This window comes from Amblyomma americanum, chromosome 8 (assembly GCF_052857255.1).
Source record: "Amblyomma americanum isolate KBUSLIRL-KWMA chromosome 8, ASM5285725v1, whole genome shotgun sequence".
NCBI classification, from domain to species: domain Eukaryota; kingdom Metazoa; phylum Arthropoda; class Arachnida; order Ixodida; family Ixodidae; genus Amblyomma; species Amblyomma americanum.
The window spans coordinates 59,080,494-59,328,408 of NC_135504.1; the positions used below are offsets into that span (position 1 = coordinate 59,080,494).

Here is a 247,915-nt window from a genome sequence, read left to right on the forward strand (position 1 = left end):
ATCCCCAATCATTTCATACCATACGATACCATAGCAAACATCACTATACCATACCATATCATACTATGCCGTACCATACCATACAAAGCATTAGTGAACAAGTAACGGAAAACCTCAGGGTGCTTCCCAACGTTTCGAGAAGTGAACTTGTCTCCGTCTGGGCCCAGACGAAGACAAGTCCACTTCTCGAAACGTTGGTTAGCACCCTGAGATTCTCCTTCCCTTGTTCACTCTGTGATTATCGAGAACCATCTGACCAACCTCTCTCCACCATGGATGTACCACTCTATGCCATACCATATATCAGGGGTGGCCAGATAGGCATATCCAAAGAATTACAAAAGTCTTTTTACTGAAGAGCAGCAATATAAAGGGTGGCAGGGCAATTTTTTTTAATTTCTTGCCACAAACTGGTGGTAACAGTAATACGACTCATGCAGCGATTGCTCACTGTGCCTCTGCACTGCGATGCCCCATTCGTAAAGCAAGCAACTTGAAGTTCGGTTGTCTTTAGAGGCAGAAATGGCAGAGGCAGGGGTGCGGGAGCGCACAGATGTCAGAGTCGCGAACCGCACTTGGACCACCGAGGAGCCGCAGTTTGGCCACCCCTGCCATAAATCACTCGGGAGATGAACTGCAAAGCTTGATCAATGAGTTTCACATGCGGAAAACCAAAGTAATGTTCAACAGTCTTGCAAAGGAGCAGCAGCTAGCACTTGGTAGCTAGGTGCTGGAAGTGGTAAGGGAACACGTCAACTTAGGGCAGGTAATGAGCGTTGATCCGGACCATGAGAGGGAAATAACTAGAAGGATAAGAATGGGGTGGAGCGCATATGGCAGGTTCTCTCAGATCATGAATGGCAGTTTACCAATATACCTCAAGAGAAAAGTGTGCGACAGCTGTATCTTACCTGTACTCGCCTACGGGGCAGAAACGTGGAGGCTAACTGAAAAGGGTTCAGCTTAAGTAAAGGACAACGCAGCGAGCCATGGAAAGAAAAATGATAAGTGTAACGTTAAGAGATCGGAAGCGGGCAGAGTGGGTGAGGAAACAAACGCGGGTTAATGACATCCTTGTAGAAATCAAGAGGAAGAAATTGGCTTGGGCAGGGCATGTAATGCGAAGGCAAGATAACCCCTGGTCCTTTAAGTGTAACGGAGTGGATTCCAGGAGAACGCAAGCGTAGTAGGGGGCGGCAGAAGGTTAGGTGGGCGGATGAGATGAGGAAGTTCATAGGCATACGGTGGGCGCCGCTGGCAAAGAAAAGGGTTAATTTTAGAGAGATGGGAGAGGCCTTTGCCCTGCAGTGGGCGTAGTCACGCTGATGATGATTATGTCATATACCATACCATACCATACCCAACACGTTTGCTAAAGTGCCGCTGCGGTGGCTCTGTGGCTAAGGCGCTCGGCTGCTGGCCCGAAAGACGCGGGTTCGATCCCGGCCGCGGCGGTCGAATTTCGATGGAGGCGAAATTCCAGAGGCCCGTGTGCTGTGGGATGTCAGTGCACGTAAAAGAACACTAGGTGGTCGAAATTTCCGGAGCCCTCTACTACGGCGTCCCTCATAGTCTGAGTCGCTTTGGGGCGTTAACCCCCATAAACCAAACCAAAAGTTTGTTAAAGGGACATTCCAGACAAATGGAAGCTGACCAGTACGAACGGAATACTGCATTCTAATGCCAAATAAGTTACTTAGATTGAAACAAACCTTTCATCAACTAGAAAACACCAAGAGATGAAATATGCAAGTATGGGCGCCACCGGCAGTTTCCGCATTCAAACTGAGGTGATACCAAGAAAGCTTTTAAATACTGATCTCTGACGCTAAGCTAATGGGTAATGAATTTCTAAACTGTGATCATGTGGTTCTTAATGCATTCGCAGTAAAGTCTTCGTTGGCCGAAAAAGCCGTGGTCTCTGTGTGTGTGGGTGCCTGTGTGTGCGCGTGTGCGCGTGTGAGTGAGTGCGCGCTGGTGTGTGTGTGCGTGAGTGCGTGTGCGTGTGTGCGTGCCTTCGCTTCCTGGCAGCCTCCCTTAGTGACGGGCGAGCTCATGAAAATAACAAGAATGTGAAAAAAATTGGAGCGGACAATTTGGCTCCTCCTTAAGGGTATGAAGCCATAGCGTAACGGGTGAATTCACATAAATGCAGAAAGTCATTCTGTACCTTACATTCATGGAAGTCCTCGTATACCCCTCCTGTTGGTGCAGCGTTTCAGCGATGCGGCACTGTCTTTCTATGGCAGGTGCTCCCAGCGGTGTATCATTACTCTAACTGCCACCTGCCACGCTGGGCAATTTGCTTACTATCCGGTGGGCAGGTTGTGACGACGACACAAGGTCACGTGAGCAAAGTGGGGCAGCTGCCTCCTATAGGTTGCTATCTGGGGACCACCTGCAAGAGCCATGCCTGTGAATTTTCGTTCATAACACTGACGCCAAGAACGCCGAGACTGGGTCCTCTTGAGAACGGGTCCTATCGCGTTAAAACTTTTTTTTTCTCGAAATTCCCAATTTTAAGGCGATAGCGTTGAAGACCCCGTTCTCCAGCAAATCCGTTGTCAGCGTTTGTCGGTGTTGTGCTCTGCCGCGCTTGACAGGCCATGAATTTTGTGTAAAAATTAATAGCCTCTCAAGCGCTATGATCACAGAGTAACGAAGTGCGATTGCATCTGAATTCTCTCCTTCACTGCAAAGTGTGCAGACAACATGGGAGAGGTTTTATATATTTTTTTAACTTTTTTTTTGCTGTTTGCCTCAGCAGCATGCCGTGTGCAACCCAGTTGAGTCGCCCACTTAGCGTGTTCAGTTGAGACCAGCACGAATCCGAACCTTCGAAGATCGAATGCTTCAAACCAGTATTGATTTGTAACCACAAAGTTGTCCAACAGATGCAAATTGTGTTATGTTAGGGCCTCATCAAGCACCTTCGGACACTGTGGTGCAATCCTCTCAGCAGACGTTTATTAAAAGTTCGCTGATTGGCCTGCCTGTCGGCGTTCTTCTTGGTACCCCAGGCCCGCTTTCGTGAACATACTCCCATATATTTCACAACTTCACTAGATTAGCTTCTAGAAAGTCTGTGACCGGACGAGACGCTGGAAACACCGTCGTGTAGAGACTGAACAGAACCCCCTCTGATGATCCCTTATAGTATTTTTCAGTGTTAATCCGCAGGCTCTTGCTTTGCCTCACCCCAGCCACGAGTACACACAAAATAATTCACCATCGATACCACACGCCACCAAGTAGCATTCTTTGGGAAGCCAGAGCACAAGGCAACAGCGCATATATGTGAACAAGAATCCATGAAAAAAGTGTTTTCAGTGTCATTCTTCGGCTGTACCTGCATATGAATTATCTGCACATCCTTTTTTTGAGTATCTGCATGCCCAATGTATCCAACAGTTTGAGGAGAAAACTGGCTCTTTTTCTTTTCTTTTTGTGAAAGTCACAATTTCCGGAAATTTCCCATATCTACACCCCGGTAAAGGTGCACCTCCCAACTACGAACCTACCCCCCCCCCCCCTTCTCACTGCACCCGCCTACCTACAGGCTACAGGCTTTCTTCTACAGGCTACATGCTTCTGGACGCTGTAGCCTACACAAGAAAGCCTGTAGCCAGTATAAGAAAGGCGCAGTGGGAAGGCTATCGTTCAAAAGCAAAATGCGCAACCAATAGTGCTAGCGCAGATTCGTCGCATTGCATCCTAGTTTTACCTATGCATTTTTTTTTCTTAATCACGTCACGAGTTCGAATGTAGCGACGGGATTAAAAGACGTGTTGTGATTCCTCGCTCCTCAGCAATGAATACGTCTTTGGCTGTCGAAGAAACACCAGCATAGCCAGAAAGACCCAAACGATTAATTTTAAGTGTAAACAAAAAATGAATAATATCCTCAGGGTTCCTTTAAAGTTGTCTTTGTTGTCATTAGAGGAGACTACACGCAGCGCTTGTGAGTAGGCATTGGAAGTTCCAGAGAAGAGCACCACATGACGCTTATTCAATGAACCTTTGAGCCCTGCTCACGCTTTACAATCCCAATATCACTGCACAGAAGTCTGAAACTCTCATTCATCGCTTACGATTGGGAACAGCCTACGCGAATAATTTTCTGCATAGAATTGGGCGTGCAGACAATCCACGATGTGCATGTGTTCACGAGGATGAGGATGTGCCTAATCTGCTACTGAGCATTGTTCAGAGCATGACAGTTTTAGGACGCGACTGAAGAGTTCACTTGACCACCCCTGATAAAAAGCATTTCAGTCTACAGAGGGTATTAGGTCCACGGCTGACGCCTGCGATATATAGAAGTGAGCGATCATAGCATTGAAATGCTTCCTCCAGGACAGTGCCATACTCGGGAAGTACTAGATAATGCTTGCGTAAATTCTGTCATTGTTTGCCTCGGCACGTGCCGTCCTGTCATCATTAATTTGTAATTTATACCATGTATATCATTTTTGTGATATGATATCACATCATTTATACGTGTTTCTATCATCAATCTTATGTACGCAATATCGTTACTGTTGCAGCTCATTGTTTCTTTTTCATCTCTTGAATTTCTGGTTTTTGTAGCATTTACTGTGATTAGTGCATGTCATTGCTTATAGCATATCTGCATTTTATGTCAGTAGATAATATCATTACTGATTATTTATTTCTCTATTATATGTTAGGATTTCTGCCGTCCCCATTGTAATATTTATCTTGTGGACTGTATGTGTTGCTGCTTTGCTCTGTTGGGCGTTATGTCGGCAGTCAAGCTTTTTCTTCCAATTATGCGCTAACGAGTAGCCGATGCGTTAATCAAGCACCATAATCTCCTTTTATGTCCATGTCAAAAATAATAATAAAAAACCTTACAATACTGAGTAGAGTAAGCATTTCAGAAAAAAAAAACGCGCGCTAACGAATCAAGCTCAGCAGGTCCATGATGACGTTTCAGTGCAGCTGCGTTCTGCTTTCGCGTTTCCATTTGTGTTACGCTCAACCATACCTGGCATATAGCTCGTTTCAAAAATTAAGTTTCCAGGAACTTCAGTATGAAGTCGTCCTCTGCGACTCCATTATCATTTCATGCAGGTGTGCCATGCAGGTCTTCCGCCATCTGCGTTTAGAACCGAAAGTGGAAACACGGAAAACAAGAGTAAAAAAAAATAAATCTGCATTATGCAGTAGCGCAAGTGGTTCAGCAGGAACCCTTTTCCACCGCTCACATTCCTCTTTTTTTTTTAGCATTTATGATTGCAACTGCGGCAACCAAGCAGGTTTGAGGTTATGCGCACAATTACTGCCGGATTCGGTGCGCCTCAGAATGTATAATGTATTTTCCATAGCATAAGTCGCGCCTTCACCTTTCTCGTCTTTGTCACTTCGCCTGGAAGAACGGTGGGGATATATATATATATATATATATATATATATATATATATATATATATATATATATATATATATATATATATATATATATATCTGCTTCAGCTGCATGAGGTATGTTAAGCGTGGCATGAAAAGTTCCTGGACCCAGAAAAGCTGCTGCGAACCGCTTAAGCAGCTGGAGAACTGAAGTCAGCAAAGGGAAAGAAGGAATGCGGATTTCCTCTCGACGCGGCTTGGAATTCTTACCCTTCCCAGAGCCTCACCGTCGTAGTCTTGCATCGAAATGCGATGCTTTAAGCCGTAAGAAACTTCGAAGAGGAAGCGACCGCAGCGCCACATGGGGCATTCTGGCGAACTGCTAAGACTTTCTCGAAATAAAGAAAAACTTGCAATTTCATGCTGGTTAGCAGGACTCGGGAGGAGACAGAACACGAAGACGGTAGAAAGTGACGCTCACGGCTAATATTACCTTAACGTCTAAGAGGTATAACTTGCGCATGTGCTGTCTCAAGAAATAAATGCGCAGTCTTTGTTAAAAAAATTAGGCGAAGGTTTAAGCCGGCTGAACCTATGTACCCAAAGCGTAAGATCGAAAGTTAAGCCTGCTAAAGCTTAGCTAAACTTGGTTCTTGCTTGGTGGTAATGATTGACGTTTGGTTCTTCGGCGGCGGTCTTCTGAGACGCAGACAGTCACGAGGCGTCTCGCCTGAATCATCCATGACGACTGCTTCCGTTTGAATTGTCGAGGGCTGTTGCAATCCGTTGGCAACGGCTGAGAGGCAGCGCAAGCTATCTAGACAGAGCGAGCGCACAGCTCCGGTTCAGCGACGTCATGGTTGTCACGTGACTAGGCAGAGGGGAGCGCTCAGTTTCGACGGCGGCTGAGTGACTTCATAGCTGTCACGTGGTTTCTCCTAGATTCAAGGCTAAACTCGCGCACACGGCGCACACGCCGAAGAAGCTACGGAGGGTAGTAGTAAAAAGCTTTCGCTTTTAAATTACATAACGCATGCTGCGACCACCGAGCGGGAGCACTGCTGAGCCGCCGACAACAGCGCCACCGGCCGCTGTCGCGGTTCACTACAAACTTTAACAAACAGTATATCAGAGACAACAAATGCGAAAATACGCATCACAAGCGTCCAGACGGATGTGACTGTAGATTTGAGGGTCAAAATGGACGCTCGAAAAATTAACTACGAGCGGCTCATCGCCCCGCCGACTTCTGTGGCCTTGTGTCTCCTCCTGGCTACTCTTGTTAACAAACATGGTTTCCAAGCAACCAGACCAATGGCAAACTACTCTTAAACTAAACTTGCAAAAGCCGCTGGTGGCGCTACAATCGGCTTATTTTCAGAAGCTTCGTAACTCATTGGCCTTGCTGTCTATGGTAGAGAGAGCAGCTTGATGGGTTTCTTGACAACACAAAGTGAACACGGGCGGGGGAAAATCTCAGGGTGCACCCTGAAGGTTATCCCTGCCTTGTTTACTTTGTATTGTCGTACTGCCTGTTAGAGAGGCTTTGTGTAACGAACTCAGCGTTAAAATAAATAAGCTGTGTTAAGCTTAGTTGCTTGGCGCGTTATTAAGATAGCTATTCAACTGAGCACTGTGCAGCAGAAGGCAAAGGTACGGCCACTTCCGCGTATACACCGCTGTCATCTGCCAACGATGACCGGTCTAAATCGTCCGGTGTCGTTCGGCTTCCTGTTCGGCAGTGCTCACGACAGGACCTTGCCTGCGGCGACAGTGGTCTTCTGGCTGTTGACCCGCAGCGCCGGACGAGAGCTCTTTGATCCTGCTGTGCCTCGGCCAGAACAATGCAGTTGCTCCGTCATGCCAGCTCTTGCTCCGAAACTGCTTCTGTTTGGTTCCGACGTCACGCGCATTTGGCTCACGTTACCTGACGCTGGCGCCTCCTGTGCTCTCACTGTTGAGTAGCCCTCCGTTTTAACCTCAAATGGCGACCTTCTGGTTGATTACAGTGTGAACCCTTCATGTCACCGGCCCATGCGGGAGTTTCGATCGAGGAGTGCTCCGTATAAGAGCTCTGGCTGTAAAAAAATTAAGGGACGCTTAATTGCATTGCGCGTTTACAATGCGTTAGCAATAAAGGTTTTCATTACTACGTAACGATTTGTGTAGCTGCCAAGTTTCTGGGCGGATTTCGCCTTTTTGTCGGAATTCTACCGCTTTTTTTTCCGACAGCACAGCTGACTAGTCAGAATTGACGTTTATGTGAACATTTAGTATCAAGAGGCAGGGAGGATCGAGGCTGAGTTCCTATTGTAGCTTCAGCTAGTGTTTCTAGCTTCAGGTAGTGCCGCTGGCATTCCCCTTCGCTCTCTAAAGAACGCTTCTGACCAATCCGTTTAGCGCTCTTCTGCTTCCGGTGCTTTGTCATCGAAGTAGAATCACTTGTACAAGGTCCGGGATCCATCAAACCACGTTACACTTTAAAATGCTATACCACACTAGCCACAATCTCAACTACTCGTGAAACTTCTTATTCTTCATTCTTCTTAGTCATTCTTTCATTCGCCACATTTCTCTTCCTTAATCTTAATCGTTTTATTTTTTCTGAGTCATATTTCTAGTCATTCTAATTTTTGCTGAGTCATTCATAGCCTTGTTAGTCATTATATATTTTGCAGAATCATTTTTAAACCACACTCCCAGATGCAGCCACTATCAGGACTCTGCCTCCTCTCCCCTACAACTGGAGAGGGCGATTTTCCTCTATCCTGCGTTTCACCTTCTAACCGTGGCAGGTGGCTCTTCGGTGCACACAATTTTACATACGCCGACACCTACAGGTGCTCGCAGTATGTATGGTTTGTAATGCTAACGGACTAATATAATTTTATTGGCCCTCTAGGCAAAAATTTTGCTCCTTCTTCCTTGCTGAACGTCACTTTCGGAAGTGAAGCCCCATGAAACCAAACCAAACTACTGTGGTAACAAGCACACGCACGCAAACTCGGAATCACCTTATATCACAGCCCAGGTAGTGCATATCACACACAGGCACATGCGCGCTCACGTACGCACACACACGCACGAAGGAAACCAAGAGTCACCGAAAACAAGCAGCATAAAGGATGTTTTTTTTTTTTTACTTTGAGGTGTTGATCAATTGGAGATAAAGAGTGGAATTGTTTTATCACTGGAAGGTAACTGATAAAAAGGCGGATTAAGAAACAACCACATGTCGCAGGTGGAATCCGAACCCACAGCCTCCGAATTTCGCGTCCAGTGTGCTCTATCAACTGAGCTACGAAGACGGCGGTCCAGTCTTCTGCTTTCGGGGGTATTTTTCGGGGGTATTTAAGTGTAGTTAACCTAACCTTGAGGGTGTTCACCAGCGCGTTCTGTATTACCGCGAGTGCCATGTGAAACGTGATCGAACGGCGCAGGCGGAAGCTGTGCCAGAACCCTCTTATCCTATATACTATGCCATCAAGAGCTGCTAGTACCGAGGCCCTCGTTAAGTATTGAGCAGACAAGGAAAGGTACTGAGGCGCTCGTTATGACAAGCGTGAAAGAAGCCAACAGTCACCGAAACCAAAGGAGAATAGGGATGTTATTTTATTTGTGGTGTTGATTAATATAAACGTAATTGAGTTGACACACGGTATAAAACGCCTTTCTTTATTCTAAGGTTTCGACCAGGGTCTGGCATTCGTCAGAGTGAAGGCGAGACCCCGGACGAAACGTTAGAACACAGAAAGTCATTTTTACACCATCAATCAGCTCTATTACGTTTATGATCTACCGGATCCATCAGAGCTTCACCCCCTGCTATTTGAGTGCCAAGTTTTCCGTTTAGACATGGAAGGCTGTGGGAATCGTATGATTCGTCGCCGGTGATTGCGGCGTCGATACTGTGCCACTGAGACTCTGAACGGAGGCGCATATAACAGATTGTTTTTGTGAGGTAGTAAAGCGCTACATGTACGTATCTTATTTACTGGCATCAGAATGAGTAAAACATAAATATTCTTAAGTTTTATTCTCCATTGGCTGCAGCAAATGAGCTCTGCGAATTCGTTTGCGATGAGCGTGTTCAGGACAAAAGATACGGCACTCTCTAAAGCAGCTTTGATGCTAATTCTGTGCTGTACACCCTGCGCATCGAACTTCAGAAAAAGCGATCGAGACGATGCAAGCGTTGGGACTGGCTTTGAATGTCCCGCCTACTTCCAGCGACGGGTTGCTTCATGTTGTGGTACTTACATTGTGCAATAGATGGCGCGGCCTGTTCCCTCTGTTACTGCGAAATCCGAAACCGATGTGATGCGCAGACATTCATAGAGAGAAAAACGCGCAGTAGGAAACGAAAAAAAAAAAACAAAACAAGGAGAGCCGCTGTGGGGACACGCAGTCGTGTTTTTTCTAATCGCCATCTCCTCGACATGCGGAAAGATTACCGCCGTCTACTTGGTGCGTTATGATGCCCAGGCGCTGCGCTTAGGATGACAAGTCGTTTGCGTGGGAGCATCGACCTACTGCATGCAACTGTCGACTGAAACTCTTATCCGAAGGCCAGTCTAAGCGAATCTGCTGGAAAAACCCCGATGGTGTGGCAAGAGAACTATGTTCGCACATCAGATATATATGTTAGCTGAAAAACTGACATACAGAAATACTAGAAAAAGAAAGAATGCAAACAAGAAAAAGTATGAGGCAGCATGCCAAGGCCACTTAGAAAGGGATCTTTGGTACACCGGGTTTCGAATAGGGATGAATATATATATATATATATATATATATATATATATATATATATATATATATATATATATATATATATATATATATATATATATATATATATATATATATATATATATATATATATATATGTGTGTGATTTTATATTATATTGACCAAATGAGCTGCCAGAAATCACTTTTGATATATATATATATATATATATATATATATATATATATATATATATATATATATATATATATATATATATATATATATATATATATATATATATATATATATATAAATATATAAATATATATTCTTCACTGTAAGAAGGAATTTATATTTCAATCGTACAATCCCTGGTTACGATCGAGGATGCAGCTATAGGTTTCGAATGTCCGAGACCTATCACCCTCACTCCTTGTCGACGACGTCGCAGGAACGGTCCCTTTAATACCAGCCGAGATGAACACTCATCTCTTCTTCATTTCTGCCTCCCTGCTCCGGTGTAAACACGGACCGCGCGGTCAGCTCTATCACCGCGGCTTCCAAATAAACCAGAAAAGTGCGAAACCGAAAGTAAACTCTCTCGCCAGCCGACTTTTCTCCGCGCTTCCGCACCAAAGACAGACAAAAAGTACGCGCCTGCTCGCTCGATGCGAGCACCTCCGGAGGCGCGGGCCGAGCCCAGCCAGCACAAGTGCTGCTATAACTGCCGGCTGTCCTGCGTCGTTGCGGTGGCTTGGTGGAAGCGGCCCCAAATCGTTGCGCACGCGCTCACCCCCGCAGTCTCTTTCTTGCCGCACTTGCAGCAGCATCAGCAGCATCAGCAACAGGCGTAGCAGAGCCAGTGCTGCCAGCGATCCGACGCGGCGCGCGCGCCGCGGTAGTTGCTGCTCGCTCCGGCCGCTACGGGCGCTGCCTGTTGGTGTCCGCGCGTGGAGGAGCAGTGCGCTTGCGTCGCCGGCCGGGGTAGCGCTCGTGTCCCGACGAGCTCGGCGCATCCGCCGCCGCCGCCGTGTGTTGTGTGGCCTCCCAGCCCCTCGTCGGCGCAGCAGCTAGGCACAGCAGCGGCAAGGTCGACCGATCGGCCATGGGGGACGACGGCGAGGAGCTGTCGGAGCAGTTCACCTCGGGCTTCCGACTGCGTGCGCGCAAGGGAGCCCTCAAGAAGAAGAACGTCTTCGAAGTGAAAAACCACAAGTTCATACCGCGCTTCTTCAAGCAGCCCACTTTCTGCTCACACTGCAAGGATTTCATCTGGTGAGAGCACCACCTTTATTTTTATTTCGACTTCTTCCGTTCCTCCCCCGCCACCGCCGCCGCAGGTAACACACTTGAGAAAGAGCGGCGCGGCGCCTCTGGCGCACACCCCTCCGCTCCCTTTCAAACGCGCCTCGCGGAAAGGCCCGTAAACAGAGGAGGGGAGTGCTGCGATACGTAAAGAGATTCGCGAAAGGCCTTGGCCGCCGCGGGCGACCCTTTGAATCCGGCAGGCCGGCTTTTGACAGCCGCACGAGGAAAACACGCCTCCGCCGCGGCCCGATGCGTGCCAGGCGAGCCGTCGTGGTGGTGCTACTGCTCTGCACCAAATCTCGTCGCTAATTCGAACGGGTCCGCTTGCGCAAGCGCGGGCCCGAGGGGGTAACAGCGCGCTTCTTTCGTTCGATTCGTGGTGGTGGTTGGCAGTAACGGCAGCGCGAATGCCTTACGCACGCTGTGTAGTACGTGTGCTACCTCCGGCGGCTTCGACATGTGCGCTGATTTGAATGCTGTGTAGCGGACGGGAACGCCCATTCTGCCTCCGCTTCCTGAGCGAGCGGAGCGCGCTGCCCCGTCAATCATACGTGCACGAGGCACTCCTGTAACTCCTGTCAGTTCATGTGCCGACCTCGCGGTGAATGTTCTCCGAGGCGCGGTGCTTCACTGTATATGTCACGCATGTTTTTTGGCCGTGCTTATTTAATGCAGACAATTTTAGTCGTCATGAAGCGAGGACGTTTGAATTCTTAGGTTTTCGAGAGGGATTTGTAGGACCCGATTTAGTGACAGAGCGCGTTTTTGTGCGCGCCGAGCATCTTCGTGACGCGACTTGCGCCCGCTGACGGCGGATCACTGGCTGCTTCCCATTTGGCAAGCCGAGCAGGCATGCATCTCACGAGGCGACAAGTGCAGGGTCCGCGGCAGTGACTGCGCGTGTACTTTTGCCCCTGTATCTCGAACGGTCTGTTAAATTGGCGCGCTTTTTCTTTTTTCTTTTTAGAATTGCCACGAGCCGGTGTAAAAGAAATGGCGCGGAGCGGGATTCTAGTACTCTATCAGCTTGCTGAACCCCTAGCTGGCACAGTTCTTATTAAAGCCACTGTCATTTGGTAGAAGCGATGTTTGTAGGTGTTTGCAATTGTTTTGACCGTAGAGAATATGAATAATGGCAATCTTCATTTGCTCGTCACAAGCATTGTCGTGAAGGGCTGCTAGGCAGAGAGAAGGCATTTGTAATTAACCATTGTGATGAAATGCATTATGCAGACCATACATTTACTTTAGCGGTTATATTTGTGGTTGCCCTCATCGCATTTACTTCAAAAATTGACTAACTGCCAAAAGCAGTTTGCTAGAAATAGCTTTTTCTGTTGCATTCTAAAGTTATCAAGTGCAGGTAGAGATTTCTTGTTAGTATTGTAATCCTCAATCCATGAAGGAACTGAAAGCAACACAAGGGAATAGTTGTTGCTGACTGAAAGATAGGCATGTAGCTCTGGAGATGGGGTGTGCTCTGCTGTCAAACAAATGCTGATAAGGAAGAGGTTGACACATAGCACTAAAAGGAATGAAAACACTCAGCACAAGTGAAAGATAAGAATTCTTGCAGGAAAGCTGACTGCATTCTGCAAGAGCCCATGATGTGAAGCCCTTGTTTCAGGAGATTAGGAGTGTCTGTTTACCTTTCCTTTGCACAGAAGTTGAAGATCTGGCTGAATTTCTTCCGCAGGCCATACTGCTTTGCGAAAAAAATGTGCATGCCATATATGCTGAACCAGTATTGAGCACCCAGTTATATCGGTTTGTGTCATGGCGTCTACGATTGTGCACGGGTCTTTTCAAACTGTTTTTCATAGCGTCTAATAATGTCCTCACGAAGTCAGTGATACCGGCTGCAGTTGAAATCTGTGCTGGACAGAATGACGGGTGCAATTTATGCCTAGACAAAAGAAAATAATTTAAAAAACATAAAATAAAGAAGGATGTCCCGAAGTTCTACAGTGTACCTAGGAAGTTCTGTCTGGCGCTGTTCTTCTCGCAGTGGAATGTTTTATTAAAGGATGTTGTAGCTGTTTTTTTTTTGTTGGCAAAATAACTTTGGATGAGCGAATATGATTAATTGGGCATAAGTTTTTTTGAAGAACAGTGCTAAAATTATGGGAGCATGGAATCATGCGGCCTGAGTCGATTTGTAAAGTTTTTAGCCACTTGCTTGCTTTTAGCCATGGTTTGCTTGGTATACTTGAGCACCAGGTGCCTGTATGAGGCATGCTGCTAGTAGAGTATTGGCTTTTAGAATCATGCTCAAAGTTCACAAAGTGTCGGAATTAAACACGAATGCTTCACAGAAGCTCGAAAGACCTTTAGGTGTGATGCACCCCAAGCTCCTTGAGGAATAAATTTTGTTGTTTAATCAATGCCATATTCCTTCTAGTCTGAACTTTTAAAGGATGTTTTATAAGTTGAAGCAAAGTACATACATTGTGAAAAGTAATCCTACATGTTGGCTGGTGATAGCCAGAAGTGGGATAGTGAATAAATTGTCTGTTGATTATAAAGTAGTTGGCTGTCCTAATACAATTAATTTTTTTGCTCACATTTTGAGATACATTTTTGCTGCACGAAATGGAGTGTGCTTTTGTTACAGAACTGAATTGTTCTTTCCAGATTCTCATAGCGAAAGCCATTTCTAGACATATTAAATCCTTAATGATGGTCCCTGTTGCATAGCTGATGTAGTTGTAGTGGAGCTCTCGTGCTGTCAAGCAGACACATGTGATGTTTTTTGCGGTCTATGAGGAAGAACTTCAGGCCGGATATATAACCTTTAATATGTGTCAATTTGAACTTGCCTCTGCAAACAATGAAGTACTCTCCTAGAAAGCAGGTATGATAGAACGGAAAAGATGAGCTGTTGGCCATGCTAGCTGCCTAAGAATTACTGACAGTTAAAATCAGCAGGATCATTTTCACTGTTATAATACTTTTGACTGCCTTGTACAATGTAACATGTGCTGTCTTAACTTTTTCATGTGCAGCATCCAGCATCAGGAGAAGCTTTTGGTTGTGTTCGCTCTTGTCGTAGGTAGCAAAGCAGTGGGAAGGTCCGTGTTGAGGAGCTAGTACTTCTGAGAAAATGATTTATATGCGTTTTGATCAGGATTATTCACTCAAAACTAAACTTCATGTTTCAGTGGAGAGTAGACTCAATTATGTAAATTTTTTTGAAAGCAACAGATAATGGGTCTGTGAATGTTATGAAAGTGGAGAAAGATGTGGCCCCTAAGGATTTCACTGCAAGTTCGGTATTTTAGTGCTTTACACTTGGAAAAGAAAAGTGTTTTCTGTTAAAAATGAGACAAATTCTCGAATTGATATTTGAATTTTTGTGCAGCTTTTATGCAGTAATGGTACTTAAGCGTCTCACTAAGTTTATCTCTTATATTAACGTTACAATTCAAACCTTACTTTGAATTCGCAGTCAGTCTGGAAATGCCATATTTGGAAACACAAAATGTATCATGCTTGCTTGGTGTTTAAGAGAACTTGTATAACAAAAAAAAAATATGTGGACAAGACTGCTTGGAACAATACGTAGCTCTTGTATTGTACTGGACCTACTACACTCATTGAATACTGGCACCCGTACCTGCCGGAGTGGCTCATTTATAGTGGTGTGTGATATGCAGTGTGATGTGCAGTGTGCGATGTCACAACAACCCCAGGTGGTCTACATTGATCTGGAGCCTACCACTACGGTGTGTCTCGTAGTCAGTTTAGATCTAAGGACCCCACATCACACTTTTCCAAACTGTGTACACATAGGACGAAGTTCCCAAACCACTGGGTGTGCATCGAGGCCTTATAGCATGATTGGTATAGCATCTCTAGCACTCCCCATTTCTGGAGGGTGTGCAGTAGTTTCGTCCTCCACTCTTCCAGAGCTTCAAAAGCGGCAGAGATGCTACGAGAACAATACTTCTTCCGGAAGCAAAGATCTCAATGTCCTTAGAAATGTTGAAGTGCTTGGTATAACCTGGCACCATTTTTGTTGGGTAAAGAAAATAATGCAGGAGGCAACCGTTTTTAGTGGGATGCAATGAAGTGTCATGCATAGGATCAGGTTGGTGCTAAGACTCTTAACATATTTTTTTAAGTGGTGCTCTTGCACTGGTTGAAGCTCTGTATGCTTTTTGCATTTTGTAACAAACCAGGGTTATGAAATAATCACTCTTCATGTTGGGCATACAAGTGATGCAAGTCTAGTGACTTTCACATTAATATAAGTGAGGCTGAGATACTTCAAATTCAAAGTACTCAAAAATATGTGCAGATATATGGGGAATGTTGAGGTACTTCCAAAGAACTTAATGTGCATACATCCCTGAACAGACCGTACAAAGTGTCATTAAGAATACATGAGCATATTTTTCACTGCCTCTTACTGTAGTTCTAGACTGCTCGGCATAAGGGCTGCATGTCGAAATAGTTTGGGTGCTGCTGGTTATGATACATATGCGACATATATATGAAGCTTATGACTGAAGATGACTTGTCTGCGTAAAAGCATGCCTCCGTAAAGATAGAAAAATTTGTTTAAAGGAGGCTTGGAAAAAAGGCCAAGAGGGTTTTTGTGATTTTAAATTTTCAATGCATTACATTGTGACAGCATTTCGTTGGACTTCGGATTGGGGTAGCGTGGTGCTTCAGCTTCATTTACAGCTTGATAAGAATGGCAGATGGTAAAAAGCAATTTTCAGAGCATGTTTAAGTTTCTCATTCTTTTCATTGCATTTGTGCAGATGGAGATTATGTGTGTTATCAGCATCATTCTAATAGACTTTACATAGTTCATTGCTGCGCTATGCCTAATGCTGAGTGCAGGTTAATCTTTGAATTCTTTTCCTCATGTAGCCTTTTATGAATGGGATCATATTTCAACTGGTACCCCTGTTGTAGTAAGAACCAGAAGTATTCAAATATGTTTAGTGATGTTTTGAGGAATGGTACTGATTTCCTGTTTTGCATTCGTGAATGGATGGTTGAAAGGCAAGATATTCACTATTAAAATTGAAGAAGCTTGCTTAAATGCAGATTGCATGGCTTCTTTTTGAAGTAAATTGGGTCTTAATTTTCGTCATTCAATTTAAACCGGGGTTAACTGTTGTCAATTAGAGGTTTTGCATTACTGAAGGTCACTTGACTCGTGGTAAATTGCTATTGTTTGGAAAATAGGTAGGCTGAATTGTTTATATTGCAGTTTTATTCATGGCCTGTGTATTTGGAGAAATAGACCATGAAATTTTGTGAGATGAACAAGTTCGAAGATTTCAATCACACTGTTTTTCAGTTTGATATAACTGGACCTGGAACACGGTACGCTCTCTAGACTTAATTTTTCTCATAAGCATTAATTTGTACAATTATGCATTCGACCATCTGTAATGCTTTAAAGCACAAGTTGAAGAGCAGTTTATGCCACAGGTTTTATTTGCACCTACACAGTCATTACTTACTACACTTCATTACTCCCACCACTTGTGGAGCATTGATACTTTAGTGGTTATTTTTATTAGCTAGTATTTTCACAGTTTATAAAGGAGTTTACAATATATCTTTTGTAGTTCAACTACTGTTGGTGGTTTGCCATATGATGAATTTGCTGAAAACCTTTACACTACCTTCTCAAAATGTTCGAGTATTCTGTGTTCTTTGAAGGATATGTGGATAGAATTGAGAGCAGCGTAGGTATGTTTTACGTACAAATACAATGTTACGAGGACATTCTCGAGCTATATAGAAAAGCAGTATCAAGTCCTAATATTCTCGCAGTTCAAGTTTGGTGCTGTTAATGCAGCGAAGTCTCCTCATAAGACTTAAGTCTCCTTTTTTAAAATCTCATTTTTGACATTGTTTACATAATTTTTACATTGCGAAAAACAATGCTAAGGTTGGAGGTAATAAGTTGAGTGATTTGCCAACACATCCAGTAATAAGTGTACAGACCCAAACAAAACTTTATGGGACATAGATGCACTACTCAGTTAGCAGGTTTTCATTGCACCAAATGGAAAACGCATGACTTCTCATGCTTCTGATGATTTTTAGGGAACTGATTTGCCTCGCAGAGCAGCAAATTTTTCCCATGTGCTCGCATCCCGTAAAATTTCGCCCAGTACCGTAGTTGAGAGGGCCTTGGCCTGTTTCCTTATTGAGCAAAGTTTTGGTCAGTGACCTCTTTTGTCTCAGTAGATTGGAATTAGCTTTTAGTCGAACCTTGCCAGTTGCTTCAGCCTTATCTTTCAATTAGCTGGAAAGGAAGCTGGATACAGCTGGAAAGTGCCCTGGTCACGAGACTGCACTACAGATGCTGGACGTGTTTTTCAGTGACAGTGTGCGGGAAAGTGAAGTGTTGTTCATATATATCGTGTGATAACAGCGAGCAGAGTAAAAAGTCAGCAAAGGTTTAACTCGTGTCCCTCGCTTATTTGAAAGCTGTCTTCAAAACTTTGCTGCATGGTTCGACCACCTTCACCTGATTCTAATGACAATGATTAGACATGCCAGCTGCAGGCTGTCCAGAACATGTCCTGAAATACACGAGGGACAGTATAGACAGTGCTGTCATTAAAATGCCTACCTTTTGCTTTGTCCTGTTTGTTACTTTTCTACCAAAGCATTAGTTCTATGTAGCAGGCTCAGTCAGTGGAATGCTAGCTTTTTTCTGCTTTTTATGTCTGCTTTGTTCTCCTTAGTGTCAAAATTTTATAATAATGAGCTATCAGCAAGTACCTTTCTGGCATGAGCTACAAATGAAACTTGCCTTTTATACCTGTGCTGAAGCCTTCTTGACTTGAAGATTTTTCAAGGACTGTTATGTACAGATAACTATTGATTTACTTGATCTATATACATTTAGTTTTTTCTTTACTGTTAAAGTAAAAATAGCATAAAGTCTATCTTTGTTGCAAGGCCATTGTACAAGGGCTGTAAAACGCACTGTTGTCATGCAGCTGTAGTTCACGCTTATTTCGGGGTCACTGCATATGCTTTAATTAGGACTGGGAATTAATTAAAATCTCTAAAGTTTTAATGTTTGGGAGTTTAATTACTTATCACTGAATACAAAACCACAAAACGTGACTGCAGGAACCGAACAAAATGGTTTTAGGAGTACCATGTCAAGTTTGATTAGGTTAGTCAAGATTAGATTAGGTCAAGTTAGATTAGTGCCCTAAAATAGTAAATATAATTTTTTTTCCTTGCGGGAAAGGGCATAGAAAAGCTATAAAATCACGAAAAGGGAAAGACGTGCACCGACGCCACCGGAAAGCTCCGGTAACTGCGTCCGCTCACGTGCTTTCTTCGCTGGCCGTGGCTGGTGCATTGCTTTGTGGTAAACTATTTTAAAACTATTTCGCTTACTACTTTTTTGCGAAGGCAAGGTAACCGATGGCCCTTATAAAGGTAACAGACTGCAGGGACCCAGCAACTTTTTTCGAGTGGGGGCAGGTGTTGGAGCTTTATTTAAATGTTTATTTTCATATTTATTTAATTTTTGTTTATATTTTCATATTTTGCTGCTCAAAAGTGTTCTTGTAATGTATATAAAACAAATTGAAATGGACAAAACTATATATATATATATATATATATATATATATATATATATATATATATATATATATATATATATATATATATATATATATATATATATATATATAATGTACACATGAGTGATCAACTGCAGTCAAAAAGTTTGTTCATAGTGTTTCAGTGCTAGCAATCATGCTCATCTGTGCTTTACATTTATAGCTTCCTAAATTTGAAGCGTTTGTCAGGAATCTTATCTGAGTGCAAGAAGTTGGAGATTTGGGGGAAGGGGGGGCCGCTGCCCCCCCCCCCCCCCCCCTGATCCGGAGTCCCTGATTGATTGGATTCCAAGAGAAGGCAAGCGGAGCATGTAGACTGCAGAAAGTAAGCTTAGCATGGCCGCGGCTGGCACACAAAAGGGTTAATTGGAGAGTTATGGGAGTGGCCTTTACCATTCAGTGGGTGCAGTCAGGCTGATGATGATGACTTCAACATGGTAGTGTACGGTCGAAGCGGGTGGAACGAAAGCAGCGAGTTGATTCTGCCGAGGTGTGAGCATGCATAGCGTCGCTTGCTTCGAATTCTGTCCCATTTGGCCTGCCTGAAGACTTCATATCCGGTAGAACAGGCCAAATCGCTACTTGTGGGTTCAACTTAAGAATGATGCAGTGAAGCTTTGCCCTTCCCGCATTTAAGACTGCCACACTGAATTCCTGCGTGGCAAAAAAATAGTCCGCTGTTTAAGCTTTTCTTGTTACGTAAAGAAGGTAGTCACAAGGTGAAGTCAAGATGCCAAAAATTGTGATGCCTCTGGCTTGATTGATATAGCCTGACATTAAAAAGTTGATTTTGTATGTCTGTCGTGGTTGGTCAGCGAATAATACAGGATGCTGCCCTTACAAAAATGGTCTATAGACAGCCTATAGACTTCTTATCGTCTCTACTGCCTTCTTACAGATATTTTTTGTCTATTCATAGTCTAGAGCTGTCTATAGACAAGTCTACTAAAAGTGTATGGACCTAAATCTATAGATTGTCTGTAGACTGTCTATAGGATTTGTATTGCCTATAGACTGTTCTCTAGGGCTTGTCTGTAGAGTCTCTGGACTTTATAGACACAAGTCCACGAACAGTGTATAGACTGTCTATAAAAATTTTGAAAGGGGCTGACCATTACCCACTGTTACTGCCATCTTTTTTTTTTAGTTGTCGTACAGTAATCGAATTTCGATTGGTCTCAGTTCGTTTCCAACTGGTTCAGAATTGATTCCTCCAGCGGGCTGGCCAGCTTCAAATGGTCGTTTCCGACTGCGACACACGGAAACTGCACAAGCTCCGGCGCTCGGGAAGCTTTTGCGTTTGCGCGTGTCGGGCTCTTCAGGACTGCAGGTCAACCGGTTTCGTTTTCGCTCGGTCAGGCGAGTCGGCCTTGGGCTGCGCTTGATATGCGAATGAAATTGGAAAATGTCTGCCTTCCGTTCCCCCGCGATCGTGTTCTGGAAGTTTCCGCCGAGTGGACCTGGCCTAAATAATAATAATAATAATAATAATAATAATAATAATAATAATAATAATAATAATAATAATAATAATAATAATAATAATAATTGGACATGTGAACCGCGCCGTAAGGGAAGGGGGAAAGGAGGAAGTGAAAGAAGAAAGTGCCGTAGTGGATGGCTCCTGAATGATTTCGACCACCTGGGGATCTTTAACGTGCACTGACATCGCACAGCACACGGGCGCCTTAGCGCGACCTGACCTGATATTTTATACGTTCTGTTGCAGCCGGAAACTGCAAACGTTATCGCGGCTGCTCGCATCGCAGTAGCTGTGTAGAAGCTCGCACCGCCTTTAAAGTCCAACACATTCGCCTGTTCGTACTTCCTAATACTTCCTCTTTACTAAATCGTATTTATAGGACAATTTTTTAAGCGACCACGAACAGTAATTTTACTTCCATGTTTTCTTCTTTAAAGTGATGCGTTAGCTATAAAAATACATTGTTCACCACGTGGTATTGTTTTTATGGTTTCGGTTTCATCAACCGAACGATGTCTGTGACCTGTACTTGGTGTTCAGGTCACGTGAGTCGCGAAAAAAGCTGAACTGTAATGGCTGACACGTAGTTTTTAATTCACTACAACACTTAAGCCAGCCTGTTTCAAGAGCTGGAATGACAATAAACGGCGTGTCAGAAGTTATATTGCCATTTTTATCACTCCTCAGGTGGCCTAAGCACAAACTAAACGTCACAGACTTCGATCGGCTGATGAAAACTACACCGAAACAGCGTCAAAAAGAAATTAAGTTACAAACTATCGAACGGTCGCCCTTGTTGTTGTTGTTGCCTTCGTGACATGGCACATACCCACGAGGGGGATTGGCCAGGGTTCAGTGGGGAGACCCCATAGAATAGGGAAGACTGGTGCCAAGCTAACGATTGTGCGTTGTCGACCTGTTCGTTTCTTGTGATCCATCATCGTCTTATATCTTGAGCGTGAAAGTTAGGTGCATTCACTGTGGCTTTCTTTGCTCTCTCAAAATCAGCAATGAAAACAGCCATAATGACACCCTTACCTCTCGCCCCTATTCCCTTCCCCAGCAGCACCGCGCCTAGCATAGATAAATGTCAGCAATCTCCTCTTTGATATAAAATGATGGAGAAGGCCATTTGTCGCAACAGGTATAATTAACGCCACACTGCCAGTATTGTTTCTATGGTAACAGCGAATGCATTAATTGTACTTAGTACGATACAACTCAAGTCTGCAGTGAAGCTCCGCCCACATTCAGGACCGCCGCACAGAATTCCTCCACGACAAAAAAGTCTGTTGATGAAACTTTTCTTGTTACCTAAACAAGAAGCTTATCACGAATAAAAAATTAAGCTCGAATTTTGATAGCTTCTTTAATATAGTCAGATATTAAAAAGCTGATGTCGTGTACTGTTGCAGCTGGCCAGCGGAGTAATATAGGATGCCGTGGACCGGGACCCAGTGTTAGCAACTGCTGTTTTTGGTTTTTAGTAGGCACTTCCACTTATGAAAGCCATTTCTAGGACATGGTTGAATGTTTTGTCGGTGAAGAGATCACCATTCTTGGCCAGTAGAAAACATAACTAAACCACTCAATCACGAGCAGCCGAAATGTGGTCGGGACAGAGTCCGGTTATAGACGGCGGCGTTTCCGTGACACGCCCGAGCGACTCTTGTCACTTGAAATTCAAGGCACCGCGTTCTGGCAAGGTCAGACTCGGTGCTTATTGTGGGGCACGACTGCAGTTCCGCATGGATGTTTTTTTTTCGTCGCGTGGCCAGTAATTAAGTGCTTCGCGCTGTGGCGCGAGGCTCGTAACCTCACTGGCTGCAGCCCCGGCGGCGCTGTCGTATGGAGAAACTGATGCGCACGGTTCAAGTCTGCTGCCCAGCTCAGCCCCCGCAGCATGGAGGAAAAGAAATATCAGGAGAGGGCCTTACTATCCTAACTGCATGCCAAAAAGTGTGCCGGAAGTCACGCGCTTTCGCGAGGACTGCCGGGAGTCTTCAGCCGACGGCGCAGCCGATAGTATATAGCGTTGGGCGCAGCGGTGTCGTCTGCTTCATTGTCTGCTGCGTATGCGCAAGCGCGCTTGTACGGTGGTCGAGTGGGGAGGGGGGGTTACGTCCGGCTTCAAAAAATGTGAAGTAACGGCTTCTCCTGAATTCTTTCCTTCCTCCCTTGCCCACAGACATGATTGCCACACATTGTTCATTTGCGCGAGAAGCAAAGAGTTCGTTGTTAAAGCTTTTTTTTTTTAAATATAGTAATGACGCCAAATTGAAGTCGACCTTTGTCCATAAATTGCAATCCTTTGTAATAACAGAACCTGCTTTAACCGAAAACTGACTTCTGTAAGCTATAAAAGCTCGGAAAATGGAGTATAAATGTCGCCACAGAGTGTTTTCGCAACGAAACTGCGGCGACATTAGGCGGTTTTTAAACTGCGGGTCTCCGAGGCCGCGCTACAGCACCATTCACTTCCAAACGGGGATCAGAGTTTTTTTTCGGTCTGCACATCATGAGCTTCAATGTCACAAACTGCTGGACGTGCTGTACAGTGTGGAGGGAGAGGCAAAATGAATAGAGCATGGTTTTTTCCGGCGTTAGAAACCGCCGACGTTGTACTCCGGAAGGCAGACAAAGCGTTTAGGAGGATGGAGTTTCTTGGAAGGGGAGGGGCAGGAAGTCGAGTGGAAGCAAAGTCTAAAAAAAAGTCCCGGTGGCCGTAAAGTTTGTGCCGCAATCACAAAGAGGCCACCGTTTTACGTTTTTAAAACAGTCTCGGAGAGTACTAAGGAATTTACGGGCGAGAAATGCGATAGCATTGCTATTATATTCCACTTGTATTTAAATTTCATTCTAATGATATTCAAATTATATTACAATTTAATTATTACAAATTACAGCAGCCGTGGTGACTCAGTGGATATAGTGCTCGGCTGCTGACCCGAAAGACGCGGGCTCGACCCCGGCAGCGGCGGTCGAATTTAGATGGAGGCGAAATGCTAGACGCCCGTGTACTGTGCGATGTCAGTGCATATGTTAAAGAATCCCAGGTGGTCGAAATTTCCGGATCCCTTCACTGCGGCGACCCTCAGCCTTAGACCCTTTGGGACGCTGAACCCCCATAAATCATAAACCTTTAATTACATTACAATTATATTGTATTCGTTTGTAGTTGGCGCTGTTGGTAAGTACTTGTACTGACTATTGCTGGTTACCATTTCGTATTTTCCCGCATTTGATGACGTAGCACAGTTTTGAAAAATCACCAATTTTATACCGCCGCCACATTTTATGCAGCGCCGTGTTTTCGTGTTGATGATCTATGTAGTACTGTTGCATTAATAAGCGAAAATGTTCAAAGCTTCGCGCTGCTGGGGAAGGGGAGGGAGAGATTAGAATCGATTATTAGAAAGTCTGAAAATTTATACGGCTCTTACTAAAGGCGAATGCTAAATTTCTGAATACAATTAGGCGCCCAACTGTGTTAGTTCATAAGTTAATTCTTGTACCGCGGTGGTGCATCACTCCAGCTGAGAGGTTTTAGGTATTTTCTGATGTTCGTCATCGGTGACAATACTATGCTGAAGAAAAACTATAATCTGTTCCTCAGTCTTCGGTGAAGCCAAGTGTTCCTCAACTTGCAGCTTACAGTTCATTCATCAGAGTATACACATCTTACTTTTTGGTTTGTGTTTCTTCCTTTTAATGATGCGTAAGGCATTATTGTACATGGATTATCACGTGGTATTCTCCTACAACCGCTAAGTAATTTCTAATCGAATTTTTCTTCCGTTCTATTTCGGTTTCAACAGCCGAACGATGACTGTGACGTCACAGTGTGCGCATAGGTCGTGAGGCACGAAAACTGCAATATAATCACTGTTTCTACATTCGTTGTCATTCGAGCTTTGAAGCAGGCTAGCTTTATCATTGTAGTGAATTAATACGACGAAGCAACGATTATGTCGCAGTTTTTTCATGCCTCGCGTGACCTTTAAGGACACTTCGACGTCAGTCTTCGTTCGGCTGTTGAAACCGAAACAGTACGGAAGAAAATTTCGATAGATTATTTAGTGGTCGTAGACGAATACCACTTGCAGATTAGTGCATAGTAGTTTAGTTTGTTTTATGATTTTAGTCGTCCCAAAGCGACTCGGGCTATGAGGCACGCTGTAGTGGAGGGCTCCGGAAATTTCGACCACCTGCGGTTCTTTAACGTGCACTGACGTCGCACACTACATGCGCCTCTAGCATTTCGGCTCCATCGAATTGCGACCGCCGCGGCCGGGATCGAAACCGCGTCTTTCGGGTCGGCAGCCGAACACCATATCCACTGAGCCACCGCGGCGGTTAACGCATACTAGTGTCTTCACAATCATTCTAGAGAAGGAAACATGGCACCACCTATAGTAGTAGGGGTAGTGGTCGTGGTCGTAGTAGTAGTAGTAGTAGTAGTGGTAGTGGTAGTAGTGGTAGTGGTAGTGGTGCTAGTGGTAGTGGTAGGATCTATAGACTATAGTGTATAACCGTTTTGATTTCCTTTTGTCTACAGACAACCTAAGACCATCAATAGACAAACGTATATAACCGCTTTAATTTACTTTTGTCTATAGAATACCTATAGACTATCTATAGACTTAAGTCTACAACAGCCTTAATTTTCCTTTGCCTATAGAATGTGTATAGCACATCTGTAGGTTGTAGTAGTAGTAGTAGTAAAATACTCCTCTAAACGGGGGCGTTGGTGTCGCTTCGACCTTTTGCCGTGCCGTTGCCTGTTCCTGTGTTCTTCCTTCTTCGTGCCTTCTTCCGTGCTGCGTTTCGGCCTGTCAGCACGAAGGGACCATAGCATCTGGGTTTGCGACCCCCGTCGAAGCAGCACCGATGTATAGAAGACCCTCGTGGACGGGATTAGGGCGCTGCACTCGGCCCCACGAAGCCCGAGCATGCGTGCGTTTGCAGGCTGGCTCTCTCGTCACTCTGCGGATTTTTTTACCCCCCCCCCCCCCCCCCCCTGTTCTACTTCTTGTCCTTTACCTGGCTTTAACCTCAATGATTTTTCGTTTTTCCATAGCATCTTCTTTATTTTTGCGAGGTATGTTGTTTTTTTATCAGGGTCCTTGGTCATCTCACCCTGGAGGTGAGTTTCAGCGTCGTTGTCATTCGCCTGCTTCTGTCTTCGCAACCCTGTCCCTCGATGCCAGCTGGATCTTGTATCCGGTGGTGGCTTCGCTCTGAGGTGGTATGTGCATGCTGGCGTTGTTACATTGTTACAGGCACTGGTACATTCTTACATGAACATTACATTCGTTATGTAGTGAGGCATGGAACAAGAAGCGCGCGCTGTATAATACTTGTAGGCTTTTGGTGGGGACAGAGAGATGGAAAACTTTTTTTTAACCCAGTATTAAGCATCAATAATGTCTTGGGCCAGTGCAACCAATGGCAACTGGTCCGTAAGCCGGTCAAAGGCCAGCTAAACCTGCCACGTTGAGGGAGATGGGTATGGGAAAAGAAGGGACTGAATGGCAACTGTGCAGGAGGAAATTCAAATCAACGTTAGGTTCAGGACAACTCGGGCAAGCCGAGGAGGTGTGGAGCGTTTGTCGATATGTGCAGCGCTCTTGTTGGTTTGTGCACACTGTTTTTTGGTGGGTGGAGACATGTTTGTTGGTTGAGGCGTACTTTTAAGACCGAGCCTGTCTGAGCGCTGCCGCAGAGGGGAACTTGCAGGGTCGGTGCTGGCGATGTCTGAGCGCAGACCGTGGGAGTCGGCGGCGACGTGTGGTGTAATGGAAGGAGTGACTGACAATTGTACGCGGATGCGAATAGTGATGGAGGAGAGCCTTATGTTTCTGGCCGCACTGAAAGCAATGGTCCATATGACTGTGTACCCTTATATGCTGCTGGGAAATTAGATTTCGCCGGCGTGCAAAATAGGAGTGGAGTCGCCCGCAGGATTAGCGTTTGAGAGGTCTTGCAATTCGCTTCGTAGTTAACACACATGGTCGAGCCTACTTCAGATGGCTACCCAATATATCGCTACACAGATGGCTCGTTGCATGTTCGAGGCATTTTATCGAAGATACTTTTACAAATATATTCCAGGACAAGTTCGCTGTCAAGCAGCTCCATGCTTTGATTTGATTTATGGGGGCTTAAGTCCCAAAGCGACTCAGACTATGAGGGACGCCGTAGTGAAGGGCTCCGGAAATTTCGACCTCCTGGTGCTCTTTAACGTGCACAGCTCCATCCATGCTTTGGTTGAGCGTCGGTCGGGGGCAGTGACTTGTAATTTGCAGCTGCGCCAAGAGCACCGTTATCTAGAACATCGTGCTGCTTATAGTATGGTAAAGCATGTGCGAGAGTTGGGGCTTTTTTTACATGCAAGCGACAGCGCGGCACGCAGCGAATAATTTCCACCTTGTTGGCACTTCGAGCGTTGCCGTGCAGCCGTTCGAGCCTGGCTCGAAGCAGGCTTTTAGAAGCCTGCGTTTTCGCGGTCGAAATCGCGAGCGTTTTCGCTTGCAAGTGAGGCGGCCTTTAGCTGCACGCGTGGCAGGGCGATATGAGACACGCAGCAGTGAAGGCCTCCGGGCTATTTTTCAACCCTGTAATTGTCCCACGTGTCAGTTATGACTCGGCGTGTAAAAAATGTGAATTTCATGACTCGCCATTCCACATAGTAACCATCCAATGTTATTCTCTGGCGCTCTTTGGTCTCAGATGCCCGTGCGCCAATAAACATTATTAATCATCATAAAAACGTGAATTTTCATTTCTGCTCGCAGGGCTACACGAATTTGCTAACATAGTTGCAGAAACTGTCTTATGAAACATGTTTACTGTAAAGGTCAAAGCGTGGGCTCTCTGAGAGGAAGGAGGTCTCCCGAAAGATAACTTCAAGCAAAAGCTAACCGTAACGATAAAAAAACGAGCCTAAAATATCGCCAGCATCATCAGGCTGCCTTCGCCCACTGCAGGGCAAAGGCCTCTCCCACTGCAGGGAAAAGGCCTTTGCCATGTCTCTCCAACTAACTCTCTCCTCTGCCAGCTGCATCCACCCTATGCCTGCAAACTTCTTAATCTCATCCGCCCACCTAACCTTCTTCCGCCCCGTGCTACGCTTACTTTCTCTTGGAATCCACTCCGTTACCCTTAAGGACCAGCGGTTATCTTGCCTTCGCATTGCATGCCCTGCCCAAGCACATTTCTTTCTCTTGATTTCGACTAGGATGTCATTAATTAACGCGCGCTTGTTCCCTCGCCCACTGTGCCGTTACGCCTATCATTCTTTCCATAGCTCGCTACGTTGTCCTTAACTTTTAAGCTGAACCCTTTTCGTTAGTCTTCCTAAAATATATGCGGTCTTAATGATGCATTCGTGGACGATGGAGCAGTTTTCAATTCTGATTTTGATATACTGTGTGCTCGTGCTTATTTTTCCTCCGTTTCACGGTCCTTAGAGGCTTAGAAGTGAATGAAATTAGTTTTATTTAATTAAACTGTTCTTATATTTTATTAGTAATTTTGTTTTTCACTTTTGCAGTGATGGAGCCAATATTGATGCAATCCAGGAAATTCATGACTTTTGTCCATTGTTTTTGCGGCCTTGGTTAATATGGGTTCGTGACGTCACACGGTGCTCAGCGTTTCTGCATTTCGTCGCCATCGCCGATGCCGGGATTTAATAGCCTAGCTAGAGTCATCGTGCATGGTGATTTCGTGACGCTCACTTAGCACTGCTCAAGGTAAATTTGGAAAATATGCTATGCTCAATACAGCTGCGCGCAGTTCTCACAAGAGCATACGTACAGTATTTACCAGCAGTAATCGCGCCGCGGTGGCTCAGTGGTTGTGGCGCTTGGCTACTTGACCCGAAAGCCTAAAGCTCGACCCCGACCGCGGCGGTGGCATTTCGATTGAGGCGAAGTGCTAGGGGACCGTGCACTGTGCGATGTCAGTGCACGTCAAAGAACCCCGTGTGGTCGAAATTTCCGGGGCCCTTCACTACGGCGTCCCTCATAGCCTGAGTCGCTTTGGGACGTTAAACCCCAACAAACCCAAATCCAAGTCAATTTCAAGCCAAAAGTAATCAGGCAACGGGGCTAGCTTTTAACCCTATAGGGCTGCACTCATGGAACAACCAAGGAGCCAAAGGTTTTGATAGGTGAGGACGTTAAGTTCTCTTTACCTAACGCAGATTTAGAGCTTACGGGGTACCGTATATATAACTGCTCCGCCATTAGACTAAGAAGAAACTCCGCTTCTTTGTTATTTTTAGCAAATACAACACGCTTTCCTGGGAGCAGTTAGGGATTGCGCTGCAGGTGTACTGAGTGCCGTGCAAAGTGCGCGCCATTCCGGAGCTCATTTTCGTCTGCATCTCGGCCCAGTTCCTCTGCTGCCATCTGGCGCTTGTATAGCCTCGACTTGTGGCAGTTTTAGTCTATCTGCTACACCTGCCGTCTAGACTAAGCGCGGATATATTAGACATTTATAATAGGGTTTAGGGCCCGTGCAGGGGGGGTTCGGACCGGAGCTGCTTCGAGACGCTTTTCTAGAGTCGGGGACAGAGCCAGTTTTCTCGAGCAGTCTCGGTTTATTTCAGGAGCAGAAGTGTTTTTGGTGCGTGGTTTCGCAGCCCATTTAGAGAGAGTGAGAGAGAGAAAGAGAAGTGAGGATGAGCATGAGTTCACGTATAACACAGTAACAAACATCAGCACGGCTGCCCTCAAATGGCCTGTCGTATAGTCCTCGCGACTGGGCCGTTGGCGGCGAACGTAGCGCCGTAACACCGACAGTGGAGCTCGCAGGAAGCCTGGTTATCCTCGCGTTTCAAGAGCGGCGCGGATGGGCGGTGTGTCTCAACTCGAGAAAAATGCAGGTCTGGCGGAATCGCGGCGGTGGTTGACACGGGAGGCATAATTCTTGCGCTCTCTCATCCTGCCCTCTCCGCACGGCGCGGGTGCCCGGCACGCCCCATGGGGAACGGTCGCGGTTCTCTGCGTAGTCCCTCCACACTGTCGTAGCCGCGTTGAGCGCCTCATTGAACACCGGGGAAAGCGTCCCCGATCATAACAAGGGTCACCCTATCGGTTAGGGCCGTATAGGGGAAAAGCGGGGCGTCAGTGCGCAGGCGCAGGACAATAACGCCCCCCCCCCCCCCCCCCCCCCCCCGGAGTCTCTATTTAACCCGATAGCGTTAAAGACCCCGTTAAACAGAAAATCATGTGTTAGCGTATCAGGCATCGGAGTTTTGAGCGAGAAATCACGGGCATGACTCTGGCATGTGGCGCCAGAGAGCAACCTGTAGGAGGCAGGTGGGCCACCTAGGTCACGTGACCTTGCGGCGTCATCACAACCTGGCCATCGGATAGTGAAATACTTTTTTTTTAGAATAAACGAGCTTGCGGAAGAACACAGGGAAAAATACGTATATTACCGATTGAGAATATTGATATGGTTGCGCGGATTTAACAGATGCGAGGAGTCTTATGTTGCACAATCCACTCTGCCGTTATTGTGATGAAAAAGAAAATAAACAATGTAACGGTGACTTGAGACTAAATTGTTTGGAGCGATTTGAGCAAATCCATGATGCAAAAAGTTCGCCGGACTCATTGGAACTGGAATTTCTTTTTTTTTTGTGGGCCTCGGGTGAGTCTGCAGATACCTGGTCACTGATCTGCCGTGTGTAGTCCTCAAGCCTCTTGAATGTGTGTTTAACGAACCAAAAATGAGAGAAGTCTCTAAAACTTTTCAATCCTCGCGGTGCTTCTTTGAGAGCTCCTGGGCGCTGAAGCTATAGACAAACAAAAAACCGCGTTTGTAGTTGTGGTAGTTGCGAGCGCTTTTGTCTGGGCTCTACGCTTACTACTGCACCGCGAAGCGGGCAAGCCTGACCTCTGCGCCGCGCTAACACGTAAACGGAAACTGCGAACGATCTTCGCAGAAGCCAGACGCGCGCTGTCTCCTCCGACCGCCTGGCTGTTCTGTCAGCGCAAGCGGCCTTTTCAGAGATACAGGTCCCCCGTCGCTGGCGCGGAGCCACGCAGGAGTGCGAGCGGTTCCTCTGTTGTCGCCGCGCAGATCGTCGAATGTCACGTCGCGCCTCGGCGCTGTTTGTGTGACGCCTATCGGTGCAAACACAGCGCTCCCGGGCCTCTGGCTCCACGGAAATAGTAGTTTGCTGCCCAAGGTCCGTCCGGTGGTTGGCCGCCGCGGCTTCCTGCTTTTGTTGAGGACTGTGGCCAGGTGAAAGGCGCGCATGTGTTGCTTGGAGGTCCAAGAAGACAAAAATAAAAGCCAGGCCTGTTTACTAGGCTCTGGTTTTCCGCGATGGGGATTGAGGTTGGCGGGCTTGCTGAAAGCGATGCTGTGCAGGAAGAACTCGGTGCCAAGAGGGAAGACCAGAAAGAGGGAGGGAGACAGACGCAGTGAGGGGGGGAGAGTTTGCGGCCTTTAGCAGTTCACTGAGCGTGTGATTAGAAGCGCGCTGGAAGCGGTTACGTATGTATGAATAACTCTGCAGCGGGACCTGTTTTGAAAATAATTAGAATAGGATAGGAATAACTTTATTCAAATGCCGGCAACGGACGGTTTAACGCGTCGCGACGTCGTCCAAGCGTCCAGCCGGGTTTATGACCTACTCTGCACTACCCCAGTTCGGCCCGTTTGTGGTGGGTCGTGAGGCTTGTAGTTTTCGAGCGCACCCCGGGACTGCTGGACGGCCCATAGTTGAGTGTCCTTGTCTGTAGACTGCACCGCACTTGGATGTTCGGGCGGGTATGTCCTGGAGGTATATCTTCGGTGAAAAGAATCGCGTTGAACTATGTAGAAGCAGCATCGCGCATGCGCAAAAATAAACTTTTGGGTTACTGAATTTGGCAGTTTTAAGTTTGTTTATTGGGCATAAATGGCAATACAGGAGTAATACATTCGGATGAACATAGACGGAATAAGGTCGGTAAATAAATAAAACGTGTGGAACCTCTGGTAGAGCGCGCGTCAGCCGTAATGCGCGTGTGACTATGCAGAAATGGTATGATACACGTAGAAGAATGTAATTAAAAATTAAAGGAAATTGATTACAATGTCAGCATTAAGATGGGAGGTGGGGGCGGGGGGTGTTAAAGCATGGTACAACTGCAGTCAAAAGCTTGTAGCGCGAGGTATTGGAGAACCAAGAAAAAAAGCTTAATTTCATCGCCGCTCTTTCACGCAGCCTAGGCAAGTACAACCTGATTTTCATAATGGGAATTGCGCCATGCACTCTCAAGGAATGCGCCTTGATTGCAAATAAGGCGCAGTGAGAGCCGTAGGCGGGTGTTTCTGGGTGTTCTAGCTTGCTCGTCTGCTACAGCACGTCCCTGTAGCAGCTGTTTCTGCAGTGCACTGTAGCAGGCAAACTATCACCCCCCCCCCCCCCCCCCCCGTTACGGCTCTCATGCCGTGCCTGCCCAATAATTCCCCAAGCGCCCACGGGAGGCGCTCCGGCCGCGGAGCGCTGGTCACACGGAACGGTATTCAAGTTGGATGACCGTGTACTTCCTCCCAGGTCTTTGAGACAGATGACCACGCTGATCCACGCATGCGCACGCGAAAGAAGTGTTGGCCGCTTCCTTGGAGTCTTTCGACACAGGAGCAGGCCATTGCCGGGTGACTTCGTGCCGGGCACTTGGCCAGAGGCTTGGAAAGCTTTCCAGGCTGTTCGGAAGTTGCGTCGCTTCTAACGCGGAGCTTGGTTTCGGCTTGCGACTGTGGGCAGCCGCGTTGGCTGTGTGAAATTATGTGTACACTTCTCTCTTCTGTCCACACCGTCGCTCACCATTATGTGCATGACTGCCGAACCCCCACGCCCTTTAATTACTCCGCCAACCGGCCACAGTGCCGCCTTTTGGTGGTCCACTTTCTTTCCCCAACGGAGCAATCGTTGCAGTCTGCAGCTAAAAATACGCCGGCGTTGACGATGTTTGTCGCCGCTTGTAGAGCAAGCAACGTATGGGACAGTTCAACGTATTCGTCTTCGGAGCCGCCGCGGTGGCTCAGTGGTTACGGCGCTCGGCTGTTAACCCGAAAGACGCGACGCGGGTTCGATCCCGGCCGTGGCGACCGCAATTCGATGGAGACGAAATTCTAGAGGCCCGTGTACTGTGCGATGTCAGTGCACGTTGAAGAACCCCAGGTGGTCGAAATTTCCGGAGCCCTTCACTACGGCGTCCCCCGTGGCCTGAGTCGCTTTGGGACGTTAAATCCCCGTAAACCATAACCCTCATGTATTCAAGCCCGAAATGACTTACGGATAGCGAAGAAGTGTTATCTTCAAAGAATTGGTAGAATAGGCAGCTGGTAGCAGTACAACAGTACCAGCTCTACAACAGACATGCACTAAAAAAGCCTCGTTTAAGACAGAGCGTTTATGACCTTCTTAGGTTGCATCGAGTATCCATCCACACACTGGGAGATTGGAGGTCGCGTGCTGTGGAGGCCAGGGATCGTAAATACGCCACCGGGTATGTTCTCCGCGTTGTCCAAGCCCTGTTCATGTACATTTCTATGCACCGTATTCTGGGACCGTAGCCTATCCGTATACCTGGACTGTCCATTACCGCAAGCATGCGGACGGGTGTCGAGCGAAGTCGGAGATTGTGTACCCTGATAGGCGATACTCCAGGTGGCCGGCAGTAATTGCCTTTGGAGGCCCTCATGTTTTTTTCTTCTTTTCGGCCTCCCGGTGCGGTTAACGCGCCTCCGGCTGGGACGCATAGTGTTATCGCCTCCTATACGCACGTCCTACTCTCGGGCCGTGTGTGCGTCAATGACAGTGGACGATTATAGCAAAGCGCGTCACTGCTACGCCGACCGCATTCGTAATGAGGCTGGATGCAGCAGGAGACATTCTTTGGGCGCCGGGTATTTGTGAAGCGCAGTTGAACGGTCGCCGGCTTTGAGATGAGGCGGTCGGGTTTTAGGCTTCTGGAGTGCGCAGTTAAAAAAAGAAGTCTTCAGCTTAGATGTGGAACTCCTCAGCGTGCGCAGACTTTATAAAACTTTTAAACTTTTCGGGCCGTCAAGGCGGATGCTCAGCGGCTGAGGCGTCGCATGAGTGCCTATACGCGAACAGTAACAGCGTCTTTAAACTGTTGTGGTGTGTGGGCGAAAACGTAAGGTTAGGTTAGCGCAGCCGAATTTAGCAGAGAATAGCACCATTGAGAGCTTCAGCGCTGTTTTGAAAATCCTGAGCCCATGAATGCAAGAGTAAGCAGACTGGTAGGGAGTTTTGAGGATCTTTATTCGTTGTTCACGAATACATCGGTTTCGAGCGATGCGTGGGGCGGTCGTTTTTAGCTTCATGGTGGTTTCTTTATAGTTTTATTGTTTGGATAGTTTTGGTTTTGTAGTTTGGATAGAAGCAGTCGCTCGCATCTGGTGACGGTTTTACTCTTCCTGATGGTGAGGGCGTAGTTAGTGCCGCCGTTAAGATGAATAGCTTTTTCTTTTGTCTTTTATCGCGAAATACGCGGTAGTTGTGGGTAATTAGCGATCAGCCAAGAATAGATGGCGTGGGGCTAACTGCACCACTTAGTGCTCGTCAGGAGTGGTTAATTAGTTATAAGGGAGTAATTACGTCTTAGCATCCATTCAATGGCGCAGCCATACGCTCTACAAACGAAGGAATTTAGATTCACTTAAACTTCGTAGTTGAGTTAGTTCGTTGGGGACTAACTGCTGCTGATGGGTGGATATCAGTTATGCTCTCAAAGGGAAGGACGCTTGGGCCGTGAAGGATTAAATTTTTAGTGTATTATTTATCAGCGCTGGAACCCCCTCTTTAAGCTTACAATATTGGAGAGGGCACTCGAGAATACATGAATCATTTTACAGAGTACTTCTCGTAAAAATCAGTAAGAATACAGCAACAAGGATGCGAAAACAAACCGCGCGCGAGCACACGCGAGCACATCAATCTACCATGTAGGGAACTCAAATAAATTTATTTGGCAAAAAGTAAAAAAAAAAGTTGTTCTTGGGATGTCGCGAGGTGCCTGCCTGCGGAACGGACCACAACGGTAACATTATTCTGCCAATGTCTGGAAATGCGCTTTCAACTTCGACACTAATGTCTCGACATATTGTGCTTCGACATCACTTCGCTGCCACAGCGGCGGCTCAGCGGTTATGGCGCTCGGCTGCTGGCCCGAAGGACGCGGGTTCGATCCGGGCCGCGGCGGTCGCATTTCGATGCGAAATCCTAGAGGCATGTGTACTGTGCAATGTCAGTGCACGTTAAAGAACCCCAGGTGGTCGAAATTTCAGAAGCCCTCCACTACGGCGTCCCTCATAGCCCGAGTCGCTTTGAGGCGTTAGACCCCCATGAACGAAACTTTATTTTCCTTGAAGACCCCTTGTGGGGTTTCACATAAGGGGTGGAATTCACAAGGTGCACGCGTTCACAGAAGTCATAAATGTTGATGGGCACGTTATGGCAGCGATTGGAGAAAACCGTTCCAGTAAGCTTCTACTCAACAAAGGAAATGTGTTTGTAAAGACAGTAGTATACACGGGCACATGGGCGTAGAACTTGAACGGAATGACCGTTGTAATGGGATCTGGTGGGGCGCAGATGCAGAGTTCTGGACTGTCGCTTCGGCACGTTAAGCTACAACTTGCAATTTTTGAAAGGTTCATATGAAACGAGAGTTAGCTGAGCCGTATGTATAATTAAACCATGGTACTGGGCTCGTTGCTTTCGCGTAGTGCTTAGCTGAAACAGCCGTACTATATAGTAAACCACAAAAGCAAACGACCATTGACGTGTGTGTTTCTAGTTTCTGCGGCTCTCGCTGTAAAATCGGTTTTCGGGGAAGGAAATGGCGCAGTATCTGTCTCACAGCTCCGCGGACACCTGAACCGCGCCGTAAGAAAAGGAATAAAGAGGACAGTAATATAAGGAAGAAAGAGATGCCGCATAGTGGAGGTCTCCGGAATAATGTCGACCAGCTGGCGATCTTTATTAGGGAAAGCATGAGCGGCGAATGAAATCCCGTGTTGACAGCTCGGCGTCTCCGAGACGACTTGGGCCAGTGTGATGGCGCCTGGTGTTCGTCTAATGCGGACGAGTAGTCGGAGAGGAACGCAAGTGATAGCGTCGGCCCTTGAAGGGAGCCGGTGTGGCGCGCGCGTTATCGCCGAGCTGAGAGAGCTCGGCGACTCCGTGACATGTGCGCTTGTGTACGCGGCGTATCTGCTTTCTCTTTCCCTCGCCTCCTTCTCCTCTCTGGCGTGCATTGATTCGGAGGAGCACCCCCGTCGCTGGCTGTTGCTCGCGGGGCGTCGGTGTGACCAGTCGAGCGTGCGGCACACTTTGTGTGCGCGCGCCACGCAGCCCCCGCGCTTGGCTGGTCGCGCCGTCGTAGCGTGACAGCAGTCATCGCTAGCTGCATGCTGCCGCCTGTGCTGCTTGCAGCGGAGGTGCTGGGGACGGAAGCCAGGGTCCGCACCTCTCTCTCCGGAGAGGGGGAAAAAAAAGACGAATGCGTGGGTGTGTGCTGGCCGCAGCGCGCGCATTGTCCGTTTCTTTTTTGATCATTATTATTATTGGTTTTTGGTGGAAAGGAAATGGCGCAGTATCTGTCTCATATATCATTGGACACCTGAACTGCGCCGTAAGGGAAGGGATAAAGGAGGGAGTGAAAGAAGAAAGAGAGAAATAGGTGCGATTATTGCTTTGCACCGAAATGATTTTACTTTTTCTGTATAATAATAATAATAATAATTGCTAGGGGAAAGGAAACGGCGCAGTATCTGTCTCATATATCGTTGGACACCTGAACCGCGCCGTAAGGGAAGGGATAAGAGAGGGAGTGAAGGAAGAAAGGAAGAATTAGGTGCCGTAGTAGAGGGCTCCGGAATAATTTCGACCACCTGGGGATCTTTAACGTGCACTGACATCGCACAGCACGCGGGCACCTTAGTGTTTTTCCTCCATAAAAACGCAGCCGCCGCGGTCGGGTTCGAACCCGGTAATTCCGGATCTTTATAATGCAGAAGTGCATTGCGGGGTTTGCACGCTAGATTGTCCCGGCACCACTTTTGCGACCGCATTGCGGACTACCGACGGGAGCGAATATGAACGAGCTGCATGCCGCACCAAAAGTTTGGGGAATTCAACCAGCGCGCGCGGACTTGGTGTGGTACGGCTTTCCGCCCCTGGAAATCCTCATTAAATGCTTTCAATCACCACTTTGTCAGTAATTTAGTCATTCATTCGGTCAATTAGTCATTCAATCGGTAAATTGATCATTCAATCGGTCAATCGATCATTCAATCGGTCAATTGATTAGTCAATCGGTCAGTTGGTCATTCAGTTGGTCATTTAGTCATTCAGTGAGACTGTCAGTCAATCATCAATCAGTTTCGAGCACCCCGTCTTGTCTTTCAGAGTGCCGACAGCCGTGCAGCTGAGTGCACGAGTTGTTTTGTGCAGTGTGATTTGGCGAGGTCACGTTTTGTTGATAAGGCACATTTCTCTTCAGGCGATGCGACGCATTTTAAGGGACAAATAATCTGCACCAAGTTTTGTTTCAGAAATAACAAAACTCTTGCAGAGAAACATTTTATGGCACGGGAAGCTTTCGGAGGTAATGCCACGAACCACAAAAGACGTATTTATGGTACAAACGCTTCAAAGACGGCCCGTCTGTCGGTGGCGATGAGCGGCCCGGATGACCGCCGATAAGCACAACACCCGAAGGGATAGCAGGAGCTCGCGAGGCTATCCTTGCAGATCGCAGGTGAGCTATCTATATCCACGGTGTCTGGTATTGTAGGACAGTCGTACGGGGAGAGAGAGAAAAAACTTTATTGGCGCCAAAAATTGGTCGATTCAGCGGGACCCGGGTGTCTTCATGTTGAAGTTCCGAGTCTTCCAGGGGTGGTGCCCTTATTCCAGGGCCCCACTGAGTCTTGCTACCTCATACGCATGCTGGACCAGTCCTTTTTGGACCGCCAGCACGCTGCTGGTGAGCAGGCTCTCCCACTGTTCCGCATTGGGCTCTTTTAGTTTATGGAATGAATAATTGTTTTTACACTCCCATGTAATATGGTATAAAGGGGGGGTGGCTCCACACCACTTGCATGTGTCCGCGTACTGGTTCGGAAACATTTTGTGAAGTATGTGTAAGTTACGAAAGCTTCCTTTTTGCAGTCTACGCCAACTTAATTACTGCCTCATATTGCGTTAATAGCTGGTGTGGTGGAGCATACGCTATCCTCTGTCCTCTGTAGTGATTTAGGATTTCCGCGTACGATGGTTCCACCGTTGTGGTGGGCTCAGGGTCACTTGATGTATCTGCTCGGTTGATAAGCTCTCGAGCTAGATCGTCGGCCCTCTGATTCCCAGTCACCCCGGTGCGCCCCGGCACCCAGAAAATTTTGTGCTGAATTTCTTTGTTCGGGGGTCCCGCCTGGAGGATGATGCGTAGCGCTCCCTTGCTGATCCTACCATTAGTGTAGTGCCTGCATGCTTCTTTGGAGTCAGTGATTATTGTGAGCGATTTATTTCTGCGGTATCCTTCAGCTACTGCTAGCGCAACAGCAGCTTCTTCCCCCTCGGATACTCTGCAGCTGCTCTGATATACTGGTGACTAGGTCCTCTTGATGGTTCACCACCACCGAACATCCGAGCCTTTAAAGAATTCTAGTAGGTCCAAATTATCTGGAGCCCTCCAGTACGGCGTCCCTCATAGCCCGAGTCGCTTCAGGACATTAAACCCCAGAAATGAAACCATTATATGTAATGGTCAGTTTTCAAAATTAAACAGATGAAAGTGTGCCGAATTCATTTTAATAATAATAATTGGTTTTTGGGGAAAGGAAATGGCGCAGTATCTGTCCCATATATCGTTGGACACCTGGACCGCGCCGTAAGGGAAGGGATAAAGGAGGGAGTGAAAGAAAGGAAGAAGAGGTGCCGTAGTGGAGGGCTCCGGAATAATTTCGACCACCTGGGGATTACGTAGCGCAGATGCAAGTTTTTATGTAGCGCTGGGCTAGTTTAGAAGCTCGCCGGGCTCAGAGCAAGAGGTTAGTCACTTCGTCAGGCTTATTCGTCTACCAGCGTAGCGCTTTCTGTCAGCGCACGTTAAAGATCCCCAGGTGGTTGAAATTATTCCGGAGACCTCCACTACGGCACCTCTCTCTTCCTTTCTTTTTTACTCCCTCCTTTATCCCTTCCCTTACGGCGCGGTTCAGGTGTCCGCCGATATGCGAGACAGATACTGCGCCATTTCCTTTCCCCGACAACCAATCAATTCACGTACCGCCGTCACCTTATCAGAGCCGTTACTTGATTAAGGGTGTTATTTCTCTGCATATGAGAACACTAACAACGTTTGTGGCCCGAAAGACGCGGGTTCGATCCCGGCCGCGGGAGCCCTTCACTACGGCGTCTCTCATAGCCTGAGTCGCTTTGGGACGTTAAATCCCCATAAACCAAACCAAACTAACAACGTTTGTAACGTAAAAAGCCGTTGGCAGCACATAACCATGTACAAATATCAAGGAAAAGAATCGTGTCCTGGTTTTGGCGACTGTTCAGCGGCACTTTTATCGCTGCCGTCATCATGCCGGTTGAGGTGATTGCACGCCACCTGGCTGTTGTCCAGATTTCCGATGCGGACGCTATTTCTTCTGTCCACTCGGAATGTATGTTCTTGTGAGGCGTTTCAGTTATTTCCGTGAGCGAAGGAGTGAACATGGTGTCGCAGGCAAGAAATACTCGCTTTTATCGCTACCAGATAGTTATTCCGACGTGAAGCCAACGAGGCAGAAAGGCCCGGCTTCACTTGGCTAAGGGAGGCAAATGTATGTGTTGGTTGACCAGTTCTTATACTTTCGCGTCTTCCTTGTTTCGTTTATGTGGTTCTTGAGCACTGTCTTGATTATAGTAATAAAGTTTTATTTACGCTTTCGCCTTCGTGGCCCGGTTGACTAGTTTCTACGTAATTACTTAAATTTCTTACAATGGCAGCATTGCAAACTGAAACCATTGCTTTAAACACGCAGCACTTGCGCGGTAATTGCGGGGGCATCGACTGCACTGTTGCCAGCAAACTAGCAGAGATAAATAGCACGTGACGTTTGAGCACGCAGGGAGGCCACTTATATCACCCAGAGAAAAACCGGTAATTCTTCCAATGGAAGTAATAAACGCTGAAAGAAAAAAAAATAAATGAAAATTGCGTTGCGAAATGAACATTGGGCAAAGTCCGCCGAATTTAAAAAAGGAATGGAAACAGACAAGTCCAGGCTCTAGTTATATGCAGTCAATGTTTGCTCAGAACAGGGTGAAAAGAAGTTATATGCGAAGAAGATAGACCGCATAGGTTCATATTTGGGAGGTCCCGCAAATCCAGAAGAAAGGCACAGTAATCCGTCACCAGTTGAGTTGAATGGTGCTTGAAGAATATGACCTTCACTTTCCGTCGAAATGTACACTTCGAAAGTGGCTGCATAGGTGGATATTCCGCATTGCCGCGGCCTTTGATGCCTGATTTCTGATGAGGCGAAGTGCAAAAAATTCACTGGACGATTAGGACACTCGGTGATGAGTTATTACAGGGCTCTGCTATCGTGAGCGATTCCTGCGAATGGAAGAAAAGTTTTGCGAGATGCAGAGCGACTCGTTCCTTCGTCCGGCTCCAGAGCTCTGACGTCAGTGAACTGATCACGTGGAGGCGAGTGCCATCTTCTAATTGTGATGACGTCACGAATCTGAGAGCCAATCAGGGGCTTCTGAGGGGTCACGTGACTGATATCATCCTGATTCGGGGAACCAGTCAGGAGCATTGTGAGGCACGTGAGGGATGGCGTTATGGCTATGATGTCAAATCAGCGGTATCGGGGAGGTCATGTGATATGTCATCACGGCCGCACCACCGCCGAAGCTCAACCAGCGAAGGAACCATTAAAAGCTGTGCTTTTCTGAAAAATGCTTGTGTGCTGTGCGATGTTGGTGCAAGTTGAAGAGGGCCGTGTGGTCGAAATTTCTTTTTCTATTTCTTTCTTTCTTCCTCTCTTTCTTTCTTTCCTTCTTTCTTTCTTACTTTCTTTCTTTCTTTCTTTCTTTCATTTATTTCCTCCTTCTCTTCTCTTCTTCTTTCCTTTTCTTTTCTTCTTCTCTTTTCTTCCCGGTCGTCCGCTCTGAGTGGATCGGGTCTCCATCTTTCCTTCGCTCTTAATGGGACATTGAGGGTAACTCCGTCCAATTTCGTTCTCAGCAGGAATCGATTGTCTGGCTCTAGTTGGCTCTGTTGACGTTCGTTCTGCAGCGAAAGACTAATTTATTGCCAAGAAAATTGGACTTAAAAATGGATCATTTTTTTCCCCTCCTCTCGACTGAACTCGTGATGTCGATGATGGAAACGACTGCGACCACCGGATGAGAGTCAATGGCTTAGCCTCAGAGATTCGCAACCAAAAATGGGGGAAAAAGAAAGCATTGACGTCACTGTAATTCGTGGAAACGATTTGCAGTGGTGATACTTGTATTCGATTTTTTTGACCCACTTCAGTTCCTTAGCGTCACCATAAGCACACCATATCGAAATCTTGCTGGCCAGCGTCACCTCCCATTGCTCCAGCGGCGCGTTGTGCGGCTTTAAGTGGTTTGGTTCAGCTAAGCACGTCCGTGTAATGTGCGTGAATGTGGGAATTTCGCCACACCAAGGACATGTATCTGCGTGTAATGTTGGGTGAATGCCGTGTAGGGGGTGGAGATTAGGGGATGTGGACTTTGTTTTCGAACTTAATAAGAAATCGCGTACTGTTCTGAAGGCTCTTTAGAAGTCGCACTCGCCCCTTGTGCCATCACTACAGTCGGATACAACTCAAGAACGCTTAATCGTTTCCCCGTCGAAGGACCCCCTTCCAGCCACTGGCGTCGGCCGATTCTCATGACCCTGCTAGTGCGACGAAGCAGGGAGTGCTAGATGATAGGGGATAATCTCTTCTCTCTGTGGTCGGGGATAGACCCCTCTCTTTATTGTGGCGTGTCGCTCCCTGCATTGTTACTCTGGCAGGGTCATGAGGATCGGCCGACGCCATTGGCTGGAAGGGCGTCCTCTGACGGTGAAAAGCCGCTGCTTTCTTGAGTTATATCCGACTGTATTAACAAATCGGTTCGTATGTTTGCAAACAGAATCCACCTGACGTCACTGCTATAGCATGCGCCAGTGCGCGTGCTATAACGAGTAGAGGGCGCCGAGCGCACCCCCCCCCCCCCCCCCCCCCCGGCTTCAATTCGTTCCGAGTGGTGACTTTCTCTTGGGCGCGAAAGGCTTGCCACTTCCACCCACCGTCACCTGTTCTCGTTCGCCATGCGGCGTGGTTTCTCGCGCAGTTTTCCAGCCTGTCTGGGTAGCACAAAAAAAAAAAGTGCTAACCGGTGTTTGAACCTGGATTCCTTGACCTGCACGACCAAGGGCATTGCCAGATATATTTTTCGGGGGGTGCCATATATATGCCGCCGGTAAAAAATAAAAAGCCTGCGCCCAAACAATATCTCAATGATTTAGCAAAACCGAAGGATTAGCTCTTTCGTTTACACAGGACTCCGTGTACTTGATCCGTAAAGAACGTTTATTTTCTCGTAAAAAAAAATGCACGAAAGGTCGCGGCTAGTTACAATATTTTCACATAATATACAACTCTACAAAAGCTTCAGCTCTGCAACAATGTCAGCAGCTGCGTGCGAATGGCATTTGTCAAAACTTCTACCCCATGCATGTGAACCAGCGCCCGCCCGCAGAGGTGCTTTTTTTTTTAAAAATACGACACTTTTTATTTTAGCGCTAGTTTATGATCATTTGAGGACAATGTAAAGGATGGAAAAGTAGGCTGACGTGAAAAGGTGCGTTTAATTGGGGGTTAACTGTGCCTACAATACGTTGTGCAATGGCGGAGAAGAGTGACTCTTTTCTACAATAACTTGCGCTTCCTGTTTAGAGCCGCGACAACGTACGTCAGTGATTTCGAGAATAAACAGAGCGGAAACGTGCCCGAACATTCCTCACTAATTACTGAAGCGCGAACATAAGGGCCACTAATAAATAAGCGCTGAGAAAATTTCGGGAGGTGTTCCGACACCGAAACACCCTCCTCGGATACGCGCCTGTGCACGACTCTGCCTTTTTAGTCATACCCAACCAGCCGGCATACAAGAATTCGTTTCTTGCCCAATTGGGTCACTCCATTAGTTACTTTTTCACCTCCATTGGAGTAATTTTTTCCTCCCTTTAGACTTGCTTTCTCACTCTCATTAGGCTTATTTTTTACACCAGTCCGAGGCTGCCATAGTTCTACCTATATTTCCTCTGAACTATTTTGTGTGCATGCGCTTACCTATTATGCATTGCAGTTAGGGTTCAAAAGCTACTATTTCTTGTCCGATTTTGCCTTGTGTTGCATCTGCCTTCTGTTATCCAAAGTGCATGTCCCCTGATACCTACCGTCTATTTTTGATGGCTACAAGTTTTTTCTTTGCCTAGTGCTTGGTTGCTCCGTGTTGGAAATGCTCTGAAACGAGTCTTTAATAAAACCACTTACTACTACTACTACTACTACTACTTGTTCGCGCACACCAGACACGTTAGCTGTGACGCTCATCGGCTGAAGGTGCCCTTATGCCATTAAAGATATCATCGGTCATCATCATTGGTTTCTGCTACCGTTAATGCGACAGGGTGTAGTTTTATATTCAATTTGTCATGTCTCCCCACTCTTGCAGTGGCTTCGGAAGTGGAAGTAATGAGCAAAATTGCTATAGCGAATAATAGCTAGGCTGTTCACAAAGCACTCTGTGGGCCGCCGCCGTGGCTGAGTGGTTATGGCGCTCGGCTGCTGGCTCGAAAGACGCGGGTTCGATTCCGGCTGCGGCGGTCGAATTTCGATGGAGGCGAAATTCTAGAGGCCCGTGTACTGTGCGATGTCAGTGCACGTTAAAGAACCCCAGGTGGTCGAAATTTTCGGAGCCCTTCACTACGGCGTCCCTCATAGCCTGAGTCGCTTTGGGACGTTAAACCCCCATAAACCAAACCAAACAAAGCACTCTGTGCATTGACTATGACACGCTGCGAGAGAGAGACTGTACGATGTGCGCCAAATCGATGGGCTCCTGGGATGGCAGTTTTTCGAGCGTCTCTGGGTTTGTGTTCCTTACGCGACCTTGTCAGCGGAATGACCTTAGTTCTTTTTTTGTTTGTCAGGCTCCCAAGAATTAAACAGCGCCTTGTAAAGCCAGTCATAGGTCATTATGAGTGTGTCGTTCGAAGCCAGCGACCCAGCGAAGTTAGTCTGCGTGGGCTTCGAAAAGAGCACTCGCCTCCGGCGCGCAGGTTTTTGATAACCTATGACGACCCACAAACATGTAGATATTATTGTGAAGCACAGAATATTATTCACATTTTAACAGGTTGTGCATGTAGACAAGTGATTTAATTGTCGATACTCGCAAAACATTCCGTGAGTCTCGTGCTTCTTCATGAGGCAGGGTCATTTGGAGAGACTTGGGAGAGGCGTTTGCCCTGCAGTGGGCGTAGTCAGGCTGAAGATGATGGTCATCATCATGATATATTTGTCCTGTTTGAAATTGTATGTAAGAGAGCGCAGTTTTAAAAAAATATGAACTTTAAAACTAGCGCCCGACTTTGCACAAGAAGGCCTAAGTAGCTGATGTCCTATACGACATTAAACATCATGATCAGTTATTTGGCTGAAGCTTTTTCGCGATTGTCTGTGGCTATGATGGACCCGTACTTTTTATGTAATTACAATAAGTGCGCTTTTTCCGTCTTTCAGCTGGCTTCGTCACATAGTAAGGGGACACGAAAGAACAGCACGCGACAAAATAGCATGCGACAAAACAGCGCACAGAAACAGCACAGCGACAAAACAGCGCAAGGAAATAACGACACAGGGACAAAACAGCACAGGGAAAAAACAGCATGGGGACAAAATAGCGCAAGGAAAAAACAGCACGCCGGACAAAATATCACTGCGACAAAATATCACTGCGACAAAATATCACTGCGACAAAATATCACCGCGACAAAATATCACCGCGACAAAATATCACCGCGACAAAATATCACCGCGACAAAATATCACCGCGACAAAATATCACCGCGACAAAACATCACCGCGACAAAACATCACCGCGACAAAACATCACCGCGACAAAACATCACCGCGACAAAACATCACCGCGACAAAACATCACCGCGACAAAACATCACCGCGACAAAACATCACCGCGACAAAACATCACCGCGACAAAACATCACCGCGACAAAATATCACCGCGACAAAATATCACCGCGACAAAATATCACCGCGACAAAATATCACCGCGACAAAATATCACCGCGACAAAATATCACCGCGACAAAACAGCACAGCGAAAAAAACAGCACGATGACAGAAGAGCACAGGGGAAAAATAGCACGAAATGGTCTCGTATCGTGGGAATCGACACAAGGGACGCTGTAAGCATTGAAGGGAGTAATGAACGCGCTGGTTACGTTCTTAGGGCGAGGTCACCCTGCAGCAGGGTTCGGGTAACATGGTTTACTTCCGAACCGACGTCGTCATAATTCGACTTCGGTATAGACGGGGTTCGTGCCCCTTTTCGGAGGCACATTTTCGTACAGTGATTAGCGTAGATGAAATTTTGCGCCGAAGGACTTCTTCATGAAAGCGCGAACGTTTTATGCTGGAATCTCACAAATCTTTGTGCGAAGAACGTGGCGTTAAGACAACACACATAAAAGGGGAGGACAGGACGAGTGCTACACTTTCAAGTGAGCGAAATCTGAATACGTCCCATCGATGAGCAAATAATGCGCATGCGCAAGCCTTGAACGAACGCAAAAAAAAAAGAGTAACGCCAATGGGGCTTACGCAAAATATGCATTGCCGACGACAGGGACGGGAACACATAAAATAGCCCAACGCAATCATTTCCGCCGCGGTAGGTCAGTGGTTATGTTGCTCTGCTTCTGACACGAAAGACGCGGGTTCGATCCCGGCCGCAGCGGTCGCATTTCGGTGGAGGCGAAATGTTAGGCGCCCGTGTGCTGTGTGATGTCAAGTGCACATTAAAGAACCCCAGGTGGTCGAAATTTTCCGTAGCCCTCCACTATGGCGGCCCTCATAGCCTGAGTCGCTTTGGGACGTTAAACCCCGTAAGACCAAAACCTTCCTTCAGACATTGCGTCTGAGCAGCCGACAGGCCCCTCAGCTTAATTTTCTGACTATTAAATTAACACAAATCGATATTATCTTCCAGGTTACACCTACGCTATTTTAAGAGGTCCTCTTTGATTTCCTGCATTTAACCCTATCTTGAGCCAGCGGCGGCCGCTTTATCCCCTTAAGCTTCCTAATCTCACCCGCGCACACCAAACTATCTGCCGTCTCCTGCTGCGTTTGCCTTATCTTGGAATCCGCTCTGTTACGCTGTGAGAGGCAAGCGGTTATCTCTTCTCCAGATTGCACATCTATTGTCGAACTTCATTTTCTCCTGTTAAATTTGGTTGCGGGACGATTAATTCGTGCCTCTTTTAGCCCTCTAATGCGCAGCCTTTGAAAGCGTCGTATTAAAGTTACTGTCTCCTTGAGTTCATCACTAATGGTCCCTTCGTTGCAGGTATGTAAAAAAAGAACTGGGAGATTTATTGAAAGAAAAGGTGATTAGCACACATAACATTACTTATTATATATTTATGAACGTGTAAGGATGCTAAAAGTGCGCAAAAATACGCTGGTACATGCAATCTACTAAGAGCAAAATTAAAAACTGCTTCATCCGCTTCCAGTGCAGCATATAGAATTAATGGAAGGTTGCCTATTTTACTTTTAGGGTTAGCTTTTGAATGAATTCCTTTCAAGAGGTCTCCCGGGGGTCTGGGAGACGACGTTTTGACTTTGCTGTGATAATGTGGTTCTAAAGACGTTTCCTCAATGTGCTGGCAGCATAGCTGCAGTTCTGCTAAGTAGAGTTGAAAAGTGTTCACGTTTTTACGGCGTTATCACATGCAGGCGATGCGCCGGTAATTACGGGGTTAGCATTACCCTTACCAGTCCGTTATATACTACAGAAAGTTAATGTAGTAAGTACCTGTGCTATAGTTTTGCATCAGCACTTGTTCTCAGACGGAGAATGCAATAGAGGCCGCCAACTTCAGCCGCCGTAAAACGATGTGACGAGCTGAATGTAACGCAAAATTTCCTCGACGAATTGAAATTCGTGGAAGAAAAGGCATTTGTTTAGACCTGATATTTGATCAGCGTCACACATCTGCGACTCTGAAACGCGCTATGGCTATATACGTTGGTGTACATCTGGGTGCTCCTGGTTCGATATGTGGCGATATGGCAAGCCATTCGCTAGTATGATTCGCTAGTCTGATTCGCTAGTCTGATTCGCTAGTCTGATTCGCTAGTCTGATTCGCTAGTCCGATTCGCTAGTCCGACTCGCTAGTCCGATTCGCTAGTCCGATTCGCTAGTCCGATTCGCTAGTCCGATTCGCTAGTCCGATTCGCTAGTCCGATTCGCTAGTCCGATTCGCTAGTCCGATTCGCTAGTTCGATTCGCTAGTTCGATTCGCTAGTTCGATTCGCTAGTTCGATTCGCTAGTTCGATTCGCTAGTCCGATTCGCTAGTCCGATTCGCTAGTCCCATGCGCTATAGTCTGAGATAGTCTAGATCGTACACAGGACATCCACATAGAGGATGTACGGTGTACAAGCGATAAAGTAACGTACATTCTTTGTCAAGTTTTGCCTACATGACCTATTATAATGACCCTCGTTGGTGCGGAGTACTCCCTCTTGTAAATCGTCTGTGCGCAATATTCAGCAGGGAGTGGAAAAGTGCAGGGCTTGAGATAATTGGCTGTATACCTTCATCTTGCGTTTCGATAACATCGAGGTCTATTTTCGACGATCTTCGACAAACATTTGGCGCTCACCAGTGTGTCCGTGCGCGACGTTGAATGCCGAGACGCATTAGCCGCGGCCTTTTCTTCCTTCTTTTGGCCGCGCTTTACGGCGCCGAGATAAGTTTACCGTGACACGTCGCGCACAATGACTGCCGCGAAGGAATAAAATTGACGATCGGAAGCTGTCAGCGACGACTGCTTCTCTGACGCCTCCGTTGAACAATAGCGCCTGCCGTTTTGATGCGCGCTTTGAACTCGGCTGTTCCGCTTCACGTTTCTTCCCCAGGAGAACTGCACGACGACTGAAACGCTTGAGCGTCCGGATACGGTATCGTCCTGGCGTTTAATTTCTGTAGCTTGGATTCTCAATGCTGTTTTTGTCTGTACCGAGGGTCTGCTCTCAAGTCAAACAAACCCGGCGGCCGTATTTTGATTTAGGGGAAATGCAAAAACTGTGTGCTGCGCAATATCAGGACCCGCCGCGGTGGCTCAGTGGTTAAGGCACTCGGCTGCTGATCCGGAGTACCCGGGTTCGAACCCGACCGCGGCGGCTGCGTTTTTATGGAGGAAAAACGCTGAGGCGCCCGTGTGCTGTGCGATGTCAGTGCACGTTAAAGATCCATAGGTGGTCGAAATTATTCCGGAGCCCTCCACTACGGCACCTCTTTCTTCCTTCTTTCACTCCCTCCTTTATTCCTTCCCTTACGGCGCGGTTCAGGTGTCCAACGATATATGAGATAGATACTGCGCCATTTCCTTTCCCCCCCCAAAAAACAATTATCAATATAAGGACACCGGAAAAGATCCCCCCTCCCCTCTCAGGTGATTTAAATATGGTCTATAGGCTATAGGGGCATAAAAAAAACCCGTTATGGTGGTTGAAACAAGGGGGTGTGTTTTATTTCCATGGCTCACTGCGTTGTCCTTAACTTAAGCTTAACGCTTTTCGTTAGTCTCCGCGTTTCTGCCCCGTAGTTGAGTACCGGTATAAGATACAGCTGTTGTACACTTTCCTCTTGAGGGAAATTGGTAAACTGTCATTCATGATCCGAGAGAACCTCTCATATGCGCTCCACCCCATTCTTATTCTTCAAGTTGTTTCCCTCTCATGGTCTGGATTAGCCGTTACTACCTGCCCTAAGTAGATTTATATTCCCTGGACTCGGTGTTCCTCGTGAGAACTATTTTACCTCTCTTCCAGGACGACAGGTGTATCACTCCTCTTGTGTACCGTTCGGGTGACGCCTTCCCTGCGGATTGTGGTGGCAGACATAAAATCGTGCGGCCGTGGGCGCAAATAATAATAATAATAATAGGTTTGTGGGGAAAGGAAATGGCGCAGTATCTGTCTCATATATCGTTGGACACCTGAACCGCGCCGTAAGGGAAGGGATAAAGGGGTGAGTGAAAGAAGAAAGGAAGAGAGAGGTGCCGTAGTGGAGGGCTCCGGAATAATTTGGACCGCCTGGACATCTTTAACGTGCACTGACATCGCACAGCACACGGGCGCCTTAGCGTTTCGCCTCCATAAAAACGCAGCCGCTGCTGTCGCAGATAAGCGCCCCTTTTGCGCATTGCGGAGGAGACTTCAGTCGTGCTTCATTCGGCTCTGTCAAAACGGTGGATTTCTCGTTTTTGCGCAAGGCTGGTGACATCTGTCTCGCGACATCGTATCTAATCTGCTACAGGCTGCAGTTCATTCGAAGCCGGCGGTGCATCCGCGCCGCCTGAATATCGGTTGCATCTTGTTCCGGGAGTTCCTTCTGAAGATCTGTGCTCATCGAAGGATGGCATTGAGGTCACTCATCTGAGTACGCAATAAAGTCTAAATTGTTAGGAATCCGCTGCGAAGAAGTCTTGTCAACTTCTAGGGCGAAAAAAATATTTAACTTGGGCGCTGTTCAGGTGCACGTTAAGAGTTGGCCGACCTTGAAGTTAAGCATTAGTTATAACCGATTTGTTATCTATAGCAGCACCCACGTACCAAAGCCTAGATTGCTAACGAAATGATTGAAAGTAAGTTTGGACAGAGTGGCCTGGATTAGAGAACACTTGCGAGGTAATGGCATCCTTTATCTGGCATGAAGAGATAATAAACTTGGTTACCTTGTGTAGTAGTGAGAACTGGTAAACCGGTGGTGCTCTAGGGTAACAGTAATATTCAAGGAAGACGTCGCCTAGAGTGGCTCTGCCACGTGAGGTAATGAGATGGAGAAATTTGTGGCATAAAGACCGGCCGCTGTCGGATGCCGAGCAAGCCTAACTGGTCGACAACCTTAGTCTTGCAGTAGACAAATGATTGTGATGAAATTCATTATGCCGCATCAGTAGACGCCGTAACAGTCAATATGCTCTCAGTGAAGTGTCGATAGAAACTAGCTACGCCACTCGCCCCATTGTGTGAGATCGCTTATCAGTGTATCAGTGTTTACCGGGAGAAACAAACCAAAAGAGATCAGACTAATTTTAAATGCGACTGCTGTGCAGACCTGTTGCTTCCGCATATGCGAAGAAAAACTGCGGAGTTTTCACCACCGTCGAACGATGCCTGTCAGCGTAGTTGGGCGTTGGCGTTGGTCCTACGCGGATTGCTCTGTGTTGCGACATTGGCATCTGTGCTACAGTCGGGTACAATTCAATAACGGAGCGGCTTTTCCCCGTCAAAGGCGACCCCCTTCCAGCCAATGGCGTCGGCCGATGCTCATGACCTTGCTAGCGTGACAGTCCAGGGAATGTCAGATGAAAGGGAATAGTTCCCTCGCTCCATAGTCGGGGACAGTCTGCTCCCTGCATTGTAAACGCTAGCATGGTCGTTAAGATCTGCCGATGCCATTGGCTTGAAGAAGGTCCACTGACGGGCAAAAGTCGCTCCGTTCTTGAGTTGTATGCGACTATAGCGTCCTACGTGAGTTGCTGTCGGAGCTGCGGGTACGTCGGCAGGCCTCCTGGACAGCACGAGCGCTGCTGTGGCGTGTATAGCAGTGGTGCATGTTTTGCCGTACCCGGAACATGTAGCGCGAAAGCCACGGGACAGGACGCTATAACAGAACGGACTGCAGTGTACACTAGTGCAAAACCAAGCGGAGGATTAGACTGGAAGGCACTTTTCGCGACGTCCTGCCTACCGCGTTTCCACTGGCTCTACTTCATTCCTTTGCTCCGGAATGCGTCATGCCCAGTGGAGAGCGTGTCGCCTATTTCAGCTACGTCTCGATTTCGTCGAGTCGTCCGTCGCCCAAGCCCTCATCTCAAGTGCAAGCCCTCATCTCAAGGCTCTCTTATACTTGTCGGTTCTTTTCTTTATCTGGCGCGTTGGGTTCAAATTCCCCGAGTCATTTTTGCCCAAATGTGCACGCTGAGGATTGTGCGACTGCTGCGTAACGCCGCCGCAGGCAACGCACTCTCTCGGAAGCTCCGAGCGTTTCCACGGCCGGTCTTTTCTCGGCACTTCATCGGCGGCGCGTCCCGGGAATCCAGAAAGCGCTCCTGGCGGACAACAAACACAGGCAAAGTGGGGGCGCCAGGGGGCGCTCGCTACGTGATCTCTTCTTTGTCGCCTAGCCGGTAATAGCGCCGGGGGACGTGCCGGGACTCGACGGCGGCGACGCGAGCGCCCGGCTGAGGAACCGCCCCGGGCACAGACAGAACCGAGGCGTGGGGCCTCATAGTGCGTGCGTGTGTGTGTGCGTGCGCGCGCGCGCGCGCATCGGTGTGTTTGTCGGCGCGTGTGCGCGCGTGAATGACGTAGTAGTTTAACGCAGGAGTGGCATAGAGCGTGCGAGAGAGTTGCTGCTGGCGGTGAAATTTCAAGGACGCTGTGCTGGCGATCGTCGCGGAGAGTGCGTGTACAGCATGTTTGTAGTTGGCTTACGGAGCAGGTGAAAGTTGCGCGGTACTCGAGGTTTAGTCGGATACAACTTGATCGTGCAGTGAAGCTCCGCCCACATTTAGGACCAGGGCACGGAATTCCTCCGCGACGAAAAAGTAGTCCGTTGTTAAAACTTTTATTGCTGCCTAAACAAGAAGCTAATCGCGAGAAAAAATAATTAAAAGATGAATTTTTATGCCTGCTTTGTTTAATGTAGTCAAATATTAGAAATATCTGATTTCGTTCACTGTTGCGTTTGGCCAGTGGGGTAATACAAGAAGTGGAGGATTGTGGGCTGGTGTTACCAACTGCTTTTTTTTTTAAAAGTTGCATCCTACTATATACCAATGCTTTCCGGGAGTGTACGCGGAGAGATGGGGGGGGGGGGGGGGGGAAGGTTCGTGCTCGCAACGCGAAAAAGAAAATTGCAATCCCACAGGCATTGCAACCACCGAATAGGCTATCGATATTTCATTTACCTATAGACATGTGTGAAGGAGGTTTCGGCATCTTGCGTATTATGCAGTTGCTCCTTTTCTCGTTTAGAAATATGCATAGCTTGCACCAACCTCACACAGCCGCTTAAATGGCGAATCAGGAGCAATGCAATAAAGCCCGCTTTTCTATATTCCGCTTATCACAACCTGTTCCTGTCTGCACTGCCGAAGTTATGCGTAGTTCACCATTGCGGCGCCCCGTGACGTCAGGTGCACTCGCGCACAGAAATAAGGAGATGCAAGCGAAGTTATCATCATCATCATCATCATCATCAGCCCTACTACACCCACTGCAGGGCAAAGGCCTCTCCCATGTCTCTCCAATTAACCCTATCCTTTGCCAGCTGCATCCACCCTTTGCCTGCAAACTTCTTAATCTCATCCGCCCATCTAACCTTCTGCCGCCCCCTGCTACGCTTACTGTGAAGGGATCGAATGGGCAGCTGCGTTGAATCACTGTGAGGTCGATCACGTGCCCGGTCCGTGGGCTGCCAGGACGCGTCCCCAACACACTCTCGCCACTTCCGGCACATTATGGTTCCTGCTGTCTCTGCGGCAGTGATGAACAGCCCTAATGGGGGCCCACTCGGCTTCGAAGGTCAGGCACCTGCGCTGCACAACGCTGCGCGGGGACCGAAAGGCCGATGCTGCCCTCGCGCAGAAGGTTTCATTACGGGAAAACGGGGTCTCTTTCCGAGGCGGGAGCATTTAGCTGCTCGCCTTAAACAAACACAGCCGCGTCCACCGCCGATGGCTCGCGGCGCCGCGGCCCGCCGCCCTTGCCGACACCCGACACACTGTCGTTGCGTCTCGCGGGGGGGTCCCGTGCCGTGAGCTAATGGGGACGTCGGTTTCGGGGAATTGTCCCGGGCGGCGGACGTCCATTTTAACCCCCGTAAACAACAGATGCGGATCCCTCGTTGACGCCGCCGCGTGCATTAGTGGCACCGCGGACACGCCGGCGCCTCCTTGAAGCATCTGTCGAGAAACGACTCCCGGTCGCTTGGACCCTCCCGGAATGTTGTCGCGCCTCGTCCGTAACAGCGGCAAGCTAAGCCGCGTATGCGCACGAGAGGCGCCCCGCTGTGGTCCGATGACAGGACTAAGTGCGGAACAGCTGCGGGCCGGACGAGAGTCAAAGGAAAACGATTGCGCCTGCGGGCACAATGGGAGGTTGTTTTTGCTTTTTCTTCTGGGGGCGAGAGTGTGAGCAATACTGTGAAGGCATGGGGCGTGCCACCTAAACCTGGTGGGCCAATCATTTCGAGTGTCTATTCCCGGAATGCCATGTTCGTATAGCTATTTTGATGTTCTTTTCGTGTTGGGCATTTTAGGGAAAGGGTTTTGAACCTTGCCGAAGCGGGAAGGCGTGCCATACAGTTTTTGAACCAATCAGGTGTTAGTTGTTTGTGATTGGGTGATGCAAGGGGTGGGCCAGTCTCCTAGGTCTTTAAAACCAGGTCCGGAGCCGGGAAAAGGCGTTCTGAGCTAGATTTAGATCCCTTGCATCTTTGGCGATGCCAAGGAGGGAAGATTTTCCCTTAGCCAGTTCCATGTAATCATGCTTGCCGTTTATTCTGTTGTAAATATGTGAATTCCTGTATAAAGTTTCAGTTTTCCTTCCTTCAGTCAAGTTTTGCCGGATCTCGTCTGTTATACCGTCTCGTCTCGGACGGTGGGGCACCCGGTGGTGGAGCCCGGTATACGAGTTATACGAAATCTCACCACGACCAAGAAGAACGAACCTATCTTTACTGGCGCAGTCGACAGGATCCTTTCGTTATCAGGAGATAGCAAAGGAGGAAGAGACGACGTTCCGGCAACGGGCCAAGCATCGGCGGCTGAGGAGGAGCAAGAGCTGAAGGCAGGAATCGGCAGCTTCCAAGGGAACCAGCAGCGGAGACTCCAAGGGTGGACCAGCAGCGCAAGGCGGTAGCCGGTCGGGAGAAGCTGCGTGGGGAAGCGGGCGGCGACAGAGAGACAGCGACAGCGACGAAAGTCGGACGCCAGCGAGGTGCATCTCATCAGTGGGTGAGTCCTCTTTGCCTTTCACCTTGGCGGGGGCATTGCTGTCTGGATAGGCGGTCTGGGAGTGCATGAACACCCGGTTCGCACACTTAAACCCGGACAGGCGGAAAGCGAGCACGATGAGTGAGGGAGAGGAAACGGTTGTTTCGGAGGACAGTTCGTCCGTGTCTGACGCTCAGATTAGCAAGATGGCTCTGGAAATGAAAAAAGAAGAGGCCAGAGCTGCTGAGGAGCACCGTCGAGCTCTCGAGGTCCAGCTTGAACTTGCAAAATTCCAAGCAAGCAACAAAGGAGTAAGCCTGGAGCAGAACGCCACGGCGTTGGAGAGAAGCGACTCGCGAGCGGAGTTCTGTCGGTACTCGAAATGGTTGTCGGGAGTGCTCCCGAAGTTCCCGGCAGAGGCAGAAGTGCCTGTCTGGTTCGAGTCGATTGAACACACCCTGGAGGCCTACGCGGTCCCGAAGGAACAGTGGGGCCAAATTGTATTTCCGCTAATAGTGGATAAGGTGCGGTTCTTGTCGACGCGCTTGACACCTTCGCAGCATAAGGAGTACGAAGTCCTGAAGAAAGTGGTGCTAGAAGAGCTTAAGCTCTCAGCGGGAGAATATCGCAGAAGGTTCATAACATCGAAAAAACTGCCTAATGAGAGCTGGAGGGCGTTTGCGACTCGCCTGCAGAGTTATCTCAATTTCTATGTGGAGGAAAGGGGGGTGAAAACGTTGGAGGGAATTGTTGAGTTGCTAGTGGCGGACCAACTAAAGAACACCCTGTCTGAGGACGCCCTTCGATACGTAACTTTGCAGGAGGGTGAGGGATGGAAGAAAGCGCCAACGTTGGCGGCATTACTGCAGACGTTCGAGGAAGCGCAGGGAAAGAACAGCGCAGTGAAAAAGCACGAGCAGAAAAAGGGGGAGAGCTCAAATGGTCGAGACGGAAAGCGAGATACGTACCAACCCAAACGGGAGGCGACAGGAATACAAAGGCCGGACACGAAGCAGAAGTATAAAGGGTGCTTTTCGTGTGGGTCGATGGGTCACAGGAGGGCCGAATGCCCGCATGGCTCGGGACGAACACCCACGAAAGCGCTTAACGCGAAAGGGTCAATCCGTTACTTGGGACACATAGTGGGCTCGGGAAATCACGCACCCTATCCCGAAAAATTGAAAGCCATTAGGGGACTGAGGGCACCGAAAACGAAGAAAGAGCTCCGTAGCGTGCTCGGGCTGTGCGGTTATTACCGGGGCTATGTGCCCAACTATGCGGAGGTGGCAGCGCCGCTGACAGAGCTAACGGGGAAAAGGATTCCTAACAAAATTCCGTGGCCCGCGGAAGCTGAAAGTGCGTTTCAGCGACTCAAGGCGGCACTCTGTGAAGCTGCGGCTCTCGGGACGCCCGATGCTGGCAAGCCGTTTTGGCTGTACACGGACGCCTCAGCGGTTGCGGCGGGAGCCTGTCTCTCCCAGTGTGCCGCGGATGGCTCCGAGCGGCCGATTGCGTTCGCGAGTTGCAGATTTTCTCCAACGCAGGCTCGATGGTCAACCATAGAAAGAGAGGCGTTTGCAGTCATCTGGGGGCTGGGGAAGTTCGACCTCTGGTTGTTCGGCGCTCAGGTTACGGTGGTGTCTGACCAAACCCCCTCTCCTTTCTTACTCTCACCACGCCTCAGGGAGCGAAGCTGACGCGTTGGGCACTTGCCCTACAGAGATATAATGTGTCAATAAAACACAGGAAAGGGAGCGCTCACGGTAACGCTGACGCGCTGTCTAGGTTGCCGAACGACAGCTGGGAGGCAGACAGCAATGATCACGCCGGGGGGCAAGGAAGAGAGGACATGTGTACCAAAGAGCAAACCCAGTGACGTGTGCTGTGGCAGTAACTGGAACTGCGGTGTAATCCGCTCGTTTGGGTGTTTGCAGTGTCGCAATGTGTTTGCAGTGTCACAATGTGTTTGCAGTGTCACCATGTGTTTGCAGTGTCGCAATTTGTTTGCAGTGTCGCAATTTGTTTGCAGTGTCGCAATGTGTTTGCAGTGTCACAGTGTGTTTGCAGTGTCACAATGTGTTTGCAGTGTCGCAATTTGTTTGCAGTGTCGCAATTTGTTTGCAGCGTTGCGATGTGTTTGCAGTAGTATCCCCACTACTTAGGTCGCCCTCAGAGCGATTTTATAGGCGAAAAGGGATCCCTCGTTGTGTTATAATTCTACAAAGTGCCATTTGGGCCCCTGGTAGAATCTTAGGGGGGGCGTGTGAAGGGATCGAATGGGCAGCTGCGTTGAATCACTGTGAGGTCGATCACGTGCCCGGTCCGTGGGCTGCCAGGACGCGTCCCCAACACACTCTCGCCACTTCCGGCACATTATGGTTCCTGCTGTCTCTGCGGCAGTGATGAACAGCCCTAATGGGGGCCCACTCGGCTTCGAAGGTCAGGCACCTGCGCTGCACAACGCTGCGCGGGGACCGAAAGGCCGATGCTGCCCTCGCGCAGAAGGTTTCATTACGGGAAAACGGGGTCTCTTTCCGAGGCGGGAGCATTTAGCTGCTCGCCTTAAACAAACACAGCCGCGTCCACCGCCGATGGCTCGCGGCGCCGCGGCCCGCCGCCCTTGCCGACACCCGACACACTGTCGTTGCGTCTCGCGGGGGGGTCCCGTGCCGTGAGCTAATGGGGACGTCGGTTTCGGGGAATTGTCCCGGGCGGCGGACGTCCATTTTAACCCCCGTAAACAACAGATGCGGATCCCTCGTTGACGCCGCCGCGTGCATTAGTGGCACCGCGGACACGCCGGCGCCTCCTTGAAGCATCTGTCGAGAAACGACTCCCGGTCGCTTGGACCCTCCCGGAATGTTGTCGCGCCTCGTCCGTAACAGCGGCAAGCTAAGCCGCGTATGCGCACGAGAGGCGCCCCGCTGTGGTCCGATGACAGGACTAAGTGCGGAACAGCTGCGGGCCGGACGAGAGTCAAAGGAAAACGATTGCGCCTGCGGGCACAATGGGAGGTTGTTTTTGCTTTTTCTTCTGGGGGCGAGAGTGTGAGCAATACTGTGAAGGCATGGGGCGTGCCACCTAAACCTGGTGGGCCAATCATTTCGAGTGTCTATTCCCGGAATGCCATGTTCGTATAGCTATTTTGATGTTCTTTTCGTGTTGGGCATTTTAGGGAAAGGGTTTTGAACCTTGCCGAAGCGGGAAGGCGTGCCATACAGTTTTTGAACCAATCAGGTGTTAGTTGTTTGTGATTGGGTGATGCAAGGGGTGGGCCAGTCTCCTAGGTCTTTAAAACCAGGTCCGGAGCCGGGAAAAGGCGTTCTGAGCTAGATTTAGATCCCTTGCATCTTTGGCGATGCCAAGGAGGGAAGATTTTCCCTTAGCCAGTTCCATGTAATCATGCTTGCCGTTTATTCTGTTGTAAATATGTGAATTCCTGTATAAAGTTTCAGTTTTCCTTCCTTCAGTCAAGTTTTGCCGGATCTCGTCTGTTATACCGTCTCGTCTCGGACGGTGGGGCACCCGGTGGTGGAGCCCGGTATACGAGTTATACGAAATCTCACCACGACCAAGAAGAACGAACCTATCTTTACTCTTACTTTCTCTTGGAACCCACTCCGTTACCCTTAAAGACCAGCGGTTATCTTGCCTTCGCATTACATGCCCTGCCCAAGCCCATTTCTTTCTCTTGATTTCGACTAGGATGTCATTAACCCGTGTTTGTTCCCTCACCCACTCTGCCCGCTTCCGATCTCTTAACGTTACACCTATCATTTTTCTTTCCATGGCTCGCTGCGTTGTCCTTAACTTAAGCTGAACTCTTTTCGTTAGCCTCCACGTTTCTGCCCCGTAGGTGAGTACCGGTAAGATTATGCTGTTGTACACTTTCCTCTTGAGGGAAATTGGTAAACTGCCACTCATGATCTGCGAGAATTTGCCATATGCGCTCCACCCCATTCTTATCCTTCTAGTTATCTCCCTCTCATGATCCGGATCAGCTGTCACTACCTGCCCTAAGTAGACGTATTCCGGCACCATTTCTAGGCTCTCGCTGCCAATTGTGAACTGTTGTTCCCTTGCTAGGCTGTTGAACATTACCTTGGTTTTCTGCATGTTAATTTTTAGACCCATCGATCTGCTCTGCCTGTCTAACTCGTTGATCATGATTTGCAGTTCACCTCCTGAGTGACTCAGCAAGGCAATGTCATCAGCAAATCTCAGATTATTTAGGTATTCTCCATTTATTCTTATTCCCAACTGTTCCCAATTCAGGCCTCGAAATACCTCCTGCAAACATGCGGTGAACAGCATTGGCGAGATAGTGTCTCCTTGCCTGACGCCCTTCCTTATTGGAATTTTATTGCTGACTTTATGTAGGACTATAGTAGCTGTGCAGTTGCTATATATATCTTCCAGTATTTTGACATAAGGCTCTTCTACCCCCTGATTACGCAATGCCTGTATGACTGCTGAGGTTTCCACTGAATCGAATGCTTTCTCGTAATCAGTGAAAGCTATATATAGAGGTTGGTTATATTCTGCGCATAATATGCGCAAGCGAAGTTAATACGACGCTAAAATGGAGTCTGGCACCGATGAAAACCTTGTTCAAATAAAGATAACCTTTTGCACACAGATTTACGCTCGACAAAAAGTGACACGCATTATAGTGCGTTGCACGTTCCAAAGACTTGGGCAAAGTCCAATTGCGTGCAACTCAAAACGCGCTCTGCAGTCGGATCACGCTCGATCACTTCATGGGTTCGAGACCTTGAGATCATTCCTGATACCTTTTGTACAGGACACATCGAAGACCTAGTGCCGCTTCACTGGTTTTACACACCTCTAGAAATTCAAACACTTGTTTTACGCCTTCGTTCGACATTTGTTGCGGGAGGCACAATTTTGGTCCGTAGCCCTTTGCCCAAAGTGTGATGATAACAGGCGCGTCTGCTCATGTTTGCCATGCATCTCGCCGCACTGACCAGCTCCGGGCTAGATGTCTTCTAGCTGTCCGTTGGAAAATGTCACATTGTCAGCCCTTTCTGTTCTATACAAAAGTATTTTGGTGAAGGCTGCATCTCGGCGTATTGTAGGTCTTTTTATTCATGCTTTACCCCAACACGGCGGCTCAGTGGCGGTTATCGCGTTCGACTGCTGATCTCAAGGTCGCGCCATTGAATTCCGGCCGCGGTGGCCGGATTTCAAAATAGTCGATATCGGCTAATTCCAGCTGGTCCCAGAACTTGCACCTGGTCCCAGAACTGCAGCTGGTCCCATAACCCCAGTCGATCTCATAACCCCTAGTCGATCCCATAACCCCAGCCGGGCCCAGAACCCCAGCTGGTCCCATAACCCCAGCCGGGCCCCTAACCCCAGCCGGGCCCAGAACCCCAGCCAGTCCCAGAACTGCAGTTGGTCCAAACTTACTCCTATCTACTGCGGCGTCTCTTATGACCCATGCGTGGTTTCGGGACCATACCGTGCCGTGTACCATAACACACCATTTTCTATTCCTACTGTAAGCGTGCGGTGGCGGGAGTGGCATGCAAGGTGTCTACATTAAGAATTCCCTTGCACAATTCGAACCAAGAATCAGTGTGTAGGAAAACATATATTAACTGGCACCTGCTTTGTTACGCGCACAGGGTGTATTTGAGACGTGGTTTCTTGTAGCACGCCAGCACTAAAATCTCTGATCTCAGATTTTGCCGATGTTTTGTCTGTCCGAAGACTCTCTCCGTGACCTTGAGGTCACTCGGGAGGAGCAACCTGGCTCTCGCAAGCCGCACCGGTGGCAGCACCTGCCATCGCAGGGCAGTGGCGCATTCTGCATATATGGGCATTGACCGGTTAACGCAGTCACGTTATACCCATAAGTCTGAGCTTGTCCAGTTTCATCGATCTTTTTGTCTGAAGCCTGCTTGACCTTGATAAGAGCCTCGAACTGCAACCGTTGTATTAGCCCTAAGCACTCTAAATCGGCAGCCTTTTTTTTTGTTATATACAGCTGCAATCTGCACAAAGCAGAGTAAAATCAAATTCTACATTTGTATGACATAACTATCGTAATGTGCGCAAAGAAAACAGTAAACATACAGCGCATAGCTTGAATACGAAGAGAATGAATAATGTAGCTTGGCAATGAATTCTGAAAGGTCGCCAGTTCCGTGTTGCCAGCAGTATCGTATTGTAGCCGTCTTCCAGGCATGTATCGACTGCACTAGAAAAGAATACTTTAAGCAGTAAGTGCTCTACTTTAACGGTCTGTGGTTCCACGTCTTTGGTTTGTGAGTAAGTGATGGTATCTGGTGCGAGATGTTTTCTGGTCTGTACCTGCATCATAGTATCCATTCAAGATTTTAAAAAAGCGTTCTCTCCTTTGTTTCATTGTAGCAACCCACGCCTATTATCACATCTACAATAGGCTGTTCAAGTGCACATATTGTAGATAAATATCAGCGCCTCGGTTTGAATCTGTTCACATTTCTGGGCAGTATATCTACGTGCTGAACGTAAAAGCGCAAAAAACAAGGACGAGAATAAGACACACAACACGAGCGCTCGTGTTGTGTGTCTTATTCTCGTCCTTGTTTTTTGCGCTTTTACGTTCAGCATTGTAAACCAACACGCCCAAACTTGGTTTTTATTGTATTATATCTACGTGCCTGAATTTCGTGTCATCACGTATATATTCGGATCAGTAGGGTGGCCGACATTAACATGAATGCGGCAGTATACTTTGGGAAGCCTTTTTTCAGCGGTTGTGGGAAGCTTCTGGCACTATATTTAAACCGGACGCATCCTGGCAGACATCTTGCGCAAGCGTCAAACGTGTAGAGCCTTGTGCGAAAGGCGAACGAGGCACGCGTCTCGTTTTCCTGATGTTCCGCGCGCACCGAGGCATCAAATGCCGCATTTCCCGGAACGTCGCCACGACTTGAGGCCCACTCAAAGAATGGCTGTGAACGGTCTGTCTGTCACACAGTTGCTTTGTGGAAACCCGATCGCCCCTCTGACCGCTACTGTCGAATGCAAGTGAAGAAAAAAGCGGATTTTCCCCCGTCTAGACCCTCTTCCAGCCAATGGCGTCGGCCGATTTTCATGAGTCTGCTATCGTGAGTAGCGTGAAAATGCTTGAAGTGGTTTGACAACGCGTGGAGGGAACTATAACAGTCGATGCATGGGGCTCCCTGCATTGTCACGCCAGCAGGGTCATGAGAATCGGCCGACGCCATTGGCTGGAAGGGGGTCCCCTTTGACGGGGAATAGCCGCTGCGTTCTTGAGTTGTATCTGACTATAACCACCCACCGGGGCACAGCTGTAACTGTGACGTTCTTATTAAGTTGGGTTCAACGGAAGAATGCAGCGGCGAATGTCCCTGGAAGGAGGTCCCGGCCGGTTGTCATGTCGTCGCGGTTAATCCGTTGTTAATCCCTTTGTGGCTGCCGGTCCCTTGCTATGTCGCACTCTAGTAGGTACAAATGGATTAGCCTTGACGTCGTGACAATCGGTTGTGGCCATTGGCTGGAGATAGGGCCTCCATTGTGGGCGCACTTGGCCGTGAGTTCTTTAGCTGTATCCCACTATGGCATCTTTGATGCCACCTCACGATTTCTTTTGCCCTTAAAGTCCGCGTAGTGGCTTTTAAATGTGGAAAGTGTACAACAGCATGATCTTACCGGTACTCACCTACGGGGCAGAAACGTGGAGGCTAACGAAAAGAGTTCAGCTTAAGTTAAGGACAACGCAGCGAGCCATGGAAAGAAAAATGATAGGTGTAGCGTTAAGAGACCGGAAGCGGGCAGGGGTGGGTGAGGGAACAAACGTGGGTTAATGACATCCTAGTCGAAATCAAGAGGAAGAAATGGGCTTGGGCAGGGCATGTAATGCGAAGGCGAGATAACCGCTGGTCTTTAAGGGTAACGGAATGGGTTCCAAGAGAAAGTAAGCGTAGCAGGGGGCGGCAGAAGGTTAGGTGGGCGGATGAGATTAAGAAGTTTGCAGGCAAAGGGTGGATGCAGCTGGCAAAGGATAGGGTTAATTGGAGAGACATGGGAGAGGCCTTTGCCCTGCAGTGGGTGTAGTAAGGCTGATGATGATGATGATGATGATGATGAATAAGGCGAGAGATTAATAAGGCATGTGCCGCAGATTTTATATTTCTGCTTATTTGTGGAGTTAATATACGCACTTACTTTGTGATGCATATTTGCGTAAAGAAAGAGGGAAACTGAATCTCTGCTGCGTAACGACATTGAAAGCTGAATAATTCAAAAAGCTGCAGAGACATTTAAGCTCCGCCTTAGGGGTATGGCGCGATAGCGTTAATGAGTTGATTAATGCTAATACATACGCGGAATGGGTGATTCTCGGCTTTAGACTCGTAGCTTCTCGGGTGTCCTCATGCCACACCTAGCGCAGTGGTGCAGCGGTCAAGCGATGAGCACTGCCGTGCAGGATGGCAGGTGCTGCCACCGGTGGGGGCTTGTGCGAACCAGGTTGTCCTCCCGAGAAACCTCTCGAGACCAATCGTTAATTTAACTGCCACCTTCCATGGTGGTCAGTTTGCTCACAGTCCGCTGGGCAGGTTGCGGAGACTCCACAAGGTAGTTTGATCTAGGTTGCTTCTCCTGGGATTCCCCCCCCCCCCTCCAGAAAAAAAAAAACATCTAAGGGACGGAACCGTGCACATTCCCACTTCTATCGCCTCCATCACAGATGCCTTCAGTCCTGAGAGTAAATAAATGAAATAAATAAAATAAATAATGAATGAACGTCTCCGACCACGCCGGATTTTCTGCACAACGGCAGCCTTGGCGGTGTCGCGTTAATACACTCTTACTGTATGATGCAGATTTGCGTAAAGCAAGAGGAAAATTCTGAATCACTCCTGCGTAACAACCTTAAAAATTGCATAAAAACTGGCGCGACGCTGAAGGCGTGCCTTTCAGTGCGTGCAAGAGGAGGAAGACTGCAGGCATAACATCTTTCCTTGAAGGCAGAAAGGCAACCTTTGTTGTGGCTGGTGTAAACTCGCCTCTGTGTACCAGCGTGTCTGCGTGCGAGCTACTTCGCTGCCAGACTGTATACTAGAACTCGCTCGTGGCGTGTATATTTAGCTGAGCGCGTCAAGCGACTCTCACGCTTCGGAGCGTGAGGTCGCTGACAGCTATAAGTAGTCGGCGTTGATCCGTGGTCGCACCTCTTCGGACCCGCAGCCTGCACATGGGTGGTGTCGCTGGATGCGCATGCATCGTGGTCTATATATACCGGGCTCGCGTCGGGGTCTGTAGAAGCACGCTGTATAGTCGTGGCAGTTATTCGTCGTTTTGCCATAACCAGAGGTGCACTTTGTTGGTATATACAGGCTGTGTCACCTAGGAGTTTACATATAAAAGTACGCTTTTTTGAGTCAGGAGATCGCTTTTTCGGCATAGCATTGTCAGCGGTGTAGTACATCAGAATACACCTAAGACGAAACAACTAGGCGGCTAGTTAAATAATATTGAATACTTAACTTTTTAGCTATTACTGTTAAGCTTCTTTATTACTGACCGGCGCGTATCTCACAATAATTATTATCCATTTCAGTTTTTAGAATTCCGAAAACGCGGTTACCCTCGGAGTTATGGCCCTACAAATGCTAACTAGGAGGCTGGTTATAACTGATATTGAATAGTTAACATTTTAACTGTTACTGTTTAGCTCCTTAATTTTGAGAGGCGCGTAGTCAACGGTGGGGGTATCAGTTTTTAGAATTTCGACAACGCGGTTGCCCTCTGCGCTGTGGCCCAACAAATTTCGGCTACATCCCGCCAAAGTGCGTGCGCTTTCGAGGAGCTTGCAGGCAAAGCAACCTCTGCAGTGCGCGTAATTGGTCGGAATAGCAAAAATTCGTTGGGCCACAGCGCCTGTGGTAACAGCGCTTTCGAATGCTGAGAACTTGTAATATTATGTACTTACGGTGGGCTGCACGCCTCTCAATAACTAAGGAGCCTAACAGTAACGGTTAAAAAGTTCTTTTCAGTATTACTTATCCATCTTGCTAGTTAGTACGTCTCAGCTGTATTCTTATGTACTACACCGCTGACAATGCTATGCGGGAGAAAGCGTTTTTTAATTAAAAATGCCTTTTTTAAAGATTGCGTATAGTCTTAGGTGAAACACCCTGTATAAGAGGCGCCGTAGTTAACTGGCCCGGTGTATTAGTATTTGTACTCATTGCACATACGTGTCACCAGTGCGTGCTCGGTGGCACTGGCTATCGAACCTTGCACCTCCCGCATGCGAGGCGGATGCTCAAACCGCTATAGGCCACTGCTGCGGTACAACTCGGTACTTGCGCGGTACAACTCGGTACGTACTTCCGCGCGGTGCAACTCGGTACTTCCGCGCGGTGCAACTCGGTACTTCCGCGCGGTGCAACTCGGTACTTCCGCGCGGTGCAACTCGGTACTTCCGCGCGGTGCAACTCGGTACTTCCGCGCGGTGCAACTCGGTACTTCCGCGCGGTGCAACTCGGTACTTCCGCGCGGTGCAACTCGGTACTTCCGCGCGGTGCAACTCGGTACTTCCGCGCGGTGCAACTCGGTACTTCCGCGCGGTGCAACTCGGTACTTCCGCGCGGTGCAACTCGGTACTTCCGCGCGGTGCAACTCGGTACTTCCACGCGGTGCAACTCGGTACTTCCGCGCGGTGCAACTCGGTACTTCCGCGCGGTGCAACTCGGTACTTCGCGGTGCAACTCGGTACTTCGCGGTGCAACTCGGTACTTCGCGGTGCAACTCGGGACTTCCGCTGTACAACTCACAAATTTATGTCGATGATCTGCACGAGATGAAACGCATGGTACCTGAAGATTTGTAGCTGAGTGCTCAAACTATGGGGTTGTGGAAGGAAAATGTGAAATACAGGCGAAATATCTTACGGCGAGCGGTAAGATTGAGCTGGATTAATTTCGACCGCAAGGGTTTTTTAGCGTGGGCCACTTAGAGTGCTGAGGCGTGTTTACTGGTTGCCTCCATCGAAATGCGGTCACGCCTTAGCCCCAAAGTTGTAATCAGCGGCCGAAGGAAATGTCTTTCGCGGTCAACAAAATAACGTCGTGGTTCGCGGAACAACGTGTAGTCGTTATCTCAACAACGTGTAGTCGTTATCTCGACAACGTGTAGTCGTTATCTCGACAACGTGTAGTCGTTATCTCGACAACGTGTAGTCGTTATCTCGACAACGTGTAGTCGTTATCTCGACAACGTGTAGTCGTTATCTCGACAACGTGTAGTCGTTATCTCGACAACGTGCATTCTTTAGCTCGAAAACGTGCATTCTTTAGCTCGAAAACGTGCATTCTTTAGCTCGAAAACGTGCATTCTTTAGCTCGAAAACGTGCATTCTTTAGCTCGACAACGTGTAGTCGTTAGCTCGACAACGTGTAGTCGTTATCTCGACAACGTGTATTCGTTAGCTCGACAACGTGTAGTCGTTAGCTCGACAACGTGTAGTCGTTAGCTCGACAACGTGTAGTCGTTAGCTCGACAATGTGTAGTCGTTAGCTCGACAACGTGTCGTTAGCTCAACAACGTGTAGTCGTTAGAGGAACTGAGCCGCACTAAATGGAATGGAATGGGCGCATCAGGCGCAATTGAGAGGGCTTGCTCTGACGTCACGTGAGAAGTGCAGGTGGCGTGAAGACCTCATACAAGTGCATTAGCGTTTAAATTTCGACAGACCTTTGTCGACCCAGCTTCTTTCCGCTCATCGCTTGCGTTGTAAACATTTCGTTTCTTTTTATTTCTCTTAGTAGATGCTTCATCTGCAGAAAGCTGTGCATGCATACAGCAGGGGGCAAGTGTATTGCCGCAACTAAACGTGGTACGGAAATATGGAAGGTCGGAGGGGAATATGATTCCACACGCAGAGAGGTTATATAATGCGAGGCCTCGTGATGAAAGCTTAATCGCATTGTTCGAGGCTTGAGGTCCGATGACATATACCGTCGGCCCCAAACTTGTACGCATTCTATATACGCAGATTCTTGAATCGCGACACACTGAGGGTGAAGTACGGCGTCACAGAAGCGCTACTCGCGTCTCAAGTTTCTTTCAGAAAACCGCACGTTTTAAAAGTATTTCGCCGTCTGTGCGTGTGTTGCGCTTCAAGAATCTGAGAATGAACCCATGCCAGCTTGTCCAGTTATACTTTACTTCCGGAAGACATGCGGGTGATACAAAAGTCACAGAAAAAGCGAACGTTCAATGATTGGGAGTGTCGACACTAGCGCGGTGTGGTTTCCGAAAAAAATGCATAGCAAGGCAGGGGATATTTTAACGCGATATAGCGGCCACGTAACGTTGTCGCGTCATCACAACGTGCCCACCGGATATCGAGCACACTGAGCACAGTGGCAGTTAAGTTGATTAGTCGGCTCAGGAAGAGCAATCTGAGTCAGAGAAAGCCCCACAGGTGGCAGCACCTGCCATCGCAGGGCAGTGGCGCATCACTTAACCGCGGCACCACTTATCTAGGATTGGCAAGAGGGCTCACAGGGATCCTTGAATGTCAGGTAGAGAACGTCCAATTCGGCGTATATTGGCATTAACCTATTAAGCTATTGCATCATACCCTTAAGGTGGAGCTTAAGTGTTCCCTCCAATTTGTTCGAAATGACAATTTTATTGTCGCATTTTTTGGCGCCGCTGTACAAGGTGACTCAATGAAAGGCTAAGCCGCCACTGGCAATCAAGTTTTTCGTTACTAAAAAAATTCTACACTTTTCGGTGCATTTCTATGAAGACTGTGCCGTGCTACTGTCTCCAGTTTAGGAATTATTGAATTTTGATTTTGATCGTTTTTGAGTCACCCTATATATAGCCCTGCAAATATGTCCTTCCTGTTTATTTTTTCATATATCACTCCCCCCCCCCCCCCCCCCCCCCTCCTTTGGGCTTATGTTCAAGTTCCAGCCCTTAGCCAAGCAGATACAGTGCGGCCGGCATCTTTCAATGCCGCCGCCTCTCTTTAATGGCGCCCGCTGTTTACGTCATTATGACGTCATTAAAAGGCGGTTGGGCAGCTTACGCAAGGACAGCTTACTTTCGCGCTCCGTTTACGAGCGCTGCTAAGTGCGTATAGAACAGTGAAACTTTCGTCATTTGTTCAGTCGCGCTGTCTACGCGTTGCATTCGATAAGTCGTCAAGCTCGGGGTGAGGAGTTCACGGCCTCATTAGAAAAACAAAAAAATAAAAAAACAGTGGTCTGCCGATGTTGAAAGAAAGGAATCTGGTCGTTTGGCAGCAGTCTTCTTTCATTGCGATTGCTTAATCAGCCTGCATTATTAATTAGCCAGACGTTGAGAAATCGCTGTTAGTGTGGAGCAAACTACACGAAAGATTCGGATCGGCGTGAGCAACGACCATTTCGGATGTTTCCGCGGGTACACAGGCTTACATATTGTTTTTTTATCGACCGAGAGAAAAAAAAAACAGTTCACATAAATTTGCTTTACAAAGTTGCGATTACAGTGTTCGCAAGCACGTCCTGATGGAGAGAGCGCTACTTCAAGATAAAGGCACCGTCGCCAAGACCTATTCTAGGCGCCGCAGACGACGCTCCAAAGTTGTAGCCCCCCGCCCCTTTTGCGTGTTTTGTGACGCAGACGAAAAAAAAGCGCACTGGCTGCATCATCCGAGTGAAACGTCCCCCTGAATGACGACTGTAAGGCTGCAGAGTTCAGTTTTTTTTACGATGTATCGTTTCTTGACGCGTGCATTGTGTGCAGTTCAAGCCCGAATGTGAAACGAGTGTCGCCTGCCGTCGTTCCATGTCTCTTTTGAACCCCGTTCCCGTCATTCTTGGCGCGTCGTGCTGCGGCGAGAAAGCGTTCGTTGGCCTCGCTGAGAGGGAAATGCCTCCGTTAGTTGGCTGCCGTCCATGCACGCGTGGGAGCGGGAAACGGCGTTCGCACTAGTGCATTGTCGCAAAAGCGGGGGGGGGGGGGGGGGGGGGGGCCAAAAAAGGGGTATGTTTGACTGCTACAGACATGCAGGGATCCGTGGTACAGACCTGCAGTGATCTATCTGGAACAGGCCTGTAGGGATCTGCCTGGCACAGACTTGCAGGTGTCTGTCCCGTACAGGCTCGCAGGTGTCTGACCCGTACAGACTCGCAGGCGTCTGTCCCGTACAGGCTCGCAGGTCTGTCCCGTACAGACTCGCAGGTGTCTGTCCCGTACAGACTCGCAGGTGTCTGTCCCGTACACTCAAGGATCAGTCTAGCACAGACTGGCAAGAATCAGTCTGGCACTGACTCGCAGGTGTCTGTTTCCTGCAGACTCGCGGGTGTCTGTTTCCTGCAGACTCGCGGGTGTCTGTCTGGCACAGACTCGCGGGTGTCTGTCTGGCACAGACTCGCAGGCGTCTGTCTGGCACAGACTCGCAGGCGTCTGTTTCCTGCAGACTCGCAGGCGTCTGTTTCCTACAGACTCGCAGGCGTCTGTCCCGTACAGACTCGCAGGCGTCTGTTTCCTACAGACTTGCAGGCATTTATGCTTCATGGGCAAATTGATGTTGTGACGTTCCCGCCTATCGGGGGGTCAGTCACAAAGCAACCTAATTAGTTGCTATCAACGGGTCCTGCTGAAGCGAGGAGAATTGAGCGAACAAGGCAGTAACCTGACAAAACATTATTTCTCTGGCTGAAGGCGAAACTGGGGGTCCGCTCACCGCTGGCTTTTAGAACTGGTTGTCCGTCCGGCAGGTCGGGGCTTCACTCCGCTCATCTTGCGTCGGCGGGCCGCGGCTGCTTCGGCTCTCCCGTGGTCTGTCTGTCTTCCCGGCGTCTCGGCTGGCGGTGCTGTGACGGGTCGAGGCCACAGGACCCTCGGGCGTTTCAGCTGGCGGTCAGTTTTGCTACAGTCCCTGAAGTCTGGCTTCGCTGACTATGGACCAGCGCGATCTTGCGTCCGTTCGCCTCGCCCGTCTCTGCTCTTTGTCTCCGCTGCCCCCGCCGAGTCTCTCCGGAGATTCCCTTTCTCTCTGTCTCTCTGGGTGATCTTCGCCCAACGGTTTTTCGGCGTCGCTGCTTATGCAGCCTACCAGGGGCGCCCGCCAAATTTCTAGGAACCCGCGGCCGTTACGACGGGAAGGCCGATGGCCTCGTTGGGGATGGGTCGAAGGGGATGAGGTGTGTCCCTCGGAGGGCAACGCTTCTCGGCAGTCAATCTCGCCTCCTCTGCTGGCAGCCCGTCTGGTGCCAGCCGCCGACCTCCTCCACCACCTCGAGCCGTTACGCAGCCCGTCGTGTCCGCTGCTAGTAAGATCCCCTGTCGACCTGCACACACACACAAACGAACCCGTCTGCGCGCGCCGGGGGGGGGGGGGGGGGAGCACCGCGAAAGCCGCAGGGAAGTGTGTGGTTGCGTTGGGAACCGCGCGCAGCCTCTCCTCTTTAGCCGCCTGGCTGTCTTTGCACGCCTGTCTTCTGCGTCGCCCACCGCATTCTACACCACCGTCTTCGCCGACATGTCTGGGTCGATAAATTTGAAGGCAGGCAAAATGTCTCGGGCACTGGTCGCCTGGTTAGTTCTTTTCAGCAATTCCCGGGCCTCCCGTATGCGGCCCTTCACAATGTTTGCCTATATCGATAGCCTACCGCGTATTTAATGGCAGAGAGGATTTTCACTGAAAACTGTGCTGTAAGCGAGGGAAGGCCAAACAATGAAATTCGTGTACCGTCACTGCTGTATTCACGAACAAACTGATTATATGCGGATCTCTGACGCGTTATGACAATTATTGCATCTACTTTTCCGTGGCCATCACGGAGTCCGCCATAGTCACGCCGTGATCGTCGCGGCCGGTTTGTCAGCAGCTTTGGCATGCGGCCAGCTGGTTCGAAGGTCGCAGGATCGCATCCCGCTGCCGCGGCTGTCGCACTTCAGCGGAGGCGAAACCTAAAAGGCACCCGTTAGCTGTGCGTTGTCAAAGCACGTTACAGAACCCCAGGTGGTCCAAATTAATCTCGAGAGCTCCACACTAAGCCGTCCCCCGTAGCCAATGCATCGCTTCAGGACTATAAACCCCACGTACCGTTCCATACCGCCACCTATGTCGCGCTTTTAAATATAGTTGCAGAGAAAAATTCACTCCATTCGCTTAAAAATCCGCAGCTCCATTTCTCACTAGTAAATATGTTAAAAATATCCTCGCTGAAGGGACTGAAAAAATTGAAGTTAGGCTATACATATCGAATGCACTCATATGTGCTCAAGTCAGACTCTCGTCCTGTATGTGATAAATATGGGTGTAACCTTTGTCCCACTGTTTGAGTAAATAAAATTTAAGTGTGTGGTTTAACATCCCGAAGCAGCACATGTGGGTTATGTGGAACATCGTAGTGGAAGGCTTCGGATTAATTTAGACCACATGGGTTTCTTTAACGTGTATGCGCTGACATTGCAGCACAGCACACGGGCGCCTCGGCTTCATCGAATTGTGGCCGCCGCGGCTGATATTTAACCCGGTTCTCTTGTTCAGCGATCTTTTTTTTTTTTTGGCTCGCTAGCACTAAAACCCTCACTCACTGATTTCGCGACTGTCTGTCTGGCCGGTGGTTAACCCAGTTACCTTGGGAGCTGGGCCACCTATAGGTCGCGTCACCTTATGACGTCATTACAACCTGCCCGCAGGGTTGTGAAAAAAACTGCCTTCCGTGGCAGATGGTGCTTCAAATTAATGTTGGTCGTGAGAGGTTGCTCGGGCAGAGCAACCTCTCGGTTGTATGAAGACTCCCAGTGATCTATAAATGTAAAGTCGAAAATGACCAATTCCGCGTATATATATAAGCAATAACCTATTAACGACGGAGCTTAAGTGTCCCCTGAAGCTTTAGTGTGCTAGCACTAAGGTCCCCCTCACTCACCGATTTCGCCGAGCTTTGAAGCCTGCTTGACCTTCAAAACCGAGCCTTGAACAGAAACCGAAATAAGAACTGAAGTGTTGGCGCACCTAATTCACATTTGACCTATATAACCACGCTAAATAGTCCGTCATTTTTCTTCTCGCCTCTCCAATGCAAGCTAGTGGCGTCGTGGATTTGCTTCGTTTCACTTAATTTCTATTTTTAGTGTTCGTCTTCCTGTGCGGCAATGGTTGAGAAGCAAAAGCTGCGCAAATAATCAGGCTCGTAATCCTTCGTCTCGTCATGCGTGCAACAAAAAATTTCTCCGCCCAGTTGTGTCGGTAGCTCTTTCATTTTTAGATTTTTTCTAGCTTGTAGACAGTCGGCTTTCAGTTAAATGATCCTTTTCCCGTCATCCCTATAGAGAGCTATACAATCCATCGATCTATATAGGCCGGCATCGATTTGTCTCTAGTCTCTCTCTAAGGCCTCGATCAACGCGGGGCTACCGACGAGTGTGTCGCTAAAGGTTTGGATTTCACCACACAAACACCCCCCTCCCGCGGCGCACCGCTTAACCGCAGCGCCACCGAACAATACCGGAAGGCTTCGACGAGAGAGCCGTCCGTCACTTGTTTATTTTTATTTTTTTTCGTCGCCTCCGCAACCGCGACAGCACCATCCGCGCTCGCTTGTTTGTGCGTCTACTGTAGACAGGCTTGGCAAGTTTGTGTCACTCCGTGTTCTATAACAGACACGGCGTGAGTCGGGCCGCCTTTGCGGAAACGCGCGATGCGCCGCTCCTCTTGCATGCGCTATCGCCTGCGGCCGCCGCCACCCGCGCAGCTTCTCGTCAGGTGCGCCGTCTTCGGTGATTGATGATCGATTGATTGATCGACGCATCGAGCGCCCGCTCCCTCTCGGGATTCTCCCTCCCTCCGAATTCGCTCCCTCTCTTAATGTGTGTCCTGTCCTCCTTTCCACTCCTGGCTGACGCTGCATCCGCGGCGACGCGGTCACTGGACTGATGATGCCCGCTGCTGTCGCGGTTTCCCCCTCGCCCTCCTTTCTTCCTGCTTTTATTTATATTTTTTTTTGCGCGCTGGCGCGTTGAAAGTTGAACAATAGGGAGTGGGGCTCGATATAAACTCTTTGGCGGTTCTTTTGCGTTTCTTTTTTTCTTCTTTCTTTTCCCGTGGTTTCTGCGGCGCGCAGTTGTCGCCCCCCGGGCTGCGCCGACGTTGTGTGTGATGCGGGGAAGCCCCCCAATGCAGGGAAGACCGCTGTGTGTCGGGGGACTCGGCTGTAATCAAATAATGCTGGCGACGAAGTTGTATATATATGTGTGCGCGTACGCATATCTATAGGATGAAATAAACATGCCTTATTTGCCCTAGTAGGCGCTACCCATTTCTGCGGAGAAAGGTATTATACCAGGGCAGTAAACAGGTATTAGGCACGAAATGGAAACAGTATTAATATAGTGGTGAAATGCGAGTGTTTTTGTCGCGTGGTCCGGGCATCTGTAGCAGCTTTTAGCCGCGGGCGCTCCTACCAGCATAGGTCTGGTGAAATAAAACGAACTGAATTTAATTGAAGAACTGTCTGATCCGTGCGCCTGTTTGGGAACTGAGACCATGAACAGTTTTTCATAAGTGCGTTTTGGTTGAACCCATGCAATGTGGGGATCACATGTGTATGTGAACGACTCCGTACGTTGGCTATATACTGTACTATTGTGTGCGAATACTTCGTTTGTGCGAAAGGACTCGAGAGTTGTTTTTGTGGTGCTCAGTGCATTCATTTCATTTCGATCGAGAGTAGCAGTACAAAACATTTGTTTGCACGGGCCCTCATTATATAAGGCGCTCTCAGTATAGCGCAGAAGGACTTGTCTGAGCTAGTTGGTGTGACGTATAGGAGACCGACAGCCAACAAACGGAGGCACTCAGGAAGGAACGCACGCACACGCACGCGCACACGCACGTACACGCACGCGCACACACGCATACACACACACGAACACACGCGCACGCGCGCGCGCGCACACACACACACACACACACACACACACGCGCGCGCGCGCACACGAACAGACACACGCACACATGCACGCGCACACGCGCGCACACACGAACAGACACACGCACACACGCAGCCGCGCACGCGCAGACACACGCACACACGCAGCCGCGCACGCGCAGACACACACGCGCGCAGACACACACACGCGCACGCTCACACGCGTGCAGACACACACACGTGCAGACACGCGCAGACACACACACGTGCAGACACACGTGCACACACGCGCACACATGCACACACGGCTGACTAACAACTGAGCTTTATCACTATATATGTGCTCGTTCGCTTCCGCTTGTTGCCTGTCGGTATGCAATCATCAGAGTGGGCGGATGAAGCTGGTGGGGTCGGAAAGAGATGAGCACTCAGAGGAATAACGGGTTCCGGCAGTTCAACTCGCATCCGATTATAAAAAAAAAATTGGATACAATTTCTTCGCGGCACGCTCGCAGGTTCTCGAGGTGTTAGCGCCGCAGAATGCAGACCACATTTTTTACACCGACCCAACAATGCGCACTGCGAAAGATAATCTGCTTTCCATCAGGTTTATCCGCTTTATAGTGATATATTAGTTAACAAACAGAAACGGTTGAATTCGTGGAGGCGCTAAAGGGCATCGCTTTTACTGCTTCAGGCCTTCAGTCGTCCCACTGAGAGAATACATAGTGCTGTATTGATTTCGAACCGTCTAGTCTTCGGATGATCGAATGCGTCTCGTCTCCCGACCTGGTGGCCGTTTCTTTGCGCGTGTGCCGACGTATCGTGCGCGCTTGTGTGTCCGTATGGCGAAGCGCCTCGACTCGCCACCGGTGTGCTCTTCGAAGCCTGAACCGTGACCTATACCACGCCTGACTTGTTTCAAGGGGCTTGGGGGCCAAACGGAGCCACCGGATCAATTTTCATCATGGCTGTTTGTGTAGAAAACAGCCTGCGAACGTCTCGCCCTCTTGCGGGCTGGTGGGAAAGCAGCGGGAGTCGAACGCTTCATTTTTTTTTTACTTATTGTCGCCTGGAGGGCTCTTCTAGGTTCGCCGACCGCAGAACTGGAGCACGTCATCGAAAAACGGCTAGCTCTCACTGGCTGGCGAGTGTGCCAATGCTTCATCCCTTATAGATTTCTTATAGACTCTGTTGCCTTGCTATGGATAAGAAATGCTTCATCCTTTATAAAAATGGTCTATACATTGTCTTGAGACTTCTCATAGACTGCTGCCTTCCTATAGATAACAAATGCTTCATCCCTTATAAACTGGTCTGTAGACAGTCTATAGACTTCTAATAGACTGTTGCCTTCTATAGATATTTATTTTTGCCTATTCATAGTGTATAGACTGGCTATAGACAAGTCTACTGAATGTGTGTGGCTATAAATCTATAGATTGTCTAGAATTTGTATTGCCTGTAGGCTGTTCTCTAGGGTTTGCTTTATTAGTCTATAGATTTTATAGACAGAAGTCTATGAGCAGTCTGTGCACCGTGTAAAATTTTTTCTAAGGGATTCTCATTGGTCATGGGGCGATGATGTGCCTCCCCTCTAGCGAGAAATTCTGCATAGCAAAAGAAAAAAAAAACATCCTGAACCCCATTTTTTGACAGAAACTGCCCAAGAAATACGTGGCTCAGACGGACGCGTCCCCTCCAAGAATGACCCATAAATGCGCCCACTTGGTGATGTAATTAATATTTTCTAGTACAGCAGGCCATATACCACAACGACAATGACGCCGTAAGCTCCACAAACTGTTCCTCATACAGAGTATAGGGCAAGCACTGCAGCGTGCGTATTGTACACACAGCGTTCCGTCTGTAATGCTACAGCTCTGCTTCTTCCTATGGGGCGCGTTTGGCACTCGAAAGGCCGTCAGATTGAGCTGGCATTTAATGGCCCCATAAATTGTGCCCGTCGTCTCACTTGACGGCACGGGGAGGTCTGGAACTGCGTCGAGGCGTGCTAAACTATAGCCGGGGGGGTTGGAAAGGCAGCGATGACTGCACGGAGGAAGCGCTCGCGCTGCGCGTCTCTCAAGGCCATCTCTCTGGACGGTCGCGCACGGAGGCAACTGGCGGACAGGCATCGGCGCCGCGCTTGCACGAAAACAGACATCAAACGTCTCGCGTTTCGCCGGAAGCAACGATAGGGAGAAGCTTGCGCACGTCTTGGAACGAGCGTGGCGGCGATAGGGAAGGTCCACTGTCGCCGGAGTCGAGCTTCCGGTGACGGAAGCTGCGCCGGAAGGATGCTGGGGCCGTCATGAGGCCAGCTGGGTCTACAGTGCAGGTCCGCTGTTTTAGAGCGCTAGCACTCATAATGGACATTCCCCGCATTTAGCAGTTGAGGTTTTGAGGCCTTACTTGTTTGCTGGTGTATGGGCCTTCTCCTGGCGGCAGCCCGGCGTTCAGTTCCGCTACAGTCGCAGCATATATCCGAGCGTTGCGCGTGTTACCGTATAAGATCCGTATCAGATGCGTATCAGGGCCGCGTTTGTTGAATCAGGCCAGATGACACAACTCCGGGAGGACGAGTCGTTCGATGTTGCTCTTGCCACGGGCGCCGCCATCTTGTCGGTTAAGGTAGCAAACGGTGGTCTGCAAGCTCGGTTTGGTTAACTGTGGTTTGGTGGCGTAACTGCAGTTTCGTCTGCCGTGTGAGCGCGGCTAACTATAGTTACGGGGAACCGCAGTTAACTGTGGCTAAGGTCGCCCGTGTAAATGCGGTATAAGGGCCCGGCTGGGCATTACATGGGGGCGGGGGGAGGGGGCGGAGAGCAGATAACGAAAATGCAAGAGGGTTCTCGTCATACATAATACAAACGTAGGAAAAACAAGAATGAAAGAACGCGGCGTGAATTATGAATTTGGGCCGGTTTTACACATCGCGGGCGTGGTGCATTGTGCAACAAAATATGTACTCGTACAAGGCAAAGCGCAGGTACAAGGCGACAAGTTCAAACAGACTGCCATTAAGGTTGCGCTTGATTCAAGAAGTGTAGGTAAGATGAACGGAATGATGATGATTCGTTAATAGCCGCAGTGCGTGTTCTGTGTTTGTCTGTCTGAAGCCTGCTTTGTGGCAGGCCGCTCGGCCCGGATGTTGGGCAGCGTGTGTGTGTGTGTGTGTGTGTGTGTGTGTGTGTGTGTGTGTGTGTGTGTGTGTGTGTGTGTGTGTGTGTGTGTGTGTGTGTGTGTGTGTGTGTGTGTGTGTGTGTGTGTGTGTGTGTGTGTGTGTGTGTGTGTGTGTGTGTGTGTGTGTGTGTGTGTGTGTGTGTGTGTGTGTGTGTGTGTGTGTGTCACGAGAGCCTGCTCGGGAAGAGCGACATTCTGGGTCGCAGCCCAACCCAAGTCCCACCGATGGCAGCTACCTGCCATAAGATGGCAGTGGCGTATCGCTTGACCACTACACCACTGTGCCAGAAGTGGTATCAGGACTTCCAGGGATCTGTTACTGTACAGAAGAGAATGACAATTCCACATATATTGGCATTGATCCATTATCGTTATCTGAACAACTGCCACTCGTGAACACTGGATCTGAACACCGGAACCGAAGTGAAAACCGAAGTGCTAGAGTATCTAATTCGCACCTGGCCTAACTACGGAACTCGACCGTCATATTTTATTTCTTTTTATGTACCCTCACTACTTTATGTAGCAAGACAGAATTCTACTAAGGGGTGGAGCGGGGTGTGGAGATTGCGTTAGCTCTCTTTATAGGGTGCTCTAGTAGTACTGTCGAGAACGATTACACAGAGACACAAATCAATAACTCATTGCTTGAGTAACCGTTGATATTTGGTTAAAGAGACTGCTTTAGTGAGCACCCTGGTCTCATAAAAATGCAGCAAATGCTGTCTGTGGCTGCCATCACATTACCGTTTGGAACCACGTTATCTGAGGAAGCTGTTGCCAGATTAGTGCGCCCTGTATTTTTTTTTTTTTTCACAGTAACGGCGGGACATCAGGAGGCGTTACCGAAATGGCTGCCAACATGGTTAGCAAGACCGTGGGTAGGGTGGTCGTGGGAGTGCAGCCACCGCTTTGGCTCTAGTGCTTAAGGATTTAACTCTGCGGTCGTGTCCCGCGCATCTCCAAGTAACCCTTTCCTTTGCCAGCTGCGGCCAGCCTATCCCCGCAAGATTCCTAATCTCATTCGCCCACCTCACTCCCTGCACTCCGTTACCCCTAGTAGCGTACTCGATGAACCACACTGGCGCGGACTGGTGCGCAAATTTATCGGAAAATTGCACCGGTGCGCACATGGCTACATTAGTGGGCCTCCGCGCAGCGCATTGGTTTCGGGGCAACTCCGGTGCAGGTTTATCAGATGCCAGAAAGGACCATCGTTGTTTGTTCTGCTCATTACATGCCCTGGTCCAGGTTCATTTTATCTGAATTTCAGCAGCGTTGGTTGAGGGCAAGTTGGTTCATGTTTTCAAGGCGGAATTTACGTGAATTGTGCGCAGGGACAGTCAGTAAAGGTTAAATTTGCCTGTACTCTTTGTTTGTGATGTTCCAGCGCTCTGATAATTAGCGACACACTTCTCACTTTAGCTTAGTCATGATTAAACTGACCGCCTTTTTGGTATCTCCCAAATGTGATCGACGTGCCTTCCTGAGGGAACGATTGGATCGGCATTAAAGAACACGAAATAAGTGTGATACATTCTTCGCGTCTAAATCCAATCCGTGTGTATGTGTGCGCGTGCCTGCAAGCGTTCGGGGTTCGATACCCGCTTCAAGGCAACTATTGTTTTTGGACAGCTATCAAGGCTATAGTAGCTAGGCAATTAACGTCAACCAGAAAAGTGGTGATGTATAGACAGATAGATAAATTTGAATTTAAAGAAAAAAAATGGGAAGTTCATATCGCATTGACGACCCTGGACCGCTGGGTATAATGCATGCCGGCGTGAATGCTCCGTTAATTGCTACACAAGTACATTTAAGGGTAGTTCTGAAAGGAATTAAGATTTACGATCAAACGGGGATCTTCTCTTCGTTCTTGGCTAAACGAATTTTCGAGAACAACTGTCTTGTCACGATAAAGATGTCTGCGCACTGTTTTTACGAGGCTCGTGCGATAAGGCGGATGTACAATAAGCGCGTTAAATATATTTACATTGGTGCCATGAAAACAGTTCAAATGGCAGCTTTGAAACGAGCCAGCAGCCGCCGTGCCAGCTGCCACTTGTGATTCTTTTGCCGGAACGCCTTGTGTGTGGCGATAGCGAGGTAGGCGTCTTCAGGAGAGCAAGAAATGAACAGAACAAAATGAACGCTCTGCTCAGCGCCTGGGCCATAAATGCTGCTCTAAACCCGGGGCAGGCTGAGGGAGCTAGCTGTTGCCTTCCATATAGAACTGTACATCAGAATGTTATAAAAATGTTTTGTAAATTGCTCTAACGATATATGTTTAATAATTGGTTTTTGGGGAAAGGAAATGGCGCAGTATCTGTCTCATATATCGTTGGACACCTGAACCGCGCCGTAAGGGAAGGGATAAAGGAGGGAGTGCAGGAAGAGAGAGGTGCCGTAGTGGAGGTCTCCGGAATAATTCCTACCATCTGGGGATATTTAACCTGCACTGACACCGCACAGCACAGGGGCGCCTTAGCGAACACAGACTGGTGCTTCACCAACTTTAGCAGGGCAATGCGACGCGAGGGCTCCACAGCAACGTTGCCCCACAGTGCATGCCGTGCAACCTTAACCAAGTAGTGGAATCTAACGAAAGTCTAAGGGCGAGGGCCCACGAATGCGTTTCAGTGCCAATTCCGTGACTCTGTAGTTGCTCGATCTGCGTGTGATTGCCCGTGTCTCCGCAACTTCACGAAATTAATGCCGGGATGCCATTCTACGCTGTGAGAGAAATTCGCGACGGCTGATGTAGCTCACTGGATGGATGGGTGGATGGAAGAGAGGAGCGTCTCTTTTGAAACGGGGTGATGGCATGTGCCACCATGCTCTGCTTTTTTCTACGTTTGTTATTTAACTGTGCTATAAATTGGTCTTAAATACGTTTTCAGTCCTACACTTCTAACATGTAGCTCAGCTTTTGAGCCATCAATCTTCCATTCGGTGCAATTAGTCACATGATAAGTGGATGGATGGAGGGATGGAAGGTAGGAACGTCGCCTTTGAAATGGGGTGATGGCAGTTGCCACCATGCTCAGATTTTTCCCTTTATTTTTGTTTAACCGTGTTGTCATAGTCACAATTTTAGTTGTGCGCCCTCAGTCGCTGAATTTCACTTTGCATTGTCATAAGCGTACGTGGGGCGAATTTTGTAGCGATAGCTACATTACGGTAGCATTTCGAGCCTTCAGCGTGGCGGCGCGGCGCCCCGCCATGCCGTCACGTGGTTGGTTACGTGGTGTGCAGCAGCTGCCGGTGGCGCGGCGTCGTGGCTGATAACGTGGTTGGTCACGTGACCAAGTTCCACTCTGCCAGCTGTAGCTATCGCCTCACTCCAGGTTTAACCAGAGCTAAACCACCGCCAATTTTTTTTTTAAATCTTGGTTATTTAGCTTGACATACAGTATTGTGCGTTTTTATCGCTGACACTTTCAAAAATTTCCCCGCCTCAACCGCTGGCTCGTTTGCGGTGAAACTGCACACAGAGCTTGCGTATTATGGTAACTGTTGTATCGTAGCAAGTTTGACAATGGTACTTACTTAGTTCAGGCGCACATGATGCGAAAACGTAAGCGTCTACGAGAGATCGACGAGCCAAAACCCGCAGACGACGCTTTTTCGCTGAGAACCGGCAGTGGCGCCATCTGTTTTCGGCAGCGGAAAGCGTCACGACTAGGCCGCCGAGGCGAGCGTTGCAAGGAGCGCGGGCCCTTTGAATATGCCGTTCACCATTTGCGTCTGCTTCAACTGAAGCGCTTACAACATTTTCGGCTAATTGAGCGGAAAAATATCAAAACAACTGATTTAAAGAGGCGAGCCCGCGCTCCTTGCAACGCTCGCCTCGGCGGCCTAGTCGTGACGCTTTCCGCTGCCGAAAACAGATAGCGCCACTGCCGGTTCTCAGCGAAAAAGCGTCGTCTACGGGTTTTGGCTCGCCGATCTCTCGTAGACGCTTACGTTTTCGCATCATGTGCGCCTGAACTAAGTAAGTACCATTGTCAAACTTGCTACGATACGAAAGTTACCATAATACGCAAGCTCTGTGTGCAGTTTCACCGCAAATGAGCCAGCGGTTGAGGCGGGGAAATTTTTGAATGTGTCAGCGATAAAAACGCACAATACTGTATATGATCCGGGAGCAGTGCAGCGTTCTTTGCATGGAAACAGCGCAGCAGACGGGACCAAGAAAGGAAGACACAAACACGGGCGCTGCTGCGCTGCTGCCCGTCGGCTGCGCTGCTCAAAGCGTGCGCACGTGGGAATGTTTAGCGACTGCACGAGCCAGAGATCCGGGTAAAAGGGCAGTGCGCGGATCCCACCGTCGCTTCGACGCTAGTCAGCACTCTATAATATATCCGTGCGTCGGCTGTTCGATACCCGAGCCGGCACGCCGCTCGCTCTGGCCCCGAGTCGTGCGAACGCGTCGCTCCCCGCGCGCTGTGTACGTGAGTTGCCGGTGCGTGGCGCGTCTGTCTGTACACCTTCCCCGCGCGCCTAACGAAGCGTCAATGCGCGCCGCTTATTTATGGGTCGCAGCTGTTGCGTGGCGCGGCCAGGAGGTCCGCGGGCTTGCGTGCGGCGGCGATCAGAAAGACTGCCCCCGGCTCGTGTTCTTGGTCCGCCCATGCAAATGCTCTAGCCGGCGAGGCTTGCGAGCTTCATTCGGAAGCCCTCCTGGCCCCTCGCACACGAGCTCTTCGAAACCCATTGTACGGGGTTCCCTGTCACTGCGGTGTCGTATGAGACGGCACGGTTAAAGGCAGTTGATGTAAGGGTATTGTCGAAGAGAACAGGTTGCCGGAAGACATGTCTAAAGCGTGCCAGGGTTGTCAGTGGCTGAAGTACGTGCTGCGGGCTTTTATTAAGAAGGGGTGAGCTGTCAGGACAGAGTGAGCCTTGCCAGGTGGCCACAATACCTGAAAAGTGAGGTGTTAAGATTTGGGACAAAGATCTGTGCAACGTGTGACAGAAACAGGTCATACGGTCTTCTATAGCTGTTGCCACTTTTGAACACTTGCTTTCTAAATCATTGCCTGCAGTGGCTTGTTTCTCTTTTTTTTTTTCAGAACTGCAGGCGATTGATGTCTCATCCACTCGTGCCTTTTTAAGTGAACGCCACTATTCAGACAACCATGCATAACAGTAATTAAGGTTCAACAGATAAGCAATAAAGATTGCTCAAATATATGGAATACGAATGTTGCTGGTTTTTATCGTTGATAACTAAAGATCCTGGTCGTTATGAGCTGAGTCGCCCTTAAAAAATGACAGATGCAGAGATACCAGAAAGAAGGGAAGAAGCGTTGCTGTGACAATATATTCAGTCCTTGAATATGTTTTTCTCAACCTCAGGGGCAAGGGAGTGATTGTTTGCATTTCATGGCTAGTGGTGCTTGTTAGGAAATCGTAGTTTTCTTTGAAAGCCTGATGACGTGCACCAGCTGGGATATGTTGATGTGGTTCAAAGTGGCACAGTGAACAAATTAAGGTTTAGTGTGAGTCACATGAAACAAAAACAAATGGCAATATAATTGTTGTGTAATTTTAATTCAGTACAGCACTTAAGCCAGCCTGCCTTGAGCTGGAATCGCAACAAAAGAAAACAGCAGTTATCAGTTCTTTTATGCCTCGCGTAACCTATGCTGAACATTGACTTCACACACATTTTGTTGGTGAAACCGAAACAGCATGAGAGATGATATGCAATTATAAATTTATTGGTTGCAGGTGAATACGAAGTGATCATCTCTTTATACTAATGTCTTGCACAGCATTGTGAAGAAAAACACTGCACCAATATTTGGTGCCTGTACTCGTTTAAAAAAAAAACGGAGCTTTTATAAATTGCAAGCAACAAAAAGGAAATGTTTTTCACAAGCAAACTGTGATCATAACGATCATTTTTTTTTTCTTCGTGGATCTGAGTCTGGACCACTTCGCTAGCCACTTGCAGTCAGTGATCACTGTCCCTGACATATTCTACAATCAGATGGCAGCAAAAAATATTTCACCCATTAACTTCCAGCTCTAAAGTTCTTAGCGATGTCTTGCTCCGGAACAAGGGCTAGCAGAGCCAAAAAGAGTGAAATTACTGAACAAAATTTCTATTACATTCCAGCATTTGTAACCAAGGAGCTACAAAGGAGCTAATATCTCAATATATATTTTGTGTTCTGTGCCATGCTGCGCACTTACTGTTTCAAGCGGAAGTACTTCGGTGCAGCAGCAGAATAGATCGAGCTTTAGTCTGTCAGAATTTACTCCTTTAACAATAATTTTCAAGTGTGAGGTGTTTTCAGTTGCTCATCTCTGCCAGGTGACTTTAACACGGTTTATATACGCCCTCGCTCTGTGACAGCAACTTTTGCCAAACATTTCTCTTGTGTGACACCGCAGCTGCTCTCAGCGTGAAGTTTCTAATCTTGCTCCTTTGGAAGTTGAATGTGTCAGAGGAAAATCATTCGTTGTATTTTTTAAGGCACTGGTTTCCGCACAACAAAACTTGTTGAAAATGACTGGAGAGGACCAGGTGGGAAGCTCACTTTATTTTTACGTGCTCTTTATGCTTTTTTCACGAAGAGCTTTTTTATTTGCCACCATTTCATATAGAAAAAAAAGGTCTACAACAACCTTCTGGGCTTGTTAAGAGTATGAAGAACCATTTCTCACACGCATACACAAAACATGGACCTATTTCAAAGTATTGTGTGGTTGCATAATTTGATAACCGAAATTATTTGAGAATTTGCTTCATGTGAGGCTTAGCTTGTCAGTGTATACCGTTTTAAATTCACTTGATTTGTTGTTTCTGTATGTCACTCATTTTGTTGTTGACTGTGATTGTGTTATCAACATGTGCAGTAGAAAATAGCAGGAAGCAAACCATTCTTTATACATATTAACCAAATGTTCAAATAAAGGCCTGTTTCATCGAAAAAAAAACAAACAGTGATTGCCGTCTTTCGTTTGACTTTTGCAGGGGCTTTGGGAAGCAGGGATACCAGTGCCAAAGTGAGTACCAGTTGATCTTGCACATTCAGTCTCATTAAAAAGCAGCGCAGGTCCCTCGTTAAGTGTGCCTTGTTAACCTGGAGTGGCATAATATGACAGTTTGCGTTGGTCTAGTTTAGCGGCCTTCAAACTATGGCCCACGGACTTTGTTCTGGTCCTGCATCTCGTTTTTTGTTTGTTCTTTTTTTGCTAATGCACATGCTAGAAACATATTGTCATATGAGTAGACAAGAGAAGGGAAAAGAGGGGTTCATTATATGACGTGCATGACTGAAGCCAACAGTCACCAAAACAAAAAAAAAGTGTGCTATGCTCTTTGGTTCCGGGGACTGTTGGCTTCAGTCATATTTATAATTATTATAATTGGTTTTTTGGGGAAAGGAAATGGCGCAGTATCTGTCTCATATATCTTTGGACACCTGAACCGCGCCGTAAGGGAAGGGATAAAGGAGGGAGTGAAAGAAGAAAGGAAGAATAGGTGCCGTAGTGGAGGGCTCCGGAATAATTTCGACCACCTGGGGATCTTTAATGTGCACTGACATCGCACCATAGCTTGTTTTCTAGAAGAGTTTGTTTTTCATTAATCATTTATGACTTGAAAGTAACAAAATGTGGCGCTTTTTGGGGAAAGAAAATGGCGCAGTATCTCTCAAATATCGTTGGACACCTGAACCACGCCGTAAGGGAAGGTATAAAGGAGGGAGTGTAAGAAGAAAGGTGCCGTAGCGGAGGGCTCCGGAATAATTTCGACCACCTGGGGATCTTTAACGTGCACTGACATCGCACGGCGCACGGGCGCCTTAGCGTTTTGCCTCCATAAAAACGCAGCCGCCGCGGTCGGGTTCGAACCCGGGAACTCCGGATCAGTAGCCGAGTGTCCTATCCACTGAGCCATCGTAGCGGGTAACAACAAAATGTGGTGCAAGATCATTCTGGAGCTGTGCATTACTGACTTAATTGTTTTATATATGTAAGGTGTTTCTGCTCTTATGACTTCTGGCAGAATAGCTAGCTAGCCTAGAGCAATGAGAAACTTAAACTGAAAGCTGATTTTCCTGGTAGATTCAGCCACTCTGATGTCATATGCTTCTTTAAGCTGAACGAACTGTTTATAACAACGTTTATAGATACACGTTGGTAGGGAAGTCCTCAAAATTCACAGCGAACTGACTGTGGGGAAATACATGTTAGTACTGTTGGAACAAAGCTAAATTAGCAACTGCTATTTAATCATTGTTTCCAGTAAAAATTTGTTCTATGGCTCTTTCTGACTGTGTTGGCGAGAAAATTGCATTTAAAAAACAAAGGCCGCCACCGTCTGGAAGACGTTAGAGTAGCGAGCGTTAGCTGTATGGTTTACTAGATGAAGAAAGTGAAGAACGCGCCGCTCGTGTCGAGAAACGGAATGTAACACCCTTTGAAACGGGGGATTGCCACGATGCTCTACTACGCGTGCACGCACACTGCCTAGGGAACGATCGCCGCCTAGCGCCATCTATCAGAGAAATTACGATGCATGTCTACCCATTGTCGAGTTGCAGCCCCTCAAGATATGCCCCAAACAGAATTTGCTTCATTTGGGGGGTCCAGGTGGGCCTAGAATCCGGCTTGCGGTGCGATATGGTAGCGCTTCAATTAATAATTTCAAGTATAAAATGTCTACCTATTATTTAATTGTGGTTTTATTTCTATAGCACAACCCATATGGTTCTATTTGCCTACCAAATTCGGTATAAAACTGTCCCCGGATGGGTGCCCCTTGTTTTCGGAGTATATTATAGCGGAATGAATGTATCCTGATATCTGATTTAATATCTGCTGCTGATCCTTGGACCCAAGATATTAAACTTACTTTTGGAATATGGCGGAGTACTAGACGCATTCTGGCACTGGTCGGCCCGGTATCGCACTGCCTCCGGGATCGGCCCGGGGCCTATGGACCTATTAGCGCGCTGCGCCTTTTCTTTCTATCTTTGCTTTCCTATCCTTTAACTCTCCTACTTTCAGCACGCGGCAGCGAGCGTGGCTCGGCTTGAGCCAGTAGGCAGGCCCGTGCACTTTCCTTTCGTCCTGTCAGCAGCAGCAGCAACGAATGTATACATGCATAGCGGTCCCGTAACAGGAGTTTTCCTACCCGTTCTAGGATTTTTTTTGGTGAGGGAAAGAAAGGGATGAGAGGGCGCAACCAATTTTAATAGCCGCCATCTTAGACTCGAGAAACCGAAACTATGCCGCCATTTCTTTCCCTGACGTCATAATCACATAGTTCCACCTCCATCCACCATAGTGGACCGTGACGTCATCATTGGCACGCGGCAGGTGGTTGTTTCTACATTTATATTGTAGATGGCGCTACAAGTCTCAATGAGAGATGCGCTGTTTTATAGTTACGGCCACAAATGGCGCTTTGATCTCAAGGTGGTAGGAGACCTCACGAAATCTCGAAACGTGTTGTGTAGTTGCTGCCACAGATGGCGCTGTGATCAAAGGTTGTAGCAGACCCCACGAAATCTTTAAAATCATCCCACCACTTCATTCAAGCTCTTGACGTCGTTGCCAAAAAGAACGAGTTGCCACCGTTTCGAAGTGAATGGCCGTGTAGAGTGGCCTCTGGGGTCCATGCCCAAATATGCATTGATGCACACATTTTACTTGAAAAATTGGCCAGTGGGCGACAACTGTATTTAGCTTTTTTTGTTCTTTTCCAGCTTATAAAAGCCCCGTTCTCAATGAGAGTAGTCTCTTTGTGATTAGAAAGTGGTACCATATTGATACAAGTCAGCTTCTATATCTCCTCAGTGGAAAGTAAAGGTGGTGTTGTCTAACCGGGGTTAGAAGCCACAAGTTGATCTGCTTACCAGTACAGCAGTTAGTGACTGCTTCATTGCCTTTACTGTTGTGTCAATGAATTTCTTGATTGCTTAGTGGCTGGACTGTAGGCAGTAATCGGCCATTCTTACACGCAAAAGATGAAGATGCGAGGATCAGGCTTCGTTGTTGGAAGGATTAAAGTTGCTGCATCCTTTATTCTTCTGTGTTGCTTTGATGAAGGGGCTCATGGGATTTCTGTTACTTTCACAGTATGCAGCTTCGTGGTGCACAAGCGATGCCACGAGTTCGTCACCTTCAAGTGCCCTGGCAAGGACAAGGGTGTCGATTCAGACGTGAGTGCATGTGCATTTTCTTTTGCTCGCAATACAACGAGGTCATGCATTTACTGATGTCGTTGGAGAGGTGTGCTTGCAGGCTTTAAGGCCACATGTACTCCGAAAAAATATGTCCCACTTTTGATTTTGGTCACTGTCTGCCAGCGGCATGGAAACATTTAGCACTGATGGTAGACTGTTATGTTGATAATGCCTTCTAGGGATGGAATGCTCAACTGTAATTGGACGCCTTTCTTTCAGGATTTATTCTTTGCCATCGTGCCAAGGCTGGGTTACTGCTTCCTCTGTGTTCAGTCTCTGGATAACGATATTTTACTACTACATTTAGACAATGCCAGGACTTTTGCAGTAGTGTGATAATTGTTCCATTTTTCTGGAAGTCCATTTCGAGTGTTGAAATATTTAGCAGTCAAACACCCCAGGCCTGTCTTGCTTCTTTTTGTTGAGTCATGGGTACACTCTTAACATAATAATTTTGTCTACTGTACCAACAGCTAGAGCACATTTATTTCATTTTTACCTACAGTGCCCTGCAGTGTTGCAGGGGTGGTATAGGGACATTATGCAAACAGTAGCAAAGTGAAAAGCACAGCCATAAAGCAGGCTGCATTACAAGGTCGTCAGTAGAATGACTAAGTGTGTTGTGCAACATGAAAATGAATGTGTACTGCATAAGAAGCATCTCATAGCAGTCACTTCATCCAAAATTAACACAGTGGTGCCCTAGTGGCTTAATTGAGCATCTGCTTTGTATGTGGAAGGTGCAGGGTTCGATCCCCAGTGCCATGGGAGGGTATCCACTGGTTTCCAGCGCATACAAGCTTTTCCCTGCCCGGGTGGTCAGCTTTTCTGGGGCGAAATGCTTGAAAAATGGCTCTTTTGACCCCACATCGAGGAGACCAACATGCTTCATGATGTGGCACTCTTAGGCCAAAGTTGCCCTTGCGCCATCAAGATCCATCACCATTCATTCATTCATTCGAAATTATCCAGAGTGTGCTTCGGGTGAGGGTATTATTCAAGAGAAGGAGGTGCACGAGGCAAAAAATATAACATCTTACCAGGGAAAATCCATTATAAAAAGTGGTGGCAGCAGAGAGCAGTCAGTACCAAATAAATTCCAACAAAATGTTGACTGGTACGTGGAAGATGAGTAGTTCAGAAATTTGGTGAAATCGGACAATATGACAAACGCAGTGAGAAATGTTCTCAATGTTTTCTTGGAAGTGCTTCACGTCGAGCTTTTACAGTTACATGCAGATATTAAAGATGCCAGTACTAAATATCGACTAGCTCTTCCATCTGTAACACTAAGAGCCAATGAAGTCTAGTATAATAGGCCTTCATGGGTGTTGATTTCAATGTGCAGTGACATTTCTTGGAAAACAGTTTGCTTGCCTGTTAGTTGCTTCAGGTGGGCAGCTTTTCCCAACCATGGTTTCACTGCATTCTTCTCATCTTCATCAATATGTAGCCTGGCTTGTGGTTATGGTTTATTGTTTAAAGCTGCTGTTCTTTCACAGATGCGTCTAGTCTTAAAGGGCAATTGAAGAATTTTTAGAATTCGACGAGCTTAAAGGGGTTATAGTGCAAAACTTGCGGGTAAAGCTTGTAAAGTCTTTTTGTTGCAGTATCCAAAATGGTGATGTAATCACTGAATAAAGGTGCGATGGTGTTCAGGCTTCTCCGCAACACAGAGTTGAGCGGCACAGTGATGACATGCATGGCGGCACTACATTTCGAGCGAAGCAACATTTCCTTGAAGGAAGAAAACCAACTCCACTGAAGGTAAAGCTCACAAAGCTTTGTTTGGTGGCATTGGACAGTGCACAGCAGGATTTGAGCAACAGCGGAAGTCTGAAAGTCTTGGCAACAATGATGGGACGTAAACAGACTTCTCTGCACCGCTCTATTGCAGGCAGAAGAAGCCTGAAGGTATTGCGGTTTTAATCGGCAGCTGTACCACCATCATAAGTGCTATTACAGAAATGCTTGGCATGCTTTACCTAGAAGCTTCATGCATTCGAACCCTTGAACCTTGTCGAATTCTTAGGAAATATTTCAGCTTCCTTTTAAGTGTGTCTCTAAAGGAAAGAAACAGTTCAAGGCCGGAGGAAGTGTTTGGTCCATAACATTCACTTTTTTTTTTGCAGCGCTACAGTTCTGAAGCTGTCATTCATGAGCTGGTAGACTGAGTTTGTGTTACTTGATTTTAAACTGGCTGTGGCATTTATTCTTGTTGCTGTATTATGGCGGTGCTGATGTACTGGTGAATATAAAATACACTGGAAACAGAGTACGGACAATGCAAAAATACATAGGCAAATAAACGAGCATGTAGGCATGAGAAGAGGACTAATCAGCATCTAAAGGAACCGTAGTACAAGATTAAAATGCATTCAGGTGAATACATTTCCCACTTGATCTACTGCCACAGTGCTGATACTATAGCGGTGAGTTCAGCCTGAGGCCTTGTTGTTAAATAATTTCCTTTCAACTCTTTGATCGGGGTGCTTCGCTGTACTAAGGAGCTCCTGCAGAGGTCGTCATGATTACACACGTGTGAAATTAAACTTAATACTTCTGGCATGCTGTTTTGAGTGTTCCAAGTTCACATTAAGTTTCAAAATTGATGTCTGAGCTCTGTTGAGACATGTGCTGGAAGTACGGTAGCAGTGATGAGTTCGCAATTTGTCCCTCTGGTGCCAACACTGAATTAAGTACATGTTCATCGCGAAACAGTTTTGGTATATGGAAATAGCACAGCATACAAAGGGACAAAGACGAGACATGTGAGAATGCTGTTTTGTGCCTTCGTTCTTGTGTGTTGCGCTGTTTCCATGTGCCATGTTCAACCAACTAGCCCAGTTGTCTATGCTAGTGCAAAATTCCAAATTTTTGGAAGGAAACCTACAGTAGCTTGTTTCATCCCTTAACTGATATTGATATGCTTTTTACTTTGAAATGATAACCGTCTTTGTGAACTTAGAATCTTGAGCGAGGAGACTGGAACATATATGATGATGAACCACTCCTAAAATGACTGTGCAAAACAAAATAAAAAATAAAAACACCTGTAAGAGTTCTGCCTGTGTGCAAAACCTGTTGTTTGTGCAGTCATTTTGTGCACTGCTCTTCACTGACAGCGGTCAGTCCGTGTTGACAGAGGTAGCCGGCCCACAGACGTTCGTTGCCGCATTCTGTTTTGGATTATATCCAATCATAGGGGTTCATGGGGAGCGGATGTGTTCATAAAAAGAGAAGAGAAATGGTTGCTAGACTCGACACCATGGCAGTGACGTTTTAGTATTGCCCTCCCTTTTGTCGCAGGATGCACGCACGAAGCACCAGTTTCAAATACAGACATACACCAGCCCGACGTTCTGCGACCACTGTGGCTCACTGCTATACGGGCTCATCCACCAGGGCTTAAAATGCAAAGGTGAGTGCAGGTGGCAACTCGCTATCATCCTTACCATCAACTGGATTAACTTCTTGGCAAAATCAAGGCCCTTTGTCCTGGTCTGGCTGCCAGCAGATTTCCCAATCTCAGCTCTCCATCTTTAGGTCCATTCACACTTGCAAGTCTTAGATGTTGTGCGACCTTGTAGGTGAAAAGCTACAGTCGCTAGGTAGTCTGATACTGCTAGATTTTCCAGCCTTGCTACTGACAGTTTTGCAAATTGCTAGACCAATCAGTGTGCTCCAGAAGCGAAGAGCTTGTTCCACATCTGTCTACTCGTTGGCAGGCCAGTAACAGTCAAGACTGACAACTCTGGTTGCGAACAAGGCCAGTGCAGGGAAATGACCTGCGGATCAAGCTTGATGGTGTGAACATTAGTATTGTCGAACCACTACTTGATCGAAAGTTGCAGCCAGCCCTATGCCCTTTGCGACTCGCAAGTGTAAATGAGCCTTTATTCTCTGATATTGTAGTCTTTCCCTTATCCTTGTGCCCACTGTGTTAACCTTGCAGGCGATAGGTTCCCTTCTCCACACGACATGTCCTGCTGAAGTCCATTTCCATCCCAATTTCAGCGAGGGTGTGGTTAGCTAGAATGCATAGTCCAGAAACAGCAAGTGAGGCGTTTTTTTTAATATGTGCCCATGCTTCAGCAGCTGTCACATTTACGAATTCTAAGATGAGCAGTATGCTGTGGGATATTAGTTCGAAAAAACACGAAGGTGAATGGTGGGGAAAAATGCTTTCCGAGACTAGTGAAGAGCAAAAAGAAACAAACAATTTATGCAAAGTGTTTAGCGTTTGCAAATATAAGCTCCTTTGAGCTGAGCTACAATGTTGTCACTTTCTATTCAGCAAAGTGCAATTTTTTACTTAAATTTAAATGCGAGGTGTCGGAGACAGATGACACCGTACTAATTTGTGCTCCATTGCCTTGCTTTGCACTTTTATTCTGTTTTACTTTTTTAAGACCATGAACCAGTCAGTCCGAACAACTGGTCAGAGTGTAACATGTGTCAAAGATTGTACTTGTGTGACTGAAAGTGGGCACATGCACTTATGTACATGCAGCATGCGACATGAACGTCCACAAGCGGTGCCAGGAGAGTGTGCCCAATCTCTGCGGCTGCGACCACACAGAGCGCCGGGGGCGCATACACCTCAAGGTGTCGGCCACGCCCACGCGGCTCAGCTGCGAAGGTGCTCGCACGCCTCTTCTCCATTCGTGTGCTGCCACCTCGTATGATACTTGAGGTCACCTCTGGGGGGTGTGCTTGGGAGATCAATGCATGCACGTGCGAGGGAGAGGGCTTTGTGCGGGACGTCCAGCTAGGAAATTGTGGGCAACAGAATTGAAAATTTGCCGACCTGTCTTTGCCATTGGGAATTGGACCTTTTAACTTTACTAACTACGAATATTCTGCTTTGCATCTGGGCAGCTTCTCCTGCTGTTTTTTGATGGCTTGCAGACAGAAGTAGCACCTGTAAGCTTTGCCGTCAGTCGTCTGATGGGATAAGTCTGTTGGCAGTTTGGACTTTTGAATGTTCAGTTTTTCAATTTCTTGCCAACAGATGACACTATAATGTCTAGACATTCAAATTTTGGACCTGTTAACATGCTTTTAAACACTGCATACTTGGCAACCTTCACTACAGTACAATTACTGTGGTGTCAGTGCCACTAAAGAACCCCAGGCGGACTAAATTATCCGGAGCCTTCCACTACAGCATCATTCATAGCTTCAGTCACTTCTGGGACGTTAAAGCACCATAAAACTAAACTAACTACAGTACAATTACCTTAACTGGCATGTGTAAGTCAGTTTATGAGTTGATGAGCTCTCCCTGCCCAAAAATTAAAAAAAAGACCTCTCCTTGCAGCTGGCCAAACAGGGTTCTTGGGTAGCTAGGTTAAGCAGAGCAACAGTACAAGATGCCATTTCACTTGAGCATCTTGGCATCAATTAAACCACGGTTCCACTGGATATGGTGGTGGGGGCAGGGTTGCCTAATGATTCAAGCGACCGACCATAGCCTTGTTTTGCAGGGTGATGCTCCCCATGATGAAAGGCATAAGCCAGCGGAAGAAAGCCACTGCACTTATTTTCTCAGCTCCTATTGCATATTGACTGGAAATTTGTTTTTGAGGATATTTGTCTGTGAGGTGCCCTGCATTCTCCAAGGTCTCTCACGATGGAAAAGGAGGTGTCCTTCCGCTTTTTTTTTAGTTCGCTTTAGGTACTGCCGCTAATGGCAGTAGTAATAGACGTGGTGGTAGTAGTGGTGGTTCGGTGGTTATAGTAATGGTGATAGTACTTATATGTAGTAGTTCACTTTTCTATTTAGTAGTATCTTATACTCCTGTTAGATGATTTCATTTAGTAGTCTGTTTCTATTTAGCAGTAGATTGCGGTTCCATTTAGTACTAGTACTATTTAGAGCACATTATAGCTGTGATGACTTGCTGCAAGCTTGAGTAATGAAGTCCTTGGAGTTACTTGTGCTTTTTGGTGTTAGTGCAGAATGTTGCCTATTGGCATGTTCAGATCATCTTGGCACAGTGCAGCTATAGTCCTTGAGCTGAAATTTCTCTCTGCCAGCCTTTCTAATAGTTTGATGAGGCTTGCTTTCTGACAGAAAGACCGCTTCGTACATGTTGACAGGTCCATTGCAATTGCATGTTTTTGGGTTGGTTACTTGCTGAATACTAATCAGCTTTTCCTTCCCATAAAGGACTTCACCCTTTCTTGAAAGTTCACTCTGTTGAGGACTGCTCCAGAAGGCTTCTTTTTATCTTGAGCTGTGACATTTGCAGCAATATTCATAGCTTTCACTTATTGCACGTTCTTGTATCTCTAGTATTTTTTTTGTTACTGGTTTTTGTTTTTGGACATTGTCTTATTGGCTGTCTCAGGCATATTAGTATCTGTCTGGGGTTTCAATGTTTGCATTTAATTTCCTTGTTCTCAGCTTTTTAAGAGGACTTTCATTTTACCTTTGTCATTGCGAGATAAAACAGGTGGCTAAGTTGTGTTTGCAGCTTAAGGAATTTTACTTACCATTAAGAGACTGCGAAAGTGAGTTGCTTTGTTACTATCACTTTTATATTCAATTCCGGCAGCTGTAGACTTTAAGGACGACAGACATGGAGTGATTTTCCTGTGAAAAAGTGGCGAACAGCCATCCGGTGTTATCCGTTTGGCAGCTAATAGCTGTTCGCTGTCGATCAAGCCGAGCTAGATATGTTCGCCGTGCGTACAGCTGCTTGATGCAAGCGGCCAATGCAGTTGTCAGCGTGGACCAATCAGGGCGCGACCGCGCCTTGACTTCCGTCCACCTCTACATGCCGCTGTACGTTCGGGCAACATGGTTGCGCCCATTAAAGTTACGCCTCTTGCTTCACCAATTCATCCTTGCCACTGCACTGTGTTTAGCATGAAAAGTGCACAGAAGTCTCGCTTTGTCTTAAGATGCCCGGACCACAAAATTTTACCAATGAAGCTCGCTAAATTTTCAGACTGGTTTTGGATTTTTTAGAGCTGCTAGGCTTAGCCAGTATGCATTATTTGATGTTGGAAAGCATGGGAGGTTCAAACAGGTTTAATGATTTTGGTTCAGAAAGGAGTTACAAAGAATAATTCATCCTCTTTCTCGCCACTGAATAAATAATTGCTTTATTATGAATACAAAGCTACTTTCTTTTTAAGCATTTTACTGAATATATAGAATCTCACAGTTTCTAGCAATGCTGAAATCAAAGTGGCGGCGGCCTGGTGGAGGTCACCTGTTTTTTTTCACTGCATGTGGTGCAGCATTGTGATGGCACGCCTTCGATTTGTGCGCTGGTGCTGGCTGTTCGAAGTTCGCGATGCAAGTTCACTCCATGTGGGTCGGCCTTCAACAAAACATGCTGAGGCTGCATAGCATAGCTTAGTGTTTGGTGTTCATATTTGTGAATTTGTGGTATACAGACCGTGGCTTCAAACACTTGGTGGCATTTACTATCTGTCATTCCAGAATACTCAGTGCAGCTTGTGCTTTTCTGTGCCAGCTGATGTATGGCGGGGCTGAATGGTTAGCTTTGGGTAGTTGGTAACTGAGTTCCTCCCTTTAGAACTTTGAAGATGCCTTAGAACTTTGATGTCAGGGTTTAAATGGGAAAATAGGAAGCTAGCTTCAATTGTCTATCCGTTGCTGCTCATCTAGACTGTGCCTGTCCCATGCCTTCGAGCATGTACTGTACAAGAATGTGCATGTTTCAAGTTTTGTACCTGGAAGAATGATTGCCTACGAGGTGTCAAATGTTGGGCCGCAAGCTTAGTACGATGAAGCTGCCTGCTGTGAGACTACTTTATGCATGTGTGATAAGAGGCACCCCAGAGTGAAGAAGTGATCATTCATTAATTGGAGCACTGTGTCTCGCGGTCTCAAGGAACCTAAGAAATATGAGTGCCCTTGGATAGAAACCTGCTGTAGAAAGGCAGGAAAACTGTTCCTCACTCAACTGGAGTAAAGGTGACCCTGACGTGAACTTGGTAGCTTTCTTGGAAAGATCAGTTGCTTAAGGTGTTGGAATAGTATTCCCAGTCTGATGTTTAGTTACATGTGCACTGAAAAAATAATAGAGCATTTAAATAAAAATTTTCGCTATTTCTTGTTATATACTGTATAGATGTCTAGATTCAGGCCGTATACGCCATATGTCGAGATTTATGGTGCAGGTCATAAAATGTTTGTCTGCCAAAGATGGTGCCCTATTCAGTCTTTCTTACTTTCACTCTGCTTTTGGCACATTATTCTGTTTGATCAGATGGAAGAATAAGCCCGCTGTAATCGTGGGTACCATCAGTTGGTAAGCAACATGGGTACAAATTCGTCACCCTGGTTTGACTGTGCTAATGGTCTCCATGTAGTACGTGAATTTGAATCTCAAATCATTAAGGCTAAGTGTTAAAACACATCATGATGATGTGCATGATCTACTGTAATGTGTTCTACTATGATACAGTAATCTGGGTTATTTTTCCAGTTGCTTTCATTTCTGCTGATTAAAATCAGTGGTCATTCTGACGTTGTACTCAAATCTTTCGGAACCTGTACACAAATACTCATTTTACAGCATTTATATTCAACAGGGGTCATTACCTCAGTCATTGGTGATACCTTGCATTACTGGATAATGTTTTAAGAGTCCATGGCATATCTTAGGCCCTTGCTACTGGCTGCATAGCTTGTATACTTATCTAATGTGAATTGCTGGAGCCTCTGTGTATTGTCATTAGGTTAAACCTTCCTCACTGTGTGTGTTCTAAAGCAAGATATGTGGATTGTGAAATTAGTGTAATACGTGACCCATATTAATTGTTCAAACGTTGAACTTTGTCATTAAAAACCTTAGTGCAGACATTACTGATTACTTTATAGTGAGAAGCCTAACCTTCTACGTTTCTGTTATTGAAATCTGCCAGTGAAGTAGACACATAATACAAGTCTTTCATCAAATAAATTTTATTCATTTAAGTTTAGGAAAACAATAGTGCTCAATGAAGTTTTTAGTAATGAAACTTTAGGTTCACTTCATGCCATAAAGTGTCCTTCTTTTGCAGTTCAGTTGCTTTTAGTATTTTTTAAGTGCAGTTCTGAGCTATCATGCGCTGTTCTTTTGTTTAGGGACTACTTGCAGGCTTGGCACAAATGAACTCACCCGATTTGATATCCTGCTGTTTTTTGCAAACCACACACACAAGATGCAAGATGCTGAGAAGCCATGTGTAGAGCAGTGGAATAAGAATAAACCCAAAGCTACAGCATTTCGTGTTTCACATTCATCACAGAATGTGCACTGACGTAGTAGTTATGCATTGTTTGCATACTTTGTAGCTGCTTAAATTGAATTGCCATCTTAGTGGCACCCTAATCTGTGCTTTTCAGTCTGCTAATTTAGCTGTTATTACACCTAAAGATGGAGGCGTGGCAGCACTGTCTCTCTGCCTCGTTTAATTGCAGGTGAATGAAGAGAGCTTATTAATTAAAAAAAAAAGGCTGGAGCATTCATTTGTGCTAAGTCTGTAAATGTGCAATTGCTGTATTTTTATGTTAACCCATTCTTTCGAATTATCTGTGTATTCCATTGCTACTGTGCTTTTTCCTGCATGTTCTCTATTTTCTTCTCTTTTTCACTTCTTTGTGGTATTCAGAGTAGCTCTTTTTTGTTGTTCATTATTTCAGTTTTTTAATCTAAGGCTGGTGGCAGTTTTTTTTCTCTTACTTTTGCAATTTTAAGAGGTCCCATTTCAGTGCCTCTGTTGCTTGTTTTCTTTGTGTTTGTATCGCTGAAAGACTGGAAATAAACTTTAGCTTCAAGAGCATGAGCCAGTGTAATGGTCTGATCAGGTGCATGGCTTTACCGCTGAAACTGGAGGCTGCTCACAATTAGTGCAGCTCGTCTTTGCACAAAGTTCGCACTAATGGTTAGCGCGGGGCTTGACTTGTCCTTTCAGGCTAGCCTTTCCATGTGAGTTCTTATGCCTATATCTATATCTTATGCCTATATATCCCAAAATTTACCTTCTCCTCCTTTCACAGCTTTCTTTCAAATCCTTTCTTTTACTTGTGATTGCAACCAATTTTGTCCTAAGTTGGATGCCTTGTGAGTAACAGCAGTAAACTGTTTTGTGCATCTCCTCCTCCTCAAACATGGATTTATTGTCGCATAGTCGGTTACTGCTGCCCGAGTGTTCAAGAATTACAAAATCTTGTATAAGGACATGTTCACTTAGTGTAAGCAAGGTCAAAATGGCATTAACTAGCTGGTACAACAGCCAGCACTGTGGTGGTGGTTTCTGAGCAGGATGCAGGTCTGGAGCACTGTGGCTTCATGCGACAGCTCTTGGCTCTCCATGGCGCTGTGTGCAAATTCCAGCTTGGATTTGGATAAATTTGGGTAAAAGTGTAATTCTCATTGTTTGGATAAGTGTAATTCTCATTATTACAATTTCCTTGTGAACACATTGGCACAAGGCAGAGGTCTCCCAGAAATCTGAGGTGGAAAGCCAATGGGCCCCAATTAGAATTCTCAATTTTTCAGGAGGGGCTGGGCAGTTAAACCCATTTGGGTCCAATAGGTATACCATTGGAGTTAATTTGCGAGCAGTTTGGTCTGGTTGTTTGACCAATTATTTCCAGTTGGAGGGCCGCCGTGGTGGCTGAGTGGTTATGGCGCTCGGCTGCTGGCCCGAAAGACGCGGGTTCGATCCCGGCCGCGGCGGTCGAATTTCGATGGAGGCGAAATTCTAGAGGCCCGTGTACTGTGCGATGTCAGTGCACGTTAAAGAACCCCAGGTGGTCGAAATTTCCGGAGCCCTTCACTACGGCGTCTCTCATAGCCCGAGTTGCTTTGGGACGTTAAACCCCCATAACCCATTTCCAGTTGGAAGCCCAATGGGTGGCAGAGACAGAACTGGATTTTGGCCAGTTAGTTTTAGTACGAAAATTTCCAAATGGATCCTTTTTTTTTTTTACTTGGCAGGGATGCCGCAGAGTTCTGGCAACCTTTTGCATGATCTCTACCTTGCTAGAGAAACAGACTATCTTCAGCCAATGAGTTTCCTGACCTCGAGTGACGGACATCTTGCGCAATTACATTAGTTGTACACAACTGGACCACTCCTCTTGCATTGCCAGCTTACAGTAAAGTGCATTCGAAGGAAACCTTTTTCTTAGCTTTTGCTGATGCTTTGCACTGTGCTCCCAAGTCCTCTCCTGAGCTGTTGCTGCTACAGCTAGCATGGACTTCGTAATGCCTCAAATTGTAGTGACACTTTCTTTGAGCTTGGCTGCGCATCTCAGTGGTTTTAGAAGTCGTCAGGCTACAAAAGGACGATGTTCAAGCCTGAAGGGGTGCTTCTCTGGAGGTCATCCGACCAGACAGTCTCCCACTGGGCAAGACTTGCTGTTGTGACGACCATGGAGGCTCCTCTGCAGACCCTGCCTTGCTCTGCAACATAAGATTGTCCACGGTGGCACTGTCGCTGGTGCGAGGCAGAAAGCCCCCGAGGTTCATGTAGCATTTGATGCTTCGATTGGGTGTCATGGACATCAGTGTGAATCTGTATATAATGAGCTGCTTTTGTTGTCTCCTTTGCATTCATGTAATTATTAATCTTCTTGAGACTTGATGAGACTCCAAGGGTGAATTTAAAGGGGCAGCTTTTGAAGGTGTTGTTTGATGGTTGGTCATACTTTCACAGAGAATTTCTTGGACTTCTTTTCTCGAAAATAAACGGGATCCAGTTTGGTTTCCCACATAAAATATCCCACTTGTGGCAGGGGACACAGCTGCCTTCTAGGGCAACCCATTAAATGCACCCTTAGTAGCAGATTGTCTTGCTGTATATATTCAACTGGAGACTGAGGAGTAGAACCCAGTGCTTGAACAGAAAATACCAAGAAGCCTTAACATTTTCACCTTTTTGACTGATGCTCCTTTAATGACTCAACATTTGTTGCACTTTGGGAAATGCTGTTGCAAAGAAAATGAAGAAAAATAAACTTCTTGATGTATCCGTGGCTTTAATTTTCAGTGAATGTTAAAGCTTTGGCACTAGTTTTTCACTTGTTGAACTTGCACATGCTATACATCTTATTGGGAAGTCTACAAAACCTCTTTCACTTACAAAAACATAGCTGCAGATTCATCTTGCTGCCTTCTGTGCATGTGGTCACAACTAGTACTCGTTGCTCATGCAAGCCTAACGACATAATTATTAAATTTGAATCTGAAAATGACAGCTTGAATTTAAAGCTAGTGAAAATGGGAAGCATAACTTGCCAGATCTCTAGTATGACTTCCCTTAACATTTGGCACTTTCAGCATGGTCAACTACCCATGCCACCACCTCTTGGTTTTGTTGTTTTTTCAAGAAGACCCAACAATTGTTAAATTTATATTCAGAAGTAATTGCAGTGTTGAACGCCTTTGTACATCTTAAATGATCCATGTCATTTTTCATACCGAAAGTGGAATTCTCCTGTAAGCGTTTCTAACATGTTGAGGTACTTTTGGGTGACAAGAGGCACGGTAGCTTAAGAAGCTGCCGTCTGGTCAAGATGCACGTTCCTAAATGAAGGCCGCTTTTTGTGTTGGCGCAGTACGGCAGGCGCGCAACCTGATCCCAATGGACCCCAACGGCCTTTCGGACCCCTATGTGAAGCTCAAGCTGATTCCTGACATGGGGGACTCGGCCAAGCGAAAGACCAAGACCATCAAGGCCTGCCTGAACCCAGAGTGGAATGAGACACTCACATTGTGAGCAGCAGCACCTCTGATTGACAATTCCATTCATTAGAGCACCACAGTGCTCACAGATTCCACAGTCTTACCTGCCTTGGCAGGGAGCTTGCAGCTGGCAGTTTGTGGCAGTTTGCACTTGGCGCCTGGTAACTTTGGGCAGGTAGTCTGCGGCAGGTAGTCTGCGGCAGTAGCCTGCAGGGTAGCCTACGGCAGGTAGCCTGCGATTTGCGAGCCTGGCTCTGCCACAGCGGCCGCATTTTAATGGAGGTGAAATGCAAAAATGCCTGTGGGCTGTGAGATGTTAGCGCATGTTAAAGAAACCCAGCTTGTCAAAATTATTGTGAGGCCCTCCGCTAGTGTTCACATCTTAGCCCATGTTTTGCTCTGAGGTGCTAAGCCTCACGTACAACATGGTGTTTGGTATTTGAGGTAAGGGAATGATGCACTGTCTCGCATATCTCAGTGGACACCTGAACTGCACCTTAAGGGAAGGGATAAAGGAGGGAGTGAAAGAAGAAAGAGGTGCCATAGTAGAGGTTTCTCGAATAATTTTGACCACCTGTGGGTCTTCAACATGCACTGACATCATACAGCACATGGGCACCTGTTGTGTTTCGCCTCCATCAAAACACTGCCACCGCGGTCGGGTTCGAACCAGGGTACTCTAGTTCAGTAGACCAGCGCCTTATCCACTGAGCTACTGCGATGAGTTACCATATATGCACCACGTTTTTTTAATAGGCTCAGCAACGCATGCAGGAATTCAAATGGAACTGCGCCATGCCAAAGGTGTGAGAACGGCTACTCGGCTCCCACATTAAACCAGCAGAAAAAAAGAAAAGTGGTATGTGGTTTCTTTTTTCTGCTGCGTTAATGTGGGAAAAGCAGTATACCACACACCACTTTTCTTTTTTTCTGCTGGTTTAATGTTGGAGCTCAGCAACTGTTCTCACACCTTTGGCATGGCGCAGTTCTATTTGAATTCCCGCATGCGTTGCTGGGCCTATTAAATGACCCTAGGAAGTGGCTGGAAATGATTTCACGAAGTAGGCCATCAAATTTTGTATTTGACCTTTGTCATAATGATGTCTGAGTTCTTTTTTGTGGCATACAAAATTTTGAGGAAAAGTTGGGTGAGTGAGATCAGTTCTTGTATGCAAAGTAAGAGCAGGGCTAAATTTTACTTGTTTTATACATATCAGGTTGTTGGGGGATATATTTGGCACTATTACAAAGCAAAACACATCACTACAAGCATGAGCTGCAAATTCCTGATGATTGCCCCATTTGGGGTTCAGGTGTCCGCCGAGATATGTGAGACAATTACTGTGCCATTCCCTTTCCTCAAAAACTACTTTTACGGAGCTGTTTCTCGCTGAATTTCCCAGTTAGCGAACCATCTTTTGCCCACTATTGCAAATTTTTGTTGCCGCAGCGACTTAAAGCCTGTTGACAAGGACCGGCGGCTGCTCATTGAGCTCTGGGACTGGGACCGGACGTCGCGCAACGACTTCATGGGCTCACTCTCATTCGGTATCTCCGAGATCCTCAAGGCACCAGCTGAGGGCTGGTTCAAGCTGCTAACGGCCGAGGAGGGCGAGTTCTACAATGTGCCCGTGCCTCCAGAGGACCCGGCGCTGGCGGCCACCCACCACCACCAACCGACCAGGGCGCGGCCGACGCCACAGGCATCGTCTGACCTCATCCCACACAACATGGGCAAGCAGGTAAGGAGAAAAGGCTGATCAATTGATCATTTTTATCACTAGAGAAAGGAGTGCCAATCAAGTATGGAGAACCCTTTACGGTGGCTATAGAGTTTGCCTGCTGAGCTCCAGGTTGAAAGTTTGAATCCTGGCCATAGAGGCCGCATTTAGATGGAGGTGAAACACAAAAGCTCTTTGTGCTGTGCGATGTTAGTGAAGGACCATACGTTGTCTTTATGTTGGACCATATGTTGGATGTTGAAGGACCATAGGTTGTCGAAATTATTCCATAGCGTTTCACTACGTCATCTCTCATAGTCCATGGGCAACTTTTGGGCTGTTAAGCCAAGCATGCCTTTACATAACTCCAGAGATTCTTGTAAGGAGCCTGAAATTTTGAAGTTGACTAAACTTTATCACGGTGTGACTGTCAGCAAGATGCAGCTGGGTTGAAAGGGACAGCAAGGACAAATTGGGGTCTAAAGTGACCACTGTAACCAAAAACGGACCTTTTATAAGCTACAAAAGACCAAAACGTGAAATACAGGTGTTGCCATTGCCAGTCGATTTTGCACGTCAATTGCGTGCATCAACACAATTTTTTGCCGTGGGTCCCAGAGGCTATGCTGCACAGCCATTCACTTCAAAACAGTGACCCAGTCCTTTTTTTGGTGTGGACATTACGAGTTTGAATCAGTTGGGGGCTAAAATTTTTGACTTCAATTTTCTCAGCCATAAATGGCTTTTTGGCTGCCGGACAAGCGTTAACTAATAGCGAAAGAGCCACAGAATTCATTTTTATTAAGAACCGAAATTGGGTGGCGTTGTCCTCATTGTTCCTTTAAAATGTGCATGACAGAATTCCTGGGACTGCAAGGTCGCTGACCTTAAGCCATGCTCACAGGCTGAGAGGAGTGTATACAAGAGAGCAGTTGACACTCACCTACGTCTGTTTAATACATTGATTGCCGTGGTGTCAGAGTTGAAGATCAGTCATGATTATGTTTTGATATGTTTAGGTTATGTTTAGTGGGTATGTATAAATGAGGTTCCACCATTCATTGTAATTTGCTGGTTTTGTGGTCTCATTGACGGCACACTTATACATTACCACTTCTCTGCACAGGATGTCATCCGGGCGTCAGACTTCAATTTCCTGCTCGTTCTCGGCAAGGGCAGCTTTGGCAAGGTGCTGCTGGCCGAGCGGCGAGGCACCGATGAGCTGTACGCGGTCAAGGTGCTCAAGAAGGACGTCATCATCCAGGACGATGATGTTGAGTGTGCCATGGTGGAGAAGCGAGTGTTGGCGCTGGCCGCCAAACCGCCGTTCCTGGTGCAGCTGCACTCGTGCTTCCAGACCATGGAGCGGCTGTATTTTGTCATGGAGTACGTCAACGGCGGCGACCTCATGTTCCAGATCCAGCAGTGTGGCAAGTTCAAGGAGCCCGTGGCAGTCTTCTATGCAGCCGAGATTGCCGTTGGCCTGTTCTTCCTGCATGCTCGGTCCATCGTCTACCGGGACCTGAAGCTGGACAACATACTTTTAGACCAGGATGGCCACATAAAGATTGCAGACTTTGGCATGTGCAAAGAGGGCATTCAGGGGGACAAGACCACCAAGACCTTCTGCGGAACACCTGACTACATTGCGCCTGAGGTCAGTCAAAAACTTTGCAGTGCATAGTTCTACAAAAGGACTTGTTAGGGTAGAAAGATAGAAAGACAGGGGAGTTGGTCTTGGTAATATGAATGAATTTTGTCAGCACAACATTAGTTGGGACGCAGGGAAGAGACACTCGCAGGACGAACAGTTTGTCCTATGTACGTCTAGCTCTTTCCTATGTTGTGTAATTATTCACTGAAAAAATGCATTCAAACAGCAAAGAGGCTTGTGGGTGGACAAGGTCGTTTAATGTCAGTACATTTAATGCTGGGATTCTGAGTCTGTTATTCTTGTGGAATCCCAACAGCTCAACTGTTTCCTTACTGTGAAAAAAAATGGCAGATTTTAAATTAAAAATTGTTTCTTAAAGAAGTGCCAGATGCACTGCGCATTGAAATTCATCAAACTTTAGCTTATTGTTTATACTTCACGAAAAAAAGCCAAAGTTGTGTGTGAATATTACTAATTAAATATGCTGGTAACAAAAAAGAAACAGTACTACATACAAAACAAAAATAAACAACTGCACTGAGCCAGAAGTTGATTAAAAATATGGAAAACTGTGTACAGAACATTGCACATGTTCCTAGCTACCATTTTTATAATTTTCAGCTGCATACATAATACATTTCACTTTTTGTGACCTTCCAAGTTGGGGAATATGACTGCTGTGCAGCTAGAGAAAGTAGTCTCGTGAGGACATGAAATGGAGATAGATCTGGAATGTGCTGCATATTACACTTGTTCTTTGTTCTGTTCTTGTTTTAATGGCAGAGCTTGTAGCTCTTTTAATTGGTAGCGAATGGGTTCTCTGGATGAAAAGGGGGCATGGCCTTCCTTTGACATCATCATATCAAAATTATGCTGGCGCATTTGGTGAACCATTGTGGCAATGTGTTGCGAAGACTCTAAACACCAAATAAAACCACTCTCATAATTAAAGCCGCCGCGGTGGCTCATTGGTTATGGGGCTCAGCTGCTGACCCAAAAGACGCGGGTTCGATCCTGTCTGCAGTGGTTGCATTTCTATGATGCAAGGTACCCATGAACTGTACAATGTCAGTGCACATTAAAAAAACTCCAGGTGGTCAAAATTATCCAGAGACCTCTACTACGGTGTCCCTCTTAGCCTGAGTCATTTTGGAATGTTAAGCCTCGTAAACCAAATCAAACTCTCATTTACAAGCCAAGTGCACTGCATAAAATACAATGTGAATGGTAAAATGAAACACGTGCGTCCTAGGCCTCTGAGACAAAGCCTCACTATCGGAACTGAAATCTGACCATTCCACATCATTGTCTAACTCCCCACTGCTGCTAAAAAAAAAACTATCAAAATCAACTAAAGTGTTTGATGTAGCCTTTCACTCTTGCCAGCGGACTATGTGTGGTCAGTTTCATTTTTCATGTCTCCTCCTCACATTGCAGAATGGAAAAACAAAACTGAAACCAAAGAGTTGATGTTGTAGATGCAAACTAGATGGTGCAGCTTGTCCAGGAGTGCCAACTTGAATTTTTGACAGCAGGTTTAAAACGTTGGTCATGTATGACTAGCTGCCGCAGTGGGGCAGTGGCTGCGGCGCTCGGCTGCTGACCCAAAACAAGCGGGTTCGATCCCGGCCGCAGCGTTCGCATTTCGCCAGTGTCAGTGAACATTTAAAAACCCCACGGGGTCAAAATTTCTGGAGCCCTTTATTACGGCATCCTTCATAGCCAGAGTCGCTTTGGAACGTTAAACCGCCATAAACCAAACCAAACCTTATATGACAGACGGCCTATGGTGTGGCAGCGAAAGAGCAAGAGATGCTGAAGGACACTTGTTCTTTTCTTTCATCACTCTTTGCACAACATATATGCATGCATGTGCTTGTGTGAAGCATATTCTAGTACTTTGCTGGCACAGCTGTTTGGTGCTGTTCCTGCCCTGTCTGGCCTGTAATGCTTATGTCAGTGAAGTTGTGCAAAGGGGCACTGAAAGGGTACCTGGAAATGGTGTTTGAAGTTGGCTATATAATGCTTGCATTATATAGAGTGCAGGCCACAGAGTGTTCATGCCATGCACGAGGCCTGCAAAGTGAGCTGATAATTTAGAATACATTTTTAAGAATTCCCGCTTTCGCACCTCGCGGCAACCAGCGCTGCCAGGCCTTTGCGCGAAACCTGGCATACGATGTCATATCGTGCAAGTGACGTCAACGGCCGGAAGTTACCATTGCTTAGTTGAGCCAAATTTTTGAGATGTTATACAAATACCATGGCCGTGGCCACTCCGGAGGATCAGGGGGCGGGAATTCCCGTGTGCATCGGCAGCTGGCGAAGGTTGTGGAGGGCCCAGGTGGGTGGGACCGGTGGAGGAGCTTTGATATTTCAGCGTGCAAAAAATGAGAGGAGAGGGAAAGGCGTGAAGACACAGAAATTCAAATTTTGACTACATATAACTCGGGTTCCGCAAAACACATTGAAAAAATTCTTGCTAGAGGATATTTGTGAAGCGGTGTCCTTTAACATCCTAGGCATACTAGTACAACATTATTGAGAGCTCCTTTCAGAGCCTCTTGAAGAGAAAATAAACGGATGCAGTAAGCAAGGCTAGACTGATAGATTGCCCTTGGGAACACTGCTAGTGTCTTTTTTTCTATGTAGGAAGGTGAATGCATTACTCAGAAAATCGCAAAGTAACTTCTCATTACCTTCCCATTTACAGCCCTACAGAAGCATCTTTTGTCGCACAGCGCGAACGTCTGACAAGGACAAGGACACTGGATGAGCGCTGACTCTCAACTAAGGCTTTATTGGCAACACCTGGTGCTTATAAAGGAAAAAACACAAAGTACATCACATGATACACTAAAATCGATAAACATGAGGAAGGGAAGCACGTGACGACCAAGGGCCACCAAGAAAAGCTATCTCTGTCATTGAGAGTGACAGACGGCGAGAAGGCCGGTGGTGTTGGAGCATTTTTATGTCGTCATGCCTCTGGTGAATCGCACAAATCTGATAATTTGTCAGCCAATCTGAGAAAGCAAGGGAAAACAAGTTTGCCTTTCTTGCCAGCCACACAGGCATTTATTACAATATTTATCAACAGATCGCGCCACAGTACTGTTTGCCATTTCACTCAGTGTTTCACCTTTCATGGTGGCTTCACTAACGGGTCTTACTTCAGCAGCTGACGTGCGGAAGAACCAGGTCACTCAATCTTTGTGCCTGCCATGCAGATCATCCTGTACCAGCCATATGGGAAGTCTGTGGACTGGTGGGCGTACGGAGTGCTGCTGTACGAGATGCTGGTGGGCCAGCCGCCGTTCGATGGAGAGGATGAGGAGGAGCTCTTTGCCTCCATCACGGACCACAACGTCTCCTACCCCAAGGCCCTCTCCAAGGAGGCCAAGGAGGCTTGCAAAGGGGTTTGTACTCATTTCTGCATTCCACTGCAATCATAGTAAATGCTTTAAGGTTTCCTTAAAGGACTACAGCCACTTCATTTTGGCTGCTAATTTTCTTCCTTCTAATGATGCACAGGACATTATAGTACATGGATCACCATGTGGTATTTTCCTAAGATCAATAAATAATTTACAATCTAATTTATTTTACCATGCTGTTTCCTTCTTGGTTTCATCAACCAAACGATGGCTGTGACGTTTAAGAACTGTTTAGGTCATGTGAGGCATGAAAAAATTTCAATTTAACCATTGATATTCCAATTGTTGGCATTCTAGCCCTTGAAACAGGCTGGCTTAAGCATTGTTGTGAGTTAAAACTGTGTGTCGGTGATTATATTACAGGTTTTTCATGCCTCATGTGACTCAAACACTTCTTTCACGGCACAGCCATCATGAGCAGCCCATAGCACAATATCTATTGGTGTCTCATGACCCATGGCTAAGGGCCCTAATTTCCTCAGGTGGAAAATTTTAAATTCTGTGAATTGAGAACAAGGGATCCGCAATATTTCGCAGGACGCCTCCCACTGTAGTGGCTGCTGTGCCGTCGCTTCTTGCCTCATTTGACATTTTCAGAAGCGCTAAAACACCGAGGACGCAGAGGGAACAGACAGGGACGAGCGCTACTTCCAACTGTTTATTTCGTAAAACCGCAAGTGCTTTAAACAGTTCTCGAACGCTTTTATGACACGGCAGTAAACTACACGTGCGAGAATACACAGTATAGCTACCGAGACTAGTCTCGGTAGCTATACTGTGTAGTCTCGGTAGCTATACTGTGTATTCTCGCACGTGTAGTTTACTGCCGTGTCATAAAAGCGTTCGAGAACTGTTTAAAGCACTTGCGGTTTTACGAAATAAACAGTTGGAAGTAGCGCTCGTCCCTGTCTGTTCCCTCTGCGTCCTCGGTGTTTTAGCGCTTCTGAAAATGTCAAATCTGCACCAACTAGCCCGATCCGCTACCCTTCTGAACTTCATTTCTAGTTCAACGGGCCCCTTCTTCAATGTTTTGTGTTCCCCAAGTGTTCTTTTAGTCTCGGTAGCTATACTGTGTATTCTCGCACGTGTAGTTTACTGCCGTGTCATAAAAGCGTTCGAGAACTGTTTAAAGCACTTGCGGTTTTACGAAATAAACAGTTGGAAGTAGCGCTCGTCCCTGTCTGTTCCCTCTGCGTCCTCGGTGTTTTAGCGCTTCTGAAAATGTCAAATCTGCACCAACTAGCCCGATCCGCTACCCTTCTTGCCTCACTGCTTCGTGCTTCGTGCTGCGCAGTTCTGCGCCAATGTACCATTTATATTCCCCTCCCTTCTCCTCATAGTTCTTTCAAAGCCTTCTCTTTTTTTTCTTGACGGCCCGTGCTCAGGGCCTCGCATGCATTGTTGAAACAAGCATAAACTTGAATTATGTTTTATTACGTTGGGAAGCATGTAGATACCACAAATGACAGGTTTAGAATGACTTTAGTTTTTTTTTTCGCTTTTTGACTACTGTTGTTTTGTGATAGAATCATCCTTGTGGAAAATGGATTTGCTTTTATAGCGCAAATATTCGCACAAGGTTCTTTGCCATAAGTTCAAAGCCATTTTCAAATCTTACCTCTTTGCGTTTGCACTGTGCAGTTCCTGACCAAAAACCCAGCGCGGCGCTTGGGTTGTGGCCTGTCGGGTGAGGAGGATGTCCGGACACATCCGTTCTTTCGCCGCATTGACTGGGACAAGATTGAGAATCGCGAGGTGCAGCCGCCATTCAAGCCCCGCATTGTGAGTACCCGCTGCACTCCTCTTGCCTGTTCTAAAATCGTTTCCCTCTGCAAATCTCTTGCCTTGCTTTAAGGGGCAGGCTGTTGCACTGGTCTTGATGCCCGTTTTCACAAATCTGGATGTCTGTTTTTCACATCTGGATGTCAGTCTTCACAAATCTAGATGTCAGTCTTCACAAATCTGGATGTCAGTCTTCACAAATCTGGATGTCAGTCTTCACAAATCTGGATGTCAGTCTTCACAAATCTGGATGTCAGTCTTCACAAATCTGGATGTCAGTCTTCACAAATCTGGATGTCAGTCTTCACAAATCTGGATGTCAGTCTTCACAAATCTGGATGTCCGTCTTCACAAATCTGGATGTCCGTCTTCACAAATCTGGATGTCCGTCATCACAAATCTGGATGTCCATCTTCGCGAACATGAATGTAGTTTTTCACAGATGTGGATGTTCATCTTCACGAGTCTGAATATATCTTCATGAAATGAACGTTCATCTTCACGAGTCTGGATATCCGTCATCACGAGTCTGAATATCCGTCATCACGAGTCTGAATATCCATTATCACGAGCCTGAATATCAGTCATCGCGAGCCTGAATATCCGTCATCACGAGCCTGGATATCCGTCATCACGAGCCTGAATATCTGTCATCACGAGCCTGAATATCCGTCATCACGAGCCTGAATATTCGTCATCACGAGCCTGAATATTCGTCATCACGAGCCTGAATATTCGTCATCACGAGCCTGAATATTCGTCATCACGAGCCTGAATATTCGTCATCACGAGCCTGAATATTCGTCATCACGAGCCTGAATATCATTCATCACGAGCCTGAATATCATTCATCACGAGCCTGAATATCATTCATCACGAGCCTGAATATCATTCATCACGAGCCTGAATATCATTCATCACGAGTCTGAATATCATTCATCACGAGTCTGAATATCATTCATCACGAGTCTGAATATCATTCATCACGAGTCTGAATATCTTTCATCACGAGTCTGAATATCCGTCATCACGAGTCTGAATATCCGTCATCACGGGTCTGAATATCCGTCATCACGAGTCTGAATATCAGTCTTCACTAGTCTGAATATCAGTCTTCACTAGTCTGAATATCCGTCTTCACTAGTCTGAATATCCGTCTTCACTAGTCTGAATATCTGTCTTCACTAGTCTGAATATCTGTCTTCACTAGTCTGAATATCTGTCTTCACTAGTCTTCACTTTTGTTGATGATAGTACCTCCTGCACAATTAGTCACATGTGCCATAGTATTCAGTAATGACACGACATATAATACGCGTCTTTATCTTGTTTCACCCAGTCATTTTTCATTCTGGCCAATAATATACCTTCACACAATGCGGAGAGAATATCTGCCATTGAAGTGTTCATAAGGTACCTGCCATTGCTGGCATCTTGTCAAGCGTTGCAGTGCAGCACCTTTATGCCGCCGTTTCTTGTTTTCAGTCTGAGCATTGATGCACGGGCTGCGTGCACGTGCTGTACAGTCATTATCAATGTCATTGTGATCACTTTTGCGTCGACTGATCAAGAGCAATGAATTTTCCTGTCATAACAATCACTGACTCCCCTCAATAGTTAGAAGCACAGGTAAGAAGAAAGGAGAGACCTGCTGTACTTGTGTGTTTTTCCTTGCTGTCCTGCAAATCGCAGATGCAGTAGATCACTTTATTGGAGTAGGCCAAGTCTAAAATGACCACCTTCATGTTAATTCTGCCTCTACATCATTGCATTTCTTTGCCCAACGCAAGTGTTGCATGACACAGAAGAAAAGCACGTGTAGCCCTTGAGAGGGGCAGTCAGGAGCTCGGATTATTCATTGAAAGGGTTGAAAAGCCACGGTCTGAACAGCTGGCACTAGTCACTTATTATTTTCGAAAGACCTGGTCGTTCGTCCTAAAATGGTGCCTTGGGTGCAGAATATTACTCCTTGGCATACAACCCATTTTGTTATCACTGTGAGACTAAACTCGTTGCCTGTGTGAGGGGCATATATTTAAATGGCGCATGCACAAGTCACTGCTCTGTGCTGTCATCTTGATTATCATCGTTACTACCTGCCATGCAACGTTACCATATTAGTCTGATACCATGTCTTTATGAACAGCCATGTAGTGTGTTTGCAACTAAGGTTGCAATGTGGCATTCTGGAAATTAACTGTCTTCTCTACTCTAATCTAGAAGAAACTGAATCTTTGGAGAATATTTAGACATGATCAGAACATTGCACCACCATCACTGAAGTGCTGGCTGCAGCTTTCCATGCACTGTTTTTCTCTCTTAATTCACAGGCGGTTGTGTTGAGTGCATATCCCAAAGACATCAGTGGTGAGAAACAGTCGGGATTATAATGTAATGCCACATATGCAACTCAAAGTAAATATATAGTGTACTTTTTAATGATGCTAACTTAAAAATGGATGCCACTGTGAAATTTTTTGACTAAACAGAAAATTTAATACAAATATATCAAATGAGCTGGCATATATACTTACATCTGAAAAGAATTGAAAAAAGTATTGAAATCTGCAGAATGTTTCCATTTCATCATCAGAAAGCTCACAAGAACATGGAATTCCAGCTCCAAAAGTTTTCAGTGTATAAAAAGTGAAGTGAGCCCTTATGACCGACATATCAGTGGGCATAGCGTTTTGAAACACAGGCATCCGTAGCAATTTTTGTAGAAATATTTGCATACAAGAAAAGATTTCTAAAGTTCTGCAAGCTTGTGCTCCCGAAATGAAGTCACTCTGAATGTAGTAAAAGATTGTAGCATTGCCATCACCATGACCACATTTCAGGCAGTCGTAAACAGGAATAAAAAAATGGGTACCTGGAATGCGAACCTGCAGGTGAACTGCCATCTGTGTTATCTTACTACCTGTTTCCATTACTAAGGCAAATGCTGCCAAGTTTGAAAAATTCGTTGAAGGTGCTAAAGAATAGTGAGATTTGCCATGGTAGTGAGCTTTCAGATTGCTATGGCTGTCGAAAGCAACATGTTAGTTTTGTGATCCATATAAAAATTTTTGCCATGTAGAAAATGACAAAAGCTGTGTAGAAACCAAAACACTAGTTTTAAACATGTCAGCTGGCATGATATGCCTGGGACCTCTGTGGGTGCTTTGATATATGTCTGAAACACTACAGGTGTGGATTTGGAAGGAGTTAAGAATGCAGTTTCTTTTATTCGCAGGCCTTATGCAGTTATGTCAGGCTACTTATTTTGTGTAATATCTACTTTTTGTGTAATATCTTGGGGATGCAGGGTAATATCAGTGCTGTGTGTTTGTAAATATCGGTGCAGGAGGTGCTACTTGTTTATTTGCTTGCGTTTCCGTGCAGTCATGCACTAGCTACAGGGAGCAAAACTAGAAGCTTGTGGTGCCACTTGCAGGCAAGCTGTCCTGAATTGAGAATTTCCCTGCTTCTGTACAGTTGTAGAGAGGGAGAGAGAGAGAGAGAAAGGAAAGACGGGAAGGTTAACTAGGTTAACAGCTTTGAGTTCTTTACGGAGCGCATTTTTTACATGATTGGGGTACATGGTAGGACCACTGTGTTCGACATAGTTGCGCACCAAAATTGAGTGCCAGAACACACAAGACCGAAGCACGAAATACAATAGCTGATAGGTGAAAACCCTATTCCCATGCTTTTGTTCTGCAGTTGATGTGGCCGTGGTTGATGATGAGTGGCACTGTGCTGGTATTGATTACAATGCCCTCAGGGCCCGCAGGGTGTTATAGAGGGTGTGGGTGAAAAAAGAAAAAAAATACATGGTGAAAAGTACAGGCAAAAGGCAAAAATCATGATGCAGATGCTTGTTCGATGACTTACTTGGTGATAAGTGGCTTGAAGGATGATGCGTCTTCAATGCAGGTGATAGAGGGTGGCAGGTGGTTACATTCAGTGCTAGTCTTTGTTAAGAAAGAATTGAAAAGTACATTCGTTTTACAAGTAGGCATGGCAACTTTATGCGGATGATCTACACGTGATGATACGTATGATAGTATAGAAGAAAAAATTTCCTGTTTTAGTGTCTCATTATGAAAGAAAATGCTGTGGAAAAGACTGAGGTGTGAAATATTTCTACGAACTGCGAGATTAGTCAGACCAAGTTTAGGTTTCATTATAGAAACACTAGCCGTGTGAGAATAATTGGAAAGGATGAAGCGAGCTGACCAATTCTGAAAGATTCTATAGCATCGATTAAAGTGAGTTTTGCGGGGTCCCATATTGATGATGCGTATTCTAACTTTGGCCTTATTAGTGTTTGATATAAAGGTGGCTTCAAATGGGATGGAGCCGGAGAGAAGTTTCTGCATATGTAACCAAGGGCAAGGTTTGCATTGTTAATGACATATTCTGTGTGCATGTGCCAGGATAAGTTGTAAGTGATGTGAACACCCATATATTTATAAGATAATGCGTTTCATCATGAAACTTCATTAATCTTATAATCTAGCATTTTAGACGGATTAGATTGGCATGAGATGGACATAATTTTGCGCTTCGATGCATTGAGAACCATAGATCATCGCAGCCGCCGCGGTGGCTCAGTGGTTATGGCACTCGGCTGCTGACCCGAAAGACGCAGGTTCAACCCCGGCCGTGACGGTCGTATTTCGATGGAGGCGAAATTCTAGAGGTCCGTGTACTGTGCAATGTCTGTGCATGTTAAAGAACCTCAGGTGGTGGAAATTTCCGGAGCCCTTCACTACGGCGTCCCTCATAGCTTGAGTTGCTTTCAAACATTAAATCCCATAAACTAAACTAAACCAAACCATCAACCATCGCTGACACCAAATTAAGATGTTATCAAGATTGGAGTGAAGGCAGGAACTATTGTTAGTGTTATGTATTGGATGAAAAAAGAAGTCATCAGCAAAAAGCTTAATGCAAGAGTTAATGCCAATCAGAAGGTCATTAATATATATTAAAGAGTAAAGGACCCAGAGCAGAGGCTTGGGAACACCAGATGTTGCAGCACATTGGGTGATAGAGTATCTTAGCTGATACAAACTGGGTGTGGTTAGTCAAGAAACATTCAATACATTTAAGATTAGGGTCAATATTCAGATAACTGTTGTAATCGAAAGCTTTCGCCTTGAGTTGCGAGCGGAAAGAATTATCTTGGCAGCCCTCAGCCGTGACAGATATGTGGGCTGGACAGCGGGTGCCCTCAACAGTGGACCACCTGTGTGAATAAGGACGGCACATCTCTACAGCTGCCGCATTTTTGTTTTGGAGAAGCACAGGAATTCGGCCAGCTTTTTAAAATCTTGTGAAATATAGCAGCTCTTGTTGTAGAACTGCAAACTCCGCTTTTTAAACTGTTAATATTTGCTGACACTCCCGTTTTGTAGTAAAATTAGCCCATTCTTGGTTGACTGGCGACTGTTCTCTCCTGAAAAAATGGATACAAGCTTTCCCATGAGTTGATGCGCTCGGCTTCTTTGTGGTGAAATGCTTGGTAAATGGGTCAGAGCTTGAGTAGATGAAAAACATCTTGTGCCATGGGGCTGTTTTTGGCCACAGATGCCCTTGTGCTATTAAAATTCATTATCATATCATCATGGCTGTTAACATTGGCAGTGGTAAATGCTTCCATGTTGGTGTACAGTTGGCTTGCTGTTTGTGATGATCTCTGCCGGGACAGCAATGATCAAGCTTTCATTTATATCAGCATCACTATGCTCTGCACATAGCACGTATAGCTAGGTAACGACCGGATGCACTGGTTCGTCGTGTTCCTTAGCCTAAACATTCAGTTTGCAGTGGCGGAAAACCAGATACAGTTAAAACATAGTAATTCAGATTTAATTGGAATTATGTTGCGTGTACGCGTGAGTATCTAGTGTGGTAGCGTGTGTGTGTGTGTGTTTCATTTTGTGCCTGTGATTTCCCCCTTGTGCTAACAATTTGCTATTGTGTTGCACCAAAGCAGTACTAGTGCAGTCAGTGCAGGCCACTCTTAAGTTGACGTCTATGATCTGTTCATGTTTCCATGCAGTTCCAGCGAGTATGATGAGTTCTCGCGAACTCAGTTGCTGTGTAGTTTATTTTTTCAGAGCTTTGTATAGCTCCTCGCAGGGCAATGCAAATCTTTTTGCGTATTCTGAGTCATCTGCTACACTTAAGGATGCTACATGCAGAGCGCGCAGCTCCAGTTCGGGTTTGTTTATTTTTCAGCCACTTGCTGCAACTCTTGTTGTTTCATCGTGCATTTGTACACCTCCTTGAACGCAGGTAAAAAACAGTAATGCCTTCCTAACTTTGCAAAAAATAGCATTAGTGTGCGAAACTGCCCTGTAGACTTGTAATCCAAAATAAGAGTCCCATAACTCTGGCATAACTCTCAATTCTAGTAAGGAGGTGCCACTTTCTAGAGTTTTACGTGAACCAAATATCACCGCACGCCTCGTTTTCTCTAGGTGGAGACCAGATGTTTTCTTTGGAAAGAGTCCTAGGTTTTTTAAGAAATGTAGGCTGCTTACATGGAGTCTCCTGCCGACCTCAGCCTCTTCCTCACTGCTCAGGCTATAACTGAGCTCATCTTGCCTGTCAGGGGTCTATGGGTCCTTCCCCAGACAAGGACTGTTGCTGAGGTTGCCAGACTTTTTAAAGTCTATGCACTTTCTTTTTTTAATGATTTGATCACTTTTACCATCTTTATACACTGTAAATGAACTTTTGAGATCTGTCACCACTATTTCCATCAGATCTTCAGAAAACTTTATCCACAGTACATCTTATTACCTGATTTGGCCAGCTGGCAACATTTCCTTAGTTCAATAAAAATGAAATGAAATAGCTATTGGATATAGCTAGTACTAATGCATATGCCATTTCACTCAAGAAATAAGTGTCTTTTCTGAAAGTTGGGGGCTGAAACGCATGTCAACGGAGGATGCAGACGTGACAGCTGAGGCTTCGCTTTCTTGGCAGAGATTACACTTTGCTTGTCAAGCAATGAAATTCATCAGTGGTCATCACTGCAGATGACGAATTACTGCAGTTGTTGTGGTCACGGCCGCCGTGGTGGCTGAGTGGTTATGGCTCTCGACTGCTGGCCCGAAAGACGCGGGTTCGATCTCGGCCGCGGCGCTCGAATTTCGATGGAGGCGAAATTCTAGAGGCCCGTGTGCTGTGCGATGTCAGTGCACGTTAAAGAACCACAGGTGGTCGAAATTCCCGGAGCCCGTCACTACGGCGTCTCTCATAGCCTGAGTCGCTTTAGGACGTTAAACCCTCATAAACCAACCAAACCAAACCAGTTGTGGTCACACTTGCCAAACGGACGTTTTTTCTCTCTCTGTCAAAAGCTCCAGAAAGACATGTCTGTCAAACTTGAGCACAGACCGTCTCGTGGTTTAGACAAGAAAAGCATTTATTCCCGTTTGCTAGGTCGCAGTTTGGGCAAGAAAAGTGTATATTCCCGCTGCCCAGCATGGGGCATTCTGAGCCACTCGTGTCCTATAATGCCATGTTGTCTGGTGGTCTAATTCCCATTGTTTGTCACCCCTGCATGTTACAGCACAGCCACATGGCATGCTGTTGTCCGCTGTATGTTGCATGCAGTCCTAATTGACAACTATGGTTGTTGCACGCAGCAAGCACGTCTGGTGTAACACTGCCATTTCTTCCCTCGCATTCTATTCCATTCTTATCCTCCACCACTCTTGTGAGGACAGGTCCCATCAGTGGTGGATGGTGGTGCTTGAACCTATGATGAACGGCGAAATAGATAAGAAAGGAATAGAATTGCAATCAAATTGTTTTTCTGGCCGAGACTGTTGCCACATGTAATATGGGCTGCTCAAGTAGGGCGCTGCAATGTTCAGTGGTTGTAACCAGCAAAGAAAAGTGCTGTTTTTAATGAGAACATTTAGCTGCTAGCAAGCCTATATGATATACCTATATGATACATATATGATATGATATAAAATTTTTGTAACATGTTATCTGAGGTTTAGTCCGGCAGCGTTAACCTAACATCACAAAGGTGTAAAGGGTATAAACTGATAAGAGCACCTTAGGTCCTGTGATAGTCAAGTACCTTTACAGCCATGAAGGTGTAAAGGGCATAAATGATCAAGAGCAGTGCTGGTCCTGTGACTCCCTGATGCAGTCTTGTCTCATTGCAGTGATCATTTGAATGCTTCATAATCAACTAGTCAGCCTTTCAGGGGAGAAAGAAAAAGTTTAATGGTTGCACATAGCATCAATTACTATCCATTAGTCAAAGCATTTGTAAAGTTTGGTGATAAAACTTCTACTATGAGTTGTCACACCACACCTAGCACTTTGTGGTCAAAACTTCGCAGTTCTAGAAAAAAAACTTGGTGTACCCAGTTCTTGAACATTTGCCTTTTGCAGAATAATTATTGTGTGGCTTCTGCCAAGCTAGAAAGTTCTTACACTGTGGAGATGGCTCCGTTTGGGAAGTTTTCGAGAAGAAGCCATCACTAACTGCTTTTCACTCTTGAAGATTGGATGCTGCAATTCATTATCTTGGCGCAGTGTTCAGTAGCTTTTTTTTTTGCTTTCATAGCTACTTAGCAGTGCATGCATGTTTTTACTTGTACAGTGCTAGGTAATAGCGATAGTGACGTATAGCCGTTTATCAGGAATTGTCAGGCATGCATTGTTCTTCAGTGCAGAGTACAACTAGCATGAAAGAGTGGCATCTCCAGCTACTCTCGATTCAGCGCATTTCTAATTAATGAATATTTGCAGCTGTGTCCGCCAGAGTGCAGGGACACAAAAAATAAGATGCAATTCGAAAATAGAACAGCTGTGAAAGTTCCTTGAATCCGTGGTTCATGAGCAAGGGAAAATTCTTCCTTGTGTACAAACTTCAGACTGTCGCCAGGCAGCGAATTATGGTGGCAGCTAGCAGGTGTTTCAGGGTGAGGTTGAATGGATCAAGGGCTGGAAGTGGGAACTGTTTTATTCTGCAGCGTTTAGAAAGTGCCCGCCTGGAATAGTGTAGTTATCCGGAGAAGGCATGAAAACTTAAAATGGATTAATGCCCATCTGGGTGTAGCTGTAAAACTATGAAGGCTCAGAATGCATCTCATAAGGTATACACTACTCCTGCAGCAGTCCGAATTAGTGTCACTGGCAAGCCGTAGCAGTAGTGATCAGATTTATTACCTTTTGGTGTGATAGTTCGAGAAAGAGATTCTGCTACAGATGCATTCATGGGCACTTGTATTGTACATTGTAGAGTACAGTTTCTGTTCATAAAGTGTGCCCGTGAGCATTAATTTTGGGTGGAATGAAATGCTGACTATATTAGGTAATACTAGCATGTTATGTGCTGCAGATATTATATACTAGTGACTTATCTAGTCTCACATGGAGGAATTTGACTTTAGGCTTTGTGTGTCTTTGCAGTGCAGGTCATTATAGGCTACTCTGACGAATTTAATTTCTTTGCACTGCAGGTTTGGCCTGCCGAGTTGTGGTTGTGCATTTTTTTTTCTGTTTTTTGCAGTCATTCAGCACAGGAAATTTGTAGTGGCCAGTGCTGTCTGTATCCCAACTTTGTTCTGAGCTGCATGTTTCTGCCTAGTTTAGTGGAGTCCTGCAGCAACAAGATCACTGAAATAGCAATAGGTTCACAGGATGCATTTTGATGTGTTGCAGAGCATGGCAATAACAATTATTTAAATGGAGGCCAAATTCAAAGGTGCCCATGTGTGGTGCGATGTCAGCACACATTAAAGAACCTTAGGTGGTTTAAATCACTCTGGAGCTCTCCACTACCGAGTCTCTCACAGCCCAAGTCTCGCTTCAAGACATTAAACCCCACACTTTACAATTGCTTACAACAGCAACATGACTTTCTTTGAGACCGCTTTAAGTTTGTAGCTGCCTTTACTTTAGCTCAGAGGTGCAAAAGTGGGCTTGCTCACAGGTTTCACATAACTTGATTGCAGTTTTCTTGAAGGTCTTATGTAGATTCTTACTTTCAGAGAGTTTGGTATTGATGCCACAAGATGCTATTCTATGAATGTTGGATAATCTTCATTACACAAATAACTTAGCAGGTAATTTTGTACTTTCGGGAACTGTGCTTTGGCTAAATCTGTATTGGTGCTTATGTGCCAACAGGACATGCCGTTTTCTGAAGGCAAACTGCCATTCCCTTTTACAGCCATGGCTCACGAATATACAGGGTATGTCGTATAAACCCATTTTATTGAGCAGCTTAGAGGAGCTGTGAACGATCATGTTGTTCTCGCAACAGGTGTTCTTAATTGGCCCAGTGAAGGTACCAGCAAAGCATATCATAATATGATAGTTCAATTTTTAAATTTTTTTTTGACACTGAAGAAGGAACACATGGTGCGAACAAAAAGAAAACTTGTTAGCTTTTTTTCTTCTGCTGCATGGCCTATAGCAAACTTCATCAACGGCCATTTGCAGCTGCCAGCAGGCACAGTGGGCTCAAACTACTTATGCTGGGATATGTTTCAATTTTATACTCTTCTTTTTATGCTTGAAGAACTTCTTAATCACACATTATCTTTGAAACACTGCCATTGAGCATTTTATCTGCTGTGTTTTTTTTTCTCTTTTAGACTTCCTTCTACATCTGCACTAAGAATATATAAATTATGGAGCTTCCAGCAGATCTGCTAGCTTCACTTTTGTAGAATGGCTGAGTTTTCTGAAAGAGGTGGTTTTGCTTTTGCGAGTCACCTCTGGAAGCATTGCACCAAGTTTCGGACTTCAGACACATTTTATGAATGTACTTCATATTTCTAAAAAGCTTATTATTAAAAAGGGGCAGGGTTCCTTACCCAAGTTTTTACTCCTTCAGGGATGTTGTTGCTGCAGGGCTGTAGGTTACACAAATTATGCTGCCACTTTAACGGGAGAACCTTTCAGGAAGTGATACATAGCAGGCTGTGGTGTGCGCTTGAACATTGGTGAAGTGATATGTGTGGTGAAGTGATGTGAATGTGCGTGTCACTTCACAGGTCATCGTGCAGTTAGCTTGAAGTACCATTGGCCGAGTTTTATACTTGCTTCCGCTTGCATTAATATCATTTTGCTTGCGCATTTTGTTTTGGCTGCCGCTGCTTCTGCCACGGTTTGTTTTTTTCCTTTTTCATTTTTTTTTGGTTTCACATTTTGCCTGCCCCCTTTTCCCTCCTGCCTCTTTTTTTTTCTTTTTTTTGCCCACCTGCCCACCTACCACCACCAACACCACCAACTTGCAGAAAAACCCTCGGTCCGGCGAGAACTTTGACCCGGCGTTCACACAGGCCAAGCTGACCTTGAGCCCCGGCGACCCGCTGGTCATGCGCAACCTGACGGGAAGCGAGTTTCAGGGCTTTACCTTCGTCAACAGCCAGTTCTGCGGCATTTGCAGCTTCTAACTGCGTCGTCTTGCCCTGCACGCGCTCACTACCACCTGCTCAGTCTTTTTTTTTTAACCCGTGCTACCACTTGCCAGAGGTAGCTGAGGGGACGGGGAGTGGAGGGGGAGTTAGCTGCTTCCTTGGTAGCAGAGGCTACCAAGTTGGCTGCCTTCCGTTTTTTGTTCGGGTTCTTACTACCAATGCCGCAGTGGCCTGCACTGGTATGCACTGCTGCTAAACATTTAAAACTAAACTGACAGCACTTTGCACTGGTCTTAATCTTAAAAAAAAAAGTCGCCACTGTCAGGCACATGGACCCAGAAGCCATCTTGGGCCAGTACACAAGGCCCACCAAGCACTTTGTGAAAGATTGATTGCCTATTAGTTTTGCCTATGTTTTCTGTTGGGGGCCTGACAATAGGTTCATCTTAGATTCTGATGAGAATAAAGGCTACACCAACGCAGTGTATTGGGGGAAGGTCAGTGCAGAGTGTCAGTGAGCTTGTTGGCGAATCAAAGTGTATTGAGAGTTCTGGACGGAGCCGTCAAATTTTCTTCGTGATTGTGTGTGGGTTACTGGGATGGAATCCTTGCAGCAGCTGCTATTGTGGACTGGAGGTACTGAGGGAATGGATTTTTATGTGAAATTCTATGAGAGGGTTTCCACATGCGTCACAGTTGATGCAGCTAGCATGGCCTGCCTTATGCTTTAGCAAATGCAATGAGAGAACACGTATTTTCATGTTTTATCCTTTAATTATGCGCTTGATTGCACCTTTCTCACCTCCTGGAGCTCATGTTTTGTTATTCTAAATGCTTAGAGTGCAAGGTTCGCTATGGTCAGCTGTGAAGTGTGTGGAAGCTTGACAAGTCCTGTATGAAGTCTGTCCTTGTATGGAGGGTGTCTCAAACTGTGGTAAAGTATCCTCTCTTAGCAGCACTGCTGTTTCCCAAACTTCTTTTGTGCGTGTGTGGCAGCATTCCACACTGTGTTCAGACGCCAAAAAACTGCATTAATGATGTGACAGGATGTAAAAATGGTGCTAAACAGTGGCCAATTTGACTCTTTGTGGAGCATATTGTGCATAAACAGCTAGGTGGCAATGCCTTTGCTGCAAAGATGGTTTGTATCCATGCTTGAATCCTTGATGAATGCATATCAGCTGCCAGGAAACTGCTAAGGGCAAACTACTGATTAAACTGTTGAACTATGCAGAAGTGCTGGCCTGCACAGATGTGCTGGTCTTTGCAGCTGTCCACTCTATTTTTAGTTTTGTCAACAATGTGCTAGCTGATAATCGCAGTCTATTAGAATGTGCAGGGTGTCAAGAGTGAAGGTAGACACCTTTGTTGGCAATGCCCTGTTGATCATAAGATGCTCAAGGCATCCATCATTGTAGTAGAGATGAAGTTAATGCTAAACCACTACTCAGAGCGTGCCTCATTTAGCTGCGAACATATGCGGTGCAATGTGATTGAACCCAAAGTACAGTGTGAGGGTAATGCATAATGCAAAGTGTGATCCAAATTTTCAGGTTCTAATTGAAGTCTTTCAATTTAAATGTGGCATATTTGGCTACTGCTATGTTGTGTTCAGTGCTAAAAGGAAGTGGATCATTGAAGATATTTGTGAGCAGACCTGCCGCATCAATTCCTTACCTGACTTTATTTTTTATCAGCAGTGTATACTTCTGGTTGCATGCTATATTGAGCAAATAAGTATTCCACAAATATACTGGGAGGATATGTATTCTTCTTACTCTGGTTGCCAGGGCATCGATAGTGTATGCTTGCTTGAATACAATATCTTTATTAGCTAGCACAACTCCTACACTTGGCTCCTTTGACTGAAGGGTTAGGCTAGTGGATGTGGGCCTGATTCAGCACTGTTTGCAGCGTTGAAGCATTGCAACAGTGAAAGGATGTCAGCATAAAAGAAGAAACAGGACACTGCTGGATGTCAACTAATTTCCCTATGTAACCCTCTTCTGTGTCCCCTTCCTTTGCACTGGTGCAAGGATCCAAATTTGAATCTCCAAATTGTCCACCTTTATGCTTTGATCAGTTCTTCACTGTCACTCCATTAAGGTATTTAGCCCTTTGGTAGCACTGCAGCTCCATCGATCATAGTAAGCGATTAGAGAGGTGCAAACCAGATTCAGGGATGCCCTTCAGGCCACTGGGACCTCGTTGCTTGCCATTTGTGCAGGCTGGTAGTGTGCGCGTAAGGGGTGTGGACCCCCTCTATGTGAATCTCCTTCGCTACTCAATACTCTCTGCCCCCATCCTCTTGGCGGGCACTGGCTGGGAAGCTGTCTCTCCTTCCCAGCTGCGCATCTATAATATCCAGAATCAAGGGCACAATTTTTCTTTTCTAGAATGCACACCCAGAAGAGAACATTCCTTTGATATCTTGTTGTATACGGTTGCCTGTCTAGACGTGTTAATTTGTTGTCTCATCTATTTCCAAATGCTGGCTGTTATATCAATTGTAAGAGCTACATGAGGCATGTTTACCTCGCTGGTGGTTCTGTCCTTTGCAATCTATGAACTGCCACATGTGTAACGGCGCTATGTAAAGGATTATGTTACCAAGACCGAGTTCTCACTTCCCAAAACAAAAAAGAAACGCATTACTGCTCAAGTTTTTAATGTTGTTGCTGTATGACTACTGTACTACGTGTTGAGATTCTTTATGTGCATTAATATATATATACATACACATGTCCGTTAACAAGTGCAATGGTGAGTGTGTGCACCTCTTCGAGAGCTTGCTTTCAGCATAACAACCTTAGAGTTCATTTGATTGTTTTATGACAAATATATCAAATTTTTGTTGCCTCTGAATGTATCTTCAGTTTTCTCTCCTTACCCATAGCCATGCTGAGTAAAATAGGCATATCAGCAGACAAGGACTTTTCTGAATGGAAGCAGTTAATTAAATATCGTTTTGTCGGAGTAAACAAGCTCGAGTTGGCACAGCAACATGAACTACCATTTACGTTATGCATGATAACACAATCAGTTTATATTTATTTTATTTATCTGGTACAGTGTCTTTCAGCATTACAGGTTGAAGAACAAATAGGTTAAGGTTGAATTAGAGGGCATAAATGGAAGTGTGCACAGATGGAACAGTGGACTGTAGGAGGTAGCCTCACGCAAATGCTGTCGGCGCACTGTCGGCAAATGCCATTCAGCATTTTACCATAGGGCAATAGTTAAAATACTCATGAAAAGGAAAGGTCTTACAGCAAGCTTTATAGTTGAATACAAATCTTCACCCCTGCCAAACCTTGCACTGAAAGCTGGTCCACATATGCTACTGCACAATGGGACTGTAATGAGACAATGGATTTGGGAAGCCAAATTCTTGTAAAACCTGAACATGCACAAAAAACTATGCCATTAAAGTGCGAACCATTGTGGCTGTATGCTGCTGAATGAGGTCACATCCTGATCATGGACAGATGACTCAAGCAGTATGAAAGTTTTGCCCCAAATTATGCATAAAATCGCATTTCAACAAGCCATTCATATTGTACTGCCCTAGATATATTAGAACCCACTGATTCACATGAAATAATCCTTTTGTATGTTTGTATAACACTTGAGAATCCATTATCTGGTTAGGTTCTCGTGAAACAGTGTAGTGCTGTAAATGTTTATCTGTCACAGTTACTGTACAAAACACTGTAGAGGTATTGTACAAAACACGAAGCACCACTCACTTTGCAAGCGGTGTTTCGTGTTCTTGTACCTCAAAAGCAGTCGCCGCGCTGTTTTCTGGCTCAATCGTGGCCAGATGCATTTACCGAATTTGAGCAGCGTCACTGCGGTCTAGCTAAGCTAATTGAATATAGGAGTCCAAGGGGCTCCCACTGCAAAGTGAGTAGTATATGGCTGGCATTGAAAAAACAATAGAGGAGGCTCTGTGTAATGATGTTAATCAATACAAAAATGCTGTTAAAATGCTGGCTGAATAGTTTGTGTCTGACTAGTGCATTGTCTAATGTTGCTAATGTCACTAATTTTGATCATCAGGTAATGTTTGAGTAACATTACACATTAGAGTAACACTGATATATTATCCTGATGTTTGATTCACAAGAAGTGCACAAAATAACGCTACCACTTAATTTGTGTCAGCAGTTTTGAAAAACACTCGATATTCGGCAAAGGTGTAGCGAATAGATGCTTTCAAAGTATCAAGATGCCGATTTTTTTGCAGTGCATTAACGCACGTAACTAGCACAAAACATTTCCGTGGCAATCTAGTCAAACGATCAATCATGCACGAAACACTGCACCACAGAAACATTACGAACCGGAAAACACCATCACGTTAAGCACACATACTCATCAGAATGACTTTTCAGCGATCTTTTATATTCCTCACTTGAGGCCCATGTTTTAGAACAACAGACACTCTCCAGTCGAGCGAAGTTGTTTTGTGCATTTTTGAATTTGTAATTGCGAAATTAAAAATACAAGTTAGCACGACCATGTTGCTAATCATCATCATCATCAGCCTTACTACACCCACTGCAGGGCAAAGGCCTCTCCCATGTCTCTCCAATTAACCCTATCCTTTGCCAGCTGCATCCACCCTTTGCCTGCAAACTTCTTAATCTCATCCGCCCACCTAACCTTCTGCCGCCCCCTGCTACGCTTACTTTCTCTTGGAATCCACTCTGTTACCCTTAAGGACCAGCGGTTATCTTGCCTTCGCATTACATGCCCTGCACAAGCCCAATTGTTCCTCTTGATTTCGACTAGGATGTCATTAACCCGTGTTTGTTCCCTCACCCACTCTGCCCGCTTCCGATCTCTTAATGTTATACCTATCATTTTTCTTTCCATGGCTCGCTGCGTTGTCCTTAACTTAAGCTGAACTCTTTTCGTTAGCCTCCACGTTTCTGCCCCGTGCCTTTTATTAGAAAAAGCCATGTTAGTCAGTGCTGCCGTCTTTGTGCGAACATTATGCAAGTGCATTCAGCATGCTAATTCTTAATAAGGCGCTTTCCGAGCCCTATTCATATGTTGCTTCAGGATCCGCCAGTTACACTGCATTCAGGATCGAAGCAGCAGGATTCAAAAACATTACCAGTGCATTATTAACGCTATAGCGTTAAAGGCTTCGTTGTCCAGAAAATAATCCGGCTTCGGCATTGCGAGCGTAAAATCACTGGCATGACTCTGGTAGGTGGTGCCCAGAAAGCAACCTAGGCGGCAGGTTCGTCACCTAGGTCACGTGACCTTGCAGCGTCATCACAACCTGCTCACCAGATAGTGAGCAAACTACCCACCGTGGCAGGCAAAAGTTTTATGATTCGGTCGCTCGGGAAGAGCAACCTGGGCCACACAAGGCCTATCGCAGGGAGCACCTGGCATCGCAGGGCAGTTGGCATCGCTTAACCGCCTCTGCGCCAAGAGGGGTATGAGGGCTCCCAGGGATCTATGAATGTAAAGCAGAAAGTGACCTTCTGCTTATATGGTAATTAACGCTATCGCGTCATACCATTAAGGCTGCCCCTCGTCGTACCCACCTCCAATTTTTTAGCATTGTCAGTTGGCGGGATGTTTGCAGCTAATGTTGGGGCCGTGTATGTCCAAGAACATCATTCTGATATCATTCTGAAACATCATGATACTGTAACTTTGGCAATGCTGCATTAACACCCCATTTTGCTGCTAACCGTTGCATATGGAAGTTGTCACAGGCAATATTAAGACAATGTTCTGCCTTATTTGGGTATGTAAGGTGTAATGATAGGTCCGTTAGATGTGACTTAGGTGACACAAAAGAAAGGGAAATGTAATTAAGAATGGTTGTGAATCAGGCGGAGAGATGCGAGATATCAGAATGTTAACTGGGATAGGGTAGCGATGATTGGGATATATTAGTCATAGCGCAGGTGGGGCACGTGACGTCCCGAGCGAAGATATTCAGCTCTGTACCTCTTCTTAGTGCAAGCTTCCTTCGGCGGTAGCCTCGTGGGCCACTCTCACATGTGTGAAACCCGCTCCCCTCTTGATGTGAATGCTATCACTTTTGACCTGTAAATGCTTGTCAAGAAATGTGAGTAAATGATAAACGCTGTAATGGTCATGAATCTGTATGCATACAAAAAATATTCGCCGCGACGTCTTTCGTTCAATGCTGCGGATGTACTATATAGATAGCATCCGTGCTCAACTTGAGTCCTGCATATACAGCTCGTATGCACCTTCCCAGGGGAAAATTTGCTGCTGGTTTTCTGCTGGGATCCTACTGGTTCCAGTAGTACTGGTTTATTAGCACATTCCCAGCAGCTACTGGAACCATCATCTAATGGGGCCAGTAGGTGCTGGGGCCATTAGCTTCCATACAGCACCGAAACATTACATTTAATTCTGTGTAGATAAATCATTCATGCAATATATCCTTTACCCGACGCAGTGGCTCAGTGGTTAGCGCCCTCGGCTACTGATCCGGAGTTCCCGGGCTCGAACCCGACCGTGGTGGCTGCATTTTTATGGAGGAAAAATGCTAAGGCGCTGTGCGATATTGGTGCACGTTAAAGATCCCCAGGTGGTCGAAATTATTCCGGAGCCCTCCACTACGGCACCTCCTTCTTCCTTTCTTCACTCCCTCCTTTATCCCTTCCCATACGGCGAGGTTCAGGTGTCGGATATATGAGACAGATACTGTGCCATTTCCTTTCCCCATAGACCAATTATTGTAATTATATCCTTTAATTTTCGAATTTTTCTGAAACTTTAAAACAAATAGTAACTTCCTAAACGTTAAGCATGCACAAAAAGAATAAGCAAAAAACGCTCGGAACGAGAGGTAACTGCTAAACTCATCCTGCCGGACCATGCAAATCTACCCACAATAATAATAGTTGGTTTTGGGGGAAAGGAAATGGCACAGTATCTGTCTCATATCCTTGGACACCTGAACTGCGCCGTAAGGGCAGGGATAGAGGAGGGAGTGAAACAAGAAATAATAATAATAATTGGTTTCGGGGGGGAAAGGGAATGGCGCAGGTTGCCGTAGTGGAGGGCTCCGGAATAATTTCGAACACCTGGGGATCTTTATGTGCACTGACCCCAAAGTAGCAGACAAGTACAGCTTTAAACCTCACTTGAAAAGCAGCTAGCAACAGCCCTATAATATACATACTTCCATGTGTAGCCCGTACTCACATTCTAATACCGTATAGGCTCATGCAAATATATATCCCCCCAAGATGGTTGTCCCACAGGTGTTAGTGGGAATGGTTAATAAGCAAAGCTCTCATTAAATTTTGGGACTATTTATTCATTTCTTAGCGCTTACAGTTGAATAGATTTAGCTGCAAGATTCTGTTAGCTGAAGGATATTACCATGCAAAGGAAAAAGGCCTCCGAATAGAACAGCAAAAAGTCCTTATGCTGGAACCAATGAAACCACCAGAAAACCAGTAAGCACCTTGCTGGAACCAGTACAACCAGCAGTAAACCAGTAAGCATCTTGCTGGAACCAGTAAGCACCCTGCTGGAACCAATACAACCAGCAGAAAACCAGTAAGCACCCTGCTAAAACCAGTACAACCAGCAGGAAACCTGCTGGTAGGAAACCTGCTGGTTCCAGCAGAACCAGTGCAAACCAGTAGGTTCCTATCAACAAATTTTCACCTGGGGTGTTCCTGGATTCAACAGATATAAACTTCCACTGGTTACCAGTCCACAAACAGTTGTTTCTACCTCAATCAATGCGTGGACATTTTTCTGAATAAAATAGAGCTCGTTACACCACTTGCGGCGCATAGAACTTGGAACAGGAAAAATTATATCTTCGAGAAAATTGTCTGGAAACTTCGACTTATTGCGCCGAACCATCTGTATAACCTGAAAAGCGCATTTCTCTTAAAAGTACCGATTATTTGAACAGTTACCAATGGGCTTGTCCTACAAAACAATGTAAAACCGGCGCTCGGACAAGACTACGAGAACAGCATCTCGTTTCGACCTTGTGCAACTTATTGACAGTGATGTGGTACCTATAAGTGCAAGGTGGCGGCCTCTAGGTCTTTGCTCATGTTGGTTTATGGTTTATAGGGGTTTAACGTCCCAAAACTGCTCAGGCTATGAGAGACGCCGCTGTGAAGGGCCCCGGAAATATCAACCACCTGGGGTTCTTTAACGTGCACTGACATCACACAGTACATGAGCACCTAGCATATTGCCTTCATCGAAATGAGATCGAACCGGGATCGAACCCGCGTCTTTCGTGTCAGCAGCCAAGCACCATAACCGCTGAGCCACCATGGCGGCCGCTGTTAATGAGGTTGACTCACATGGGTGCCAGAGGAGTGGTGTACTTAATCCGCCTTTTTCACAATACCTGGCGCCCTCTGGGGGGTGGCGAAAATTCGTGTGCTACTGATTGAAAACAAACATACGTGAGAGACGCAGGCGCGATCTTGTTCCACGAGAAGCCAGCTGCGCCTGCGAAGTGGCAAGTGTATAGAGAGAGATAAATACTTGGGGCCTTACCGTTTGATAGCTGGCGCCATCTGTTGCATGCACCTGTCACTAGCATGGACTGCGCATGTGCGCTAGTAATAATAATAATTGGTTTTTTGGGGGAAAGGAAATGGCTCAGTATCTGTCTCGTATATCTTTGGACACCTGAACCGCGCCGTAAGGGAAGGGATAAAGGAGGGAGTGAAAGAAGAAAGGAAGAATAGGTGCCGTAGTGGAGGGCTCCGGAATAATTTCGACCACCTGGGGATCTTTAACGTGCACTGACATCGCACAGCACACGGGCGCCTTAGCGCTTTTCCTCCATAAAAACGCAGCCGCCGCGGTCGGGTTCGAACCCGGGAACTCCGGATCAGTAGTCGAGCGCCCTAACCAGTAGGAGCAGGCCGTTTCAATCAGTGGAGCTGGAGGACAAGAGGCACGCATGCGCAGAGCGTCCCTGTGAAAAAGGCTGATCGGAAGCCATTGCATTGGGCTTGTAGGTTTCATGCTATTGCGAAAAAGTCGGGGTGGGGGGGAGGATAGGTTCTAATTTATCTGAACCTTCGAGAAGCGAAGTGTTTTATGTCAATGAGGGAATTGTAGGCTGGCCGGTCCGAAGAAAAGTGGGCGGGGCAGTTTGCATAGCAGGCGTAGACGTGCTGAAGTAAATTAGGTGTTAAGCTGGGTGGTCAGAACGAAGTGTGGTGGATGGGTGCATTGGTGGGCGTAGTTGGAGTCGGCAACTCTTGCCGAATAGCTGGGCTTGGCCCTGGCATAGAAATATCCACACGTAATTCACCCTCAAATAGTCTTACTGTCTTTCTTGGAAGCGAGAGCATATCAAGCTTTTGAAAGCGTTAGGCATTGTCCTTCAAAGGAGAGGCTGCATGACGCTTCCTTTAAAATCGATGCTGTGGCTCAACACGTAAGTATAGCCAGTATTTTTAGCATTGCCGGACTGCCTTCCGCCATTGCGATGACAGCTACAGCTGCCATGCTTGCCCAGCCACATTCTCTGTACGGTCGTAGTTGCCGTATGTAGTACGTAGTGTGCGTCCCATAGGACGGTGCTGCAGTTCTCAAATAGTTTTAAGACAGGCCTACCTTGGGCCTGTTCATGTGCATTTGGCTACGGGGAACTTGCGCTGAAGTTTGCGGTGCCGATTGCAGCGTCATAACACACTGCCTAGCGAGAAGAGCAAGCAGTTTTGGGTAGTACTCTTAGTACTTTTCCGCGCCGCCTACAGGCGCTTATTGGCGTGAGCCTCCGCGCTCTGTCGAAGGCGCACGTGCCGTGCGTCAGCTATCTGGGCTACGCCGATAGAAGCTAGACAATGAATGCTGTCAGCCAAACGCGGGTATCTAATCGCGCAGAATGTTTTCTCGCGTTTGCAGCGGCCCAAGCGGCTGACAAAAATAGTTTTTAGTCACCGAATGGAACAATTGCAGTGCCACCTTGGCAGCGCAGGTTCCCCATAGACATAGAGGGGTGAACGAGCCTCCAGGCGCAACGGAAATGGGCTTGAGAATGTATAAGTGGCTTCGAAATGGCCGGCCATTCGAAGCCGGCGGATTTTTCAAAGCGAGCATGAGCATCTTTTGCTTTTGTTTTTAGGCCAGAAAGCTCTGGCCGCCTCTGAATTAGCACCATTTATTTATTCATTTCCATTGTGCGTGGTGGCAGTTGAACAGTAGGACACAACGAAATCAGCTTTTTGGTGTGTGACTCCACCAAACAAGCCAGAGGCATCAAAATTCTTCAATTGATAAGAAACGCTTTAACAGCGGACTACTTTTTGCACAAAGAAATTCAGCGTAGCGGTCACTGCAGACTTGACTTGTATCCTACTATAGTGCGAAGAAACGGGTTTCGTTGCCTCTTTTGACGACTATACATTTAGAAAAGAGAAGATTGTTTCCAGACCTGGTGCCTCCTCTAGGGTTAGGTAACAGCGGATACAGTTCCTGTGGTGGCCTAGGGTTGGACATATAAAGACGAGGCGACCGCATCCCCTGCTCCCCTAGCGACAAGGTTTTTACTGAAAAATCGCACTGCTAACCTGTTTTTTTAGAATAAAGTAAAAAAAAATAGCTTCGGTTTAACTACTGCTGAACCTGGTCAGAGAGCGACAGCTGTGGTGTGTCGTGCAAGTAGACGCGGCTTGGCGTCTGTAACGTTGAGTGCATTCTGCACACTGGATAGGCAGCCACCCTGGCAGGTGGCAGTTAAATTAATGATTAATCGCGATAAGTTGGCTCGCAGTGAATCATCATCAGCCTGACTACACCCACTGCAGGGCAAAGGCCTCTCCTATGTCTCTCCGATTAACCCTGTCCTTTGCCAGCTGCATCCACCCTTTGCCTGCAAACTTCTTAATCTCATCCGCCCACCTAACCTTCTGCCGCCTTGGTATCCACTCCGTTACCCTTAAGGACCAGCGGTTATCTTGCCTTCGCATTACATGTCGCACTGAATGCTGTTTCCTATATATTCCCCCCCCCCCCCCCCCCTGACTCACGTCACGACAGTTTCTATCGCGCAACATCACGCGATTGTCACATGACTTCTACCGCCCTCTACAGGTGAATCGAAAGAAGTGGTGCGACACCATGTTGGACCACATTAGGTAATGCCTATAGCGACACTTGACCTCTGGCTCACTTTAAGGTCAACGGCAACGCACGGCGAAATCGGCTGTACCTAGCGCAGTGAAGCTTTCGCTTAAAAAAATACGCATAGTATATGTGGCACCGCCGCCTCACTGAGTTGTGCAAAAATCCGCCTTCGTGCACGCGCCGCTCACGTGCATCAGCCATTTTCCGAACGCATTCCGCCTGATTCGAAACGTGAAAAGGAGGACTTCGAAGCATTTAAGGTATGTTTATCTGTAAAGTCCTTTGCAATAAGGGCTCCCTGGGCGCTGCCATATATAGCTGGCTGGACTGGAGCGTGCACCTCGCGCTAGCAAGGTTTTCAAAGCGGTAGTGGAACCGGTGTCCGACAGCCCAGGAAGGAGGCATTTCGATGTCTCGCCTGATGGGAAAGTCTCTAAGCATAAAAAAATGGCAATGGCTCAGCTTGGCTATGCCAGGATATACGTAGTGAAAGGTACGTTTCTTCGGCTGAGCTTGTTGTGGTCATTGTATGTTTAGCAATGAGTGACATTGGGTATATCTTTCATTCATTCTGCTTGGCAAAGACGAAGGCTGCCCGATGATCTGTAAAGCAGCATGCAGCGGTCTCAATTTTATCTATACAGTATTTCGATTTGCTAGAGCCTCTTTGGTATACAAGGTCTATAGTAGTTCCCCATTGTGTAGTCTGGACGTGAGCCTCCGAAGCTAAATTAAAGTCAAACATTTCTTTCATACACTGACTCGGAGAGCTCTGTTTCCGGCTGAAATCACCCAAAGTCACGCAAAACTGTGAAACCGCGCCGTAGGCTGGTATACACGTGGCAATTACATCAATCGTCTGCTTGACAGATGTTCCCGGCGCCACGTAGACTCCTTGGATGATAATGCCGCTCTCCAGAAGCCGAACACAGCAGGCTTCACCATTATTCACCGTGATCAAAAGGAGACGTCTAACGGCGGTGATACCTTTTTTTCACGTACACACAGACTCCAGCGTTATTTGGTTCAAGCGAACTGCCAGGCGACAACCTCAGGATCTGAAGAGTTAATCTTGTCCATACCGCCGTTTAGCAGCGGCTGGACTCTCCTTCTCAGCATGCATGTCAAACGTCGTGATACAGACATGCACCCACTACATCTCCGCCTTTTATACGCAATGCTGCGCATGCGAAGCGCGGTTCGGGTGATAGAGCTGCGTGCGGCGAGGCGGCGACGCAGGACGCGACGCAGCTGTGGGGTCTTTCTGGTTACCTTGGTATCGGCGCATGCGCACAACTGCTCATCCGAGTGGCGTCACGCTCGACTTCGATGGTGGAGCGGGTGCGCGGCGTCGCCGCGCCTTGCTCTTCTTCGGTTGCCATGGTAACGGCGCATGCGCACAACTGGCCTCTTCCATGCACCACGAAATGCTCGACTGGTAGTCCAGTGTAGCTCTCGCTACAAAATTTGCATACACAATTTAACTCGTGCACACATGAAAACGTTAGTAGTCCGAGAGTGCTTGGCGTGGTAAATAGTGACGAATAACCGCAAGAGACGGTACGGAGGCTGAGGCAGCACGGGGAGGTACTAGCAACTAAATTAAGCAGGTTCAATTTCTACTGCCGCCTTGTGTTGTGTGTCCGTCCTAGCTGTATAATATGCGATTATTCGTCACTCTTATATAAGCTACCTACCTGCCTACAACTACACCCTCCTAAATCACGGTAAGTAATTTTGCGTGGACCAGACAATTTATGAATTCTCTGGTGTGACCGGGCTGGCGATTACACTGCACAGGTTCCAGAGTTTCAGAAACCGAAACCATGTTGTCACTTGTTTTACGGCGTGAACCCTTTACGGAGTGTCCCCGAACAGCCGCGTGGACGAGCTCCGTCCAAACCAGGAGAGAACGAAGAGATGAGCCGCAATGGGGGAAAGAAAGGAGGAAATGATTGGTTATCAGGAAACGAAAGGTGCCGTAACTTCTCACTTCTCGATGGACACCTCAACCGCGTCACAAGTGAAGGGGGAAGGTGGGAGTGACAGAGGCGCCGTAGTGGAGGGCTCCGCAACAATTTCGACCACCAGGAGATCGTTAGCGTGCATTGGTACGGGGAGAAACTGAAGGCATGCTGTCGCGGACAGAGAAGAGATAAAACACTGACCAGGAGAGAAAGCGAGCTAGCAGCTGCACCTGGGAAGCGAAAGGACTCGGTGCGAGGGAGCTCAGCCAAGATTCCCTCTGCCGGCAACCGTGGGAACAAAATAAACCGAAAAACCAGCGATGACGGATGGCACAGCAGCTGCCGTTCTGCAGTGCTATCGGTAATGCGGAGGACTCTCGTCTCGTTCGCGAGGCTCGACGTCGGCGTAGAAGACCCAAGACAAGAGGCAGGACTGAGGAACGTCAGCGAGGAAACGCTCGCAGCAGCGAGAGCGGAGCCGCGGCGACCCCGCGTACAGGGCGGACCTTCAACTTTCGAAACTGTCGTCTCGGACGAGGTTCGTGGTAGAAGGGCCGCGCAGTAGCGAGGGCGTAGGAAGAGTCGGCGTTAATTAAGCAGTCAACTTATCATGCCGGTTGTTTAACGAGGCCGTTGCCTAATTTTGGCAATTTTTTTTTGGTGGGGTGGACTAAAGTCACTTGCGCGGAAACGCTGCACGCATTGTACCATTTTCATCAAATGAGCTTTTCTGTGTCAGTCTGCACTCGCAAAGGTGAATTCTCAAAACGTGCTATTCGCAGAAGCTGGTAAATTGAGAACTAGGTAAATAAAGGAAATTGTTCTGGTCGCCACCTTTCCCCCTTTTAATTCAACCATACTTCTGAGTTCATTCAGCCTTGATTGCGGTCACGGTTGAAGAGAGGTGCCGATAACTGGTAGACTCGCCGGCAAGTGATATTAACTATGGGGCGATGACATCAGTAATTCGGACTTCATGCGTGGGGCGTCAGGGTGGACGGCACTATAGTGGGATACAGCTCAAGTTTGCGGCGAAGCTGCGCGCACATTCAGGACCGCCGAAGGGAATTAATTCCTTCGTAGCAAAAATCAGACCGTTGTTGAAGCTTTTCTTGTTACCTAAAAAAGAACCTAATCCGAGACGAAATTATAAGCTCAAGAGTCCTGACGCCTCGGGCTCAGAGGTCAAATGCGGCAATGTCTGTATTTCCTACCTCATCCTCACCATGAAATTGTTGACCCTCCCGCACTTTCATTTTGGGAAATTTCCTGGCCCTTCCTCGCCCTCACCCTCATTTCTTGGCCTTCCCTCGCCCCATGATTAGCACTGTTAACGTGCGAGTTATTTTTCTTATAACAGATATGTGCCGATGTTACTGAGTCGCACAAGGCGAAAACTATTGTTCAGAGCATCCTCTTGCCATTGTGTCGAGATGCGTGAATCTTGTTTAGCACTGCGAAATTCTCGGCAGCGGAGAATGGTAGTAAGAAATAACAGGGATTATAGTCGTGCTGTAGCCGATCACTGTTAATAGGCGGTTCGGTCTGGTGCTTGTGGCAGTGCCTAAAATGAACTGTGCAGGAAAAATCGCGGCCGTCAAAACCGCAGAAAAATTCTCGCATCCCCTTAAGCAGCGAATCAAAGGAGAATGCTGGGCGAGTTTTTCAAGAAGTTATATCGGCTGCTGGTAGAGTAGGCATTGCCATAAACAATCAGTGCGACCTGCCCACCGTTGTACACTCCATAAGTTTGTAGGGGGCGTAGGGACAAACTACCCCACACCACTTGAGGAAGAACGAAATTCGGACTGCTCACCGGCGACAGGGGTCACGCCTGATTAACCGCTGACCGGAGGCATGGGGCACACACTGCACACACCCCGAGAGAACACATCCCTAGAAAAGCAAGAACAGCGACTACTGAAAAAATTTAGAGGCGATCAATTGGATTGATGGTCAGGTGTTTAAGGGAATATCCCGAGGCGAAGTAGATTTGTAAAGGAGTATTCACCCATTGGCATCCACCCAAGCGCATCCTCGCTGTATAAAGGAAAGCTATACATGATTTCTAGTGAAACAGCGCAACGGCACAAGGCCGTTGCGCTGTTTCACTGGAAATCATGTCAGACCAACGTGCCCATCAGTTATTGTTGTAAAGCTATACAGCTTCCACAGAAACTTCGTAGTTACAGAAATATTCGTCCTGGTCCGGGGTCTGAACCCGCGACCACCACTTCACCAGAGCGCTGTACCAACTGAGCTTGCTAAATGGTAGCCGTCCCGGAAAAATTCGTCCTTGTCTCGGGTTCGAACCCTGGACCAGGAGGAATTTTTCTGTAACTACGAATTTTCTGTGGCAACTGTATAGCTTTCATTTGCAGCCGTAAGGCTGCGCTTGGGTGGATACCAATGATCAATTATTCCCCTATTAGAATGAGATTGATGCGAAGCAAATGCGATAGCATTCTTCTTTCATCGCCAATCTATTCCAGTTCTGATTTTCATTTAGAAATTCGTCTTTTGCCCTAGCGGTTCCTCTTTGTTCTCCCGAGTTTGTCATTTCCGGTTGTTAACATCCCCTGTGGTGATTGGCTGGGTAACTGCAGTACGGCGTCCAGGCGTTCAGATGAGGCTTAATCGTTTCACGGACCCACTCCCTGGCTCGTCGAAGGGGTAGCGTGGTAGGCGCGTAGAGTGGGGTGCCTCGGGGCTCGGAGGGTCAACGCAGCTTGCGCACGCTTGCGGACTGCTTCCGTCCTCTCTTCTGCCGATAACATTGGGCGTTTCTTTTGAACGAGGTATCATTAGGGGGGCCACAAAGGAGAAAACTGGTCGGCGTCTGTGTAAATCCTGCACGTACCAAGCTTGGCAGGTGGCATGTCGTGTTGAAATGGATTTCCCTCCATTCACCTGCCATGGTTGGCGGGTGGCTGGTGGAAAGAGGCAAATCCCCCTGTGCACTAGTAGAGGAGAGAGAAAGCTCGTAAGGCAGCTGCCGCGGGCAGAACCCAAGGGTTGGCTAGTGGGAACAGAGGAAGTTTGGACGCGAGCGGAGGAATACTCAACCTGAGGGAGGTTGCCACAGGAACAATCAGCTGGATGTCCATAGTGGAAGATGGCCTCTCTCCGCCTGCCGCAGTTGGCGGGAGGAAAGTTCTCGCCGGGTCCCGAAAAACAGTTGCCTACCAAGTGGGTGGAAACTGCACTTCGACGGGGAAACGCACGAACTGGCCTGCTGTAAAACTGTATTGGCAGTGCAGATGTGATCATATGCTTTCCTGCAGCGTCCGTCACAGTGACACTTGCGTGCATAGCCGCGTTATTGCCACGGGTAATTATTGTCGGCACGAAGGTTGCCTAAGATCTGTAATGCTATTGCGAGGGCTGCTTTATTTGCTGCAAATTGTTACGCCTATATTCTGGTAAGTCGGATTACTTCACTGGTTTGAATGTGGTGTCCTTGTTGACCGAGCTGTGGCGGCCGCTAATGAGCATGAGGGAGAATGTGTGGCGGATCATTTTGACGCGATGGAGTTAAGGAGCCCTCGTCGCAGAAAATCCGTCGTCGGCGTCGTCATTGACCGTGAGCGAAAAATCCTCGAAAAATCTCCCTGAGAAGCAACTTTCGAAGCAGGTGGACCACCTAGGTCCCGTGACCTTGCGGTGGCATCACAACGTGCCCGCCGGATTGTGCACAAACTGCCCACCGTGGCAGGTGGCAGTTTAATGATTGGTCGCTCGGGGGGACCAACCTGGGTCGCACAAGTCCCACCGGTGGCACCACCTGCCATCCTCGGGACAGTGGCGCATCGCTGAGCCACTGAGCCAGGAGTGGTATGAGGACTCCCAGGGAGTCTATGAATGTAATGTAGAGAATTACCAATTCTGCATATATGGATGCTAACCCACTACGCTATCTCAAGTGTCCTCAAGTGTCCCCACCAGTTTTTTGACGTGGTGTAACGTGTCACATGGTAACAAGTAGCGAATGAGGGTGGCGCCACGTATGGTGTAGTAAGGTTTTGCGCGCGAGAGAGCTGTATTTTTGCGACTCCTCTCCGTGTCGCCTGTGCTTGCGAAACCATGGGTTCGGGGGGTATTTTGCAGCGTAATGGAAACTGTGGTACTTAAATGAGTGGAACTTTGTGGAACTTGGGAGAGGGTTTTCTAGATTAGCCGAGGTTTGGAGTTGGAGTTCCGAATACAGATCGGTCCAGTGGCTGCATCTGTGAGTGATGGCTGCAGGGAGGAGAGCAGTGAATTAAGGGAAGGGGGGTTGGAAGGAGGGGTGGGGGTGATTTGGTGACCCTAATATATGTGTTGATTTTGTGGAAAAGTTTTCGACGCAAAGCATTACGGGTGCACTAGACCGTTGGTGATGCAGTGGCGGAACATCTGCCTGGAATTTGGCGCTATGGATGCGAGGCCAGGTTGAATGGTTGTTCCATGGCCGCTTATCGTTGGCGAGAGCGTGCACTGGCTATTTGAATTAAGTACCCTGACAGCCCAGCGAACATGAAGTAGAGACCAGCAGCTGGTTTTGGTGGAGCGTATATGATGTGAAGAGGTCCCTCGCTTACTCGGAATGTCGTTGTTGGCAAAGTTACGCAAAGCGTCCTGCTCTCTCTTCATGTGTGTATTGATTGCCTGTGTATTATGTTGGTACAGGGCGGCCTGACTGTGATCAATCTGGTCTCGTTATTGCGATGTTTTATTCTTGTTCCCGGTGTGTATACGCGTCATGCAAAGGGTCACTCATGCGTTTGGGCTTAACCTGTCGCTGGTGGTAGTCCTCAGTGGCGACCATATTTCGGGGGGTATTTTGCAGCGTAATGGAAACTGTGGTACTTAAATGAGTGGAACTTTGTGGAACTTGGGAGAGGCTTTTCTAGATTAGCCGAGGTTTGCCGGAATGGCCTCGCTTTGTTGCGAAATGGTAAGCGGTGGGGCTGGACCTTGAAGTGGCTGACACGGATTGTAGAGTATGAAAGAGATAAGCCGAGTGACTAAGTAGAAATGGCTAGTTCTGTTTGTAGCACAATATAGACAAGGGCGGGAGGTAAGCGCTGGTCCGCCTGGCAACGTTTCGACGAGAGAACTTGTCTTGAATTCTATATTATCTGACGTTGTTCGGTTAGCCAACATTTGCATAGCGGCGTCTGTTTGGTTTGGTGAGGTAACTTTAGCAACGCTGCGCAGCTAATTTTCCTTGCGTCTCTGTTCATGAGATCTGACACGAATAAGCATGGGTTGAATTTGATGAATCCGGTTTAGGTTAGCGGCCCATAGTTTTCTGCGGCTTGCCTACTGCCGGAGGAATCATGCGCGTCCCATTGATCCGGGGGAGGGGATGGGGTGATGAGACATCCGTATTCATCTTTTCGCGGAAGCATTTGGGGACGGCCATGAGCGATTCTCTTCAAAGCACTCAAGACTGTACCTGTCACTGGACAAGATCCAGGCTGTTGCTGTCCTGGGGCCCTGCTGTGTAACCTTTCGTTTGGTCGTCACGTCAGTCGTGACGAAAGCAAGGTGGTCTGGAAACAAACGACCATTCACGGTTGGTCTGGTCGCGGCGCTGCCACCGCGTCTAGTCCGGCCGTGTCAGAGGGACCATGTAATCACAGCATTTCCCGAGACGGAAGCAGTGCCGAAAAAGCTAGCCAGACGCTTGAAACGCATATCGTCGTGCTCCATAATTCGTCGGCGTCGGTCCTCCAATACGTCATGAGTACGGGGTGCGTTTATGCGAGAAAGTGGCATCATGAGCGCCTATCTACTAACAGCGTGACGTCACTACCCACGGTATACATCATCGGGAGCACCGACCGGTGAGAGAGTACCTAATACAGTTGAAGATCGTTATAACGAAGCTGGAAGGGCTCGGAGATTACTTCGTTATAGCCGTACGTTCGCTATTGCCGGTGTTGACCGAGCTTCCAAAGGTAATTATCATTCCTTCATTATATCAATTATTTCGTTATAAACCGTTTCGTTATAACGAGCTTCGACTGTTCATTTTGCCTCTCGTAGAACGAGGTTTGTCTGCATAAAGCGGGTATGCCTACGGCCCTTCGCTTTCGCTTAGTACCCGATTTCACACGGTTGTTCCACCCCGAGCTGGGTTCTGGAAAATCGGGTTAATCCCAGTTTCTACCCGAAAATTCATCGTAACATGTAGTTCTTTAGTGAACAGCGTTGAAGTCACCGCACGGCAACTAACAAATCCGTTGCACATTTCTGGAAAGGCGGTTTAAAAAAGCTAGCGATTTGAAACCTATTGTAATGTTTGTTAAGGGTAAGTTTGGGGTAAGTTATAAAGCGCGTGTTTTAGAAGCGAGAACACTGCCATTACATGATCTAACGTTGTATTGGCATCACTGGACGTTTTAAGCGTACCGGAGACGTATTAGCAGAGACGTATACCGGTTGACGGTACGCCTTCTGCGCATGCGCAGTGGCATAGGAGCGGCCAGGCGGGGCCCCTACTTGTGCGCGGCCGCCTGCGCGTCTGGTTAGCCAGTGTAAGACTGCGCTGATACGTCTCCGGTATGCTAAAAACGTCGATTGTAGGCGTTTTTGGCGTAGCCGAGGTGTACTAGCGGAGACGTATACCGGTTCGCCGGACATAGGCTGCGCACGCGCAGTGGCCCCGCCTTGGCGCTCCTATGCCACTGCGCATGCGCAGGTAATACGTCTCCGCTAAGCTAAAACGTTTAATAGAGAGATTTAGCATACCGGAGACGTACTAGCGGAGACGTATACCGGTTTTACGTACGTCTGTTGCGCACGCGCAGTGGTCCAACGCAGCCACGCAATTGTCACTGCGCATGCGCAGCTCGCTTACCTAAAACCGGTATACGTCTCCGCTAAGCTAAAACGTTTAATAGAGAGATTTAGCATACCGGAGACTTACTAGCGGAGACGTATACCGGTTTTACGTTCGTCTGCTGCGCACGCGCAGTGGTCCTACGCAGCCACGCAATTGTCACTGCGCTTGCGCAGCTCGCTTACCTAAAACAGGTATACGTCTTTGCTAAGCTAAAACGTTTAATAGAGAGATTTAGCATACCTAAGACGTACTAGCGGATACGTATACCGGCTTTACGTACGTCTGTTGCGCACGCGCAGTGGTCCTACGCAGCCACGCAATTGTCACTGCCCATGCGCAGCTCGCTTACCTAAAACCGGTATACGTCTCCGCTAAGCTAAACCGTTTAATAGAGAGATTTAGCATACCGGCGACTTACTAGCGGAGACGTATATACCGGTTTTACGTTCGTCTGCTGCGCACGCGCAGTGGTCCTACGCAGCCACGCAATTGTCACTGCGCATGCGCAGCTCGCTTACCTAAAACCGGTATACGTCTCCGCTAAGCTAAAACGTTTAATAGAGAGATTTAGCATACCTAAGACGTACTAGCGGATACGTATACCGGCTTTACGTACGTCTGTTGCGCACGCGCAGTGCTCCTACGCAGCCACGCAATTGTCACTGCGCATGCGCAGCTCGCTTACCTAAAACCGGTATACGTCTCCGCTAAGCTAAAACGTTTAATAGAGAGATTTAGCATACCGGAGACTTACTAGCGGAGACGTATACCGGTTTTACGTTCGTCTGCTGCGCACGCGCAGTGGTCCTACGCAGCCACGCAATTGTCACTGCGCATGCGCAGCTCGCTTACCTAAAACCGGTATACGTCTCCGCTAAGCTAAAACGTTTAATAGAGAGATTTAGCATACCTAAGACGTACTAGCGGATACGTATACCGGCTTTACGTACGTGTGCTGCGCACGCGCAGTGGTCCTACGCAGCCACGCAATTGTCACTGCGCATGCGCAGCTCGCTTATCTAAAACCGGTATAAGTCTCCGCTAGTACATCTCCGGTATGCTAAATCTCTCTAATGTCTTGTAACAAGCGCCACCCACGCTAACAATGTCCTTCTCCAAAGCTGTTCTGGGATATGGGATGGCCACTGTGATGTTACATCTATTCGCAATCTACTAAAGCAAGCAGCTAGGTCTAGCAGAAATAGAGAAGTGTTGCACAAGGGATGGGATGGCCACTGTGATGTTACATCTATTCGCAATCTACTAAAGCAAGCAGCTAGGTCTAGCAGAAATAGAGAAGTGTTGCACAAGGGGATGCTAATCGTTGTACGCGACGAGATAGCGGTAATCACAAAACGTAAAAAAATATATAATTTGCTCGGCGAGCATATTCTTGATGCAATCTGCCGGTTATAGAATATATACGAACGTGATGAGCGCGAATAAGCAATTTCATGTCCTGAACGCCAACGTGCAATAATAGTCACTTATTTGTGGGAGAAAAATAATCGTGAAAACACCCCATGAGAATCTTTGTTGAACAGCTCGATTTCGACGCGAATTTCGATTTTTGAAATAGGGTCCGATTTCTACGCTCTAAAAATCAAAAGAAAATAAAACACGAAAACGAAGGTTTATTCGTTTTGCATATTCTCGCGGAAAAAAAGAGAAGCTTCCAAATTCATGCATGCGCTAATTTGTTGCTCAATTTTTAATAAGTAGCAGACTAACACTTAATTTTATTCTAGCCTAATACGTACTCTGCCTGTGCGTCTACAGCCTACAAATTCCAAACCACACACATTGTCAGCTTTTTTAAGCAGTAGTAGCTGTGACTCCTTTGTTGCATACTGGCTTAAAATGTGTCGGCGACATCTGAAGAAAACGGCTGAGCTGGAACGGTGTTCTTATTTCAAACTGTATTTTTCAGACTGAAGTCTATAGGGCGCTTTTAAATGCCGGAAAAATGGTGACTGTTAAGTTTGGTTTTATTTCTCGGGCCGAGTTTTCAAACATTTTTTTCTAGGAACCCAGCTAACGAAGTTTAAAATTTTCGAGGTTCATTTAAGTGTAAATCCGCGCATAGCGTCGTTAATCAGTTGAGACACTAGTGCGTACTATTAAGAATATCGAATAAGGCGTGCGTTACCTTCACGCAAAGGTTTATAAGCCGTCGACCTATTCGTCGCACTCCAAACGGACGTTGGGTGGGGCTAAAAGAATTCTCGAGAGATGCGTGGAAAGTTCTTCGCTCAACTAGGTTGATCTCGCTTCGCATTCCAGATCATTGTCGAAGTTTCCCACAGATCCAACACGGTGTCATATAAGTTTTTAGTAATGCGCTCTTTCAATAAAGCATACGACGTCATTATCTGTGATACGATGCCTTTATTGTGCCACGTGTTTCAACTTAAGTGAACCAATGTTTTTAAATAGGCTTTATCAGGTATGAAGGCGGCTTCTGCGGCACAATAATACCTGCGTTGGCAGACATGAGAAAATATGTAAATAATATTAACTAATTAGCCGCCTAACTAACATGAGATAATTCAATTTTTAGCTATAAGAGTTAGGCTACTTGTTGCAATTAGATACTCGTAGCGGGTCGTTAGTAATAGCCATATCAATTTTTAGAATTTCGGAGACGCGGTTACCTTCGCCGCTGTGGCTCCACAAAATTTGGCTGCATCGCGCGAAAATACGTGCGCTTTCGAAAGCCATGGAAGGAACGCAACCCTTACAGTGCACATAACTAGTCGGAAAAGCCGAATTTTCTCGAGCCACAGCGGCGAGGGTAATCGCGTTTTGGGAATTATAAAAACTGATATGGCTATTACTAACGACCGACTACAAGTCTCTAATTGCAACCAGTAGCCTGTCATAGTTAAAAAGTTAATTATGAGAATTATCAGAAATTATCAAAACCTAACTAGTTACCATTACTTACATGATTTGTGATGTCTGCCAACGCAGGTATTATTGTGCCGCAGAAGCCGCCTTCATATCTGAAAAACCCTATTTAAAAAAAAATTGTTCCACTTAAGTTGAAACACCCGGTATAATGTCTATAATAACGGCGGGGCCAACAGGTGTAACCGAGGAGGCGCACTTGCGTCTGCGCGTCCAATGTCACTGCGTCCACGGTTAAGTAGCCTGAAGCAATGCTGTGTCAATCTGGGTGGCCGAGTAAATGACACTGCAGCTTGGCGCGTTTTGTTTCACTTGTCATTCTTGGCTGAAGGAAATTAGTTAACCGATGCTGTACTACTACGGTGGTACGTGTGCAAGGGGCTTTCTCCTGGGTTTCTGGCATTCCCCTTGGCTTCATATTCAGCTGTCGGCGTAGTAACGTCGTCACCAAAAACTCCCGTATAGCCACATTCTGAAGGAAGTGTGTGTTCCATGTGGGCGATAACTCTGGCAACATTTCTTATTCTTTTTTGTGGTTGCTGTGGTTGTCAGCGTCGCTGAACTTACCATGTGCATAATTAGTTGGACGGGAGTGATGAAGCGTCTCGCGCTTCAGAGCAGCGCGACCCTTTAATGCCCTATGATGAGACAAAGAAGAAGGGGATAAAGGTTAAATAGAAATGTGTTCTCGCTGGCTACCATTCCTTACTAACTATGGGAAAGGGAAGAGGGGACGTAAAAGGGAAAGAGTAAGGAGATGGATGGGGTATGGACTCCAGGTAAGTACATGCGTACTGCAAAGCCGCAACCTGCAGCGCAAGACCTGAGGCAGCCGTCGGCAAGCCTTCGGGGCTGACGATTGGCGTGGTCATCGAAGTGCCATATGAAAAGTTTACAGGAATTTAGAGGGACGCCTGATTACCTTACATGTTGGCAATGCAATAGCTAGTATCAGAAATGTTTTATACCTTCCAGCCAGTGTAAATTATGAGGAGGTATGAGGAGGAGGACGGACTTTAATGGAACAGGAGAGGTCTGCCTGGTCGCCGGGTATGGTGACGTCACTTGCCTCTGGCCAATGGGCGAATATTATGGCCGACGGCACATTTTTCTCCCCGATGAGGCATTTAATGCTATCGCATTAACGCGTGCCTGTGCGCATTTCTTTTTATTCCTGTGAAGATCTGTGTATATACAGGCAGTGCGGAAGAACGAAATTTTTCAGAGAAAAAAAATTTCCCTTGTCCTGGTTCTCTTGTGTCGCGCAGAAACATCGCAAGGACGTGAGCAACTTCGACAAGCAGTTCACGAGCGAGAAGATCGAGCTGACGCCCACCGACAAGCTGTTCATGATGAACCTGGACCAGACCGAGTTCATGGGCTTCTCCTTTCTCAACCCGGAGTTCGTGCAGCACGTCTAGCCTATTTATTACCACCGCACCCGACCACCACAACGACGGCGGCGCCCTCTCTCTCAGGACCCCGGCAACAGCGTCCGCTCGCGCACCGACCGCGGTACTCGGGGACAAGTCTGCGTGGCGGTGGAGGCGGGAGGGTCGTGCGTCCTGGTCTCGTTCCTACTTCTATACACACACATATATGTATACTCAATACGCTGCCGCCAGGAGGCGAGGAAAGGACGCGACCGAAGGCCCCCTTTTTTGTTGCTATTTTTCAATGGGCTCTCCCCACTGTTGTCCTCTGTGCTGAGGTAGCGTTATTTAAATGCGAGGTAAAACCCGATCCGTTCGTTTAGAGGGCAAAACTGCCGCGAAGAAGGCGCAGTTGAGGCGACAGCGCTGAGTAACTGGTGGCGACCTTGAACAACACTGCTTAGGCATTCAAGGCCTCCGCACGCTGGCGTGACGTCACGCTACTTTAACGGCTGGGCTGGAAAAGCATGTGCGGGCAGCTGGCTCACGCCGGTTGCATCCTCCCACACAGGACTTTACTACAATCGCACGGTAGCGATCGTAGGCTCCTGGGGAGGGCTTTTTTGGGGAGCCTTCGCCCTGTTTTCCTGGTGGTGGCGTTCGGCCGCGAAGCATATCAAGCGCCAAGTCTCGAGTTCCCTTATGTCTCAACGACACGATGGCCGTTTGAGGCGGCCGCGTGTAGAGTCACTGCCACTCTGAAGTTGTCCCCGAGTGAGCGCGCAAGACACAATGTGTCCGAGTGTGTATACCATTGTGGTGTCTATCGGGGCGCGTCCTTGGGGTTGAAAAGTGCATCCCGGTGCCAGCTACCTATATGACAGGCTAGCTGGGAGGCGCGTCGGCGAGGCGTCCGCCCCGGGCGCAGGGCATATATGACCAAGCTTCACAGATCGAGCTTGGCACCCGACTTCGTAAACCGAGCTTCAATCCTGGCTTCGCAGAGCCTGCTCTGAGAATGCTTTGGCTTCCTTCGGCTTTGCCGGCTCTCTTTTCCTGCTTGCGTGTGTCTTTACGGAACCTTCCCGAAACCAGGCGCTTTAAGATGGGGATCCGCCTGGACCTTTCAGATGTGTGCATGAGAATGCTGTTAACGCCTCACTGCGCCCACTACTACTGGCCATCTTTGACGAGATCTCCGCTCCCGTGTAATGATTTATGCAACTCTCGGTCACAACTCTTTCTCCGGTTGAACAATGTTGTTGATGGATGCTGTGCACGTGGCCCCGCGCTGGAGGTCTTGTGTTGGCTTTCCATTGTCTTCATTCTTGACCGTCTCAAAGCAGGGAGTATACCTTCTGGCCGCTGGTCCGTTGATTTTTCAGGTCAAGCTGGCAGCCTTTTTCGCTCTTGCGGAGGTGACGTCATGTTCTTTAGTCTATTGGTGAATTCCAATCGCAGGCCCGGGGCGGTCTGCACGCTCTGTGACAGAGCGCCTGATTCCGGCGCAGAGCGCGCGACCTGAAATTGCGATTGGAGTACACTTGCTCTGGCCAGAGCATGCAGGCCAGAGCATGTAAGGCGCCGCTATCGCCGCTGAAAAAGAACGTCACGCAAACTTCCGGTCGGATCCTCCGATTTCGGCGGAGCAGTCCCGACTGCTCCACGGAGCAATCTCGGCTCGGCAACCGCTCCCTGTCTACGATTGGAAGACTCGATCGGGGCCTCAGATCTGCGTTTGGAATGCAGTTGCTCCGAAAAGGGCAGAAAACGTTGCTCCAGAAGTGCTCCAACTCTGCGATTGGAAGTCACCATATGGTTATAACCGACGAGCCCTGTAAGCCAGTGGAGTTGTTTGATGAGCGCACAAAGGTCTCTTGGCTTGAGTGATACCTTCAGATATTGTCACACTAATCTGGCTTTCAACTGCTTTAAGTTATGACTGACAGCACATCAAGCTTTTGCGCGTCCTTGAACTTGCTCCGCCAACTGGCAGTAGCGCCCAGGGACTAAATGTTCTGGCGCTTTCTTGTACGCACCTGCTAGCGTTTTTTTCTTTGTTTGTTAAAGTGCCACCGAAGTCGTCCCCGTTCGGTATATGCCCTTCCATTGAACGTGCTTGCCCTGGAAATCGAAAACTTTGAGGAGATATAGATCAGGGCTTGATAGCGTGTGGTTTGTTCACGATCCGCGCTTTCTATTTTGCGTACAATTGGAATACTGCAATAATACGGCGGTAGGTAAACCAATAAAAAAAAACTCACGATATAGTGCTGGTTCGAACGGACGCCTATAGCATGGAAGGAAATCGCGACTAGAACAAAGACCCCCCCCCCCCCCCCCCCCCCCCCAACGCCGCGGTTTGCAAAAGTTGAAGTGGGCGCCCAATCTTTTGTTGGCAAAGTGAGCTTCTGTTTCATCCTTCTATATTCTTACTTTCTCGCTTTGCTTGACATCACTCTCGCATTCTCCTCCTGTTCTTGCAAGGCCGCATCGCTCTGGCTAATTTCTCATCATCCTTGCCGGCGTGAAAAACAAAGAAACAAAAAGCAAAGAACGAGGAAATCTTATTCTGATATTTGCTTTATTTCGTCTTCGCTGTAGTTGTACGGCGTTCGATGAGGGCATAAACGGGGCTTCAGATAAGGACGGGTCCTTCGCAGAGGCTTGGGTATTCTTGAGAGCGACGAGTGCCAAACGCGGCGATCAATATCCGCCTTTTTTCGCAAGATGTGGCGCCCTCTGTCGAGTGGCAAAAATTCGCCTGCTTGTGGTTTAAAACAAACGGAAATGGGTGACGCAGGTGCGATTTGGTGCCGCGAGGAGCCAGCTGCGTCGGCGAAGTTGGAAGTGTGTGCGTGTATGCTTAGGGTGACTCAATGCCAGCGTCGCCGTTTTCGGGTGGAGACAACTTAAGCGACACCGCCATATTGAATCACAACTGGCCTCTCCCATGTATCGCGAAATGCTCGACTGGTAGCCCAGTGTAGCTCTCGCTGCAAAAGGCCGTTCACGTTAAAGCAATTTGAAGCGCGCCGAGAGCATGAACGGTGCCGTGGCAAACGCTAGCGCCGCTGATCCCGTGTGATTGAATATGGCGGTGCCGCTGAAGTTGTCTCCACCCCGGCGGCGCTGGCATCGAGGCACCCTATGTATGCTTGACAGCTGCTGCCATCTGTCGCACGCGCCTGTCACTAACATGAGCTGCGCATGCGCTTTAGGAGCAGAAGGTTTCTTTTTCAACCAATGCAGCTGCAGGTGAAGGGGCGAAAAAGGCGGATTGGATGTGTGGCTATCAGTTCCCGTGTTCGTTTCGGTCGAAGTGTGACAATTTCTAGTGCTCACTTGGGGAGCTACTGTGGTCACGGATGATTGTGTGTAGAGTCTGTGCCTCAGTCCGAACCTTTTGAAATCTGCTGGGTCTAGACGGCGAGTTGTTGCGGTTGTCGGAGATACTCACGTGGGCCATTGTGCCGGCACTTCTGTGCCGCTAGTCGCGATTATCGGACGCTTAGCACTACGTCCTAACGCTGTGTTTTTGCGGACTTTCAACATCGGATTCAGTTGTTCGCTGAAGTCTGCTTTATTTGTCGGCTGGTGTCAACATCGTAGCTCTTTTGCAGTGGCAGCCAACGCTTGCTCTGAAGAAGTGAACGTCTTATCAAGGTTGAACGGTTCTCCATGACATCGGGCTCCCAAAGACGTTTCTAGTAGTCGTGCCTCAGGAGGGCTGAGGTCGTTAGCTCGCGCGTGCTGCGATAAACTTTTGATTAGCGCAGATGTGAATCTGATTAGGTGATCTCTGTAGCGCTGAGACTTTAGGCAGAAACATAGATTATTGGAGCGAACCACGCATGCGCACGGCGAGGCCTTCGTACAGCTGGAAGCAGGCTTGTCTGTCCGCCGTAGACCTGTGTGATATAAGCAGCAAGAAGGTGTGCAAGAATTAACGTAGAATATCGCGGTCTTCCTTCGCCTAGTGGTGGCAGTGGTTATCGTTGATAGTAAAGATAACGATCAGCGAGAGAGGTTGAATCTGCGGACGGAATGCGTATATGCTTTTTTATTCGGGTGTTTATGGTCCCTTTCAAGTGCCGGCGGCGTTAACTGTTTCGACCTGGGGACTTGTCCTGGCTTGGGCCACCAAATTCCCTTCTTTAAGCAGCTGTCCAGAAAACCTCAAGTTCTGCACTGCTTCACATTTTCGCGGTCTTCTTTATCAAGCGCTTATTCCGCCAGAAATAGCGCGGTTGAGGTGTCCGCCGATATGTGAGACAGATACGGCGCCATTTCCTTTCCCCAAAAACCAATTTTAAGAAATTAAAAAGACACTTGAATTATAACCGTGAGGTGAACGACCGTTTGTGGCTTGACAAGTACTCCCTGTCAGAGCATCAGCGGATAACGAAACCACACCGGCACGCCACCCTTGTTCACATCTGTTTCCTATATTTGTATTAGTTGAATGGACCTCGCCAAATTGGTGAAACGGCAGTCAGCTCAACTAGCGTTTTAACGCCTCGCTGTCGCCTTGCTTGGCAATCGGGAGCTTCCTGTTCTACGTTTCACGAGCGTGCCACAGGGTACGCCGCAGAATTTTGTGATGTTTTTGTGATGAGTATACGATGTGATACAGTTTGTGTTACAATGACTCGAAAGCACTTGCGCCTGCCTCCTGACTGAGAGTTCATCTATAGTCTTATCAGAGAGTGTGTCGTCATATATGGCAACGCTCATCGTAATGAATACTAGGATAGACAAAACATGCTAGTGTTATCTTAATTAAAAACGACTGAGTTCTCTTGAGAAACTATTCGCTTCTTTAAGTATAAGTCTATAGCACTAAGGCATGCTGAATTCATTGAATTTATTATTTGAGGAGCTATTGCACTTATATTTTTGTTTTCAAGGTAGTCAATAGTAAGCCATATGGTCCCACTGGGTAAATTCTCGCACACAATTTAAAAGACGTTCACTGTGCTATCAAGGATATTTCAGGCTGATGATCTCACCGACCTTGCTTCGTGGGCAAAACCCCTGTTTCTTGTTGGCGGTGCAGTCGGCTTGCGTAGTTAACAGTGGCAAGGGCAACATATTTGTACGCTTCGAGCAGGAGCTAACATAGGCGCAGCTTGGGTCATTTCGACAATGTCAGCAGAATGCAACAGTTCTAGTCGATATTCTTCGAGAACATTCGGGCGTTCTGTGATTACAAGCTCCACATTATTTTTGGTTTGTCATTTCGAGTCCAGCTTCACATGTGTGGGCACCGCACACATGCAATGGCGCCCTCCTTTTCTGTTCAGTCCGAATTTCGGATGTCTCCCCTGGAGACATGATTGTCATGCTTTGCTGCAAGCTTGCTTGAATCGAGATATTTTTTTCTTTGGATAGGCTGCACTCGAGACATCCGTCAACGCCAGGTTCAGAGGCGACGGCACACAATTTCGTCGCGAACTTTGATGTGATCCTAAATGAGGACTGATGATGTTTACCTACGTTCCATTCTAGCATAGCATCCTATTTGCGTTTGTGCTGTTCAGGTACAGCAAGTTACGAGGAAGTGGTTCAAGGGAAACACGTTACAACGAAGAGGTCTCAGGAAAAAAAAAAAAACGCGCGTGAGAATCATTACTTGAACTCCCCCAGGACTGGCATGCCTGCACCGGCGGGTCCTCCGCCTGCATGGCAACGTTGATGTAAATTTCCCCTCGGTTTTTTAATGGTGGAATTCGGAACAGGGCGTCTTTTATTGCGGTTTAGTGTTTCGTGCGCTGCCTGCTCTCAACTATCGGGGAGGACGGAAATCAATTGTGCCGTGCTTCTTTGTTTTTGCTGGTATTCTGGCGTGTTTTGACAAGAGGAACCGAGGAGGCATTAATGTTATCGCTCTTTCACGGATGCGTTCAGAACTGTCAAAACGAAAATTGCCAGTTGTTGACCGTACTAGTTTGAGTTGACACCATTTGCCATTTCGTAAGTGTTGGGCTGGCGATGCGGAGACTTACTTATTACTGTGATGTGAGGTGCCTCGCTAGGTCAGTACAGCGCCACACTAAACAGGACTGTGTATGACGTGTGTCCACCCTTTCTGACGGTACACATTGCACTGCATGCTCCTGGGGCAGAAGAGTTTTAGAGCTCTCTCTTAGCTGTCACTGTAAAGGAGCGTCTCGTGATACATAAAGTCTAAAATTATAGATCTGCATAAATCTAAACGGCTGGAGTGCTTTGGTCAGAACGACACAAGCAAGCAGACTTCGTTGACCTAGTTTCTATAGACGCTTAACGAACGCAGGAAGCGAGGAAGCGGTCATCCTTTATTTAGGATGATCTCACGTGCCCAGCTCCGTTCCACAAAACCAGACATCACAGAGCAATGACATCAGCTACGGCAACCCTGCGCCAACGTTCATAGTAGTGTCAGTATGGCTCCTTGGCTTGTTGAGGCTAACCGTGCGTGCCTGTGACGCGAACATGCACTTTCTAAATTGTAGCCTGCTAAATTCTGAGCCGAAGCCATAATTCCGTGTCCAGTGTCAATTTCCTCTTATCTGTTCGCCCACAAAGCGGATGGGTGGGTAAAACTCTTCATTGGTCGCTATTAGACCATTATAGAGCCAGGATGGGTGGACCTCTTAATGCTGTCGATTCTGTGAAGGTAAATGTAGTCATCTTCATTCTCCCTATGCATTACTTTGTGGCGTTAAACATCGACGCAACCTAGCCATAGCGCATGCTATCATCCACCAGAGGCAAACTGTTGTAGCAGAAAAAGAGGACGCTTTCATGTGCGGCCGTCGGTGCGACATTTGTAACTCTTTGCGGCATTTAGCAATGCCATGTTTTACGACTCGCTTACTAGCACAGTTAAGGCTCTAAGTTCGCTATAAAAATTATTCTACCAAGTTGTTTTCCGCACCGTGATAGCAGCTAAAAAAAAGGCGCACAGTGTCAGTCGCATCTACCGGCTCTATAAAGAGGCCCACTTGCCCTCATCATGGCGACTGTAAGTAGCAGTGTCACGTGATAAAGCACGTGACTAACAAGGTGTTTGTAGGCCACCTTAAAGATAGATCGTGTCGCCTTTATGTGAGTGGCTGTGTGGGTTAGCAACTCAAACATGACTTCTCGTACTTAAATTTTTTTTTTTTGTGTACTGAACATGATGAAACAGCATTGTCAAGCTAGAGCTCCATCGCTCATTGCAGCCATCTTTTCTTCCCTCTCCGCTATAGGCGATATCTTAGCTTTCTGCCCTGCATTTTTTTTGTTTGTTTCATGTTAAGAATCTCTTGCCATCACGTTAGAGCTGGTAATCAGCTGCTGGTGTCAACAAGTAGTAACTAGTGGCTTCTGCGTTTTTTTTTTTCGTTTTCATCTGATATCGGCTTCTTCATCTGCTCGGTCAGGCTAATGCAATTGTGCAGTTTCAATCCTATTGTTTTTTTTTTGTTCTCCCTTTGTAACAGCCTAAAGTGACGAGTTGCTGGAACAAGTGTCTGGGGGCAATAAAAAATAAGAAAAATTCGAACGGAATTGGTATGGAATTTTTAAAATGTCTGAAGTTAGGCAGGTCCTTATCTTGGGCGACGAGGCACCTTTTTTAAGCAGCCAGCTTGCTGGGTGGCGGAACCAATAGAAAAGTAGAAGCCAAAGCACTAACTCGCTCTCATCTAATTATTTACTGAAGCGTGTGGGTAATACCTGTCGCCCAACGGGAATAGACGACAAAGGGACCAAGCACATGTGAGCCCATGCCTAAGAAATTCGCTTGGGCGTTAAATTAGACGCTCTACACGCTGGCAGTGGAAATGACTACACGGCTCAGACCAGCTAGATCTTACCGATGTCACTGCATACTCGGGATTGACGTTAATTGTGTCACTACGGAAAGCAGATTAGAGCAGAGATCAACCGCCGGTCGTAAATTTCAAAGGTGCACGACCAGTAACTTGTTTCTGCGCATTCTTAGCCTTTGCAAGCTAATTCTGTGCTATATGCGCTCGTTGAACTGACTGTTACAATTCCTCGAGCGCTGTGACAGTCTAGCATGTAGGTTCTTGCAAGCGATTACAAGATGTTAAACTGAAACTTAGTTGTCTTAGCCTTGGCAAGCTAATTTTGTGCTATATGCGCTCGTTGAACTCACTGTTACAATTCCTCGAGCGCTGTGACAGTCTGGCATCTAGATTCATGCAAGCGATTACAAGATGTTAAACTGAAAGTTAATTTTTGCCTAACACGATATGTATACAGCCTGTCGTTGATCGTAGAAATTTTCACGAGGAATTTAGTTTGCTCTCGTGCGAAAGAGGTTGATATGGTCGAGTATGTTTTTTAACATTTATTTTTTTCGGTCACAGAAGTAGCAAACCAAAACAACTGCATAAAATACAGACACGGCTTCTGTCTTGACAAAAAGTCTCATAAATTTTATGTTTTTGGTCTTTGGGACCTGTGCAGGTCAGACCTCGGAAATTACGGAGACCGATTCGTGCGCCAGTGTTCCGCCTCTGTATTCGTCTATAGTTCTGTCTTACCTGATCATGCTTCATTCGACCCTCCTATCACCTGTACGTTATAGGGAGAAGTTCGTTATACATAGAAATGTGCACGTCTCATTTCAAAATGGTGTGTGGAACGCATCTTCGTTTCGATGAGTATTCATTTTTTTCTTATCATAGATATCTCCTTGCATCACTCCCCTGTCGCATCAACCCTAATAATAGTAGCTGGGCTCTTTCGAGCCAGCTGTCACCTATATCCGCCCGCCACCAGGGTTGTGTTCCCGCATTAAGCTTTCTCGCGCAATAAATTTGCATTTTGAGTGTCCACACCTGTAACGGCCTATGTTTATCCTTGCAGATGTGTTTTGGGTTCCCATAATTCTAAGAAGACCATCAGTAACGCGCACCATGGTTCCAGTCGTTTCCGCATTTGAGACGCTGATTCAGAGCTTCTATTCCCCGCAAGCTCTTGTTACTGTTCACGCTGACGAACGAACTTTGTTTTCCTTTTGCTTTGTTTTTCTCTCCAAAAGGCCATCGCTATTTTGTAGCACTTTCCACCTAACCATGCACGTGCTGGGCGAGGAAATAATGCTGACGTAATGGCTGCCTTCCTGTCTTTGTCACCAGTAGGTGGAGGTACCATTCAACCAGGAGGTATTGCAGCGCTTGTTAGAAGAAGCCTCCGTGGCGGTAGGGTGGCAGAGTTCTCCGATCGTGCTAGTGCTTAAAGTTCCCGTGACACGTATCAAAATCGCGGTGCCCTGATGGGTCCATAACTCAGAGGCTCGCTGCGTGCCCCACCACTGGCGGCGGTCAAACCAACTGCCCACTGTCCGTTCAAACATATGTGTGGATCAAGAAGACAAGTGACCACTCGTTACCAATAACTGGCTGCCCTCGTTATAGGGAGCGCCACTGTCTGCTGGCCGCTGGAAAATGCTCATGCTCGGTCTTTGATTCGGATTTTACTAGCTGGTAGGGTTTGAGAACTTTTAGGTGGTGTACACTTTCTAATATGTTCCTGAGGCCCCCTGCTTTGTCTTTTCAGTTAATGCAGGCGCCGCGGACTGGTTGGATGTAGTGAAAGGCGGCTCTCCAGCCGTAATTACGAGAGCTCATGCGGTGTGTAACAAGGCTGCTGCGGCTACCGAGATCGCTTCCCCATTGTTACGTTCGAGAGGTGATGTCGCTCTCCTTCGAACACAACTGTGAATGCACCGTAGTTAAGAGAGTTTGTGATGTGTGTAACAAGGCTACTGCGGCTTCCGAGTTCGCTTCCCCATTGTTACCTTTGAGAGGCGATGTCTCCCGCTGTGTCGTGTACGGGAAGCTTGGTTGTCTTTCAACGTACACGCCGGACGTTTTCCAGCCGCTGGCGCTTCGCTCCTGTCGGCAGCGTCCTGCCCGCTTTCCTCCACTTGCAGCGATGTGATCGGGACCCCGCGTGCGAGTCGTGCTGGCTCTTGTCCGCTATCATATGGAAAAGTTTGATGCACGGAGATACTCTCGTATATACCATACCCGCTCGGCTGTTGGCTGAACACTGCAGGTCTGTCTTAGGTCCAATCTTCCGCATTTTTGCCTTACGCTAAATACCTTCTCGCCTTACTATGTACAATTCCAAGCCTGCAGCCCTGCATGACTTTGCCCGAGACAGCGGACGTGCGACGCTGTGGTGGCACCTTCGCCGCCGACACGCCAGTGCACTTGCTGGAGCGTCTCTAGGACGCTACCTGTCTCCTCGGGCTCTTGTGCCGAGATCGTTCCTAAGCCTCGTCCCGGATGTTAGGCCTATACGGGAATAAGAAGGGAGTGAGCTGTTCTCTAGCCCACTTCTTTTTGTGGAAGGATGTGCGCTAGAAGACAGTGTTCTCCCTTTTTAATCCAATATAGGCGTATTCCTGTTTAGAGCGCATGGAGGCAAGAGACGGCTGGAAGGGCCGCGGACCACGCATGGTTGCATCCTCATTCGTATCCTCTCTATAGCTCACTGCAATGTGTACGTGAGATGAAATGTTTCGAGATATCTCCAGAGACTCCCTCCCGTCTCCTGGGAAAGCGTCTGTACCTTGAGAACGCCCCATTGAAGGTCCCATCCGATCGAGTCGTCTCTATGCGCTCAAACGATCATCTCGGGTCGCAGCTGTGCTTTTTGTTGACGTTATTCCGTGTGTCAGAGGACGCGTGTTCATCTTTTCCGTTAAGTACGCTGGTATTGCAACGACTCACCCTTTTAGGATACGGTGTTGTTGGAAGATATATACGAACAATTGTATCATAGTCTTCATTCCTTCAAATGACTGACGCCCGCTGCCCTGAGCTTGTTGAGGCCGGCGATGAAATGAAAACCCAGTAACCGTGTACTTACTTTTACCTGAAGACTCTTAAGAATCCACGAGAAATGCCCGCTATGCATTTTAGCGATACAACTTCCCGTTGGGGTGGAGTGTGCCAAAAAATTGTGGTGCTTGTAGCTGCCCGCGTCGATCGATGCTGATTTGCTGTGTAGTAGAAGGCAGCGCGGTTGTATGCAATGTCTTGGATGCTTTGCGCTACGCGACGCTTCCTTGAAACGCGGAAAGCAGGCTTGAGGCTGTAAGAACAGCTTTTCCTTACTGTTAAGCTGCAAGTAATACTATTATGTACGTATCTACTACGTTGGCTTTACTACCACTACTTGTCCTGAGATCTCAAGGCGCAAAAAATGCGTGCTGATAGATGCCTCGAAGCAACTTCTCCCGCGTTGGGACTTGTTGTGTAATCCTCATGCTTATGGCATTCTGTTTTTCTTCACATCAAGGTTTTGTCACTGCTGCCAACAAGCTTTCGCGGTATTGTTTCATGCTCTAACTCACGCTATGCATGTAACAACCTCATTCGTGTTATTGACGTCATCGGCTTTCATGATAACAAGCTCTCTTCCGGTTTGTCACTGTTGAAAGGAAATTCACTCAAATGCCATCCGCGCGACTGCATTTCCGTCTTGAGAAGGCGGAATCAAGCGCCGTTTAAAAATTGCCCTGACTGTAAACTCCTTGTGTGTGTGTGTGTGTCCTGGTGAAAGGATGCCTTGTGAACAAGTAAAAGCTAACCGTACTTTGTTTCTTTGACGCTTAACTTGCACTGTGCATGTCTGCTGTGAGCTTGAGGAAGAACACCTTGTGATATAGGCGTTCACATCGTTCCATGGGGAAGTGTTTCAGTCCAACCGTATTCGTCCTATATCCACACCAAACTGAAATAACGCCTCTACGTCTTTCTGTTATCCTGTCGCGTTGATGCTCGAGTTTAGCATTGTTCAAGCAGTCACTTTCTGGTTCGTCCCAGTTAAAAGCTCAGTAGGCGGAATCGCTACAAATGCATTACAGGTTACACAGCGTGGCTATCATACTGGCATATCACTGCGAGACAAGTAGGTCTTTCGTTTCGAAAACCGTGCCCGGATTGGCTCAAAATGTCTAGGTCTGCTATTGATTCTGTGTCCTCTGGAGTCGGACGCATGTACTAACTAGTGTGCCAAATGTTACAGCTAAAGAATCCAATGCCCGACTCCACCTTGCTGTTTGAAGAGAATGAATGCCCTGAACAGGGGTGGACTCAAGACACCCCATTGTGAGGAGGAAACCGCGGTGAACTTCTTTTTTTCTGGGGGACGAAAGAAGTCGAAAACATACATGGTTCCACTAAGACCCCTCCCCCTCAACCGCTCCCTCCAAGACGTGACCTATAAATTCACCCCTGGACCTGACTCCTCAAAAGTAAATAGGTTTTACGATACAGAAACGGTCCATCCCAACTTGTACGAATACAGAACTCCGTTAACGCCGTCGCCTGCTAGCCACCTTGCTTGCTTGCAGCACTATTGCCAGCTGTGTGTCTTGGGGATCAACCTAATCTGAAAGAATGTTGCTCATCCAACTTTGAAAGTCGTTTAAATGAGCTCCCTATCCCGCGGTTCAAGAAATAGGTTCCCTTCTTATTTTCCAAGTCGTTCCCATTGCGACAGGACGGGACGGCACAGAAACGTCTGTGTGAACGATGCCCCAGTTTGCGCAAAGTGCGACAAACTATAGGCAATGCACGGCATCCCGTCGAGGATCTCTTCGTGTGGTCCTGAATCTGTTACCGTCTCTCCGGACAAAACGCCAATGGCATTCAATGCTTTCTTTCGACAGCGCAGCTTGTGCAAATCTCTTCCTGCCTCTTTTCTCGCAGACTTCCTGCTCTACATGTTAAGAACGCTTGTATGAAACTTGTCAGAAACTTTGTCGCGTGAAGAAAGCAGTAAATGGAGGCAGTTGATGTGCGACAATTTTAGACTGTGTCCGCATCGCGCAGGGAACGTTGCTCTTGTTGCTCTAAGAACCCGACCGCGAGTCGGGTGTCGCAGTTGTGTGTGCGGCTCACGCACTAGAAGAAAAAAAAATGTCTGCCAGGGCTGCTTGTTATATTTTGAGTCGTGGTACGTCACGGGCGAGAACACTATTATTAGAGAGTTATAGCACAGCGCGATCCGCAATCCGCCACCGCGATCCGCTTCCGCAGGGCACCACTGCGTACGCGCTGATTGTCCCGACACAACAGGCGGGCGCGCAGCTGACGGCAACGTGGCGCCATCTGGTGCCGTCAGGGCGTTCTTCACACGCGTAGTGGCGCCTCGCGCAAGCGGATCTCGGTAGCCACTTTGCCACGGCCGGACTCGACTCCGCCCCCCGCGGAGAGGAGAGTCGAGTCCGGCCGTGACTCTGCATGCACAGATCGCCCCGAGGGCACCAGATGGCGCCACGCTCCCATTAACAGCGCGCAAGCCGGTCGCGTCGGGACCAAACAGCGCGTGCGCAGTGGCGGGCGTGCTACGCAGTAAGCGGTAGCGGTGCGCGCTGTGCTGAAAGTGTCTATCAAGAGACGTTAATTATGCATAGCGCGATGCGCCTTCCGCTTCCGCGAGGAGCCCCGACAGGCGCACACTTGCTGTTTTGCAGGTACAACTGGGCCCGGGTCCGGGCTTAAGCGGAACGCGGATCGCGGTATGCTAAATCTCCCTGTTGCCGTTGAGTCGCGTATGTTGCATGTCGAGCTTGAGCCCACCACCACCACCACTTGTGTCTGGAGATGTCCCAGTACGCGAAGGAAAACAAGAACTCAATGCGCTTGCAGACCTGATCGGTTGCAAGTGCGCTTTGTTTAAGGGACCACTACAAAACAGCATCTGTTTTGCTGTTTCTCGAAGTGTGTATTTATGTAGCGGACTCGTCGGACGTGCGTGACCACAGAGCCTTGTTGTCTTTTTGCTTACAACACTGAGCACTTCGCATTAGTTTTTCTTTCATTGGGAGACTACAGGCATTTAGACAGTTAAAGATGCTGTGTGAGGAAACACAAGACTGCCTTTTGTTGTGAGTTTGGGTCAAAGCTCACATCAGGTGCATTCTGAGGTATGAGTCTATGCATGTACCATGACACGTACTACTGATGTCGTTTGAGTGGATTGAATTTGTGGCATCGATCTCCTCTCCGGTCCATCATCCCCCAGGGAAATTCACTGCCGTGCTATCCGCGCATCTCATTTTCGTGTCCAGGATGAAGAAAGGCCATTTGAAAATTAGCAGGAATAGTGCTTTTTTTGTTGTTATTCCGCTGAAAGAACGCTATGTGAACGAACAAAAGCTAGTCGTACTTTCTGTCCTTCGATGCTTAATCCTCATAGTGCAAGTCTGCGATGATCGTGAAGCGGCATATGGTATGATTAGTTCGCGTTAGTCCGTGGAGGGATTTCAATCCAACCGTGTACATTCTATATCTGCACCAGATACATCCATTTGTAGCTTGAGCTAACGACGACATAGTGACAGGAAATAGCCAGTATTAGAATAGGTTGACCCCATCGGTTAGGGTGATAGGGCAATTGTGAGGTGCCAGTACGCATGCGCAGAACGCTACCCCTGCTATTCCCCTATCTCCCTAACCGATTCAGTCACCCTGTTCTGAAACACCCTAATGTCACGTAGGATAAAGAGCGGGCTCACGTACACGAAAAACATGCCATCTATAATACTTGCGTGCAATGTGTTCGCCTGCTGAAGCATTTTACGGTAGTACAGAATAGGCCTAACATCTATATAACTGCTATGCTAGCAGTGGACCAACTAATGTACTGTACTGGGCCATAGTTGGCGGGGAATGCAGGAAACGGGCACCGCATGACACCAGAACGCAACTGGGACCGGGATTTGGTGACGTGTGCGTGCTTTTCGAAAGCATCACCGTCTATAGCTCTACACACCGGATTTTCTTAAAGCAGCACCTCTTCAGCTATATGAAGGCACAGCGCACGAAAGGCGGGACTGAGAAAGAGACAAACACAGCGCTGCGCTGTGTTTGTCTCTTTCTCAGTCCCGCCTTTCGGGGTGCTGTTCCTTCATTTAGTACCATGTACCGACTAGCCCAGACAAACACCTTATTGCAGTCTTCAGCTATCCCTGCAGGCTTTTAGAAACCGGACGAACATTGTAGTCGTTAGTGATTCGTCTGCAGATTCTTTAGCCGCACTTAGCTCGCTGCTTGAACCCCTTCAGTCCCGACTCGCGACAGTTGACCACTGTTTCTCGCTCACGTTGTTTGGGCCAAGTCCTTCGACTGTAGCGTCAAGTTCTTGCGCTGGAACGGCACTTCATTTGCTGCACTGCTACATCGGCGTGCAGTTGCGAGTCTTGGCGAAGTGGTCACGTACGTTCGACGTGTGCGGTAGTGGTTTCAAAAGCGTGGGTTGTTTCTCTGTTTGGCGTCGCAGCCGCGTTGTGTTGATGCTTGCTTCATCCTCCTGATCCTTTTCCTTCCCCATCATCAGTCAGTTGCTTCCTCTCCCTCCCCCTTCGCGTGCCCTGCGCACGGGACCTGTCTCCCATGGAGGTGTCTCTCTCTCTCTCCTATCCCCTCTGCCGCAACCGCCAACGCTTCCTCTCAATGTTCATCGAACAAATAAAACGAAAATTATGGTTTCTGACTGCTGCTTCGGTTTACTCGCGATCAGGTTCGCCTCACTATTACTGGGTGCTAGAAAGCCGCCTTGTTGGTACAAGTACTGGTGGGCTGAACAAGGCCCTGCTGTTGGTCGCTGAGCAGTAGGGACGCGAGATGCTTATATACAAAAGCAGGCAGCAATGAAACCAATCGCTTAGTTCAGGCCTTAAGTCCTGTTATAGCGCCCCAAACACGGTACATCGTAACCTTCTGCCCTGCCTGTGAGACGGCCATAAGGTCTGCTTTGTTGGACGTTCATTTAATCGCTCCACTAGTTCACGGTGCTAGAACAGGGGCTAGTTGGTCTTGCATCTTGTCTACAGCGCGCTACTTAATAATAATCATTGGTTTTTGTGGAAAGGAAATGGCGCAGTATCTGTCTGATATATTGTTGGACACCTGAATTGCGCCGTATGAAGAGATAAAGGAGGGAGTGAAAGAAGAGAGGAAGAAAGAGGTGCCGTAGTGGAGGGCTCCGGAATAATTTCGACCACCTGGGGATCTTTAACGTTCACTGACATCGCACAGCACACGGGCGCCTTAGCGTTTTGCCTCGATAAAAACGCAGCCGCCGCGGTCGGGTTCGAACCCGGGAACTCCGGATCAGTAGCCCAGCGCCCTAACCACTGAGCCACCGCGGCGGGGCAGCGCGCTACTACACAACACAAAAGACAGACGAATCCAACGGGAACAGGCGGTCCCCCGCCCCAGCGCTCGGCTCTCCAGGGGGGCATCCCGTGGGAAAGACAGCCTCGACTACGCCACGCAGTTTGCCCCAGAAAAGCCGAGCACGAAGCCGGGGGGAAATCTTGTGCTCTTTAATCCTTGACTCCATGTACGCGAAAACTCACGCGAACGCGAAGGCGACGGCGGCAAGCGACGCCGTCGCGCGAAGCAAAATGCATGTGTCGCTTGCCGTGTCGCTCGGATCTGCACCCACAGAAAATTTCGCTCGTCGCCCGGAAGTCCCCCACGCGACTGGCCAATCAGAGCCCCCCAAAGCCGTTTCCGGTTTGTCCACGGTTTCTCACGGGCACATCTCACGAAACCCTACCAGCCCGTCGTCTTGGTCATCGCCACCGCCGAGAAAATATTTGGTTTTGTAGCTGAGAGGCAGACCCGCATGATTTAAATAATTAAAACAATCTACTTGTTGGGTGCGGAGGGCTAACAGCATTTGGAGCGGGCTACGCGAGCGGGCGTACTGCAGGGAGAGATGCGTGTCGAGCCGCGGGTACCGGCGCTCGATCCACCGTGCCGCTGCGCTCCAACTGTGCAGAAACACTCGCGGCGCGCATTCTCAGTGGTATATTATAGTTTCCTCACTTACAGTCAGGTTGCGGTGACAGTTTATGGGAGTGTTTTTACTAAGCCGGCGTGCACAGGCACCGAACGAAAGCACACCTCCCCCGTGAACCCGTGATGTGACTTCGTCTCCGCAAGCACGCCTTTGGCTATCTCCACTACCGCTACACCGCTGCCGTAGAGGAAATATTCCTTTGGCCCTGACTATGAGGCACACTCACAAAATTTTAAGAGAGAGAACAGGTTACGGGCGTGTTTCTAAGCTTGAGTGCGCAAAGCACGGAATCCGCTGCGCACGTCGCGGGTTCGCGTCGCCTGCCGCATTCGCTTGCATGGAGGTTGCCCACAAGCGACAGAGCGAACGCCGCCGTCGCGTTCGCGTGAGTTTTCGCGTACATGGAGTCCAGGCTTAAGAAGCTGGTGAGTCCGCGACGGCACTGGGGATCGAACCCAGAACCTTCCGAATGCGAGGCGGATGCTCTATACCACAAGGCTACCGCTTTGATGCGTGTTTCATCGTCTTTTGTGCTGTGTAGTAGCGCGCTGTAACACTAGTTCAACCTTCGCGGGAAAAAAAAAGATAGGGGATGATATGCGCAGACGTAGGGCTGGCACCTGCATGTTGTTCGTTGAAGATGTTCCTTAAGGCTCTCCAATGAGGGTACAGCGCACGGGGGGTGTGGGTCGAGGGGATGGCAGGAGGGGATGGCAGGAGGGGGTTAAGGTATGTCCTACTTGCGCATTCAATTTCAGTATTCTTTTAAAAAAATAAAGGGTTTCGAAATTTTTTGCGTATAAAAATTTCTTCCAGCTCTAACCGTTTTGCAGAGTTCTCATGTTCGCTTGCCGCCCTCTTCTGCTAGCTGTTTCTTTTCTCATTCTCTGCGCCTACACCCTATGGGCACTTAAAACTGGATTAGACGTCCTGGGGATGTTCGAGACGTCCTACGGACGTCGAATGGAGTCACACTGCCCGATTGGGCAGTGAGCGTCACGTGGACGTGGTTCTACTGTCGCCTTAAGGCCGACTCACTCGACGGACCGTTAGCCCGCAGCCCAGGCCTCACACAGCAGTAATAGCAGTGGTTGATTGAAAGACTACAAAAATGAAAGAAAAGACGTTGCAATCCGCGTTCCATTTCCGCTCCGAGAGGCTCGTGCTTGGCCAGCGTAGAGAGAAAGGGCCCGGGCATGTCTAATCCACTTATCGCCGCTCCTACGATCATCATCTTTGCACGCGGCGATAAGCAGATTTATCAAGCTCACTGTCAATCGCGATGCTAGTTTGCGGAGGCTGTTTTCCCAGCAATAAACGACACCGATTGGCACTGAGAGGTCACGTGACGCCTGATACGCGGGCCAATGATCAGTCGTGAGAATCGGCCTTTAGGGCATGCCACTCACGCGACGTGTTCGCTTGTGGCCTTGTCTGAAGGAGGGCGCTCGTTCCGTGCACCTCTCTTGGGTCTCGGTCGTCCCACACTGTGAAACCCTCGCTAAAAAGAGCACCACGATCGCCGCGGGCCCTCCATCTATACAAGGGCACCGAATGAAAAAAGCAAACACTAGAAAAACGCCGTATAGAACTGCGGCGAAGTGACAATGTGTTGTATAATAATTGAAGCCTTAAACACGTCAAAATAATTTAGATGCACAGAAATAAATCCAGATAGATCGCCAGACTGTTGAAGAGGAAAATAAAATGATCAGGATGGTAGGTAATAATTTTATTTAGACCCACTTCAGTGGATCATGTGAGGCTGGGTGAAGGGGGAGGGGTGTTGAGCAGAACGGCGACGGGCCCTCGGGCCGCTCCAGATGGCCGGGCACTGTTGGGCCGCGGCGACCTTCAAAACCCAGCCAACGATGCGGAGCTGTTTCTCAGCCTGTGAGCTGCGCAGAGCAGCCTTCCATCGCTCCTGCGATTCAATCCCTTGGAAGGGAGGTTATGATCAGCACACCATGACACTAATGAGTGACTGCGGGAGTGGAATATGTGCTATTATAAGTGACTGTGCGCATACCGGGGTAGATCCGACAGGTTTTAGGACATTATTGACATACAAGTGACGCTACGGTGGAGCAATTGCCAGAAGAATAAGCAAGGTTAATCCCACCTGTAGCATTGAACACCTCAACTCAACTAATGAGAATAGGCTCCTCTCATTTATACAAGAGGAAAAAAAATCAGGTGTCAATGAAACCGTAACATTGTATGCTGTCTCTTCTCTTTTTCTCTACGGTGTGTGTGCGTGCGTGCGTGTGTGTAAAAGAAACCACAAATTTATTACACATGTACACACCGAGCTTTCTGGCGTGCAGTTCTGGAACGGGGTCTATGGTGCAAGGGCTATGGCACGGGGCATGCGTAGCAGAGTTTTTTGCAGGGAGGTTTTGCACTCGGCGCTATTATGCCACACCCAACGTTAAATAGGCAACCGCAGGAGATCCTCCGCGAGACGCGACGTATGTATGCGATGGCGACGGCCGTACCTCATACCGCTGCCGCTGGTGCAGCCGCTCTATAGTTCACCAGAATATTACTCGCAGGAAGCGATGAGACTTGGCAACAGAACGGCGTGTTTACAATGTCGCCGCTTCAAGGTTCAGTCGCCGCGCGTTATCAGGGAATGATAACTACACTCTATATAGCGCCCAGTTTTAAAGACTAAACAGCGTATATTATCGTTAAAAATGATACGATACATTTCTGAGGATCACAGCGCAGTGACACCAAGCTATATTCTGTGGCGCTGAGGGTAGCAAAAAGCGATCGAGGCATACGCCACAACATCCTTTCTTGTTGCACTACACCTACGAGGATTTCACTGAGCTGTCTCGATGCATTGCTCATGATTGCGCCACAGCACCTTTTGAAGCGAAACCTTGACTACGCTAGGTAAAGCCGATTTCACCGTGCGTTGCCGGTTGCGCTTCAGGTGAGCGAGAGGTCAAGTGTGGCTATAGGCCTTGCCATATGTGGTCCACCGTGGTGTCGCACCACTTGACCTTGACCTTTAGCCTTTCGATTCGCCGGTAGAGGGTAGTAGAATAGTCACGTGACAATCGCGCGGTGGAAATTTCTGTTGTGACGTCAGTCTGGGGGGGGGGGGGGGGGATATATAATAGGCCGCAGTGCTCATTGGGTGAAAAACCTCTCGCGATCAACCATTAACTAAACCGCCACCTGGCAGGGCGGGCGCGTTGCCTACCCAGTGTGCGGAACGCACCCATCGTTACAGACGCCAAGCCCTATACACCACAGCTTTCGCTGTCTAACCAGGTTCAGCGGTAGTTAAACCGAAGGTAATTTTTTTTAAGGCACTTATGGTGAAGTAAGCGTCGACGTGCACCCTGGACCTTAATGTCGAAGCTTGTTCGATGAGAACCGTGATAGAAAAGCAGAATAGCTTAATCGGAAGTTACGTATCCGCAAAGCCTTCTGTTATTGGCTATAGTCTCGCGAGATGCTTCCAGGCGATGGGCGAAATTTTCTGCAAACCCAGAAGGAGGGAATATGACTAAGTAGAACGTATTGTTGTGCTAGTTGGTTCAATCCTCAAAGAGAAGATGACTTACGAAAACTGCGCCAGCGAAATGCAAAGCGAGCAAGCGCGCTTCGAATACGATATATAAAACTGCGAAATGGAGCAGTAAAAGTAACGAACTTCAGACGTGGTTAATTCAGAAACAAGACCCGCAACATCCGTCAAAACGATGTGTTAATGAAACGTATTATTAAATATCGCCAAAGAGCTACGCAGTCAAGGAATGCAAAGAGATGGGAAGTGGTTTTAGTCATTCGACATGCGAAGTATCAAGAACTAAAAGAAAAAGAAATTGGAGGAGACAAGCTCCGAATTAAGCGTATGACGCGATAGTGATAATGGTTTAATTGCCATATGTACAAAAGATCATTCTGTACTTTATATTCGTAGACTCCTGGGAGCCGCAGTGGTGCAGCGGTTAAGCCATGAGCCACGTCCCTGCGATGGCAGGTGCTCCCAGTGGTGGGCGCAGTGCGACCCAGTTTGCTGTTCCCGAGCGACCAATAATTGGTTTAATTGCCACCTGCCAGGGTGGGAAGTTTGCTCACTACACTGTGGGCTGGGTTGGCCCACCTGCCTCCTTGATTGCTCTCTGCGGACACCACTTGCCAGAGTCATGCTCGTGATTTTTCGCCCACAACGCCGACGCCGACAATGCCTACGCCGACACTGCAGCGGTCGCCTAGTGGTCTGAGCATCCGCCTCGCATGCAGGAGGTGCGGGGTTCGATCCCCAGTGCCGCCGGGCACCCACCGGTCATACAATGGGTACAAGATTTCCCGTGGTCTGGTGCTCGGCTTCTTTAGGTTGAATTGCTTGGGAAATGGGTCTTTGACCCCACCTTGAGATGAAGAAAATACCTTGTGCCATGGCGCTCTTTGGCCTCAGATGCCCTTGCGCCATAAAAAAAAAGAATGCCTACGCCGTCACCGGATTTCTTGTACAACGGGACCTTTAACGATTTCACATTAAAGGTTTCTGCTCAGCAAAGATTGGGTCCAACGACAAACGATACATGGTGACGGTCGACTCTAGAAGTGCGATAAGTCGAAGGGGTAACAGACATGTTGGTTGTATGCAATGGAAGGAGCCCGAGGCGAGACGTCCGCTCGGAATGACTTTGTTCCCGTGTGAAGTCACGGCCGGACTGGAGCGGCGGAGGTGGGGGCTCGCAGCCCCCAGAGAAGGAAAGAGCGCCCACCGCGCGATCAAGCGAGTTGCGGGGATTGTCCCACGTAAACGTCGCAAGGTCCACCGTTCACAGCATGCGCGCCGTAGGCGTGGGAATCACACACACAAACACTGCAGCGCCGGCGAGCTGGCGCCGCTGTAGATATATGTATTCTGGACAGTACCGTTATCGGTGGCGGGCAAAAGATCTGCCAGCAGCTGACAGCTGCCCTCACTGTGGTACTGCACCGGACATTTGTAATGTGCGACACTTGCAGTGGACGTGCCCAGCGACGGCTGCTATTAGAAAACTGCTCCTCTGCGAGGGTTGCCTGCGGTGGAACCGCGAAAGCGACTGTGTGAGGCGGACTATGAACAATCACTTCATCGGCAACCTCGGCGACTACCTAAGCGAAACTGGTCTTCACTCCTTCTTTTGAACTTTTTATGCGTTGCATATTGCAATCACTCAGTTCAGCCCTTGGGCGCGGCCGGGCAGCCACCAAACCACGTGACGTGACGTCACGACAGCCGGAGGAAAAGCTGGGCCCCAACTAGCGCGGTCGCGCGCGGCCGCAGCCACCACCTGACTCCCGCTCCTCCCGCTAGGGGCGCTGCGCCGGCGCGTGACGTCACGGAGGAAAAGCTGGGCCCCAACTGGCGCGGTCGCGCGCGGCCGCAGCCACCACCTGACTCCCGCTCCTCCCGCTAGGGGCGCTGTGCTATGATTTACGTCACGGCATATGTATAAAAGAGCTGCGCTCCTTCGCCGGGACAGTCTTATACCCCTGTCACACGGGCATTTTGAGGGCCCTCGAACCGATAGTCTATCGACTCAAAGGCGATCGAGCGCTGCTACACGGGCAGTTTCAATGGCGATCGAGTCAATAGCCTATCGAGTCAACGGAGCAGCACGGAACTCCATCGAGATATGCAACGCATTTTTGGCTTAACCAAGCTAAGCCTGGCCATTTTTATTGTCTCCTGCATTGCTTCCCTCTTTTTCAACTTATGCCTCATGGCATATTTCTTGAATAAGAAAAAAGACAGTGCGGTGAGTCGTGAGGACAAATCTTACGAAGGAGACAGAAGCGCAAAATTTCTCTTCGTAGTGAGAGACAACACAGGGAGAGACAAGATTACGTTACAGAAGCAGAACGGGCATTCGATTGAGTTCGTTATTTCATTTTCGACGCAAAAATGGCGCAGAAAAGAGCGACGGACCAATGGAATGCAAGGTGAAGACTGGACAAACACTGACTCTCAACTAAGATTTTATTGGAAAAAGGTTAAGATTATAAAGCTATGATTAGAGCCGAAAGCATCGAGTAAGAAGACGACAAAAGGGGCGAAGTTTCCATCCAGCAATTAACCGCCTGTGTCTTGGCCACTCCCCCGTAGTGGGTATGTGCCAGCAACGTCTGAGGCCTTCCTTCCTTCATTCCAGTGCCACAAAACATATCATCCTAGATGTGCTCGCTCTGACAAAACAAGAAATAGCATTTTTAGGTAGTAGATGGGTGTCGTTGCCTGTATACGTTTTTGTTGTTATTGACCTCAAACAAAGACAGCGTACACCCACTACACGGGAGGGACCAAGACAGACAGAGGCGGTGAACTGTAGGAGACGGAAGCGGTTTGCATTGCAAAGTGCGCACTTTTCGTTGTCTTTTTCCTTGGTGTTTGCTTTTTAGCCTTTAGGTATAATTTCTGACCTTTCCAATAAATTCTTAATTGTGAGTCAGCGCTTTTCCGGTACTCATCTTTCACTCGTACGTCTATCGTTTTGGGCTGTTCTAATCGATAATGAGATTTTATTAATTAGTGAGTGAAGCGAACTGCGTTGTTTTGAACCGTTGCGATGATTTGCGAGGCATGAATTGAAGAATGATGAGTTGCGAGGCAGGACGCGGTTGTTGGCCTATAGGTAGTATTCAATAGAGTCATAGCGGTCGCCATTTCGTTGTCTGTGGAGCATTGCGAAAGGCTGCGAGTGTGGCCACTTACAAAAATTTCTTTAGACAGTCCATAGACTGTACATAGACTTGTCTATAAACTCTTTAGACAAACCCTAGAGAATAGTCTATAGGCAATACAAATCCTATAGACAGTCTAAACAACTTTTACATTCATGGCCATACAGTTTTAGTAGACTTTTGTATATAGACTGTCTATAGACTATGAATGGACAGAAATATCTACAGGAAGGCAATACAGTCTACAAGAAGTCTATACACTGTGTACATACTACTTTTGTAAGGGTCTAACGGGATTATCGCCTCCTGCTCCGGCCTACACTGCTGAGCCTATGCGCAGGATAACAAAATGGCGCCCGTAACGTCACGTGAATACCCCCTATGGGCCTAGGCCTAACGCAGGCGTTGGCCTTGCGGAAGAACCCTGCTGTGCCTTGTAATCTGTCATGTTAACGAAACGTTTGAGTCTCTAGTGATTTCTGAATAATAGAAAGGCTAGTGGCACACTATGTAGGCAAACCGCAACAGTAAATATGTCTGTCTGTCGTCGAGGTTGCGCACTTACATGTTTCAAGGTGTGCTCAGTACTACACGAAAAAAAAGCGACAATATATATTCGTTTCATGATGGCTCTACAAATTTAGAATTTTTTTTCTGGAGAGGCTTCAATTGTATCTGTTGCTGTAACACGTAAACTAGATCAACATCTGGTTTACGTGTTAGTCAGCTGCGTATATCGAAAAGGCTTTGCATCGCAGTGCTCTGCCGTAAACCGTAAAACAGACACAGCAGAAAAAGATGAGCCATGACGAGTAGACCAAGCTTTGACACGTGTCGCACGATAATGCACATGGTATTTTAATTCAAAACAATTCGCGGCAACCCTCTGAAGCTGCCTCTGGCTGCACGCCCAGGACGGGACATTTTATGGACCAAGTTGTTCAAGACTGCTGCCAGCTACAGTTTTGCTGCCGTACCCATCATGCGATTCTTATGGCTAACTTAATCAGATCAAGTAAATGCGAAGGCGCATTGTCACAAACCACTCTAACAGTTTCCGTCATGTTTGGGTGTTCACTGTTCCGCGCAATCAAGTAATGATATATGGGAACGGCTTATGTGATAAACAGTTTTGTGATAAACAGTGATAAACTGTTTAACAGTTTTCGTTGGACTGTTCAAACGGCAGGCCTCTTTTTGTTCCGATAGGCTTTTTAAGGCACTTTCATACCGAGAAACAAAGGCGACAACTGGCTCGCTAACACAAACAAGGTTACGTGCCCCAGCGTCATATTCCTTCAACTGCTCTAGGGTACGCTCACCTCTCACTTTTCCGGAAAGAACCAAACTTGTGCACATGACACATGGCCTTGCAGCAAGCAAAGTGGTCTTAGCAAGGACCCACTCAGGCGATAGACGATGTCAATTTCATATCCTATCAATGATTCCATTTCTACAATTTCATCATATGTTGAAGGTTCTTTATGCACTCCTATTTCGTTCTCAACTTCCGATTTCTGCAGAACAAAATTCAACCAGGTGACTGCTGTCATCGATCTCGTGGCCTGAGGTGGTATAATAGAACGATTCCCCAATAGATCTCCATGCAATTTGTTTTTTTAAATTTCCCGCCCTTCACCATTGGCTAAAGTGACGCCGCGCCCCGCTTTCGCTTTTGGTTACTGGCTGAAGCTTAGGGCGTAGCGTCGCTTCAGCCGATGTCGTAGGGCGGGAAATTCAAAAATGGGGTTGATTCGGGAAGGAATCGTTATATTACACGGACCCTGAAATCTTTGACACCTTCAGGAACTGGCTGACAGTTACACTCTTAAGAGCATTTTTGAGGTGATATATGAGCTCGGCACAAGTGAGATCATTCTTTACTCATATTCCCAATCCTCCGATGGCTTCCATTGTGAGTTTGAGCTCTGCAATGACTTCCTCATATTTGCTCTCATTCTTAAAAATCTGAGCGACAGCTGCCGGATGGCGAGCAGTTATTATCGTGAACCGTTTGAAAATGAGATAAAAAAGAAAATACGCAGTTGTTTCGGCCCCGGGTGACAGCTTTTCAATTTGGACGTAACATCGAATCCCCTGCCGGGGGGATTCGCAAAGCAGCTGTGCCTCAATCCCAATCTTCTTTTTTTCCGAAATGACCGTTAGTTATATGGCTACTGCGCGAGTTCGGTGTGACCTGCCACAAGTCTGCGTCAAGTTTTAAAATAGACTCCACACGCCTGATTCAAACTTCATTAAGGGGCAACTTGAACATTGCGTTGTCATGTGGGTGCGGCACAGAACACACCAGTTACAGGACTGCGAGGCATGAGAAGTTCAGTGACCTCGACTTAGAACGATTTGAAGCTGCCCACGTCCGGAATTTTGTTTTAACTGCGAAGGTTCTGTGGAAACTGTACAGCTTACCTTTGCAGCCGTACGACTTCGCTTGGATGGATTTACAATGATTAATTAAAAACTGAAAATTGGTTTTTGAGGAAAGGAAAATAATGACGCAGGAACTGTCCCACACTTATCGGCGGGACACGTGAACCGCGCCGTAAGTCAAGGGGTAAAAAAGGGAATGAAAGAAGGAAGGAAGAAAGAGGTGCCAATGTGGAGGTCTCCGGAAATAACTTCGACTATCTTTAACGTGCGCTGACATCGCACGGGCACACGGATCCCTTTTTGCGTTTCGCCTCCATCGAAGCGCTGCCGCCGCGAACGGGTTCGAACCCGGGTACTCCGGATCAGTAGACGAGCGCCCTAACCACTGAGCCATCGCAGCGGTGAGTTATTACACCCTTATTACAAATCTACTCGACTTTGGACCCCGAAAGACGTGGGCTGGATCCATGCCGCGGTGGCCGAATTTCGATGGAGGCGAAATTGTAAGGGCCCGTGTGCTGTACGATGTCAGTGCACGGTAAAGAACACCCCAGGTGGTCGAAATATTCGGAGCCCTTCACTACGGCGTGCGTCCCTCATAGCCCGAGTCGCTTTTGGAAGTTAAACCCCCATAAACCATAATGCACCTTGGGGCATTTCCCTACATTTCACCAACACTGTTCCCACTTCGAGTTATTGATCAATTCTCTCTCGCTGTATCGTAAGCTAGGCGTCCCGGTTAGCTCACTTGGTAGAGCGACTGCTGCGATGAAGCGGGTGTCCTGAGTTTCGAACCCCGCACCATGACAAATTTTTCTTTAAATGTGGCTATGACGTGGTATGACGGTATCACGTGGCTATGACGTGGTTTAACATGGTTTTACGACACACCCCATCGGATGTCATCACGCGGCTTCACATCACCCCCATCGGATGTTCTTAAGGTCGAAGGTTAGCCCAAAGGTCAACCAATGTCAAAGGTCAAATCAAGGTGAGGGGTCAAGGTTAGGGGTCAAGGGTTCGACACCACAACTGTACCGCATATGATCATACACGGCTAACGTGGTTGGGGTGAAGGTCGTTCAATGTCATTCTCTGTCCTACGCGACGACTGCGTTACCTTACCTACCTTACCTATGAAGCTTTTCAGTTCAAAAATTCATTTGACAGAGGGTCACATTGAACGTCCCTTAAATACAGCTTAACTTCAGACGGGTACTTACGCGCTTGACAGTGCTGCATCTCATCTTCGCCTCACGATGTGTCACTACACGAGGAAGAAAAGGCTGAATTATTAAGAACTTTCGTACAACGCAGCACCTTGCTTCTCACGATCGCTTTCGCAAGGGGACGCCGCGGCACCTGCCAGTTCGCCACGCAAGTTTCCCCGCGACCACTCAAACTAGTCAGCCTTACAAGTTGTAACATTTCGATTCACAGCTGTTGAAGGTATATAAGCTATATTTTTTATGTTTATTTACAACCTACTGCTACCCTCACTGGCGGTGGTTGAAGGTTCGGGACATTATATAGCACAAAAGGAACAGGTTCAAGATAGTGAAAACAGGAAAAAAAATCTCAAGAACCCAGTAATTTACGGAGAAATCAACTAGGCCAATGTAAATAGTGTCACTAAGAGTCATAAACAATACTACTCAACTTGCAAAGAAATGAAGAAAGGAAGTGGTGTTAACATCATTACGCAGGGCATTCTAGTATCTAACAGCGTGGTTTAATATAACGACAATTACGTCTTCGATGACCCTGTCACACGATAAAATCTAGTGTTACTTTCAGTGAGTGACACTTCACTTTTTTATCACTCGCAGAGTGTCACACTATGATCTTTAGTGACTCGCGCTCTCCTCTTTTGTGTTCAGAGCCGCGGTGCAAACGCGAGCCTGCTATTCGTCAAAGGAATGCAAGGAATGCGCTGGTGTGAATGCCTCGTCTGTTTTCTCTTGTGTATGTACCTTCGTCTGCTTTTCGCGCCGATTTGTTCCCATCATTCATTCCTTCGAATTCTGCATCGGTTTAATGCACATTCTGCTTAATATCGCCTTTAATGTACGCTGTTTGCCTACTTACGGTGTTTGTCGGTCATGACCTCGGAACCCTGTGTTCATTATCAGCGGATGCTGGTGTCGTTGATCCGACACAGCGCTATGCGTTGTGCTATGGCACACTGCTCAGTGCGCGCATTAAAGCCGGATGTTAGTCAGCTGTGCGGTTTGGTCGGCAGGACAGCAGGGCACATATTTTCACTTTTCATCGCGAATGCGTGGCTGTGTGGAAACAGTGCTTCTTTATTCGGTGAGTCTGCTATAAGCGGCGTTACTTTAAACAGAGTGATGACGAGCTTGTGGGACGTGGATAGGAAGTAATGGGTAGGGAGTGTCAGTTGAGAAAAAAAAACAGGCTAAATGCTTGTCTCAGGAAGAAGTAATTTATAACGGTAACTGCATTCCATTTTTAACCGCATGAGACTTGGATAGCATTTAAACTGCCTGAAAGCGAACAGAGATGCATTTTTTTGTACGCCATACAACGATGCCGACTACACCGTTTTCCCCCGTACAAGGAAAGCGCTCCTGACAGCCATCGCACTAAACGAAAAAATAAAAACTATAAGCGCGACATACAATTGGGGATAATTACAACGCCAGGTAAGGGACCCAAACTTCTGTTTAGTTCTCTTATTCTGAAAATTCTAATTCGCAGAAGAAAGAAAGAAAAAAAAGTGCTAATACCACGATGTCATTCATGCAGTACAGTCGCACTTCAACGTACTCGCACACAGCGGAGCAGTGACCGACGATTCTGCTTTCTTTTTTTCCCGGCAAGCATTCAAGCTCGCTGTCTCCTCGTCACATCGCACGGGTTTCAACTAGCGGCCTGTAGCATGCGTACGGATGCTTGGCGGCGCCACAGGCGGCCAGGAGAGTTTCGATTTGTTATGGCGCTTCGCGTCTATGAGCTTTGCGTGCCCCGTGGTTTTGTTTTTGACGCGCTTCGATTTACAAGCGCCGAACAGCAGAGGAACTCCAAGTGCCTCTTCAAGTGCTAGTTAACCTTTGAAGGAGCCTGTTAAGGCTTCTCAGATGATCGCCATGGTCGATGAAAAGCTATGATGGCACGATGGTCGGAGATCGTACAAGGCAGCACTTGTGTATTCGCACGCTTGGCCGGCGAAACATTCCCGGCTGTGCCAGTCAGCGTCGGTGGCCGGCCATCACCAGCCTGCGATATGCGCCGCCCATATCCTTTCCCGCTACGCCAGCGTAACTCTCTCTTCTCCTCCTATCTCTCTCTCTCTCTGCTTCGTCTCTCCCCGCCGCCGAAAGTGACGGGGCAGCGCCAGACGTGGATACGTTCAGTTTACGCAGCAGCCGACGCGAGAGGCGTGCGATAGCTGCTCGAGTCCGTGACCGTAGAAGAGCCGGTCCTCGCGGAGCAAAGAGAAGGAAAGAGCAAAGGCAGCCGAGCCATCCAGCCGGCGGCGACTGTATATCGGCCCTTTCTTCCGGGAGTAGCGACCGGTCGGTGAGGGGCCAACGGGCAGCAACGCGCAGGGACAAAGCGACGTCGCGAACGAAGCCCGCGATGTATCTGGGATTGGTCTACCCGTCTGTGTTGGCCGCGCTGGCTTTGACCTCGTGGCTGGTCGTTCCCTGGCTCTGGACGTTGGCCCAAGTGTTGGGCGCCCTGTGGCTGCTCTCCCTGGTTGCCCGGTTGATCACCGAGGAGCTGCGCGCCCTGGCGGGAGCCCAGCATGTTGACCCTAGGGGAAAATCGGTGCTCATCACTGGTAAGGAAAAACTACTTGCCTAAATTAAGATGCATTTACAGCGCCGAGCGCTAGGATTTCTGATGTCCAGTGCGGTGTAGCAATGACAGGGCACTATACGTGTTAACCACCTCGGCAAAAAAGATTACATATTGTTTAAACGAGATGCATTCACTGAGCTGAGCTTTAGGATTTCTGGTGTTCAATCCGCCGTAGCAATGGCAGAGTACTATATTAGCCAGTTAGGCAGAAAAGACGATAAAGATGGCATAGTATGTAGAGACCTTGACGTCTTATAGGAGCGCTTTTGCACGAGAGCCGCCGTTGTAAAGGCCTCCGGATTAATTTCGACCACTTGGGGTTCTTCAGCATCCGCTGACGTCGAACCGCACACGGGTGTGTTGTGAATTTTGCCTGCATCCGAACGTGGCCGCATCGGTCGGGATTCGATCTCGTGACCTTGGCCTCTGCAGCCGAATGCCAAAGACACTGGGCAGCCTCGGCTGGTGAAGATAAAACTCATGGGAATGATGATGAACAGGAAGAAAGATACAGAGCTCCTCGAGTCGGCTTGCAACAGGAAAAGAACTAGGCTTCGATTAGGAGGATCGCTCAGTGCTTCTCGGAGTAATGCTGCGAGAGAGAGGATAACTACCTGGGCACTGGCGCGGGACTGAGTGCTTGCGCTGGGCTCAACGGCCGTTAAAATCATGCCAGCGTCATTACCCGTACGATGGAGCCTAACACAAAGGGCGTTTGAGTGCGTGGCTGTGTACTGAAAACACTATGCCGCCGAGGAAGGTGCCTCTTATGTAAGTTGAGTCAGCACAAAATAAGAAGAGTGGTTGGGGAGGACTGCTTGCTGTCCAGGACTAATATTATGAGACAAGAAAAAAAATAAGGAAATGGGTTTGGAGGAAATGACAGGCGCAATAAGTGTCCCTGTCCGACATTCTTGTACAAAAATTTTCAAAAATTGGAGAACTGTTAGAAATGCTGGCATATAAATATTGAAGGTAATGTTCCAATGTTCCCATATGTAGCAAAATCTTTTTTTTTTTTTATAATGTTTCCATTGCTCGCAAGGAGCAGTTGAGACTGCCATAGAAAAGCAACGGGGAACGCTTTTGAGGAGAGCAAAAACGTTAACAGCAAAAAAGTGCAAGCCTGCCGAAGGAGATTTAAGAATATATTGACCGTTATAGTGAATTCTTACAGTATACAAAAAAAAAATGCGCTCATAAACTTTTTCTCTTTCGAAAATGATTTGTCCAGAGCTGTCGGGTATGCTCGTTCCTCGGTGGACACCTCAGCCACGTGATTGGGATAGGAATGGAGGAGGGAATGAAGGAAGGAAGATAGAAAGAAAGAGGCGCCCTAGGCCCGAGGCCTAGGCCCTTTTGTTTGCCTTTCTTTGTCCCGACACGTGTGCAGACGCGCTGTCACAAAAACGAACATTGTGCAATGGAAAAAGCAAAGAACAATTCCTTCCCAATGAAGGCGCGCACGCCACGTAAGCCTAACCGCGTCCCTCGTGAGCGCTTTTGAAACGGTGACATTTCAAATGTTGAAATGGCACACAAAACAGAAGTAAATGCAGCAGACTTCACTTTCCAAAGCTATACACTAAGGTTGGGAGATAGGCTATACTCCAATGAAACAGTCTGCGTTATTTCGACTAGTTTTGGTACTGCAAAGCACACCAATATACCGGATGGATGGTTTGGTCGATCGATGCATTCGTTGATTGATTGATTGATTGATTGATTGATCGATCGATTGATTGAGCTACACGTGCCAAAGCAACACTCTGGGCAGTCCGTAGTGCTCTAGTGGAGGTCTTGGCTTTTATAATTTCTGCCACGTGAGGTCTTCTGACATACTCCGTAATGTGAGTACACGGGCGGACAAGATTTAAATCCGCGACCTTAGATTCAGCAGCCCAACGCGCATGTCCACTGAGCGGCCGCGAAGGGTAACAAGTATTTCTTCACACTTCGCTTCCACCCATGCATGCCCACAGCGGCCGACACTGAAATCCGAAAGCTTGTACTTGTAAACAAAATTCCGGATCGTCCCCGGCGGGCGCGATTGATATTCGACGCCTGTGGGGTGGATTCTGATGGTGTACAACAAAATCGCATCAGCGCATCGCATCGCGAAGGCTCAGTGAAATAAATTAAAATATTTTAATGCACCCCGAACAGATTATGTTGGGTGTGCTTATTTTGTCAGTTTTTTTTTTTTTTTTGAGGATAAGATGTTTTGAACGGGGATCTTATCGTTTGGTGTGTTTTTTCGGCAAAATTATGGGTGGACGGCATAGAGGTTATAAGACCTTCCTTAAGCCTTTTTTCCCGCTTTCAGGACATTTCCATGCAGTATAGTTGGTGCGTATACATCAGCGCAAGTTCACGGCCGCTTTGGCTGTGACTGAAGTGTATTCCTTTACAGAAGCCCCCGCTCACACCTGCTCTCGTTGGGGTGCCTCGAATACTTTATTTTCTATTTATCCAACTTGAAATACCAAAAGTGGAGTTATTCTCGGGCCATTATCGCGGCAACAAATTGTTATTCACAGCGGGAGGAGCTCGATGCAATACCTGTGGCACAGACGTCAGCCGCTTCGTGCGGGGAATTTATAATTTCGATGCAGTTTGTAAAGAATGAAAGGCAAGTGTGGTCAGTAGCTGAATGTTGATCAGTGACTCTAATGGTGAATTCCAATGGTGAATTCCAATTACTGTAATCACCAGCCAATCAGGATATTTCGTGCAAGGCCCCGGGTTTTTGTTACAGTGAGGGTTCTGTGTTATAGAATAACCTATGTGGCAAGCACCCAGAGTTGCTTGGATGCCCTGCGCCGATTAATTACATTCTGCCGCAGCATTTTTTTTGTACAGTAGGAATTATACGTGATGCATGACGAACTCACGTAGTTTGTTATCCTTTCTTAGGATGAAACACCCAACAGTTCTGAGCTTACGTGCTGTACCGTTACCTGGCACCGCTTAGCTGCTGTCCCTTCGTTGCCAGTGACAGCCACTTGGTTGCCATCTTTGGCTCGATAAAGTTGAAGTGTCTTTCACGCATTATGACACGAGTTTGAGCTCCAGCCGTGTGCTTGAGTGGCATGTGGAAGAGAGAAAGGGATAATAATAATAATTGTTTTTTTGGGGGGGAAGGAAATGGCGCAGTATCTGTCTGATATATCGTTGGACACCTGAACCGCGCCGTAAGAAAAGGGATAAAGGAGGGAGTGAAAGAAGAAAGGAAGAAGAGGTGCCGTAGTGGAGGGCTCCGGAATAATTTCGACCACCTGGGGATCTTTAACGTGCACTGACATCGCACAGCACACGGGCGCCTTAGCGTTTTTCCTCCATAAAAACAGCCGCCGCGGTCGGGTTCGAACCCGGGAACTCCGGATCAGTAGTCGAGCGCCCTAACCACTGAGCCACCGCGGCGGGTTAGAGAAAGGGAGAAGAAAATACATTCAGGGCTTCAGCTGCTGGTTTATTTAGCCCTAACGACGACAGTTAAATGGGTCGTAGACTGTGGTCATATGGTCATGCGAGCATTTAAGTGGGTGACGTGACTCTTCGGCCATGTACAAATGTCAGTTGGTCGGGTGGCGCTGCTGTGCAGTGACGTCATTTCATGCAAACGACGATCACGGTATGGATGGGGAGGGGGGCAGCCTGCTTTTGGCAGCTGATACTGTGAATAATCTAACAGGCCCTGTAGCTTTGGCCCGCCTGGACACGACTTTGTCTGGCCGTCGTAAGAACGCGCCGAGTATGCGGTTGTCCCATTCACCTTTTATCGGAAAAAGTTTTCTCCGTGCGAAACGGTCGGTGCGAAACCATTTCGACTTATTTTCTTGTTGAAACTCACTGTTTATCGTCCCCTGCGTGCTCTGAGCAGCGCATAAAAGGCATCCACTGATGTGGGTATCGGCAAATTGTCATTGATGATATTCCTCAAGAGAAAATATCTTACCGCTACTCACCTATTGGGCAGAAACGTGGAGGCTAACTAAAATGGTTCAGCTTAAGTTATGGACAACCCAGCGAGCCATGGAAAGAAAAATGATAGGTGTAACGTTAAGAGACCGGAAGCGGGCAGAGTGGGTGAGCGAACAAACGCGGGTTAATGACATCCTATAGTTGAAATCAAGAGGAAAACATAGGCAGGACATGTAATGCGAAAGTAAGATAACCACTGGTCCTTAAGGGTAACGGAGTGGATTCCAAGAGAAGGCAAGCGTAGCAGGGGGCGGCAGAAAGTTAGGTGGGCGGATGGGGTTGAGAAGTTTGCAGGCAAAAGGTGGATGCAGCTGGCAAAGGACAGGGTTAATTGGAGAGACATGGGAGAGGCCTTTGCCTGCAGTGGGCGTATAGTCAGGCTGATGATGAATATGAAGGTGTGGGTGTACGTATGAATAGTGCATCTGCGGAGTCGCATAGTGATGAAGCGACACTTGTTTGCTTGCCCATTTCAGCCTCAGCCTTTCGCCGAAGCACACAATTACGTTCGTGTGAAGCAACAGAATTGATGTGAAGGCAAACATAGCAAGGGGTGACAGAGAGTCGCTGAGGGACGCTGGACAAGTTTCACTTAAGGTTTATGAGGGAGGTCTTTGGTCTGTTGTAGTGTGTCCGTGACTTGGCTGGTAACCAAGATGAGGGAAATCTTTAGAGCTAATGCTTCGAGACAGACTTAATCTCTGAAAGCTTGTTGGCTACGCACGACGAACGCTCGTCTATTTTTGCCGCGCACACGACAGATCGGGCTTGTTATGAAACCTGCGCGGCCACGTTGTAGCTGACTCGTGCGGCCTTGAACGCGTGGCGGCGCCAACGGATGAGGAAATAAGTACTCGATGTACGGAGCTGTTCGCGCCCGTGACGAGGAAGGAGTAAGGTGGCCGGAGGAATCATTACATTTGCCATCTCTGAGCGGTGTTTGTTGCGCCAGCCCTTTTACTCGTTCCGGTGATGCAACGGCGGTTGTTGATTGTTGCCACCTTGGCCCATTTATCGTCTGTGTGAGGACCCAGTGAAGAAGGGGCTGCGAGGAAGTAGAGAGGAAATGGGCAGCCTCGGTGGTAAAAAAAAAAAATGAGAGGAAATTTCAAGGTATACTGAAGTCTGTTTAGGTGCAGTGATGCGAAACAATTTGTCTTAATGGGGGTCCATCCTCCCTCATATGCTTCCACCATCTCGCCTACGAGTGCGCCATCTGATGAACCTGCGCGTACATTGCGAAGGAGGGTTTCAGTGCGGGACGCATGATGGCGCTACGACTGCACTCCTATTCAGTTCGTGTGGACACAACTTCCGTCCACAGCGCCTGTCCACAGCTTCCGGTGAAGCCAGTCAGGAACCAAGAAATGCTTTCGCATGTAAGTCATGACAGTTTGCGCACTTATTTATTAACGCGACAGCGTGCGCGGCCCATGGCGCGGGCGCCAGCAGCAAAGGGTTTGGTCTGCAATCAGTTTGTCACACTGATCCGCAGCGCAGATAGATATCACCGCACGCTATCACGTGGTTTGGTCACGTGGGGTCCGACTCTCTCGTTTTTACTTTTTATGACTAGGCTTTGAGTTTATCGCCGGACGCTCCCTCCCAAGTTTTTTTTTTCTCCCTGTATGTCTTCTAGCCTTCCTGCCCCTCTCCACGGATTGATGGCTGGATGGATACGGCTGAACCCTTTAAATCGGGCGGTGGCTCAAGCCACCTAGCCTCGACTCGTGAAGTTTTACTCTTGTCTTGATTTTAGCCACAAATCAGATAACCTTCGCTTGGTTATTTCACCCACCTAATATCTTTTTCTTTTCCTTTACTGTCCTTGAAACCCAATGCTTTGAATAAGTCAGCCCCGCTGCTTTGAACTGTAGGGTGAAGTCCTTTACAGAAAAATATCAAGTGTTCAGCCGTTCCCTCCTCCTCTCCGCACGCAACGCGCAACGTGTCTATTTCGTGGTACCTGACTCGATATGCCGTAGTTCGCAATGCTCCCATCCTGGCCTCGAACAACAAACAGCTTCCCCTACAATTATCGTAGATATTTTCTTTGGCAATTTCCTGCTTTAACATTTTGCATGTTCCCAGTGCCGATTTCGTAACTATCCGTCACTATCCGATTTCGTCACTATTTCGTCTTCCACAGAGCTATCTCTGTTTTTTTACCAATTTTTTTAACCGATAATTCCTGATTTACCCCCCCCCCCCCCCCCCCCCCAACTGCTGCCCAGATATTTCCTTGTCAATTTTCAAGTCCGCTTTCTCCATTTCGTGTCGGCGTTACTCATGTAATAAATAACCGAAAACTTTCCTAGCCCGCTACTTTCCCCCCATTTCTCTCAATGGGTCCTCAAATGCTATCTTACTGCGAGCTTATCTGCTTTCGAACGACGCCCGTCCCTTATCACCTTGTACCCTCAGATATGGTGCATTGCCATGTGCTCCCAAAGCAACCCTCCCTAAGCCGCGTTGCTTGATTTCTAACCTCGCTTGAACCTCTGGTCTCGTGCAAAGGACCGCATTGCCGGAATTCAGACTAGGAACCATCACCCCTTTCCAGATCCCTCTTACCACTTCGTACCTATTCTAATTCCAAATTGCTTATTATTCATCACAGCTGCATTCATGCTACCTTTAGTCATTACATATTTTTAATGCTTCGTCAGATACTCAGCACCCTTATTTGTACTTATCCATTACCTCTACCATGACCTCCTGAATCCTATGAGGCATATTTTCCCTTACTAAACTCGAAACGTAATCTATCTCCCTCTGTACCGCATATGTCAATCAACCTCTGCAAATCTTCCTTGTTGCCAGCTATTAGCAGTGTATCATCCGCGTAGATTAGTCCTGGTAATGACTGTTCAGTCATGGCGGATGATGTGCAGCGCCGCCTCCTTTCTCTTTAGGTACTATTAAGAAAGTCTTTAGCTTCAACAGAGCGCAGAAGCTAGTGCCTATATGCGCCGGCAGGTGGCGCGGAGAAGCACTAAGGGGCAAGCTCAGAGTAAAATATTATAAAAACGCCTCAGGAAATTGGACGATAACAGGTGGGCAACTAAGCTATTTAAATACCTATACAGAAAGCGCGTCGACTCAAAGTGGCGGAAAAGAACTAGGAAGCTAACCAGTAAGCATGGCAGACACAAGGACAGAGAAGGAAAGGGCATTGAACAACAGGTTAAAACGCGAAAAGTAAAGACTGGATAGATTCAACGGAAAAGAAGCATAGTGTAGAACCGTATCGATACTGAAAAAGGCAGATCAGGAAGGAAGTGTTTTATGATAACTCAAGAGGCGGTGCCCTACTCTTTGAAGCTAGGCCAGGGTGTCTTAGAACGCGCAGCTACAAAAAGAAATTTAAAGAAGAAGATGACACATGTGCTGTGTGTGGTAAATCTTTAGAAACAATAGAACACTTCATACTAAACTGTGATGGTATCCATCGCGATGTCGATGCAGGCACAGTCACTCTTCCTGAGGCCTTAGGGTTTAGAGATAACAATATTCATGTAATTAAATCTGCGGTGGAAATTAGCGAAAAGCGATTGGCAGATTGGTGGCTCAAAAGCAGAGAGGTAACATGAGGTTAAAAGTGCAGGGAGACGTATTTGAACGAAAATGGCGAATTTTAATAACTTAAAATACAATTAAACAAAATTAAATGAAGAAAGAACTCAGCATGGTGGCAACTGCCATCTCCCCCTTTCAAAAAGGATGCTCCATCCATCCATCCATCCATCCATCCATCCATCCATCCATCCATCCATCCATCCATCCGTCCGTCCGTCCGTCCGTCCGTCCGTCCGTCCGTCCGTCCGTCCGTCCGTCCGTCCGTCCGTCCGTCCATCCATCCATCCATCCATCCATCCATCCATCCATCCATCCATCCATCCGTCCATCCGTCCATCCATCCATCCGTCCGTACGTCCAGGAAAGTGAGTGACTCTACTATGCGTGTGCCTAAACAAATATCGCTCCTCTCGATAGGCTGTTGGTTGCACTGCTGCGATCGACAGGGAAAACTTGATTGCAGGTTGCGTATAGGGCAAGGTTAAGGACAGTGCAGCCGGCTGTGGAAAGGAAAATGACAGCGGAAGCACTAACAGTGAAGGATGCCACTAAGCGTAGACAGCTGGGCTGTTTGGTGATTCATGTCCTCAGCGCAAAAACAAGCAAACAAACCAACAGACAAACAAAACACACACAGACAGAAGGAGATTAGACATCTTACCATAGAGGCGCGCAAACTGTATTACCGAAGGGACGACAAAGAGATTAGACACAGGAGATTAGACACAGGAGATCAGACACAGGTGATTAGACACTACGAATGCCGGACTTCATCTCGAGCTGAACGGACTTCAAGTTGAAGTGCGGCGTCCGTGGTTCCATACGTTCTCCCTCTGTCCGTGTGTTTTTCTTATTTGCGCTGGAAACGTGAACGGCAGTGTCAACAGTGAAGGATCAGTTTATATCAGAGAACAAGCTACAGTTACTGATAGCCTTTTGCTGAAACAAGAGAACGAAATGGATCTGGCGAGGTCATGCAATGCCGACAACAGATAACAAATCATGTGTCGGTGTTGTAAAAGTCGATTCAAAGATAAAGGAACCGTAGCCGGGGTGCCAGAATGTGAGGAAGGGAAATATGCTGGCTGCGGTCGGGCTTGTTAATATCAGTTGGAGAGGCCGTTGTCTTGCAGGGAACTTAATTGCGCTTATGATTATGACAGTTATGTTGGGTTAGGTTAGGTTGGGTTCAGGCCTCGCTTTTTTGTAATTTGTTGCGCTCTAACAGAAGTGATATGTGCCCTGGTATAATTTAGTGGGTGCACTGGCGGACTTATGATGCCGTCTTAGTTCCCAAGACACCCAGAATCATTTCACGAAACACCGACCAGCGACGCGGCGATAGCGATAACACGAGGCTGGTCGTCGTCGGATTTGAAGGAGAACCTTATGACGTCAGTGAGCCGCAGTGGTCACGGCGCTCAAAGTAGAAAACAGAAGGAAAGGGGGGTCGCTGAGCGGATCACAATCCACGGCCGAAGGACGGCTGCGCTCAAGGACAGCCTTGCTTCGATGCTCGCAGTCCGGTTTGAATATCGATTACGCGTCGTGAGAATCTTCCCTTTCAGTGTATTATTTCTGAGCTTAGCGATCGTGGACTCCTGCGCCCTGTTTGTCTGCGAGTCGGCTGATTGGAGACGGCATTAATGCGGTGAATAGAACTGGGTAGATGGTCTTGTTGCCTCTTTTTCTGTTATTTTTTCCTTTTACTCGATGATCGTATATCTTGCCCAGATAGTTCCGTCAAATGGTGTTTGTTGTCCGCCGATCAGTATTGCCTATATTGGCCTTTAGATGTGTAATGCCTAGGTAAGGGAAAGGGTGAGTGAAAGTACCCCTTACAAAAATGCTCTTTGAGGTCGTGTTGGAGCCTTTCTGAGCGGACTCAACATGCTGTCTTGAATTCATGTTGAGACCAGGAAGGGCTTGCGTTGGTCGAATGTTGAGGCAGCGTAGAATGTCAATGGAAAAGTGTCCACCTTTTTATTGACCTCTTGCTTGCAGAGGTCGGAAGAAAAAAAGACTGGAAGACGCAATGAGTAAACTAACACTGCCCCATAACTGAAATGAGAAAGCTAACTACATTTCTCATCTTTCAAAAACGATATAGTTCGGGAGAAATTATGCGGCACAATAAGTTCAAGATATATGCGTAATCTGGAAGAGCAGGGGATCCGGAGAAATTTTGAAATTTTCGCCGGCATATTATAGCTACAATAAATTTGCTTTGAAAAGTACCGTACGAAATGAATTTCGCGTAATACTATTGTTATTAGGCATTCATTGTAAACAGCGCGGAAAACACGGAGAGAGAACAAGCACAGCAAAACGAGAATTGAGTTTCCAACGAGGCAGTGTTGCTTTCTTTTTCTTTTTTTGGCTGCAAAAGGTACAAATGTGCGTGTTCTTAATAAATCGCCAACTGAACTCAGCGCTCATGTTGTCATACTTCTTCTGTCTTCGTCTTTTTCACAGTGTTCACAATGGATAACGCTGTGATGAGCCCCATAATGCGCAGGTCCACACGGGACGGAGAGGCAAAGAGACACCGTATGGCTCAGTTTAAACAAACAGGTATATTCAATAATTACACATGATTAAGATTATACATCAGAGGCTGGGGCGTCCGAGCTTACGTGCCGACAACTTCATGGGGGCGATGGAGTGGCTCCGGAGTTGGGCTCGAGCGGTTGCTGGCAGAAGCTGCACGCCGTCGGGCTTCGGCGCTGAAGGCCCTCTTGGCGAACGATGTCGTCCTCAGCGTCCTCTTCCGTACTGCTTGTCGATTTTTATATCCTCTTCTCCACACTCCCTAGGGTGAGGACGCCCACGCCGGAGGGGAAGGAGGGGGGGCTAGGGCTTTCACTTGGGCGCACAAGCATACCACCGCACTTATGGTCTCGCCCCCCTCACGTGTTGAGTCCGAGGGAAAGAAGGTTGTCTTCGAGGTAGCGCATAGCGTCGGCTGTGGTAAGGCGCGCTCTGGCCCGCTGACAGTTCCCGCGGGTCACCGGCCTCCATTCTCCATCCATCAACTGACACTCGCTCCTCAAGGTAAGGCGCGCTCTGGCCCGCTGACAGTTCCCTTGTCCTGGAATGTGCTCGGGAGGGCCGCCCCTGGAACCGCCACGCCAATTGGGGAGGATAAAGCCCGTTTCCCCGCGGCGGTGGCGGCGGGTCCGGTTGGGTCCGGTTGGGCTTAAACCCCTTCGTTCTGGTCGTCACTCAAAGAGCATGGCTGGGTAATTGATGATGCCGCTGTCATCTGGGTCTCCGTCTACGCCGCGCCGTCGAACGCGGAACCTCGTAGCACACACAAGGAATGTCACACTCGCTCACCCTCCAGAAGAATGTTCTCCGAACATTTGAGTCCACGCAGCTCCCCTTGTCTTTCTGAATCGCCTCGCATAGTGCGTCCGACAAAACACTTTTCGCTGCACTCAACAGCACTGCACAACACCATATGCCTCCGCTGTCATAACTGGCGTCTCCAGGGGCAGCACTGATCTTCTTTTACAGATATTCATGAAACTCAGCACCCAAGCCTCTCCTTTCTAGTCCAAACTGGACGAAATAAATTTACCACAGTTACAAAGGAGCTCCCACTTCTAGCACGATCACGGCACAAACAAAAATATAGATAACGAAAGGAAGTAGGGCAGGTTCTGCATGCGCTCCGCATGCTCTCCTGTGAAGGTGTTACTTAATGACAGAAAGGTTTAACTACCAACTCCGATATCTTAACACATAAGCACATAGCAATGTTATGAGCTGCGGCATTACACAATTCTAACCAGTTCACAACTCCGCTCTGTTTACGCCATTAGTCCGACTTAGCTTTCCGATTTCGCAGCGGATATCGGCCTTCATGAGTCATACTAAGTAAGTCTGTAACCCTTTGTCTGCTTTGGGACTCGCGAGGGCTCGTGGCAGGAGCCTCTCCTGGCGTTATCTGCGCGGCAACCTTGCGCGCTTCTTCTTCTAGCAATGCATGAAGTAAATCCGCTGGCATTCCGGCCGTCACCTCTGGCGCCTGCCGAACAAATGCAGGAGAGGGCGTTTCTTGCGAACTATCTGCGCGCTCCGCTTCACTTCTGTCCCCATCAAAATCCGCGCTTTCCCTTTCCTCATTTCGTGAATACTGAACCGGTGCCGACTTGAGGCGATTTGCGTGTATCCTTATCAAGCGCCGGTTCACGTCTCGGACTCTGAAGTTTACCGGAGAAAGCTTCTCGACAACCTCGCACGGTCCTCTCCACTTCGTCTGGAACTTATGAGCTAGCCCAATCTGCCTTTGGCAGTTTTCAATGTACACGCTGTCCCCCACATTAAACGGCGCGTCTCTAGCACTGCGATCGTGCACCTCCTTCCTGCGCTTCGCCGCTTTCTTTAAGGCCTCCTTTGCGATGTCCCTCGCCACTTGCAAGCGCGATTCTAGCTCCACCTTATAGTCGTCCAGTGAAGCGTATGGGACACGACGGGGGCCCTCTGGCGCTTCACTAGGCTGGTCCGGGTCTCGGCCGTAGAGAAGAAAGAATGGCGATTCGCCCGTGCTCTCGTGTGCTGCGGAATTGTAGGCAAACATTGCATACGGGAGCCACAAGTCCCAGTCCCGCTGGTCGCGCGAAACAAAATGCGACAGGAACCCGGCCACGGTTTGGTTCAGTCGCTCCACCGCGCCGTTGCAAGCCGGATGGTACGGTGTTGTCTGCTTCTTAGCGATCTTAAGCAGCTCGCAAACTCTCCTCATTAGCTGCGACACGAAGTTCGTTCCCCGATCTGTCAAGAGTTGCCTCGGGGGTCCATGTCGGAGCACGATCTGTTCGACAAATGCTCTTGCAACCGTGTCTGCCTTCTGATCTGGGAGTGCTACCGCTTCCGCGTATTTTGAAAGGTGATCGACAAATACTAAAATGTACTTGTTTCCGGAAGTGGTCGTGGGCAATGGGCCCATTATGTCCATACCTGTCCGCTCGAAGGGAACCGAAACCTCAGGGAACGGCTGAATTGGAGCTGGTCTTCGTCCCTTGGGTGTTTTTCTTTCGAGACAGGAATGACACTTCGCACAGTAGTCTCTAACATCCTGTCGCATGCCACTCCAAAAGTACAAACGCTCCACACGCCTGCGTGTCTTCGCTACGCCAAAATGACCGGCGCATGGCGCATCGTGAAACGCGCGAAGAACCCTTTCTGTCCACGACCGAGGTATGACGACTCTCTCCCAAGCGGTTTTCTCTGGTCTCCCTTTCCTGGTTGGCCTCGTGCGCCGACACAGGGTGCCGTCTTTGCCAATGAAATAACCTAGCTGTTCGGGGTGAGACCGTGCGCCCTCTAAGCTTTCGATTATTCGCTTCAGGTCAGGATCTTTGCACTGCTCTGTGCGTAATTCGGCGGGGTCGACTACGGGGACAAACTCATCTATAGCTGCCACGGCAGCTGTGCGGCTGAGTGCATCAGCATTCAGATGCGTCTTTCCTGACTTGTGCTCAACTTCAAAGCAGTATTCCTGCAGGTGTAGATTCCATCTAGCGAGTCGCGAGCTAGGGTCCCTGACACTCATCACCCATTTCAGAGGATGGCAGTCTGTGACTAGCTTGAATTTGCGGCCGTAAAGGTAGCATCTGAAGTGCTTTACTGCCCAGACAACGGCGAGGCACTCCCTTTCCGTAGCTCCGTACTTTTGCTCTGTGGGGCTCAGCTGTCGGCTAGCAAAAGCAACGGGATGTTCTTTGCCCTCGATAACCTGAGATAGCACGGCACCAACTGCGAACTTTGACGCATCTGTGGCCATAACGAAGGGCAAATTAAAATCCGGGTGGCGCAACAGCGGTGCACTCATTAGCTTCCTTTTCAGGGCCCCAAAAGCATTCTCCGCGTTTTCGTCCCAGCGAAAGGCGACATTCTTGGCTGTTAAGGCGGTGAGCGGCTTAGCGAGCTTGGCGAACTCCTCTATGTGCCTTCGGTAGTAACCGATCAGGCCGAGAAACTGCCGGACCTGGCGGACGCTAGTCGGGGATGGAAAATCCGAGACACACCTTAGTTTCTCAGGGTCCGGTCGCACGCCTTCAGCTGAAACAACGTGCCCGAGGTATTTCACCTCGTTTTTGAGGAATTGGCACTTAGAGGGCTTCAGCTTGAGACCCGCTCTTCTTAGTCGCACCAAAACCTGCTCAATATCGCGCAAATGGTTCTCAAAACTGTCACTGTATATGATAATGTCATCCATATACACGAAGCACAGCCTCCCCAGAAGACCTGCCAGGATAACATCAGCGGTTCTCTGCCAGACAGCAGGGCTGTTGGCCAGACCCATCGGCATTCTTTTCCATTCATAGTGCCCTGAGGGCGTGTTGAATGCCGTTTTCTCGGCATCTGCCGGATCCATTGCTATCTGCCAGAATCCCGCCGCCATGTCCACTACCGTGAAGTACCTGGCAGAGCCCAGCTGAGAAAGCGTCGCCTGTATATTGGGGATGGGGTATGGATCGATGCGAGTTACGGCATTTAGTTTGCGGTAGTCCACTACCAATCGATACGAGCCATCTGGCTTTTCCACCAATAGTGCTGGTGCTCCCCAGGGTGACTTTGAGTGTTCGACAATGCCGCGATCAATCAGGTCCTGCACCTGCCGCTCCATCTCCTCACGTTGGGAGTAAGGAATCCTGTACGCACGCTTTTAAACGGGCGATGAAGTGCCGGTTTCTATCCTGTGCTTTATAACGCCACAGCAGCCCAAATCCAGGTTGGACGCGGCGAATACCTCCGAGTAGTCGTTCAGCAAACCAGCCAGAGCCTCCCTCTCCCTGGATTTTACGTGAGAAAGATCGAACGACACCTTTGGAGCAGCCGAAGGACTAGCATGCTCTACAGTTGCGAGTACCGTATCGGTGGGCTCACGTTTCTCTATCGCAGAGGTGAAGAAAGCCAATGTTTTGTTCTTGGGAAGGCTCAGTGGCTGCTGGCTACAGTTAACCACCCGTAGGGGCACTCTGTGGGCGTCATTAACTGTCACGAGGCACGCGGCGGCCTTCAGGCCATTGCTGAGAGAGTCGACCGGCTCAAGCACTCCCACGGCGCCGCTCTCTACATATGAAGGCACAAACGCGTACAAAATGTGCTCCGACCAAGGAAGGACGACCGCCTCATCGACCAGCTTGACGGCAACCCGCGAATATACCTTCTCCAATGATCCCACTGTTTGACGGGTGTCAATATCGGTAATGCGAATCTCAGCCCCTCTCCTGTTCAAAAACGGAACTTTTGATCCGCCCGCATTAACCTCTTCCTCAGAGAATGAGACTACTACCTTCCCTTTTCTCAAAAAATCCTGCCCTAATATACCTGACACTCCGTTTGGCAGAGACACCGTGTCCGGGCATACGTAGCAGGGGTGCTCCAATGCAATTCCGCCGAGAGAGAAGTGTAACCGGTAGAGTCCACTTATGCCAAGAGGATCCCCCGTTATGCATACAAATTGGGTTGCCATACCACCAGACGCTTCCAACACCTCGCGGTCCCCCTTCCTTCGAAGCGTGTTAAAACTGCTCTCCTTAAGCAATGTCACCTTTGACCCCGTATCTATCAACAATTCCATGCAACAACCATTTAACTTGCAACGCACAACAGGGCATGCCTCGTCGGCCACACAAACTACCACCACCTCATCATCCACTGCTCCCTCCCCACGCTCCTCAGGCTGGGGAGGACTAACTAGTTTTTTGTCTCGGTATCTGGAGCCCCGCTGTAGGCTTGCTTAGGGTGTGTCTCGCCTGCTTCTCTTTGTGGCTCCCCACGGCGCACGTTTTGGCAGAACCTGGCGATGTGTCCGCGACCCTGGCAAGCGAAGCATACGATTTCTTCAAAATCTCGCATACCGCGCCTGTAGCTTTGTGGCGGTCTCCGGTTTCCAGCGAATGGGCGCTGTTGAGCGCGCGCTTCAACCTGGCGTTCTACCTGCTGAGATAGCAGCTTTTCTAAGCGATCTAACCGCTCTGTCAAGAGAGCAACCTCAGGGTTGAGCACCGCTCTCTCTATGACGCGTACTCTCGCTGCGGCTGTCGTTAACGCCTCATTTCGTTCCTCATCCAATGCGGCCTCCACGGCTTGGTCGAAATTGCTCGGCTTGCGCGAGAGCACGAACCGGCGCACGGGGTCTTGCAGACCAGCCACGAACAAAGCGGTCATTTCCTCTTTAAGTAGATCCTCCGCGTATTTCTTCTTTAGCTGGTCTCCTTCCTCCTCCCTGCTTAACGTATCGCGCGCTAAGCGCTGAAGCCGCGACGCAAACGTTCGCACGTCCTCCCCTACCATCTGTCCGGCGTCACGGAACCTCTGTACCCGCACGTGACGTGGTTCAGTGTCGAAATGCTCAAACGCGAGCTTCTTAAATTCCGCAAATGATTTTGTGGATTTTACTTTTTCGTCTCGCCAAGCAAAATCATGAGCAGCTCCTGCCATCTTACACCTCGCCATTCCCAGCATTTGAGCATCGGACCATCCCCCCATTTTCCCAATCTCTTCTAGCATGGAAAAGAAATCGCAGATTGGAACACCTGTCTTATCTCCCGTAAACGTCGGAATGACGCTTCCTAATGCCATCATGCTTGCTCCGAGCGACGGCTGTGGAGTGGGAGCTCCCTCAGATACAGACATTTTTTTTTTCAAGCCCTCCAGTGCCTCAAGCCTCTCAAATGGGGGTAAAAGTCCCACAATCAGTCCCGTGATTCTCTTTTGATTACAATTTTGAAGTCATGAATGTCACAGCATTCAGAGGACATTTGCTTTTGAGACCCCACTCCTGACACCAGTGTGATGACCCCCATAATGCGCAGGTCCACACGGGACGGAGAGGCAAAGAGACACCGTATGGCTCAGTTTAAACAAACAGGTATATTCAATAATTACACATGATTAAGATTATACATCAGAGGCTGGGGCGTCCGAGCTTACGTGCCGACGACTTCATGGGGGCGATGGAGTGGCTCCGGAGTTGGGCTCGAGCGGTTGCTGGCAGAAGCTGCACGCCGTCGGGCTTCGGCGCTGAAGGCCCTCTTGGCGAACGATGTCGTCCTCAGCGTCCTCTTCCGTACTGCTTGTCGATTTTTATATCCTCTTCTCCACACTCCCTAGGGTGAGGACGCCCACGCCGGAGGGGAAGGAGGGGGGGCTAGGGCTTTCACTTGGGCGCACAAGCATACCACCGCACTTATGGTCTCGCCCCCCTCACGTGTTGAGTCCGAGGGAAAGAAGGTTGTCTTCGAGGTAGCGCATAGCGTCGGCTGTGGTAAGGCGCGCTCTGGCCCGCTGACAGTTCCCGCGGGTCACCGGCCTCCATTCTCCATCCATCAACTGACACTCGCTCCTCAAGGTAAGGCGCGCTCTGGCCCGCTGACAGTTCTCTTGTCCTGGAATGTGCTCGGGAGGGCCGCCCCTGGAACCGCCCGCCAATTGGGGAGGATAAAGCCCGTTTCCCCACGGCGGTGGCGGCGGGTCCGGTTGGGTCCGGTTGGGCTTAAACCCCTTCGTTCTGGTCGTCACTCAAAGAGCATGGCTGGGTAATTGATGATGCCGCTGTCATCTGGGTCTCCGTCTACGCCGCGCCGTCGAACGCGGAACCTCGTAGCACACACAAGGAATGTCACAACGCAAACCAACATGCCCAACTTTCCGTTATTCCGTTATTAGGTGCTTCTTTTTTTGTCAAGTAATAACGAAAACTGCTGACGCTTGCAAACTCTGCATCAGAGTACGTGACAGTGCATTAGAGGGTGAAGCAAGTAATTCAGCACGTTGTTTACCGAGAATAAGAGGACGATGACTGGGCGAGAGCAAAAAAGAAACTATACAGCTATTCCCAAGCTATTTTGTAGCCTGGATTTCTGCTTTTTTGGAAAATAGAGAATTTTACTGCTGCCAAAATGGTGTTTCCTCAAGGAGATTTCAACAGACAAGAGGTGCACCGCAAGGATCAGTTCTCTCACCGGTTCTTTTTAACATGTTTCTAAGCTCAATTCCATGCATTCAAAATGTTAAAAGTTGTGTGCACGCCGACGATATTGCATTTTTTTGCATCAGCAGGTCACATTCACATTCTTTATCGAACCCTGCAAAATTACCTCAATGTTCTTGACAACTGGTTAGGAAGACTTCATCTGTCCCTAAATGGGAAGAAATGCGCATTGTTAGCATTTCCGGTTTCTGTTCCTGTAAATATCTGCCTGGTCAATAAAAATAACATAATTCCTCAAGTTCAGACGGTGAAGTATCTCGGAGTAATATACGGCTCTATCCTGGCGGCCACACGTCGAGCAAGTTTCTGCAAAAGGAGTTCGGGCCATTGGCATCCTGCGTAGGCTTTGTAGTGCTAGCTCAGGCATGAGAAGGCATACACTTCTGATGGTTTATAAAATGTACGTCCGCCCAATTTTGGAGTTCGGCTCTGTTTTATTCTCAGGAGATCCTGCCTATAAACTTCGCCCTCTTGTGCTGTTTGAGCGTGAGGCGTTGCGCCTCTGTCTGGGGCTTCCAAATTATGTCGCCAATGCTGTTCTGCACCCTGAGGCGCGAATCCCATCTTTATCAGCTAGGTTTTGCCTTTTAACAGTTCAAACATTTTTAAAATTGTGCGACTCACCTCTTCACGCCTCCAGTATAATATTTCTTAGTCAACCTTCAGCCTTTTTTAGTGCCGCCTGGTGTCGTTTGCATATTCCGCAGACATGTTTCGTGCAGTCCCTCCTTGATCCCATAAACATTCATTTCACAGATGTCCGCCAAAGGTATAACAACTATCATCTGGCCAGATTGAATTCGATGACATTTTCCCATCGAATGCAAAGCTGCAGCCCTTTCCTCTTCTTCAGGGTTAATTGCAAGACCACCTAAGGTCCTTTCCCTCTCATGTTCTTATTGCTACCGATGCCTCGCAGGATCGCGAAAAGGCAGGCGTGGGAATTTTTTCGCTTTCACTGGGCTGGTCTTTTTCTCTCCGTCTTCCTGACTTCACCCTTATTTATCTGGCGGAATTATTAGCAGTAATCTGAGCCTTACGAAAATTAGAAACTACCGTTTCCCAGGTCGTGGTTATGTTGAATTTTCTGTCTATTTGCTCTTCATTATCCTCACCCACTGAGTCTCGGGCATTACGCCTCTTTAAATTCGGTAAGGTTGCTTTGGGTACCGGGGCACATGGGCTTTCACTTAAATGATGTAGCAGATTCCTTAGCAAGGGCCTCTCTCTGCGGCCAAATTATTGCTGTCCTGCTAACCTGCGCATATACAGCTGTCGTGAGGTTTCGCAGCTACACGATATTTCAGCAATTTTCTGCCTCGGCTCTTACATCATTTCCCGAATATCAGCATCTTCTACATCCTTGGAGTAGCAATGACTTGCGCTCGCGCAGACCAGAGGTTTCTTTCACGCGTTTGCGTTGCCGAGTTCCCCTTCTAAATTTCTACCTTCACAGATCTGGCCTGGCGGTTCCCCATTGTGCCATTTTTTGTGCCGAACGTGAGACAATAGATCACTTACTGCTGTTCTTCCGCCGCTTCTCTCATTTGAGGAAGCGTCTCTTGCGGATTTCATCAACTGGGTTTGCCTGTCGCCTCTGCGGTTGTTCTTTCCATTGGCGCTTCTTTGTTTGGACGAAGCGACAGGAGTGTGCGCTCTGCTGTGCAAAATTTCATTCAAGAAACGCAACGACTGCCATTCTAATTTCTTTTTCCCGCTCTCAGTCAGTACGACAGTAAAACAATACAGACATTGTATACTATTATGCACATTAAGCCATTGTCCCGTCTTCGACCTCCAAGTTAACAGGGCCCGTGTGCTTGGGTCTTCCAATCTATCAGCCTGCATACCATTACTATACTACGTTTCCGGTCAAAACATTCTTGTATGCAGCAATTAACCGCCTGTGTCACTCTTCCGCGTTGGGTATGTGCCAGCATTGTTTGAGGCCTACCTACCTACGTATACAGCGGGTCACGTAGACGGCTGAGTAACACCTTAAAGCTGTTTCTCAACTACTCTCTCTTGCCCCCTCCCCCCACACACACACGCACACGCACGCGCGCACGCGCACACACACACACACACACACACACACACACACACACACACACACACACACACACACACACACACACACACACACACACACACACACACACACACACACACACACACACACACACACACACACACACACACACACACACACACACACACACACACACACACACACACACACACACACACACACACACACACACACACACACGCACGCACACACACACGCACGCACGCACGCACACACACACGCACGCACGCACGCACGCACGCACGCACGGACGGACGGATAAAATACACTTTGTTTTCCACTCCCCCAAGTGTGGAAAACTGCGCGTGGTATACGTACGCAAATGATGAACAAACACTCCGTAGCGGACATCGTCAGCCCAAAGCCGTAGGGGCGCATGCCAAAAAATCAGGTGATTGCTTCTTTGTTACCGCAGCGGCAGCGTCTGGCACACGATACGAATGCTTCCCGGAGGTCGGCTGTGCCAGTCGTCACCACAGTCGTACGGGGCGTTCTCATAATATGGTTTCCTTGGACTGATTCCGCGATACATTAGTAGAGGGCAGAGGGTGAGGCGGCTCTTAGATTTTAGACGCGAATTTACGGAGTTCAGAAACGAATACGACGGCCTTCCTGGTTATACAGAGACGCCCCCGAGGCAACAGTAACACTTCCTTCGGCCGAGAAGATATTATAATTTGCTTTTATTCACAGGCTGTACAGAGACCACATAATTCAAAACCCATCGGTAGCGACATCTCCACGTCGAGCAGTCGCTGTGACAAGAACAATTAACGCGATGTCATGCAGATACCTATGACGCGTTGCAGAGCGCCGTGACGCACAAGGCTGGTGGATCTCGCGAGTCGCGACGTTCTTGCTGAGTGCTCCGCAAGGTCCTTGTGCGCGTCACTGGATTGTGTGCACACGTGACCACACCCTTGCCGTCAGGGGGCGCTTGTGCGACGCTCGTACATCAACTTGACGTCACGGGATGCCCATGTTTTTCGATATCGAAACTAAACTGTCCGCGTTAATTTGCCTGGTAATTAATTACGTCGCGCTAGAGCTTACCGGGTCGAATTTCCACCCTTCTTGACCACTAGCCAACCATTAAAAGAAAAAACTCAAAACAAGAGAAATATGTGTCTATAGTCCTCTAAGGCTCATCCCCCTGCTCTATTCCCCTTGGCACAGTAAGAGCTATTCGATACAACGTGCTGTCGCTGAGCTTTCTTTATTGGTTTCTTTTAACGCGATAGCCTTAAGGCTCCCGCTCTGCTGAAAGTCCGGCGTCATAGTCGTCGGCGAGGTGGGCGAAAAATGAACCGGAGTAGGGTGGCCGCGTGGTAGGGTGGCCCACGCGGCCACCCTATACCCTTATGCCGCAGGTGAGCCACCTAAGTCACATGACCTTGTGGCGTCATCACAACCTGCCTACCGGATTGTGAGCAAACTGCCTACAATGTGCAGTTGGCAGTTAAATTAATGACTGGTAGCGAGAGGTCGCTACCGGTGGCAGCACCTGCCATCGCAGAGCAGTGGCGCATTGCTTAACCACTGCAACACTGCGCCAGGAGTGGTATGAGGGTTTATAGCGATCTATGATTGTAGAGAATGGCCAATTCAGCGTATATTGGCACTAATGCTATTGAGTCATGCCCTTACTTTTTTTTTTCTCTCCATTGCATCGATTTTCCCAAAACTACTACGTCGCTTAAGTCTGCACACAAAGGTGGGAAACCTCGCGACAGCGCATTCCTGCACCTTGATCGTGGCGGTATTCCTCTGGCTTTCGCGATGCCTTATGCCCAGGGAGGCGTGCCAGCTCGCTCACCTTTCCAAAGTATCCCCAAGTATCACACTTTCCGCATGCCAGATGAGGTCTCGAGAAAAGTTGGATTTTTTCGTTCTATTTTACTTCGTTTTGCTTTCCCTGCGTTCGTGATCTTTGGGTCTGCGCTGACGCTGTTGGCAGTCCGTCGAACAGAAAAAGGCAACAAGGGCATTCGTGACGGAAGCACGTCGTGGTTGCGCTTATTATCAGTAGGCACGAACATGCTGCTGCAGGTCTGCGAACGGCGCTTACTTCCTCAACTGCCGGACCGGTGCTTTTGAGTTGGCGTGTTTTCGGTCCGTGTTGCCAACAGGCATGTACGCTGTAATTTCGATCGGGCGCCGGCAATGGCGGAAGCGAGTCCCGCAGAAGGAAAGTAGACAGCTTTCCTCGTAGGTGTTCTTGGCGAATACCGCGTCTACTCCTGGGCTGGCTACTCCCGGGCTACTCAACGGGGGAGCCTTAGGAGTAACCGAGCCCTCCTCTTTCCGCGATCAGTAAATTCGTGCTGTGGCAGTTGTACGGCGTTCTGTTTCAACATTTTTTCGTTGCTGGGGCAAGGCAGCTACGTAGCAACAAACTTTAAAAAAATAACATTGCGTTCTACGAAATTGGAACTAATGCAGGATGGTAGGCAGTCATTATGACCAGGTCAGCAAGCATTTAAATTTTATAGTATGCTACTTAAAATATATGTTCAAGCAACTTTCTCTGCACCTTTTTCATTAAAAATTTTGCGTTTAAGTTAATGATGAAGGATTTAGCTCGTTTATATATGTTAATTACGAAATTATGCCCAATAACATATATGTTGACATGTTCAGCACCCCTCTCTGCAACCGCCTCTTGCCGATACTCGTAGAGTGTGCTGCTTTCTTTTTTGTTTCGTCCTTCTTAGCTGATACAGCCTCTATATAATGCGCTAGGAAAAATGCACTTCAATGAGCACGCGGCTTTATTGCCCCTCCTGAAGAAAGTTGTATCATGCAATAACCTCGCACGTTTTGTCATACAACTGTCGTGCAGATATCATTCCAATGTCATACGAATGTCATCCATTTTTGGAAAATCATACATTGACCATGCAAATATCGTACAAGTTGTACGATATTTGCACGACGAAGCCTGTATGAGGTTATAACGTCATACAATCCTTTTCAGCACGGCGACCGTACGGGCGTACGCCGGCGCAGTTTTCACCGACGGTAACCAGTTTTAAAGAGCTCTTGAAGCTCTTCAAGCTATCACTCGGGAGCTAGCGGGGAGAAGTCACGGGAGCGCGCATAGATCTTATTACTGCAGCCAGCACGTCCAACGACGCCTAACGATACGCTCTGTCTGGACGCGGCAGCAGCGGTCCGCCTTGGCCTTCGAAGTCAGAGACGCAACAGTGGCACTAGGCCTGCTTTTGCTTCGCCAGTGCCGATTGTTTCTCTTACCGCAGAGTTGACGGCTGTCCGGACGTTGACACCTGTGCACGTGCCTCGAGAAACGACCTTCAACGTTTTCTGCACTGACGAGTGCGTCTTAACTGACCGTCTCTCATCGTATTTTTCCTCGAAGCAGCAAGAGACGGATGGCGGTTTCCTTTTATTGGATCGTTTTCCGTGCGAACTCGCCCATTTGAGCTGCGGTGCAGGTGCGTACGAACCACGCGGGAATGGTTTCAAAAGAAGAATACAGGATCGAAGAAAGAAAGAGTGGAAGTAGGAATGAAAAAATACACAGATAAACGAGGGAAACAAAGAAAGGGTGGAAGAACGTTGACGTAAATAATAAGAATTATAGAATCAATGCACCCACTCAAAGAAAAAATGGAGAAACGAAGGAATAAAAATAACTACGTGAATGGATAAACAGATTACAAGAAAAAACCATAACGGAACAAGGAAAAAAGAGAAGAACTAGACGGGTAACAGAACTTAGGTGATCCTCGGTAGATCGTTTCAATGCGTTAGCAGCTAAACATTCGTTATATCCGAGGTTCACGCACTAAAGTTCGCTATATCCGAGGTCAACACACTAAGTTGGTTGCATCGGAGGTGCAGACACGAAACTTCATTATATCCGATGTGACATACTAAGGTTCGTTATATCCGAAATTAGCAGTTATATTTAAGGTGGCATACTAAGATTCGTTATATCCGAGGTAATATACTAAGTTCGTATAGGTAGTGTTGTACTAAGTTGTTCGTAGCCAGGTGGACAGGTTGCCACCTACCCACCGTGGCATGTGAGTCACCTGCCATTGGCTACTCATAGATGGCGCTCGCCTTTTCCGCTTGGACACAGACCTTTCCCATGCTGACGCAATAATAAATCAATAAATAAATAAAGAAACAAAGAAAGAAAGCAAGCAAGCCCTGAGAACGCGAAGTTCTCGAGCGTTGTCCTCGTATTTTGCAAATCAGCTAGCCTTCCCCACCGCCAGCAGTTGCGGTGTCATGGATTAACAATCACAAGGGTGTAAACGGGATTGTCGCAGGCCGAGAACCAAAGGTGCACTGAGCAGAGCCCTTCAGAGTGTGCGTCGGCCCAACACCCTTCTGGAGCGTCAGCGCGATTTCGACTTGGGCGTTCTGTCCTGCGATTGCGAGGAGCGTGTTACAGTCGGCACGAGAAACCAATGCTCTCTTAATGCGCCCGTTGCGGCCTCCCGGCGGTGGCGTGCTACACACAGGCTGCCGCAATCGTCGGGTTTTCCGCGTACTTCGTCGATGAGCTGGCCCTTCGCGCTCGGCAACCATTGCTTCCTTTTTTACCGTAAGTATCGCGTGACTGAGCACTGACGCTTGTATCCGTGGCCGTACGTGTATAGCCCAACAACGCCCACTGCATTGCTGAGTGTGCTGCGGTGACTCACAGGCTGCAGCGTCCTGCGGCTCCAGCGCACACGGGTTACATTGCTGACGTTAAGGCAGCTACACCAAGATTAGCGAGGAAATATGTAAATAGAAATAAACAGATAAACACGCTCGCTTATAGTGCAGTATGGAATAATGAAGTCTGAATGGAACTGAAGTATAAAGTTAGCAAGCATTCTTTCCAGTTCATCCTCTCCCTCGTGTCCTTCGTGCGCAGAGTGCGTTTTGGGCGTGAGAGCTCAATGGCTGAAAGTTTATTGTATTATTATTAGTGGCTCTTTATTAAAAAAGTGACTAAGGAAGGAAAAGATGTTGCTAGCCACGGCAACTTCAGTTGTCCTTAGTCTGCGGAGAATCCCCTACCCGCGTCCCAGGCATGCGTGCCGGGACCTGGGATCTGGGGGCTCCTCGGTGATAATAATAATTGGTTTCGGGGGAAAGGAAATGCCGCAGTATCTGTCTCATATATCGCTGGACACCTGAACCGCGCCGTAAGGGAAGCGATAAAGGAGGGAGTGCATGAAAGAAGAAAGGAAGAAAGTGGTGCCATAGTGGAGGGCTCCAGAATAATTTCGACCACCTGGGGATCTTTAACGTGCACTGACATCGCACAGCACACGGGCGCCTTAGCGTTTTGCCTCCATGAAAACGCGGCCTCCGCGGTCGGGTTCGAACCCGGGGCTCCTCGGTGGACCAATGAGGTTTTCGTTCATTCATTCGTTCTTCCATCGAGACCTGAAGCACCTGAGATGAGGCTAACGTGAGAAAAAGGACAAGGGCAGGGAAAGAAAAGGGGGAGTGATAGGAAGAAAGGAGATTTCATAATTTCGATTCCAGCTACTTTATTGACACTGCTATGCGAAAGCAGTCAGGGCTCGTAAAAGCAGAGAACATACATGATGTGTATCTATAGCAGCTGGCTGTATTTATACAATGGAGAAGGACTGTCGGGACGCTAAGAAAAAAACAGTTTTTGAGGAAAGGAAAGGCGCAGTAACTGTCTGACTTCTCGGTGGTAAGTCCAGCTTTCTTGGACATTACAGTTAATTGTAAGACAGCTGTGGAATATTGGAAAATTCGGTTATGAACATGTTGACAGAAACGGCCTGGCCTACTGGCGCGTGACAGAATCCCACTTCTATAGTTAGTCGCACCGAATAGTTGACTGCCATAGAATACGCATTGAGTGCGTTTCTGACAATAAAGGAGCAAGAAAGTACCTGCGGATATATTGATCATTATAGCCCAATGCTACGATATGAAAAAAAATTGTGTTCACAAAAAACTTTCCGTTAAAAAATGCGCTTGCCCAGAGTTTCTGAGTATTCACCTCAATCGTGCCCTGCGGGAAGGGAGGAAGGTGGTAGTGAAAGAAGAGGGAAAGAGGTACAATCTTTGAGGGCTCCGAAATTATTTCGACCACCAGTAGATCTTTAACATGCACTTACGTCGCGCAGTACACGGGCGCCTTTGCGTTTCGCCTCCCTAGAAACGCGGCCGCCACGGCCGTGTTTGAACCCGGGCGTAGCCAGATAAAGTTGCTGAAGTAGACCGCAGCTTCTGCCGAGAGGGGAGAGGAGGACTGAACGATGTGAAGTCCCCTCTCTCAAGTCGAAACGCCGCTGGCCTGCTGTCTCATCCTTCTTGATTTCCTTGCGGGAAACAACTGACCACTACCCTTTGTCAGAAATTCCAGAGCTTGTGGTTCTTCGGAGCTAGCTGAAAGTTTATTAACTTGCGATCAATATGACTGGTAAGGCTGTTACAACGCAAGTTACTTCCTATACAGTTGTCAGTTCGAAACCGATTCATAATAATAATAATAATCATCATCATCACCCTGACTATGCCCACTGTAGGGCAAAAGCCTCTCCCATGTCTATCCAGTTAATCCTGTCCTTTGCTCTCAGCGGCCACCGTATGCCCGCAAACTTCTTGATGTAATCCGCCAACCTAACCTTCTGCCGCCCCCTGCTACGCTTGCCTTCGCTTGGAATCCACTCCGTTACTCTTAAGGACCAGCGGTTATCTTGCCTTCGCATTACATTCCCTGCCCAACCCCATTTATTCCTCTTTATTTCTACTAGGATGTCATTAACCCGCGTTTGCTCCCTCACCCACTCTACCTGCTTGCGGTCTCTTAACGGTACACCTGCCATTTTTTCTTTCCATGGCTTGTTGGGTTGTTCTTAACTTAAGCTGTACCCTTTTCGTTAGTCTCCACGTTTCTGCCTCGTGGATGAGTACCGATAAGATACAGCTGCTGTACACTTTTCTCTTGAGGGATATTGGTAAACTACCATTCATGATCTGGGAGAGCCTCCCAAATGCGCTCCATACCGCATTGACCTAGTTATTTCTCGCTCGTGAACAGGATCTGCGGTCCCTATAGCTGGCCGAAGTAGACGTATTCCCTTACCACTTCCATTGCCTCGCTACCAATTGTGAACTGCTGTTCCCTTGCCACACTCGCAAATAGCAGCCCAGCTATATCTACGAAACATCACCGAGGCATTCCTCCGAAGTAGAAGGGCACGTAAGAAGGGCTTCCGGCTTACTAGCTCTAACATGGGGGTCACGGCGAACATTTGCACGCGCCGAAAATGGCGGCCGGGTCTCCCCGTGCGCCTGCTGCGGGAGGCGACAGAAGAGAGCCGTCACGACAACTCGCGACGCTGGCCGGATCTATAGCATGAGCGCCTCACTGGCTCCGCGGAGTTCCGCGTAGCCGTCTAGGTGGCACTCCCGTAGCTATTTCCACTTTCCCCATGAGGGAGCTTATTCCCACGCCCAGCCGGCGCTGTACCGACGCGCGGATGGTCTGCCGCGTCGTGAAGGAAGGGGAAAAATTTTTGCCTCTAATGTCATCTTTTACACCACCAATCTATCCCCCTCTCTTACTTAAATAATATTCCCGAAAAACTAGATTACCGTGCTTGCGCTAGTCATCACTGAGCGCATCCAGAGTATTTTGGGCGGCAGTGCTTAGAAGTCCATTCCTGTTAAGTATAAAAGGGTTGAAAAGGCTTGTGGGGACACTTAGCCGCCGCCTTAAGGGTATGACGCGATAGCGTAGTGGGTACCATATGTGCAGAAGGTCATTCTCTACTTCACATTCATAGATTCCTAGGAGTCCTCATAACCCTCCTAGCGCAGCGGTTAAGCGATGCGCCACTGCCCTGGGCATGGTGTTTGGACCCTGGCATGGCTGGTGCTATCAGCGGTGGGCCTTTTGCAGCCCTACTCTTCCCGAGCGACCAGTCAATAGCTTATCTGCCACCTGGCACGGTGGGCTATTTGCTCACTGTGAGGCCAGGTTGCGATGACGCTGCAGGGTCACGTGGCCTAGTTGGTCCACCTGCCTGCTACATTACTCAATGGTACCACCTGCTAGAGTCAGAGGAAATTAAACTGGAGCCTATCACTACTGCGCCTTTCATAGTCCCGCACCTTCGGGATATTAACCATACCACACTGTACCGTACCCACCGTGCCGTGTCCACCGTACCATACAGTACTATGCCACACCGTACCGTACCATACCGCGCCGTATATCAGTGTGCCATATCATACCATACCACACCATACCATACCGCACCTTACCGTACTATACCACGCCACGATGTATATCACTGTGCCCTACTATATATACCATACGATACCATACCGCATCGTACCGCGCCGTGTCATACCATATCGCACAGCACCGTACCATATCGCACCGCACCGTACTGTACAGTACTAGGCCATCGTATGTTAACTACCGTATGATCTTCGCAGGCTGCGACAGCGGCTTCGGCCTGGAGCTGGCAGTGCGTCTCCACAACCGTGGCCTGCGCGTTTTCGCCGGCTGCCTGGTGCCGGACAGCCAGGGGGCCAACAGGCTGCGAGCCCTCGCCTCCGAGGTTGGCGAAGGGAAGGGCAGCGTCCACGTGCTGGCGCCCATGGACGTCACCAGCGACAGCCAGGTGCAAGACGCCGTGCAGCAGGTCACCAAGATACTGACCAGTGAAGGTGCGCTTGTACGCCCTCTGCGTGTTCTCCTGTGCAGCGTTACTTTCTGCGGACTTGAGTTTGTTCTCATTTCTCAAATTCTCAATAAGGGGAATGGTGACGTCATGCAAAACGTTGCGTAGACATAAAACGAACGAGCGCCATTTTCAGGAGCCCTCAGTGGGTCTTTTGAACATGCGTAAGAGCTAACCCGCGTTTTAAATCTGTTAGCCATTATCTAGATGACATTGAGTATGGAGGCTCGTTACACACTGGCTGAGACCTTATGTAGTCGATGCATGCAAAGCATTGCTTTGACCTCAAAAATCTTAGTTAAAGGGCTATGGTTAGAATATTTTTTGTTATCTTAGCTTCCCGCAGTGCCGTGTGTTGGTGCTTGAAATTCTACAGCACGTCAATCTTTTGTTGGGAAAAGCTGGCAGGAGGAAAGGGAAGAAACAAGCAAACCTGTTCATTAGTTGTGCTGCTGAAGCTCTATGTCACATTCCGGGTAGAGACCTTTTACAACTCTACACCATGACAGTGTTCCGCTGTCAAGGCAGGTAAATAATAAAGCGGCGGGGATCACGCTGTCTTCAATCATCGTAACGCTGAGCGGAGACTCCGGTAGTGCGACAGGGTAGTCAACCCCGCCGGATGCATTGTTTGGCAGGCTCAGCGGCACCACAGCAGCAGCATGAGGACCACGGTGGTGCTCGACCGGAGGACGACGGTGTCGCGGAGGTTCCCCAGCTGTGGGCCATGTTGGCCAACGCGGGCGTCATCTGTGCCTCGGAGCTGGAGTGGGGTTCGCTCCAGCCGCTCAGCCGCATGATGGAGGTGAACGCGGTGGGCGTGGCCCGCAGCGTGCGTGCCTTCTTACCCATGGTGCGCCGCGCCAAAGGAGGGCGAGTGGTCATCTGCAGCAGCCTCTGGAGTAAGTATGCGCGCTGGTTGTGTCATCATCGCTTATCGGCTGCGAATCACATGGATTTTAGAGAAACGAGGGTGAACCTCTGTATCAATCAATCAAACACTAACTAACTAACTAACTAACTAACTAACTAACTAACTAACTAACTAACTAACTAACTAACTAACTAACTAACTAACTAACTAACTAGCTAACTAAATAAATAAATAAATAAAGTTTCTTTATTTAATGGCGCGGGAAAATACCGTCAGCGTCCAATGAAACGACAGAGGAAATACAAGAAATGGTAGAAGTCGAGAAATACGCTTTCTTTAAAGCGATGCTTATTGCCTCAGGGCAACCACGTTGTGGCCATGGTGACGCAGAAGTGAATATGAAATGTGTTGTTATTCAGCCTCCCTCATGAAAAGTTTGGTCGTTGTGTTGTCGCCATCGTATGTGTCGTTTTCGCGTGTAACTTGACGCTGACAGTGCATGCGTCCATGGTGCACTGACGTACAGAAGAGGTGCACGCAAACGCGGCGAGTCGAGGTGAGCATCATGGGGCAGGCCGACAGCGTTGGCCATAGTGCTGGGTAATTGTGGACAAAGAAAAACAAAAAGGGGGCGGGGTGATTATTGCGCCTCTTCCTTCTATCTCCATGTCTTTCCTTTTTTTCCTTCTCGAAGCCTGTCATCTTCGTTCCAAACACTATAGCTGACACCTGTCATTCAGAACACGGCCCCGTTGAAGAGCAATACTTCGTATGTCACATCATATGAGCTTGCTCAGCATTCGGATCAACAGACCTACATTCCACGCGGTTGTTTTTTTAACCGCTAAATTAATTTGAAGCGGAGTTTACAATGAAGTCATTACATCACTGTCTTTTCTCTTAGTGCCCTCGTTAGGCATGTACTTCACAAGAGCTTGCGGTTACTGCGTCTTGCTTTCCTGGTAGCGGTAGGTTTATGAGCCAACTTCAAAGCCTAGACTTGAATTTGTAAATTTTTGTCGTCCACTGACAACACGGCCTCATGAAAGGTAATTGAGCTTGCGAGATCAATTTTGGGAACGCATATTTGCATCTATATGCCACCATATGCTGGCATAGATGCATCTATGCCACCAAACACATTCTTTCACCTCTTCTACACGAAAGCGCCAAAGCTCCATCTCGCATTTGACCCGCCGCGGTGGCTCAGTGCTTAGGGCGCTCGGCTACTCATCCGGGGTACCCGGGTTCGAACCCGACCGCTGTGGCTGCGTTTCGATGGAGGCGAAACGCAGAGGCGCCCGTGTGCTGTGCGATGTCAGTGCACGTTAAAGATCCCCAGGTCACGGTCGAAATTATTCCGGAGCCCTCACACCTCTTCTTCCTTTCTTTTTTCACTCCCTCCTTTATCCCTTCTCTTACGGCGCGGTTAGTGTGTTCGCCGATATGTAAGACAGATACTGCGCCATTTCCTTTCCTCAGAAACCAATTATTATTATTATTATTATTATTATTATTATTATTAATATTATTATTATTAATTTTAAATTTCCGTCTCGCAGAAAAGCCGATGTCGGCGGAAATTGAAAATTGAAAAATTCCCAGGCAGCACATGTCACCGGCCCAATATAGCAACAGGATGGTCCCATCCTGGTCCTTTGAAGGGCCGGACTTTGCCAATACGGTACCAATGTTGAGCCAATTGCCTGTGCTGCTTGGGTTTGTTTTTGGGAAAGGAAATGACGCAGTATATGCCTCACATCTCGGCGGACACGCTAACCGCGCCGTAAGGAAAATGATAGAGGAGGGAGTGAAAGAAAAAAGGAAGAAAGAGTTGCCGTAGTGGGAGGACTCCGGAATTTCAATTTCCGTCTCGCAGAAAAGCCGATGTCGGCGACCCGCCGCGGTGGCTAAGTGGGTAGGGCGCTGGGCTACTGAGGCTACTGATCCGGAGTTCCCTGGTGAAGAAACAGTTGCCGTAGTGGGAGGACTCCGGAATTTCAATTTCCGTCTCGCAGAAAAGCCGATGTCGGCGACCCGCCGCGGTGGCTAAGTGGGTAGGGCGCTGGGCTACTGAGGCTACTGATCCGGAGTTCCCTGGTTCGATCCCGACCACGGCGGCTGCGTCTTTATGGAGACAAAACGCTAAGGCGCCCGTGTGCTGTGCGATGTCAGTGCATGCTAAAGATCCCCAGGTGGTCGAGAGAGAGAGAGAAAAACTTTATTGGCGCCAAAAAATGGCCGATTCAGCGGGACCCGGGTGTCTTCATGTTGAAGTTCCGAGTCTTCCAGGGGTGGTGCCCTTATTCCAGGGCCCCACTGAGTCTTGCTACCTCATACACATGCTGGACCAGTCCTTTTTGGACCGCGAGCACGCTGATGGTGAGCAGGCTCTCCCACTGTTCCGCATTGGGCTCTTTTAGTTTATGAATGAATAATTGTTTTTACACTCGCATGTAATATGGTATAAAGTGGCGGTGGCGCCACACCACTTGCATGTGTCCGCGTACTGGTTCGGAAACATTTTGTGAACTATGTGTAAGTTACGAAAGCTTCCTGTTTGCAGTCTACGCCAACCGACTGCCTCATATTGCGTTAATAGCTGGTGTGGTGGAGGGTACGCTATCCTCTGTCCTCTGTAGTGATTTAGGATTTCCGCGTACGATGGTTCCACCGTTGTGGTGAAATTATTCCGGAGCCCTCCACTACGGCACCTCTTTCTTACTTTTTCTTTCTCTCCCTGCTTTATCCGTTCCTTTACGGTGCGGTTCAGGTGTCCAACGATATTTGAGACAGATACTGCGCCATTTCCTTTCCCCAAAAACTAATTAATATTATTATTATTATGTCGGCGTGACGGATAAATCTTTACAAATCAAAAAGGTGGCGGTTACAAGAGGCTCCCATAGATGGCGCCAGCCACACCAGCGATGCATCGGAAACAACCTCTGACCCTCGGGTTGCTTTATATGTATGTCGTGTTGTCTGTCACATATTGATTGTGATTGTGAGAGAGAAACAGTGTCCGTGTCTGTGTGGGCAAGAGGAACCGCTCTCGCGTCATACCCGTAATGGCGGTGCTTAAGCGTTCCCCCGATTTTTTCGACGGTAATCAAAATATAGCGCGTCCGGCTGCTAACCAATGCAGCGTCGTTAGATTTTGTGCTTGGGTGAATGCGTAACTAGAACTTTTAAGTGTTTGTGGTGCTTAATTGAAGCGTAATTGCAACATGACCAAAACATGGTAAATTTCGGAATACTGACTTCCTGCTTCGGGTTACAGCGAACTCTTGGGTCAAGTGCGCTATAGCACGATCTATAATCTCGTTAATGCTTAACTGCGGCTATGCGAGTACCTAACGTACGAGCTGTTGATTTATTCCCAACTGAATTTATTCAGCGCTTTGAAATATGTAAAAAATTGAACTGAACGGTTTAATAGTAATAAATGGTTTTTTGGGGAAAGGAAATGGCGCAGTATCGGTCTCATATATCATTGGGCACCTGAACCGCGCCGTAAGGGAAGGGATAAAGGAGGGAGTGAATAATAATAATAATTGGTTTTTTGGGGAAAGTAAATGGCGCAGTATCTGTCTCATATATCGTTGGACACCTGAACCGCGCCGTAAGGGAAGGGATAAGAGAGGGAGTGAAAGAAGAAAGGGAGAATTAGGTTCCGTAGTGGAGGGCTCCGGAATAATTTCGACCACCTGGGGATCTTTAACGTGCACTGACATCGCACAGCACACGGGAGTGAAAGAGGAAAGGAAGAAAAAGGGGCCGTAGTGGAGGGCTCCGGAATAATTTCAACCACCTGGGGATCTTTAACGTGCACTGACATCGCACAGCACGTGGGCGCCTTAACGTTTTTTCTCCATAAAAACGCAGCAGGTTCTATTCTGTTTTAGCATATGTCTTTGAGTGGAGACTGTGTATGGCCACTGTGACGTGACTCGATGGTGGTTACATTGGACTTAACCTGCTTAGACTTTAGTGCTTCAAGGCAGTTTATATTTGCATGATGCCTTCGAGAAAAACTTAACGATCCACTTCCCGCACACCTATCTTTAATGGAGAGTAAGTGACCGTTACAGCAGGAAAGGTTTATTGAATCTGTTCGGTCAAGACAATAGCAATGCGCCTCAAAAAGCTTTATAATGCATGTGTCCGCGTTGCTTAAAAATAATAAAAAACTGGCATAATATATGCTATATTCACAAAGCCGACGACTGCTTGCCCACTGAGTTTTCGCAGACCCACTTTCTGTTTTTGCCGACGTTAGGACTAGTTCCATCTGGCGATGTATAATGAAATTGAGAGAAAAGAAGCTGCTGCTTGCATGGCTCTGGCATTCGGAGATAGGCGTGACGCACGCGTCAGCGCTTCAAAAACACGAGGAAGACTAGGACGTGCACGCAAATACACTCCGCTGCACGTTGTGCAGCTGGCGGTGAGCGTCTCGCCGGCGAACTCACGCGCGAGTGACTTGGAAGTGAGCCCGCGACTAAAATAATCGCACTGACTAATCAAAGCAACCGCCACACATCTTCCGCCTGCGCGAACCGCCTCTGGCAATCTGTGCTTGAGCTAAACAGCACCCGCGGTCAAATGTTTACGCAAAGCTACACATTTGCAAAGAAACAACTTCGGCCCCTTCGCACGCAAGTTGGAACATATACTTGCATACAGGTTCAGGCTCTGCGAATTGCACAGTGCATCAATAAATCTCTAGCGTTAATTCCTTGATGCAAAGGAGTTAAGTTTCTTTTCTTGTTCTATAAACTTATGATGGTGGCTGCACGCTCACACAATTCTTGGTGGGCTGTTTTCAGTTTGTCGTTTAGCGCTCATTATTTAGCAGGAGGTATTTGGAGGCTGAGCTTTTCGAGGACGGGAAGTGGTTCCTTTTTTATTTATTTGTTTAATTATTTGTTACCCTCAGGGCCCGAGGACATTACAGAGAGTGGTGGGTTTTTTTACGAAAGGCAGAATGAAAAAGCGAAAAATATACAGGTACACATGCAGATGATGCTGACGAGGATTAGGGCAGGTTACAACAAATGTTACGAGCAAGAAGAACTGAATACAAAGTTCATACAGTTGAACCGGCTTAATATAGCACTCGGGAAAGCGTAAAGTCAAATTTGCAACCAGCAGAAAAGAAAATAAGGATTGACAGAAATGAACTGACGCACAAAACATACAACAGAGTAAGCTACACTACAGCAGAAACAAAGCTTAAGAAATGATATCTTCTTGTACTGAAGAATGATGGATAGCTGGGCGAGTTGGAAATAATTTGGTTGATAAAGAGGTTTCATTTGTAGATAATTTGAGATCTTTGGCTTGGTGTAATCAGGTGGGGTAAGAGGAGACGAAGGGGTAGGCTTTTTATCGGACTTCGCCACGTGGTAGATGAGTGGTGATAGGTATAAGGCTTTCTTGATTTTGCTTGTTGAAGTGCTCGATGCTCCCTCGTGTCACGCGATTGTCATGCATACATGTTTGATCTTCTGAATAAAAATTTTGTTGCGAGCCAGCGCTTGTCTGTGTTCTCTTCTTGCTTTTGTCCGTCGTCTTATTCGCGCTGTATCACCCGCAATGAATATTTTCTTGTGACTTTTATGACAAAGTTATGACATTTTTTACGACTTGCCTTTGACTGAGCACCGTTCCTGCTTGTCTATTTGATAATTCCTTAAATACAGTAGAAGACCCTGTTGGAGTGACTGACTGCAGTCTCTTCTGAATATATTTTTTTGAAGAACTGCGTCGCCAATTGTGTTAACAATAAAAAAATTTGTTCTCCTGTTATTCCGTTTTGCTAACGACATGCACACAAAACTCGTGCGTGTAGGCCAATGATGGTTTGATTTGGTTTATAGGGGTTGAACGTCCCAAAAAAACCGCGACTCGGGCTATGAGGGACGCCGTAGTGAAAGACTCCGGAATTTTAGACCAGCTGGGGTTCTTTTACGTGCACTGACATCGCACAGCACACAGGCCTCTAGAATTTCGCCTCCATCGAAATTCGACCGCCGCGGTCGGTCGATCGAACCCGCGTCTTTCGAGTCAGCAGCCGAGCTCCATAACCACTGAGCCAACGCGGTGGCCTGTAGGCCAATGAGGATGACCGCACTCTTTTTAGGTGTTTCTTACGCAGCCCTTTTGAGCGCAGGCTTTGAAATTTATTCGTCACTTCATGCAATGCAGCACGCTTCTTTGCTGCTTGCACTCATCGCCCACTGTTTTCTTTCCGGACGGCTTTCTTAACTTGGCTTCGTGTTTGCTTTTGCGTCTTCGTAAAGCTTGAACTCCGGGGTTTACTCTGTGTCTTCTTTTAATTTGCAATTTCACTTGTTATCGCTGTTACCAAAATTGAACGCTTGGTAAAACCAGGACATATTTTGTTTCTTCTGTGTTTTGACGTGTCTTGTTTATAGAACTTCGTGTTTGTAAGTCACTGCAAATGTGCCTGTCAAATTGTTGACTAATTTTCCAGTAGTTTTGCAATTTCACATAAGTAGTGCGCCAATTAGAGCATGTGAGGGATTTGAGAGAATTACTGAACAGGCTGCCGCGGTGGCTGAGTGGTTATGGAGCTCGGATGCAAACTCTAAAGACGCGGGTTCGATTCCGGCCGCGGTGGTCGCATTTGAATGAAGGCGAAATTCTAGAGGCCCTTGTGCTGTGCGATGTCAGTGCGCGTTAAAGGACCCCAGGTGGTCGAAATTTGGCGGAGACCTTCACTACGACGTCCCTGATAGCCTGAGTCGCTTTGGGACGTAAAACCCGCACAGACCAAACCAAACCAAACCAAACCAATTATTGAACAAGCGCTGCTAGAGTGGCTCAAACAATGCTCACGCGCAGGCCGATTGGACAAATTTAATTTGCTGACCTTTCATTCTTTTCCGTCCTTCTGTTGTCACAGATAAATATAGACGTTTATGACGGGGACAACCACTGAACCACTCAATCATTCTGCTGTATTGTGTTCCACCCAGGTCACTTCGCCATTCCTTTCTCGGTGGGCTACTGCATGTCCAAGTGCGCGGCCCGATTTTTCGCCGATGGTCTCCGGCGTGAGATGAAGAAGTTTGGCGTGCGCGTGGTCTCTGTGGAGCCCAACATGTACGCGTAAGTGCACACTCATTACCTAATCTACTTTCTCTCTCTTCCTCTAAGCCTTTATAACGCAGCTTTTACAACACAGCCTTTATAACGCAGTCCAACAACATTGGGATGTGTTGACAGTACAAAAGTATTAGAAGCTATTGGTGTCTTCATCGGTAGTGGTGTTACTTCCTGTCTGGTGACATCACTTTCCTTCAGCCAATGGGAATTACCGCTCCGGTGACATCACTCCCATCCAGCCATTGAGAATTATTATGTCATGTGAGGTCACTTCTCTCCAGCCAGTGGGCGAATTTTATGACCGACGACGCCTTTTTTTTTCCAGATGAGGTTTTTAATGAGCTCGCGTGAAAACAACACAAGAACTCCGCTAGACAGAACAGAACTGAGACGATAAAGACGCCGCTGCGTCACCTGAACCTCCTGTCTGCCGTCATTTGAGGCTCTTTTCATCCGAACGATCGCCAAGAACAGGTTCGCCCAACCCACTATTCTATAACACAACCACAACAACCACAAACAGCGAAGGACACAACCACAACACAGGCAGCCAAGGCCAAACGCCTTTCAAGTGCTCCTGTGCTGTTCTTTGCTCTGAGCCGGATTGTTTTTCCTAAGCACAGCAAAAACGCATGGAGGCTCGCCAAACACTAAGAGAAAAGGAATTGACATTTCTTGCCTCCTAAGTGTCACTTGTTCGCAATTAAAGCTGAGGGCGAGGTGGTGGCTTAATTACGACGTAATAATAATAATAATAATAATAATAATAATAATAATAATAATAATAATAATAATAATAATAATAATAATAGGTTCTTGGGGAATGAAAATGGCGCAGTACCTGTCTTATATATCGTTGTACACCTGAACCGTGCCTTAAGGGAAGGGATAAAGGAGGGAGTGAAACAAGAGAGGAAAAAAGAAGTGCCGTAGTGGAGCACTACAGAATAATTTCGACCACCTGGGGATCTTCAACGTGCACTGACATCGCACAGCACGCGGGTGCCTTAGCGTTTCGCCTCCATCGAAACGCAGCCGCCGCGGTCGGGTTCGAGTCCGGGAACTCCGGATCAGTAGCCCAGCGCCCTAACCACTAAGCCTCCATGGCGGGTAAAAGGCTGGTGGCTCAGTAGTTAGGGCGCTCGGTTACAGATTCGGGGCACCCGTGTTCGAACCCGACCGCGGCAGACATTTTCGAAATGAACACAAGATAGAATACGAGCCCTGGTCCGTTCACGATGCGTCTTTTGAGCCGAGGATACCAAATCTCGCCACTGACGCCACCTTTGATACTGCTTGGAACGTATTGTTTGTACTCGAACTATTCCTGGTCTGACCTTGTGAATCGTCCTTTAGCAATCGAGGTGTATACCAGTACAGAAAGAAACGAGGCCTAAATTGCGCCGTCCTTCACCATGCAGGACCAACCTCACGGCTGACAGCCTTCTAGTGCCTGCCATGGACAAGCAGTGGCAGGAGAGCAGCGACCAGGTGCGCCGCGACTACGGCCAGGCCTACTACGAGCTGTGCCGTCAGTGGCTACGCCGCGGACTGGCCAACGAGTCTCGCACCGAGGTGCACGAGGTGGTGGACGCCATGGAGGCAGCCGTGTTGGCTCAGAAGCCGCGCTTCGCGTACCGGCCCGACGGACTCGTCAGGGCCGTACAGTGGCGCCTCCTGGCGCTCGCCCCTCCAGCCCTGCAGGACGCCGTGCTGGTGAAAAGGGCGCAACCGCCTGCCACGACGATGCCAGGCACGAGGGGCATAGCTCGTGGATGATGAAGCTCCTGAGCACCGTCGCCTGGTCGGGACAGGTTGCAGTGCAGCAGATGTGACTTCGGTGGAATGCGTCGTTGGAGAGCGGCAGAAGCCGCCTTATTCTCATGAGCCTCGCAGAGTTGGAGGCTATCACTCACCGTGCGTGACTCTGTTTGCGCTTATGACCAACAGAGTTACATCACCTGGACCCAACTGGGCGGTAGCTCCTGTCATCCGGTAACGTGCCACAAATGAAGACCTAAGACTAAAAAAAACGAACTGACTAAAAAAATGCTTGGTCAGCTGGATTTTATTCTCTTCGGTGCTGGTGTGTGGTGCCCTTACAACCATGCAGGGTTCTCTCAACGAAAATTGAACAAGAAATATGTGATGCTGCTCGTCTTATCGCTAAAATTCAACAAGCCGTTAACCACGTTGATAGGGGAAGAGAAATGCTCACTCCAAGTGCAATTTAAACGAGGGGGAGGGAGTAGGGAGAATTCTTTATATAGCATATAGCTGGTACACATTATGGTTCCCAACATTACATCTTAGCTTGAGAGAAGCGCTCGGAGCCACGTGGTCCTACACTTGCCCTTCTCACCAGAATGCCCTTCTTCTTTTTGGTGATAAACACGAGAGGCTTTTAGAGTCAAGTGTAAGTGTGCTGACTGCTTGGACAGCTTAGCAAAAACAATGTTTTCTGTGATTGCCTGTTACCAGCCTATTACTTAACAGGATCAGTTTACGTTCATCATATGGGAGCTTTAACTTGAGGTTTTGTAATTTCTAAAAAGCAAATAGGTATTACGAATTTCTTGTGAGATGTAGTGTTGATATATTTTACTATTTGCGTATTACTCCCCTCCTGCGCTTTCAGGGTATTTACGTTCATAAAAAAAACTAGAAGCTATTTTCGTAAGATGGAGGACTCGACATTTTTTCCACCTCTGCGTGTTTTCTTTTGTTAACACACATTAAAAACATCTTGCTTGAAAGAATTCATGAGCACAGGGTAGGCCTTTTACTTGCCACATATGCTGAGGCTTATTTGAGACCTATTTTTTCACGAACAGTAGTTCCTGATAAACTGGCTATCCACTTAGGTACATATAGCTTCACATTGTTCATGTGTGGGTTCTTTTTTTTATTCTGCATTTTTATTCTTTTTACTGAATTAGAATAAGTTTTGTAACAAATATTCGCAAATTTGTCATTTCTTTTGCAGAACAGTGTCTATTTTGCATTTTTTGTGCAATAAATCTGTTCTAGAAAAAAAACTACTGTGTACATCTGTATCACTCTCTTTCAGTCCATTACCATATATTGGAGATAAAGGATGCAAATCAACCTCTTTTCTTCTTTTTAAAAAATATTATCTGAAATGTTACAAAAACGACATTTTAATATATTCACTGTCAAAAAGAAGAAACAGATTCACTTTAACTTTGGCCTGAAGCAACACGCACCGAGACATCTGTTTAGCAGCAACAAGCTATGCATTCAGTACCTGTGTCAAGCTTGCGCCTCTGTGCTTGTCCCTTTGCCTGTGTGGTCTCCGTTATCTGTTCCGCATCATCTCTCCAAGGGAAGTACTTACGACGAAGGTTCACATCACGCAACCGTATCACGACATCGCGTATTGGTGATATTCCATATTTATTCAGGACGTTATCTCTAACCATGCTGCCATCGCTGAACATGAGAGCGGCGTCTAATCACTTTGGCGACGTTGTCTCCAGGAAGGCATCCTTTGGTGTGCCCCCCGAGACGATGTGATTGAAGGACTCGGTGGCGTTCTGGGTTCACTAGTTGCGGCACTTCTTGAGGAGGTCTGGTTCAGCTAGTTGCTGGAAAACGGGCTTTATGGCGTTTCGAGCTTATTTGTACGGGTGTTTCAGCACAAAAAGATTCGTTCATGATCTGGTCCTTGTAAGAAATTGCCGGGGTGTTTCAAACCGAACCCCTGACAAGGCCTAATATCTCGAAATATATGGACCAAATAGCCTTAAGAAAGCGTGTTTTGTAACTGCCTAGACCAGAAGCAAAAAAAAAAACAACTTTCAGAATAGCTATGCTGCTCGCCGACTGAGTCAGATTTCCCGCGTAAGAACCCCGGTGGTGGTGGTGAAAAGCCTTTATTGAAAGAAAGAGGTGAGACTCTCTAAAGAGCCCCGCAATGGGTGGAGTCTTTATTCCGGGACCCCATTGGTCGAAGCCGCCAGCTTAGCCCTCTTGACCTAAGCCTTTTGGGCCTTAAGGTCCGAACAGCCAAACAGGGCCGTCTCCCATTCCTCTCTGGTAGGGTTTTGGGGGGGGGGGGGGGGGGAAGCCGAGTTGCGCTGGCAAGCCCAAACCATGTGGTACGTGTCAGCCACCTCCCCACAGTGTTTGCACCAGCCAGTGGACGCAGGATCGAAGTGTTTTAGTACTACCGGGCACAGCATTGTGTTCGTGAATAATCGGAGTAGAACGCGTTCGTTTGCTTTCCCCAGTCCCTTTGCAGGGGCCGGGTAGAGGCGATGCCTATCCTTATAATAGGATGCGGCGGCCGCGTTTCGATGGAAGCGATACGTTAAGGCACCCGTGTGCTGTGCGATATCAGTGCACGTTCAAAAAAGATCCCCAGGTGGTCGAAATTGTTCCGGAGCCCTCCACTACGGCACCACTTTTTTCCTTTCTTCTTTCACTCCCTCCTTTATCCCTTCCCTTATGGCGCTTTTTAGGTGTCCGCCGATATGTGAGACAGATACTGCGCGATTTCCTTTCCTCCAAAACCAATTTTCATGTTCATTTAAGAAATCGCACTCCTCACACGAAGCAATAAGAGCGGAGCATAAGACGTGTCGAACGTTGAACAGAACTTTCATACATCTCTTTGCTTTCCCTAAGGCTCTAATGAATCAGCTCAACTAAGAGAAAACACTTGTTTTGTAGTCCGCATCACTTTTTTTTTATCAGAGATATGCGAATGAGTTGAATATTCACAGAAATCTGGGCTTGCATCCTCGCACGCCACTTGGTTCCGAAAACCGGGCTGTTCTGGCTCTACTGAAGGGCACCGTGTACATCGCACAGTACACGGGCCTCTAGATTTCGCCTCCATCGAAATTCAACCTCTGCGGCCGGGATGGAACCCGGGCATTTCGGGTCAGCAGCCGAGCACCATAAGCACTGAGCCACCACGGCGGCACTTCAACAAATTTTTGTTCCTTTTTCGCTCTGGCAAAAAAATTGAGATGTTTTAAATGGTTCTAATTTAATTATAATAATATAATAATTGGTTTTTGTTGAATGGAAATGGCACAGTAACTGTCTCACATATCGCGGTGGACACCTGAACCGCGCCGTAAGGGAAGGGATAAACGAGGAAGCGAAAGAAAGGATGAAAGAGGTGCCCTAGTGTAGGGCTGTGGAATAATTTCGACCACCTCAGTATTTTTAACGTGCACTGATATCGCATAGCACAGGGGTGCGTTAGCGTTTTTTCCTCCATAAAAACGCAGCCGCCGCGGTCGGGTTCGAACCCGGGAGCTTTTAAAGGTCAAACATTTAGTACTTTCCTATTGGGATGAAAGTGGGACCTTAATGGAGAAGTCAAAAAGTAATAATTATAATAATTGGTTTTGTGGGGAAAGGAAATGGCGCGGTATCTGTCTCATATATCGTTGGACACCTGAACCGCGCCGTAAGGGAAGGGATAAAGGAAAGAGTGAAAGAAGAAAGGAAGATAGAGGTGCCGTAGTGGAGGGCTCTGGAATAATTTCGACCACCTGGGGATCTTTAACGTGCACTGACATCGCACAGCACACGGACGCCTTAGCGTTTTTCCTCCATAAAAACGCAGCTGCCGCGGTCGGCCCAACTTTTCGACCGCAGCCGGGCGTACGGAGAGCACAGATTGTTTGCGCAATGGTGCTCCGTGGTAGCGTTGTTCCAGGCCACACCATTTTGTGGTGTGCACGCTGGGCGGGAGCGTAGAGACGACTTAAAATACTCCTCTTGTGTGCTTTTGTGTTCATCTCACTGTTTCCGTTATGGGTGCAGCTCCTGGAGGCCCTATACATACTAAGAGTTAGGAACGTCTTTTTTAGATGAGAAAAAAGAAAACAAGCTGATCATGTTCAGCAATTTGGACGAAAGTTTTGAAAATTGGAAAATTATAAGATACTTTTACGGTAATTTTGAAGGTAATGGTCCAGTGTACTGATGTGTAGATAAATCGTTCTTTTAAACTGTTTTCATCGGTCGAATCGAACAGTTAAGGGTCCCTTAAAAAACCAACGGGGAACGCTTTTGACGATAGCAAAAACTTTAATAGAAAAAAATTCAAGACCGCTGCCGGGTGATCTGCAGATATGTTGATTGTTATAGTGAAAGCTTACATTATACGAAACAATTACGCTCATAAATGTTCCCTTTCAAAAATGCTGTTGTCAATAATTACTGGGTATGCTCCTTTTCTTTTAATATAATTGATATTGGACTCTGCCGTCACACTCTTTGAACAAGTGATGATACGCGCTCAGCACAAACACATAGCGCTGACGAAGGCCATGCTGCGCTGGCGGAGAAAAATGCAGCCTTTCGTCGAAATCCCACCATTCCTCCTAGGTCTTCGCAAGGTGTGGAAAATTGCTAGCCCGCACTTAATGCACCACTTAATGAGTCGTTAATGCCATATTCGCCGTGATGATGCCAAAATATTCAGGTATTTCTGGTGCGAAGAGGCACGGACTGCTAACAAAACTAATCATGCTTGACGCGAACTCTGTGAGAAAAATAATAATAATAATAATAATAATAATAATAATTGGTTTTGGGGGAAAGGAAATGGCGCAGTATCTGTCTTATATATCGTTGGACACCTGAACCGCGCCGTAAGGGAAGGGAAGGAGGGAGTGAAAGAAGAAAGGAAGAAGAGGTGCCGTAGTGGAGGGCTCCGGAATAATTTCGACCACCTGTGGATCTTTAACGTGCACTGACATCGCACAGCAGACGGGCGCCTTAGCGTTTTTCCTCCATAAAGACGCAGCCGCCGCGGTCGGGGTCGAACCCGGGAACTCCGGATCAGTAGCCGAGCGCCTAACCACTGAGCCACGAGAAAAATCCGCCCATGAAGTTTGTCACCGACGGATGCTGCCAGCGTTTAAAGACCCATTGTGTCTTTCAGCAGGCTATTTTGCTCGTCTATGCACTAATGGCCTTTTCAGAATCACCATGCATAAACATGGCTGCACCATCAGCAAGAGATGCCCAGCAATGAAGGTTTGTAAGCTTTTTAGCTCTTGAATTTCCGTGTTTTTCTCTGCGTCCATGCTTAAAGCGCATATTCTGTATTTCAGCCTTTTTCCGCAAGCGCTCGTTTGCACCATCTATAGACGTCCTTGTGTTTCGAGGATAGAACGTGGCGAGTGTCTTGCAGGTGTGTCTGGCACTGACTGCTTTTAATGTGCTTTTCCTTTCGAAGTAACGACGCATGTATTTTCTGGCCAAGCCGCTAAATGAATATAAAGAAAAAACACTATCTGAAGAAAGCCATGTTTTCCATAGTCACGCTGTAAAAACCTCTACTTTGAGAGCAACTGGACACAGAAGGGAACAGAATGGGCATAGCGTGAGCTCGCCCCCTCTAACATTTCTCGCTAACATTAAGTGCCTGTACATGTGCGGTTGTTATCTTCAGGTCATTCGTACTTGTATTTGTCAGCAGGTGCCGCATATAACTAAAATTGTTCTATTATAGTTTGTTGAAAAACAGGTAAAAATGCTGTGGGCCCCTTTTTAGGAAGGTACCGTAAATCGCGATGTAATAGCGAACTCTCAAAAAGGGTTGGTAGTTTCCGCACTGTTCGGAGAGGAATAAACAGGGTTTTCATGAATGTAGCGCGTGTTGTGATTTTTGAACCAGCAGCTATTAGGAGCGCCGTAGCGAAAAGCAACAGATTAATTTAAATTATCTTGTATTCCTTAAACGCGACGCTAAAGTCTCACTGAGTTCGAGGTGTCCTTGTACGGTAGACGGCTGGACTGCGCCATCGCGAAAGTTCAGGGTTGGTCAGAAGTTTCCAGGCCGGCAGGTCTACGTTTTAGCCTTGCAGTGCAACGTTTTACGATATACAGAAGCTCTAAGTACATTGAAAGTGAATAGGAGTCTCATTCGCAGCCTACAGGGCCTTTGTACGTTCACAGGCGCTATTATCGCCTGACTAGTCTGCTTTAAAGCACAACCTTTTCCTTCTAAAGTTTTGACAAACTCTATACAGGTTTTACGCAGCGCGCAGGGTTAACAAAGGCAGAGAGAAAAAATGTATTTTTCTTTTAAAGCTTACTACGGCACTTTCTTCTTTCTTTCCTCTTTCACTCCCTTCTTTATCCCTTCCCTTACGGCGCGGTTCAGGTGTCCAACGATATATGAGACAGATACTGCGCCATTTACTTTCCCCCAAAACCAATTATATTATATATTTTAAAGCTCACTACGACTACGTCATCATGACGTAAAACTGCACCAGGTACTGGAAGGGATATATCCTCTCTCACAATAGCCCGAGCCTCGCCGCCGCCCAAGACAGCGATGCGAGTGGTGTCGATATGTGCAGAAGCGCCGGCCGAAACGCTGGCATTTGGGAAAACACTTTTTCATCGTTTTTGGGTGTTGGCAGGCATAAATAACGCTCAGCGAATCAAAACCTTCCATTCCTTGTGGGCTAGTCTGAATTTTAGAAAATCAAGGTATAACACAATGAACAAACTTTTAAGAGCTTCTTTTGAGGCAAGTTTGTGTTCGCAGCGAAGTCTTGTAAGCGAATTTCCTTAATTAGACTCTACAAGACAGCCCTTACTAACCAGCAGAAGGTGTAGGTCATGCCGTCTTTATGTGTCATGCCGTCTTATGTCCGTCTTTAGACTGCATGCCGTCTTTATGTTGGTCACTATTAATGCATTTTTTGTGTCCTGTTTTTCATAATAATAATAATTGGTTTTTTTGGGAAAGGAAATGGCGCAGTATCTGTCTCATATATCTTTGGACACCTGAACCGCGCCGTAAGGGAAGGGATAAAGGAGGAAATTAAAGAAGAAAGGAAGAATTGGTGCCGTAGTGGAGGGCTCCGGAATAATTTCGACCACCTGGGGATCTTTAACGTGCACTGACATCGCACAGCACACGGGCGCCTTAGCGTTTTTCCTCCATAAGAACGCAGCCGCCGCGGTCGGGTTCGAACCCGGGAACTCCGGATCAGTAGTCGAGCGCCCTAACCACTGAGCCACCGCGGCGGGGCTCCTGTTTTCATGTGTTTTTTTTATTGTGTCGCATAGTGCACCATTCCACTTTCCATTTCTGTGTCCCTTTTCCCTTTTATTGTAGCAGGCATGCTGACAGGAACTAGCTTCTCTTTCTTTCTGCTTCTTTCTCTACCTGTGTTCATACTACTTAACACAATGTATTTTACTGAAGGTTGAATATCAAGTTGTACAGCATCATCTACGAGCCTCCTTCCTTTTTTTAGCAGCTGCCATAAATGGCGATGCCTACTGTTTCCATGAGTCTTATCTTTACATAAATTGAGTTCACAAGTGAAGGACATGCTTTTCTATCGTAAGTGCACGTTATTTGTTTCTGTCTAATTCGTGCCTTATTGGTGACTGACACAATAACCTTCTTGCTTGACATGCATTATTGCAAGATAGGCAAACTTTTTGTGCCACTACAGATGAGCGTTTCACAGAGGGTTTATTATGCTTTCTTCCGCAGTAACATCTATTACTCCGCAGTTTATTATTCCGCAGTAAAATCTATTACTACAATCCTGTCCTTAAGAGCCGGCTACTAACTACCCCTACATATGTTTCAGGCCGCATTGGTCATCTTCGCAAAGTAGGTGTTCCGTCATGCCATACTAAACACGCTCTTTCTTCTTTTGTCCCCGACTCGTCTGACAGTTGGAACCACCTTCCCAGGCACATTGTCGATATTTCTAATCCAAGTTCTTTTAAGACTGCCACATGTAACCTTTATTTGTAGATTTTAGTCAGTTTTATTTTGCGTTCATTTTAGTTCTCTTTTTGCTGTCTGCCGGAAATGTTCTCTTTTTTCGGGGGGAATTGCTGTCTTTCCCCTTTGCCTCCTCTTGCTTTATTTTGTGTTATGTTTTGTTCATTTTTCGTCGCGTTTTCGTTTCTTCTATTTTGCTTTTCTGCTGCACTGTATCGGACCCAATGTATGTCCTTCCCGCTCCCCTCTTTAATGTCTTCGGGCCCTGAGGGTATTTGAATAAATAAATAAATAAATAAATAAATAAATAAATAAATAAATAAATATTTCATTGCTTTCGTTAGGATACTGGGACTCACATGAACGACCATTTGGGGCTAAAATACGAGTAGAACTTCATGCCATTTGTAAGCTTTCTTTACAATGCGTACAATTGTCGGACAGAGAACCATTTCACTTTTCAGTGCTCCTTCCTTTTCTTTCCAGCTTTTGTGCCAGATGTCATATTTTGGAGGATACTCTCAGCCACAGCTTTCACCTTTGAAGTAGGGTAGCAAACTGCACCAGTCATGACAGTTGGTTTTAAGATTTCGTGAGAAAACTTCGAATGTATCTCAACATCAGAGATACATTCGAAGTTTTCTCACGAAATCTGATGCGTCCCAAATGGCTAAAAGTTTTGCGTACGAAGAAACGTATCGGCTTTGGAGTTTGCCGACACATCAGTACCAATTTCTTCACTCAATCGACCCACGTCTTAGGTCAAGACTCCCACCCAGAATTCCTCGACAACTCGAAACACTTTATCACCGACTTCGTCTGAATGCTGCATATACAAATGGCCTGCGATACCGTTTTGGACAAATGAACAGTCCGCATTGTGACAACTGTGCTTCGATAGAAACTGTGGAACATATCCTGCTTGAGTGCCCTGCGTATGCTAACGAGCGTGCGTACTATGAACATTGCATGCAGAAGCTCTGCCCAGTGCCCCTAACAATGGACAAAGTTTTAGGCCCCTTAGCCTGCTTCAGGCAACAGAGACTTGCAATGAACTTTCTTTTTACATATTTAAAAGACATTGGACATCTCGATAAGCTCTAAATTCACTTGCAGGTTACCTTCATGCATTCTTCTTGCAGTGAACTTCGTCAGCCCATTCGTCGGACTATGCACTCCATCATTCCATAGGTTACATCAATACTCACCACTGCATCCTTAGTACCCATTTCATGGCTGCATTTTATCTTCGTTTTTTTTCCACCTCTTCCACGCTGCTCTCCTTCAGTATTTATCTCCCAAATTCCCCTCCCTACGCAGAGTAGCATGCCAGCGATATTGAAACGCCGGCTAAATTCTCTGTTTCTTCATTAAAGAGTCTCTCTCTCTCTAAAACTGAGCACACCACTTCTATTTTATGAGCACGCCAAAGCTGAGATCTGAAGGCAACTTTGCAAGGCACACCCGAAATGGTCTTTTTACATGCATACTGTTACGCACCACTTGAAGGTTTTTGTGAGCTGCTGGGTTGCGTTCGTGTTTTTGTCACCAGTCAAACTTGCTCTACTCCACCCGCCGTGAGAAAAGAGGGAAAAGGCATGCCACCTTCCTCGTGAAATGTGAACAATGGTCAGCAAAATTGTGCTCTTGCAGCAAATCATGGGGGGTCATACACGAAGGTATATTAAGGTCTAATGAAGTACACTTATTACAATGTTGCGAATCTTGGACTTGTTAACCAGATTCTCCCATGTAAAGGTGCAGTGCATAACGAGAAACTAAGCTGCACGAGAGCTGCTCAAAACTTTTTGTGTAAAGAAAAGGCGCATTGACTACTCAAGTAGCATTTTGATGATTTCCTACAATTGCAAAGTGACTAACTACTTCATTATAGCATGTACTCTCTAGTATCTGGTATAGTGTTAAGTGGCACCTATCTCGTTTCCTTGCTCTCAAGTTTTGTTTCTATTTTATATTTCTGGCCATGAACAGCACAGGCTATGTACTCCGTCGTCGTTTCGCACAAGGAAACGGTCGCGAGTCCAGCGGCTGTGCTTGTGTGCTGTTCGTTGTGAACTAATCTGTACGCTGTCATGCCTGAGAACCAAATCGCCTTCCCTAGAAACTTCTCTGCAAAGAAGAGTGTGTGGAAAATTCAGGTACCAGGATGCATAAATGTGAGCGATCCTACATACCCGTGCCTAAATGGCATTAATTTTAAATTGACTTGCAAGTTCCGACGTCTTTCTGCTTCTGCTTAAAAGGGTTGAGACACCAAAATTTTGGTTGGCGTGTTCTTTGTTTCAAACGCTGCGTATTGGCTCAGGACGCGTGATACACGCTGCACAATTCATAGATGTGCGGTAAATAATTTTTTATAGCGTTATTTATACTTAGCGATTTCGGTTTCGGTTTCAGAGCGCCGGGATGTGCTGCGACGTCACGATCAGGGAAGAGCAGCAACCCTGGCCACATGGGCCCCAAAAGTTGTGAGGCACGTATTGCTGCGTTGTCTGCTCTCGTACACATGCTGTGCATAGCAGCGCCTTTCAAAGTCATGTGCCGACAAACTAGGTCGGTACTGCGATATGCTGAGAAAAGCCAAGCGAGCGAGGAACGACACTAGTCCTGAAACCAAGCGGCTCGCTTCGGCCGATCTCAATCGCCATACCGCGTATTCCAACGTGGTTTCAGCGTTGTATTTCGCTTTGCCACGCCGACGCCGATGCTCGGTGGACGTCTTCATCGGTGGCCCGTGGCTGACCCTGGTCGCATTACAGCGACGCGATGCCTCATTTCTCATACCGACCAATACCAGTCTCTGTCCTAACTTCGCGCCGCCCGCGCAGCCGAGCTTGAGTCTGCTCAGGGTCCCGTGCCTGCTGATTACGATATCTGCAGCTAGTTTAGTAAACAGTCCATGTATTCGCTAAATGAATGCTTCCAGACAATTGTACAGGGCTCAGGATTTACCGCACGGGTACGTAACTCCTCCAGGAAGGCGCCCATGACGATGACTGCATCTCGGAGCTACTTTTGTTTACGCATATATATATATATATATATATATATATATATATATATATATATATATATATATATATATATATATATATGCATCTGTATACAGGCACCAACTACGCTTTAGTTCGGCATTAATTGTAAGCTGCGTTCCACTTAGGTTAAGCAAGCTCATCTCTTTTGCGCCGGTTGCGGGCTTACTTGTTTGCGCAGTGCGATAACTTTGCAGGAATTGCTGAAGAATGCGAGCACCAGCCTGGGGAATGTTTCATAACCAGGTTGTTGACAACGCGTATAGACCGGTGCTTCTGACTCGTTGTAACTGCTTTTTTGCTTTGTCCAGTATTTGAATTTAAATTGGTTTATCTAGAGGTATGTTCGGCACCCATTTGAGATAAACAAAATGGCTTAATTTGTTTCCCTCAAGCGACGCTGACGACTGTAGCTGCCGCCGCGGGCGCCCGCATCATTGACCGCCTAGCAGCGGCGCTTCCCGCTGGATGCATTTGCGTCCTAAGATGTAAACAACCCTCGATTTCAGGTCACTGTTGTCAAAACTACGCTCGACGACCACTTGTATTCGTTAAAACTTGTGAAATCGCTCTCCACAATCGCCGACATTGCACATACGAACCCGGCGGACTCGCTAGGCTTATTCGTATTGCAGGTGAGGCGAATGGTGAACATATAATGTAGTCGCTCGTTTCGCTTATTCGTATTACGGAGAAGGTCCAAACAAGAGGGTCATCGTCTTATCGACACGAAGGTTTCACTTGGCCACCGATATGAGGTGCCGGCTGGTGCGTCAGCGACGACATATACGCCGATCTGCACATTGACCGCTGAGTCGCCGAAGCAGCGCCTCGCCAATGTCGCGCGCCGCCGTTCATAGTACGTCACGTTACTGTGTTGTGATGTCACTGCTCTTAACTGATATCGTTCCCAGGTCTCTACGTCACCACCAATAGCGCTAGCGACGGGCCTCGATCGTGAGAAAGGGCACTTAGGGACTCTTTGGAGCTCAAATAAAATATATTTTAAGCGCTTGCTGCGTCCAATACATCGCCGTGGGTGACCTTGCATACAGAGGAAGCCCATACCAAGCTTACTATGGCCTGAATATTTGATGTCCCAACCCCTTTAAGGAAGCACCAAGTTGTGGCTGAATGACTGTTGTCACATGAAGTTCCATTCACTTCGGACTGCTCAAAATATGCACAAGTGGCCAGCATTTTGAGGACATGTTACATTACTGCAGGTTTAGGAGCATTAGTGCCTTCCTTGATAAGGGCATCTGGAAGAGCTGGAAATAAAGAACTGCTCTTAGCAGGCTCAGCCTCTCGTGTGGAACACAGACAGTGCTCCTACTGTTGCATACTATTTTTATTTTTCTGTGTTTGCTACTAGACACACTAATCTGACATTTTCACAAGCATGAAGTCATTTTTTATACGATTTGCACAGTTAATGTTGCAAACATAAAAAGGCAAAGCACGCAGTTACTTTTTGTATTTCGCTCTGCTGCCAGAGCCTACTACTGCTCCATGACGCCAGAAATATCAAGGCTTAAGATTTGTGTTGATTTTTGATTACTGAATGATTCTTTACTTCTGTTTTTTTTAGCAGGCATTAAAGCGTAGTGCCATATGAAACTTTGCAATCAACAAATGCAGTTAATGTTTTATTCCTGATTGTGAATATAGCATCGAATTTTTATGCACGTGTTCTTTTTCCTGTAGGTGTGTTCATTTATTATTTCGAGATGGAGAAGCCTATATACACACACCCTGGACAGAATCCCAAAACATTCAGTATTTATGAAGAGGGCCACCACAACGGTCTGGTCAAGAGAAGCAGTGGTGCAACGCAGCTTCATTGGCAACTGCTCAGGAAGGTGACATTGGAAGGCAAGGAAGAGACTCTGCAGAAGGCACTCACTCAATTGAAAATGAATGCACTCGCAGGTGACTACTGGTTTCAGCTGGATTTAACACAGAAGTATATATCCACTCCTTCAATGTATTCGAGCATTGCGACTCGGGTTTTGTCAGTGGTTTATTAGGGTGCACAATACAAAGGATGACAAACATACGGGACGGGAGCTAGTGGCTAATTTATTGGAGGTATGTCATCATGTGAAGGTTTGTGCGCAGGAGGTTAATTAATGGGCAAAATTAGTACCTCGTGTGAAGGATAATATAAACAGCTTAAATGATGAGACTCTGAGAGCAATGGGTCGGTGCATAAACTGTAGAATTAACAAGGAAATAACAACTTTTCATGAACACGTAGCTGTCAAGCATTAGAAAGAAAGCTTGGCAGTTATGTCCTATGAAGCTTTGGACTTTAGAAGTGTTGAGACCTAAGGGATTCTGATTCAGTGTGGGCATGAATGAAATTACTTGATATGCTAGAAAAGTTAATAAAATTGTGAATGAAATTGAATGAAAAAGTGATTGAAATTACATGATATGCTGGAATGTTTCCATTGTCTCAGAAAGCTTGCAATATGAGTTGCAACCTCATAAATATGGCTGTACCTCACTTCCCGAAGCAGTGAGAGCCTGTAAATATATGAAATTAGCTATGAATACAAAAAAAGCACGCGGAAATTAGGTCGGGTGCATTATGCGAAAAGTATTGATTTACTATAAAGCAGAAGGCTCAATCTGTTCATATTCATATTTAAGCTGTTCAGTTATATTGAGTGTGGAGTACATGTTTGCATCACTGGCATAAATTTAATGGTAGCACTTGCTATTTACCTTTGCACTGTGATCACTATAGCAATGTATTTCATAATAAACATAATTTTTGTCTCTTAATTTTCAGGCATTGTACTCCGTAATTTCTGCGTAGCTTAGTAAGGTTGAGGGAAAGAAGGAAATATCCTCTTCCTCACAAAACCCTAAGTAAATATGAAGAGCACAAAATCAGGCGACTACAAACTAATACTCTGCCCAATCCTTACCTAATGAGTAAATGGTACCCAGAAACCTACCATTCGTCCTGCCCCTTCTGTGGAGCAGTTGGCACACTCTTTCACGCGGTCTGGGAATGTCAAGAAAACCCAGACTTGGACAGCAATCCCGATCCGACTCATGAGCGCTGGGAGGCAACCCTTCATAGCCACAGCCCACTCGACCAGAAATCGCTGGTTGAAAGGGGCCGGATTATGATGGTGACCAATGGGTTCTCGTACTGAACCCACCCAGTTTTTGTGCTCTGAATAAATGTTTTTCCTCCTCCTCATGCATTGTGGCTACACAAAGCTGGATTCAAGGCAGTGAAAGATATTTCACTTTATAGGAAATTATGCACGCTATGACGCAAGGGGCCCCCAGCGTAACTCAACCGCTGCTTTCGCCTGCGAATAAAAATTAAGCTAAGGGTGCTCTTGGGCAAATATGAGCGCTTTTTTCTTCTTTCAATACATGCTTGCTCTTCATGCTTAGCAAGAACATGAATCACGTAATTATGTGCATGCTCCTATCTACTATCGTGCTCAAAATTAAGAGACCCCTGTGAGGGCGTACCTAACTATGCAAAACGGCATGCGGGTGCCGCCTGACGAAGCAATTCTGTTGTCGAGATGGATGCCCCTATGCAGTTTGGCATGTTTTAGCATACACTTGTGGCGGTCTCTTAATTTTGCTCACGGTACTATGTCCAGACATTGAACATCACTTTAAAGACATATTAGGCAACAAATTACTTTCTGGATGCTTCCTTCCTTAGACATCATCGGCGGAATGGTACACCATCCACACCAGGAGACAGTAAACAAAAGCATGCCAGAGCTGGTATGAGCCGGCTGGGACACGCCAGATGAGAACACACTACAGCACGTCCCGGAACCCATGTCGGAAGTCCCGGTCTTGGAGCACAGCACCCAATAAATGCCAATTTCCTTTTGTGCCAGAGTATGACAGTATTGTAATTTTGAGATCCCCACACGCACATAGTGGATGCACTTTATATATAGCTCGGAACACTGTGGCAAGGTAATAAACACCCAATAAACTATCGACTGGATGTATTTAGACCTTTCAATAAACAGTCAATTAAATGTGAACTGCAAATCAATTAAATAACATTGGGGTAATAAACTGGCAATTAAATGCTAACTCAGAGGCAATTAACGATAATTAAGTGTTAATAGATATGCAATTAAAAGTGATCAGCAGGTTTATAAACAATCAGTTAAATGCCTATTTCCAGTCGATAAAATCTCAATGTGTATCTATCGAGTTGAGTTAATAAACAGTCAGTTGGAATACGGTGGACAATTTTAAATTGTAAATGAACAAAACAAGTCTACAAAGTAGGAATTGTGTCGCAAAAAAATTTATTGCCGAAAGCATATAAGTGTTTAATAAAAGCTAGGTAGATATTTTTGTAAGGGCTGCCCTCATTATCAATGTAAGTGATGCGGAAAAAATTGGCAGTGGCTATGCTCGGCTATGCCTGGATATAAGTAGCGAAAGCTGAGGCATAACTTGGTTAGCCTTGGCTGGTTGTCTGGCTAGTTGTTGCCACGTGGTTCGTCAGGCGGTTGGTCATGGGACCAGTCACGTGGTTGGTCACGTGGTGCGGTGCGACCACGGTGGGAATGCGAGCACGGCGAAACTGCGAGTTCGTGGCCAATGTATCTTTCGCTACAATGAAAAGAATTTGTATTTGAATTTGTGCTTTCCTCGGTACCTCCTCCACGGCCTTCCACGCTTTGTTCGTTTCAATGTATTATCACTATCTTCTTTCCCTCCCACCTTCTTCCGTTCCCTCACGGCGCGGCACACGGGCGCCTTAGCGATGAAGGCGAAACGCTAAGGCGCCCGTGCGCTGTGCGATGGGAGTGCACGTTAAAGATCCACAGGTGGTCGAAATTATTCCGCAGACCTCCACTACGGCACCTCTCTCTTCCTTTATTCTTTCACTACTTCCTTTATCCCTTCCCTTACGGCACCCTTTAGTCGTCCGCCGATATGTGAGACAGACACTGCGCCATTTCCTTTCCCCAAAAACCTATTTTAATTTTTTGCCACCAAGAAATGAGACTGTTACTGGGCCTTTTCCACCAAAACTACTGAAGGTTTATTACTTGACAATATTTCGATCATTTGCAGTGCTCCTGTATTCTGGCGGCTGATCAAGAATAGAGTTCAAGGAGGACCTAAAATTCGTATAAATAAGTTGAGTCTTGCTTGTAACAGACAAACTATATATTTAGTCCAAAAACGGGAGAACATTCTTCATAACGTTTACAAAAATGATTAAACCGCTCGGATTGTTTAACTGAAATTTCGATGAGGACGGGCGTGCAACCAGTGACGTTTTGCCGAAGTTTCTTTTTTTGGCAAACGTCACCATTCCGCGTTGTCTGGATGTCGAGAACGGCTGCGCCTAACCTCCTCCTGCCTGGGCAGTAGTCCCGTAGGAGTCTGGCCGAAGCGCAGTTGTTGCCTTCTCGAAATGGAACTGCGCGCAGTCCTATATCTGGGCGGCGGCTCGGGATGGCCGCGCGCAGGTCATCACTTGGAAAGGGGCTGCACAATTTGGAGGAGCTGCGACGAAGGCGGCGACTGTTATTGGCTTCCCTCGCTCACGTGACCTGCGTGGAAATGGCGTTGCGTGTCATTACGGCTAAGCAGTGAGAGAGGCCGAAACTCACTGCTCTTTGCTTCGATGTAAAGTGAACACCTCTACTGACAGAGCAAGTTGATCATGTTTATGAACTGTGCACATCCGTACATAATGTTTTATGCGACATCATAGAAGTATCGCCGCAGCAGAAGCCCGTCGTACGCCGCCGTGATGTCGCGCCTTAGGATGTTTGAAATAGAATAATAAAGGTTTTAAAAAATAACTGGGATTTAAATAGAATTAGTTCAAAGCAAGGTTGTTTAGAAAAAAATTAACATATGTACACACGCCAAGGTTACCGGATACATTCACATTTAAAAGTAGACATTACGCTAATCTCGAAGGCGAGTCTATTAAAGAGGTACTATAAGCATCTTTGAGTAACTAACAGGAATTGCTCGTGGGCAATGTAAATCGGGATAGCATACCTATTGACAGAAGAGTGATGCAGCAATAATCTTATACAAAGAAAAAAAACCATTAGCGCCAGTTTGGCCTAAAAACGAGAACAAGACGATCGTTGTTTAAAGAAGTGAATGGGCATGACCAATGCCGGAGAAATCCTTTCTCTCACAAGAAAAGAAGAGTTTCTCCGACAAGAAACTAATCAGCTCCCCTGGAAGACGGCCGAATATTAACCACACAACGTGGCGCTGAAAGCCACCCCCAACGATAATGTTTCTTTGCCTATAATTCAGCACTAACCTTTCCTTCTATGCATGCCCCGAGAAAGGACTCACCATCTTACCCAGTGAGGTGTTTCTGGCGCAAACAATGTGGGCCCTCAATGTCGCACAAGTGCGGGACTAGTTGTGTTCGACTCTGCATGAGATCTGTAGCACAGAATTGCTAGTCGAACGTGACTCAGCGATCAGTCATCATGAGTGGAACCTTCAACTAAAAGGTGCACTAGCGTCTATGAAAGGAAATGGGTGCGAAGTCTCAGTGGAATGTCTCCCATGTGCTAGTTCATAAGGACGCACATCGAGGCCCTACTCAAGCAGCAGAGGTAATCGGGTGAATATTGGAAATATATTGGCAAGACCTGATATAAAAAGGGCCACTTTGAAACCATCCCCTTTAAATATTGGGCCAATTATCTGTGCTGCTTGGGTATGCTCTCGTATTGTCACAGGTAATCAGTTATTGAGTGCACCCTTGAATTTTTGAATTTTATGCACTAAGTTACATAACCGGATTTTTGTTCTTTACTTTCAGTAAAGCGGTAGAATAGCGGTGTGATCATCCCCTTGTATGCGCCAGATGCAGGGTTCAATTGCAGCCGGATACCCACAGTTATCAATGAGTATAGCAGTTTTCTCCGGGCTTCGTGCTGGGCTTCACTCGGGTGAAATGTTTGGCAAAAAAGGGTCGTTGACCCCGCCTTGTGTATACAGAAATACGTCAGATTTTATTGGTTCATATTTTCTACAAATAAACTTCTGGATTGGAGGACCGCGCAGATCGTGGGGAGTTTCTCAAGAGATGTACTTTCGTTAATGACGCACTACTCGGTTTTACAGTGTTACTTGATTGAGGTGTTTTTTTTCCTCAAGTTAAAGGGCGAACTGGAGTTTGGCATCCTCCTTAGCGTAGTCTGTTTCGACCTAAAAGCCAATGGTTCAGAGGGAAGTTTTACACCAATCTCAAGGAAATAAGCCATTACCAGGAATAGCCGCCGCTGTGGCTCAGTGGTTCTAGCGCTCAGCTGCTGACCCGAAAGACGTGGGCTCCATCCCGGCAGTGGTGGTCGAATTTCGATGGAGGTGAAATTCTAGAGGCCCGTGTACTGTGCGATGTCAGTGCTCGTTAAAGAACCTCATGGTGGTCGAAATTGCCGGAGCCCTTCACTACGCCGTCCCTCGTAGTGTGAGTCACTTTGGGACGTTAAACCTTCATAAACCAAACCAAACCATTACCAGGAATACGCGACAACGACCAGCCAGTGCCGCTAAGCCCTCGTTCATTCTCTTTCCTTACATCACGAATGATGTAAACGTGCTATTTTTGAACGTTCAAAGCCATGCGACACGTGGTGGCAGCCAAGGGAACTAATACCCGACAATTCTGGGCAAAATGATTTTTGAACGAGAAAGAGTTTATGATTGCACTTCTTTTCATATATTGTGAGATTTCACGGTAACAATCAATATCCGCAGATCTCCCGTCAACAAGCTTGCGTTATTTGCTATCAACGTATTTGCTACCGCCAAAAGCATGCCCCATTGGTTTTCTATGGCAGTCATGAGTGCTCCATGCGAGAGACGGAAACACTAGAAAAGAAAGATTTTGCGACATACATCCGAAGAATGGACCAATTATTTTCAAAATTTCTATGCCACTAGTGCCTTGCAGCTATCCAATATTCAAAATTTTTGTCCAATGCTATTGCACATGTTGCACTTGATAGTACTTCTTAGTGTGTAAGGCGAAGGAGACAAAATGCTATAGTGACATTTTTGTACTTAAGTTAAACTTGCAATTATCACGCAAAAATTGCAGGTTGCAAGTTCTGAAAGATTCTGAATTGGCTACGTTCTGGAGCAGCGCCACTAGGTGTTTTGACTCTTTCGGAAATAGAACGTTTGGAAACTTTTATTCGTTCAAATATGCGCTTTGTACCTTGCGCCGCCCACCAGCGCGCCCTTACAGCCTTTCACTTCGCGAGAAAAACTAGTGGAAGCGTTATTGTTCGCTAAGGTGCCACTGCTTTTCCCTGCTTGTGAGCTTCCAGAACACGATAGTTTGCAGTTTGAATACCACGTAGGAAAATTTTCTCCCGATTTTTAGTGCCTGGAGACGCTATTTCACAAATTTCCGACCGCCGTCTAGAGAATGTTGAAATGGGCCTCTATGAGTACCTTGTCCCTTCCTAGACGTTCGCTTAAAACGCTAAACTATAAACGGCAATTCAACCACTTTTTGAAAAATCCGTGATATTAAATAATTGAAGTCTATAGAGGCTGTAGGTGAAGTCTGCAATGTGTGTGTGTGTGTGTTTTTTTTTCACTAGCGTTGAAATGTGGAACGCTATAGGCGAATAAATGTTATGCTTCTCCTGACAGCGCCAAAATCGTGCGGAGAAGCAAGATGGCGACGTCACGCAAAGTGAGATTTCAAATTTCCTCAGTCTTCGCCCAAGCCCTGCCGCGCATCGTAAGATGCCGCCAAACAACCCTCCACGGGCTTTGCCTTCAACAGCGTTGCTTACTTATTTATTTAATTTTTAGGGCGATAGCCTTTAATGACTCATAATCGTGGTGACCGTCCGTCCGTTACATCGCTACCTAGGTTCACACGACCTTGTTATGTCGCGTGATATTAACGTCACGTGACATTAAGATCACCGAAAGATCTATAATTTTGTGGCATCTATGTATAATAAGCGCGTCAAATTCAAAGCAGTGCAATGAGTCGCAAACGGCTTTCGCCTTCCCGCAGTTAAGAGATATATAAGTGCCTCCAACAAATTTTTTATCACATTACCCACAGAGCTTGTTTGGCTTTACAGGGGGGGGGGGGGGGGGGGAGTTACAACATAATAATATGACATAGTTGCGGGAAAAGAAGAGAAAAATGTTCACAGAAAATACATTGCAGTGTTATTTGATACAAACAAGAACAAGCATAAAATTACAGCAATGCGGCGAACGATTCATTAAATTATGTTGAAGTGACTTCCTGGGTTAACTTATTCCATTCATTTATTAATGTGAAAGCATTATTAGGCTACGTCGACGGGGTAGTGTCACCAAAGAGTGTCACCAAAACGTGTCCGCAGCGATTGTGACGTTGTCAGAAGAGGTAGCATCACAAAAAGGTTGTGATCAACAGAGGACGATGCGAGAATGATGCTCAATAAATGTGATATGAATAGGATGATTTAATGTAAAATAAAACGTCGAAATAGCGCGCTTGTCGATATAGTGAGTGGACGGGAAGACAGCCGTGGACGTCAAAATAGTGGGAAAAAAAGCAAATAAATGAAAATAAAGTTTGAAATGGATTGAAATGTGTTTGATGAGTGAGAACAAATCGAATAAAAAGTTTGATTGACATAGAATAATTAATTAGAAGCAAACATCAATTGACTCCCCGAGGGGCAAAGAGAGGCGACGAGTGTCGAGGAGGCGTCAATGCTTTCGCATTCCTCCAATGCGGGTAGCCGCAGTGATCTCTAACGTTTTGTTCTAGGAAAAATTACAATTTTAGAAAATCAGTGCTGCATTCAATTTCTTTCACGTTGAAAGTGCGGTCCCTTCTTGCAGATATATAGTCAGGCGGAAACAAATAATCGCCATGGTCAGTACCTCTTTTAGAATGGTATATATTATGGAAGAATTTCAGCCTAAGTACGGATCTGCGTTCCTGCAGTGAAACCCATCCTAATGATTTCTCCGCTGCTGACACACTGAAATTTCTGCTGTAAGTATTCGAAACAAAGTGGATAGCTAGGTTTTGCAGCTTTTATAATTTATCAATATCATTTTTAGTCTTACGGTCCCGTACCGTGCACGCGTACTCTAGTATAGGCCTTACGTTAGCTCTGTATAAGAATTCTTTGGTGTGTAGGACTCACTTTCCGAGCTGGTGCACTCACCGAGGACTACAATGGGCGCGTCCGCTTATCGTCTTATAGATACATAACACAGCATTTTAGACTAGGGCTGTTTAGATATCCTCCTGCCGGTACATCCTTTAACAGGAGCCAGGCCACCAATCGCCGTCGCATGCAAGCAAACTCATTTCCGAACCACATGCTGTGTGACCTCTGCTACCCCGGTCAGTACTCTATTCAGCGCAAATTCTGTACAGCCAGACCTCATCTCAATCACAACCTTTGGGAATGCCCTCAGGTTCCCTCTTAGGGAAGAAGCACAGATTCTTTGGACCAATGGGAGGCCTTACTCCTCAGCTCCGATCCGGAGATTAAACTGAAGACCGTCCTACTGGCCGAAACCGCCGCTAGGGTCCAAGGACTCCTGGCTGTCACCTAGGTGGGTAGGCTAAAACCTTCCCTACATCTGTTGGACAAAAAAAGTTTTACAATCCAATCCAATTCCTTCAATATACGAGCTTATGCGTTGGAGATGTACTGGCAATGTAGGTGACATCATCGTGCAGCCCTCATTTGTTGTTTTGGGCCATGAGAAGCATAAAAGCTTTCGTGATTTCCACTGGCGATTAAGTCACTGTTTCAAATGCTAGCCGAACAAGACTTTTCCATCTTTTACCTCTCCGCTATGTTTGGCACATTCGACCGCTTTAGGCTCGTAGAATTCTAAAACCTCCCTGCAGTTGTCCTTTTGCAGCTTGATGAATCCCGGATACCCTTGATTGCTGTATATATTGTATTCGCTTGCGTGAGCTGCGAAGTTTTATAACAGACTTATTCAGAGTGACACGCTTGCTGCCACGTCAGTTTCGTGGCCTCGCGCACACACAAAAGAAAAACTAGAAAGAAAAAGTGAGCCGAGTTCGCTGCCCTGCTGCCGGGGCAGGGCTGAATTCTTTCGCGCCACACAGCGCACAAGGAGCGAAAGAGACAGGGGAGCCAATTTGGTGCTCAAAGCGGGGTCGCTAAATTTAGACCGCAGTTAGCTCCCAACTTCCGCCGAACTCTCTTTGAAATAGTCAACCGCGAGCTAAAGCTGCCACAGGAACGGGACGAAAGAGACCCCGGAGGCGACGGGAGAAAGCACGCGGGAAGCGTTCGGCTCTGATCCGCCTACTTTTCTTCCTCTTTCTTTCTCTCGCCTTTCTGATATATGTCACAGTTTTTGCAGAGGTTTTAAAGGGAAGCCTATGTGAATTTTGAATACGCTGCGGTGGTCCGATACAACTCAAGAACGAAGCGGCTTTTCCCTGTCTAAGGACCTCCTTCCAGCAAATGGCGTCGGCCAAATCTAATCACCCTGCTAGCCTGACAATGCAGCGAGCGGCGCTACAATAAAGAGAGAGAGGGGGGGGGGGGTCTATCTCCGACCATAGAGAGAAGGGATTATCCCGTTTCATCTACCACTCCCTGCTCTTTCTCACTAGCAGGGCCATGAGAATCGGCCGGCGCCAATGGCTGGAAGGGGGGGGGGGGGGGGGGGCCTTTGGCGGGGAAAAGTCGCTGCGTTCTTGAGTTATATCCGTCTGCAGTCATGGTGGTCGACCAATGAGCAGATAACGAGCATGGAATTCTTTCCGGTGGAACAGCAGTAGTAGTTCATAATGTAGTGCAATGTAGTTCACAATGCGCCAAGCTCAAGATGATATGGGGCAGTAATGGCCAATAGCATTAAAGGGCCATTAAGGAGAACTCCATCTAATTTTTGTAATTAATAAAAATTAAGGTGCGCGAATAGTAATTTTTTCCAAGCCAATTCTAATACAAAGCGAACATTTTTATGAATATATACTAACGAGCAAATTAGTATAAAACAAGCAATCGCGGCGAAGCAACGAAGCGCTAGCGGCGGCGCTGCTGCACCGCGTTGTTAATTGTGGAGTTATCGCTATAGCTGTTAAAAGGTTTAAAACTGATTCCGCGTGAGAAGTCGCCACAGAAATTCAGTACATTAACTACGACCGTCGAATTTCATGTATAGAAGAGCGCACCATTGTACCGTGAAACGCGCGTTCCTTAGAAGCACTCAGACAAGACGGAAATAGAGATTACGGAAACACACAGAATGAGAAAGTTGGCTATTAAATGTGTGAGCTAGCAAGTGGACGAGGAATTGAAATATCGAAATAATAACGTCTCCTGCTTTTAATTGCCATTTCATTAGTGCTGCTGTATAAGGCTTACTTTTGATTCTGTTTTTTTTATGCTCCACGGCCTATATACTGCGCATGTAATATTTTCGGCATATAACTTATACCCGCCGCGGTGGCTCAGTTGTTAACGCACTCATCTACTGATCCGGGGCATCTGAGTTCGAACCCTACCGCGGCGGCCACGTTTCGATGGAGGCGAAACGCAGAAAGGCGCCCGTGTGCTGTACGATGCCAGTGCACGTTAAATACCCAAGGCGGTCGAAATTATTCCGGAGCCCTCGACTAAGGCACCTCTTTATTCCTTTTTTTCTTTAACTCCCTTCTTTATCTCTTCACTTACGGAGAGGTTCGGGCGTCCACCGAGATACGTGAGACAGTTACTGGGTCATTTCGTTTCTTCAAAACCAGAACCAATGTAATTTGCGCACCGAATAAAAATTTCTACAGTTTGTAGTGAGCACTTCTTCCTGGTCTTTCTGTTTCTATGTGTTTGGTGTTTGTGGTGCTCCACCCTTTTCCACCTTTTAGTTTCCACCCCTGATTTGCCTTTTGCTTTTGATGACGAAAGAGAATAAACAGGAGCCGCATATCTAAGTTTTGAAGCCTCGCAGCCGGAGCAGCCGAAAGGCCTCGTGTCTGTGTGGAGTCATCAACCTGCCCACCCGATTTTGTGCAAACTGGGAGGCGGCCGCTAAGGTAATGAATGAGTTAATGAATTGCGGCGAGAGTCTCCTATGTCCCATCGGTGAACGCACCTGCCATCCTGCAGGGTAGTGGCGCATCGCTTGACCGCTACACCACGCTAGGGGTGGCCTGAGAACTGCCAGGGATCAATTAATCTAAAGTCGAGAATGACCGGGCAATGTGAGCATTAGCGCTATCGCGTTATACTGTGGAAGTTGAAACTAGAAGTTGCTGAGGAGATATGAACGTAAAGTTCGGGAGAGAATGCAATAAGCACCTCGGCCGACATAACAACATAGCGTTATGTAATAAAGTATCGAGCTGGCGGTTACATGTTTTTAAAATTCAGTGACAACTGCTGAAATCTGCTAATACCCCCTTTGAAGATTAACTCCTAGGTGAGAGGTCTCTTGTCGGATGTAGTACGTGTAAGCCGCAGATTAGCGCTCTTTTTTTCGCTTGTTCTTCTTTTATCTTCATTACTTATTTTCTGATGTACCTAATTTAATTCTTTTTCATGTTGCATTTTGCACCTTAGCCTTGCACAAGTTTTATTGATCCTAGGGATTATATTTGTCTTCAACTCCGCGTGTGAATAAGCCATGGGTTTCTACATATGCCCGCATATTTTTTTATTTGTTTTAAATGGACCCTGGGGTATATTATCAGTTGCTTTAGATCGATGGACTGCTGCATTTTCATGCCGAAGCGGCTACTTTCACTCAACCCTTATAAGCTAGGAAAGAGCGGAAAAATGAAAGACATCGATTGCCACCAGAGGCCACTTTTAACCCTGTCCAGAGTAGTGTTCGAAGCTGAACATGACGGAAGTCGGCACCTCCGCAATGCCCCTGGCCGGCGCGTGGCACCACGCACTCACCTGGTAGTAGACGGTGCCGGTCTGCGTCACCTGGTGCACCCTGGGCATGTGGATGTCCTCGAACTTGGGCATGCGGATGGCCTCCTCGTAGGTGGGCGGCCGCTCAGCCCACCACAGGGAGGCAGTGGGGAAAGACAGCCCTTCCTCGGCCAGCCCGGGACTTGACGGGGGGCTGGGCTCCCGCTGCACCGGAGCCGGACGGTGGCGCCTCGCCGTGGGCCACAGCGGCAATTCCTGCGGGGGCCGATGCGTGCAAAACCAATAGAGACAGGGGAGATTAGGCGCCGTAATATGGGGCATTTAGTTTCGTTACTGGTTTATGATTTCATTAAAATTACAATTAATTCAATTCTCCTCACCCTTCGTAACTGACCGCACCCTCACTGTCTCTGCGATCGTTACACTCAGGCAGGAAGGTGGTAAGATTTGAATAGAATCGGTGGAAGCGAATTTTATCACAGCGGCCTCATCTTCATCACATGACTTCCCTCCACTGCTTACGAGAACATTGGGTCCACAAGGCTCAGCCGCTTCGAGAAAACAGTGCGTGAAAAAGGCAATATCGTTCTTGTCGCTACCCACCTATACATACCATGAAAAATCTGTACTGGTATACTTGTAGCTGTGTTTGGTTAATAATATACATGGCTCCGAATGAGCAGCAAGGGGCACATCGCTATAAGTTCAAGTTCAAGCGGCGCCGACTGCTAAACTTTGCTAGCTTGCTTGTCTTCTGCGTAAGCAGCGCTACAATAGGCGAGACTTGCATTCATTTAGGGCGAAACGCACTAAACTGCGCTTCTCCCCGCCGCGGTGGCTCAATGGCACTCGGCTGCTGATCCGAAGGACGCGGGTTGGATCCCGAACGCGGCGGACGAATTTCGACGGAGGCGAAACTCTAGAGGCCCGTGTACAGTGCGGTGTAGTAGTAGCAGTTTATTATTATAATAATAAAAAGGAAGGAAAAGATTTGTGCTAGCCCCGTCATCTGCCATCGATACTGAAGCACCTCAGCTGCGGCAGCGGAAATAAAGGATAGCAGGCAGAATGAAGAAAAGAAATGAAAGAGGTAAGGGGACAGAAAGAGAGGTTAGGGGAAAAGGTAATATACACAAACTATTTACACAATAAGAAATGTGTACAGGTCGGGCGCGTGACTAGTTCATGATGAAGGAAGCGATGCCAGTGCACGTTAAAGAACCCCAGGTAGTAGATATTTCCGGAGCCCTTCACTATCATCGCCCCTCATTGCCTGAGTCGCTTTGGTATGTGAAACCCCATAAGCGAAACCAAATTGCGTTTCTATAGTTCTGTCACCCTTTACCGCTGTAGAAATGTCGTCGTCAATGCCATTGATATCAAGCTCTCTGGAAAGCGCGCCTCAGCTGTGCACCGCCTCGCTCTAACACCGGCAGCTTTCAAACACCAGCCAGTGGTTTCTTCTTTATACTACGTTTGATCCTTTATACCCTCGATAAGGAAGCTCGCAAGTAAGAATCGCCAGTCAGTCTGGTACATTTAAAACAACTGCAATTCGTCCTAGGCGAAATAGAGAAGCAGTCCTCCTTAAATTGGATCAGTTGAGACGCTCCCTCTATATCCTTAAAATCCCCAATACGAGAGAACGTCCATCTTGGCATCCATCTTTTTCAGCCTTATCATCGGAAGCTGTATAAGTTACACGCATGTCCAACATTCTGGGACAGAAATTTTGAATATTGCAAAATCATAAGGCAGTGTTATGGAAACACTGAAGGATATGGTCCATTTTCCGATATGTAGGAAAATCTCTCTTTTGAGGTTTCACCATAGCTCGCATCCAGCAGTTAAGACTGCCCATAGAAAACAAATGGGGAACGCTTTTGACGGTAGGAAAAACGTTAAGAGGAAAAAATGCCAGCCTGTCGAAGGTATATTTCAGGATGTATTGATTTTTATAGTGAAATCTTACAATATTAAAAAAAAATTAGGTTCATAACTTCTTTCCAGTTCAAAAATGCTTTTGTCTACAATTGTTGGGTATGTTACTACAGTGCGTTTACCTCAGGTCGCTCAAGACCCACAGTACGCAACAGAGGGATGTCAAACATGGTATTGTCCCCTGTCCGCTTCGCAGTAACTTCACTTAGTTACACTGGTGATCCAGTGAACTATGAGGGAGCATCGACGTGGCTGGCACTGCACCACCTTCGCGCTCTTGTCAATAACGGGAGAAGAGGTCCTGACCTGCGGAGTCCTGGACGCCCTCCGGCAGACGGCGTCCGTAAGGAAGAGCAAGGGGGCGGGCAGGACAAAGAGCAGGCCGACCAGCAGGCCGCCGGCGTGCTCGGCCGCGCTGGTCTTGTGGCCGCCGCCCAGCAGGGAGGCGACAGTGAGGAGGAGCAACCAGATGACGCCGGCCAGGAACAGCACCTCGGCCAGGAACGATAGGCACCTGCGCGTCTGCAGGTGCGGGAACGCCATCGCCGCCCCCGCCGCCGCCTCTGCCGACGCCGCCGCCAACGTCGCACCTTCGCACGTCTTCTTCGGCGTCTTCGACTCGCCACCGCATGGCGCAAGGCTCGTTCATGTTTGTCATCGCCATAATCATCATCATTAGCCTGACTACTCCCACTACAGGGCAAAGGCCTTTCCCATGCCTCTCCAATTAACTCTGTCCTCTGCCGGCTGTGCCCACCGTATCCCAGCAAACTTATTAATCTCATCCGCCCACCTGACTTGCCTTCTCTTGGAATTGAGTCCGTTGCCCTGAAGGACCAGCGGTTATCTTGCCTTCGCTGAGACAGAAGTGAAGTTCCGGTTTCGGTTTGCTGAAATCAGCTAATAATAGGTTTATGTTTATAAACTTAAACCTATTATGAGCTGATGTTAATAAACCGATACCGGAACTTCACTTCTGTCTCGGTTTACGTCTATAAAGATAAATCTATTATGAGCTGATGTTAATAAACCGAAACCGGAACTTCACTTCTGTTTCAGCTACGAACATGAACTCATAATAGGTTTATGTACGTGCTTTATGAACCATGTCTCATAATGGCTTATGCTTATAAACATAAACCTATTATGAGCTGATGTTAATAAACTGAAACCGGAACTTCACTTCTGTCTCGGCTTATGTTTATAAGATAATGCTAGTATGAGCTGATGTTAATAAACCGAAACCGGAACTTGACTTCTGTCTCAGCTACGAACATAAACCCCTAATAGTTTTATGTCCATGCTTTATAAACAAGCCGCCGCGGTGGCTCAGTGGTTATGGCGCTCGGCTGCTGACCCGAAGGAAGCGGGTTCGATCCTGGCTGCGTGGTTGAATTTCGATGGAGACGAAATTCTAGAGGTCCGTGTACTGTGCGACGTCAGTGCAGGTTAAAGAACCCCACGTGGTCGAAATTTCCGGAGCACTTCACTACGGCGTCCCTCGTAGCCTTAGTCACTTTGGGACGTTAAGCCCCCATAAACTCAAGCTTCATAAGCAACAAAATGCACAACAGCAGACACTATAAAGAAAGAAAAACCAAATAAGCGTAAATAATGCATCTATAAACCCCTCCAAGTCTCTCATAGTTTCGAAGGATATTAAAACCCACAGATATCTATCGAAGCGTAACACATCCTATTCCGATCAAAGGCAGGAAAGTAGTTAACACGTAATGTTTGTATTTGATCTACTTGCACGACTGTACTCTTGTCTGTCTTGCGCTTATGAATCCAAACTGTTTCAGCTTTCCGTTGTAGCAAAGGCAGAAGGTTCATCAATCATTAATGAATAGAATGATAGGATTCCGCGTGGTGTGCTATTAAACAGTTTAGTACGGTACGTTAATTCTCACAATGTCTACCGTCGTTTCTCCTGCGTTATAACTTTTCGCCACGTGTGCAGGTGTTTTTCGGCTTTGGTTGGTGGACAAGAACGTAGCAACACAGCATTTTTATCACGTGGTGCGGTGCGGATCAAAAAATGCATGCGGGCTGACACACAGAATTTTGCGTTCTTTCATCATACCTGACTGCCTTGCTGAATCTCGGAGTTAACAGAGAGTACCGCTCCCAGACCTTTACTCTCAAGTGTATAGGACATGTTAATACCTCAAGGAACATACAGTAGGGCTTGACACCAGCTGTTCATTTCTTAAACCAAATGTCCGATAACGATAAGGGGAGCTTTGCACTTTGGGTGGGCTATAACATGCGTAATTCTTCCACCGATCAGTTTTAAAGCCCCATAAGCTGTTACTTTCTGCGAAAAGTGCAATATAACCTCATTTTTTGATTTGCATTGTCGTATACATCTATTTATTCCCGAAAAAACTATGCATCACAGTGCCTTTAATTGATTTGTACTGATGATTCCGTGTGTTATACTTAATAGCTTTGTGTTGTGCTTGATAAACGATCCTTAGTAGCAGCCGCCGCGGTGGCTGAGTGCTTACGGCGCTCGGCTGCTGGCCCGAAAGACGCGGGTTAGATCCCGACCACAGCGGTCGAATTTCGATGGAGGAGAAATTCTAGATGCCGTGTACCGTGCGATGTCACTGCATGGTAAAGAACCCCAGGTGGTCGAAATTTCCGGAGACCTTCACTACGGCGTCTCTCATAGCCTGAGTCGCTTTGGGACGCCAAACCCCCATGAAACGAAAACGAAACGATCCTTTGTAGGAACTGACGTTTTGCTTTGCTTGCTTTGCGGCGTGCTTCCTTTCTTATTCCTGCATTTCAGAGTTTTCGGTCTCCGGGTTCATCCAGGTAAACAATCTAGGAAACATTCATATAAGCATGACAGGTCTTGCAAATCTTGAGCCGAAAAGGGTTCGGCTTGAGTTAAAGACAACGCAGCGAGCTATGGAAAGTAAAATTACAGGTGTAACGTTAAAAGACAGGAAGCGGACAGAGTGGGTGAGGGATCAAACGCAGGTTAACGACATCCTAGCCGAAATCAAGAGGAAGAAATGGGCTGGGGAAGGGCATGTAATGCGACGGCCAGATATGCGCTAGTCCTTTAGCGTAACGGAGTGGATTCCAAGAAAAGGCAAGCGTAGGAGGGGGTGGTAGAAATTTATGTGGGGGGATGAGATTAAGAAGTTTGTGGGGATACGGTGGCTGCAGCTGGCAATGGATAGCGTTAATCACGGAGACATGAAAGAGGCTTTTTTGCCGTGCAGTGGGGGACGTAGTCAGGTTGTTGTTGATGATGGTTGCAAATCTTTCCTCCGCCTACTTGCTGGATCGCCCGTTCATTTTGATGTGCCAGGCAATAGAAAAAGATCAGAGAGGTCATCCCGAAGCACACTTTGCCGCAGAACGTTCAGAAACACGCTCATCATCAAACAAATTTCTATTATTAAAGACTAGCGCTGATATTCAGAAATTGAAGCAACCTACACTTCTCGACCGGCTTCATTGTGTTGCATCTTTCATGCCGCTTCTCCGAGAGAAAACATCGCAGCGGAAGGCGCAAAGTTTTGCTGTTTGAGCCATCCGCACCAGCAAGGCCGCGAGGTAGTTGAGTTTCCTTTAGGCAGGTAGTTTAGTGTGGGAAACATCTGCACACTGTGGACCGCCAGAGGCTTTCGTATGAAGGCGCCGCTCTGTTAAGTACAACGGAGGAGATCTCACTGGGAGAAATCCTGTCCTAGAAGACCTACTCTGGCAACATCCGAGTGCACACCGTAGCAAGAAAAGGAAAAGCTGTCACATCAACTTTGCGTTTTAGCGTGGATGTCGGCACTGCTCGAGAGGAGAAAGAGAGAGAGAGAAATAACATTTATCACCACCCGTCAAAAGGTTGATGGGGATCCGAGGAGCAGCTCGGTTCCAGCCATGTCCTCCCCTTCAGCCATCGACCGGTATCTCCTGGATCTCAGCAGCGTCCAGGGTGAGATGGATAACTTCACGATGATGTCGTCGTCGTCGTTGGGGAAGAAAAGAACAACGTCGCGAGAGGGTGAGGAGGACAGACCAGGAGATCGTGAAGGTAGCGTTGGAAGAACTGCTGTGCATTCACAGAGAAAAACTCGCACGACCTGGAAGGCCACCCTTATTCAGCAGCCTAAATAAAATTCTACCTCCCCAAAATATTTCAGTCAATACACCATTCCTTTTCTTTAATTCTCCAGTAAAAATCATTCAATTCATTCACATACAAGCATGCACACATATGGTCCAGTTTTCGGTACACGATAGAAAGCCACGAAGTCAAGCTCCGGTATAATATTGCTTGCGTATACATATACGACTCGACGAAAGGCCGGTATATATGGTTTGAAAGTTACATTTTATTGTTTGGAGTGCTTCCTTTTTATATCCGCGAAGAAATGGAAGGCCTTAATGGCAAGGTCATTTATCACACGCAAAGAATCCTGTCCACGGTACGCCTGCCTTCGCGGAAATGTTGTCAGTACGTGTGTCCCAGCAAGCTCTCGCTTGAATTCAGTGTTCAGGATGCACATGTTTTCTTCCACTGGAATAGAATATATGTTTTTTATGTTTTTTATATATTATTGTTCACGTTCATTATATATTACCACTTTTCATTCTTGAATAAACTCAGTTTCTAGTCAGCGCTTGTCTTGCCATTGTTGCGCTGCTCACCCACCATAAATGCTTACCAACTCGCCAAAATTTCAGCTTTACTCGAAAAGAACGAAGTATCAGTTGATAGATTGAGTTTACCCGTTCGTGTTGACTTTAACTGTGTCCTTGTCAACCTAAGCAGCGCACGTCCTGCATGTTACTCTGGGTTAGTGATGCTACATGTCATGTGTTGCATATCTGACACGCAGGTAGTTGCAACAGGGGCGACTGCATGAAAGTATAACAAAAAAATTGATGTTTGAGCAGTTCTTCCGTCTTGTAGTATATATGTCTAGCTTGCACAAGAGGTCCAGTCATTCAAATCAGTTTAGCTTCGTCCTAGGTCCGCGTCGAAGCCAGAAAGCAGTTGCAACGAGAGCACCAAAGAGAATCGTATATTATAGCCGCAATGCACCCGACCTTGTATTTGTCACACATTTAAAGCCAGGTTGCCAATTAGACTAGGCTCTTTACGCTTATCGGAAACAATATTTGTTCATTAGGCTTCACGTGGTTCAGACAAGTATAATAGTAAGCATGTGTGTCTTAAAAGCATAATCACGGGCGAGTACACACTCCTTTGCGTGTTGCACAGGGGCGAGAAGCCAAGCCGAATATACGAAATGGAAAACAATGGTCGCACAAGTAATGCAAATGCGAATGAGAGCAATATGATCCTTGTGCTGAGCACTTGTGCTAAAGCCAGCTCGCCAGGAGCAACTTATTATATGCTGCACCGAACACCAGAGGTTAAACAAAAAGCACTCGCGCGAAAACCGAACTCGGTTAACGAATCTCATTCGTAGATTGAGGGTGGAAGCGAACTAAATGCGCTGGTTTGCGGTAGTAGTGGCCCGGTGTAGAGTGATAATAAATGATATCGTGCGCGGTAGAGATAAAAAATTATTTCACAGATGTCTCCTAAACATGACAAACTAAAGGGATACAAGGAATACAGAACAGGACAAGAAACTTAGAAGGGATTAACGGTTGTATACGAACAGGAATCAAGAGATTCACAGCACAACACTTGAAAGACCAAGAATAGAGGATGTTCAATGTAAGGCAGAAATGAGGTCGAGAAAGTGCACAAAATAAAAAAAACGAAGGTTACCAGTAAGCTAACAGCGCAGGTATCCCGGTATTCTAGGGTACAATGCTCGATACACTCGAGCGGTGCGTCAACCTGAGGGCGTACAGCTCTGGGTTTATGTCCTTCTTAAGAATCGACCGCTTGCGCTGTTGCCGCTGATGTCCCTTGGGCAGATCGATTAGCGACTCCCGCAGCAGCTGCCTCAAATCCCTGCCGCTCACATCGAGCGCGCTTTGCACTGTTTGACACTTGGGGCAATGGGACGGGCTGTACGCCCCTCGCTCCGGCAAGCTGTGAGTAGCGAGGCCGGCAAGCGCCATCGCGATCGCCACAATGCACAACTCGAGGTCCCAGCGTTGGCGAGGCAAAACTCGCACCGAGACGAGGGCCACGCCAGCCGCCAGTTTGCCAGCGGCGATTCCCGCGTATACGGCCGTGCAGCGGATTGCTGTCGGGAACAGCGTCGAGGTGAGGAAGTAGTTCACCATAATCGTCATGTTGGCGGCGAGTCGCGACGCCACGACCAAGATGGTACCGAACAAGGTCGCGTCCTTAGCGTAGCGAAGCGCTAGAGCAGCCGCAGTTCCACTGTGGGTGAGCGTGGCAGCGACACCTGTACACCTTACGCCAACCAACCGGGCGCTGAGGAGCGCGGTGACATATACATCGGGGCCAGAGCCAGATGCGAGACCCACGTCATGGACGTGCCGATGCTAGGGCTGGCGTTCAGCGTGATGTTCACCGATAATAGCATGGCGGCCCAGATGATAAGCAACAGGAAAGTTCGCGTCCTCAGCACCGGGGAGAGAATGGACATTTTCCACTGATCGCCTTCCATGCGGTACTCCTCGTGAATCCGCAGCAGCCTATCGTTGAAGGCCTCTCTGAAGTCGGCGAGAGACACCCGGTTGACGCCGTCTATGCGCAACGCCATCTGCTCAGCGTCCTTGGTTCTCCACGTGGAGAGGGGCCACGCCGGCGACTCGTCCACGGTGTTGAAGATGAAGACGAGTAGGGACGGGGTCACCATAAGAGCCATGTGCATGGAGGGTAGGCTTAGCCGGTAGACTTTGGCGGCGGCGAACAGGATGGGGACGATTACTGAGGGTATACTTGTGGCCACGGTTCAGTAGAGGAAGCGGCGCTTTGGGGCGGACATCTCGTACAGCAGGACGAACATGCCCGCGAGCAGCGACGTGGACATGGGCGACACGATCGTGCGCAGCGACACGAAGACGACGAACGAGTCGGTCAAGCTGCTGGCGAAAGCGGCGATCAGGAGCGCCACGGCCGATGTCTGGGCGACCACCTGGCGTCCGACGCTGTCTGCGGCGTTGCCCGCGACCGGAAGCCAGACCAGGTTCACAGCATAATAGACGAACTCGGCGAAGTGCACGAGACATCGTCGATGGCAGACGAGGTTCAACTCGCTGACGGCGTTCGAGCCGTGCAGAGTCATGTTGTTGTCCCAGGAGGTGCAGGGCACGACGCAACCGTAGGTGCCCACGGACTCGTGCGGGTCGGTCGCGGACCGTGCACCGGCTGTACGATCCGTCGCTTTCGATCGGCACGGCCAGCTCTTTCCGCTCGTCAACAGTCATGTTGGCGTAGGCCGGCGGCTTCTGGCACCAATGGTCCATGATGCTTGTGCTTACCTGGCGCGAAAGGTTTTTCTTAAAATTTTGGTAGAAAACAGGTATACGTCATGAGTAAGAACGTTTAAAATAGAAACGTTCTACCAAGAAAGACGAGCCAAAGGCGTTTCAAATAAGCTCGACAAGGCCTCGCCTCCTAACGAGAAACATTGCGCTCTCTGAGCGTTACAAAAGCCATTGAAAAAAATGAGCACGGGAATTACATTGTGTATTTCATCACGTCCGGGGAACAGAACAGTGATTTTGTATAGGGCATTGTGTAAACTAAAATCATAAGCTCTACAGAATACGAGAATTTTTTTCCAAACAAAAGATTAAATCACAACCAGTTCAATTATTATAGTGTCAAAACGCAGGAAGAAACAACACCTGCATAAATGTATATAACGATAATCTAACAAGAAACACGGTAATTCTAACAAAACACTAACAAGAATGAGATAAAAGCAAGAGACAAGACATTTTGGATTGACCAGAATTACATTTTTTATCTGTGCTTTATAAGTACTTGGTGACTCTATACATCCGCTGCGATATCAATAACTTCAGGAAACAAATTTAAAAGCACAGGAATGTGGTAGTCTAATGACTGCGTCACATAAGAACTTCTAACTTGTTTTCTTAGCAAATGAATTTTTCCTAAAATTATAATGTGCAGTACGGTTTGTGGCTTTTAAAGCCAGAAACATGTATTTGGGCTACGATAGACGACCGAGTTTGGGACTCGGTATCAAATACATACCACCGGCGGGTTCTTTAAAGCTCGCTGAAAGCGCCTGGAAGGCGGGGTGCGTGCGAAACGAAGCACAGTAGTCTCAGCGGCTTGCTGTGAGCCTTAACGACGCGGGATTTCATGACGAACTCCTCATAACCTACTGGAAAACTGCGTTCATTTCACAGCACTAGCAAACTGTTAGCGTTCGGAAGTTGGTACGTGTAACAAGAGACAGAATGAAGCACGATCTAACAAGTGATTTTTTGTTTCCATTTCTACAGCAGAAGTTGACACAAGATGACCGAAAGAATGAGGGCAGCGGCAGGAAAGTAAAATTTATCCGTTACTGTATAATTGAGGTTTTGGTCCCGCCAACGCCAAAGAGCATGGCGAAAACACGAAAAAAAAACAAGATTGCATATTCGGTCGTCGTATTTAAGTCTCCGCAGAATCATGAATAAAATCACTTATTTGTTTTGCCGCTTGACCCAACCTTTAGGTTCGCAGTTTTCTTGTATTTCAAAGCCGCGCCGTTTTGGAAGGTAAACTAACACAATCTAGGTCGTATTCTTGCGTTATTATTGCATACACAAGACCACGTATTCGCAAATGATATTAGTAGAATCATGAGCGGTAGTTATAGCAATCCTTGAAGTGTAACAGCAGCTGCCACGGTGGCTCAGTGGTTATGGCGCTTGGCTGCTGACCCGAAAGACGTGGGTTCGATCCCGGCCGCGGCGGTCGAGTTCCGACTGAGGCGAAATTCTAGAGGTCCATGTACTCTGCGATGTCAGTGCCCGCTAAAGACTACCAGGTGGTTGAAATATCCGGAGATCTTCACTACGGCGTCCCTCTTAGCCTGAGTCGCTTTGGAACGCTTAACCCCTATAAACCATAAACCTTTAATTGTAACAAGTCTCTTAGATCAGCGAGATTTTTTTCAAAAAATAGATTTACTGTGATAAAATGTCGTCCTGTGTGATAGCGGAAACTGCGTGACGTAACGTAACTTAACTACGTAAACGTAAGGTAACGCTTCTATCGGACACTGCTTATCAATGTCCCCCACTCAAAAGACAAAAAAAACATATACATGGATGCGGCTAGAATCACGCGGCAGTTTCATGCAAAGCTATGAGCGTGAATATATATTTACGGCTGAGCCATGAAAGAACCCCATTCCACCTGGGCACTGAAACAAGGGCGGGCTATGAAACAAACGTGCCTAATGTGACAGGTTTACCAAAAAGAAACCCAGTTCTATTTTTTAATCCGCGGAAGAATAACTGCACTGGTGACATTTTCAGAAAGCAGCCGGCAGCCGAAACACTAAGTATAGGTCAAAAATTGGAGGAGACGCTCCAGCTTCGCCTTAAGTGTACGACGCGATAGCGTCAATGGGTAATGCCCATATATGCAGAATTGGTCATTCTATACTTAACATTGATAGATCGTTGCGAGTCCTCATACCACTCCTGGCGCAGCGGTTAAGCGATGCACCAGCCCTGCAATGGCAGGCGCTGCCAGCGGTGGGGCTTGTGCAACTCTTCCCGGACGATCAATGATTATTTTACCTGCCACCGGCCGTGATGCGCAGTTTGCTCACAATCCGGTGGGCAGGTTTTGATGACGCCACAAGGTCACGTGACCTAGGTGGTCCACCTGCCTTCTAGGTTACTTCTCTGGGGATGTTTCGTGGATTTTTATCTCACTGTTAACGACGCTGATGTCGCCTTCAGTGCCTTCATTGTAACCGTCGGCAGTATGCGGCCGTGTACGTCTCCAAGGTTTTACGTAGAACTGCTAACGGGCAGCACCTGGCCAATATTACAGGAGCTGGCCTTCTGCTCC

The 247,915-nt window shown here is 47.5% G+C and overlaps 3 protein-coding genes and 1 non-coding gene across 5 annotated transcripts; 2 read left to right on the top strand and 2 right to left on the bottom strand.

Moving 5' to 3' along the window:
* Window positions 1-11,042: 11,042 nt before the first annotated feature.
* Pkc53E (Protein C kinase 53E) lies at window positions 11,043-150,657 on the top strand. 2 transcript variants are annotated; one of them, XM_077634895.1, is made up of 11 exons: window positions 11,043-11,381; window positions 83,004-83,035; window positions 86,117-86,199; window positions 89,533-89,644; window positions 90,737-90,865; window positions 98,816-98,972; window positions 100,393-100,684; window positions 101,790-102,320; window positions 105,548-105,736; window positions 107,396-107,536; window positions 143,043-150,657. In XM_077634895.1, the coding sequence occupies exons 1-11, from the start codon at window positions 11,212-11,214 to the stop codon at window positions 143,193-143,195; spliced, it is 1,989 nt and encodes a 662-aa protein (XP_077491021.1). In that variant the 5' UTR covers window positions 11,043-11,211; the 3' UTR covers window positions 143,196-150,657. The 2 variants fall into 2 exon arrangements, with proteins under 2 accessions (XP_077491021.1, XP_077491020.1); XM_077634894.1 differs by lacking the exon at window positions 143,043-150,657 and adding an exon at window positions 118,813-121,800.
* Window positions 150,658-159,249: 8,592 nt separating this feature from the next.
* Window positions 159,250-159,321, bottom strand: TRNAS-ACU (transfer RNA serine (anticodon ACU)). The gene has a single exon. It is a non-coding gene; the product is annotated as a tRNA-Ser (tRNA).
* Window positions 159,322-172,448: 13,127 nt separating this feature from the next.
* Window positions 172,449-212,308, top strand: LOC144101758 (17-beta-hydroxysteroid dehydrogenase type 6-like). Its single transcript, XM_077634896.1, has 5 exons — window positions 172,449-172,875; window positions 201,020-201,253; window positions 201,906-202,169; window positions 209,149-209,281; window positions 210,700-212,308. Exons 1-5 carry the CDS (start codon window positions 172,671-172,673, stop codon window positions 211,055-211,057), a joined length of 1,194 nt encoding a protein of 397 aa, XP_077491022.1. The 5' UTR covers window positions 172,449-172,670; the 3' UTR covers window positions 211,058-212,308.
* A 14,949-nt stretch (window positions 212,309-227,257) lies between these two features.
* Window positions 227,258-238,561, bottom strand: LOC144100371 (uncharacterized). Its single transcript, XM_077633342.1, has 3 exons — window positions 238,255-238,561; window positions 236,029-236,262; window positions 227,258-227,664 (listed from the first exon to the last, which is right to left on the bottom strand). Exons 1-3 carry the CDS (start codon window positions 238,489-238,491, stop codon window positions 227,656-227,658), a joined length of 480 nt encoding a protein of 159 aa, XP_077489468.1. The 5' UTR covers window positions 238,492-238,561; the 3' UTR covers window positions 227,258-227,655.
* Window positions 238,562-247,915: the final 9,354 nt, after the last annotated feature.

What these genes read in the sequence shown, in the direction of transcription:
- LOC144100371 (XM_077633342.1), bottom strand. Translation starts at nt 238,491, where the DNA reads ATGGCGTTCCCGCACCTGCAGACGCGCAGGTGCCTATCGTTCCTGGCC. An exon ending in GGGCGTCCAGGACTCCGCAG is followed by an intron (nt 236,263 to 238,254) that starts GTCAGGACCTCT and finishes CGGCCCCCGCAG; the next exon opens with GAATTGCCGCTGTGGCCCAC.
- Pkc53E (XM_077634894.1), top strand. Translation starts at nt 11,212, where the DNA reads ATGGGGGACGACGGCGAGGAGCTGTCGGAGCAGTTCACCTCGGGCTTC. An exon ending in CACTGCAAGGATTTCATCTG is followed by an intron (nt 11,382 to 83,003) that starts GTGAGAGCACCA and finishes TGACTTTTGCAG; the next exon opens with GGGCTTTGGGAAGCAGGGAT. An exon ending in CACGCGGCTCAGCTGCGAAG is followed by an intron (nt 90,866 to 98,815) that starts GTGCTCGCACGC and finishes GTGTTGGCGCAG; the next exon opens with TACGGCAGGCGCGCAACCTG.
- LOC144101758 (XM_077634896.1), top strand. Translation starts at nt 172,671, where the DNA reads ATGTATCTGGGATTGGTCTACCCGTCTGTGTTGGCCGCGCTGGCTTTG. An exon ending in AAAATCGGTGCTCATCACTG is followed by an intron (nt 172,876 to 201,019) that starts GTAAGGAAAAAC and finishes TGATCTTCGCAG; the next exon opens with GCTGCGACAGCGGCTTCGGC. An exon ending in CATCTGCAGCAGCCTCTGGA is followed by an intron (nt 202,170 to 209,148) that starts GTAAGTATGCGC and finishes TGTTCCACCCAG; the next exon opens with GTCACTTCGCCATTCCTTTC.